Source organism: Trichogramma pretiosum, unplaced genomic scaffold (assembly GCF_000599845.2).
Source record: "Trichogramma pretiosum strain Unisexual culture from Peru unplaced genomic scaffold, Tpre_2.0 scaffold20, whole genome shotgun sequence".
Taxonomy (NCBI): domain Eukaryota; kingdom Metazoa; phylum Arthropoda; class Insecta; order Hymenoptera; family Trichogrammatidae; genus Trichogramma; species Trichogramma pretiosum.
In genome coordinates, this window is record NW_019641696.1 from 71051 (window position 1) to 358744 (window position 287694).

General features: G+C 40.0%; 21 protein-coding genes and 1 non-coding gene across 34 annotated transcripts in view; 10 read left to right on the forward strand and 12 right to left on the reverse strand.

The window, feature by feature from the left end:
• LOC106648103 overlaps window positions 1–4367 on the reverse strand; it is a 21852-nt gene extending 17485 nt beyond the window's left edge. Inside the window, exon 1 of the mRNA XM_023462062.1 lies at window positions 4296–4367. The gene's annotated coding sequence lies outside the window, so the exon portion shown is untranslated. The remainder of the gene's footprint in view (window positions 1–4295) is intronic.
• A 2260-nt stretch (window positions 4368–6627) lies between these two features.
• LOC106648104 (CTL-like protein 2) lies at window positions 6628–7772 on the reverse strand. Its single transcript, XM_014364784.2, has 4 exons — window positions 7618–7772; window positions 7263–7541; window positions 7003–7162; window positions 6628–6927 (listed from the first exon to the last, which is right to left on the reverse strand). The coding sequence occupies exons 1-4, from the start codon at window positions 7770–7772 to the stop codon at window positions 6628–6630; spliced, it is 894 nt and encodes a 297-aa protein (XP_014220270.2).
• Window positions 7773–16259: 8487 nt separating this feature from the next.
• LOC106648266 (lysophospholipase-like protein 1) lies at window positions 16260–20189 on the reverse strand. Of its 4 annotated transcripts, XM_014365018.2 has the most exons (6): window positions 20074–20189; window positions 17777–18376; window positions 17297–17421; window positions 16883–17143; window positions 16583–16806; window positions 16260–16507 (listed from the first exon to the last, which is right to left on the reverse strand). In XM_014365018.2, the coding sequence occupies exons 2-5, from the start codon at window positions 17889–17891 to the stop codon at window positions 16588–16590; spliced, it is 720 nt and encodes a 239-aa protein (XP_014220504.1). In that variant the 5' UTR covers window positions 17892–18376; window positions 20074–20189; the 3' UTR covers window positions 16260–16507; window positions 16583–16587. The 4 variants fall into 4 exon arrangements, with proteins under 4 accessions (XP_014220504.1, XP_014220502.1, XP_014220503.1 ...); XM_014365016.2 differs by having other exon boundaries at window positions 16260–16806; XM_014365017.2 differs by lacking the exon at window positions 20074–20189 and adding an exon at window positions 18713–18928 and having other exon boundaries at window positions 16260–16806.
• A 1767-nt stretch (window positions 20190–21956) lies between these two features.
• LOC106648427 (septin-7) lies at window positions 21957–65408 on the forward strand. 4 transcript variants are annotated; one of them, XR_002763599.1, is made up of 11 exons: window positions 41885–42977; window positions 47945–48527; window positions 55634–56075; window positions 57359–57566; window positions 58064–58316; window positions 58395–58590; window positions 58711–58876; window positions 59818–59953; window positions 60068–60231; window positions 62982–63179; window positions 63452–65408. XR_002763599.1 is itself a non-coding variant. In XM_014365331.2 (10 exons), the coding sequence occupies exons 1-10, from the start codon at window positions 22951–22953 to the stop codon at window positions 61159–61161; spliced, it is 1743 nt and encodes a 580-aa protein (XP_014220817.1). In that variant the 5' UTR covers window positions 21957–22950. The 4 variants fall into 4 exon arrangements, 3 of the variants coding, with proteins under 3 accessions (XP_014220817.1, XP_014220814.1, XP_014220816.1); XM_014365331.2 differs by lacking the exons at window positions 41885–42977; window positions 47945–48527; window positions 62982–63179; window positions 63452–65408 and adding exons at window positions 21957–22966; window positions 23294–23295; window positions 61002–61161; XM_014365328.2 differs by lacking the exons at window positions 62982–63179; window positions 63452–65408 and adding an exon at window positions 61002–61346 and having other exon boundaries at window positions 41881–42977.
• A 4945-nt stretch (window positions 65409–70353) lies between these two features.
• Window positions 70354–73958, forward strand: LOC106648402 (hydroxymethylglutaryl-CoA synthase 1). The gene has a single exon (XM_014365283.2). It carries the CDS (start codon window positions 71466–71468, stop codon window positions 72840–72842), a length of 1377 nt encoding a protein of 458 aa, XP_014220769.1. The 5' UTR covers window positions 70354–71465; the 3' UTR covers window positions 72843–73958.
• Window positions 73959–74136: 178 nt separating this feature from the next.
• LOC106648403 (ras-related protein Rab-43) lies at window positions 74137–76269 on the reverse strand. Its single transcript, XM_023462038.1, has 5 exons — window positions 75639–76269; window positions 75425–75509; window positions 75225–75323; window positions 74993–75150; window positions 74137–74921 (listed from the first exon to the last, which is right to left on the reverse strand). The coding sequence occupies exons 1-5, from the start codon at window positions 75843–75845 to the stop codon at window positions 74748–74750; spliced, it is 723 nt and encodes a 240-aa protein (XP_023317806.1). The 5' UTR covers window positions 75846–76269; the 3' UTR covers window positions 74137–74747.
• Window positions 76270–76603: 334 nt separating this feature from the next.
• On the forward strand, window positions 76604–79433 carry LOC106648401 (exocyst complex component 8). 2 transcript variants are annotated; one of them, XM_023462037.1, is made up of 2 exons: window positions 76604–76687; window positions 76782–79433. In XM_023462037.1, the coding sequence occupies exon 2, from the start codon at window positions 77082–77084 to the stop codon at window positions 79194–79196; it is 2115 nt and encodes a 704-aa protein (XP_023317805.1). In that variant the 5' UTR covers window positions 76604–76687; window positions 76782–77081; the 3' UTR covers window positions 79197–79433. The 2 variants fall into 2 exon arrangements, with proteins under 2 accessions (XP_023317805.1, XP_014220768.1); XM_014365282.2 differs by having other exon boundaries at window positions 76609–76697.
• Window positions 79434–80335: 902 nt separating this feature from the next.
• Window positions 80336–111759, reverse strand: LOC106648428 (organic cation transporter 1-like). 4 transcript variants are annotated; one of them, XM_023462061.1, is made up of 10 exons: window positions 111152–111759; window positions 99399–100301; window positions 94970–95425; window positions 84641–84899; window positions 84486–84577; window positions 84188–84391; window positions 83844–84081; window positions 83333–83464; window positions 82867–83236; window positions 80336–82521 (listed from the first exon to the last, which is right to left on the reverse strand). In XM_023462061.1, the coding sequence occupies exons 2-10, from the start codon at window positions 99522–99524 to the stop codon at window positions 82050–82052; spliced, it is 2349 nt and encodes a 782-aa protein (XP_023317829.1). In that variant the 5' UTR covers window positions 99525–100301; window positions 111152–111759; the 3' UTR covers window positions 80336–82049. The 4 variants fall into 4 exon arrangements, with proteins under 4 accessions (XP_023317829.1, XP_023317826.1, XP_023317828.1 ...); XM_023462058.1 differs by having other exon boundaries at window positions 83327–83464; XM_023462060.1 differs by lacking the exon at window positions 111152–111759 and adding an exon at window positions 103490–103585 and having other exon boundaries at window positions 83327–83464.
• Window positions 111760–114785: 3026 nt separating this feature from the next.
• Window positions 114786–115592, forward strand: LOC106648429 (50S ribosomal protein L27). The gene is made up of 3 exons (XM_014365333.2): window positions 114786–114970; window positions 115089–115249; window positions 115329–115592. The coding sequence occupies exons 1-3, from the start codon at window positions 114895–114897 to the stop codon at window positions 115530–115532; spliced, it is 441 nt and encodes a 146-aa protein (XP_014220819.1). The 5' UTR covers window positions 114786–114894; the 3' UTR covers window positions 115533–115592.
• A 37-nt stretch (window positions 115593–115629) lies between these two features.
• On the reverse strand, window positions 115630–116790 carry LOC106648106 (tRNA-splicing endonuclease subunit Sen34). The gene is made up of 5 exons (XM_014364786.1): window positions 116727–116790; window positions 116387–116658; window positions 116102–116312; window positions 115886–116044; window positions 115630–115817 (listed from the first exon to the last, which is right to left on the reverse strand). The coding sequence occupies exons 1-5, from the start codon at window positions 116788–116790 to the stop codon at window positions 115630–115632; spliced, it is 894 nt and encodes a 297-aa protein (XP_014220272.1).
• A 3969-nt stretch (window positions 116791–120759) lies between these two features.
• LOC106648225 (centrosomal protein of 290 kDa) lies at window positions 120760–130363 on the forward strand. 3 transcript variants are annotated; one of them, XM_014364942.2, is made up of 23 exons: window positions 120760–121317; window positions 121594–121783; window positions 121873–122000; window positions 122103–122238; window positions 122314–122450; window positions 122543–122781; window positions 122952–123087; window positions 123178–123368; window positions 123450–123594; window positions 123657–123888; window positions 124208–124373; window positions 124455–125465; window positions 125546–125843; window positions 125920–126292; window positions 126369–126783; window positions 126857–127054; window positions 127134–127314; window positions 127426–127622; window positions 128359–128506; window positions 128600–129013; window positions 129319–129485; window positions 129610–130120; window positions 130242–130363. In XM_014364942.2, exons 3-23 carry the CDS (start codon window positions 121938–121940, stop codon window positions 130311–130313), a joined length of 5430 nt encoding a protein of 1809 aa, XP_014220428.1. In that variant the 5' UTR covers window positions 120760–121317; window positions 121594–121783; window positions 121873–121937; the 3' UTR covers window positions 130314–130363. The 3 variants fall into 3 exon arrangements, with proteins under 3 accessions (XP_014220428.1, XP_014220429.1, XP_014220430.1); XM_014364943.2 differs by having other exon boundaries at window positions 121594–122000; XM_014364944.2 differs by lacking the exon at window positions 130242–130363 and having other exon boundaries at window positions 129588–129947.
• Window positions 130364–130503: 140 nt separating this feature from the next.
• On the reverse strand, window positions 130504–130840 carry LOC111694333 (eclosion hormone). Its single transcript, XM_023462112.1, has 2 exons — window positions 130759–130840; window positions 130504–130670 (listed from the first exon to the last, which is right to left on the reverse strand). The coding sequence occupies exons 1-2, from the start codon at window positions 130838–130840 to the stop codon at window positions 130504–130506; spliced, it is 249 nt and encodes an 82-aa protein (XP_023317880.1).
• Window positions 130841–131686: 846 nt separating this feature from the next.
• LOC106648107 (peroxidase) lies at window positions 131687–137617 on the reverse strand. Its single transcript, XM_014364787.1, has 16 exons — window positions 137613–137617; window positions 137277–137513; window positions 136374–136453; window positions 136159–136252; window positions 135892–136083; window positions 135073–135269; window positions 134729–134981; window positions 134515–134660; window positions 134208–134449; window positions 134003–134138; window positions 133791–133918; window positions 133162–133271; window positions 132842–132934; window positions 132103–132272; window positions 131906–132014; window positions 131687–131819 (listed from the first exon to the last, which is right to left on the reverse strand). Exons 1-16 carry the CDS (start codon window positions 137615–137617, stop codon window positions 131687–131689), a joined length of 2325 nt encoding a protein of 774 aa, XP_014220273.1.
• Window positions 137618–145766: 8149 nt separating this feature from the next.
• Window positions 145767–146911, reverse strand: LOC106648312. The gene is made up of 3 exons (XM_014365081.2): window positions 146797–146911; window positions 146034–146685; window positions 145767–145937 (listed from the first exon to the last, which is right to left on the reverse strand). The coding sequence occupies exons 2-3, from the start codon at window positions 146364–146366 to the stop codon at window positions 145848–145850; spliced, it is 423 nt and encodes a 140-aa protein (XP_014220567.1). The 5' UTR covers window positions 146367–146685; window positions 146797–146911; the 3' UTR covers window positions 145767–145847.
• An 18728-nt stretch (window positions 146912–165639) lies between these two features.
• On the reverse strand, window positions 165640–165710 carry Trnag-gcc. The gene has a single exon. It is a non-coding gene; the product is annotated as a tRNA-Gly (tRNA).
• Window positions 165711–214293: 48583 nt separating this feature from the next.
• LOC106648226 (zinc finger MIZ domain-containing protein 2) lies at window positions 214294–219534 on the forward strand. Its single transcript, XM_014364945.1, has 7 exons — window positions 214294–214626; window positions 215038–215390; window positions 215513–215701; window positions 216040–216182; window positions 216279–216681; window positions 217129–217248; window positions 217337–219534. Exons 1-7 carry the CDS (start codon window positions 214371–214373, stop codon window positions 217589–217591), a joined length of 1719 nt encoding a protein of 572 aa, XP_014220431.1. The 5' UTR covers window positions 214294–214370; the 3' UTR covers window positions 217592–219534.
• Window positions 219535–221349: 1815 nt separating this feature from the next.
• On the forward strand, window positions 221350–222537 carry LOC106648287 (DNA replication complex GINS protein PSF1-like). Its single transcript, XM_014365048.2, has 4 exons — window positions 221350–221544; window positions 221627–221691; window positions 221762–222062; window positions 222143–222537. Exons 1-4 carry the CDS (start codon window positions 221476–221478, stop codon window positions 222281–222283), a joined length of 576 nt encoding a protein of 191 aa, XP_014220534.1. The 5' UTR covers window positions 221350–221475; the 3' UTR covers window positions 222284–222537.
• Window positions 222538–223204: 667 nt separating this feature from the next.
• LOC106648265 (NF-kappa-B inhibitor alpha-like) lies at window positions 223205–229151 on the forward strand. The gene is made up of 3 exons (XM_014365015.2): window positions 223205–224103; window positions 224348–224670; window positions 228040–229151. Exons 1-3 carry the CDS (start codon window positions 223694–223696, stop codon window positions 228357–228359), a joined length of 1053 nt encoding a protein of 350 aa, XP_014220501.1. The 5' UTR covers window positions 223205–223693; the 3' UTR covers window positions 228360–229151.
• Window positions 229152–229310: 159 nt separating this feature from the next.
• LOC106648308 (NF-kappa-B inhibitor alpha-like) lies at window positions 229311–233245 on the forward strand. Its single transcript, XM_014365077.2, has 3 exons — window positions 229311–229999; window positions 230202–230554; window positions 232671–233245. The coding sequence occupies exons 1-3, from the start codon at window positions 229713–229715 to the stop codon at window positions 233090–233092; spliced, it is 1062 nt and encodes a 353-aa protein (XP_014220563.2). The 5' UTR covers window positions 229311–229712; the 3' UTR covers window positions 233093–233245.
• Window positions 233246–233791: 546 nt separating this feature from the next.
• LOC111694332 (NF-kappa-B inhibitor cactus-like) lies at window positions 233792–236281 on the forward strand. Its single transcript, XM_023462109.1, has 3 exons — window positions 233792–234280; window positions 234510–234862; window positions 234999–236281. The coding sequence occupies exons 1-3, from the start codon at window positions 233982–233984 to the stop codon at window positions 235463–235465; spliced, it is 1119 nt and encodes a 372-aa protein (XP_023317877.1). The 5' UTR covers window positions 233792–233981; the 3' UTR covers window positions 235466–236281.
• A 127-nt stretch (window positions 236282–236408) lies between these two features.
• Window positions 236409–238367, reverse strand: LOC106648331 (tubulin beta chain-like). The gene is made up of 4 exons (XM_023462108.1): window positions 238311–238367; window positions 237462–238134; window positions 237185–237380; window positions 236409–237100 (listed from the first exon to the last, which is right to left on the reverse strand). The coding sequence occupies exons 1-4, from the start codon at window positions 238365–238367 to the stop codon at window positions 236689–236691; spliced, it is 1338 nt and encodes a 445-aa protein (XP_023317876.1). The 3' UTR covers window positions 236409–236688.
• A 6063-nt stretch (window positions 238368–244430) lies between these two features.
• On the reverse strand, window positions 244431–286818 carry LOC106648425 (hemicentin-2-like). Its single transcript, XM_014365326.2, has 9 exons — window positions 285890–286818; window positions 254621–255601; window positions 254057–254537; window positions 251857–252727; window positions 251420–251780; window positions 250134–250302; window positions 247276–247454; window positions 245801–246079; window positions 244431–244611 (listed from the first exon to the last, which is right to left on the reverse strand). Exons 1-9 carry the CDS (start codon window positions 285957–285959, stop codon window positions 244445–244447), a joined length of 3558 nt encoding a protein of 1185 aa, XP_014220812.1. The 5' UTR covers window positions 285960–286818; the 3' UTR covers window positions 244431–244444.
• Window positions 286819–287694: the final 876 nt, after the last annotated feature.

Sequence of the window (287694 nt, forward strand, 5' to 3'; positions counted from 1 at the left end):
TTGCGCAAGTAGGGGGAAATTTTTAATAATTATTTGGAAAATGAATAAAAGGATAGAAATCTCCAACATAACCTCTGGGTATGTATGACTACAAATATTTTATAGTTTTACATTATACGATTGAGTACACATAACCAATGGCTTTTGCACATCGTCTAACTTTCATAATTTTGCTTTGTTGATTTCAGCAGTGGCCTCGCTCTCACATCAACGTCGTGTCCTCATATTCGAGATCTTTTCATGAAGGACATTTCACGAATTTTGACATTTCGACATACCACCAGGTCAACTAACCAACGAAGCAATTATCAAGTTCATCTATAGCTGTTGATCAGGCTTTACTTTAACGTTGATCGGAACGATCAGTTGGAGTACCAGTTTAAGCTAATCGCCTCTGCCATTGAGAAAACACTTCACCCCATTTATTTTTCGTTAGTACGCCTACATATCTCCAACGTATATACATGAGTTTTTAAAAATTCTGATTTATTTAGGACTTCGCTACTATGAGCACTACAACGTTAAAGATAGGAAAACCTGCCCAAATAATGGTATTTGTCTTATTTTTTTTTTTATTTATCTACTATGCGATGATATTACATATGTACCATCTATGGACATCGTGGCAAGAATCAATGCAGCCGCTGCAGGAATCGGTATGAACTCAAGAGAACATGCTATTTTAATAATTTATGCTTAAACAGTAGTAGTTTTCATGTATTACTCAATCAGTAAAAAAAACCTGTACTTTTAATAATCTAATATCGTGAAATTCGCTCACTCAGTGAAAAATATTGAAAAATTCTAATTGTTAAATTTCATATATTTATTCTAATAGATGCATCAAACAAAATGTTAGTCATTTTATAACGATTTATCACAATTCTGCGTAGACTGCACGACTAGAGATTAACTAAGCCAAATGATAATTTGAGGAGAGATTGACAAAGGCTGCAGAAAGGCTTAAAATACGTCGCGCTTACATAGGAAATACATATTTCATGTATTTTTTACTATTTTTTATTATATAACAAAATAAAATTTACTCTAACATGATAATTTTTATTAATACTTTGGAGAATATTTCTGTACGATAAATATTATTATTTTTCTCAAATATTTCAAAAATTCATACAGCTAAATGCGTTGGTTTAAAAAATAATTTTCGATTTTTGTTTGTTTATTTAATCAGTAAGAAACAAACCGCACGGTAGTCAGATCTCAATAAATTTTATACAGTTTTGGTCGTTGCATTTACCAGTTTAGCTCTCTGATAGGTTAACTTTTTTATTTAGTGAATGAATTTTTGGAAAATACCCTATCAATGCAGTCGTCTAACAATGAAAATATTAGTGAGTTTTGGGAAAAAAATTCTAAAAAAATTCGTCATTTATTCAACCGTTTATAGGCCCGAAGCTAACCTACGACCCATCATGGACAGGCCCTTTGAACGTAAAGCGGTCAAGTACTGACTTATACATTCTGGCTCCTTTTATCCTTGTTCTCGTCAATTGGGTCAGAGTAGCCATTCACGGTAAAAAATATCTACATCTCATACATGCCTGATACGAAATGAAATCAATTTACAATGTTGATGGTTAAATTTTTCATGCAGCTTTCGAGAATAGGGATTTAGTTCAAGATTATAATATCTTTTTTGATACCAGATTAGGATTACGTTTCGAAAAGTATAATGAATTATTATGCAAAAAGATATACTTAAGAATCCGAGAAAGCTAATCATGATTATAAAATTTCTAGATGGAACATCGTATGGGCATTGATACTTGCCGTTCTCTTATCGTTGATTTTTTTGTTTTTTTTAATAATCGCAACAAAGCTCATGAGTTATGTTTTCAATTCCGTACTTTTGATCATAGTTTTTGTCGCCACATGCTATTATATCTATTTGATTAGCGTTGATAAAAAACCACCGCTGGTGATAATAGTCATCGCGTTGATCATTTTTATGTTATTGGTCTTATTGGCGTTTTTTATAAATCGTCAATTCATCGCAAAGGCTTCTGAAATCATACGAGAAACGTTCAAGTAAGCATTATTATTTCATCGCATAATATCAATGTAATGTGACAGTTACGAATTTAACTCGTTTTCAGAGCTCCAATTTATTTCCCATTGCTCACTTTATGCTCGCTGCTGCTCTATGTGCTTACACTCGCCACGACAGTTTTTGGAGTAGTCATTAGCAAATACCTTTATTGGTTGCCTAAAACGTTTCAGTCACCTTTTGACTACTTCTGGAATCAATTAAGCAACTGGTTAGGTTGCATCTGGCTCACTATGTTTTATTTCGCCTTCTTTCGCGTGGTCATCTCCGGGACTTATGGCACCTGGTACTGGGCAAGGAATAAGCAAGAAGTACCAAAATTCACACCTATGCGGTTCATTTGGATTACTTTAAGGCATGTATGCGTACACGTAAATTAAATTTATAAATAAATCGATTAAAATTGACCCAAAGCAGATACCATGTGGGCTCTGTGATGGCTGGATCATTGCTCACGCCCATTGGCACAGTCATGCAATTTAGTGGACTGAATCATTCAAATTTTGCCGATCCAACAAACGGAGCCGATAATGATATTGATCAATGCATTATACGATTTTTTCAACGATGCTACAATCGCGTAGGGATGATTAATGATCAGGCTTATGTTTACACGGCTCTCCGTGGCCAGGGATATTGCGAGTCCGCCAAAACTGCCTTTAACATTTGGCGCAGAAACCACACTAAATTCGCCGCAATCGATCAAGTTGGTGACAACATTCTCTCCCACTCATGAAAGTAATGCCTAAACAATCATTATTAAACTAATTGACTTGACATTTTTTTCCTCTCGCAAGTTCATTCGCGAACTGATCTTTGTGGGCTTCGCCACGACCTCAATTCTTTCGGCGCTCTTGTACACGGGCTTGAAGCACACGATACGGTGTTCATGCCAGGACATGACGATAGTGCTGCTGGTTTTCCTCTCTATCAATTTGCTGATCAAATCAATATTTTTGCCAATTGAAGTGGCGATGGATACCGTCTTGACCTGTGGACTCGACGATTTTGAAGTTAACGGCAACAGCAACAGGCCTTCCTACATGTCGGATAAGTTAAAAGAGATGATTCTTGAGAACAGAAGCTCGCAGCTCGATTCTCTGTAACCTTCTAATGAAGCAATCGGGATCACAATTTCTCGCTTGAGTTCTGAAGACGAGCAAAATAATTAACCAAGCAATTCGATGGAAAACTAGATGTTTCACTCTTGATAAAAAAATAGACAAAACAATTGGTTTTCAAAGATAATTTCCAAATTTCACGACAAAAATAATTCAAATACTTTGAATTATTTCAATTAGGAATTTATCCTTTCCGAGTCTGAAATAAATTTTTAATTACGGTTTCGTCTGATAATTTCAAATATTTCTCATCATTTTTTACGTCGCGAACTCGCGTTACGTCTCGAAAATTTTAATATCGTGTACAGAGAACGCATGAATGTGGATCAGCGTTATCGTTTATCGGTTAAAGCTATATTGAGTCGCAGGAACTTTGCTTCATTTCCGTATGAAAGAAGTGATTGTCCGCTGAAATCAGCCGTCTGAATCGGTACAAGCGATCGATAAACATCGATCGAAATCGGTATTATTTATTTTTTTTGTGTCGCGTACCGAGTTCGCATCGCGAGCATTTTCCACGCGCTTTCATGCGCGCACAATGACAATAATACCTGCGTGCGTTGTTATTCTCACGCACTGCAGTGTCAAGTTTTTTAACGAGGCCATTCGCACGTAGCTCATCGACTCGAAATTCAAATTACAATTGCGCGAGATGAATGATGGAAATTTTAATGTAATAAAGAAAAACGTTCTGACGTATTATCTTGTCGCAATTCGAGATTCGATTTGACATTCATCTGAAAAGCTGCGTGGAGGTTTAGAAAATTAGAAAATGAAGACATTCAAATATTTTGTCAATCATTCATATTTACGCTATTAAAACGCAATTGCGGACAAAAATCAATTTCGATAACGCGGTACTGTTTGTTCGCGCTCAACATAGGTAAACATGTTTTCTGCGGAAGCTCTGTTTTTTTCACGAAGCCAAGCGCCACTCATTTGGCATATGATACATGAAAATTCGCTTAAAAAAAAAAAAAAACAAAAGGTATTGTTCTCGATCAGCTTTTGTCCAGGTGTATAATATAAAATTTCGCATCGACACACGTGCATATATTCAAACTCGTATCGCACCAGCATCGTCCCAAATTCACGATTCAACTCACCTTGGCTGATATCGTAATCCGGTCGATGATTCGCAGCCGACGACGACGACGACGATGAGGCAGTGGTGTCAGTGGTGGCGCTGGCTCGATTGCGCGCGGCGAGAAACAGCGAGACGCTTGGATAAAGGACAATGGCAGGAGACGCCACGGGTCGCAGCAGTAGCAATTGCTGCTGAGGCAGGCCCAATCTCTTGGACAGTACAAAGAGTCGTCGTCGTTGTAGTTTTTGTTGTTGTTGTTGCTGCTGCTGCTTGTGGTGTTGATGATGACGATGGTGGTGCCTTTGGCGCAGATCCGCCAGCACTCAAGAGTCCGGACTGATCGGCCTAGACGACCAGCTGCGCGGACGGGCCACTCGACCTCGTTGTTCCAGCTCTTGTTCCGCTTCCGACGATGGTCTGCTGCTGCCGCTGCTACGTTCCATCCTCCGTAGATATGCTCTCCACTGAGGGGCTACACTTTTATATGTATACGTATAATGCCCTCCCTGACTCGAGCTGCGCCGTCTGTGTGAACAGAAAAAAAATACATATGAATTGCTCGATGAGCTCGTAGACGCCGCAGACACTTTCGTACAATAGCTCGCGCGGCTCCGCGCAAAGATTCGCACTCGCGAAGCTCCCTTTTTTTCTTGCATAATACTCTTTCTACCTCTGCTCGGGAGGTTAATTGCAGCTTCTTCTTTTTTCTTTCCTTCCTTTTTTCTTTTGACATTCGCACGCGGTAATTTTCAATGCACGACCTGCGGGTCAATCTCCAACTCGTCGAACCGAGGTTCAACGCGGGCGCGGCAGCATAATAATACGTACACTCTTACCTATGTATATATGAATAAAGCGTGTAAGAAAGAAAAACAATGCGAGAAAATGATCACGGTGACGAGCTCAAGAGGTCGGAAATACCGAAAGCTCTCCGAGACGAGCGCTTGCACCGGATGAAAGGAGCAGCGCGTGAATGATTTTTCTTTCTTTCTTTTATACTGTATACCGAAAAATGCCATAGCGCAGTGATCATTATCTATCGTGCAAAGCAAATCATCGTGTTTATTAAAAAAGAAGGGGATGATTTTTACAACTAAATTTTAGTTACAATTTGAGACATTTCAGGGCACGCGCTACCAAGCGCAACATCTTCCCATATTACTTTTCATCTATTACATTCTCAACGTCGATGCAGCGTACTAGCATGCTTCGTATAATGCACGAAAGAATTCCAATAACTCGCACGCTCGCGCTGCATTTAGTGAGCGCGGCGCCTTTATTATATAGTAAAGAGGGGAAAAAACGTAGAAAATAATGAAATAAAAAATCTCGCAACCGAATGAAAATCTAATCAAGCGTAAAGAAAAAACGATTTCCATATCTAGTGGCGCTTGCTCGTCGAGCTTTACACTATTTATCTTCGGTTTATATATCGTCTCGCGTGAAAATGCATCGCACACCGTAAACGTCAGCGGATTGATTAATGAAAAAGATGAAGCGGAAAATGCAAAGAAAATACTCACGAGCCACTTTTTGCTATTATTACGAGAAGCGCCGAGCGTCAGCATAAAGCGAGCCAGAGTGATTCATTCACAATGACTGGTCACATAAATTCTTTACTATGCACTTTGGACCGATTAAAAAGTAACTTTTCTCGCGGTCTCGAGCTATGCTTTGCTCGCACACGTCTCCGAATTTACATCCATGACTAGCCACGCGCATATGAAACACTTGAGAGCTCGAATGTCGTTCGGCGCTCTATTCCCTTTGACCCGCGATGAAGCTTTGGCGCGTCTGTGATGCTTTCTTCGGCGCGACTGCACGGCACACTGCCCCCGGCGGCAGATCCCATCGTGCGAGACGCGGCGGCAAGCCAATATCTATACGCGGGACACAGTGCAGCAACTGACTGTGCAATACAACTTGCGACCGTCACCATGATCGCACGGCACGCCTTCGTCGCAACACTTCCACATATAGATATCCCTCCTGCTCTTTATTCTCTTTCGCTTGCACCTATTACTCGTAGGCATTTCGTACGTTGTAAGCATGTCTCGTTTCGTCGTGATAACTCTATTTACCCCCCAACCCTCTGAGGAGATTTCAAGCTCGATTCAAGCTTTTGATGCTGTATATATTATGATGTTGAGCATAGCAAAATTCTCATAATTAAAATTTGATGATGTTCGTCATATTTTTTGTTTACAAAATCTGATAATCGATGACTTTGTCGATCGTTGTAAAAGTTCAGTAGTACATTTTTTGCAGAATTTTACAAAGTTTAAGTGGTGGCGAATTGCGAATTATAAATCGAATCAATGCAGATAAAAATGAGTCATGACGATGAAATTTTATTGTTCCGTTTGGGGATTAGGAATAAGCACCTTCAGCTTATCCGACATGTAATGAGGCCTATCGCTATTGCCGTTGACTTCAAAATCTTCGAGTATGCAGATAAAGATGGTGTCGATAGCTACTTGCAACAAATCCAACATCCAATACACCGTCCGCAAAATGATAAAACAAGCGAGCAGTTGAGCCCATGAGCTCTGAAATTCTTCCATTAACGTAATCAACAATACGGCCTTGTACAAAATACAGGAGACGCTTACAATCGAGATCACTAACAATATCCACTCACAACAAATCTCCTGAAAGATAGACCAAACACGAGCAATTATTGATGTTGAATTATATTACACCAAAAATGAGAATATTTTACTAACTCCGTAAATTTGTTTGGCTCTCTTGTTTCTATGCAAAAGATTGTTGGAGATCCTGGCGGACTCGAAGAAGCTTGTGCCGTGGAGCATCATATAAGCTTTAGCCATGCCTTCGTTTACTGGCATGAAACACGAACCAAATGTTGAAGTGCCCACGTAGTATCTGCATTAAGTCGATTTTATTTTACTTATTAAATAATCACACGAAATATCATGGCAAAATAGCATGTGTGAATATGTGCCTCAAAGTAATCCCGATAAACCGCATAGTCGTGAATTTTGGAACTTCTTGCTTGTTCCTCGTCCAGTACCAAGTGGCGTAACTCCCAGAAGCGATAAGCTTCAAGAAGGCGGATAGGAAGCAGTTGAACCAGATCAAACACAAGATTTCGATGATATAATTGATTATGAGAAACGATTCTGGTAGTCCATCGATAGATTGAAGTGACCACTGGACGGCAATGCACACACCTGCCATTGCGAATAGGATTGTGTAGACCAGCAGCGAGCAAATAAAAAGTGACGGGAAAAACACCACAGCTCTAAAAAAGAGCATTATTACAGTCTATACTGGTTTTACAAGTGGGCGATGAAAAAAGTCATAAAGAGGCTGCTTACTTGGTCAATTCTTGTATGATTTCACAATTCAATCCCCTAGATAGAGCTAGTTCGCAAAGCATAAAGAGCAGAATCGCGATAAATATGACAACCATAAAAATGTTTCTACAGAGAAACCAGATTTCATCAAGATTCCACTGTTTCTCCCACGACATCTCCACTAACAAATATATGAACCAACTTAGGGCCAAAACCATCATTGTTATACGTAATAAGAAGGATATGTAAATTGTTGCCTCTGCTCCGATACTCAGCAAGACGAGACACAAAAACGATGATAAAACAGCGATTAGCAGAATCCCTATTATGATCCATCTAAAATTTTCATAAAAATAATTAACCCGTCTAGTTTCGTAAATTTTCATACAAATTCACTATCACCTAACATCGTATAAATCATTTACGGAGCTGGACAAATATCTGCTGGGATCAGAATCACTTGTAGAAGAAAAAAATTTTTTTAGGTCGCCAAACATGAAAGCTGTACGAAAAATTTTGCAATCAAGATAATTATAAAATAGGTAAAGGAATATAAAAAATGCAGCTTTATTTACCATAACAGACTACACCAACCCAGTAGATGAAAAGAATAATGAAAATAAACAGACCGGGTAAGCTGGTCATTGATCGTTTCACGTTTAAAGGTCCTGTCCATGATGGATCGTAGGTTAGTTTCGATCCTAGAAATCGTTGAATAGTTGAGAAATTACGATTTTTGCAATTTCGACATAAACTTTTTCTCAAAAATTACCGTAATCTCGATTCTCGGAAAATCTTCTAGTTACGCTTTCTGATAAACCATATAGAAATTCTGGTGAACCATACGGATAACCATAACCATATATATACGGAACGTATAGATTCGGGAAAAACATATTTTCTGCGATCGCTAGGATGAACACGGTTATATATTTGTAGAACCCCTTAACCTGTATCAATTGATGCTTTTCTCGGAATTCATCGCATGTTGTTATTTAAAAAACAAATGCCCAGTCAAGCGAAGTCTTTATCTTTTCAGTTTAATTTTCGTTCGATTTTGTGGTAATAAATGTATTGACAGATCTTTGTAAACGTGTAAGGAGCTGTTGTATGGGACAGATAGATGTTATGTCGGAAAAGGCCGTAATTGATTCAATTTATTTAGGATGTTGTGACCCCCTTATACTGGGTGTAAAATAATTAAATTGGGATATAACAATAGATGAAGGTTTCATTACGTTCTCGATCTTCATTTTTTAGGCCCTTATGTCATTCTATGAACTTTTTATGTAATTCTGAATTCTTTATGTAAATTTCAATAATATGTTTTTTTTCTTACACAAGAAAAATCTTGCCCGGGTTCTTTACTAGGCTCGTTTCTTTAGCTGTTGCCTGCTACAACGAAAATTTTGATCGACTTTCATCTCGTTCTATCCACTTTCGAGGTAGACAAACGAGGAATACAATCGTGCCTATCCGCACAGCTCAAATTTTCCAAGAAAAGTTACATTCAATTTCGAGCATCATGAAAGGAGGAGAATGAAAGAGATCGTTCTTACCCGCGCGCGCACGTGTAATTATATGCATATGTGTGCATTTGTTTTCGTGTACATACAAGCACGCGGAGCCGACATTTTCATTTTTTATTCACGGTTCAAGAGCTTGAGCTCGAAGTTGGGTCAACGAACCAACTTGACCTATATAATATTACATAATATGTATATAGCACGTATAGGCTCGGAGACGCGCGCTTATGCCGCGAATTCATTGTGCTCGTGAAATGTATACACGACGTTTTGAAACAATAGATTGTGTGTCGCGCGACCATCCACTCAATTTGATTGGAAGAGAGGAGTTTTGGCGACGAGCGCCCCCGCGAGGCCTGCCAAGCTCGATTGTTTCATTAACTCGATATACACGTGTACATATGCGATCATAAGCGCATACGAATATAAATATACGAGTAAATGCATGTACACACGTTCAATAATGCCGCGTCTCTTTATCAGAGCAGTAATGGAATTACGTATACGCTAGTGCGAGAGTCGAAGGCTATAGCGGCGATCGTTGGGCGCGCAAGTTCGTGCGACGACTGACTGCGTGTGCCGCGTACTACGTATCCCGTCGTCATTTTAATTTCATTTCTCTACGGGGCCTACAGTCGGCGCGAAACTACAATACACGTGCTGTACTGATGCATATTGCATGCACGCGTCGTGGGAATATTTTTTATGCACGTGTATGCTGTGGCATATGCGATATACGGTTAAAAAAGCTCCATGCGCCCCCGCCAGTTCCATGTATACTGCACACGCCGATGCATAATACGTTGTGTACTACGTCGCGCAGTTTTACTCGCGAAACATCAAATATTCAATTTGGGCGCTGCGAACTCACGCAGTCCCCTCATGCGGTGTGTATACATTTATTACTCGAGTCTTCGGAGATTGGTGTTGCGAGCTGCTGCTCCACCGCGTTATAAGTCGCGCGTAATAATTAATATCCGATATCGCACCGCAAGTCGCGGCGAAGGAGAATATTTCGCACGGGTTCGTAACGATCGAGCTAGTTCCTCGCCGTTTGTTTGTAGCTGAGATCTGCCCATTAATTTTTTATATGGTCTGAGCTGCTTTTGTACAATTAAGGAGAGCGTGACGTGCTCCGAATGGCAAGTGTGGCAGACGAGTATACTTAACTTCATATAGTAAACTTAACTTTACTTATGACTCTACTTGCCTAGCCGTCTCAATCAAATTCAAAACCAATTTATAATAAAAATTCACAATAAAGTTAATGATCATAAATGAAAACATTTAGTTATTCGACCAAAAAAAAATTTGTGAAAATCACGGACTACGTGATATGTAAGATTTGTATGATAGATGACTCTTACCAATGTTATTATTATTTATTGTATTACAAACTTTCATTGGATTAATAGTTTGAAAAATGAAAATTTCAGTCATGCTAAATAGTTGTCGCCTTATTTGATTTCATTATTATCATAGCTAAGTAATTAATCAAAAGTGGATTGAGATTAAAAATTCCAACAATTCAAAAAGAAAGCTTTTTGGTGTTAAGCTCAAATTATAACGATCAGACTGTCATATTAACCCCTATTTATACTTTTGAAAAAATATTACCACGATTTTGAATCATTTAATCGCAAACATTTCAATAGGCTTATAGTTTAAAAATTGAAAATGATACTTTGAGCTGAAACTATTTAAAAATTTAATTTTCAAGGTTTTAAAAGTCATATCGGCATAACTGGAAATTTACCACAGAATTATTTATCGTATCAAATGATTTTTTTTATTTCAGCGAAGCGCAAAGGGAGAAAAATTTTAAATATGAGACGCGCGTGACAACACGCATGGAGCCCGCGGCTGTAACCTTTTAAATTTTCATTTCGTTTGAAATGCCTTTCTACGATTTCGAAATAAAATTGAATATGATTTTCAATGCTCAATTATTTCTCAGCTGATTGGTAGTTGATAGAAATGAGCGCTTGGGGAGCAGGGTAAGGCTCGGCTATGTTGGGTTCAAGGCAAAATTTCAATAGTCAATACACAATCGCATATCGCAATATCTTTAATATTATTTTTTTCATTTTAAACAAGTTTATTTTCCGGGCGTATGACCATGGCGGGTTCAAATAATATGCTTCCTTTTGGCAGAGAAAGGATTAGCAATTTAGGTGAGTTTTGCGAAAATCATGAGCAAACCTAACCTTGACGATCTCTCATCGAAACTACCAGGAACGAAGATTTCGTACGATCCAACATGGAGCAGTCCGCTGAACGTAAAACGAAAAGCAGAAAACATATCCTTCACAGTTGTTTATTACTTATTTCTCTGCCTATGGGTGGGAGTAGCTGTTTACGGTATGAACTTTTTTTCTCTTTTTTGGCGCACGATCATTTAAAAATGTCTTATCCATACCTACACATAAGTTTGTGCGTATGCGTGTTTTACGACTGCCAACATTAATGACTTGATATTATGACTTGAAATGATGGTGTAATTTTTCGTTCAGCGTTGGTGACCGGCGACGCGGAAAAGTATAGCGACTTCTACCGTGACTCTAAAGATCTTATCTTCAAAGAAGGGTAACACAAATTCACACACGCGTACAAAAGATTTTTTTACAAATTGGCATGAATATTTCAGATGGATCATAGCGATTGTCCTCCCGTTGGCTGCATTTTTATCGATATTGTGTCTGTTGCTATTGAGAGTCGCCGCGAGGCCCGTGGTTTACACGATAATAGCCTTGTTTTTCATAGGCCTCTTTGCACTTGTGATCACCTTGGGTTTTTTTCTGGCTTACCATCAGTCAAAATTATACATTACTTTGTTCGTCTTGTCAGTTCTGGTGCTGATCCTCTTGTTGTGGCTGTTCATCGTCAAGAACAAATTCATCCCGATGATCTGCGAAATCATTCGAGAGGCGTCCAAGCGAGTGTCATCCCAATCAATTCAAAATACGAATCGATTCTGAATTTCGTTTTGTTCTTTTAGAGCTACGCTGGCCTTTCCGTTGATGTTTTTTTACGCAATAGCCTACATTGTCGTAAGCGGGGGGTCTCTCACATTTACCGTCTGCTTGATCTTCTGGATCAAATCGATCGGCAGGGACGACTACTATCCAGGTCACTTGGTCCTCTGTCACCTCGTCAATGGCGTGGCTCTCGTCTGGATCCTCTGCCACATTTACGGATTTTTCAAGATCAGCGTGTCCGGTGCTTACGGCACCTGGTATTGGACCATGAACAAGAAGGAAGTGCCGAAATTCACCACATTGCGCTTCATCTACATCACCTTCAGGTACACCATAATTATCATCATATCGTCACAACGACGCTCGCACGCTAGAAATGGAATTCGAAGTCTGGAAATGTATTTATTCGTATAGATACCACATCGGCTCGACAGCTTTAGGCTCGGTGATGATAGTGGTGTGCACCATACTGCAGATCCTGCTTGCGTTTGTTTTATCGCCGCCCAAAGACGACGGGACTCCCAGTACTTGTCTGTGCAACTGCGGTTTGCATTGCTGCGACACCTCTATGTCCATCTTCAAGTCCGTCGTCGAGGCGGTCACCGACAAGGCTTACGTTCACATAGGGAATCACGGCACCGGCTTCATCGATGCGGCCCGAGAATCGTTCACTCTATTCAAAAGAAATTACGCGAAAATCGCCGTTCTCACGCAGGTAGACATTTATCTTTCCATAGTAAGTTTTAAAAATCAAACGTACGCACAATTATTAATTGAGGAAATTCTTTTTAATTCAAAGATCGTGGGACTATGGGGCATTTTTACTAGCGCAACGATCACAGCCTTGTCTTTTCTATTATTTTGGGGATTACTGCATACGCAATCGGTCAAATTAGAAGAAAGATTAGGCCTATTGACCTGTTTTTTGGTTTGCATCTACTTCACGGTCGATGCAATAGGTCTTTTACTGATGATAGCTACCGACACAATCTTCATGTGCGTTCTCGAAGATTACGAAATGAACGACGGCAGCTCGAGACCCTTCCACATGTCCAATAAATTAAAAGATCTAGTTCTCGAGAATAGACTGGAGTAAAATTTTCATCAAGCATACAAAATCTGCGTCACCCACGAGGAATGAAGTGGACTTTTTTTTTTAATTTTTCACCAAAAATTACTTGATTAAGAAAACATCTACTAGTCTATTTATTTGCTTATCCTTACATAAATACATACACTTATATTTCAGACAACCTGTACTGTAAAATTGTACTCTGTTCTTTGGGAACTTATTTTTGTTTTTTATCACATCATTGTAAATTTTCGTTCCTTTTATCTACTTTTCTTTTACTGAACTCCGCTGATAATGTTCAAAATAAAAGTGCGAACATTTTTAATGGATACATTTTACTTGCAATAAATTTTGATATAATAGTACAAAAGATGTTCATGAATTATTAATCCCTACATTCTGCTACAAAATGTATTTTTTTAAGTTCATTTTCAAGTCAACAGTTCGTTGCTAAAAATCTACCTTACATTTTTATCATTTTTAGGTCGATAAGTAAAAAAAAATGCAAGTTGCACATGCGTGCCTTAATAAAAAAAATTTTTTTTTAGTCGGAAAGTTAAGTTTCTCTGATTTTCACATATATCACGTATAGCAGAGACTGTAAATGAAAGCCGAGCTAGTTTTACGGCTGCGCTAGAGCGCTATAAAAATCCCATTTCCCTCCTTCGTGTGGGTATATTGTGTATAGATACGGCTTCGCATCGAGACCGCGTCGTACAGTTTCAAGTGTACAAAATGAACAATTGCGATATAGATTTATCCCCTGCGTTCTTATTGAAATTAATTGGACTTGGCTGCTCAAAGGCAATACGTTTGAGTGTACAAATAAGAACAAGAAAAAAATAAATAAGTAAAAATAAAAAGGCAAAATTGATACGGAGAAAAATTCAAAGTATCGGCTCCAGCTGGGTGTGCGACAGTTTCCAAGTGAAAGTCGCGCTGATACGCGGACGATGCGACTTATTTACGAGAGCTGATAAGATATTGCAAGCTCCGTGCAAGCTATTGTACTATACCTATATAATGTGAGTGTGTACTACGGAGCAGCAGCTACCTATATATAAGTGCCATGTAGCACATGGAAAAGTGGAGCATCGACGTTTCGAAAGACCTCAAAAAAGGTTCCATCTACGCTTGAGCTTCAACGTCCAGATGGGTTTTATTTTTCAATGAAATTCTCTTTTAATGCTTTTTTAGATTATTCATAGGAAAGAATCGAAGATGAGTTAATTCGGGAAGAGATTGTATTAGTATCTGCTCTCGCGAACGAGTACTGTGGGTTCATATAAATTTCAAGTATAGCGTTTCGTCTTGGATTTCAACGGAGACGAGTTCATTGGTTGAAAAGACGGTTAATTCGTGTCAATACTATTTGAAAAAACATAAATTTTACACTTCTCTTCTCGGTCCTGCTTCTTGCTTGAAACAAAACTAAAGACTGTGTTTTTTGTATATATTAATGTTTTTTTCTGAATAGTTAGAGTTAAAATCTAATTAATGTCTGTGAGATATACATATAATAGCATTAAAATTATAAATTTACGCATTCTAGAGTAATAGGGCCCCTCACGATGTGACAGAAAAAAAAATGTCAGGCAATTTATAAGGCAAAAGCGCTGAAATTGAAATCAAAAGAAACTCACCATAAAGCCAAACAGTAGTCTCGCGGATGGAGCGGCAGTAATGAACACCTGCTGATTGGCAGCTCTTCTTATTATGAGAAAAACACGATCGTCGTTGATGGAGGGCTGTGTACGGAGATGCGAGAGAAAACTCTTCTTTTGCGTCACCGGCAGCGACGACGACGACGGCGGCTGCGACAACGCGTCGTTGTTGACATATCACACGCAGGAAGGACTACCGCCTCGAGCGCAGCGACGTCGATCACACGACGAGGCTCATCGCGCGAACATCGCGAAAATCTCTCGTCTGTATGCAACCGCTGTCGCGAGAAAGTCCGAACTTTCGAATATGCTCCTGCGCCGGAGATCGTCGGCAGCTCTCTGTGCAGCTCGCGAGTTAGACTGTTCTGACGCTGTAGGCTACTCTTTTGGCGCACAGCTGCGAGGCAGCAGCGTCGAAAAGCACATATATATTACATACACACAATCCGCGAGAGCAGCACAGCTGATGTTGCACAGCTGGGCAGTGTGCGCGACGAGTACATCTGTATGTATATGTATGCTGGTGTCGGTACACTGCAAGCGCGCGGGAGCTTGCGCGCAAGCTTGGCCCCGAGCGAGCGCGCACGACGACGACGACGACGACTCGTGTTTTTGGGCCGCGCGCACCTCCGTGACTATGTGTGTTTGCCACCGCAAGCTGCCACAGAAATGAACTCGCGCGCGCACCCATCGCCGCGACGACAGACACGGAGAGCGAGTTCGAGAAGAGGAAAGAGGAAAAAATAGTGGGGTCGAGGTCAGGCCGTTGCGATTTACGCTCGCGAGCTTGTGTATTATATGGCTTAAGCTCGGATATCCTGCTTTCTCTCTCTCTCCCTCGAATGAGTTAGTAATGACCGATGAGGGGTAGGACTGGGCTGTGCTTTTGCCTGTTGACGATTTGTACACTCGCGCACACACCCGAGGCAGGCTGGTATAGGCGAATCTAGGGATACGGATTTTTACGATTCATCCAAGTAGCTCGCTGAAGGATTATTGTCGCGACTTTCATTCTCATAACGTTTTCTTTTTTCACTTTAATTTCTTCATTATTTACTTATATAGCTAGTTTTCTGTAAACAGATGTGTAAAAGTATGCACTCGGTATTGAGATGACGTTAGTATAATATTTCCATTTCCAATTTGGTCAAAAATTTAACAATGTCGTTATCGTAACGATGTTTACAGAATAATTATTTACTTCTGAGCAATTCATGAATTCATTCTATCAATATGATTCGATCCAAGTATCAGATTAATTTTTAGTGCAATTCATTAATTACGCTCCATAGCTACGCATAGCTCATTGTGAACAATTCAATTTGACTTTCAAATAAATAAAAAAACGTCTGACCAAGTCATTAGTTTGCATTCGTCTTTTTACTGCAGGCTTCAGGTTATGAAAAAATTCACAACAGCAATATTTAAAAGAACACTGATAAAATATACTCTTTATTAAAAAGTATAATGATTCGTTTTCGTGCGTTTTGTATAATGATTAGTAATATGTACACAATATTGAAAAAAAGCTTTTTCGCTGTCTTACGGAACGCTTTGATTCATTTGAATTTTATTAAAGAAAAAAAAAAAACAATTTACTGACTGTTAATTCAAAATTGAAGTCACAATGATATTGTAAATGGTAGTCAAATTGTCTTATTTCAAAAATACCTATGAAATTTTACAGATTTACAAGTTAAAATGTAAAAAAATTTTACATTATTATAGAAGACTATAAATAGATACCTTATTTATCTTAATTTATCTTTAACCCAGCTTTTAAAATATTTTAAATTTGTTTCATCTATATCATGACTTGCTGAATTAATAGCTAACATTCTTCCTTTGACACCCAATGTTTGGAGTTTGTTAAAAGTACTTTCACCCCACTGTAAAGGTACGACATTATCTTCTATTCCGTGTAGCATTAGTAGTTCTGGATACTTTGTGGAACTGTCAAATTTGAGAGACTAAAAAATATATGATTTAGTTAATTACTTTTGTTGCTAATTCAAGGATAACATCAGTTATATATTTTGTCATTACCTCATAAACCAATGACTTTTCACTCAAAAATGAAGATATGGCAACGCAACCACCTAAACCTCTTTTGAACCTGTAGGCTAAGTGTAGAGCCAAACACCCACCCATTGAAAAGCCTCCAATGATAATCCTGGATGGAGGAATTCCACCAGCAATTTCTCTATGAATTAGTTCAGAAGCTTTATTGCACATTATGTCAATAGAGTGCTTTAACTCTGGTGCATCAATTGATACATTCCTACGATCGAACCAGATATTGCTTGGCTGCAACAAAATTTTAAAATAAATTGAGCATAAAAATAACTGCTACGACAGAGAGCTATTAATTCTTCTTCAAAAATATTTGAATAATGAAATGCTCGAGTCAATTAATAGAAGCTCCATAATTTTGTTATCAACAAAACAAAACAAAATTACCAATCCTCCATTTGCGGTGTAAGTCTGAATTGGAGCAGTTGGGTATATAATTTTAATGTGAGGAAATCTGAGTTCTTTTCTGTTAAGGATGTCCAGCCATTGCTTAAAATCTTCTCCATTTCCACCTGATGTCAGAATGCAATCAGACGACGACACAAAGCCAAGTTGAGGAAAAAAACGAAAAAGAAGCGTTAGTATTGCAACAGAATTGTGAAAGATAATAGAAAATATGTCATATTTTATCAAAGAAATTCAGTGATGACAACAAAAAAGTGAGGAGGTTAGGTCGAGCCGGTTTACAGGTACAAGTTACGAACCTTTAATGCAACGACCTATATGTGCATTGGAGCAGGGTTCACTGCTATTAATTGCTCATGTAAACGCTTGCATTCACATAGCGCAAGTATGCATAGTGAAATTTCGAAAAAAAAAAAAAAAAGAAAAGGGGAGCTAGAGAATATACAGTGCCGGAAGACTCACCGGAACCATGAAAGAGTATGAGCGTGGCTGTGTTGGGTCGCTCGGACTTGACGATGTTTGCCCGTGGTATGTGTATACGAAGTGGAAAAACCTTCTCGTCGTCCACTTCGGTCATGGTTCCGTGGGCTGAGCTGGTCCTTCTTTCAGTCGAAATTCTGCCGAACGGGGCTGGCGCTGCCACGTATCAAAAAAAAATAAATAAAAACGGGATGGCTCCTCTCACTGATCGCACTCGCAGCTGACCGCTGTTTATACCCTGTTGAACGTCCTGTAATGCGTTCTCTCGTAAGTGTGCGTGAGTGTGTGTGAGAGCAGCTACGCCGATCTGCGAAAAGATAATATCCCTTTTGCGCGCAGCGCAGCAGTTTTTGCTGCTGCTGTTGCTGCTGCTGCTTCCCCGTGCAGCTATATATCTCTCCGAGAAGACAAAGTTGTTCTTTCGACTAACCGCTCTCTCTCTCTTTCTCTTTCTCTCTTTCTGTAGCTCGCGACTGTGCCGCGCTCGCCACACGCAGTATTATGATTGTGTTTATAATAAACAACGCCGCTGTCACTCCGCCGCTGCCCCTTCCAAAATTCGATGGTTCACGCGCGGCTGGCCTGCGATAAAAAAAAGAGTATAAAATTTTCACGAGGAAAAATTCAGCAATTTACACACACACACACACAGGGTTCATCTCTCAATGTTATAATGCACAGTAGCTGCAGCCTATAATGCGGTGCATATGCACTGTGTTGTGGGTACGGCAAGGCTCCACGCTATACTCTCGGACGACTCGAGAGGAGTTTCGTAACAAAAGCTATTGCAAACGATTGAATTGATCGAAGCTCGGTCGAAAGTCCGGGTTTTACGTGTATATAATGCAGCGCGTTTCTATTACATATACCAACCTAATCTACCATAAGTAAAACTGCTTGATTTTTTCTGCTACGTACTGTATAATACACGGCTGTACGTGGCGCGCTTAGCCAGCGCTGTCCGAGCTTTTGCTGCACCACCTAAAAATGCTATCAGCACTAATGGTAAGTACGCACGAGGTGCGGAGTGCAAAATCGGAGTTTGGACAAAAGGCATCAAATAACGTAGACGCACAAGCAGCTATCCAGCGTATACCTATATAGATGTAACGATTGGCAAGACAGGCGCAGCACAGCACAGCATAGTCAGCGGCGGCAGCAGCAGCAGCAGCAGCAGCAGCGACAGCAGGCCGACAGTGCATGTGTAGTGAGTACTGTGTACGTGCAGGGTATGAGTACGTGTGTTGGTGCACACATGAGATGGACAGACGCGAACAGTCGACTGGCTGCGCGCAGCAGCGACAATGACCAATCGTACGATTCGATGACCCCCGAACACGCTCGACGCCTATGCCTGACATTTTTTCTGCATGAATATACGTACTGCACTGCACGGCTAAAGGCGGCCTATACTTCACTATATGTATATATCGAGGTATATGCACACACCAAACTGACACACGATCTTATACGTGATATATATGTTGCATGCAAAATACATCGGTCGTACATATAACGTGAGACTTGAGACGAAAACTTGGCTTCTCGCTGGCGATTAATTTTTTTTTTTTTGCTTCTTTCAACGATGTTTCGGGGCAAGCGAGTCTGATCCCCTATTCCAACGAGATTTTGGAGTTTTTAAAGCGACTGCCTAGCTGGTGAAGAGTTTACAACAAAATATGCAAGCTCACCATGAATCGAAAGTTTGAATAACTCGAAATTTAATTCGAAGCTTTGTTCGATTCTTGGTTATTTATATTTTGAATTACAAAAGGCTGCTCTACGACGACTAGCCGAAGCTGCACGCGGGTAAGTTTCGTGTGACGTTTGTTTACGCAAAGGTACACAGTAGGTAAATTAATTAACAAGCCAATTTACTCGAGATAGTTTACCATTATAATAGCATAGCTTTACATTTTCACGGATTCATTCTGGAAAGTGAAGAGAAGGAAAAAATTCACGTTCACGTATGCACTCACACGCATTCGACCGGATACTACGATATATGCAAGTTATGTAACGAGCCTCGCATTGTGCACTGCGTTTTTGATCGTTATCGCGTTGATTATTTTCAGGTATAAAACCGATATTCGAAGATCGATATATTGGAACTGCAGAAGCATCGGCGGAGCAAAGGATAATGGAAACGAAGCAACGTCGCGATACGTAACCGGCTGCACTTGACTCGAATCGCGGCACTTTTTACCTGCCCGCAGGCAGCACGTGTTCGAACGAGCAGATTCACACGCGCAATTTTTTTTCGCTCAATAATGCATTACCTCGAATATATCACTCGTAAACGATGATCATTTTGGCACGAGGCGGGAGCGACTAGTATCACTTGTAGGAGTCAAGTCCGCACTGGTGAAAAAGTAACAACAGACTGACGACGAAGACGACGACGACGGACCCGCGCTGAATTATGCGACCAAGTTGTCTATCTCGGCGCGTATATACATCGCGTTATAGGCTATGGAGAAGCAATTGACAATCGCGCGCAGCACGTATTAACTGCAAGCAACAATGTCTAATGCGGCTCTGCATATGTACATTATGAAAGATTCTCGCTATACATGTATATGCGAGGCAGTGCCCTTCAAAGCTCGCTGAATATGTGGAACGACACTGGATATAGTGGATACTGCACTCGTGCACTAGGCTGTATACTCAGAACAGAGCTCATGTATTATTGTATGTTTTATAATTTGGATGTCGCTGTGTTATTTATTGACATGTTCTCGTTAAACTATAGGATATTAGAAGAGGTTCGCAATACTATGCGTGTCACGTGCATCAACGACGATGGTCAAGTTCAAACTCGTTGAAATGATGTATACCCGAAACGAGACGCCGTTGAGACTTTCAACTTAAAGTTTTTTATATCAAATTGCAGTTTGATTTCAGGATCAGTTATGCGCGCGATTGGCAAGAAAATTAGGAGTCATAAAAGTTCATTTTTACCCGGGCTTTCAGGCAACTCGAAATATATTCTCAACGTAAAATTTGAGATTTTTATATTTTATTATCAAAAATGTTAAGAAATTTTGACCTGGAAAGTTAAATTAGTTGAAACGAGCTTTTAACGTCGGTTAATTAATATTTATTTTGGTCCATGATTAAAATACATTGTAAATAGCTATTTTCAAAAGCTAAGAAAAATGAATAATATTTCAAAATTAGGCACAATAAACAACGGTGTACTTTAACATAGAGTTATTTTGATGAAACCGTTGTACTTATAAGAATATCACTCTTTTTTCTACTATTACGATTTCTTGTTACTGATCCTCGACTTCCCAATTGTGAGTAGAAATGGCAGTGGGTTTCGAGCTATATCCAAAATTATAATTGTTACTATCACGGCCATCATTTTCTTGTTGAAGTATTGTGGTTTCTATTAATTGTCTAAGCTCCCCCATCTTTTTCGACATCTCTTCATGCTTCTGTATCTGACTTGGGGTGAGCGTTTGAGCATTAAAAAAAAAGGCAGCCATCATACAGTCTTCGAATCGATTAGTTGCATCTAAATATGCTGTAACTATTTGTTTCATACATTCGTCATAGGGCGTTTGCGCTATCACACCAAGTACAGTCAACGCGTCGACTTCACTGTTACAAGTTGAAGGGATTTCGTCTGAAAATAAGCTTGAATCATCTTCGCTTGAACTTTTATCTGCTTCTCTGATATCATTTTTTTTCATTGTTTTATAATCACTAATAAGATGAACTTCCTGTCTCAATAAGTTTGAATAATTTTCGTCAACTTTGAATGAAACAGTTTTGCGAATCTTGATCGTTTTTCCAACATCTTTTGTCTTGGACAATTGAGAAACAAAAGATCTATTTTTCATGGTAAAAAAAGAAGTCAACTCGGTACAAGATCAAACTTGGCGAACTCGAGACGCGCACTCTGTGACTGCAGGATCGCAACTGGGCTTGTCGTTGATCGTAGCTCGATATCCTGTACCTGCCACTGGCAAAGACAAACTCGTGTTCACCGGTCCGGTCCGGCAGTCACCAGCGCCCAGTGATACACACGCACTGAACACTTCTGCCCTCTGTGTGGATTTTGAACACTAAAAGTAGCCGTCTTACCTCAGTTCGCATCTGATGCTGTTATTTGAAGTTACATTGATCTGCCAAATCTCATACGTACGATTTGCAAATGCGAAGCAGAATAATAATTTGAAATTATTTATTGCGATTCGTCAATAAGAATATAAAAATTTCTTTTAGTGTAGACAACTAAGAAAAGAGTGAGAAAATGTCGAAAAAATTAATCTCAAATAATCACATTGAGGTATCCAAATTCGATAATGAATTCTAACTTGTAATATCTTCTTATCAATCGTCACATTAGAATTAAAACAAATTCAACGCATGTTAAAGTAATCTTTTCAGTTTTCATCAGAAACGAAGCCGAAGTCGAAGCCCATTTAATACAAACCGCGCTCGTGTTCTGACGAATCAGAAGCAAAACAAAAAAAACATGTGTTCCACGACGTTTGATGGATTTCGCGCGAGGTGTGCGTCCAAAACAAAGGAGTAGCGCGTGACATCATTGCATTACTTTTCAGAAGGAGAGAGAGAAAGAAAAAAAAAGGAGAGTCCGAAATATGTGTCGTGTCGTTCGCACGTAAAATTCGGATATTCATACGGAGCTAATTTTAATAGGAATTTTAGCTGGACGATTCGCGCGCGACGACGCGAGTCGCACAGTTACTCGGGCACATAAATACAGGTATACAAGTGTCATGTGTTTGTGAAAAGGCCGGCTGACACGCAGAGGCCCGCGGACATAATATAGCTCTCGCAGATACACAAGACGCCGCCCGCCGCCGCCGCCGCCACGCATGTACACACACACACACACACACACACATAGTTCGGCGCGTAATATACGCTTTTACAAGGACAAAGTGACATGAGTAAGCGCGAGCTCAAGCAACAGTCAACTCGTGTTCGAAAATTCGTGTGCGGCTAAACGCTCGTCTATATTAGCTTCGTATCCTTCACTCGTCGCGCGAGCTCGCGTTGTTCTTGTTCTGTGATACACAGTGTTGTGTGTTGGTTCTGGTGCATCGTGCTCAAGCAATTGTGAACTTCTCGTCGACGGTGTGCAACGATCACGCAGAAGAAAAGTATACGGAGCAGCCATGCCCTTCAGGACAGGTGAGTTTCGCCGACATTTCGCATTTGATCGAGGATTATTACACGCATGCTGCGCGCTCGAGTGTGGTAAAATCGATTCACTGATCTACCGAATACGGAGTCTCGCGCGAAGCAACGTCTAAATAAGCAGTGCGGCATTAAGGCCGTGCAAAATCGGCGATTCGACGACTGTTCTGTTGTAATACCGTATATATGCGATAGCGTAGTACGCATCAACCGGCGCGCGCCAATTCGTCTGTCGAGGCCTGCGCAACGCGCGCCAGTTCCTCCGATACTCCGTACCCGTATCTCTGTATTACATATAGGTATATATACACAATGCTACAGCGGTGAACTATAACCTGAAAATCCTTCCCGAGAGTCTCGGCGATCCCCTCCATCGTAAGGCCGCGCACTGCACAGTGCACACAATCGCACACAAACAGCGCAAACGTCAAATTCACCTATTGTACATAGCTACATATATAGAGGCGTCGAGCGCGAGAAAGAGCTGAAAGATACATACGATACTAGTAGCCCTCTTGTGTGTAGTCGTCCTTGTGTTATGCACAAGCTCGCCATAGAGATGACTGCCGCACAACTACCCAAGGTGTGTGCATCGGCTCCTCGGTGTACACCAAGCTCTCGTTCTTGATCGTCGCGTATTTCATAATGAGAACTCGCCGTGATCACTCGAAAGTTAAATTGATCTAATTTTTCCCACGTCCGGACGATCGTTGAACTTTGAAAATCGTGTGTCAGGTAGAAAATTTTCGACTCCGAGTTGAAGAACTTCAGCTGTTTCTGCTGCTGCTGCTGCTGCCACTGCTGCCCACTGCTGTTGTTGTTGTCCTCGTAATTCATCGCGGAGAGCAATAACCCCTTGGGTGCAGCCCAAGAGAACTGGAGGAGCTCCTCTCTGGTAAAATTAGACTCCAATTTTCAATCAATATTATCCTATCACTAACGTTTTTCTGGCCCTTTCATTTTCTTATCATTTGCGCGATGATAATGTAATCTTGTGTTTTGATAATTTGACGTTTGTCAGCTGACGACTACGCCTTAGTGTCACTTTATCTCGTTGTCGAAAACATTGTTGCTTGCGAGGTAACGAATCACGTTAATTGCTATGAAAGCCTGTGACATAGAATAATAGTAAAGGGTAACGACATTTTTATAATGTTTCTCAATGATAAATAAAGTCAGAAATTTTTAAACAATTGTTTATGCCAGAGAATTAAAGGTTTACTAATATTGATTATCTAATAAAAAGTAGTGATATCTAATCTTTCTAATCATTTTTTTAATTAAGACCGACTGCATCAAGTGCCTTTTTTTTCTAAAACATAAACAATTGACTCGGATTTTGTTGTATCGCATTGCAATCATGCACATGATGATCGTGCTACTAAAAATGAGACATCGATCTTTTAATCCAGTCACTCCATTTTTCTCTTGGAATATTGCGAAACATCGTTTCCGAGAAAAATCGAGTATTCATATTCAAGATATTTAACTTCGGAATCGTCTGCGCGTGCTTCTTTTTGCCCACATCACGAATTGCTGTCCCGAGCGAACGCGAACACGCCGTTACGTGCGCCTGTATAAAATGCCAACAACGGAAATAAATGAAAAATATAAATAATAAAGGTAAAGATCGTGCGTTCGATCGCTTTTTGCTCCAAGGTATTTATCTGTCTACGTGAGCCACTCTCGTGGAGAAAGTTTTTACGTACGAACAATGATTTTGGTAGTTTTTTCGCCGCTATGTGTCCGTGTGAATTAAATGTTAGAAGCACGCAATGTACTCTGCAAACAACGTATTTAAAGTTTCAGGCGTTTCATGTTTAGGATGTGGGTGGCATTTTGGGCTGTGTTTCAGTTCCATGCGATACCCGAAACTCTGCAGTCAGCCCATTTTCTTGTCTCAATAAATTGCTGACTTTATAATATTTTATACATGAAAATATGCTAATTCTTAAAACTGAAAATTAAAGCCTTTGCAAATGATGGTCGACAGATCTATTAGTTATATCACATTTTTGATTTTAATTATCGCCAAAAATAATAATAAATAAAATAAAATAAAATAGATACGATCTGAAAGATATAATCGGAACTAAAACGACTTACACGACGAATGATTCACTGCAACGCGAACGGATAAGAGAAACTCGCGCTTGCATCGCTGCCTACTCATGTACGCATTCGAAATTTAAAATGGTATTTAACGCGTCGATAGAACCGAACTAATTCCGGTTTGAATCGTTGGCTGCTCGAGTATCGAAGATTCGCTCGATTCGATCCAGTTTTCCAGTGCGTTATCGCTCGAGCTGCTCGCTGACAGACTTCCGCGAGATATTTTTTTTTATTCAAATGCTCCGAGGCTTGACCGCGAAGTGTTTGTTCCACAGCCTTTACGACGAAGCGAAGAATGGTGCATAATTGAATAATATATACAATAGAATATAACGCGTAGAACTTGACGCAAGCTTTGCTCGGTTTTAAAATCGAACAATTATTGCATCGGTATAATTATTTTTTAATCGTCGATTGTTGAGCAAATTTTCTGCGAAATATTATTAATTTGATCATTATGTCGAGCTAAGATCTGCTCTACGTACATACACAGCGCGTGAAAAAACGATGGTTTGCAAAAGTGACACAGTCGCCCGAATGCCCGCGTATGAATCACGAGTCTTGCTGTATGAAAATACGTGTGTGTCAAAAGCAAACTTAACGTAAATAAGTATCGCGAGCCGATATCGCTTTACGAGCGATGAGAAGTATCGAGCTGAGTAATAGCTTGTCGCTAAATACACAAGTACATAGATCGTGCTACGTGCATAGTCCCACCTCTCGTAAAGTCCTTGCATCGATAGAAGCATCGAGCTTATCATCGAGCTTTACGCAATATCGAATTATGTACCGAACTGTCTGGATTGTCTTACTTTTCGTGTTCAAGTATGAGATCAGTTTCGCGACTTGTACATGAAATATTGCGCGCGCAAAGCAAACTCCGTCGTCCACCTAATGTACTATTTTTTTCAACCGAGCGACGTGAAAAAAAGTTCGTCGTATGTAGCCGGAACTTGAAAATTTTTGCGGCGATCCTCGTCGCAAACATATGCGATATTATAAGCGGGCGCGCGTTTTCTCGTTTTATGTATTGCGTCGTGTCCCGCGAGGTCAACGCTCCTTCCTACTCTCTTGAAAAAAAGGCGCACGGCGCACTGAATATGAACGGACTGTGCTGCTGCTGCTGCTGCCGCGAATTTATTATAAAATAGAGCTGCCCCCGCGTACTATTATATTCGTGCTGCTGTTGCCGCTGATGCGTGCGTGCGAGCCGCATATACATAAAGGCAGCTCGAAAGACTTATATTATAATAAAGTGCCGCGAGAGAGAGCCGCAATGTACGGCGCGTTCAAATGTCACTCGGCAACTGACGTCTATAGCGTTGCGCGAGTGCAGTAGCCAATGCGGTCGTATGCTAAGCACGCGCGTTGCGGTCTTTTCTCCGCCTAGCCGTCGTCGTCCTATGCAAAGTATCGGTCAAAGTAGGCCCGACATGTTATTTTAGGACTAACGTTTTGAGCGATGAAAACTTTGATGACGCACCGGAAAAAGTTGGAAATTCTGTTCATTTTTCATCGTGATTATTAACATTGTATAAGAGAACGACTGTCAAATTATAGAAGCATAGGTACTAGTAATCTATCGCAGTAATTGGGTAAAAATGTGCTGCTTGAATCTCATTACTCTCTCTCCCAACCTTTTCGTATCTTCGATGCCAGTGCATGTGCGTACGAGAGAGAGATGTATAGTAAATGTATGATTTGAATTTAAATCGAGCGCACTCGCTACTACGCCGAGGCCACTGCGCATGTGCGCGAGCGGCTATATAAGCCGGCGCGGCCGAGCGCTCGGGCTCATTCGCTCACTGACCGAGCTCGAGAGCGGAGCTCACGTGTTCTGTATTTCACTACTATTCTAGTGTGTTTATGATACCATCAATAAATAAAGAACTCAACTACGTGAATCGTGATTGTGGTGTATCTCAATTCCCTCCTTCCCAGAAACCTCAATTCCAGGAATTCGTGAAATAAACAGTAAAACTTTGGGGCGGGAATCAGTGGCCTCGAGGGAGAAGCAACTTCGTTCCCCGTACGCCGAGCAAATACACATGCAAATGGAGTTGGTTTGATATTCGCGTTCGCGAGTTTGACAGGAAGCACGAGAAAATCGAAAATCGTCGATATTATACGTGTACTTTAACCGAGGTCAAAAGCACGTCAAAAGTATATATGACATAATGGCTGATCGTTATAAGCTCGTCCGGAAGTCGAGGTACCACGTACATATATACGCACGCTTGCAGTTGTGCGCGCGAAAGAGAGAAGAGATATATATATATACAGTTGTCCGTGTATTATAAGCCGGAAACACATGTATAGTAGGCAGCACACACGAGTCAATGTTTATACGGATGAGCCCGATCTCTCTCTGTTTGTACGTCGAGTTTTCAAATCGCGCGCATAATATACATATTATAAGCGCACACATATAAAAAGCTCCGCGCTACAGCGCTGTGCCAGTTATAACAATGGCTCGAGCATATTATAAGCCCAGAGGCATGCGTGTGTGTATAAAATCATTCTAACGTCCAATGGTACACACGAGGTCTCCCGGTTGACAGTGTTCGAATGTGTGTCGCATTGGACGCGTTGCTGTGCTCCACCCTCGCGCGCCGCCGCCGCCGCGGCTTCGTCGTCGAGCGCGCCCGTGTTTCAGCGGCGGCGTTTACATATGCAAAAAGCCAGAAAGAGAGAAGAGAGACAGTGAGATAGAAAGCTTACATCGGTGTGTGTGTGTACGTGTGCGTCGTGTGTGTGTGTACAGTGCGAGCTGCGTGTGCGAAAGTGAGAGAGAAAAGGAGCGCGAGCAAAACTTAATACACACGGTTCGCAGTTCGCATGATTCGCTCGGCCTGCCAATGAATCAAACGCGCCTTTTATACACTCGCGAGTGCATCGAGTTTACCGCACAGTTTGGCTCCTGATTTGGAATTTTAATTTTTCTTAACGTTTGTATGGGCGAACGCGAGTGTTGCATATATACTTGAAAACGAGCATCTAGATCGCCGTCAAAACAGCTTCGTCTCCAGTAAAGCTCGAGCTTTTATATTCCACGAGTTTGCAAAGTATACGACGACGACTCAACGTGTAGACTCGGATCGTGAAATTCGAGCGAAGACCCGTCTAATTTTCGGTTTGTCAAACATCGCGAGTTATTATACACAAAAGTTCGTTGAGACACGGGCGCGATTCGCCGCGACGTCTCCCCTGTCAAAACTAATACGAAGATTCGCACGCGCGAACAAGTGGTTTATTTATACATAAGATTTATAAATTAACGGGGAACCGGACACGTTGATTTGACTGCGCGGAGTTTTGAGTTTCATTTTTCGTTCGGAAGAAAGTGCGCTATTATTATTCCTTTGGTTTAAGTGACCGAGTGGTCACTTGTCCATGCGGTAAAAACGTTTTTACTTAGATTTCGAGACTGTGGGCAAGCCGATTTGCATTTGCACGAGCGGGTGATGTATTATTAGACGTTTATTTCCATCGTTATCGGGATTTTTTACTCTCGCCTTTTTGGTATGCACTGTTTAAATAAGCATAACGTGTTACTGATACATTTGAATAACCATAAAAAGTGAAGCTAACGTAGAGAAAGGGGTTTTGATTATTTTCATTAAAAAATTGTTGTAACATTTTGTCGTTTTTTCCAAAATTGTTCATCACATTTTTTAGCAATACAAACATTCCATTGTTTGCTCATAATACTGTTTGTGCAAGATTTTGGTATGGACATTTTTTTTATTTTTACATTGTTTTTTGTAAATTCGCATATCTATTCTAATTTGTTAACTTGTCATAAAGGTTCCAACACACGTTTTTTTGTTCGGAAATAACTACCTCCACACTTGTAATCGATATTCAACTAATTGGTCAATGAAAATACTAGAATACGATATTGATTCATTTCATGTAGCATCTGTGACTAAAAATACTTGTAAAGTGCGACCTGTCATCAATTGGTGGAAATTGCGAAGTTAATTATAGTATCTATGAAAATGAGCAAAAATGCTAGTTCTTAAAGCGTAAAATCTCATAATAAAATGACTTCAAAATTGTGTAGGTAAAATTGTAAAATAATCAAGTCACTTTTCTCAACTGCTCTCGTAAAGTTGTATTACGATCTGATAAATCGCGAGAGCACTTGAATCGTGATCGAGCTTTATTTTGGTGCGCTTTTAGTGATCGAGCTTTATTTTGGTTCACTGCCAAAGTCGTCGCGCGTACATCTCGCGTACATCGTATGAGCAACTTACTGGAAAATCGTTAATGATAATTGTCTCGCGCGTAGAAAAAAAATCACTCCGGCACGCGCGTACGCACCTCGAGGATCTTGTGAAAAAAAAAAGGTGTCGATGTTTTTTTGGCTTCGCTCTTGCAGCTCGCTCGCGCTCGTGTATAATAATACGCTCGGGGCGTTCAGCAGTGCAGCAGCATCAACAGCAACTTTAAATAAATGCTCATTGCTCGGAACGAGCTGTTAATCAAATACACACGCCTGGTTACGCACGTAAACACGTACACATATACCGGCCAAATGGACGCATCAGGCTTAATGTTCTCTCAGACTGCAGAATGTAAGCATATCATTATCGCTCGTTATCATCGATGCTTTATTATATATATACATGTGTACATGACATATACAGCTTGGGCATATACTTGAATGTATACCGTGTATCGATGTATCGACAATTGACACTGATTCTCGGTTATTTGCGCACGAAGCGAGCCAAGATGAGAGATGGTTATAAGTCGATATCGTAAATTACATCGAGCGTTCATTGCTGAATGGATAGATAATATTTAGCCTAACGATACAGGTATAAAATCGAGAAACGCCGGCACAATCGTGACATTTTTAAAAGTCTGTCCGATAAGCTTGACTCGGAGCGAAGTTTCGAGTCCACACATATATACATACACGAAGCAAAATGTCAAGCTGCAATTTTCGTCAATTTGCAAGTCGTTGTCGCGCGAGAAAAAAAGCCGTGTGCAATATGCATACGCGAGCGCGCACGACTCCTCTCGAGTTGCATCTCTACTGCCCGAGTGCACATTGCGCAGCATACATGACGTTATAGATAAATCAGAGCTGCTAATTTAACCTTGTTTTCTGGCCCGCGTCTGCAGCCTTTCTCCGCGCTGTATAATACACGCGTGCATACATGGCATATAATGTATACCTATGTGGAGTAGCTGCGGCCGCGGAGATCGCAGCAACCAATCCTCGGTCTCGTCCTTGAAAGAAAGAGATACGCGCCTCCCGAATCCGTTCGTTATATTCATTTCTGCCGCCGCCACCGCTGCTACATATTATGTTTTCGTTTGTCCTCCGATGCTCTCTACATATATTACAGTATACATGTATGCGATCCCTCCCTCTCTTATACGCACCATCGCATACACACACACACATATAATATACAAACGAGAGTGGAGTCGATTTATCTATCTTTGTTTCCGGTGGATGCTGCTGTTGCTGCGATATAATGTACCACTACACGACTACCATATATATGCTGGCTACGCAAATTTGCCGATTGTTGTTGTGCGCGTCGGGCTGCTGTTGCTGCTCCTGCCTCCTTGCTGTTTGCCCTGCTGCTGCCGCTTCTTCTGCCTCTTCTTCTTCTTGTTCTTCTCCTGCGGCGCTGTACTCTCTTGTACGTCACGAATCACGAATCGTCGCCACCGATCCTCCACCACCACCAACACAGCGGTAAGTCGTTTTGTATTCTTTTTCATTTTATATATACACGTACATGTATACCTATACGACGATATATATATTCTTGCACACAAGCGCATATTTGTATCTCTGCGTTAAAGCCGGCCCCGTCGCGCTACCTATATAGCGCACGCATACCCGCGCGCATAAAATATCTTCGTGTGTAAGCAAGTTTCTCTCTTCTCTCTCTCTCTCTCTCTCTCTTTCGTTCTGTCTCTTTCGCGCGCGCGCCCCGGCAGTCGCCTCGATAAGGCCTTTTTCGAGCACTTTAGTTTCGCGCCGAATGCCTTAACTGCCGGACGCGACTGCGCGCGTGTGTTTCTGCTCCGTGTTCGTGTGTGTGCGTTGTGGCCCCGCATACAAGTGCATCGCGTACACGTACGGAGCGCAATCCTTTTTTTTTCTCTCTCTTTTTTTTGGTAACAGTGGGCCCCCACGCGCAAGTTTTGCTCCGTAGCCGCTGTATGCGCGCTCTGGTCCCGGAGGTGCACTTACGTAAGTGTGCGAGTTGATATTTCTTCATGCCCGCGAGACCATCGCGTATTGCAGGTCTTATGCATTACGTAGAGTGGCATAGTTAGTGCGAAAGTGCAATTTTTGTATTACATACCGGTTCGAATTTTCCTAAAAAAATTGTTTTTCTTTCGTTTATTTTTGCGTAACAGTGACTGTCGAAAGAAGCAGTTTGTGGTGCAGTGGTCATCGCGATCTTCGCCGCATTCTTCGAGATCGAACGACGAGGACGACGACGAGATAGACAGTCGATGTCGTGGATCGATGAATCCAAGCAGGACCAAAGCTCAGGGCCAATTGAATTTTATCTCTTCCTCCGATCTGAAACGAGACTCTATAATATAATTCGTTGAAGACGAAAATTTTCAAATCGGCTCTACGCTTGGCGCGCACGCTCGCGCGTGTGCCGCATCGGCTAAACGGAATTTCGCTTGGCTTGCGCAATCTCGATCGTATCGCGCGACTAAACGCTTAAGCGTGTGAGCGCGTGCGCGCGAACAACAATAAGCCGCGACGAATTATCGGTATCACATATTGTTCGCGTGTATAACGTGTACACGCAAAACACGTCGGGCGTTTGCGAACTTTCTTATTCTTCGCTTTTCATCGGTATTTATATGAAGAAAATACTGACCCATCGGGAATTCGCGACTGACGCGTGTTCTCTCTCTCTCTCTTTCGCGTGCACCTAATATCTCGAGAAAAGAATCGAGCCAAGGCATCGATTAGCGTCGTCGAGTGCATACACGGTGCAAATTTCCTCCCCCGCGAGCACAAATCTCGAGTGCGTGCACACACACACACACACACACGCGCAAACGTATGTAGTATAAGCACAAGTAGACCTGCGGTGTGCATACTGCATCGGCCGGACCACTGCGTAACATCGATACGTGGTACCTATAGAGAGATACGTGTCTGTATCGATATACTTGCCACGATCTCTCGTTCCCCCTGCACTGCGCACGCGACGCGCATCGTGCATATCTCTCGCGTCTCGAGTCTATATACGTACGTGTCTTCTTGTGTTATGCATATACCGCGTGCATTGCGTCGTATTAATTTCGCCTGAGTTGCACCGATCACTCGACTTGTTATTATTATAGGGTAAATTCAAGAGGAGAATATTCAAGTAAATGCGAGAGACGCGGTGAGACATTTTTGTACTTTCCTCGATCGAATCTGTTGAAAAATCTCGGTTGAAGCGCTGTAATAAGTGCATTAATTATCCGGCTGCGTCGCTCTTAATCGTCGTCGTCGTCGTCGGTCCGTCTTTATATCTTTGAAAGAAACTCTACTTCGCCATGACCATTACTCACAATGCACAATTCTTTCGAATGTAACGCAACTACGACGATTGGCTCGTTTTTCAGTGGTACTTTATCACGTGCAGTTTCTTAGTTCCTCTTTCTCTCTTCTTTGGTGCATTCGCAAGAAGAAGACGAAGAAGAAGCAGCAGCGTTATTGTGCGTGTGTATAGCGTTCAGTGACTTCTCCATGTACTTGCACGAGTGTGCGTGAACCGTATACTAACAGATTGCGCGCGCACTCGAGTGTCACTTTCTTTCAGGCGTCAAAGCTGCGCAGCGCGTGTGTACATATAATAAATTGGTAAATAAAGTGATTGCATCGTTGCCGGCCTCGACTGCGCGTATACTATATATACAACGCGCGCGCGTGTATATAGAGTGCGAATTTATTGCAACGCATATTATATTAGTGCAGCGAGCGAAAAATGAGCGAACCTGTTAAGATGTCCACGGCGCTGCCGAGCAGAGGCAGGCTCAATCCGGCCGTGCTCGCCGTTTACAATGTGCAATTGAAACATTCCGGCCCGGATCATCATCATCCGCATCATCATCATCCGCACCAGGTATTGTGACACACGCGGACAGTATTCGTGACTTATTAGAGAGGAGGGAAAAAAATCCCACAGTTTTTCATTTTATTGCCCGATTCGAAATTCATCGCTCAATAGGCCCAACGTATTATTACGATAATGTGTACGAGAAAATCGTTTTCTATACCATAATGCCTGGCCTATTACAGGCTCGTGAAAATTTGCAAGCGCCAAGGATTAGCAGCGAGCGCACGCGGCGTCTCGCCAGCCTTAACTTAGGCTTTAAGAGGCAGCAATTCGTATTGAAGATGATACCTATAAAACGTCGAATGAGTATATATACGCGGGCAGGGAGAAAAAAATTTTACTCGGAAACCGGTTGTTACGCGCGCTCTCGCTCCGTACCTATATATCCTCCGCTCCATACACCCCTTGTATTTCTTCTCTCTCTCTCTCTCTTTCTTTTTTTATATATATATATCCTTTAAATTTACTAGGGATTTACTCCTATTATTAAAGGATGTATTATAGATATGTGTGTCGAAACATCAATCTCCAAGACATTCGTATACGGCATCTCCTCAATAGCCACATGATATATAAACGTTTCTTTCTTTTTTTTTGGCCAAATAAATTATAGGTTGCACTATAATGTGTATCACATACTGTATACGTTACCATACTTATATGCCGTATCTTACCTGTATATAATACCGATACGTGACCCATACCGATATGGTCGGTGCTTTATTTTATTTTGATCCTTGCAGCTCTTTACTGCGCGCACGCGCGCATCGCAATGCATTCCAATCCAGCTGTGCGGTGCATCTCTCGGCATCGCGATTTTTTACCTCGAGATTCGCGCACTGTGCCTAGGGTCCGCGCACTAGCTTGGCTTATATACCTCGGCGCGCGCGTTTATGTATGTGCATAGCATATTTCTCGAGCACGAGCTCGATCGTCAATTTTCTCCATAAAGAAAAAAGAAGAAAAAAACGAAGACAGATTCACTCGAGGTCTTGCGAAAAATCCTCGAGATCTCTGCGGAGGAGAACCTTGTAAGGCAGTAATTAAACCATTTTCAAGTGCAGGCCGTGCGCATTGACGATCTCGAGCCTCGGTGCGCAAGTGAATATCAAGCTGTGCGCGCGCGCGCTTACGCGTTTTCTTAATTGGAGGTCGTTTATACGATACATGCTTAAAGTGTCTCTTTGTGCCTCTGTTTGTGTGTGTATACGTGCCGCAGTTCAATTAAAGCCAACGAACTCGACACATACTTGGAGAGTGGAAAAAAGGCAGAATAAAAATAAAGCGAAAAATCGCTGTAATGTGCTAAAAGCATATGTGTATACGACGACGCTCGTGGAAATATCCTGTGTGTCAGCAGCAGCAGCACAAACCGACTCGGTATACCAGTACAAGATCGCCAACAAGTGAATATATGTATGTTATATAGTAGCCGAGAGAGTGCAGTATACGACACTTCTTTCTTTTTCCTTGCGGGTATATCGAGCTTGCAACGAACCATCGATTCTTTACATTTATTATTGATCGCTCGTAAGAGACCGCGATCCTAGCTAATAAGGGACTCAATCGGAACAGGTATGTTTGCTCCGTTTCTCCGAGCACTCGAGTGCTTCGAGCAATTTGAGAATGAGAACCGAAGAAGGAACGAAGAGGGTAAAGATGTAGAAGATTAATAATCAAGATATATAAGAATATATTAAGTTATTAACGGCCAGCGATCTACGACTCCACTTCAAATTAGTGAGCTGAGTGCAAAGTTATCGCAAGAAATAATGTATAAAATTTATAACTAAATTCGAAACAAATCAAGAACGAGACGTGCAGATCGATTCATTCCAACCGATCCGAAAAACATTTCCGCGTTCGCTTTATCGAAGCTCTTTTCGCGATCGAAGAAACGAAAATCACTTCTTCTCCGACACTTACTTCTTGGCACGTATACTTGTACGTGTATACAGGACTCGAGCTGGCGAGTATTCGACCGCGGCTATTATCGTGCATGCCGCACTTCGGTGCGCGCCGTCGCATTCGCTCGCGTGCTCAAAGTCCGCGAAACTGATTTGAATAAGCTGTCGTAGCTGTCGGCTATCGGTAACGGCTCGCTTGCTCCGATCGTCCGCAGTCATTTCTGCACGTACGGACACCACCACCACCACCTACACACCTATATAAACTCAGGCACGTGAATACGTGCTGCTTGTTGGTATACACTTTCGAGAACGGACCAACAACAAACGTGAATGACAAGTTTCAGAGAGAGAGAGAGAGAGAGAGAGAGACAGATAGATAGAAGGAACAGCCAGCAAGAGCTAGAGCACAGTGTCTATATATTGCTGCTGCAATGGGTCGCATCGCACGATGAACTTAGGTAATTGGTATGCTATTGCAGCATAAAATTGTTTAGCAAAGCCCGAGCACACTGCGCTGTGGTGATTTAAATATTCCTCCTCTTCGGTATCTGCTGCTGCTGCCTTCGCGCATGCTTGTTTGTATAGTTTGCACTAATGAAGCCTTAATTGGATTAGGCATCGGGTGATGGCAGCCAAACCAGACCGCAGAGTGTCGCATAATTTATGCGCCAACTTGGATGTATTAAGAGAGAGGAGAGAAAGAGATAGAGAGAAGTTGCTCAATTTGGTACATTGATGTGCAATGCAGTATACAGAGAATTACCGATATAGATAAGGCATCTTTGTAACGATGTGTTGGCTTACGCACGTAGGATTATCGGATTATTGATCCGACAGTTGTCTGTTTCATTATGCTGCTGTTTTTTTAAAACTCTTTTAAAGATTTCGTTGGATTTTTGATGCCGGTATTGCACCACTGTCCCCTTTTTACTCGGATGAATTTCATAATTACTTTTGAAATATACCCAAGTCTTGCACTTGATGCATTCGATTACTCATTTCACTTTCGAATAATACGGATGGCATTGGATAAAAAAACTGACGAATATTATCAATTTTTAAAGCCTCTAAAACTTTCCAACGTTACTAACTTCTTAGAATTTTGAGTATAATACTTGACGTAACGTCGCGTCAAAAGCAGTGCGATAACATTTTTTTGTCAACTGCTGTTTTATTGCTCCTGCGTAAGAAAATTATGAAAGTAACGATCAAGGTGTGCTTTTTTTCATACAATCGTACAATAGCAAATACGACGATGATTTACGTCTCTCGCATGCAAATCACATCAAGCGGAACTGTCGCGCGAATGTTATTACGACGTTTAACGCTCGTGACTTTTCAGCGTACGGTCAACAGCGACGATTGTTTATACTATAATAGCGGAGTAAGCACTAACTGAATTTTTTTATCGAGGGTAATAAAAAACATGTGTTACGAGCATCTTTCAGCTCGATAACCGCGATACAAAAGATGATAAGATGATCCACAGAAATTGAGTGGATTCGTTTTGATAAATAGTGCCATAAACCATGCAGAAATTTGAGCTATGTGGCACTACGCAAAGAACTCCCACTCGTTGAGACAAAAAAATATGTATTTTGTTGAGCATTGCTCACATGGTAAGCGATATTGTGCGAAAGAAAGCTCGGTGAGGCGATCCATTGACAAAGAGTTACCCTCGAAAAAACTACATCGAGCCATTCAGGTCGAAGAACAATGCCTTTAAGCTTGCAAGAGCCAAAGAAGCGGATCATCTTATAGCGTGTGCACACACATACACAAAGTATATTGGTATCATACATACTCATATGTATAGTGGCACATAATGCGATATGCATGTACTCGTGTGCACAGACAAGCGAAAAAGAAGGGATTCGATGCCTTGGCGCAAGAGACTCCAGTCAAAATGTGGGCTCGACTTACGTTCTCTACTCTGCGAGCGTGAATTTCATATGTATCCGCATATGTATCGGAAGAATACCCGCATGACACGTGGAAAAACGAGTTTCTATATACGCGTATATATCGATCGATGCATCTGCAATCTTAGAACTGTCGCGCTGCAACTGCACGAACTGCCACACGTATAGTACGTGTGTATCTATTACGAGTGCAAGGTACGATGACGCGCGCGCGCGAAACCATAAATTTTGTCCTCCCTGGAGGCCCTCGACTCTCTTCCGTTGTCGAAATCACGCGGCAATTGTCGAATTTAAAAATATCCGCAATAATGATAATAATAGTAATAATGTGCTGGAAAATGCATCTTGTACTACGTCGTGCCTGGCTTATTCGCGAGAGAGTACCGTCGATCGTTTAATGCGCGGCTAATCGACGACGCTCTCTCGGTCCGTACGATATACCCGCCTACGTGTAATATTATCGTGAGCTCGCGTGCACGATCGCGCATGCCACGCTTATTATTATACACCCCGTACGACTACTACTATTCGGCGCGAGGGCCGATCTAAAGTATAACGTTATATATTACATCGCGGTACGAGATGGTATCGCGCCCGCGCACTCACCGTCAGAGAGTTCCGACTTTGATGGAGAGATTTGATGAGACGCGTTGCATGTATATAATATGTACGCACACGGCCAAGCAGCATCAGCAGCAGCGCGTCTGAGATGCGCTTCTCTCCCGGTCGTTTCCTATTATAGAGAGATCTTATCCGACAGAGAGAGAGAGAGAGAGAGAGAGAGAGCTGCTGCGAGCTACGCTCAAATGGATGCGTGGGTGGTATGCGAATCAGTACACGCTTTTCCGATTATCCTCCATTGCAGTCTAGCAGGCATGTGTGTTGCAGATCTCTTGAGTATATGCGCGTGTGTGTGTATCTGTGAAGCCATGTTAAAATGGCTTATCTTGTTTATAACCGAGCGGCTGTATATAGCTGATGATTATATACGTCGCCGTAATACCAAGTGCTGCGCGGCTCGAGTCGTGAAAATCACAGCCAACTGCATCTCTCTGCGAGGGATAATACTCGAAGTGATACATTCGTTGGGATGATATTATTGTAATACGTGTTTTTTGAATCCATGACTCAAGGTAATTCAATGTACAGGATAAAAATGTTTCAGTAACTTGAATTATAGGGCTTTTCTAAAGTTTTCGAATTAAATATAAAATCAACTTTGAAAATACTGGTTTCTACAAGTTTCTACGCCTAACGCCAGAAATCGTCATACTTCGCTGTTAAATTTGAAAGCAGTGAAAATGTTATAAACTTATATTGTTAATAAAACATTGTTTACTCAATCACCTGACCGTCAAAGCATTAAACAACAAATATCGCCACCAATTTAAAAATGAAATAGTCTATTAATTACTTACCATTTATTTTACTCGCGTTTATAACTTAATAATCTAAGCCATTACTACTTCTATCAGTAACACGTGATACGATGATAAGTAATGATAATCATTACTTTACCGAGCGAAATGATGATTAAAATTGATGACTTTTAAATGTAATTTTCATCGCACAATATGTTTTTCTACGAATCTCAGCTTTATGTGCGGGAAATAAGCAAAGAAAATCTCACCGAAAACTCGCAGCACGACGCGTCTCTGGCGTATCTGCATGGAATACAAGGCGCGTTTGCACGGTCGCAGCAGAAAATACCACGTCGAGCGAGGAGAATGCACGCACACCCAGAGAAAAGTGGAAAAGCTCGCGCAATTCCGTGCGCGGGTAAATAAAAGCGTCTGGCTTCTTATTGTGCCGCTCTCGCAACCGCGCGAATGTCTGCCTCTGCCGTCTATAAATCAAGTCTCTATGTATCCTTAGGTGAGCGCGCACTAACTTATATGTAGTATGGTATCCTTCCGCCGTGCAATAGGAAATCCTATACACATACGCGCACGTTTGTATTTATCGCGCATACGAGGAGCTTGAAAAACCGCGCCGTGGATGGTCTGTACGGGAGACGAAGCCTCGGCGCAATCTCGAATCCTGCGAGCTGGCGCCCTTGGGCTCTTAACGTTCGCTCGCTTTTAGATGCTACGTACGCCTCTTGGTGAATCAGCTATCCCATATATAGCACGTACTATAATAGATCGAACTGCAAAAGCTCGTTAAAGGTCCCTGTACGCTGGATGCCGGATGGGAGGAATGAATTTTCAGAGCAATCAGTCAAGGCTGACATTATCGCTGCAGCTCGTGCTTAATGATATTATATTTTATGTACGTATATAATGCAATGGTATTATACAGCGAAATATATACATCGGGCTCATAATACGATATCGATATAAACAACGTGTGCGTACACCATTGTCTTTGTGCGGTAAGCTTGATTTGTAAAGTATGACGCTTTTGTCGAAATAATACGATTATAATGGAGAGAGATATTCGTACGATTATTGTATTCACTTTTTCAGAATTATTTTGTGTTATCATAATTGCTTATAATGAAAAATGATCATTAATTTGTACTCTGGTGATTGTTTGTCAACAACACAATCGAAAATATCTGCAATAAGTGAATATTTTACTCATTTAAAGATGTATTACTATACTATCGATCAAATTTTGAATCTTAACTGCACTTATTGACTCGTCTGTCATGAGCCGCACGGCTTCTTCTTCTTCTTCTTCTTCTATTGAGTTCCATTTGCGTACTATACACTGTACACCACCTACGCGCGAGAGCTTTCAAATTTATTAGACACACGATAGACGCGTACTCGTGTTTCGGTGCCGCATAAAGTAAGCTTCTCTCTCTCTCTCGGCTTTCAGTTGTGTCTGCTGCATCTGTATACCGATACACGCCAGGTAAACCGTAAACTGCAGGTCAGCTATCAATTACTCGGGCGCGCGAGTGTTTGTGCACGCGTCAGGCATGACAAAACAAACGTACAGCGTATATAATAATAAATCAGCAATGAAATGCAAACGACCTGTCCTCCCTGTATGTGCAAGTCCTTTGCATATAAAGAGTATACCTATGTGCTATATGGCGTTCCGAGCTTCTGTTCAGTGCGCATATCGTTGCGCCGAGTTGCGACTACTCTATCAACGTATTACTTACGCTGCTGACTTTTCATTGCTGTATAGCAATGACATTCGCACGCTCCTTTTCTATACCTCGCGCGTTGCTCTCGAATTTTATGCGTGTAACGCGTAATACGAGGGCTTGTTTTCTGCTCCTGTAATGCAGAGTATTGTACAGTATGCAATGTACACTAAAAATGTGTAAAAATAGATCGAAAGCCCGTCGATTCGCTACGCTCTTAACAAACTTTACGTTTTCTTCGTGGCTTTGCCGAAGCTCCTTCTACTGGTTTTAACTATTTTACTAATACATACGTGTGCGAGAAGAGCCACGAGAGCAAAGTGACGTGCTCTCTACGCCTAGACGCTCGAATGAAACAGCGATATATCACATTCGCGATGGGATATCCGGCATTATAAAGCGAATCATATCGTGCTTGGAGCTTTTTTGCTTTATATCGCTGCGTCACTCGGGAGCCTTATGTTTTTTTTTCAAGTACCCAGACCATCGAATGTTACTTTTTAGAAAAATAATATCATAGGCGACTTATTTATGTGGTTGTGGGCTAATCGCTGAACGCGACGCCAATATGCTGATCATTGCAAAAGTACGATTTTTTTTACATAAACTGCAACTTTACGATGCTTTTTTAATTTTTTCAATGCAAACCAGTTTATTTCACATAACTAAAAATTGCTTTGGCTTGTTTATTATGTGAATAAAAATGATGAAAAAATTGTTGTCAAAGTGTAAAGTTCATAGGTAAAAAAGTCACGTTTGCTTCGTATGAATCATTCGCGGTTTTCCCCCTTCATCACTCATACAAAAAAAGTTCATCGCGTATAAGAAACGTACAGAAAACGAGTAATCGAGTACAAGAGAGCTTACTCCGCCGTCGATTCGTAAGTGTAATCATTGCTTGCACGGTGAAACAAAGCCGTATACGTCATTGTGGGGAAAAAAGAAAGAAAACGCATAAAAAAACACAATATTCGAAGTATTAGAAGCACGAAGGCTCGTGCGTAGTACAGATATGGAAAAGGGTACTTTTTACTCCTTGTACTTTATAGCTACAAGTATACGTGCGTACACGCGTGCATGCTGCATAGGTCTCGAACATAGGCATGTGTAATATGCCGAAAGAGCAAAGCTGCGAAATGTGTGCGCGAAACGTGCGCACCGCTGCCGCTGCTTCTACTACTACTACTACTACTACGGCTGCTGCTGCGGCTGTCTTCTGCCCCCACTCGGCGCGGACGTCCGCAGCTGCGCCAGGCGTGGTCGTGCGGCTGTGTCGGCTCGAGTGCGCTGCGCTGCTGCTGCCTATCCTCTGCTCGTGCGTTGTATATACTGCAGCTCCGGCTCGTTCGCAATAGCGCGAGCTTCTCCAGTGAGCAGCCAGCCACCACTGCCGTCGAGCACGTCATTTTCGCGCACCGCGCACTACTCCGACGTTCGCGCTATATAGCAACCCCCCTTTGCCTATCTATCATACACGCCGCACGCTTTTTAACCCTTGTATACGTCGGCCGCAGTGTTGATAATTTTGCCGGAGCTCCGAACTCGACTCCTCGACACGGTAACTCCTGTCGTGTCTTGCGTAGGTGTGCCTCTCATAGTGATTCTATAAATACAATCGGCCGTGTGCAGCTTTTCAGCTGGCGCTGCGCGTGCTGTGCATCACACACACACGGCAAGATCAAGGTCGTCGTGCTCCGCTGCCGCATTGAGAGAGAGAGAGCGCAGAGAAGCTGGGGGCATGTGCGCCAAGAAGGAGCAGCAGCATAGCACAGTAGTAGTGCCCAAGTAGTATGAACTGCAGCCGGCTTTTACTCGACTCACGCTCGTACCGGCTCGATAGTGCCAGCATAATATTGTCGTCTACGAGGCGTCATTGCTATTACTACTACTGATATTAGGGGGGGCTAACGCCACCGCCGCCGCTGACTCCTCCACCTCCACGCGCCGTTCGTCGTGTTTTCGACGCTGTTCGTTGCACGCGCCTGCCTCTCTCTCTCTATAAGAGAATAGATATCGCTTTACAAAATAGCTATATATAGTTGTGACGAGCGAGTGAACTAAACAACACACATATTATATCTTATAAAATAAAGCGGACGTAACGTAATCAGTGAAGTATATACGGTGACTCCGAACGCGAACTCCATTGTGCCTCGCGAGCTCCGAAAAAGAGACGTCGTACAGTGTCGTGTGTAGTATCGTCGTACCCGCGCATACACACACACACATATACATTCGTATATATCATCATATATATAATCCGTTTTGTGGCCGCCGTCTGTGCGTCTGTGCGTGACAAAGGGCGCGCGCGAATACATACATACGCACGCACACAAGAGAGACTTGGTCAGTGCTCATATATTCACCGACACACGTACTGGAATTATACATATATACGGAGCGCGCCCATATACGCACACAAGGAGCAGAGCTCCATATAAGCATCAGCAGCAGTCTTGACTCACGCAAACTACTTACGTTACTACTACTATCCGCGCGCTCTTCGTCGTGCGTGCGCGTTGTTATTCCGCGGCAGTCTCTCTCTCTCGCTCTGTCGAGTGCGCGCGTGAGTAGTGTTCAGTCTTCGCCCGCCGCGGACAAGAAGAGGAAGTGTGTTGTGTGCCCCGCTGCTGCACGCGTATATGTGTGTCTGTGCTTCTCGTCGTCGTCGTGTGTTGTGCGCGCAGCGGACTCTCAACAAACTCAAGCCGGCTTTTTACATATAAATACTGCACGCGCCTACACTGAAGATCGGATAGGTCGCCCGATCAATAAATAAACGTGTGCACGCAGTGGAGACGCTTTTCAAAAGACGTTCACAGCCTGCCCTTTGATATACTATACAAGGTAGAGATCGAGACTCGAAGCCAGGTATAATGAGCGTCATTTACGCCGCTCATTGTTCCTCATTATTATTATTATTGTTGTTTTGGCCTCGCCTAACCTCTTATCTCTCTCTCTTTCTCTTTTTTTGCGCGCTTGTGCCGTATTCGTGTGCGTCGATCGTATACGAATCGTACGAAATGAAAAAAAATGATGAGATACGCACAAGCGCATCCGAAAAAAGAGCCAGAGAGAGAGATAAAGAAATATGTGAAAAGAGAAAAAGAGAGAATAGTAAATAATCACGATCAAAATTGAGCTTAATTGTCTCGTATGCACTTATACATATTTACCTTCGCTCGGATATATAAGCACTGCATCCTGACGCATGTATAATGAGCAAATGCTGCTGCTGATGCCGATGCTGTTGTTGTTATACCGTTGCCGCTTGTTTAGCAAGTGCCACAAGTATCGCGCACGAGCAGAGCAATGCTTTATAAGCCGATGCAGCAATTGACGCGTCGTACGCGTTGAATTGTTGTTGTTGTTATTTTGCTCGCTCATCGTGCCAAAGAGACAATAAGCTCGATAGATAAGTGCAGCAGCATCACCACTACTTCAGGCTCTGCTGCTGCTGCCCGCTCCGGCCGACTGTTTGATAAATATAACCTCCAAAATGTCTCTCTATGCATGCTATATATTGCAAGAGAGACCGTGAAACGCCTCGCGTCAGTTCAGCTTTTTTTTTTGCCTTCTTCCAGCTGCTGTTGCTGCTGCTGCTACACGTCTTCGTCACGTGTGTAATTATAGTGTGGTTATATTTATACATCTGTCGCGCTTTTTGATCGAAACTCTCTCATTCCCTCTTGAGAGCCTCTCTTTTTCTCTTTTATGTAGTTATATATCGTCGAGTTCTGTGCGATGTAATATGTTTAAAAACTTTTGATCGTTGACGCGATGACAACGACGACGATGACGACGATGCTGCGTTGAGAAATTGAAATTCGAGCTTCACGGAGTACTTGATTTTTTTATTTTATTTTTTATATACCATACAGAGCAATAATCGTGACACACCGATGCTTCGCTCATTCACACAAGATAAAATTCCATTGGCATCTTATGTGATTTGGACGTTTCATCCGATACACGATACACAAATTTGTATTTATCCATGTAAGTGTAGTAGACGTTTATCCGCCATGCAAACGAAATAATCGATTACCCGTTGTTCAATCTTCTCCCTTTTTTTTCAGTCGAGCTGCAACTGCTCTCTCTCTCTCTCTCTCTCTCTCTCTCTCTCTCTCTCTCTCTCGGCTGCGTTAACGAGAAGCGATGCTCTCGTTTCGCGTCTCTGTATACGTAGTTTCTACGGACTGAGAAATTGATTATTCGTATTTTTTTCTCTCCCTCGTCCTTATCAGTTGGACGTAGTATAGTAAAATCTCTTTCTCGCTTACGAATATACGTATTTTATCATTTGCTTTGTAGCCGTTATACGACGCGACCTGAAGACAATCTTTTCTTGTATTTCGTAAATTGAGATTGTCGAGCTTTGGCGCTGCTGCCCTCGCGCACAAATCTTCACTTATACTCTCTTCTCGAGCTCTTCTTTCTCGCTACGTTCCGAAATAAAAGAAGAAAAAATGCCTCAATTAAAACTTATTATGCTCGATTGTTTTTTCGTGCCTTATTCTTCTGCTGCTTTCTGCACTCGACCCGAGAAGCGAAATTAATTCGGTTACATTAACCGCGAGGGATTTCAACGACGAGTGCTTGATTTTTCGTTCATTCGCGAGCATTTGTTCGATGTAAAAAATGAAAAAGGAAAAAAACCAGAAACCCCTCGTGAATGAAAACTCACGTTTCAATTGAGCTAAAATAATGAAAGAACGCGATTATCCATCGCTCCGTTGTGTTTTCTACTTCTTCTTTTTTCGACTCGGCGCGTCAAGTTCAAATGTCGATTGCGAAATCTCTTTTCGCGTTGATTAGTGCATGTACCAAGTGGTAACTGGTTCGTCAATTTACAGATGGAAGTAGCTCGCCGAGCTGCTACGGGCTTGTTCCAAGAGAGGGAAGTAACGAACGATTCATGGCCTCGTAATGCGGTAGCTCTCACCGCGAGTTTTATCGGATTGCAATTTTCGGCTCATTTATCTTTCCTCGATTGCAAGTGCCTGATTTTAAAATCTCGCGCGAGACTCCTTGAATTGCGTTGGGGTGATCTTCATTTCAGTGTACTAAAACTGAATACCATTTTCGCACTTTATTTCGTTTGTAACTTTGATCAAGAAATTAGCGTGCTATCACAATTACCGAAAAAATCTGTGTCGAAGCAATAGCTTTTTATAGCGTATTGATTATTCCGCTTCTGATGTGTTTATTTATACAAGGAAAGGGTCGATGTATTTTCAATTTGACTTTTCCAGTACTCTTGAAAAGCATATTCTTGACGCTTCGAGAGTTTATATTTGGTTTTCGGATCAGTGTGTCACTATCTCTTTCGTTTAATTGCGCGCTTTCCACTGCAAAAATGACGAAATTGCTTAAACACAGGAATTAGCGATTTCTCAGAAGTATTGCCTCTCATTCAATTGGATTTCGTTCCATCAAGTATCAAGCGCAACGATTGACAGTTGCGCCTGGCGATGGGTTAAAGAACTCGCGAGGCTTATTTTTTGCCTGCGCGCACAATACAACGCTATGCAGTCTGTTCTTTTCTCACTGCTGAATTTTAACGAACGAAAACCTCATTTACGCACATAGCGCGCTGCTCGATTTCACGCTGGATAACAATAAAGCCAAGTATTTTTACTGGCATTTTTGCATTCATTGTCCCCGGCACGTTTGCGATGGTATAGCCAGTGTAGGCTGCTGCTGGTGCTTTTCTTCCTCGCGCTTTTGAAGAATAATTGCGTGGAATCGCTAGCGCGGCGACCTGAATTTCGGCAGAGTGAACATTATTCTTGCAAAGGTATTAAAAAAGTGAAGAACGGAGGCAACTGTTGGCCAACATTTTTTTACTCTCAAATGAAAATGATTTCGTAAAAACTGGCAAAGCTTCTTCATTCGTTTCGAAGGTGTAATATTATGAAAATAAAATTATCGTTGATTCTTCGCTATTAAAGTAGAGAAAAGTCAAAAATCGTCGTTTGACGAGCGCAGCTAACAATTCGTTAGACTGTTTGTGTGTGTGTATAAGAGGTCAATTGCGCAAATTGACATTCCAAGCCAGTAAAGCATCGTAAGCACTAATATTTGTCGTTGCGGTTGTACACATGGTTGTATACATACACACGCGCACGCATATGGCATGGCGCAGACGTGAGCACGAACGTTTACAATTGCTGCATCCACAAACGTGCTGCTGCACACACACATTTTGTTTGAACGCGCTCTCGAATAACAAAAAAAAAAAGAAAAAGAACCAGTTTTCCTTTCGAGGCAGAGCGGCATCATTTTCGCGATTTTCATTCCTTCTTTTACCGAACGACTTATAAAGATAACGATTGACTTCGTAGAAATATTTTATTCCCTTGTGTCGATACAAGTATCGTTGCTGTGCATGTTTCCTCGATGACTTCTTATTTAGAAATCATATAATTTAATGTATCTCTTGGTTCGTCGTTGGCATCAAATTAAATGCCTATCGCAGTAAATGGATTTCGATGGAAAAATAATTTCCTATAATCAATAATTGTGAATCGTCATTCATTAATGCAACCTTGTCTATGAAAAAGTCGTTGCCATTCGCATGGAAAATGTGTACATTTTTTCGTTAAATTTTAAATAACTCAACGATTATTTGTGAAATACTTGCTTATTTATGTTGTCAAATCATAAAGTCTCGAGCAACAACGAATTATGACATTGGCACACATATCAGTGGCATAATCAAAATCGAGCATATCGGCTCGATGATTGCAATTGCTTTGGCTTATAATTGTAATCTTTTGTTTTTCCGGTTCATGCACGCAGCGAGGAAAATTGAGGCCGACGCATGTTTCGCCACACTGCGCATGCATCACATGTAAAACTTATTTATTCAGAGGGTCTTTTGCAGTCGCATAAAGTATGATTGTGCGCCCGCGCGCGCTGGATTTCGCGTATTAACTGCAATATAAAAGAATAACTTCCTGCTTGTCTTTCTGACATCGACGATTGTGCGTGCCTCCGCCGTTATATGCTCGCGCATATACCGTAGGCATATCGAGTTGTAATATCTTCGAGGCTCTTTTTCTTCCTGTCCGTGTGTGTGAGCGTACATGCGAACGTTTGTGCATCTTTCGATTGCCATTCATCATCCGGCGACCGGCGCGCACGTATTATGCACTCGTGTGCACCGAGTTGTTGACTTTTTGCTCGCTCGCCAACTCATATTCTACTATTTACCCGACACGAGTTTATCTTGCTGTCTGCTCTCGTTGGCTTTCTTCTCGTACTAGTCTCGTGCTTTTTCTCTTGTCCGACGTCTCTCTCGTTGGACGCTCGGCGTTCTGTGGAATCAAAACAAGCTGAATTAGCCAGTTGGCTATTTATTTCTTTGGAGGCTCAATATAATATCTCGAACTACTTTGAAACAAATTTAGTCGATTACCATTTATAATCGAAGGATAAATTGAACGATTATTTTTTTTAATTGCTGGCGGTGCCTCGCTAAGATTGTCGAAGCCATCGATCAATTTAGTTGAAAGTTTAATTACTACTACCTACTGATTTATGTGACGGGACAGCGATTATTAAAACTAAGTGCGAAAGCGTTGAAGTGAATAATGAATTGTTCCTAAGGATGATTGAATATTTTGCCAAAAACTCGGATGATCACATTACGCCCTAGCTTTCCCGTTATTCAATTCTTAAGTCAGGTCTCGATTAAGCTCGAGTCAAGGTTTCGAAGAAGCTCGAATGCAATTTCTCAGCGCGGCGATGTGTACTCGTACAACTGAGTTCTATTTACGTGATGTTTTTACATGTCTGTTCTTTTATAGAATCTGCCGCGCGAGTAGCTGCATAAAGCTACGAGGAAAAACGAATTCAGCGAAGTGCCCTTGACAAAAGGAAGAAACTGCGCGTAGCGCACCTCGTACATTTTCAATTGTCAATTCGAACGCGAGGTACACGTCTCGCAACAGCATCAACATGTCGACGGAAAACAGCACCACGGCCCAACTGAACGGCACGTCGGCGTCAGCGGCCTCGTCGAACACGAACGGTCTGAAGGCGCCGACGCTGTCGAGTTTCAGCAGCAGCGCCTCGTCGACTCGCACCACCACGAACTCGTCGTTCCTCTACAGCGGCAACTCGCTGCTGGGCTCGGCCGCCACGGCCGGCATCGGCGCGTCCTCGCGAACGGAAAAGATCACCGCGAGACAGGCGCCGCCGCCCACGCTGCCCAAGTACACCTCGAGCTTCAATGCGGGCAGCAACGGCACGGGCTCGGCGATCGATCGCCTGGCCAAGGAACGCGAGGCCGGCGCCGGTAGTTACAGACTGAGCAGCCTCGACAGGCTCGCCATGAGGCAGAGGAACTTCGACGGGGACGCCTCAAAGACCAACGGGGATGCTAATTCGGTAAGGATGGAACGTTCTCGAGCCTTGAGAGTGGCCCAATTAATTTAAGCGATGCTTCGTAAACTGGATATCATGCCTTTGTGTCTATGTATGTGCACGTGCTTGCAATAATGAATCGATAATGACGTTTGTGCTACGCATAAAATGGAATAATTCAGACTTCAAAGGTCCATATTGGTTCTTTGGGAAAGAAGGAAAACAATTTTTTATTTATCTTGAGACCTTTGAAAATATCGAGTAACAAGCATGATAACATGATACTCATGCATTGACGATCCGCTCTGCTTATTTGTATCCAAGTTCATACGAGTGCGTATCGAATAAAAACTGCAAGTTGATATAGCGTAAGAAACGATGCGAAATATCAATAAGTATCACCGTCGTTTCGTTGCAACTTTCCAATTTGTCAGTCTACAATTACTGCAAACATGATGAATGAGATTCGTTTGCTTACACAAAATAATGTCCCATTCATTTCAATCTCACAGAATTAGAATGATAAAATTATTGGGGTAAATAACGAGTGGATTTTCTGATTTATAACTACATGTAAACATTTTGACTTCAATCTTATTTATTTTTTTTTATTGCTTCCATCTAATATTCTAAAAAAAATGTATTAAATACATTTTCATTGAAATTAAATCTTACTCCTAAGCCATAGAAAATACATGTGAATATGAGCTATCAAACCGTATTAACCATTTTATTAGTGAGAGTCAAATTTTTAATGCTTCTGGAGATATAGTAGTTTGCCAAAGTGATTAAAAAGCCTCAGCACGATAGGAACTGTTATAGTTATTGACATTTTTTGTACCCATAATCTTTAATAAAAACGAGAGCTGGTGCGCACTTGCAGGCAAGAGTGCCTTTATGCATCAGCGTCATCGACTAACGGAGCAATTTCAAAGATATGCGATATTAAAAAGTAGACCGCGATAAAGTGATAGTAGATGCATGAATGAGTCAAGAAGCAAAGGCAGCAATAATAAAAAAGAGTTCACAGCGTTTCATCAGGTGAATCAAGCAAATAACGTCAAAAATTTTCATTCAAATAAATGTAGGTAATTCGATTCAACCTTGAATAATTCGCAAAACAAATGTATTATTTTCACGGAGCACATTTTTTTGAATTATTATATATTCGTCGGGTATCATGGCGTAGCAAGCGAAAAGAGTCAAAGTTTATGGTTCATACGCATGCGAGAGGATGGCAACGTTCAAAAAGCGAGCTCGCTGTTGCCGAGAGATCCGTATATTTTGCTCGTCGCGTTAGTTACGGATCGCAGACATATTTGGGTTCTGTGTGTATACACGTTGTAGTCGAGAGAAGGGTCGTGCACTGCGTGTGTGCGGCGGCGGCGCTTCACTTTCGAAAATCGAGGGTGTCGAGGGTGGCACAAGTGAAAATCTTCTGTTGTGTGCCTACACACAGACACGCAGCACGAGCGTCGTATGAAAGCGTGTGTGCTGGGACGAAAGGTCTAAGGCTTTTGCTCGTATCGCGCACTTGTTTTGCTTTCGTTCTTTTGTCTCGAGCTTGGAGTTTCCGGAAGGCTTGTTTTTATTGTCGGTATTTTATAAAGATAGCTATTACTTAATACCTTTATAAATAATGAATAACTTTATCTACAAATATTTTTATCTATTAACTTGTTTATAACTATTCTTTTCGACGGCAAATATGTTTCTAGATTTATTTTTTGTTAGATTCCTCACTCATTAAATTGACCATTCATTTAGTTATGAATTTTATTCTTTCTCGTCGCAATTCATGCAATCATCTGAAAATGCACCACAGCATAGTACAAGATGTTTGTGATTGCGATTGTTAGAAAATCCATCAAGTCCCACATGGCACTCGATTGCAGCCACTTGTTATTAGGTCGCTAGCTCGAAGCAATGAAATTTTGCGACGCAAAACATCCCCCTTCAAGGATCAATAATCGAGGCCTCCACCGCTGCAAGCGCCTACCGTTTTCTTTTTGCTGCTCCGCGTCAAAATGAGAGCCACTGATCAGTTTACGCGTGAGGCCTTACTTTCTCCCGCTTCTATGTGTGCAAGAACACACGTATGTTACTGTACGCGCACATTGTATACGAGTATGAGTACGTTCATATTTTGCGAAATTGATGCATTGTACGAAGCCCTTTTTTGTCGAGGTGTAAGGACACTTACAAGGACATCCTTCTGACGGACGTTGTTGCATAAAAAGAGCAGCTAGATTCGTAAAAGTTTGCGCAATTTCAACATAACATTCATTTTGTTTCAATTTCGACCGAATGAAAAACCTAATAAATTAAATGCTTTACGGGCACTGTCGCAAACTTAGGACTTGACAACTTTATGAACGTACCGGCGCGTTTATAACGCACTTTTATTGCAATAACATTAGCGATGCTTAGTTCACTGGTTTGCAAACAGTTTTTAATTAAAATAACAGCAGAATTTCAAGCTTTTGCCTCTTTCAATTTTGCGGTAGGTGTTCATGTTTCGTGCAATGAGCTCATGCATTTTCAACTGTACATCCAATTGATAGTTATCTTAACTTTTAAAAAATAAGTTAGCAAGTTTTTTGAAAAAGCAGTTATTAAAACAAAAGTGGTCTAGATCGTCAAGTTTTGAGCTGACTATGAATTATTTTAAATTTAACGCGCTAAGAATAAAAAGCACACAGCGTTCCAAAACAAAGCATTTAACTGTCAAAATGATGGCTAAGAAAACCACCCGCGAAGCACAAATTAAATCAAGCATGCATTAAGTAACATCAATGCGCATTCAAAATTGCGTTTTAATTCGTGTATTAAAAGCCAAAGAGTTAGGTCATTTCTCTTAGATCCCAGATTTCGATTCTTTTTTGCTGGCAAAAATCGTCTGCTCTTCATTTCCACGTTATATTGTCCCACGATATTCAAAGCCGATGTAGCTTTTTTTGCTCAACACAGACTTTTGTACGTGTGTGTGCACAGTGCAGTCGGAAACGTTCGAGAGCAAAAAAGACCGGGTCAGCACTCGCCCGTGTACGCGATGCAAAATCAATCACCCGAGTGCATTTACCAAGTTATATATGGTCTGAAGTCTGGATCTTTTGACTGACAGCCCTGCGCGATGCAGCGTTCGTGAACTTTTCACGCCTCCTCATGCGAAGACGCTTCTCCCGCCTGCGATGCGATGTATGGAAATTAATTTTCGGTTAACTCAGGCGTACACTCCAGCATGTTGAAGTAAATCAAAGCGGCGAGTAATATTAACTAAATGTATGTTTATTAAAACTGTGCAGCAACAGAGGATGTTTTTCGAAGGCTTGAAATATATAAGCACGTTTTAAGTTGATTATAATGTGCAATTTATCGTCGAAACTTTCGAGCGTAAAAGTTCGCGCTAAAAAGCCATTCGTTTCCAGTTTTATTGCTACATTTTCATTATGACAAAGAAAAAATATGTTAATTTTATGTTTGGAATTCCGCGCGCGGAGCATTTTAAATTTTTAGATGAAAATTGTGAAATTGCATCGTGAAAATTAATTTCTTCATACTCCGAAGCACCTAGTGTGAGCATACAAAGTAATTAAATTAAGGCCGTAATTGAAGCGTAAATTCCATAAGAATCCATTTTCATCGGGAGGCAGAAACGTGAACTAGTTATAAATGTGCATGTTCTCACAACGCGAACGCCATTACCGGCTGCCGCTGTACAAATTATTGTAAAATGTTTTCGGAACACATTTCTAACTTTGCGTTAATACGAGCCCCGGAGCAATATTCCGATCGTCGGTCTCTCGCGTGTGTGCACCGCGTCTCTTCTCTACGTGCAGGATCTTGGCAACTCGGGACAATAAGTTGATAGTTCGGAAGAGTAACTATATACAGTGAACTGCAAATACGAGCTTGACTCTCTTCCGCGGCTTTGCCGGCTTTACGATACACATACCAGCTCTGTTTGCGTACGGAATAATACGAGTTACATATTCCATGACAATACTCCTGTTACGTAACAGACAATGCTGCGTAAAGCTCATAACGTGGTTTATATACTCGTGCGCTGCACTTCGGTCTAGGCAATTTCCCTAAGACTTTCAGCTTTTGCGCAAAATTGTCTTTTGATGTACAATGCCGGGTTAGCTCGAGTTGCTCGATAAAATTCACTTCATTCTTTCAGGATAAAGCTCATTCAATTTAATTGATAATGAAAGGTAATATCATCATACCCTTTTATTTTTCACTGTAGTCAATAATTTTCATCGAGAATATGGAATTCCAACTTTTCAACGAATTTGTAGTTCTTCCGATTTTTCTTTTTCACCTCAATAGGCCATTTCTTTATTTCTAGGGTTTCATATTTTTTCAGATTTGCAATAAACCTTTCAGCGCGTTTCTGACGCACTCCGAGAAAGCTCCGAGCGCAATTTAATATTTCACGTTGAAAGCTTCTTATGGAGTGGCTTAGAGCATGTTGAATAGGTTATTTCTTCTAGAAACATGCAAAGGGTCTGAAAAGCATGGGTTGATTTTTTTTCTCTTCCATCTTGAGCCAACAACTCGATGCTGAATACTTGTAAAATGCCGTAGCCACGAGAGAGAGAGAGAGAGAGAGAGAGAGAGAGAGGCGTGCCAGCGTTAACTTGCTACATAAACGTTATTTTACAACGCCGTTTAATTAGTTCCATTAGACTACACAATGATTCATTAAAGTGGCTTCCTCATAGATAATCCTCCGCTAATTAATCATTCACCGCATTTTTGTCTTATTAAATATCCTCGAGATTGAACCTTTTTGTAAAGTGGTCAATCAAAAAGCTGAACTAAATTTATCAAGTCAATCAAATGCGTCAATGAAGTTATGATTCTTTTCAAATCGCACGTGAGACGAAAGCTTATGTATTAATATAAAAGCAGAAAAGAGGAATCGAAGAAAACGTAACGTTTTGTAGGAGCAGGTTTAAGCACTTGGCGCATCGGGGACTCTTTTACCTTCGGGAAATCGAGAGCTGCTGCCGAGCTTTGACTTTTACAAAACTGGCTTGTTTCGTTACTCTCGGGTCACGCCGATGCAGCTATTGGATTAAAAAAAGAAAATAAAAAAGAAAGACACGAAGACGGGTATAAAGATGGAGCAAAAGACGAAAAAAAATCTCATCGGTACTTGCTCCGCAGCACCAACTTCTGTCGACGTATTTTTCGTCTCAAAAGCCCTCTCGGTTAGGCCTCGAGCCAGATAAGAAACTTCACACGGCGATCGATCGATCACTTGCTTCTTTTGCTTTCTCGTGCGGAGAAAGCTTCGATACACGATTTTATCTTTCTTTAATACCCGCGCACTCGTTTTCTATCCTAAAAAGTTGAACGTCGAACTGACGATTCGTAAATAAGTTATCGTGCATTAAATCAAATTCGATCAGTAGTCACAAAAAAAAACGTCACTTAACAACATATTAGTATTTGAGATTAATGGTAAGATCGTAAAATTGATTTTTTTATGATAAAAGTTGCGACACCTTTTTCTTTGAAAAAAAACTATTTTTAAGATAAAACTTTTCAAGAATGAACTCTTCTCTCAACGCTTCCATCACAGGGCCGAAGTTTTAAGTTATGTTTGAACTAAATTAACTGTAGTGGTTTTTGATCGATCAAATATTCTATGTGACGTTGAAAAATGTGCAATGAAAAATCTTTATCGAGTATTATTACACTTCAAAAGGGTGTCAAAGGCTGTGTAAAAAATTTAATTTCCCACTGGAAGCTAAAATACGCAAATTTAGTCTCCTCGTTAAAGTCTTTTGTGAGAAAAAAGTACTTGCAGTTGGTGCAAATATCAAAGTGATGAAAACTGAAGCTACGAAAAATCATATACGTACTCCAAATTTATTCATCAGGCACAGTTTAAGAAGAAAAGAGAAAGACGAGTAGATCGGAGCTTGCGCATTTTTCGAGTTGTCGTAACCGCCTCGTCGTGCCGTGACACTATAATCCGAGGACGGAAGTTTCGATTAATCGGACACGCCATTCGTATTCCGAGCGATGGATCGCTGCCCGTAACGGAACATTGGCCAGGAGAATTCCTCGAAATTTATTACATTGTCGTTGCGCTTGCGCTTCCTTTTCTTCTCGGACGCGTATCGCGCGCGAGATTATCCTCGACTCGCATGCACGCACACCGACGCGCGCCGATTATGGTCAGCAAACGGGGTTGTGGCTGTGTCGTTATAGCGAGCTTTCGCACACGCGACTTGAATCGCTTATATTATTGTCGGTGCAACGCGCTATACGCTCCTTATGAAGACGGCTTCTGCACCGACGCGTTTGCAGCGAGAAGCAAAACTGCACATGACTGCTCTATCGCTATGTATGATTTGCCGAGTTTTTATTCGCCGTTGCATAACAAACAGCCAAAGCTTTGTGCATACTAATCAAATGCTTTTAAATCGGATTTATATGAATTTAACGTATTTGCGAGTCTTTTCATACTAGTTTATTCGTATCCGATTTAAAAATTAAAAAGATTTATGGGGTTAAAAAGTCTTGAAATTAGCCGATATTTATTTTATTTCTATAAAGTGCAGTTGAATGCCAGATTGAGCTTCAACGTATTTGCTTTTGATTAATGCAACTTGGTTGCAATCGGACTTTTTTAGTGTATATTTTTTATGTGTATTTTACAGAATGCTCCGTTTGTTTTTCATTGAAAACTAAACTTTTATTGAAAATTTAAAAAAAAACCACCAAGGCAAACAAGACAGCGCTGCGAAAACATGCAGCAATTGTTAACCTCTCAATATAAAACGTCATAATACGTCCTGGGTATTGAAAAATTAAAATGAACCAGAATCTAGAAATTTCAGGCGAAAATAATGTAAATATTGTGTTTAAATTACTTGATTTTAACAACGTAAGAAATACCATCTTATCTGAAACAATTTCCCTATAGGAGGGTTAGATTGCCCAGTGATCCGAACGTTTTCCTATATTTATTTACATTGTCTTAAAATTTTTGCCAGTCCAAAAAGTTCAATCATAATTTAATTTTGGTATCATTCAATTGTAAAATTTGTTTGTAAATATAATCAAAGAAAAATGTCTCAAGTTCGCTGTTTCATTTCGACTTGCAGCTCCAGACGAAGCGCGACCTGTTCTTCAAAGGCGAGAGCACATCGCCGTCGTCGGGCGCGCCCACGGTGCCTTCGGTGCCGCCGCCCCAGCCGCCTACAGCCACGCCGGCCTCGACGACCAACAACTCGGCCGCGACGGCGCCCCCACCGCCATCGGGCCCGGCCAAAACTCGCCTGACCTCGGTGCAGGCCCTGAACAACAGCCAGGTCGATGGCTACGAGGACAGCAACAAGCGCGAGGCCGCCCGCGAGGCTGCCGCCCGAGAGGCCGCCGCGACGGCCGCGGCCAACAACACTGCCACGGTGGTGGCGGCCTCGCCCCGGCCCGCCATACCGGCCAAACCCAAAGAGCTCGACGGCTACGTGGGCTTCGCGAATCTGCCCAATCAGGTCTACAGAAAAGCCGTGAAAAGAGGATTCGACTTTACGCTCATGGTTGTTGGTGAGTTGAAATTCAAAAATAAAAATAGCGAAGCGTATCATCGCGACTTGTTGAAAATCGCTCTGAAGATAATGTATGCATTTGTAATGTCATCTCGGTCTAATGCGTATAAGCTCAACGTATCTCGAGGACATGTTAAGTTACGAGGATAGATAGATGGAGGATAGATAGAGAATTTTCACAGTAATTAAATGATCTACTTCGTCATTAATCTCCGGTCTTAGTGTCTCCGTTCTATATTGATTAATCTTCTGCGGTAGCTTAACTGTTTCAAATTAAGTTGAATCAAACTTAGCTACTAGAGTTTTAACAATTCGAGATTGCTTTCGGAGACAATGAATCTTGCGCAATTGTCATATTGATTTGTTCCAAGCCGATTTTAGAAAAGTAGATCCAAACACCAAATCATGCGTTATTTGCATTAGAAAAGAGCCAAATAAAATAGCAAAACGAACCGGTGATCTCAATAAGAGCAGCCATAAACCTTAAAGTCGCTTTGTGAATGAAAACAAACGATTAAGCCGGACGCGTGTGGTCTTGAATTAAATTAAATTTCGGCTTACGTGCTACATAGCGACGGGGGAAAAGTACTTGGCATCGCCGCAATACTCGTGTTCCATCTCAAGCTTTGCAGCTAGAGATGAAAAGCAATTTGAGTAAATGCGTCGATAGTCGTGTATTTTCCGCATTGAACGCGGCGTTTTGTAGTTGAAAAAATACGAACAACCGCCAGCTTTATTCTTGATCGTTGAACGTATTCTCGCGAACGATGTTTTCTTTTTCGAGTCGCACCGTTTACGTGATATTTGCTCCAAAGAAGTTCAGCTTGTGTCAGTTTTTTCTCATGACTCGCTAGTACCATTTTAAAGCACTAAATAATTCTTACAATTTTTTAAGTTTATCATCAGAGGCATTATTGCAAAGCTGGAATGTAGAAAATTTGACTCGCGGTTCGTCGCGCATGTTGTTACGTCGGTATTGTCGGTATGATGCATGGCCTTATGTGCGTACACAAAAAGATGCCGGGAACAGTTTCAAATTGTATATGCACAACGAGTACCGCTGAAACTTCCGTCGCAAACATTTATTGTGGCACGCATTTACTCGGTATTCACTCGGTAAATTGTTCGACTTCATGCAAAACAGTTGAAACAGTTGTTGTATCATTTTCGTTTATATTACGGTATACGTGGTTCGTGACGTATATTTCATAATACAAGTGTGCTCTTTTTTCTTGATGTTTTTTTCTATTGATTATACTTATTTTTATTATCATATGACAGGTGAATCGGGTCTAGGAAAATCAACGCTGATCAATTCACTCTTCCTCACGGACATCTACAGCGCCGAGCATCCAGGCCCAAGTCTGAGAATAAAGAAAACCGTGGCCGTCGAGACGAGCAAGGTACTGCTCAAAGAAAATGGTGTCAATCTCACTCTCACGATCGTCGACACGCCCGGCTTCGGCGACGCCGTGGACAATAGCAATTGGTATGGAAAAAAAGCAACAACAACAAAGTCTCTTTTCTTTTTCTGCGTGCGCGACGCTGCACTTCACGAGGGAACGGCATTAATCTTTGGATCTCCGCGCAGAGCTCTTGAGAGAGCCTTTCATTTCGCATTGTCGTTCGCTGTTATGAAACTTTTTCCACTTTCAAACAACTCGAGATATAACTCAATTGTTCTGTCGTACGCAGAACTATTCGTACCCACTTTTTTTCGAGTACTTTTTCAAGCTAAAATACTTTTTCACTGATTTGCCTTGCTCCTTGCTAACTTTAGTTTTACAGAAAATTAGTATTATCGATAATTGAATCTAAAGTGGATTAAAACACTTCCAAGTGCGAAGTTGAGTAGATTTTTTGTATATTATCTCTCGTGAAAATAGATTGATATCATAATAAGCTCTTAAGCGTGTAGGGAATCGATTTTGTAAAAACAAACAAGAACTGTAGATGTGAATGAGAGAACGAAACTGTCTGTTCCAGCTGGCATCCGGTAATTGATTACATTGAAAACAAATATGAAGAGTTTTTGAACGCCGAGTCTCGAGTGGTACGTCGTCAAATCCCGGACAGTCGAGTTCACTGCTGCTTATATTTCGTCGCACCCTCTGGCCATGGTCTGAAACCCCTCGATGTTGAATTCATGCAGCGACTTCACGACAAAGTCAACATCATACCAGTCATTGCCAAGGCTGACACCATGACACCTGACGAGTGTGCTTACTTTAAAAAACAGGTGAATTTTAATTGTTGTTCATAATCTATGAGTTGTTCCATGTTTTACAATAAAACGTTTAATCATTTTTTTTTTCAGATCTTAAACGAAATAGCACAGCACAAAATAAAGATCTACGAATTCCCAGAAACCGAAGTAGAGGAAGAAGATAGCAACAAAGTAAACAAACACCTTCGAGATAGAGTACCTTTTGCAATCGTCGGTGCTAACACAGTCATTGAACATGACGGAAAGAAAGTGCGTGGTAGAAAATATCCTTGGGGAGTGGTCGAAGGTTTGTATTTTAATAATAATTTTGCATTCTTTAAGTTACTTTTTTACTTGAAAATGTATGTAAAATTTATTTATTTTTCTTTTCAAAAAGCAAAATTTTAAATGATATGTTTTATTTCAGTTGAAAATTTGGAGCACAACGACTTCATTGCTTTACGGGATATGATTGTTCGTACACACTTGCAAGATTTGAAGGATGTTACAAACAATGTTCACTATGAAAATTACAGATGTCGCACATTAGCGGGTCTTAGTGTTGATGGCAAACCTTCAAGAGGATCTAACAAGTAAGTACTTTTTCAAAGGATCGCTAATAATTGTTTTAAATTAAGAGCTACTATAGAGTGTTAGTGCACATTGTTTTCTATACTTAGTCGGCACTTTTGAGCCCTTCGAAACTCTGTATCGGATGCGTCAGTGAGGTTTTTTAATATTAACTTTTCTCTCTTGATAAAAGGTTTAGAGTTCAATCTTAATATTTTATGGTTGAAATATCGATTGATGATAAATGTGGTGTAGGTTAAATTTTTCTTGTACAAAAAATTTGAAAATGTAACAGGAGGAAAAGCTTGTGCATGCAAACTGATCAAAGGAAAAATATTTTTTTTTATAAAATATTCTCAACACAACACATTACCTTTTTTTATATGAGAATTTAATGTGTTGAGTATTGAATGACTGTCCATGAAAATGATAAGTATCTAATAAAAAATTTCACATTGGTCAGTTTGTGCCCTCCTGGAGTGATGAACAGTTTCATGATGGTGTGGTAAGTTGTTTTAAAGCTAAAACCCTATAATACAGTTTTGTGTGCACAAGTCTTGTATATGTTGACGTTAGAATAGTTTTAGATGACCCTATAAAGTAGTTGATTGAAAATATCCATTAAAAAAGAAATGAATCTTGATATTTAGTTTATTGTTTCAGTGATAATTTGGTTTATCTTTACATTTAGTATTTGCACGATAACTAGATTAGTGTATCTTATTCACACCTGACCAAGAGAATTATTTTGTACCGTTAAAAGCACCGATATATTTATTTTGTACTATACTTACCAATATATGCAGTTTCTTATTTAGACAATAGACACGCGTTCGTTAAAGATACACTATTTATTGTGTAGCTTTTACAACTTTTTGATGCATTAATACATCACGATCGATATCCAATAATCGATTCAATTTGTGCATTTTTAAATTTCCTAATCATTGAAATGTTATTACAGGAACCCGCTTGCTCAGTTGGAAGAAGAAAAACGAGAACACGAAAACAAAATGAAAAAAATGGAAATAGACATGGAGCAAGTGTTTGAGATGAAAGTTCGCGAAAAGAAGCAGAAGCTTAAAGATTTAGAATCAGATGTGAGTTTTATCGTATATGTCGACTTTTTATACTTTATCATAAGTTTTTTTTACCAAATGGAAAAACACTAGACAACATCTTTTATAAAAACTTACAAACCTGAATTATTACAGCTGCAACGAAGGCACGAGCAAATGCGTCGTTCTTTGGATCAGCAAGCAAAAGAACTCGAAGAAAAAAGACGAGCATTTGAATCTGAAAGGCATGCATGGGAACAACAGACTGGTCATAGCATTGAAGAATTACGACGCAGAAGCCTTGAAGCTACTTCAAAAGAGTAAGTGTAATTTTTATAACGTTTCTTCACAATTATATCATTTTACATTCATATAATTTAGCTTATTTTCATTTCTTTAACGTACTAAAATTTAAATTTTATGATTTCGCACTTAATTTTACAATTAAATGTCCTCGCCATAATTATTTTGTTTTCATTTCAATTTATTTATGAATGGTATGTTTAAACTTATAACAAGTTACTTCGCCATAACTTCTATATTAACGAAGAAATGGTCTAAAAGCATTTCATTTCCATTCAAATTGCTACTTTTGATTATTCATGAATTTTTCATTGTTGTGAAGTTTTTTTTACATCTGTTGCAATGTTTTGTCCGTTCATTTAAATGTCATTGATTTTCTGTTTCTCAGAATGTAATTGTAGCTCTTGCTAGTTATAATTACAGATTTTCTAGTCACTTAACAATTTCTGTAAAGAATATAAATTCTATAGTAGTAGACTTGTAGTGATCAGTTATCAAAATTGAACACGGACAGTAATATATTACGATTTTAAACGGTCTTATTATGGGTTTTGATATTATTTAGTAGTATAACTTTTTACACTTGAAAACTATTCAGATTTTAAGTTGTTTATTAGTAGTTCCTGTAGTTTTTACTTTTACAAACGTTATTTGATGCCATGCTTTTGGCTAGCTGTTTGTAGTTGGTACTTTTTCTTTATTATTCTTTTTTCTTCACTTTATTTTTATTTGAGTATCAAACGAAAGCAAAAATCAAAAATATCGGGGTATCTCCATGATTATTTAGGACGGGCTCGGTGTCGTCCGATGGCTCCGGCGGCGTGGGTACATTGCGCGGAGCTCGCGGCATAGGTAACCTCCTGCGCCGTCATACCAGTTTCAAGTCGCCACAGGAGAATCCCATGCCAATACAGCAGCTTGTCATACAACATCCCGAGCATCCTTAATAGGATCTTACGATCCGAAAAGCTACACTTTGCTATAATACTTGAAAATAGATTACGAGAAAAAAATGAAATATTTTGATAAAAAAATGTCAAGATACGGGCTTTTTCGTTGGGACATTTTATTGAGAGCATAAAAATACAATTCGCCTCCGTGAAGTTCTTGAGTAATACGCGAAAAATATTAGCGACGAAGTTACGTACGTAATATTTTTAGTCCATATCGATATTCTCATCTTTGTTGCAAGCAATGGAATTTGCCAACTAATTAGCCTCAAGCTGTGTAGAAAAGTAATATTTTCACAAATTGAACTTCCAGTTTTTGTAAAATTATTTTTGAATTAGAATGTTAATGCAATATTCATTGTGACTCTCTGTAATTTTTTTTATTCATAAAATAAATGTCTATAATATCTCTAATATTTGTCAACTACTCATAAATAAATAACAATATGATTATAGTTATGATATTAATATTAACAACAATATTAATAACAGCTGCCATATTTTGCACAGAACTATAACAGTATATAGTATTTTTCAATAAAATCTAGTGATTCGATATTTTGTAAATGATAAAATCATTTTTTTGTAGAAAACATCTTTTTACATAGAAACCATTGAGGTCTGAATTATAATCAACATTTTTCCATGAAAATTATGTTAGAAATATTGATCGACACTAGTTTGTCATTGCAAAAAATCTTATTGTAGATTTGCTCGATGTACTTCATTTCATTGTCTAAAATGATATAAATTATAAGAATATTTATTTTGTCATGTATGAAACAAGCCATAACAGTTTTAGTCAAATGAGTTACTTAACTTAGTTTGAAAATTCGATAATTAATTCTAAAGTTATTCATAAAATAAATTATGAGCTAAGAACAATTACTTAATTTAAATAAGTTGAAAAGGCACGAAGTCAGTATTCTCACTTAAAGGTTGTTGTATTAATTTTACGGCGAAGTGAGATTTATACAAACGTTTCTAGATTATTGAATGTATTACAAAATATATGTAAAAATAGCATAAAAAGTAAACGCACATAAATATTCGATTGTAAATTTTAAACGAACTGTCCCTTCAAAATTTTTTATCAGTTTATCATTTAAAATGAATTGATAAATTTTTTATTCAAAATTGTAATCAGACATAGTGGATGGTTCGTCAGAAATTCTGAATGACCTATAGTGTTTAGTTACACAAGCTGTTAATCATTCTATGAAATACATTTTTGCGAATAAATATGATGCTTTTTATTAATAAGATACATAATACTAACATTTATTCCATAACTGCCTGAATCATATTTTTATCTATGCTTTATCATTTTTTCATATTTCATTTCGAAGAACCTTTCTTTAAACTTATTTGAAAAATTACCGATGATTATGCAGTACAAATTGAAAAATTTTGGAATGTACTTTATTGTTGCTATGATGCTCTTAATGTCTGAAAGCATGTTTAAAAATTCATTCAATTGTATTAGCATGATATTTTTTTGTTCCATGTATACGTCTTAATAATATTAATCATCTAAACGTCATTTTATCAGAACATCAAAAAATTATACAAACATTATCACTTACTTTTTGATTTATCTGAAGCATAGCAAAATGGTATCAATTTGTGAGGTGCAAGTGGAAAACTTTTGCTTTATAAATGTTCCCGTTTATTATATGGTTATGGTGGGCTTTACTGTAGTTAGACTGCTGTAGTTTTTGTTACTTTTCATTCGATAAATTGTAAAAATTAAAATTCAAGAATTGTTTAAAAAACTGTATGATATTTTTTAATATTTTTTTTTTACAATAACGAAGAAAACAAGATGGTCTTTCTTCAAGAAATGGTCATATTGCCAGGAAACTAAGTTTTGTTTAATTCATTGTACATTTAGAAATACATTTTAAAAAATGAAATTTAAAGTTTAAAAAATTGTTATCAATAACAAAATTTCTACACTATCGACTGTACACTATTTCTCTGATAATTAATGTTATGTGCTGCCCCCTCAGGTGGTAAGTGCTTGCTAATTTGAAAATCAGTTACAAAATTAGTATAAATAATGCAGTTAGCAACCCAGTTATTTTTTTATGCGAGAATGATCGATCTAATTTTTTTTGTCTTGACCATCTTTACTCGACACTTTTGCTAAATTTGAAAATAATAAAACGCAAAATAAAGCTACTCACTATCAATTATATTCTTGCAGAAGTGACATAGCTGGTTAATGCAATAATTAATTTGTCCATAATCTACTATTTAACATAATGATTAATTTTAATTTCAGAACGGTGGATGGCAAGAAGAGTAAGAAGAAGGGTCTCTTTTAAATCGTCGAAAGACAGCATAATACTTTTTCCAAAGATCCTTTGACTTCGGACATCAAGGTCATACACCTTGAAGTAAATGAACTAAGATCATAACTTTTTTGTATTTATGTATAGAAAAAAAGCCTTCAATTTTTTATTATAAATTTATGTTCATATACAGTAATCATAAAGCTTTTAGGCTCTTTTGAGTGCAGCTCTGTTCCAATTATAATTAAATGTAATGTTAAGTTTAATAAAAATTAGTTAACGTTGAATTGAACATCACAGTTAAAGGACTTTGATATAAATACATGTAATCGATCGAGATCTTACGCGAGTATAATTTTTATAATGTGTTTCCCGTCGTAAGAAAGGCTTCAACTTTTTCTATACAAAAATCAAAATTTTAAATTTTCTCCTACGATAGTTCGACGCTTTTGTCGATTATAAAAATTATATTTTTTAAATATATACGTAACGAATGACATTATAATAGAGATCAAATCAATTTATGAACTCTTTTGTATTTATCTACTGCATCATCTTTGTTCATAAAGCTTTTAGCTATGACATGTCAATTTGTGCATTGTTTAGGTATATCAAATAATTATTTTAACAATTTACTTTAGTTACCATTATACAATCAGTGCCATTATTTGATTCATTTAATATGATGTCATTTTTGTAAAATCATGCTTTGTGCCAAAATATGTAAAATATGAGTGTTTTGATATCGATACTGAATGTAATGATTAATTTAGTCAAACAGCTATAATTTTTGTCTGCAAAAAATTTCATCAAGATTTAACATATGGCGGCAAAAAAGCTTTCAGCTATTCGAAAAAGCGATGGCGCGTAACAAGGTAAAACGGCTCTTCTGTTGAAATAGGTAAATAAACCTATTAGCATGTACAAAGATGTCGGAATCTGACAGAGCAAAAGCAAGAGAGAATGAACCGAATCTGGAAACAATATTTTTATCTGAGCATTTTCCTCTAGCTTTTTATTACATGTATACGTAACATAATGAAATTGGTTAAAAATTTTGATATGTACCTATAATTTATGTTTAAAATAATTTGACAAGCGGTTTAGTCCAATAGAAACTGCACAGTAGTATAATACTTGCGTGGATTTTTAGGCTTGTATGACTTGTCTATATATGCTTATATATATATGTGACGTGGCGACGACTTTCTTTTTTCTCACTCATTCGTCGCAATCATGTTACTGGATTGAGGTAAATTTTTCCATATAGAAACATTTTTTGTCTTTGTTGTCACATTGTTGACATTCTACAAACTCATACGATGGGGTTTTAAAATAATTGCATGTGTACGAGTACATTACAAAAATAACGTCGATTAGTCGTAAAGTATCAAGTTTGTATATTATAATTGTAATTTATTTCTATCAGTATTTCTTTTATAACGCTCTTTTTATGTACCTAGAGCTGAAGTCTAATGATGCTCTGTTACAGAATTTGTAATAACTTTATTGTGTACATTAAAAATGAAGAGATTTTATTCTAATAAAAAGGAATCATGATTAATATGTATTTTATACCGAAGTAGATGAATTAATATCGATATTAATATTAGACTAGAAATGATGCTTTTTGAAGATAAAAAAATTAATAAAATTATATGTTAATTTAGGTACTTATTTTAATGTTCCCGTGAAAATAAGAGAAATTGTTGTTTTTATGTAATTATTTGAATCTACAAAAATATTTTAATATTCATAAAAGAGTGAGAAATTTAAAGAAGTAAACATTAATTGTATATTGTATATAAGAATGTCATGGAAGCATACCTGGAAATTAAAACTGTTTCTAATATCTAGTTCTAGGCGTGGTTTTTCATAATAAAAAATCAAATTTAAGTTGTAATTGTACTCTTAACATATGAAATATAATTTATTTATAAAACAACTATAATCAAAAAATGCATTGTACAAACTTTTTTTTCGCTCTCCAATTTTCATTGATTAAATTGACAAAGTTTATTTTATATACTTTTATGTGCATTCAATATATATTTTTTTTATTTATGATTCTAATTTTTCATTTTTACTGCGAATTTTCAGTCAAATTTTAGTGACAATAAATAATAAGATTTATAGTAAATAATAAAAAATTGATGAATGAATAACGAAGTGAATAGATTTTAACGATGTCATTTTCATAAACTCGATGACTTTTAGTGGTATTGTAATTCTTTTATCTCTTAAAAACGTACGTTCAAAACTGTGTACGATGTAACTAATTAAAAATTGTAAATTTTGCATGAGTTGGTATTATTTTTATCAACTTATTATTCCAAAAATTTGAGCAAAGCAAATGAATGAACGAAATTCGTTTCACAATTTCTGCTTTACGCAAGCCGAGATGTGTGCCAAAAAAATTCGAAAAAAAAGTATATTTACATTTTACGGAACCTGTTGATTCACGCTTCTTTGCATAATTTCATCGCGCGATATGATGGATCCTACTTTCTTACCGATCTTCCGAAAATTCTTGATCATTGCATATCTCTGTGACATTGGAAGGAAAAAGAAGCAGAAAAAGACTTCTGTTAACTGCTGGACGACTGGGATGACGTCGATCAATCAACATCGGCGTACGCGTAAATGTGCGAATAATTGCAGTAACAACGCGCCGAGTTCTGCGGCCAAGAGAGCGACAATCAAAGCTCGGACCGAGGATAAGCGTAAAGTATATAGCTTGACTTGCTACACGCGCTAGATATATACGCGAGAGCGTGAAGTAACGACGACATCGTAAAGAGAGTGAGCGCGTCAGAAAGAATCTCAAAATTACGCAAGTTTTTGGACGGATTAGCGGAGGCGCGCATAAGTATATTAGTTATTCAAAACCATTGGAATTTAATAAAAAAAAAAGTCAAAGCATAAGTCCAATAAAAGTATTAAAGTAAAGCTTGGACATTATCTAAAAAAAAGGAGGAATTTTCCTCTCGAGATTTGGAGATTTTCGGTGAACTGTGCAGGAAGATTATACGTCAAAGCTCTAAGCATACACATATAACAAAGTCATGTCGCGAACTGCCTCGGTAAGTCTTTGCGCTGCGTCGCGGCCTTTGCGGCATCAAAGGACATCGTGTGCATGTGTGTATGTGCATGCGTATGTGCGCGGGACTGCGTATATGTACGTACGTCGAGCGCGTCCACGAGCACACGAGAGAACTTTCATTTTTCAAAGCGGACGTTATAAGTTATAATTAATCGTCGACATTGGTATACAGATATCGCGTATATGTAAGTGCGCGCGTGCGTTCGAGTGCGCACATATATGCCAACAACACGGTAATCGTTTTCCATCTCTCGCGCGCGCCGCGATCGGTACATATGGAAGCAGGTAGGTGTATCCTCGGGATCCCTTCTCCATGAGTTGCCGCCGCCTGACACTCATTTATATAGGCGCACTTAAGACTGAATTTCGAAACTCGCGCGATCGGTGTGCATTTATGCAGGTGATCGGTAATCGCGAGTCGTATATATACAGCCTATGGAGATGTATGATTCGCGTCTATTTGGCCGCGCAGCGACAAAGACACGCGGACGCGAAACGGCTGCTCAATTTGGCCGCGCCGCGCGTCAAAATTTATAATATAATAATTTAATTCGTTCCATGCTTTTATGCGCGCGAGCGAGCGGCGGCATTGACATGGGAGTTGCGATCGACTCGCGAGCTGTGCTGCAGCTATAACGAACGATCATTTGCACTGTACCGGGGGAAAGAGAGAACTTTCTTTTTCCGCGCGCGCACTCGCGCGTGGATTCGCCTTCGCGTATACATGTATCATCGAGCATGTGCACCAGCCGATATCTGTGTTTATATATACATACGCGTGTATGCGCAGTTGAGTATCGGCTGCGCCTCACGCGCGCGGATGATGATGATGATGATGATGATAATGATGTTGCCCTCGAGCCAAGAATTGGCCAGCTCGTACATTTATTTGTATTTATAGAATTGCTTTTCACTTTCGTGTATAATATGCGTTAACGTTTTGCGGTGCAGATATAGCTCGAGCGTGTACTCGCAATTTGTGAAAAATCGGCACAAAGCCTACGCCGTCGAACCGAATTTTACGTTACCGATTTATTGGCCGATTTTTGATCGATTCGGTAGATCAGCGGCACTGTACATAGAATCGATCGAGACTTTTTTTCCTTTTTTTAGCAGCTTTATTCGAGCGATTGAATGAGCTGTTCACGCTAAAGTATTATGATAACTCGCACGAAAGGCGTGCGCGATTGCGATCGGATGGACAGTTACCGATCGCACGCCTATATCTAGATGTATAATATACAACGAACACGTTTTATTCGCGACTTCGCGTACGACTCGTGCATTCTGATGCGTGCTGCTGCATTCGTCGCGACGCTGCTGTTCGCTACTGTCTCTCTATCGGTGCACCACACCGTGCAGAAATTGTATCATACTTTAGCTAATGCGTATACAGAGGCGTCGATGGTGGACATGGTTCGAGCACTCGAGCGCGTTGCACACATATACGATCGCTGTGTGTGTGCGTGTGCGCGTATATACCGAGTGTGAATTTGGTATTTCGCGCTTCACCGACGTCCGGTGAAATTTTTTTGGAAAGCTGATTCTCTTGATTTATCATTGGCTGCTGCTGTATACTGGTGCTGTGTACTGCTTCTGCTCTGCCGCCGCTGTCTCGTGTGCTTTTACATTTTTCGAAATGATGATGATTTTAGCTTATGAATTTTATTCATTAAACGGGATGAATCCTAAAAGCACACATTATTACGCGTTATATGAGCACACGCATGACATTAACCGATTTTTTTCCTCGATTTTAGAAAATCATTATCTAGATTGAGCAAGATAAAATCGACTTTTTCGGTATTTCGATATAGCAACATACGATGACCACAACGCCCGATGGCACAGACGAAATCTATGGAGAAAAAAACAGTTACTCCCATCACCGTTGTACATTATTGCCTCTAATAATTAATTCATTTCGTTTTTTTTTTTTACATATTACGGCGAATACATGCACGTTGAGGTAAGTACGGCCTTGAAAGTACGGCATCTTTTGACGTAGGTTTTTTTTCCATATCGTATTCGCGGCAATAAAAAGGAGAAAAAAACTGTATCTACGAGGAAAGGCATTAGTCGCGGGGCGATAGTTACGGTATAACTCATAAATGCACACGAAAGGATTTGCGTATTTTGAAATGTCTTTCTCTCTCTCTCCCCCTAGTTGGTCGCTCGCAATAATTGCGTGACATCGACGATCTGCAGTCAGGCTTGCAGGCAGGCGTCGTCGTCGTTGATTTTCCGTGCAGTTTTACTTTGCAGTCACGTTGTTTTTCGCCCGAGCGCGCGTATGTGTATTACATTTATATACACAGACGATTTATGCCACGCGCGTCTTCGGTCGCGCGATTAAAACGGAGCCGTCGTCGAGCACATTATTGCTCGTGCCTTTTGATATTAGATATCTTTGTCGCAAAAGTCGTTTTTGCCTCTTCTTCTCCTTTCGAGTTATTTCAACGTTTCGAACGTAAAACGACAACAATGAGGTGTGTTTTTTCTTTCGGTTGCCGATAAGAGCTCTCTGCTTCTTCATCTGCGTCCGTGCCGATAGCAGAAGTTTTCTTTATGATTTAAATGTCAAGTCACGCGGTACTATGGAATTTCCGAGGAAGACGCAAAAGTACACTGCAGACACACAAAAATGTGCGCGAGCTCGCGTCTCATTTGAAAATCAAATATTGTACTTACCGATCGCAAGAACATGATTATTTTTATTCAATCGTTGTCGCGCGCGCGCGCGCTCGAAACCTTTTCGGATATGCAACTGTGTGTAAATGAGAATCGTCGGGCCTATTGTCGGCGAGAGAGTCAATGAGAAAATTTTCGCAGTACCACGTTGAAGCTCGAATTTTTTCTCATGCTGCTGCTGCTGCTGCTGCTATTTCCAGTGCGCGACTATGTATGGCCGCGATTTTCATAGTTTTACATTTGAACTTGGCACTGCACTGCAACACGCGAGAATAACAACGCACGCAGCTATTATTGTCATTGTGCGCGCATGAAAGCGCGTGGAAAATGTTCGCGACGCAAAATCGGTACGAGATACAAAAAAAAAATAAATAATACCGATTTCGATCGATGTTTATCGATCGCTTGTACCGATCCAGACGTCTGATTTCAGCGGACAATTACCTCTTTCATACGGAAATGAAGCAAAGTTCCTGCGACTCAATATAGCTTTAACCGATAAACGATAACGCTGATCCACATTCGAGCGTTCTCTGTACACGATATTAAAATTTTCGAGAGAGCGCGAGTTCGCGTCGTAAAAAAAGTCAATATTCGACGAAGCACTACAATAGATTTGGAGCAAAAAAGAGTCGAAGAGATCTTGACTCGTTTTTTCTTTTTTGCATCGACAGAACAAGTCAAGATCGTAGGTAATGTATAAGCGCGACGAAATATATACGCATCACAGATATGACGTGCTTTTCAAAGTTTCATCTCCTTACGTGTATCCGCGACATTCTTCGAATTTTATTGTTTATCTTCTCACGCCTGGTATTCTGGCGTGTGTATACCTATAACAGATACACTCACTGACACAGAGGCTCTCGGGGAACGTGTATAGGTGCGACTATACGTACCTGTGTGTGCATATAAAGGTATACTCATTTTACAGTATGCGCGACACACACACACACACACACACTACCAGAGCCAAGAGAAATTGCCTTCTGCTAAAAAGTGGGGATGAAATTGCGTATACATTGCGCGCGGGGCTACACACGGCATATGTCGCATCGGCCGCCACCGCCACCGCTGCTGCTGCTGCTGCAAATATAACATATAGCGAGCTGCCACAAGAAGGCACAGACTCGAGAGTGTATAGTATAGCCGCCGACAGATAAAGTCAGTCGCGGCCCCGCAACTGCCGCAGAGTGATCAAGCGCGTGTCGTCGTCGTCATAGTCGTAGTCGGGATAGTTTTTTATTCGCGCGTGGACCGTCGACCGAGTCAGACGTCGCGTGTATACCTTTTTTTTGCACGTACACATAGTATATATAGAAGTTGTTGTTTGTTGTTGTGAGCTCCCGAGGGACTTGTACACGTGAAAAGAGGATCGTACCTTTTTTTATACAACTTTGTATCAGCTCCTAGTCGTCGAGTGAGAACTTGGTAAAGTTGCATCGCATCGTCTTCCAGCCTTTTTGCCAAAAAAGAATAATACGAGATAGCAGCCGTCTGCAGCCTGTCGAGTTGAAGAACAACCAACAGGACCGACGAGCCGAAGAAAGTGAAATCTCGGAGGATTCCTTGGAGATTTTGGAGTCGCGCTATCCAGCTTTAATACACGCACGCATACGCGCACGTCTATACGTCCACGCTCACGCACGCAGAAGGAATTACAAAACGGGCCAGTCGCGGTGGGTCCCTTTCTTCATTGGCCGAAATATATTACGAGAAAAAAAAGGAGAGTGCCTCACCTAGTGACCGTGATTTTCACTCCGACGTTTTCACTTCCAACCTCAATACGTATGCATGCCGTTCCGGCTTCTCTCGCTCTCTTTCTCTCCTTCTTTCTTCCTCGTTGCTCTTTGATATACTTCGAGCGCGAGCCAAAAGCCATACCGCTTATTCGACTTGATTGATTCTCGATTGCTTGACCAAAGCTTCTCGTTGCTCTTTTCTCACACGCGCACTGTCTTTCTTTTTTTTTGACGAAAAAAGAAATTTATATACGTGCACTTACGTAAAGCCTGCTCTTTTTTGCTCTTTCGCTCCCTGTACCTATTTAAATGCCGTGTGCTGTCGTCTCTCGAGTGTGATTAAGTGATGTAATCGAACTCTTCGCTCCCAGCACGAGATATATCATTAGCGCATTTGTCAATTCCAAGTGACTCCTACAAATTATTACTATTTTAAAGGCACGACTCGTGTAATTTTTATTAATCAACATGTGGCCCGAGAATGTTGGTATCAAGGCCTTGGAGGTCTACTTTCCAGCTCAGTTCGTTGACCAGAGCGAGTTGGAGAAATTCGATGGAGTGTCTGCCGGCAAATATACCGTTGGCTTAGGTCAAAGTAGAATGGGATTTTGCAATGACCGAGAGGACATCAATTCGCTGTGTCTCACCGTGGTTCACCGGCTGTTCGACAGGTACGATGTCAAGCCCCAGGACATTGGCAGGCTCGAGGTCGGTACCGAGACCATACTCGACAAGAGCAAATCCGTCAAATCCTGCCTGATGCAGCTCTTCGAGCCCTCCGGTAATACCGACGTCGAGGGCATAGACACCACCAATGCCTGTTACGGTGGCACTGCTGCCCTTTTCAATGCCATCTCCTGGGTTGAGAGCAGTGCCTGGGATGGTCGTCTGGCCCTTGTTGTGTGCGCTGACAATGCTGTCTACGCTCCAGGCAGTGCCAGGCCTACCGGTGGTGCTGGAGCTATTGCTATGCTCGTTGGACCCCATGCCCCCTTGGTCCTTGATCAAGGATTACGTGCCTCTTGCATGCGACATGTGTATGATTTCTACAAACCAGATTTGCGATCAGAATATCCTACTGTAGATGGGAGATTATCTATTCAGTGTTACCTTAGTGCTTTAGATACCTGTTATCAAAGGTATTGTGACAAAGTTAAAGCCAAAAAAGCAAATCACCAAACAAGTGTCAATGACTTTGATGCTGTATTGTTCCATTCACCTTATTGTAAGCTTGTACAAAAATCATTTGCTCGATTAGCTCTAGTGGACTTTATTAACTCGTCTAAAAGTAAATCTATTGAAAACCATGTTGATTTGCAAAAGTTCAGTAACATAGCCTTGGAAGATACTTATTTTGATAGAGATGTGGAAAAAGCTTTCATGGCGCTAAGCAAAGAAGATTTTGAGAAAAAAACCAAGCCGAGCTTGTTCATTGCTAACCAGGTTGGCAATATGTACACACCATCCGTATATTCTGGTCTAATCTCTTTGTTAATTGACAAACCAATTGAGGAATTGGCTGGAAATAAAATAGGAGTATTCTCATATGGATCTGGTCTTGCATCAAGCATGTATTCAATAACAGTAACAAGTGACTTGAGTCAAGATTCACAGTTAAGGAAACTAGTGACAAATCTTTCTTATGTTAAAACTCAACTGGAAGCCAGACAACAAGTTCATCCCGAAGAATATACAAAAGTTTTAAGTTTAAGGGAAAAAAATTGTCACACTGTTCCATATGAGCCTCAAGGAAGCATTGATAACATGTTTCCAGGAACTTATTACCTTGTCAAAGTTGATGAGATGTACAGAAGAACTTATGAAAGAGTACCAAAATTGAAATAGTTTTATGCTTTACCTAAGCGGAAGTACATTATATTATACATAGGTGAAATTTTGGTGAAATTTTGTTTTAAATATTATGCAAAATTTCATTTTATGATTTTATCAAAATAGTTTGGAGTTTACGAAACTATTGATTGATAATTCATTGCAACAATGATAATAGGCAATAATGTATGTTAAAATTCAAAGATTCTTATTATTTAAAAAATAATTGGATGTAAACAGAATACTGAAACAATTTGCAATCATTTCTGTGAACTTTATAGTCAACTCAGTTGTTTAGTTTGTAATACTATTTTATTGTATCATTTTTAAACATATTTGTTTTGATTGTGCTAGAAAGAAGCAATCAATTTTTTTATTATTTATCAATTGATCACATTAATGGTCTGCAATATAGTAAGTAAAATAATGTACTTATAGATTGAAAAATCAAATAAAAATGAAACATGTGCCTTTGAGTGAAAAATTACAGACTCACTAAAAAATATTTAAGAAAGATGGTAAAGGTTGTGTGAGTATCACATGTAAATAATTTGTAAAGCAAGTATTCTTCAATGATGTGCTTATGAAAATTTTACATTTTAATAATTAAAATAGCTGTTGTTATACTATTTTTTCTTAATCTCAACCCTTTTATATTTATGTACATTTAGATACTCTACCATGTTATAATAGTTTAACACATTTATATTACTTGTTTATTCATTTATAGAGAGACAATTATAAATAATGTTATGAACTTTTGTTCTTTTTTTGATTTTTATAAATTGTATACCATTGGCTTGGAATGATTTGTTTTGCTTTTTGATCTATTTGACTTCAGAACTAGTTAATTTGAAAAACAATTAATAATATCTGGGATGTAATATCATTTTTACTTATATAACAGTTTGTTTTCTTTTTAACAGTATTCTTTTATTTGAGTCAACTCAAAAGTTATTTACACCTTTGTTTGAAATATGTTTATGAAATGTAGAATGATTTATGTATTAAAAGTTTTATTGGAAGAATAATATCTACAAACATTATGCTTAAAAAGAATGGTGGAGGTCATTTAAATTATTGTTTTAGTTAAGACAATCGAAATTATTCAATAAATATTATTTCATGTTATTTGATTTTTTGTCCATTTTAATTTTTTTTTCATTAAAACCACATTACCTATCAAGTCGTGATCCTCTTATAAATGTTTGAAGTTGAAATGATTTTGGAAAATGCAGCTATCAATTTTTGAGTAGAGTTTATTTATAAACATTCATTTTTGTAATAAATGTTAACTTACAATATGAAATTCAATTGAATATACTGAAAAATACACTTTTATTAGTAATAATTAACAATTTGGTATAAAATACTTTCATAGATATCAATACGTAAAATCATTCATGATCAGTCAACATTTTCAAGTCATTTTTAGTTATTCGACAACTTTTCCAAACAATGTAGCATTAAACTTCGAACGTACATTTTGAAATGTATAAGAAAAAGTTTCATTTTTTACACTCCATACAATAAATATTTTTTAAGTAAATATATTTTACTAAGTAAATATCTGTAAAAGTGCCAACAATTTACAGAAATATTTTGAAAACTGTAAAACTAAACGATAGATACATATATAACAGTTTTCATATGAAAGACAATAATTCATAATTAAGAAACATTAAATGGGTCACTAAAATGTTATCTTTTGTTACCTAAATTTTTAACATTTTTTAAAGTTCATAGTCCTGCAGTATCTGGTTTGTCAAAATCTACACTAACTTAGTAACAGTTAACTTAATTAATTGTAAAAAATGTTTGTACTATGTAAATTTTTGTTAAAGTCTTGAAATTAATTTTTTTAGAAAATGTTAATTTTACTTGTTAAGAAGAAATTATGATTCAAATTCTTCAAATTCTTTATAATACTTTAAAAGAGCAGGATGAACATGATGAAAGATTTCGTTCATGGTTGGAATCTTCCAAATTGATGACTTGATTTTCATTACGATAATTTGATGGAAGTGTTTGCCCACTGCCTAATTTTACTATAACTTCATCTTCTGCATTGATTTGATGATTTTCTTGACGGCGCTAAAAAATATAGTAGTGTGTAAAAAAGATTAAATATGTGCCATCAATCTGATATACAATTATACTTGTACCTTAAGTTCAGAAGCTAAAGAGAAAAAAATTGAATCAATATTTGTATTTTCCTTAGCTGAAGTCTCAACAATATGAAATACTTCAGGCAGATATTCACGAACCATATCTGCTTCAGATTTCTTGACTTCTCTAGCGTCTTCCAAATCACATTTATTACCTGTTCAAAATAAAAATACCCCAGAGTTTACCATGGCGTTTAATATTTTAAATATAAACAAACCTAATACTCACCAACTAAAATAAGAAGAACATGTGATGTAGTATACTTTCGAATTTCATCAACCCATTTTTGCAAACTTAAGAATGAGGGCCGCTTTGTGATATCGTAAACTGCAATAAATGAAACAAAACAATTTTAGAAAATTGAAGTACAATAAAGAGCTTTGTTATACAATGAATATCTGAATGTCAATGATTCATTCAATCCTTACCAAGAATAACTCCATTAGCTGATCTATAATAGCTCTGGGTAATAGTGCGAAACCTCTCCTGTCCAGCTGTATCCCATATTTGTAACTGTAAGAAATATAATCGAAAATTTCTTTCTTTCAGTAATACATTGTACCTGCACTCAATTCTTATCAGCATAAGTTATATTTAAAATAAATTAGTTAACATAGATATGCGGGCTTTCGGGCAACTCACCTTGACTCGTTTTCCATCGATGAGAACCGTTTTCATGGAGAAATCGACACCGATGGTATTGCCATGCCTCTGAACGAAATTACCCGAGTGAAACTTCTGGACGATGCAGGTCTTGCCAGCTCCGCAGTCGCCGACGAGGACAATTTTGAAGAGATAATCGAAGCCCTCCTCGCTGCTTATCAAATTGTCAGGATCCCTCGTTGACATTTTTCGCGCTGGACTCGTTCAAGGACAACAATTTCAGCAGTTTCGAGCAGACATCGTCACGGTGTTCCTCGTCGTGGTTGTTGAAATCCATCGAGCACTCAGAGATCGGATGCAGACATGATGAATATTACGACGATGTTGTTGTCTGCTATGTCAAGACAGTTTACGGCCTGCAGTTATGTACCGAATCCGAGAATAGCCACCGCTCGAGTTATAGAAATTTAGAAATTCGTTTTTGCATTTATCATAAATACGCGATACTCTTACGGTCTAGCTGTTTTGCGTCGCTCGCTACACATCGTGTGCACTTTACGACTCGGTACGCGGCACGTATATATCGCGCTCTCGAGCCTATGCGAAATGAGTTTTTTTCTTCCTGAAAGACAGCAACCTGCAACGGCAATACACACAATATTACCTACATACCTGATGAAGTTGAAAGCTGCGCGAGAATGTATCTATCCGCCTGCACTGACGATGCATGAATGCACCTCGTCCGAGTGCGATTCGCGAGCAACACTTTATCCACGAACGTCGAGCTGGTTGCCGGTTTTGCAGGTAAGCGCTTTTAAATGCCATACTTGGTATGCAAATGTACTACGAGCAAACGTAGTCTAGTCTAGTTTACGGTTGTGTGATTCTACTTTTTTTTGCGCCCACTTGTGACGAATGCGTGACTCATCGAGGTGGGGATATAAAGAACGATAATCATCGATGTATTTATTCTCTGTTCCTTCTATTATGATCAAAATCAGGTACAGGATTTTTCCATACTTTTCAAGAAAATCGTAAACCGTCGCCGATTTTCCAAGCAAGAACGTTGAAACTCTCACGAGCTAGAAGTATAAAACTGTAACAATTATTTTCTTTTAAAATCTTGATGAGCTGCTAAGCTCAAGATGAAATAAGAATTTAAAAAACTTCTAAATTTTGCAGGGAGTATATTTGGAAAACAAGAGATCAAACGGCAAACTATTGCTTTCAAAGAGACAGTCCATATGTCAAAGCGATTGTTTGTAATCATAGTTGCCAGATCAGCCGCTAAGGGGCGCCGCCCCTCAGTAAGTCAGAAAAATCAAAGAGGAATGCAAAGGAGGAGATAGGTATGCTTACGCTTACTCTCATCTTTCATTGAGATTGCATTTATTGTTGTATTGAAGGTTATACAAGATCATTGCTATTATAGTTGTGATCAGTGGTTCTTATGAAGTGAATTACTCTGACTGCGTTATCAATATGTCTTTCGCTGCGTTAGAAAATTTTGCCGTTGACAATTTTGCTGCAGACAAGTTTGTCAAAGACCTCAGCTCAAAGTGCATTGGTGCTGATGAACTCAGGCTGCAGCGAGCAAAAATCCAAGAATTGGCAGACAACACATCTGCATCATTAAAGCAAAATGTTTATCAAAATTATATTCAATTCATTGAAACTGCCAAAGAAATATCTCATTTGGAGAGTGAGATGTATCAATTGTCCCAGTTATTGAGTGAACAGCGATCGCTTTTGAGTACCTTAGATATTAGGAGAAGCTCCAATGTACTTTTGCAAAATGAAACACCAGCAGAATCAGAAAATGTTTCAGACCAACAAAAAGAAGATGAAGTTAAGAAAAAATTAACAAAGCTTTTAGAAAATGTAGAAGGTGCTTTAACTCTTGTAGAAACTCCAGGTCGATTGTGTTTGCATGAAGGCACTCTTCAAGAGTTAGATCCAATAGATGGTAAGCCAATGAAAAAAATTCGTGCTTACTTGTTTAATGACATTTTGATGACTGCTTCTGAATTGCCATATGAAACCAAAAAGGGTCAACCTCGATACAGAATGCAAGTAGTTTATGAAATTCAAAGTTTAGCTGTTGTGAATGTTAAAGATCGTGGAAGTGTAAATTTAGCTTTTAAATTGTTAGCTTTTCCTGATACAAGAGTATTTCAATGTTCTTCTGCCACTAGCAAGAAGGAATGGCTTGAAAGTTGTGAGCAAGCTAAGAGATTAAAGCTTTGTCAAGGAAATCTACCTAATGATAATAATAAAGAACCTTCTCCAAAATTAGAAAGAGCATTTTCAATGTCAATGTCAACTGCAGAGGAAGAGAATCATGTAGTTTCATACGCTCCTCTTCCAGATTGGATCTTAGAAATATCAGAAAGTTTGGATTCTTTTATAGCTCAACGCCACTTTGAGGAAGCCTATGACTTGCTGCAAAAAGCTACATCATTTTTGCAAACTGTTGAGGCAAGTCCACAAATATTAAAAGAAATGCAAGGGAAATGTAAAGAAAGATCAAATTATTTGATCTCAATTCTCACAAAGGAACTTGAATCAACAATGGAAATAAAGTCATTACAAGGTGGTGGTTTAAGAAGTGCCAAGAGGGCTGTTAAGCTATTAATAAAACTGGATCGTAGTGCAAAAGCATGTCAGTTATTTTTGAAATTGTGTAGTGCAACCTTAAAAACAAGACTAAGAAAAATTAAAAGAGAAGGAGCAATTGTTCATTACGTCAAACAACTCAGCGCTATTGCATTTAAAAATATAGCTGAAATGTCTCAAGAGTTTTTCAATGTCTTTTCAGGTCTACCACACTGTAATTCAGCTTTTGCAGTATGGTGCAGTCATGAATTGAAAACTCTTACTTGTCATATAATTAAACAAATTTTCATTCCACAAGTTTCATTAAGTACTATTGTGGATTGTATCATTACTCTCAGAGAAGATTCCGAACAATTGACTCAGATTGGTTTAGATTATAGATATCAGCTTGATGCTCAGATAAGAGGACCATTAAGTAAAATTTTAAGGGAGACAAAAGAAAAGTATGTAGAGGCTATTAAATTAAGAGCGTCAGAGGAAAATTGGAATCCTAGTAACTTTCAAACACCTCAAAATGCTGACAAAGTACTCATGGAATTGGATGATATAGGAATACCACTGCCAGAAAATCTTATAAAAAATAAATATATAATCCCTTTAACAAATAATACATTAACTTTTGCTAAAATGTACATAGGATTACTTGAAGATTGTCTCAATTTAGCTACTCCAGAAATGATTGTTTTAATGGAAAATTTGTTGATATCTATTTTACAAGTGCAGTTGGAACATTTTCAAGCATCAATGAGAAACCCCAAATTTAAACAAAAAAGAAGTTTAATACAAGACAATGCTAAGTATATAAAAGAAGTTATTATAGCTCGAAGTATTGAGTTGCACAAAAGTGTTACTGGACATCAATTCAGGAATTTGTTAATTTTACAAAAACAATTTAGTATGGATTCACCAGGTTCACCCAGAGAACCTCAACCTGCTCCAAGAATATCAGTACAGAAATACTCAACTACAGAGTATATTTAAACAAGACTGTTGTAAAAAAACTCAAATTAATCATAATACTGTAAATAAAAATTATTATATGCATGTAAATAAATTGTTGAAAAAATATATAATCGGTGAAGTATAACAGATTATTATTGTATATGAGATTGAGTTAATTTATAAGTGTACCCTGAAAAACCTTTACACTTGAAGAATATTCACAAATGTTAAGATATTTGCTTAAGAATTTTATAAAACATAACATATAAAAAGTTGAAATAAAAATTTAATTGCTTTTTATAAAATTAATCTGCAGAATAAAGTTTTTTATCAAACCAAAAATTTGTCATCAAAATATTCCATTTTTTTTCTCATACGCAAATTGCTATAAATCAAGGGCCTTATTATAAGTTATTTAAATATACACTGAAATAGCTGAATCCAATTTCAATTCCATTAAAATTAATATCTGGTCTGAATGTACTTAAATAATCGAAAAATATTGGAAATTATGTTAAATAAATGAATTGTGTTTTGAATTGAGTTCTTTACATTTAGTTCAGAATTTTTATTCTCAGTTACACTTTCATTTTTAAAATATGTCTGGTCAGTTTAGTGAACTTGATTATTTCATTAATACACAATTTTATACACATGAATCATATTTCATGATATTTCTATATAATTTATAATAATATTATGCTTTTTACAAAAAATATATGCATGCTGGTATTGATATTTACCTAATATTTAATAACAATATTTCAAAATATCATTCCAGTAACATTTTTTTTCTTTTTTTTTTTTGTTAAAAAAAGATACTGCTAGAATTTGTCTATAAAATATATTCGAAACAATATCATTTTTTAATCTCGTCTTGCAAGATTATTTATTTTTATAATTGAAAATTATTAAATGTAATTGTATTGCAAAACAAAATTATTCATCAATAACTATAGATGATCTATGTATGAATTTTACAATCGCACCAATTAGTGAAAATATATTAAATGTATCAATTAAATATATCAAATAAATTGAGATTCAATTTCTCATGCTATGTGTAATACACAATATTATATATAAATATAAAAATACAAGTTACTTTTTAAACTTTATGCAATATACAACCCAAATTGATTAATAATTAATCAAACTTAAGTAAAAATAGTTTGAAGCTTATTTGTTTTTACACTATTGACTCTGAGTTTTATTGACAGAGAAATTATGAAACTTTACGATATTTTTTGTTGTTGTATAACTTCATTTTACGAATATATGAACGGCAAGATTTACATTTTACTAAATTGATTACATATTAGTTATCTATACTATTGTAGATAAGTTTCATCAACATTGATCATTTGTACAATAACAATTAATGCAATTTTACATATCGAACACTTTGAATGTGTGCAGAAACATATTTAGTATCCACGTTGTTAAAGCGTATAACATTGATTCTCCGAATCAAAAGATTGAAATACTTTAATTGGATATTTTTGTTGTTATTAAAACAATTATTGATCAACAAACTTAATTATCGTTTCAAAATTATAAAAAAAACTTATATTGTATAATCTTGTTGGTTTTAATTAATTCGTACATATGTCATATCTAGTTATCTAAATTACTTACATTAATAATATCCGAAAAACTTTTGCTATAATTATTTGATCGCGTCACAATGTTTTCATCAATTAAATACGAACATAAAATAAACTTATAAGTAGTTGCTTATCTGTCAAAACTTAAAGACTGATCATAACGGATGATACATTGTAATGTTTTTCACTGTAAAAAAGATGATGCAATTTTCGAGAACTGTTGTATTTGATAACAAGTCAGAGAACACATATTTCATTTTGTTTTTCTAGAAAATATGCCTAGGCGATGTAAGATTAACAGAATAGTCATTTTCACAATATATTATATATTTACATACATCGCTAGCGTTAATTCAAGTAAATGTACTATAAATCTTGTATACAGGTCAATGTTCGACAGATGCGACTCCTAAAGTTGCTAAAATGAAAAAATGTCAATAGGCAAAAAAATACATGTAAATCAAAATTACAACAATATTTTTACTAACATACATTTAATTGTTACCGATTTTTTGCGCGTGTCAATCGATACAGTGGCGACATACCGGTAACTTTTGTTTATTATTAATCGTCATACTTACCCTGATGCAATGCAATTCGTAGCGAATGCACTAAAATAATACGTTCACGAAAATTTTTTCGCTTAAAGATAAAATGCATCGATTCCGTCTGGAACATTTTTTGCTTCTCCTTAAACAGCAGAGATCGATACTGCTCACATGATTTTTCATATTTATCGGTGTTATCAATTCCGAAAGCTCACGTAGAGTAGAAGGTCACAATTAAAATTCGAAACGATACATCAATAGAAAATTTCTACAGGTTGGAACTCTAAATTTTTTCGTGTACATTCATTTTTCTTTTTTCATTAAATACACGTACTACATGTAGAATAATACACAATAAACAGTAAATATGATAGTGCATACTATATACCAAACTGCAACTTGCATATTGCATGCCAATATATGTATCTTTGTTTCTCTATAGATTCGGTATTTGTTGCCGATAAAATTATCGCGAAACTCCGAATTTTACTAAGAGTATACATCATTTTTTTTCCAATTCTCTGCTCATCCGATGCTCATGAGGAAGTTTCACTTCTAAAATCGTTATAGCATACGACGAAGCTACCGCACCGTCGGTATCTGCTTCTCATAGAGATTACTTTCTAACTGCCAACCTTTTTCTCCGTGTACGGCACACGGCGACGAAGAACGAGTAAACCAAGTCTAGCGCTCGAGGCAATACATGTATCTGCAATCCACCGATCCTCGGAATCGACTCACAGATCGGCGCGCACAGCGAGTATCGTCGTGCAGACGGCTGGACCCTCGATCACCACGGCCCGGCGCAGCTCGATCGGGGGTACGCGAATCGAGCCGGGCGACGACGGATTCAGCTGCTCCTCGTCGCTCGAGCTGACCCCGCGCAGCAGGCGATGATGCAGCCTCCTGCTGCTGTTGCCGGCCATCTCCACGCTGTTGCCGATGCTGTTGCTGCTGCTGCTGTTGCTGCTACTGCTGTTGTTGTTGCTGCTGCTGTTGTTATTTTTCTTGCCGTTGCGCGACGCTGCCGCCGCTGCTTTAGCTGCCTTGGCCGACACCTTGGCCGATGCTCCGGGCTCGACCAAGCCGTCCGAGTCGGCCTCGACTACCTGAGTCGTTGGATTGCGACCGTCCGGACCCCCGTTCACCAAACACTTGAGCGGAACGAATTCCGTGCTTTTTCGCTCTGCGCTGCTTCTTCTTCTGCCTCTGCGATATGGAAAAAAAAGATAACGATTAAGTTTGAAAAAAAAAAAAAACTGACATTGAACTCAAAGTGAAAGGATTATAATTAATTTTGCGTATGGCAAGTCAATAAATCTTGTAGAGAGTACAAGTGTACTAGTTCGTTTTCTATGTGTAAAGCTATTAGCAATGCCCGTATTTATAATATATCAGTGCATAATTATCGAGTTATACACTTATATTTCAATGCCACGATGTTCTACATATGAAGAAAATTAATCTTGGAAAACTCGTTGTCTCAACTAGTTTCCTTATCAGATGCTTTAACGGAGGGGGACAATAAATAAAATGCTCATAATAATGTATTACAGCTGCTCTCGCCTGGAAGGCAACGTCGGACACGACCAGAGCTTGAAATCGGCGCCGAATCGCTCGCCCTCCTCGACCGTCTGCGGCAGGTGAATGTTGAGCGTCTCGGGCAGGAATATCGAGGTGATGGAGCCGGCGACGCTGAGCGTGCCCATGATGATGAGCGGCAGGACCTTGGAGTAGACCGCCAGACTGACGATGTAGGGAAAGGCGAGCAGTCCGATGCCGGCGACGAACGAGGCGATGCCCATGGCCTGCGAGCGCAGCACAGTGGGCAGCAGCTCGCCCACGAACACGTAGAACACGGCGAACGAGGCGGCTATCCCGAACTTGCCGACCATCGCCAGCGTTACCGTCACCCACACGTAATCTGTGAACACCGACGTAAATTCACAATGTGGTTTCGCCTTTTTTTTTTCATCGGAACAAAAAGCAAAATAATTAGTTAAATGATGCTTACTCTCACCTTCCGGTACCAGCATGCAGGACAAACAGGCGACGCCACCGAGGAGCATGGTCGAGCACAAAACCCATCTTCGGCCGATTCTGTCCATGGCATACCAAGTCACGACGTACGATGGTATCTCGACGAGGCCACCTTGGCAATAAATATATATTTTTTTAAAATCAATTTAATGCGTTTTTACGATCGGAGAAGTATAGCTAATAAATTATTTGTTATTCTAAGGATAGCAACAATTGTGATTTAATGAGGAGAAAGAATTTAGATTGTCACTACAAGTATTGCTGCTATTATAATATAGAAAGGTTAATTATCCATTCAATGTAGATTTCATTATTCATATTGAGTAATTAATTTTCTTCAAGCGATATCGCTTCATAAAGATCACTGTATAATTTTTCAGTAGCTTGGATTGTGACTTTTAACAAATAAAAAAAAAAATTAGCTACCACAACAAGGTGTCATTATAAGAAAGATCTCCTATCGATAGGGATATACAGCTCGATTTGCCTACCGATGAAAAATGCCAGATAATCTGAGACTCCAAGATTGCTCACATTGTAGGAAAGCCCATTGTAAACGACGGCATTGGCGATCCAGTCGAAGGCGAGGATGAAAAACTTTTTACGTATGTTGGGATTCTTGAGGATGTCCATCGGCGTGGCCGAGGTCGGTTGCACCCTGCTGTACGATTCGAGATCATCGGTATTGCCGCCGTTGCACGCCGTTCTCTGTCTCTGCTGTAGCTCCATCTCGATTCGTTGAAGGGAGGTAGTGTTACATTTATCAATCGTTTTTCGTGCTCCATTTTTTTTACCATACAATCAATATTTGGATAAAATGTAATGCAATAAATACCTCCAACGTCCGAAGAAAGTTGGGCGGCACCGTCTTGCCGTTCACCCGAGCCATTGTCTGAACGATCTCTTCTGCCTCATCTATTCTATTTTTGCTAAGTAGCCATCTTGGCGATTCTGGAATTATCCAATAATAACTAAAGAGTAAGACGAACGGAACGGATATCGCAAGTGAAAGCGAGTACCAGTGCCTTAAAAGGTAACTCTGGAAAAATTAAAACGTGCGATCGGTTAGTTGAACTCGAGAAATCACGAAGTAATTGTAAAAATCGATAATTCGATCGATTATGAAGACCTACTAAAAGCGCCAGCAGCGTCATGGCCGTGGCGAAAAAAATGCATATCACCATACCGGCGAACGTTCTGTACTTTGGACCCATCAGCTCGAGGGCTGCACGAAAAAAAAGAATAATAGTCGATTGATTTTTTCGAACATCATTATGCGAATACTCACCAAGAATAAATGGTATCTGATAAATGGCAGGAAAGAAGAGGCCGTTGATGGTCCTCAGCGCAGTGTAGACGACGTAATTCGGGCTGAAGCTCGTCGCGATGGAGAATATGACCTCGAAGAAGATGATGGCGAGGGAGGCCGTTCTACGGCCCCACTTGTCCGCGATCCAGCCGAAGACGACGTTGCCGAACAGGCTGCCGACGAAGAAGAACGTCGTCGACGTGGACGGCCACCAGCCCTTGTCGCATACGAGATCTAGCTATGTATAATACAAAATGCAATTACAATGTCAGTGATAAATCGAGGAGCTGTTACGGGTTTTCGGGCCGTTTTGTATGCAGTTATATTTATTTCGGGTGCATTTTAAACTTGTATTCGCGAGAGGATTGAATTGTAGGCTTCGCAAAATCGACGATAAAAAAAAAAGAAAACAAAAATGGAGAAAAAAGATAGGATAAATTGATCTCGTTGGACTATATGGTAGAGTGAAATTGGAACGGTGTGTAATGAATGATAGCTCAAAAGCGAATTAAGTGTAGGAGTGCGCGCTGCCAAGAAAATCAAATAATCGTCAGAAAAATCGAATAATGTCAATTTGCCTATTTCGCGCTTGCCGCACGGATGAATCGCGTCGCGGGAAAAGGACGTTAATCCGACACACCTGCTGACGCGCGCCGGAATAAAATATATCCGGCGCTGAGCCAATGACACGCCAGGATATGCTCGCAGCCGCACCGATAGTAATTATACGAACGAGCCTCGTCCTATTATGCAGACTCGATCGCTCCCGACGACGACGACATTATAATGCAAGCACGTATTATCACAATCGTCGATAATAATTTTCTCTTTGAATTTTTCATTTGCCCCCGTGACAGCCGCGCGGATCAACAAAAAAGTATAATCTATAAAGTTATTTCGACGGAACTGCTTCTTGGAAAATTTAGTGCGCGTAAAAGTTTTAAGCGATGATACATGTTTCAGATACACGATAGAGGCGATAGATTTGTGAATGAGTTGGCGACTGACGCCACTGGGTTACTTTGATTCGTCATTCGGCAGAGCTTATTTGATTCTTCTATGATTGAAAACGACACGGCAAAACGGATGATGTGGGTGCATAACATTTTACCGGTGAACGAGATATTGATGAGTTTTTCCCTTTATTATCTATAGTAACATTCTAGCTCAACTTTATAGGTTCATAATTCGAATGCCTCGTCGCAACGTGTTCCAGCGTTAACGAGCTTTTTGCAAGCTCGTTCTCCGTAACAAGTATGTGATTTGTTTTTGTAAAACAACTTATAGCATTATGTGCGCTGCTGCCATAGCAACGCCTTAATATACATATAATAATGTGGTATAGCTGGCGTATAGGAGCAGCTATCAGCAGGGCAACGAGAGGCGCGATGAGTAGGGAGAGCTTACACGTTTTTGCTGTCAAGTTAGGGTGATGAACACCTCTTTTAGTGTGAGAAGCCACGCGTGCACCTACTCTATATACGCGTATATTGCACTCGACCCGCATCGGGATTCCGCTCCGATCGTTTGTTGCTGCTGCTGCTGCTGCACCGGCCACGATATATAGGATGGATGGTGTATGCGACGCGTTGCTCCATGCAGCTGGAGCTTCGGCGAGCGATATGATCTCTCTCGCGTGATGACGCTCTCTTTCATCCTCGGCATCACGGGTGATAGCGACGAGAGTGCGGAGAAAACATTCGTTTTTCATTTACTCGGCTTTTGGGATATTCGCGAGCTCAAGGCCGCGAAGAACGAATTATCAGCAATTTTTAAAATTAGCCTAACACTTTTATGTTTTGCCAAATGCTATGATAAGGTGTTTGTCCTGATATTGTCGTAATTGAGTCCTATTTTTTCGCTCAACTTTGCATTAAATTTTAAAAAAGAATCGAAACTCGATGTCAGTACTTAAATAATGTATTGTTGTTGAATATGTTCATTCAGTTAAACAATTATTTTTAATTTTCTTTCAAGTACGATTGAATTGTCAATATTAATTATTGAGCAAAAATATGAACATGAGAGGAAATTGGGACAGACCCCTTACTTATCGCGAAGTTTTATGGAAGTTTCGAACCACTTCTTCAAATGAAGTAGCAGCGTAGGCGAAAAAACTCAGCTCGATCAAGTCGAGTTTCTTTTTCGAGTTCGAGTTGAGTACTCCAATTTTCAAGAGCCTGAATTTTTTTACCTGTTCGGTTTTCGATACACTTAAAATTAAAAGAAAAATTACATTTTATCTATCTCTACGTATTAATGGTGCATACGTATTCCTTTCATTCGCTCTTTGCCCGTTAGTTTCGGTTTTAAAACAATTCATCGCCTTTCAATTTATTTGCATTCATACAAATAAATTAAAAAGTTTTAATGACTTGAAAATTCGAAATATAATTTCAGCAAACGAAGTACATCTACGTCACGCGTGGTTGGAAATACCTTCGGCTATATAAATCACGACACATCAACATCTTTCGTTCTAATATGTCATATGTGCGTTACTGTATTGCGTCTATGCCCGTTAAACTCGTTAAGCTCAAATAAATGTCATCGTATCATTGGATGGGCATGCTCTGTGACGCAAGTACGTTTATATCACGGAGTCACAATGCCCAACGTATTTTGCTGCAGCTAGAAATGATTAGTGCAGAATGTACCGACTGCATAGACGTTCTGGATCAAATCGTTTGCTTGAGCTTGCGAATCGAAATAAAAATATCGTCAAGCGTGATTATTTTTAATTATTTCTAGTGTTATAAGCACATATTTTTGGAAAAATAAAATGTATTCGATGTTCATCAGTTAGGATCAATACCTATAAATCCCTTTGAAATTAATTTTTGAAATGTCTATAATCAATCTTCAGAACCTGTTGAGAAAGAAGAAAAAATGATATACTGCAAGTGACATCTTTAATTTCGCGAGAGAGAAATTAAAAAAAATGATATTTTATCAACATGTAAGACGATATGATGTGATTAGTTTTTGAAATCCTTTGATTTTAAAACTCTTTACATTGCTATATTTTTCGTGTAATTTATATTTTGAGGGAGTGTCTTGAAACAGTTCTCTGCTGATACGTTTCTGTAATATACGCTTTCGAAGTCTTTAGCGTGAGTTTTATTTAAATAAATCACCGACGTAAGCTTGCGAAAAAATTCTAAATGTTTTTTTCAGCGAAACTGTCCATTTTGCAAGGTTTTGATGAGATTGTAAAAGTGTTGTTTTTTCATTGAAACTTTTCTGTAAAAGTGATTGTTTGGGACTCGATAAAATCTCAAGCATTCAACAAAAACAGCAGCACACTTAAAACGTTGTATTATATAAAAAAAAGTTTTCTTTTTGACGGCTGTTTAGACACAGTGTACCGAAAGAGAACCAAAGTAAATTTGGCTCTAAATCGGAAATGATATTGTAATATGGGCATTTGAATGTATTATTTAACGTTTTATTTACGTATAGACGAGAAATCGCATACAACTTTTCTTCAATTGTTTCATAATTTCCATTGGTCTTCAATTATTTAATTGTTTAAAAATATTGTTTTCAAATTTATTAATTTTGAAGTGATTCATTTTTTTCAATAATTTACTACATTTTATTGTGCTGCTTAATTCTTTTTACCACTTCATAAATTGAAACCAAAGCAGCGCAAGACGATTGAATTTATTTGTACGAGAGTGCAATGTCACGATGATCTGATTTTATTTTATCTTGATAAATCAAAAACACTAATTTAAGTCCTAAAGTAAACTTAGTCTACATGACCTTCGAGTCTATCAGGAGCAAATTTGTCCTTGTGTGGACCTCGCAAATTTTTTACGCATATCCTATACTATCGCAAGAGCAGTTGGTAGTTTTGTCCAACAATGAAAGTTAAATTTTTCATGCGTTCAGATGAAAATCATCGTTGAATTAAAAATAAACTGATCTTAAGACTAAAAATGTTAGATAGAGAGGATATAGGTAGAGAGATAGAGAGAGAGAGAGACTAAGGCTAGCGTGCATCATGCAATAATTTTTGTTTCATCGATGCACAAGATTGAAGAAACGCACAAAATTTTGATTGAAAGATATAATAATTGAAAGTATGAATTATTGATCCGTTAATCAGTTTTGAGATCGAGAAAATATTTTACTGCTTCCAATGAAAGCACAAATCAAAGTATACGATGAGTATTTCTCTACATAAAAGCGTATTGTATAATTGGGTAAAAAAAAAGTTCTCGTTACTAAAAAATTTCGCGAGGAAACTCCGCGAAGTGGGAGCACATCACAAAGATCAAACAATCGATGCAGATGCGATCATTATTGTTGCATACGTGCCATACACGTATGCCATTAATGGATAGGAAAAAGTACGCATATAACGAGTCAATTTCGATTGAAAAGTTGCAAAGTAACAAGGTATACATACGACGACAAAGTAATAGCGTGTATCGAAGTACGCACATCGCTAATGCACACAATTTTATTATGAAGTTACCGATATATACGTATGCGCATACACGTATGTTGTATTTATATATCATAATACAAATAGTAAGTATGTACAGAAGCAAAGCGTATATCGAGTTTTACGTCATGCGGTGAATCCGGAACGCACGTAAATGTGCAGGTCATGTTTAGAGCTGCTGCTATTCCACCTCTGAACTGTGTGCGTGTGTGTGTATGCAGCTTAGTAATAATGCTCTCTCGCGTATACGTGTGTGCGTGTATCGATACACATGTGACACATTGTACCAACACACACGCATACATACTCGTATCGTATACATATAATATACGTATGCATGCAGACGAGGAGCACCGGATGCGGGGGTAGGTGAATTGGCGAGCAATTGCTTGACGCCACGAGAAAAAGAGAGAACGAAAGCGATCGGTCGCTCTTAAAGCCCAACGATGACGATGACGACGACGATGATGATAATGCTGTGTATGTGCACGAGTGTATAATGTAAGTGAGCCTAGGTGCATGCGTTGGGCGCGTTGATCGACGAGTTCAAAGGACCTCTGCACGTGAGTTGCACCGAATGGCTATGCAGCAGCGATAGCAGATTTTGCACCTGTCGATCAGCTTTCACGATGGCTTTGCTCGGGCGCGAGCGCAATTATTACATACACTGAATCCGACGCGAATTTGCGCCAGATTCTTTCGTTTCTTGCGAGCAAATAGCTCGAAATATGTATTGCAGCGCGCAATATACAAGTTGCCTTTTGATTCTTAATTGCGCGGCAGTATAAAGTTAATTCGTCGTTCTTCGGGAGTCTATTATACGACAGAGGCAGCTATGTATACAGCAGCAAGCACGAGGGGATTTACAATAGCGGCCGTTTCACGATACACACATACTAACACACGATATAAGCTTTGTACATCGAGCTGCACGCCGCGTACATGCGATCCCGCTCCATATTCGTGCTTGTATATGCTTCTGTTACTGCATCAACCTAAGCGTTGTACGCTCACACACACGCACACGCACAAGCGTATAGACGAGCCGTCACTTCCTCTGGCCTATCCACTGCAGTACAAGCGCGGCGGTAAGCATTATGTCAAAGCGCACACATACGTGCACGCGAGACTTCGAATCACACAGAAGCTTTTTTCGACTGCAACTGCAGCGATTGGTAAAATTATTTTTATCCGTGTTCTCGTCGAATTTGAGATTAGAATGGATTTTTCATCGCATCTTATGATAGTTGGAAATAGTTATTATCTTATAAAGAGATTTATAATACTCATTTTTATAAAGAGATCTTCAAACGCTTCAAGCTCATCTTTCAAGTGAAAAAGTAAAACGACTCGAGTCTACTTTTCGTGTTTTTGAGAAAAATTAATTCTAAGTTGCTTGTGTATTCCTGACTAAGCGCGGAGAACTCAAAAAATACAAATATTTTAGCTTTTTATTAGGATTGTGCGAGTATCCGATTTTTCGTTGTCGACTCGAGTCTAATCTAGCTCGTCGAGTTCAAATTGAGTTACAAAAAATTGGAATACCCAACTTTTTTTCGAGTTAATCGCACTTGTTTGTAGATGCGATTTTGTAGGTTTGTAGGTGTCGTCGTGATTAATGAAATACACAACTTTTACTAAAAGATTCTTTTACTATTAATAATGGCGTATAATTTATTGATCAAAGAAATCGAAACTTATTTTTTAAATTCATTTTTTTGAATGGCATGAAAAGTATACAAAATTGTATTGAAAATAGACATAAACAAATACTGCAAATTTGCTGATCACCATCTTGAGCTTTGTTGGATTGTAGCCGCCAAGCAAATATTACATAAATCTCTGTATGTTAACCTCTCCATGATTATATCACAGCAAAGCATTGACAATCGGTAACGCGTCAACTCCAATAAAGAATCCAGTGTCCAGCGCCGGAAAAATCTTCTCGATATTATTTCGCACAGGTGTAGATCGCAAGCTTGGCGGTGCCCTTCGGGAATCTTACTGAACTTTTTCGAGCCCGCGAACTTGAAGTGGTCTAAACATGTGAGTTGTTTCGCCGCTACTTCTTCCGGTCTTAATCGAATCAGGTCGTAGAGCGATGGACTCGTACCACTATCTACTATCCTTATCTTATTTACTTGATTCGTGAAAAATTTGTCTTTACCCAAAACATTTTTAAGATTCGAGGATTTTTCGTACAATTCATACTTGATGATTAATTTCATGATCGTTACGGCGTCGCTTCGGCCCATTAGAAATCCTCTTTTTTCGAGGCACTCGACAATGGCCAGAAGGCCAGACGCATACTTGACTTTTAACCTGTGCCTCTCGTTTTCGTCCACTGTAAAGCACTCGTCGAAGTCATTCACGGTGGGAAAAACAAAGCTAGACAGATCGGCACCGTGATCCAAGACTACATCCATAGTTTCCATCGCAAGACTCGCTACGGCTAATTGCAGCGGCGTTCGACCCAAATTGTCCTTTGCGTCGACTTTTACTGACCGATTGATTTCTTTGTTGATCTTGAAAAATACCTCCGCAAACTCATGATTGTTATCTTTGCAAAACATGTGCAGAGGAGTAAATCCCTCTCTGTCAATGTAGTTCACATCAAATCTATTGTATATTTTAAAAAGCCCATGGACGTAGTCATCACATACGCCCCTCCGGAGATATTGAGACGCTTCATGCACTGGTGTTTTGCGGCACAACAATGGCTTGCCCTTTTTATCGACTTCATAGTCCTCGTCCTCGTAGCCGGTGAGAGCCACAAACTCGATGATTACTTTTTTTAAGAAATAGTTGTTAGAATGCAAGGCTTCCGAGAGAAGATACTCAATCTTTTTGGGGCGATTGATGTCTAGGAGATCAGGGAATTGGCCCGTCCAATTCCTGACTAAATTACAAAATTGATTATAAAATTCGTATCGCTCATCTTCGATCTCCCAATCGACATTTTCTCGTAAGCTCTTTAGTCTTTCTAGTTTTGTTTGTTCACTGAACAATCGAACCTATAGATCGAACGGGGACATCATCCTGCACACTCGCATACAGTCGCTATTAATTAAACAATTTTTTTCACAAAAATCACTTTCTGCCGATCGACGTGACCTTCCTATATGAGCTGTTCACGCTGCGACGTCGTAATATATACTGACTTTACGCACTTCCTTCGATCTGTGAAAAGTGGAGAACACGTGGCCGATGCAATATAAAGTAAATAAAGTAACTTTAGTTATGTGTACGCAGATGCAAATCGTAGTGGGTCGTCATCAATCGTAAGCATAGGCCCCACCCCTACTTGGCTGGATTTTCACTTTCTAATTATTACCGAATTCAACGATTGTGACTCTTTACGTGTCATTCGATCGACCAGCTGAAAAAACTCGAGTGCTCAGAATATAACCCCAAAAATTCAAATAATCGACTTGACCATGAAAAAAATCGATGGAGTCAATTTTTTCGGCACACTCCTAGAATTTTTTTAAATTAAAAGAGTATCATTGTGCTGATAGGAAGCAAAAAATATGGACTTAAGTCGTTTTGCCTTTCCATGTGCTGTGTTCAAATTCATTTTTCGTGGCACCCTTTTTTCAATATCTATTCCTTCTTAATGGGTTAACATACCTTACCAACACAGAATTAATATTAGGTTGACTAAAACTTATAACACATGTGTAATTTGTGATCATTACAAGATGCATTTATTTATACGTAAAATGAGCCCATCTGATAAGCGCACTACCAATGCAGAGGGAAAATTATTAACAATCACAGATTTTTATCGATAATTGACACTCTAATCTTCCAGTATCAATCGATTTCTTTCACCCGTCCCTGTTGATTATCAATATAATTTATAAAATCGACTTTAAGATGGGAAAAATAATTTAATGAAATTCAAGAAAATAAAAAAAAACACGCATTAGTTTAATTCAATAAGTATAGAAACCTTTCACATCTCGTTATTATACAAATTATCTGAACTGCAGTCCATAAAGAAGAAAAGGTCAAATATTTATTTTTGCTCAAGTAACTCTACGAATAATCAAATGAAATATTTTGCCATTGCCCAGAGCATTTAATTAGTGGCAATCGATAAAATACCACCGAATACCGTTGGGAAAACCTGAGCGAGAATTATATTTATTTAACGAGAATCGTCATGTTTTTCGCGTTATTATAGCGTCAATGAAGCTTAAATTCGATAACATTGATAATTTTTTTTTCATCTCGCGATCAACCGTATTTTATAACGAAGAAAAAAATTTTAATATGATTTCTCGTCGTCGAACGAAATTTCCTTCTTTTCTATTTTTTCTTTGAGTTATTTCTCGTTAACGCGCATATAAAAATAACTGCATGAAATGCTTGAAACGCCTACATCGCATCCCGGAGGACAACCGGATCCAAAGGCCAAGGCAAAAAAATTTAACTATTCTCGCAACGTTGAAACTCGAGATTCTCACTTTGTGCAGTTCAAGCGCGGGACACGCGGGTCGTTTCGTCTTCGCGCAATCGGCAAAGAGCACTACATCGTATACATACACACTCGAGTCGTCTATTTTTTAAAGGCTACAGTACACAATTCTGCGTACACGAATTTTCTTCCGGCGGCTGTCGCTGAGCGACAGGAATTGTGAAATTATGCAAATTTCCGCCCGCCGCTCACGAGGATCGCGTTATACATTTCTAGCGGGCGCGACGTATTGACTGACGAACGTGTAACGGGGGGCATAATTAAACGGCGGAGGTTAATACGTCGCCGCGAAGTGGAACTTCTGCTCTCGGGCCGTGCATCGAGTGTCATGTATATACATGTGTGGAAGATTGAGTTTTAGTGGCACATTGACTAAACTCAATTATTTGCTTTATATTAGGTTTGCTCATTTATAATGAATGTTTGCCACGTAGACCCCTTAATTGCGTTGTAATCTGGCAGCGATGTATCCTAATTTGAAAGTTTCTGATATGAGGCTTTCTGGACTATTTTAAGTCGGAGTTACGAAAAAAAAATTTAATTGCAAAAGTATCGATGTACCGGAGTAAATTTTTTTTTTATGTTTTTACCGAGTACACAATTATACACCGGTGTTAAAGTAACTTGGAATATTATCGTCAAATGCACATCAGACAGCTATAAAATATGTGCGAGTTGTGCGCTTTTGCAGCCTTGCGAAGACGTGCTAAGTTTTGGTGTCAGCGAGCTCTCGCGAAGATCGTATAAGTCATGAACGATTTACAATTATAGATAACTCGGCGAGATCACGTGTAATTTTTCTTTTTGTGCTCCCGTAATGCAGGTGAATTCTTACATAAATGCATTCAAAGTTTCTTTAAAGTTTTTGCCATGGAAAAATCGATTATTTTTAATGTCGTATATCATCGCAAGCTTCATAGAATTTTCAAGAAACATTCAAAAAGACGGTATTAAATCGAATTTACTGGTTGGTAAGGATAATTTTTAAGCTCGAACTAATGATTCACGCTTTTTTTATCGTAATCAATGCATACTTTAATTTGAAGCTTGCAATTCGATTCAAACAATAGAATGTAATTATTAAACCTCTATAGAAATGAATAAATGAAACCACGCAAAATCATTCTTATAACGATGAAAACAAGAATCAATCGTGAAAGTAATGCCTTTGTATACCGTATTACAGCTGTACTTCAGTTGAATAAGAATCGAACGAAGGTATTTCTTTGAAATTTGATGCAGTCGTGTAATCGGTCATATTATAGGTATGCAATATTTGCCCCCATATCGGAAAATATCATAGGATTAAGAAATTAAATAAGCAGGTGTTGAAGCGTGGGGAGTCAGAAGCTGCTTTTGTCGAGTTTACCTCGGTGACGAGGGTGCTGTCGTAGTCCCCGGTGTCGTACTCCCAGCCCCATCGACACTTCACCACCGTCCAATTGGGATTGCCGACGGGCGGCGGTGGCAGCCTGCGCGGGAAGCGCAGCAGCGAGGTCAGATTGGAGCCGCCGTGGCCGTCCGGACTGAAGAGGCCCCCCGTCGAGCTGTCCGTCGTCGAGTGATTGCCGCCGCCGGTGTCGGCGAAGTCGGCCAGGCCGAGGCCCGCCGTGACGTTGTCGTAGTCCGGGCCCAGCCACGACTCCACGATCTCCGTGTAGTTCACGTCGTACATCGTGCACTTGTCGTACTCGAGCCGGCCGTCTAGCTTTTTTTCCGAGTAGGGCAGCGAGAGAGCCTTGCGATCCTCCAGGCTGAGAATGCCCCGGAGCTTGTGCAGCTCCGGGATGCGGCACCAATGATCCGGCGTGGCACTGACGAACACCTGCAGCACACATCGAGCGAGCAATATGAGAATTAACAATGTGCTTGTTTATTAAACTAATGCAAATTTTTAAGGTTTCTTTCAGTTAAATTTTGAGTAATGGTAGAGAAACAGGTAGTTTAACTTTTCAAATGAAGAAATTTTCTTAGAGGAAGTCGGAAAGAGGCTTTACTGACGGCAGGTATATATTAGAAGTTTAAATTCATGGTTCAAAAGATGCCTACTATTACATAGAGAAGCTAATTTTTACATCAGAACTAACTGTGAGGGTACAATTTAATCCCAAGTTACGTTTTTAGAAGTACTTTTATCCTTACGAACAGTTTTATTGATTTAATTTTTAACTGAAGAAAGGTGGCTTTTTTTGTTTCTTTTTACTCGCGAAGTATCACTGTAAAAATTATTCGTATTTTACATACTTTTAATGGGAGATTGTACCGAATTTTGATAGGCGTACTTTATTAACTTTTTACAATATATTTATTTTAAAAATTACGTTTAAAAATTCTACGTTTGTTACAAGAAAAATGAAGTACCAATACTAAAATTAATAAAGTGATACTATAAATATTAAAACTAAAATAAATACATTGCATATAACTTAACCAATTTGTGCATTTTTGAGTAAAGAATTGAATATTGCTAATATTTTATGAAATTTAATTACAATACTTGCATTCAAAATAACGCTAGGTGCTGGGAAAATAGTTATACAGTAGTTTATACTTTACCGTTAGATGGCGTGTGGCCAAATTCGAGTAAATCGAAAGAAAAAAAGCAACGATGAAACATTAAGTAATTCTGTGTGAATACTCAGAACTTCAATAATATTTTTGTAATAATTTTGTAAATAATTGTTCATAAAAAAAAATCAAAACAATTGATTGTTCTGGTAAGAATCTAGGGTAGAAGAAATATCTAAGGTAAAATTAATAATATTATTCGATTGTAAGAATTGAATACGTGAAGAACCATAATTTAGGTATATAAAAATTAGCATTTACTGAAACATGAATTTAAATTTCGGAAAAATCTACCCTCGAGTTCCTATGGAAATGCTTTATTCATTTGAAAAGTTAAACTGCCTATTTCAGACAGCGCCTATGTTATTAAAAAAAAACATTTGAAATTGGCACGAGTCTATTTTATAATTTATGAAGTATGCATTAACTATTCACGATGACCACATGATTTAGGCAAAAGTCTCGAATAAAAATATCATGAAAAATTCAATTTATCCAATCGACAAGGCATTTGAATTATTCACGCTGGCAGGATATCAAATTTGGCACTGGATGTCAATCGTCTGTCGAGCTTTTACCTATGAATGTATTCATGAATTCTTGTGAGCGTTAGAGCTGATAAATAAGAGAAATGATTTTCTAACTCGTTCCAAATGAATTACTCAAAGCATCTCGCAATCTCTCGAACAAAGGATCTGGACGAATAACAACGTCGATGACGACTCGACGCGCCTCCGAGACGTAATTTCATTAAAAATTTTACCCTCCATTTAATATAATCTCATGCTACAGTGGCAATATCGCGAAAAAAAGAGCTCGTCGCCGTCGTTGAAGTCTTAAAGCCCACTTTAAAAAAGGCATAATAGGTTTTTGATAAAAATCCTTTGATGCCACGCGCGCGCTTGACTTGCACCGTTGGCGAAGCTCACCTTGCTCCGGCGCGCCCACCTACGTTACATACATCATATACTACTTATATTCGCATATAATAAGAGCGGACAAACTTTGATATTTTTCTTCTGTTGTGTATGTTTTATGCATCACGCGTAGCGCACGTAAACACATATACATGCACGTCGTTAGAATTTCGCTCGAGTTATCCCGCCGAAGTAAAACAACTTTGAAGTGCTTGGATATAGAAAAAATTCTAATTCAAAAATTGAGTCGCATATTGCAGGGTAAGTTGAAGAGAGAAAGAGAGGGGAAAGTTTCTCAGGGAAATCGAGCAAAAAAAAAACACATCGGCTATGGCAAAAACGATGTTTGCTTTATTTTTGCTTGTGTTTGTACCTGTGTATGTATACACAAGCGTTCAATTACCGAGAGTAGCTTTTTTGATTTGTACACGCGAATACTATATATGGGTAAGGCTCAGAATTTTTTAAATAAACCTGCGCTCGTATGTCACCGATCTTGACGCGCTTTTGGTATGTTATAGTACATGGTAAAAAAGACCCAAAACCAAAATTTTAGACCCCCTCCCCCCTCCTACCCCCCACTTCCGGTATAAACGTCCATTTTCTATCTATATTTTTTCTGAAGGCCTGAAGCAATTAAAAAATCTGAAAAAATTCACAAAAATACTTTTCAACAATCCAAACAACCTTGAATTTTTTCAGATTTTTTGAGTGCTTCAGGCCTTCAGAAAAAATTATTGAAAATTTTGAAAATTCATATACGGCGCTACGATGCAATACAAAGCCCGATCTTTTTTTCCACTTATTTTTGACATCAAAATACATAACCTCAAATTTTTTCAGATTTTTTCAGACAGAGCGCTGGCGGTTTTGAGCCGAAAAACGCCCTTTTTTTACGAAAATAATTTTTTTAGGGCGATATGAAGCTTTAAAAAATCTGGAAAAATTTTTTTCTTGTTTTTCAGGTCAAAATACATAACCTTGAATTTTTTCAAATTTTTTAATTGAAGGCGATAGCATCTATGGCTAAAAAACGCTATTTTTATGAAAAACGGTTCCTGGAACCCAGAGGTTCCGGTAAAAAAATTTGAAAAAATTTTTTTCGAATTCCTTGTCAAATTTTAATAAATTTTGACCGTCGCAAAATTTCGATTGGAGCTTCCTAGCTCATTCTAGAGCATAACAAAGATTCGAGCGAAATTCTGAAGACATTCATCACAATTACATTATTTTTCAAATTTCTTCAGAATTTCGCTCGAATCTTTGTTATGCTCTAGAATGAGCTAGGAAGCTCCAATCGAAATTTTGCGACGGTCAAAATTTATTAAAATTTGACAAGGAATTCGAAAAAAATTTTTTCAAATTTTTTTACCGGAACCTCTGGGTTCCAGGAACCGTTTTTCATAAAAATAGCGTTTTTTAGCCATAGATGCTATCGCCTTCAATTAAAAAATTTGAAAAAATTCAAGGTTATGTATTTTGACCTGAAAAACAAGAAAAAAATTTTTCCAGATTTTTTAAAGCTTCATATCGCCCTAAAAAAATTATTTTCGTAAAAAAAGGGCGTTTTTCGGCTAAAAACCGCCAGCGCTCTGTCTGAAAAAATCTGAAAAAATTTGAGGTTATGTATTTTGATGTCAAAAATAAGTGGAAAAAAAGATCGGGCTTTGTATTGCATCGTAGCGCCGTATATGAATTTTCAAAATTTTCAATAATTTTTTCTGAAGGCCTGAAGCACTCAAAAAATCTGAAAAAATTCAAGGTTGTTTGGATTGTTGAAAAGTATTTTTGTGAATTTTTTCAGATTTTTTAATTGCTTCAGGCCTTCAGAAAAAATATAGATAGAAAATGGACGTTTATACCGGAAGTGGGGGGTAGGAGGGGGGAGGGGGTCTAAAATTTTGGTTTTGGGTCTTTTTTACCATGTACTATAACATACCAAAAGCGCGTCAAGATCGGTGACATACGAGCGCAGGTTTATTTAAAAAATTCTGAGCCTTACCCATATATATTTTATTCAACGATCGTATAACACTTGAAAGTAAGCCGTATTTCGAAGCTTTTCATTTGACGATGTTAATAATACCGCGATTGGGCTTTGATACGCTGGAAAAAGTAGCATAATTGTTCCCCAGCCGTATTAAAGCTGCATACATAAAAGCTCGACGCTTTGTACACGAGAGAATTTCTGGCGCAATTTAAAAATGCGCGAGTTACATGTATACAACGCAGCACACACACACACACACAGATTTAAATATCGATTAATCGATCGGCGTTGAGAGGGAAAGAGAGAGACAGAGAGAGACTCACCTGGGAGAAGACAAGGAAAGCTGCGGGTAACGTCGCAGGTATGCAGAGCAGATAGTACATGATATTTTGGTATCGGCCCTTCTCGCCGACGTGCAGAAGCACCTCGTCGAAATCGATGTTGCTCATCTTCGTTGTTGTTGTTGTTATTGTTGCTGGTCGTTGGCCTTTTTTTGGCCTCACACACTTATATATTTTATTATACACACAAACACTCAGCACTGCGGGGCACTCGCTCAAGTAACGAAGGAAAACAACGCGACGATTGCCGCCAGCTCCGACAGCAGCTCACCACCACTGCTTTTCCTACGGCGTGATCGTCTTCGTTCTCTGCGGCTAATATTGGACGACGAGTTTGCCGAATTACACGGCGGCATCTCCCTCTAAATGTTAATCACATGATAACTCGGCGACACTCGCTGCAGCTACTGCTTTTTCTGTTGACGCTGTTGCTTCGAGCCTTCTGTCCCGGACGATCATCGAGCGATCGACGAGAGTCGTCGTCGAGCCGTCGCAACGCTGCTCCGCGCGTGTCCCGATACAACGATGATTGTTTTGTTTTATCCTTGCGCTGTATTTTTTAAAGCGTCTCTCCGTCGTCGATGTCGCTTTTCGCGCCCTCGCACACGCGACACCCACGTGCACTTAACAAGCGACAAACCTTTTTATTTTTATTCTTCTTTTCTCTGCGAGGGCACTGCAGTATATCGTGTAGTGGTACTATGCACACACGCGCGCGCAAAGTAACGAGACACCCTCGTCGTCGTCCTCGTCGTCGTCGTTCACGGCGAGCGAGAAAAAAGTCAAGTCAACAAATTTGATTGCCGTACTGGCTTCATAGCGTGGTGGAAATTGTCTTTCGGGCTCACATGTTTGTCTCAATTGTTACGGCTGCGTCTGTGTTACCTGCAACCAAAGATACAGAAAGCTGCGTATAGTACAAACGATATACAAATAGCTCAGTGAAATTCGAGTTATTTCATGCGCTTATTTATCGGGATTGTGCTCGTAGAATATCATATATTGAAGAGAATACAGAGGGAAGTATTTCATTGAATTTTTTGCTCTGTATATAAAAATCTCGCGCTTCCATGGAAACTGTGCATGCACGCGTGTGTGTTTATAAGGATATCCTCGAGGAAAAGAATAACAAGGCAATTGTGTATGTTTTATAAATACATTGGTATTGCGCCACCTTCGTACTCTGACTTTCAATACATATATACATTTCGAGAGCGCTCGAGTCCCGCTCGCCCGAACTCGTTTTTGCACGATTCAAGTTTCAACACATTCGCGCTCGCAAGTTTACGCGCGCGAGAGTCCGTTTGATCGTACGCGTGTGTGTATTCACCTGTACGTATACCTGTCCGATTCACGCGTGGCTATCTCATTTATATGGTCGACTCGCAGGTGCCTTTTTTAAACGAGCGTCGCGAGTGCAAGTGGCGGGCGTCGTTCCTTCCTTAAAAACATCATGTGAAGTCGTTTTATTCGTCACCTCATTGGTCGAGGAGTAACTGCGCCTCGCTCATTGATTGGTCGGAATCTCGCGTCGGTCATTCATATAATTTTTTTAGTGGGAAAGCTTCGTCTAAGTCATCGGTTATTTCAATTTCATATTTGTCATTTTCAATTGATTAGTAGTTCAATTGAGTTGCTCATATTGTACCGAAAAAAATAAATTAGAAAAAAAATATTTACATTGAATTATTATCCTGCATCGAGTCGAAAATTTCATGCAAATTGAGCGCGAGCTTACGTAATATACGTCCACACACGAGCCGAAGAATTTCACTATACACGCGGCATGCACCGCGCGTTTATTACACCGACAGAAATCTCATATGTATCTTGTATCAGGCGTACGCGTGTGCGTGCGTTAATTGATACACATGATTTTCATAATTTAATCGTTATGAGATGATACACGCGAGTATTATACGGGAGCACGCAGCAGCGAGTGCGAAAAATCTTGTTTAGTAGCATATTTATGCCGTTCCTATATTGAAAAGATGACAGAAAAAATCCGCCTCATACGCGCGCATCGCGATCGATCGATTTACAACTTTGCTAATCTCGAAACATTCAAATCCGTATTACTACATCGATACTCGTATGTTAATTTTGTTTTTTTTCTGTTTTCGTTTTTTTTTCTTCTTCCAAGCTATCTCGCTCAATCTCGCTCGCAGAGTCAACCTTGTCTTTGCAGCAGATATATACGCGCGCTTTTGTCCGCGCACGATGCTACTAGTATAGTGCGCGATTACAAATTCAAAGAGACATGCAAAAATGTGAAAATTCTGTACTCTCGTATGTGTGAACAGGCGCGCGCGTTATGTGCATCGCGCGTTATCGCAAAAGGCGCCTTCTTCTCGTTTCGCGTGTGTGCGACTGTGCACGTTTTTACAAAGCAAAGACAAAGAAAGATGAAAAAAAAAATAGAAGAAGGAAAATCTGATAACAAAACGAAACGAGGAAAACCCTGTACAAATCTGCAAGTATAAAATAATAATCGAGGCCCGATTTTTTGTTGTTGTTCTAAATTTTATTTCTCTATCCGTCGTTCAAAATTTTCTCCGTTATAGCTCGCATAAGCCTTTATCGCGTGGCCGATGCTATTTTATTCAAATTTATTCATTATGCGACGGGTACAAGTCGGATTTTTCTCTCTCTCTCGATCATACCTTTTCCTCTGTTTTGCGTTTGGTTTTTTTTCAACTTTTTTTACTACGCTACGACTAATACGAGCTTTATACATGTCATACAAAGGATTACAGGTTATTTTACAAGACAATTTAGAGAGAGGCGGTTAGATAATATACATATATGCATTCGCACGCACACGTGAGAGCGAGAGAAGAGCAGCAGCAGCAGCAGCAGCAGCAGCAGCGTGTGCGCTTACACAAAGCTGCATGTTATGCGTATGGATGTACGTATGTGAAAGATGATATTCGGAATGGTGGTATTATTACGAAATAAAAATGTCAGAAAAAATAACGCGCGGACAAGAGTCTTCACCGTCGCAAAGAGAGACAGAGAGAAAACTATTATATATTTATGCGCACTCGCGATATTTATCCAAAGTTGAAATATAATACATCGGAAACAAGAGAGACAACGCGAGTTTATTCCTCTAAAGAGATCATCCTGTGAAACGAGTATAGGAAACGAAAAAAAAAAAAATTGAAAAATATTCAATCGACACACGACGGAAAATGAATCGTATGACACGAGCACGCATTTTATCGCTATGAGATTTTGCAGGCGCGTGCAAATAAATACACACACAGACACAGTACAGGTAGCACAGGTCGTGGCTTCTGCTGCTCCGCGAGGTGCGCAATATATATTTTACGAAAGACAGTCAATATCCATGAAAGTGCATAAAAAAACACGAGTACTTTACCGAGCGAGGGATAAATGCAACGTTGTTTCTCGATGAATTTGCGCTCAAGAGCTCTTTACGATTTCTTGAAAAGCTCTTGAAAGCTATCCTACGCCCGAATGCATCGAATGGAATTTCGGATTCGGAGAGAGTTTAAAGTTTATACACATAAAAAAAGGACAAAAATTAAATCTACGGTGGACACTGTTATTGTGCTTTTACTTAAAATTACGATATACTCAACGTGTTTATCAGGATTCAACGCGATATTAATTATCTCACGTCACTCATCACACGGACACTTTGTTTTCCTATCGAAAACATAAATAATTTTTCTTTTCTCTCGACTTTCTTGCAGCAGCAGCAGCAGGTGAACTTAGCAGGTAAAAAAGCAAACAGGTAAAAAAAAGGGAAGAAAAATAATAAATCCAAACAAAGTCGAGCTTGCGAGTCAAGAGCACAAACACAGCCACGTGCAGCACTGCAAAACACGAGCGCGTAACTAGCTGCTCGAGGGTATATAAGCTCCTGCGTTCCTGTATACGTACACAAGTAAATAAAAGTGAGCACAGACTCGGCCGCCACAGACACAGCTTATAAGCACACAGCAGCACAAGACAAAAAGGTGTATAAGCAGCAGAGAGAGAGAGAAGCGAGAGCTTTGCAAGTGCGAGCGAACTGAGCGAGAGGAAAAGAGCTGCTGGTGTACCGCTGCTACTATCGTTGGAGCTTCTGGCGTTGCTGCTGCTGCTGCTGCTGCTACCACCTGCTATATACTGTACTACCTACTACTTGCGACGTTCACGCGACGCGCCAGCCAACCGGACTACGCGTGAATCCATCGGTGCGCGCAGTTTTTCTCTTGGCTGGAGATGTGCGCGGCCGACGACGCTGTGACAGCGAGCGCGCAATAATGTGCAGCGAAGCATCGGATCCCGAGCCGCACACCACACACAACACAACACCACGTGTTTCTCTCTCGTCGCGCTCCCGTGTGTATATACGAGCGAGTCTGTGTTGTATAAACCGTGTATAGGTGTGTGGGTGCGAGCTCGGACGGACTGCGCGACGAGCTAACCGAGAGCGATGATGCTTCGCAGCGCGGAAGCACCGCTAATGCCGTGTACCAGCCAACTACCTGTATACCTATGTGGCATACACACAATATACATAGCTCAAGGGAGAGAAAAAATGAGAGAGAAAAAAACAGCGAGAAACAAAGATGTTGCTCGACGAGATGGACGGCGAAAGAGCTTTCATCTCGAGGAAGACCGCGTGAAAAAAGTCAAATTGCTCAGCCGAGCCATTGTTTCGTATAAGTGAGGATTGCGACGAGAAGAGCATAAGCTGTGCCTAGAGTAGCCGAAAAAACAGAAAAAAAAAGAAAGGAAGGCAAAATCTGACCCGATAACGACGACGCGTCGTTGTGCTTGCGTAAAATGCGCGCGCGCGAGCTTTTAGGACCGAATGACGCGTCGGGTCGCGGGAGAGAGGTGAGCTTTGCTCGCGCCGAGGTTCAAGCGTGCATACATATTTTATCTTCCGCCGCGCGTCGTAAACGAGGAAAATATATTAATACAAAAACGTGATGCAACTCGTGTATACGCGAATACAACGAGTCCGCGCGCGCGGTACGTAGCTCGAGTTCAAACACGACTACTGCATGCACATACTCTTGTCATCGGATTTTTGTTATCGTCGCTATTTTAACGAAGGCGCGCGCATCATTATAATTAACGCTTATGTAAAATTCTTCGAGAGTACGTACAAGCCATTACGGCTACGACGCGCACGTTCACGAACGTTCCGTGTACCTCTTATAAATCGTATCTAAAAATTTTAATGCAAGCTCGTCGTTGGTAGCAGCGCGTTGCTAAAAGTTTGCGAAACACGAGCACTTATCCTCTCCGCGCTCTTAAGCGCGCGCGCCCGCGTCCGTGCGTGCGGTAACGCGTGTTCCGATCGCATAATTGCGTGCCGTTCTTAATGCGTTTCTTTTTTTGTTTATATGTGCTGTACGCACACGGACGCGGAATTTTGCTGTCGGAAAAGCGCGCATCGACTCGCGATATATGCTACGCATCGCGCGCGCTTGGTCGGGGAAAAAAAAAATTTACTCAGCAGTCTCGAGTATCGCGCGTCGAAAAAACATACATTCGCACAACGTGTACGCAGCTCGTAATACGCATAAAATATCCGAGCGAACGAGCTGCATTCATATACGCGCAGCAGTACATTGATTTACATAAGTACACGAAAATTCTTAACGTAATTGTTATATTCGCTCTCTCTCTCTCTCTCTCTCGGTAGTGCGGCGAGGTATTATTGGCCGGGGCAGCATCGTGCAATGTGCTCGCGGCTAATGTAATGGCGTATTATAATACACATACGCGCGCGCGGACTTGAACAAAGAACAATTTTAGCATAAAGCGTGACATTAATGTAATGTTTGTCAAAGGCTAAATTATGCGCGCCAGTTTATTACGACGACGTATCGCAATAATAATCGACACAAACATAATATACATACGTAAATAAAGCATCATAATAATTCGCCTCTTAGAGCACGTAAAACGCACGGGTTGTGCAGCGCCAGGTCGAATAAAAGCTCGAAATCGCGCGCTGTATATATAATGCATGAAATTTCATACATAACGCGGTATAACGTCGAACTGGTGAGTTCTCTCTCTTTTTCGAATTGAACGAGCTCAGCAGCTATTTAGCGTGGCTCGCTGTTGCGGCTAAACAATTATAATCGGGCTAATTTCGCGCGTTTTCAAATTAGTTCATAGCTTCGATACTCCTCTCTTTTCAATTACAAGCTCGTATGTACGCATCTTCATCCTAGCAAAAAAAGTGAACGAACGAAATAAAAAAGAGTTGAAAATAAAAAATCACGAAGTTATAAATAAAACGATAAGAAGTTGTGTGTGCGCGTGGATCGGGGGTGCGGAGGGATGAATTAAAAATATATAAGCGAAAAGTTGAAGGCTCGCACACACACACACACACACATGATAGATTGCCGGAGTGAGCTCGAAGCCGAGCGAGCGACGAGGCAGCGGCCTGTCTAATCGAGTTTGCCGATCTGTCGATATTTATCATAACGGGGCGCGCGCGCGTTCTCTTTCTCTCTCTCTGGCCCCGACTGCTTCTGCTGCTACTCCCGATCCTCCGCACACATATACGAGTATACGATGCAAAGTCGACTGGAAAAAATGCATCGCTCAATATTCAATTCGATTAGAGCATAATGTGCAGAAAGAGAGAGTGAGAGAGAGAGAGAGAGAGAGAGAGAGAGAGAGAGAGAGAGAGAGAGAGCAGCATCGATCGACTTGCGCTGCAGTTCTATCGTGCCGTTGCCGCTAGTACAATTTTCGTCCCGTGAGATAATAAAATAAGTAATAACTTGTCGACAGCGATGACGATGTAAAGTTGATTGATCGGCATCGTGGCAGCAACAGCAACAGGAGCTTATACACAGCATCAGCAACATCTCGTTTGGTGAAAAATTTTCATATTTTTCTTTTCGTCGCGCGTGCACGAGTTAGCGCTTCTCTCTCTCTCTCTCTTTCTCTCTCTTTCGTGCACACAGTTCACTGGCCCTAATAGATCGTCGCGCGCGACACATACTCTAAGCAGTTTATATATCGCACCGCAGCTCATCTAGATATACGTCTATTCGTGCAAGCGTCTTTTTTATGTCTATAAATTACCTATGTAGGTATCGTAGCGAACGATGTGAGACACCGGAATAGGCAGTTTTCGCATGTACAAAAAAAGCAACCTTCGAAATCTGTTGCTTTCGCGAGTTAATATCACGCTTCGATACGTATACGCGGCTCCAAAATCATGACTCGGCGCGTGAGCTTGATAAAACGATTCGATGCCCAAAACACACGTGTGTAAAAAAATTTAAGAGCGAAAAAGCAACAAAAAAACGGGAATTATAAAACAATGATCTAACCAGCTCAACAATTCGAAATTATATCGTGCGAGATCGGTGGATTTGAAAGCGAGCAAAGAAAAAAACTTACAAGAGGTCGTTGTATTTTTTTTTTCTTTTTCGTCGCCGCTACCACTAGCGAACCCGAGGAGTACGTCATCGCCATAGTATTGTATCGAGCAAACATTCCACAACTGGCGAATCCTTTCGGCTATCCGCACAAACATCGTCGATACTATCCCTATGAACTAGATTTTTCAATTCGAGCCACGCAGTCGTGCAGTAGTAGTGGTAGATGTAGTGATGTCTTTCGATTGGCTTTTCGAACACGACCATGATCGCGGGGGGTCGTTTCGCGCTGCACACGTGCGATAATGTGCATCGCAGCCCTCGGACGTATGTACACCTGCGGCCGTTACTACCTCGCGAGATTTGCGAATCGCGTCGCCGTTGGTGTTGTGCACGACCTAGTCTAGGTGCGATATACGTGTATACACGATCACTTATACACGTGCAAAAGGTTCGAACGAATCGAAACTGCCGTGGCGATCGCGCGATACGCCTAGCCTACCATAGCCGCCGCCGCCGCAGCCGCGGATCCGTATACAACAAACGGACGAACTGCAACAAATATAGGTATAATAAGAGCTACTGCGGTCGCAAGTACGCCTAATAGCGGGTGCGCGCATGCGTCCTCTTTCATCGTATGTATGCGATGATCGCGTCGTACGGTCGTCGCTATTTCCATGATACACACGTACTTAACGATTGCATGCGTCGGAGCATTACCGTGCCTGTATAAACTCGGGCTGCATAGCCAACACCGCAGAAGAAGTAAGTCAAGTAGTCGAAGTTATATACGACGTTGCAGACGTGCGTATGTGTGTATACCGTGTGTAGCCACTTGCAGAACACACTCGACATATACAGTAAAAGATATACACGGCGTGATGGTATATCATTACGAAGTGCGATACAATGTTGCGTGCCTCGTGCAGTTTTTGCCGTATAAAGATGGAAAAAACGAGCCCAATGAACCACGTTCAGAGCGCAAAAAAGTATGAAAAGTAGAATCTCGCTAGTAAGAGTATCTATGCAAGAAAAAGTCGGATAAAAATTCTGATCGATTAAATCGATTTCGGCTATTGGAGCCGTATTTAATTTGAAATCCGCCTATGTGGACAACGTGTCGAGGGTTTTGCGCCCGGCCGCGCTGACGCTCGAGACCAAGTTTGAAATTTCGCGGTGAGTCTCTTTACGAGAGGCTTTCACTGGTAGCTGTTGCTGTTATAGCTACAGACGCGAAGCTCGAGCATGACGCATATTATAATACGCGAGATTTTTCAGATTAAGTCCTCGACACACGTCGTTTGTTATGCTATAAGCGCCGTGTTTTCTTTCGTCGTAGTTAATATATAAAACGAACGAAAAGAGAGAGAGAGAGAGAGAGATAGACGGAGCGAGAGAAAGAGTTTGAGAGACTGTGATATGCAAATTGCTCTCCGCTACGAATCTCTCGCAACGAGTAGAGATTAGCTTCATCGCATGCGCGCCGAACGAAGCTTGCGAACGTGAACTAAATGAATAAACTAGCTATGGCAAAGCCCGACAAAGTCCGACCGACTCTAATGTTTCGAATCGCTGATGATTCGAGCTGCAGTAGCAAAACACAACGACACATCGGGCTTGACTCGACCAATTACCAGATATTTGATTTTTCGACCGCCTAATTACGTTGGAGGTAAGCTTGCAGGACAACGGCAGCAGGTAGTCGCATCATTTCTGCGATATAGAGTTGCAGAGTTCTTATCGTTCGCGAGATTGTTATCTATAAGCTAATACAACAATGCGCGTCGCGCAAGTAAACCTGTAAAATATATTGTTTTTCCATCTCTCACTCTCATTTCGAGTTGCGCAACGTTATTTTCCAAGTCATTATGAAAAAACGATGTTTCACGCGCAAAGGTCGATGTTTCATCGAGATCATATACGTCCACACAAGCGTGTCACGCGCGAATTCGTAAATACAGAACAAGTGTAACCAGAAAAAAAATTGCAATTCACAGAACCGCATCATTGCGCACGATCGATTATGTGCTTTCGTAATTTTATAAAAAAAAAAAAATCAAGAAGCTGCGTAGTTTTCTCACGTTGCGCTGCGGCTCGTCGTCTCTTTCCGCTATATTAAAATCTAAGGCCGCGCGAGCTCCTGTGTACCGTATTGCAGCAGCAGCTGCTGCAGCATCATCATCGGTTCGTGTCAAAACATCATCAGCAATTACTACTGCTGCAGCGCAAGTAGTTTATTTACTCGGGCGAGCGCTTATACATACCTACATCCCATCAACCCTGAGTCGCTCACAAGCCTTATATATATTCTATATAATATATATATTTCAAGGTGAATGTATTAGCGTCGTAGCTCGAATTGGAAAATAAACCGATCAAATGCTCCGCGATGACGGATGTTAAAATCAATTTCGTTCCCTTATGAGCGAGTCGGCGTATATAGCCAATGCACACGGCAGCCTCAGCAACTCTGGCAGATGAGAATGTCAAATTACAGCGCGCGTATGCAATTAGACTACCATTACTACATGTAATCGGCTAGGCTTAATGGCAAAAGTTACGATTACATAGACGTAATAACGAATAGTCGTTGTCGTTGCGCGCGCGAACGGCTATACAAACGCGTATACGTATGTAATTTTGACCATCATCAAAATAGCCCGACGAGGCGCACATTCAATCCTGTCGTTAAAAAGTATTATTATAACGAGGAAGTTTATCGTTGAGCCTTGCGCGACGACGACCACGACGACCAACCAAATCAATTGATTCAGACCTGCGTGCAAGTAGTGTATGTAATATTGTGCATACGAGAAGCTGCGAGAGGGTGTTTTGAAATATAATACACTTGAGCCGCATTGTGTGTATGAGGCTATCGCGAGGATATTGCATTTTGTAAATAAAGAAAAAATATGAGACGGATCGTCAATCGTTTGATAATTGTACTTTAACAAAATACAAATTGAATTAGCCGTGAAATTGTAAAAACAATCAAACATCGTACATGTATTTAAAAAAAAAAAAAAAGGACAAAGTAACGTTGCATGCGGAAAGGGAAAAATCGGGCGCTCATCTGCCCACACACACGTATGCATATAGGCGTCCAACCTCGAACGATCTCTTTTTCTCTCTCTCTCTCTCGCACTCTCTCGTTCAACTCTTCCGCTGACTCTTCCACTTAACTCGGCCACGACCGACTAATTTTTCTCTCTCGCTCGGGCTCTATCTAGCCATTTGTCCCGCTCGCTCTCTTCTGTACGGCATGATGCAGCAGCAGCACACGTTATATGCAACGACTGCTTCTGCTGCTGCTGCTGCTTCTGCTGTCCACTACTACTATACTACCACCGCTGCTACATATATCCCCGATCGGCATAACGAGCACGCGGGCCACTCGGAAGTTCGCTGGAAGCCGCCGTAAGCTCTTCAGCGAATCAATCGAATCACTGCACCAATCGACATCCGGCCATCTTTCGACCTCTCGCTCTCTTTCTCTCTCTCTCGCCTAACGATTTTTCAGCTTTTTTATTTTTACATTTTTTTCCACCATACAGGAGTTTCTTTTATACTTTTCCCAGTTCTTTGAGAAGTAATCGAGTTACGATAGAATAACAAACATTCGCTGCACCGATTGTATCAGCTAGAAAAACTTATTTGATTTTTAGCTGCCCTCGAGTAGAGACTTTTTTAAATAACTTAGCTCTAAATTTACTCACATTTTTTTCTTTTCAAAAGACTAATATGTACGCAAGATTAGAGGCCCTGAGAATTGCAGCCACGCGCGCTTCTACGTAAGGTTGCTCTCTAATAGGCAACGCTCCCGTAAAATTCGAAAGGCAAATATCTCTCTCTCTTTCCCTCTGTTTATTACTGCGCTTACCGTGCGAAAAGACTAATAGCACCCGAGCGATTGAGTTGCAAACTTGATAATTAATGCCACCTTTATATAGCAGAGCACCTTATGCTATAATGTGTACTCGCCGCGATCGCGAGATATCTTAAAATATTTCTAATCTATTTGCCGATCATTAGCTCCAAGTCGTGGTGCAGTGAGTTGAGCAATAACAAGTCGTCGTTGGGTTTCATCGCGTACAAAAAAAATCCTAGACGAACACTTTTAAACGAGCCTGATACGTAGTTTCTGCAAAATTCACGAAATATTTCCATGCACCCGAATAAACATGATCGCGTGTTTTTTTTTTTTTTATAATTGCGATAGACGATAATTTTCTTACGTTCGACAATCAGAGATCGGCACGATTTACCGGTACTACGAGTGCGTGCGCTAATTGCATAAATATATTTTATGTTTTTTTATTGCCTCAATGTAATAGCTGCGTCAAAGTATTAACTTACATGCTGATTGCTGCGTTGCACACGCGTTGCCTGCTCTCGAACGAGAGATCGTGCAGTCGATGAAATGTTGTGTTGTATTGCTCGGTGTAGATGACTTTTACAGAGTCTCGAGTCAACCGGCGGAGATCTGCATGATGTCCACTTTTTTTTACTAAATTTTTACAAGAATCTCCGAGTCCGATTCAATGCGCGGTCTCGTAAAAAAAAATAAAACGCGCACCGCAGTCCTGCAGCAAGAGAGCTTGCGAATCGAAACGATTTTTACCGGACTCTCGCGATCGGCAACAAACGCGGTACTTCACTGGAAAATCGGCAAAAGGAATTTCACGATCGCGTGAATCAACTTTGAGATCCGACTATATCGATCCTCGCGAATCGATGCATCGCGCGCGGCTCATCGTCGCACTTAATCGCACACCATATACCGATCTCGATGAGCGAAAATCGGCAGCCCCGCGAAAGGACGCGTACCGGAGCCCACTTGCGTGTCCGAAGACGAGCGAGGATCGGTCTCACGCGTGCACACTATCTATCTCGCGCGCGGTCGTGTACATGGCAGCCGAGAAAGGCTGTAAGTAAGCGAGTTTACAAGCGATACTGATAGGTATATATAAGAGTGCGGTGCGAAGTTGGGCTGCTATGCTGCTGCTGCCGCTATTACTTATTGCAAAAAGGCTCGATCGCCGTCGCCGTCGCCGCCGTTCAGCCGCTGCCATACGAGGGGGGCACATATATATACACAGGCTTGTGTATCATACCCACAGAGATATATTCATGCACTCGTGTGTACGTGCGCGTATCCTATCCGCAGCCTCTCGCAGTGTATCTGTCGCATGCATATTGTAGTATCGTTTTGAATTCCACCTCCGTTGGCTTTATAGCCACCACCCGTGTGTGCCAGCTCGCATGCAGCGCAGCGCAGCTCTCCGATACGATATCCTCTAACTCTTTAGCGAGCTCCATGGCGTTCGGTTGTATTATATATTATGTACGCTAATCGGACCGAATATATATAACTACGATATGTATATAGCAAATACATTATAGGCACCGAATCGGAGACATATTATAACGTTTTAATATCGATTGAAAGGGACACATTATATCGAAGCTAAACTGCTTATACACATCTCACAGACACGCAATAGGCGATCATCATCGCGGCCGATGCCGCGTAATTGCGCCCATCTTTTCGTATACTCGTCGGCACAGATACTCGAACGTTATGCTAATGTGCCAATAGAACTTGATGCCATTTGTCATATCCAGAGCATGTATAGAGCAGTTTTTGAGCATTAAATACATGAATCAACGCGCGGAGTCTTTTGTTCCTTCCATCGGCTCTATTATACCGTGGTGTAAAATAACCGAGATTTCTCGCCAGTAAAAAGTCCATTGAATTCGATCGTTTAAAGCTTTCCCAGCCGATATGATCAAGCTTGGTTGATTTAAAGTTATCTCGGTAATTACTATTCGTAACAATATCTGAAAATCCCATCAATTTCGTAATTGTTTTGTTAAGGTGATGCCGAGGCCCCGATTTTGACGGGCCGTGCATTAAAAATGTAAAATAAAATAACTTTTTTATTAGACCGATTTTCGAAAAACGGCTCTGTGGAGCCCTCCGTATTGATGCTGTGAATGACTGCCAAATTTCATCCCATTTCATTCAACTGTTTTTCGGGAAAACGGAATTGAAATTTTTAAGCTTGAAAACCTAAATCAAAAATTTCGATCCCGTTCTCTGGAAAAACTGTTCAATGAAATGAGATGAAATTTGGCAGTTGTTCGCAGCATCAATACGGAGGGCTCCACAGAGCCGTTTTTCGAAAATCGGTCTAGTAAAAAAGTTATTTAAATTTACATTTTTAGGGTTCGGTCGGTAAAAAACAAGGCTTCGGCGTCATTTTAAAAAAATAATTGCTAAATCATAATGCGTGAGGTATTTTTAAAGATCGCCGTCAACATTATATATATCCTATAGGCAAGCATAATCGTATCATAAAGAAATAACACAGAGGCATTCGAGCCGTAATAGGTCACTCAATGGGGTTGTAGTGGTTCGTCCGTAAACGGAGGAAGTTTCACGTTGTGATATATACACACTCTTTTACGCACACATATAATACGCGTATAGCATGGATCGCGCGCATATACGTACGCATGCAACTTAAGTGCATTTGTACGCGTGCATATAACGTACGCATAAGAGAGAATACATGTACACTAAGCGAGCCGCAGATTCATACACATTTTTGCGTACGCGTTCAATTTCAAGATGATTTTATATACGGTTGATTCAACTGATGCTGCTTATACGCTGTGTGTGTGTAAATGCGCATTACAAGATGCCTTTCGTTAATACAGACCGATGTCGATCTTTCAAGTACGTATTGATAACGATCCGATACAGCGTGAAATCAAATACGAAAGAAGAAAAAAACTGAATTATATCCTACACGAGTGATTTGATTATATTGTGTACTTTCAAGAGAATATGTGAGAGCTTGGATTTATGAAGAATTATTTTATACATTCCAGCTTTGTTGGTGGTCAAAATCAAAATAATTTTGACGTTCGTAGTAGCGGAAAACGACAAAATATGAATGAGAGAATTGTCAATTAATCACGAAGGATTATGAAAATTGCGAGATAACGAAATAATACGTTTTGGCGGGCGTGCTTTTGCATTAATGTAGAGAATTTGATTATACAGAAATATTGTTCTGGACTGTGACAATAAATAATGAAATATCCGATGGTCGCATGAGACATTTGCATTTTTCACGCTTTATTAAAAGCGTTTTTTAATGTAAAATTATACCTTTAATTAAATAAAAGCTTTCAATAGAAATAACAATTACTCGTGACACAAAGTATGGCAGTTTTTTCATCTTAAACTTCTGCGGCTATTTTTATAGTTTTTCTTATCTTTGATATTTGTGTAATGCATATTTTAGGAACTATGATGCGTTCACACCACGAAATTACGAATTGATAAAACCTCACGGAATGCGGTTATTGATTAATTGAAGGTTCTTTTAATAAGGCTTGCATCATATCTATAAAATGTATGATTTCTATGAAAGGAAGCAGCGCGCAAAATTTTGAGTAAAGATAGAAATAAAGTTTACTTAACTCCGTTGTTTACAAACACGAATGACTCGTTTTCGCTTTGAACAAAACCTGTTTTTTTTCAACGAATGATTTCGAAATTAAGTTCGAAATAAAGCTTATGCTCGATCGCGAGTTCAAAGAGACCGTATTTTTTTATCAATGCAGCATAAATCTTAGATAATATTTTTATGAATTATTGACGATTATGTTGGTAAAGTCTAAATTATGGATTCAAAGTCACTTTTAATCTTAAAAATATTCGACTCCGCGTCAATGTAAATTATATAATAAGCCTAAACTCGATAAAGTTCATAAATTCAATTTAAAAACAATTTGAAATCATAAATTTATCAAAAGTTAATTTTTAATTATGATGCATACAATTTAGACGATTCTTATGTTAAGTAATAATTTATTATGCGATTGCGCATAAAAATAATTGTATACCGCCCTCTATCACTTGTCTGTCGACATATATTAGCGTGAACCTTCTTTACCAGTGGGCTTCGAATAAATCGTCTGCTAGCGTTCTGTTTTTGAAGCTCACAGAGCTTAGATGCGTTTTTCGAAGAAACTGTTTGATTACTTTGAAAACTGAAGGTTGATTTTTCAAAACCATATCGGCAATGGCAACATTAGCAAATTTGGCTTGGAAATGTTTCGAAACACCTCAATCGAAAACAATACCATCCTGCATTAAGGGTACTTATTTTCATTATATGCAATGATTTTTAACCTATAATTACATTTTTTTTCGCTCAAAAGATATGTTTTTGTTGTCTATGATTTGAATTGATTCACGAAATTTTGAATTTTCTAGTGTGTAGTCGTAATGCTGCCAAAAAGACATCTGGTACAACATCAAACGCTGGAAATTCCAAGCCAAAACATAGAGGATGGAAAAGACAAGATGGTTCTGTAGTTACAGTTGGAACATCACTAGCCACTCAAAATTGCACACGCTGGCATCCAGGGTTAAACGTAATCTCTACTATCATAATTGATTATACAAATAAAAAAATGAATGAATTTAGTGACTCAACATATGAATGTATTTTAGGTGGGTTTTGGACGCAATGGAACATTGTATGCAATGGTACCTGGTAAAGTGGTAGTAACTTGTGAAAAATTTGAACCTAAGTGGGATCATACCTGGGTTGAAAGGCATTATGAAGGCAGAGAAAATCAACCACTTTACAAAAAGTATTTTAATGTTATACCAAAACCTCAACATAATAGGTTTAAATTAGTGAATAAAATCTAAATATTGTTTTGTACATGTCATAGTTTTCTCTAAGAATAAATAGCGTTGAAATATTTTAAATTTCTACATGTATTTCTTTTATGAATTTATAATTCCTCTACGAACCTGCCCATCTCGAAGAAAAGTATTCTACTTCTTCGCCATTTTTAGATAATGTTGCATATACTGTAGTCTTACGTACGTTGTTACCCCCTCTCATGTCGAATACCAAATTAGTTACATACATTTTTTCATCCCTTCTACGACACATTATCATGAATTGAGAGTGAAACATGATTGGATCACCTACAAATATATATTGTTTATTACTAAAATTATATTCATTATCAAAAGTTATATGAAGAGCTATGTACCTGGATAAACTAAAAAATCACACCCAAATTTATCTCCAGAAGTTATGTAAAAACCTTTTTCCCACAGATCTTTGAATACTTTGTAACGTAAAATTTCTTCTTCACTGTTAGGATAACTCCAATCTTCAATTTTTATTCCTCCAGAATGCCATGGAAATACTAAGATAAAAACAATTTAAATGAACAGTTTTTAAACAAAATTAATTAATTTTTTACCCGTATGTGTTTGTACAAGAGCATCACTTTTATCTAATTTTGGTAATTTTGCCATTTCTTCTTCAATTAAAGCATTTCTATCAATATTGATACTTTCTAATGATTTTTCAGTTTCATCATCCAGACTTTGTTTTCGCTTTCTTTTACTAGTATTCAAACCTAACATTTTTCTTTTTTTTCCATCAATAATTCGATCCATCATGGAAACTATCTGCAATTCATTCAAGTATTACTTTTTTCCTGAACAATTCAATAAATATTTTTAAAACTTGAGTAATATCCAACCTGTGTCATTCTTTGATTTTTCAAACACTCTTGCTGTTCCTCATACAGTTTATTTCTGTAATTTTCAAATTTCTTCTTCAGAGAATCCGAAGGTGTTTCCTTTAATATTGGTAAACTAACCAAATGACCAATATTTTTTTCTAATAACAGTTTAGTTTCTTCTGGCTGTAAGAGTAACGGTAGGCCTGACATGTTTATTTGTCTCGAATTTTTTGCTATGCTGCCAATGCAGTTGGCTATGATTCTATGCTTTTGTCTTAATTCTAACCATTCTGAAAATAAATAATTAATTTAGAAAATTTCAGAACTAGAGCGATATTCATAAAATATAATTATTTACCATCTGCACTCCAGACAAAAACATCAGACCCAGATAGGACAAGATTAATCTTATTTTCAGTCATTTTTTATATACTTATTTACAATTGTTGACACAAGCTCATAACATAGCACTTTTGAAGAAGCAGCAGACGATTATGCCCAAGTCTATAATCAAGGTACATATATGTTACATTAGTAAAAATGAATTTTATACAACTTTCTTAAAATTCGGGGAGAGGGTAGTTTTAATTAGTAAAAAACTGCTATCCGAATTTCAAGAGAATCTATCGTATCGTTCACAAGATACGTTTATTCAAAAAGTTCATGGTCTATACTGTATACCTTTGTTTATACTTATATTATTTGATTTAATGACATTTACAGTGAGGTTATGTGGGCACTGACGCACTGACGGCGACAACTGACAGTAGGCAGCCGGCGTAATATGCCATCTACAGTGCCTGCACTCGACAGAGTTCATGTGCGTCTGCAATCTGCATTAATATTTTGGAGTAAGGATGTAATCTATCACGTATAAAGTTCCGATTTGTCTTCCCAGGTGGAGTCATCAGCCGGACACAAGTCTGCAGTCTGGACCAGCAGCGCTATATAAATATGATGCCAATAAAAACTTACCAAACTAAACTACAGTCTGTAATAATTTAATTCGTTTTTTATTGTGAATGTTTTCAATTCATGAATTTATATTTATGGTACATTTATAGTCAACTTTGGAGTTTGAAATAATTTACTTTAAATGATCGTGTGCTTAACAATAAGAGTTTGTGTACTAATATAATTTATGGAAAATCTACAAAAGTCCAAAGCATAATCGTAATCGCTGTATTTTTTTATAATTGTTGTTATTTAATGTTACATGTTTTCTACATAATTCACATAAATGAATTGAACAGTTAAAATGTAAACTTTATCAAAATTTCCCAAAGAAATTTAAATTCAAGCCCAATTTAATTAACAAACTCAAATCAAAATAAAAAAATTTTTAAAGTTCCTAAAAAGAACACGAATGAATTTTTTCAGATTTTCTTTAAATTATTTTCAAATTAGTTTCAGTATTTTGAGTTGCGGCGTGCAATAATGATTGGCTTTTGGATCCGCATGTGGTGACGGATTTTTCTTAATTTTCACTCTAAGAGCTAGAATCAAAGCAAAGATCGAAACACTACAGGAAATAAATGTCAAATTTAATATATAAACGCACTTTAAGTGGTACTTCTGGGTCCCTTTTCTATTTGGTTGAATTTTCTTTTTACATCGAAATTCTTATTTCGATTACATGTACATGTTGATAATAAAAATTCAAATAAAAATATAAGGGCTGCTATTCCGCAACCGGTGTACAGAACCACTATCAGGTAGCCCACTTCACCACCTCTGTTGCCCTTGTTCTCTTTCTGATAACGAGTGTGTAACGATCTCAAAGGCTCCACGTAATGCCGTACGAGTCCAGCTTCGTCCATCCGTCGTAAAATCCGATTAAATTTTGGTAATATCGGAAAATCGGGCGAAAAGTGATAACCATCGTATTGCGTCGAGAGTACAGGCTTGGATATATGAATGTATTCGTTTTCTTTAATGCCAAAACCATTGAGTTGTAGAGAATTCGCGATGCATACAATTCGTTCATTCTTTAAAAGTTTATCCACACACGAGGTTATTTTGCTGTACGAATGAATCTCCTTTCCAATATCCTTTTGGAAACGTCTCACATGGTTGGGAAGACCATGAACCATATAGTCCGAATTACGTAGATCCAGCATGGTTTCAAAGTTCGAACGAATTTTGGTGAACGTACTGAAGGCTTTCAACGAAGTAAGGAAAAAAGTGCCGATCAAGGATGTGAGTAAGATCAAAGTTATTAACGCGATTCTTTCCGATGTGTAGCGGGCTCTCCCGAATACACTTTGTTTCAACGAGTTGGTGAACAGACGAATGAACTCGAAAAATGACGCGGTCCACGATAATCGCAAAATGATTCGTAAAAAAGTGACAAACAACATGACTACTAGGAACGCCAAAATGAAAGCTTGGGTATCAAATTTCTTTAAAATAGTTTCCAAGCTACTGGTCGTGGTTTTGCGCGATACTAAGAAGGAAATGGAGTCTTTCATGAAATTACTTTGCATTTTCCAATGCTCATCGATTACATCTGGTCGAGTGGAGAAGTCTATTTTTCCCGAAACAATATCCGCAAATGAACTTTGAGGATTTCCTTTTTCATCGGTTGGAGCGAGATAAGAATATATTTTGATATCGTAAGTAGCATTGATGTGATTGAGCGCCATACTCATGAGGCTAAAGTAAATTTCTGTATCGTAACGAAGGCGCTCCTTGATCAATACGTTTTTTGAACTCTGTGATCTTATTGAGGATTCTGCACTCATAATAAATTTGTAACCAGACACATCTAGCGATCGGTCAAAATAACACATTTTATGATCTTTTTCTTCTGAAAATAGAAAATTGTAAATCATGTATTGAACTAAATGTAAGAGTAATTGTTACAAACTATCAACAAAATTAAAATAAATTCATTACTTGAGATTAAAAATACAAGACTTTTACTTCAAACTGTTGATTCGCAAGACATTGTGAAATATAGGATCTGCAGTTTCTTCAAATATTAATTATAGAATTAAAAGAAGTTTAAGAAATGTCGAATATTAACCTTGAGTGAGCAAATGATCCTTTATTCTGTGTGAAAATAAAGTCCACCTTTCGCCCGTGGTCGATGGAATTCTGTTCAATTGCCAAAACGTCGATGCGATTGGAGCGTAGGGATTATACGTGTATATCATGATATGACCCTTCGCAGTTCTGCATAAATAAAATGCATTGATCATTTTAAATTTCCAAGCAATCCGCAACATAGCATACGCGACAGAGCAAGCATCTTGGATGTTTTTGTTGACTATGAAAAGCGAAGCAAGACTGTTCCAAAAAATAGAATTCCGGAAGTTCAAGAGAAAAGCCGAAAAATGGCGTAGCGAATCAGTGCTAACGCAGACAATTTGTACAGGATATGATTTTCTATCGAGTATAATCTTATTTAATTTGATTATTGTCAGAAATCGACGATACTTTTCACATTTTAATATGTCATTTATTCCAGTCGAATTAAAATAAAATAAAGGTAAGTAATAAAAAGTACGAAAAGAATTATTGTGAATGTTTTATAATCGGTACAATGGTGAACTTAATATGTAAAGACATATAGTTAATGTAGGCTTGGATCATCTGGCATTAGATACAGTTTTTGTGTTTGAGCTAAAAATGATTTTCAAGTGTATTGTAATATAATGTACTATGTAATATGTAATATGTATTAGATAATGTGTAAATCGATAGTTACAAAAAGTGGTCTTTCGTTGGAACGGGTTATTTGAAAAAGTTTGTACGGCGATAAGCAAGGAGTACGAATTGCAAAGACACCTGCAAGGTCATAGGCAGCACTGGTGGCGGCAAATATGAGAACACCTGAAGTGTATTAGCGGGAAATACAACATATACGTAGGCTTTACTTATCTCCTCGAATGTCGTTGTACTCTTTTCAAACATGTGCGAAGGGGTGAGTTGGGTGCCGGGGAGGGGAGTCTTATGGGGCTATGTGCTGCGTATTGTTTTAACCGAGAGAGGGCTGATGCGTAAAGAGCTGTACTATTTTGCCAATATTTATTAAACAATTATTCAATTAAATTATACTGCCAATGATTTTCTACATTTTAAGACGGTCATCTTAGTTCTTAGACGTAACAGAGTTAGATTTCGGTAGCAAATTGGTTACGCGTATACTCACAAACACAGGCACATGCACCACCACACATGAGCAGCATTACTGCAGCACAGATATAGCCCCACGGATTAATCGTGCACAGCTCGCACTTTGTCAAGTTAAAAAGCCTCGATATGATAACTTTTGTAGTCGTCGCGAGCTTACGTCGCTATAGGGATGGAAATAAGAGCATAACATTGGCAACGAGTGGAGTGGCGATCAGTGGCGGCGGCAGCAGTAGTACTTCGTAGTCTTTTTAGTTCATTAGTCTCTTTCATTCCGTATTTAATTGGCTCGAGCTTTGTAGAATTTTAGACGCTAATTTCGGAGCTTAATCGGAAACACGTACACGAGTGCATCTCGTTTTCATCGGTCGCGTCACACGATCTTCTTTTAATCTTAACAAGAGTCGCGCTTAAGCCTCTCCAGACGATTGACTCGACCTACATATACACAGCAAGGCACAATATTTAATTTAGTAATCATGGTGATGATTTTTTTCGAGTTTGACTCAAATGGCGCTTACCGGACAAAGCCAAGCGCGTCTCTTCATCGTGTTATTGATCAATCATTCGGCATGGCTTGACGCGGCTTTATTCCGACATGTAGTACAAGTAGGTGTCGGGATCAAAAACACACACGTTCGTATTTCATTGTCGTTTCCCACATTATTGTCTCGGCATTCGATTATTTATTATTCTTTTTTTCGATTTATTAAAATTTTGTTATAGCCGCAAGAATAGTAAGTTTTAAATAAATAGTAACTAGGTGTGAATAAAATTGTAAACAGAAGAACGGATACATTTGATCATCGCAGGTAATTATTTTATATTTATGGTATGCTTAAGAAAGAAATGAAAATTATTAAACCTTTTTTTCTTAAATTTATACCATTTATTGTTTTAAAACGAATGTAAATTTCTTTATTTTAATTTGTGTTATTTGTTGCTCAAAAAGTATTTCATTAAAATATTAAAAAACAAGGTTGAACATTTTCATTACGTTTTTGGTCTCGCCAACTTTCAATGCAAAATTAAAGAATTAATTTGGCACCTATGAACTTATATTTAAAATTTGTTTTTATTTTTGTTAGGTACTTTACTGTATCAATTCGACAAACGAGCGATTCACTATAAAATCATTAAAGATGATTTATTTAAGAAATTCAACCTCGCCAACTATGAAGCCTTCTCAAATTTAATCTATGAAGCTTGCAAGTTAACAGAAAAGATCGATAAACATGATTGAGTTACCTGACATAAGTTCATTTATTTACTTCCAAGGTTTTATGATCATTTACTGATAGATCTGATAAGTACACATGGTGTTCTACTTATTGACAATAACTTACAATTTGTTCATAATTTAATAGACGACAAATAAGATCATAGATTTATAATTTTACGTCTGCCACGAAATATCGTTAAGCTACTAAAAATGGAAAGTCCAGTGAAGAAACGGAGAGAGTCGAAGAAAGAGCGACGATCCATCGATTTGAACGTAAGATTTTTTTTACTGTTGATAAAATTTATTGAAATCAATTAAAAATTAATTACTATTAACCTCTGTCTGGGGTAACCTAAAAAACCTTCGGCTTGACAGAATTCGGAGCACGTGATCGGCCAGTTGAAGGGAAAACTCGCGATTGTTACAACTGAAATGAAAGATGCTGTAGAAAAGATGAATAGTATGACAATGGAGATGAACAAGATCAAAGAAGAAAACATTTCATACAAAGGTGTGGACCGTTACAATTATTTTAATGCTTTTTCAATTTACGACAATGATTATGTAAATGAATTTTTTTTCGCAGATCGAATGGCTGACCTCGAGCAGGAAAATGCTCTTCTCGTTTCTCAAATCGAAGAAATGGCCAATGAGCAGGCGCAAAGGGACGCCATCATCGAGGAATTTGGTATAGCTGTCGAGGCCCGAATCGTCGAGTGGAAGGTATATCATACCGAAGCTTTCAGCTTCTTTCTTCTCGTTTCTTCAACGAAAATCGGCATCGAATAACGAAACATATTCACCGCGCATCTTAGGAAATATTGGACGAAAAGGACACGACCATCGCCAAGCTCAAAGAGAATCTCATGGCTACGGACAGACTGACGAACGTCTCGCCGGAGGAGAAAAGCCACGCGGAGATGGAGCGATTGATTCAGGACATCGACCGCCGCGACGAGATAATAGCCGAGCTACAGAGCAAGCTCGCCGAGGCAGTTGTCGAGATAAACGAGAGTAGTTTGCTCATTGAAAAGTTCAGATCGGACTGCAAGGCGTAAGTAAATGCGCGGCCCGCTTTCTACCTTTGCACGCCCAACAACTTTAGCGCACTGTATTTTTTTTTCCAATTTAAAATTATGCAACGTCGCCCCCTTTGTGATTCGGCGTATCGATAAAACACAATGAGAGGGAAATCAAACGGCTATTTCGACGTAACGCTTGCAGGAAAGACGGTCCCAAGCGGCTCAGCAAGGACCAGCGGGAGCTGAACAAGAAGATGGCAGATGCGAATAAAAGAATAAGCACTCTGGAGCATTTGTTGGAGCGCGTTGAAAAAGATGCCAAGGTCAAAAGTGAACAGGTATTTTATCCAGCGAGCCCTCTTGACAAATCAATATTAGATATTTTTACTTGATTGTTTTGACTAATAAATATTATTTCTTTGGCAAAGCTCTGCGAGGCTCTAGCGATTTTAAACAAGTACGAGGACGAAAATACGAGCTTGGCAGAGGCGTTCCAAGAGATTCGAGTTTTGAAGGATCAAGTGTTGAAGAAAAATCAACATATCGAAGAATTCGTGAACATCGTCAATAAGCTTGAGGAAGAAAACACCCAGTTGGAAGAAGCTATCGTGATATTGCGGTAAAAGAGACAAAATGTTATTCAAAAAAGCACATGAATTAACGAAATACTGCTACATGAATTGGTTTTATTTTTTCTTAGAAATAAATCCAGCACAGGGGAGGATGAAGATCTTTCCCTCGGAGAGTTGGTTCTCAACCGGCACAAAGCTCAGGAAGAGCAAATCATGAAGATGCAACGAGATTTGGACGAACTTTCCAGTGAAAATGTCGGCTTGAAATTCCAGGTAATAAAGATGTCTTTTGCGTAGGAGTGAGCAATTTTAATTTATCGCATTAATTCATTTAGATTCGCAAACTGAAAACTGCGCTAAAAGAAACGCTGAAAAATCAACTGAAAAGATCGAACGGTACATCGAGCGACGGTGAAAATCAGGATCAACTGAGTCAACGCTCGGAATCGAAAAAAGAACACGTTGAGCTTTTGCGAATAAAGGAAAACGTAAAGTCGATCATTGAAGAGAACGAGGCGCTGCGGCAAGGAATGCACGAAATTCTCGATTGCATTCATAATCAAGAAGGTAAGTTTGATATATCAAGCAACTTGCGTCCTAGTGAAAATATAAGACGTTAATAATGATCTGAGGATATCATTTGGCTTGTAAATATTCATTTTCCGTTATAATTATGTTAAAATTATCAGGCGTATTTTAATGACTCGTAAATGGTAACTTAATTTTTAAACTCGACTTAAAAGTGGTCAAATCTTCACCGCCAGATGGCGAGTACCTTTGATTGTTGTACCCGCAAGTGGCAAAGTAAAAATAACTGTATTAGAAGGATGGTTTAAACGACATGTCATTATAGTGGCTGAAAAAAATTTCTTTTCTAATATTGTAGGTCAAAGTATCGTTACGATTCAATCCGAAACGTTGGAAAATTTGCTTCAAGCCTTGGATGCAAGACATTTAGCTGGTTGGTATCATCCAGCGATGCGTCTTCAGGGTCGCGTTAATTACTTACAGGGAAGCAACGCCGAGCTCAGAGCACAACTTCAACAAATCAGGTAGATAGGCTGCTCGAAAAGATGTCTAAAATTTTAACTCTAGATCTTCGATTTCAAATGTTTCGTGCAATTATTTCCCAGAAAAAATCAGATAATGCTGCAAGCACAAATTCAAGATCGATCGGACAGCGTCGAGGAGGGCGAATGCTCCCAGCCTCGGTCGACCTCGCCCCCCGTCGAAATGTCGTCGCCGCATCGCAAAGACGCGATGCACGACTCGCCCAAATCCGCTCGAAGCTCGCACTCGCAGAACGCGGACTCGGGCCGGGCCTCGGGCAAAGCCACCGAGCTCGAGGAGATGCAGCAGGCCGACGACGACGTGGCGGCCTATTACGGCGGCAACGACACGCCCATGGCCGACGACGCCGAGTCGCTCGGCAAACGATCCGAGGAGATTTACGCCATGGCCAAGGAGATGGTCGCGCAGGAGAGCGACTTCAGACGCGCCCTGAACGACGCCGAGAAGAAGCAGAAGATCCTCGAGGCCAGGATAGCGGAGCTGCGCGGAAATCTGAGCAGCTGCGTGTCGCCGGAGGAGCACGAGCGCTTGAAACAACAGTGTCTGGACGCGAACTTGAGGCTGAGATCGGCCCTCGAGTCCAAGTACGCCGAGCAGAGCGACGAGCTTCGAGGCAAAGCCATGAGCGAGCTGCGCAACGAGTTGGTGGTCTTGCACAGTCGTTTGGCTCAATTGTCACCAAAAATTAGGAAAAATCCGTCCGAGGACGATGGATACTCGGACGACATCACGGAGTTGAAAGCGGAAAACGAGAGACTGAAGAAAGCCGCCGAGATAGCGCACGAGGAGGCCCTGGTCCATCGGGAAATCGACTCGACCGTCTTGGCGGAATTCAACGACTTGCGCAAACGAATTGCCAAATTCGAGGTCGGTGACGGCGAGGCACTGCGCGAAACGGCCAGATTGTCGCTCGAAGTAGCCAATCGCAAAGTCGTAGAGGTCGAGTTGCGCGAAAAGATCAGCCTGCTCGAGAGAAAAGTTATGGAAATGCAGGAGACGATGGATAGGAAAAGAGAGTCGGACAGCGACGGCGAGATAGCCGAGCAAAGACAAACGACTTTCAGCTCGAATGAGTATGAATTTGAGTTTTTTTTTTATCGATTCATGAAAAATCATTAGACAAATTTATTTGAACGATTAATATATTTTTCAGAAATCAAATCGAAGTAATAGAATTTTTGCAACAACAGTACGCAGGTTCGACATCTTTGAGCTCTTGGGAGAGATTCGAGGCGGCCATGAACAAGCTGAACAACGATCGAAAAGAAGTGAAAGAATTACTGGGCCAAATAAGCGATCGTAATAACAACTTGGAAGTACAGCGTGAAACTCTCTCGACTCGATTGAGAATCGTTGAGCAATTGAAGGATATCCTTGAGCAGCAAATCGGTAAAAAAGACGTCGAAGATACGATGCTCAAGTTTAACGAGGCATCCAGAAACATGATCGATGTAAGTGTAGTATAAAAGTATTGACTTGGAAATACTTATCAAAACTGCAGAGCTTTAAATTTATTCGATTTTTCAGGAGTCCATGTATAAACTTCAGATCAGCCAATTAACGAAAGAACTACAAAAAACTAATGTAGACCTGTCAAATCATGAGGCCAAATTAGAGTTAATGGAGAAAGAAATGATAAGTGTACAAAAAGCGTGGCAAGTGAGAAAAAGCGAAACCATTCGACGCGTCTCAGCCGTTGATGTAGCTACGGAGACCGTTGAAAAAGAGACGGAAAAAATAATGGAAAAACAATTTGCCGTCAAAGCCACCCAAGTTGAATTAAAATTACGGTCGATCGAATGTCAATGTGATATCAAAGAATCGCAGAGAGTCGTTGTCGAAAGCGACGACGAGACCGGTAACGGTGTTCAAAATAAAAAAGACGACACTTCTGCGACTGGTAAGCCGAGTGACCATTTTTTTCACTTTTTCGCTCCAAAGAATTTATCACGTAAACGACATTCGGCATTTTACAGTGCCAAACGTGGCGATTCTGCAAGAGCAGCTTGGCCAAGCTCTGGCTCTGGCCTCGAAGCGCGCCCTGGCCGTGGCGAAATGCGAACCCGGCCTCGCGGAGTACCAGACTCTCGTCGACCTCATCGAAGAAAAATTGACCGCCAAAAGCAGCAACGTCGTGCCCGCCGCCGAGCCCGCCAAATCAAGCGAGGACATTGCCCAAATTACGTCGGCCAATGAGGCCCTGCTGTCCACGGTGCGCAGTTTGGAGAAGCTGCTGATTTGCAAGGACGAAACCATCGAGAGGTATCAGGCGTTGATGAAAGAGGATCGTGAAAAACACAACGAGGCTGTTGAGAGATATCAGGAAGAAATTCGCAGCTTGAAAAAAATTTACTCCGATAGGAAAGTCCCTGAAATAAAGCTAGATGATTTGTATGTTATATTTTTGTTTTCTTTAACGCGAACAATTGGAAAATATTTTTATTGGAAAATTTTCATTTTATAGAGATGAAGAATCCGAGTACCCAGAGAGAGACATACCGATTGGAGAAACAGCTCGAAGCAACAGGTCGGAAGAGATCCTCAGTCTTAAAGAAAAATTACATCGACTCGAATCAGAGCTAAACGTTAGCAATGAAGTAGCTGAGAGATGGCATCGACTGGCCGAGGATCGATTGAAACACTTGGACAGTACCCGACAAAGGTAAATTTTATTTTATTTACTTACTCTTCTCTTCCTGTTCGTTTGTTCGGAAAAAAATATCAATTTATCACGACTATAGATTGGAGCAGCAGCACAAAGAGGAAATGGACAGTTATCGTAAAGAGCTGATCAAAAGACAGCACGAGGTGAACGAGCTGCGTTATCAGATGAGCGAAGTGCGCCGGTCAGCGAAATCCGAAATTCAGTCGTTCATGGAAGCTCTGAAAATAGAAGACAACAAATTGGCGGAAGAAATCGAGGTGTGTAATTGATTCGAATAAATTATTCATTGTAATCTGCATCTCTTTCTAAAAACTTTTCAAACTTATTAAGCTACTTTGTTTGTTTATCATTTACATTGCATTTTTTAGAACGATTTGGAAGATCACGTGACGGTGGCATCTCAAAAGTTTTCGACTACTTATACGGTCGACGACTCGAGGCGTTCGGATTACGAGCCCACTCAAACACACATAGAAAATCTACGCAAACAACTTCAAGCTCACATAGAAAAAGAAAAATCGTATAAAAATGAAATTACCGAGTTACAGCAGCAATTGAGCCGAAGGTAAATTCAATTACATTTTCTCATACGTATCTTCACACATGCTCATTATGAATAATAGTCTAAAATATGACAATTTAATAGTACTTTACAGCACTGTATGGCATAAGTTCACATTTATGGCACGCTTTTCCGTGACATAAGTCGCACATTCTGGCCCCGCTGCGTTCGTATCGCACTCGCTTACGCTCGTGCGCTAACCTCACTTGGAAAAGGGGGCGTAAATGTGAACTTAGCACAGTATAAAATGTTGTACGATACTCGGGCCATAGGGAACACTTTTTGGCCCTTGTATCGAAAACTACTATTTCTGTCACAGTTATGTTGATAATAATGAGCGCACTTTGAGTAATCCAATAATGACGAGTAAATTTTTTAAAATAATCTAAACAATTTTTCAATCACTTTGAATACGATAACACTTACACTCTAACGGTAGATGGCGAGTACCTTTACTTGTGAATCTGCAAGTGATAAAGTAAAAATATTTCTATATAAGTAACAGAAAAATTTTAGAGATAGAAGTTCTGTGTATGTTAATGGTATTTAAATGGTAATAAAATGTAATAAAAAATAGTGATTGAATAGAAAAAAAACGGAAAATTACATGGCCATAAAATGTTTAAAAAAAAAATGTTACACTTTCGGTTAGTGTGTGTCCTTTTATGTTTAATAAACTATTTCGTTGGATAAAAACCATAAAATATTGAGGATTTCACTGCTGAAATGTGTTTAATAGGTACATGGCCATTAAAACTCAAGAGAAAAAAGCATCTAAGCGTGAGTTACAACTGGAACGAAAAGTCAAGGAATTGGAAGAAGAATTGTACGAAGCTAAAGAACTACTCGACCGGCATTTCATTGCGATGCAAGCCAAAAGAGCCAAAGTAAGTATTAAAAAGGCATTTGAAATTCAGCTAATCATGTAATGTCAAAACAAATAGAATCGATCAAACTCTCGATTGCGCATTCGATTCCAGACCGCCGAGGACTTGGGTCTGTGGGAAAAGTTGAAAAATTGGCAGAAAGCGGCGGAGCGTCTTAAGGAAAAATTGCGCGAGAAGACCGAAGAGTGCCAGAAACTGCAGCAGAATCACGACAAGCTGCGCAATCTCATCGCCTGCATGGAGCGGGAAAAATGGTTTCTACGCGGCAAGTTCATTCGCGGCGAGAGCGCCGTCAATGTGCCGGTGTGGTCGTCCAGCGGTGCGCCGTCGCCGTTGGAGCAGCAGCATCATCATAGCAACAATAACAACAACGACGCGCTGGTTGAGGAGCTGCAGAGAGAATGCCAGGAGCTGCGGGAGCGCATTAAGGAGCTGGTCGGCCGCTTGAGCCGCCAGGACAGCGAGAAAAGCGACGAAATCAAGAGATTTGCATCGGTCGCTTACGAGGTTCGTTTGCTCGCAGAGGGGCCTTTTTTTCTCAATTACCTCGCTGCGACTTAACGTTACGTGCAGCCGAGATAAACGCATAATATATGTAAAGTTCTGCAAAATTATTACGGCACAGCGAAATGCTTTTCTTTCCTCAAAACGAGCCGGATGAAATTAACTTCATTCTGCTGCGGTTTCTTGAAAAGAAAAAAAAATTGTCATCTCGAGTGAAAATGATAAACGGTTTTAGCTGGAAAGTGAACGATGCACTCTCGAAAGATATTAGAAAGTTTACATGATATAATTGTCGCGTGATTTTTCAGGACAATGATTTCATAAAAACAGAACTGAAAACTCTCATAGAAACTCAAGAGATTTTGGAAAAAGAAAATTTGAAGCTCGAGACGGACAATTTCGAGCTGCGTTTGGAACTTGAGAGAGCCCACGTCAATATGCCTCGATACGAAGAGAAAATACAACACTTGGAAAAGTAAGTAATCGCGAAACATCCTCATGTAAGTGTGACCTTAAATTGTGCCGAGTCCCAAATTATATCCCCCACGAGAGAGACCAATTGCATCGCTGAAAAAAGTCGCGATATCGATGCTGCCCAGGTACATCGAGCTGATGAAGTCGGAGAAGGCGGCGTCGGCCGAGCTGTCGACCCCCAAGACGACCTGCTACATCCCGACGATGACGTCAACGACGACGACGACGCTGACCTCGACGCAGAATCGTCGCGAGGGCACTCAGCGCACCAAGAGCGAGCTCGAGCGCACCGTGCTGACTCTGAAGAGTCTGGTGGAGAAGCTCCAGCAGGAGAACAAGAGGCTGCGCTCGAATCTGCTGCACAGCGACATGGAGACTAGGCCCTGCGACTGCTACTATCTGCGGGCCGAGCTCGAGAAGGCCAGCCAGAAGATCGTCGACCTGGAGACGGACCTCGAGATGACCGAGAAGCGGCTGGCCCTCATGGAGAGTTTGGCCCTGGAGAAGTGCGACGAGGGCGCCTCGGGACAAGTGGCTCTTCTCAGGCAGCAGCTGGACAGTAAGTCGCAGCTACTGCTCAAAGTCAAGGATTTGTTGGCGAAGGCCGTGGCCAATGAAAAAGCACTAAGGCACCAAGTGAGTTTTCAATAAAAATGTTTAGAAAAATTCATATAAACATAGTTCTGTACGCACAAATCATATTTATTTTTAAGCATTTTTTTAGCTCTCTTATACTTTGTCAATTCTGCTTTTTCAGATACAGCAACTTGAGTTTAAGCAAACACTTTCTATAATACCAGAGTACGGATCAAGTTTATCTCATGCATAAAATAAAATAAACTCTTCAAATAAAAGCACAATATTTTTACACTATTTTACGGTCGATTTACATTGTAAGAAAATATTTTGTAAAGATTAATGCTTTTGTGTAATTAATCCAGATTCTATCAATAAAATGTATATTTCATAAGAAAAGCACTGCTATTATTATATTCAAAAGTTCACACGCGTAATTTTTATCACTGAACTTCGTTCAAATTAGTGATGAAAGGTGCCAACGAGTCCGGATCTTCGACGTCCGGGGTCATCTTTCCTTTGAACTTGACGCAGTACTCGTCGCAAAGTTGCACATCGAAGTATATCCCTAGAAATTTTTTGCACTGCGAACAGTTTCTGAAACACGTGCCTGTAAGAAAAGGCAATGGATAATTATTATTCCATTAAATGTCAATTATAATTTTATTAGGAAATGATTTTGGCACGCATAAGCTTACCGACTGATATATGGGCTGTTGCAATTGAGAATAAAAATATGCTTATGACCAACAAAGTTAAAATGAATCGTTTTGAATACATTTTTGATACGACAATGGTTTCACTTCGATGAGATTCTTTAATAGTACTCCAAATTCAACTTCTACGTACGGTAGTCTGTGAACCTATAATGCTTGACTAGGAAAAAACGGGAGATTTATATATTTTTTGTTCCCAACATGAATCCAATTTTTCGGTATCCTGTCGTGATATCTTTTACCTTAATTTCATTTCCCCCTTTTCTCATCAAAAGAAATAAAGATAATAAAGATAGTCCGAGAATTGAGTAAAAATGTAGATCAAGGGAGATAAATCATTAGGTGCCCTAAAATAAAAATAGATGATAAATAGAATAAACGAGCATTAAAAGAATTTCGTCCAATTGATAATTTATTTTCATAAATAATGAACATGGGTATGTAAAAAATGTTTGTATAAATTCCTTGCCAGCCTCAATGACTTAACTAAATTATGATTATAATAGTTTCATGTTATATTAATGTTATCGGCTAAAAATGTACAAGATTAACTCGTTCGAGTTAATAGTTAATGTATCATAATATTAAAAAAACTGATTTTCCATTTGTAGGAAAACATCAATTTTTTGTTACGTATAAAATACTTGAAAGGATATGCATTTTTCATTGGAAAAATAGTCTTCAAGTCAGTGAGCGAGATTGCGTTCGAACGGGCACACTTGCTCTATCTCTCGCATCTCATTACATTTAAAAAGTTCTTTACATCAAATATACATACATTGAATTACTCTACACACAGGAAAGAACAGAAGCTCGTTTTCGCCGATGCGTTGTGTTATTAACTTATTCTTTAACAGTCCATCTACGTAAGCTTAGAAGATAATGAAAAAAAAAGTTTGATTCCATTCACTTAGAGACGCTGTCCGAAATGAGTATTGTAAATGCGAACGAATGGATTTTGATAGGCTTGCTGCGGATACTCGGCCCATTTGGAAAGGTCGATACTCGGAAGGACGCCGCTCTTGCACGGCACACGTGGGTTGCTGAAACGAGAGTTTCACTTTTATTGTCCGAGCTCTTCGTATAATACTTTAATAATGCATGATCGACAACTGAAAGGAAAACTTACATCTCGTGATCGGGCAGCACCATCGGATAAACCTGAATGGTGTCGATGAGATCGGTATTATCGCAAATCACACGCGCCAGCTTTGTCTTCCTTATTTCGCGCAGTTGAGCTGAAAAGGGCGAAATAACGACGCGCAAATCGATCGTCAGTATAACGGAATGGATCGAGAGCCTAAAAAAAGTATACAAAGTACTCACCGGGAGTGAAAGATGACGGCTGATTGGGCAGCTCGTACCAGAAACGATCTCCGCGTCTCGTGTTGCTGAATTGCGTGGCGATGATGCAGGCGAAAGTGGGCCCGAGCATGCTCTCGGGCAAGGGCCTCTCGGATACTCCTCCGGACCAAAGATCCACGTCCGCAGGGTGTCTGTAATATTTTCATTTTTGCAAGTGAATCATCTGGTCATTGTATATTTTTGTTTTAACGAGCTGCCACCCACTCGGTTTTAAGGATTTTGTTTTAGAATTGTTCATATATCGAGCGTTAGATTGTCTGATAAAAATTAAATAAAGATTATCATCGGAGAGACAAGAAAATCTTAATTAGTTCGTACATGCTATTTGGCAGGGCGTATTTTTGCTAAAGTACCAATATTATTTAATTGTATTACGTCTTACGAACGTGGCGCGTATCCAGCGGGGATAGTAATTAGTCCATTTGGAGCGCGTGCCGGTACAACATTAACGTGATGTGAAAGATATTATCGCATTTGGACGTTTCAAGACTCACTTCTTTTTTTCATTTACGCTATATTTTTCCCTCTTAAGATAGTATTAAGAATAATAACTTTATTTTTTAACGAAACGATATTTCTACTTCCCAAAGTCTTGTGCAAAGTAAAAATTTTATCTTAAAAATATAATTTGATAATTTGAAAATTTTCTAAAACTCAAAATATTCCTTAATTAATTAGAAATAATTCGATATTTACTTACTCGAAAATAGACATGTATCGTCGCACAGTCTCGTTCGGCATCGACCCAAAGAGATCCTCGAAGGAGTCCGACCAAGGCAGTCCGCAGAGTTTCCTGATATGGTAAAGAGCAAAAAAGAAGAGAAAAAACGTATCCATGAGAAAATGCGTAGTACGGATCGACACTCGCACACACATACACGCCCCTGACGAAATGTAAAGCGTGCTGTATCGGTTTTGCGTGTCTTAGGACACACGCATACAAGCATCGCGAAACATTAGTAAGCTACACGCATTAAGTTGTGCTATATAGCAATGCAACTCGCCAGAGGCAATACGCACCTGAATTCCATGTATCCAGGAATGCCGAATTCACGACCTCGCTGCATATTTAAAGACACGAGATCCATGCCGTGCTTGGCTCCGACTTTCTTGAAAAGGTGATTGGTGACCTATCGAAAGAGAGACGGACAGAGAGAAGAGAGAGAGAGGCGAGATTTTCACCAGATTATACACATTATAAATGTCGATGTAAGTTAGCGCGTAAACACGGGGATCACGCGCGCGAAGCGTAATACGTTTCATTTTTTTATATATGGCTTTGTTTCGGCCGGGACAACTTTCGTTTATTCGAACACTCGAACTAGTATACGAGAGAGTAACAAATGCGCCGCGACAAGTTGCAGCGGCCCCGCGAGCGAGCAAATAAACTTTGTGCCTCGGAGCTAATATTACTTGTCGCCGCGCTCGACTTGTGTTGCGCCGTTATTTATAAATTTTAAAACTCGGCTGTGCGTAAAAGAGATCGAGCACGTGTAATAAAGTATATGTTGCCCGAGAGACATTTTTACGCTCTTTCGCGCACGCACACGCGTCGTCGTCGTTATTCATTACTCGGCGGGATCGCGACAAACGAGCTCGCGGGATTCGATTTTCATCGTGCAAAAAAAAAGACATTGATTATGCATTACCTCTTGCGTTATCGAGTCGTCCATGGCCTGTGCCACTTGATTCATTAAGCCCATGAAGTACTCGTCGAATACTCCGGCTCTGTACAGGTCGAACGGTCTTCTAATGAGATCCGACAGTCTCTTCGAAGCTGAAAATGTTTCATTACATCAACTCGTCACGTTTTTATATGCTTAAACTTGTCAATGTGAACTTTATAATTCAAGCGCAGTACCGATGAATTTATGAGCTTTGCTCCAGCGTTCGACTGCGGTGGGCAAGAGCGAGTGACCGAATCGAAAAGCTGCGGCTGCGAAGGCATCCAGTACACCTGGATTTACACTAGAATCGTAGCCGTCCCAGTATCGACCCTAAATTTGTCAAATAAAAAGGCGCTTTAAAAAGTATAAATGGTGCAATGAAAAGAAATTCAATCTCACGTCTTTCTCCAGAGTCAAGCCGAACTTTTGCATGACGTTTCTGCCGAGCAGTATGGGCAAAAATTCATTGTAAGTTATGTGCTGTATTTGCGCTATGACGATTCGTCTCGCCTCCTGGAACAGAGTCTCGTCGTCCCAGTGTGGATTGACCAGGGCCAGGCCTCTGGCCAGGTGATTGTGCTCGCGAGCCATGAGCGTGTGCATGCAAGTCAAGACCAATTGCTCGTTCACTCTGATCTCGCCTGTCGAGCGAAATTCGGTCGTGTTTAATCGAGAGCAAGATTTTTACATTTTCTCGTAATCTTACCGGCGTCGAAGCAGTACATGGACTTATTGGGGCGCGTGCAACCTTCGTCAGGGATGTCGAGTTTCAGCGGCAGCAGATCCTTTAGGCCGTACTTCTCGAACACGGGATTCATACGTAATAATCCGGCGTAACCCGTTCGAAGTTTGCTATTGTCAAGTGAAATATATTTTAATTTATAAAAATTGTTCGTAAAGAAATTTATTCGGTCACTTACTTGGCATACTCATCGCTGACACCGTAAATGGTATTACCATCGAGCACGCCGGTGAGCAGATTGAAGGGGACACGTTTGCCCAGACGACAGCCGGGCCTCACGCCCGAGAAAGCTCGCACGAAGTTCAAGCAGCGCACGCCGAACAATCGGTAAAAATAGTCGTCCTCGGGAATGATGATCTCGTTGCAGTAAGGATTCTTGTCTTGAGGTAAGCGACCGCAACATTCTTCGGGATCGTTTCGATCGTAAGGATCTATACGATTTGCATAAAAAAATATTTAATTTTTATTTTTGACGAAAAAGAAACATGTGCCAGCTTGAAAAACAAAAATATCTTCTCTTACCTAACGGGGTGGCAGTCAGAGTATAATCGTGATCGATGAACTGACCCCAAGCAATGACCATAACGGTTCCTGCATGATCGTGAAAGCCCTCGTCAGGGTGTATGGTTTGTGAAACGACTCGAGCTAAGGGCAAATCGCGTCCAGAAACGGCAACCCTTGGTGCATTGATACCGTCGGCAAATTTGGGAGTCATTAATCTACAAATTGTAGAAAATTAAATGAATAAAATGATTATCGGTCATGTTTTGTAGAATATAAAAATGCAAGTTATAAAGTTGTATGAATTAAGAGCGCAATATTAATGGACTTGAATCTTTTTGTTCCTGTTACTTTCACAATCGAAAGTCTCGAATTCAATCCAGAAGATCCTGAAAGATAATCAGAGGTCACTCGAAAGAATGAGAAGACCTTGATTATCAGTTTTGAATTTGCAAGGTCACGTGGCACGCGGTCACACGTTGCGGAAACTTTTGAAAGAATTTTCCGGTTTCGATGCATTATCCTTGATGATTTATCGGCGCGAGTTCAAAGCTGCCCCACACACACACACACACACACACACACACACACATGCACACTTACACGTTAGATATTTTTACCCAAAAGCTACTTTAGAATCCAGTTTGCCATGAACGATACGTATGCATTATGTGTGTGCGCGCACAAGGGAGACCCATTTCGTTTTCAAGGTTCACCTCGCCCGCGAGAGGTGTGGCGGCGGAGAAAGTACGTCCGTGATATCTTAACTCGTGACACGGTGGCATGCATTGCATTACATTACATAGCCGTCAAAGTGACAATTTCGTGTATGATCGTTACCTGACAAACGGCTGCAGACTGCCGCCCCAAGACGGGTGCTCTAAATTCGTGCAGAGCCCGTCGAAGCGCCGATACTTGCCGGCTTTGCACTGCACGTTGCTCAGGAAGGCCGGGCAAACGTCGCGAATGAGCGTTTTCGACGTGTCGAGAAGCGGCAGAAGGTTGTCCAACTGCTCCGTCGTTAGGCCGTAGCTGAAAAAATCGACGTTGCCGCGTTAAATAACCTCATGATTACGATATCTGAGAAAATATTCCCCTTATACTCACGTGTATGCTAAATTCGATGTTATATCTAGCAGTAGCTCGCCAACCGCTCCGATATCTTCGAACCTCCATTTTTCGTTAGGTGGTTTCGATACAACTGTAACGTCAATTAAGAAAAAAAAAGACATAGAGTTCGTACACGAAGATTGCCGTTGCGTTGCGCAATCGCGCCGCAAACAAATCCCCCATGTATAACAACAAATTAAACTGCAACTTACAAATACGCTTTGATGCTTCGATAAAGGCACGATTGACAGCCTCGTAAGTGATGCAAGTCCGCGATACATAAGCCGTTGGTCTGAACATGTTAAATTTTCATTTATTATTTTTTTCTCCTAGTCGTCTACAACTATTGTGATATTTATCCTCTAGGATCGAGTATTTTTTTTTCAGCTCTGGGTAATTTTGCTGGGTAATCTTATCAACTGGTTTTTAATTTACAACAGAGCTAATTTTATGCCTTGTTTCATTTACTTTGCCTCGAGTTTTTGACACGCTGCTTTTTACGCGAGGCTATACATACACATCGTACTTGTGAACATATATGAAAACGATATTTTCTTAATTTTTTAATAAAGTATCTAGTTTATTGGAAAAGTAACATTTCTAGATTATACGGTTGCGCAAGAGTAATGCGATTGCGAAATTCTCACTTCGAACGGTGCCGGCGAGATATGACAAAATAAAATGTAATTATGAAATAAAAAAGCAAAAAGAAAATAAAAGAACTAATTAGAGAAAGTGCATTCGATTTTGGAGAGAAAAGGATTTCATATAATGCAATCGTGACTCATCTTTAGCCACGTGCTCGCGTTTATTGCTTTACATTAAGACCGCCCCATGCCGTGAAAACTGTACTTCGATTTTTTACCGAGTTCCATGCTCGCAAAAAAAATCACGAAAATATCACGATATAAACGTTAATCCGTTGCATGAAAATGGAATAATTAAAGAAAAAAGTCGATCACTCAATTAAAACTCGGTCACATTTCACCTGGGATGTAATTATAAAATCACACGCCACCACGTCCGTGGCAAAAAGTAGGCCTCCTAATACAAGTTAAGATAGCGACACAGTTAGTGGTAGACTCGTGTAAAAATGTGTACATAAAAACACTCACTCGGCCGATCGACGCAAAAGGTGGTAAGCGTAATCGTAGAGGCTGCTGCGTCCCGGGCCGTCGATGATCAAAGCGCATTCCTCGCCGGCCCCGTTATTATGTACGATCGGCGGCGGCAGTACCTGCACGAGAGATTTCGACTCGCGCCAAGCGCAAGCGAGCAGCAGCGCTACCAGCAGAAAAGACACGTGCGCTGACAAAGTCGAGCGGTTGCTCGCTGCAGCCGGATTGGCAAATCTGCAAAAATTTCAAATGCAAATTGTATGACTCGTCGATGGTGTGTGCGCTGGTGCTATATAATGTATGTTAAAGGATCGCGATGAATCTATAAATTACAACATGTGGATCAATCAATATCACTTATTTCGATGCTGTTAGGTAGCGGTGTTATAGTAATGTGCGTAAAAGCGAAACTTCGGTACCGATTTTTCTCGACCTGTTTCTTGTAAAGTTCGATGTTAATGCATGTTTTCATAGGGAAAACTAGCGATTCATGTAAAACAGCTGCAATCCAAGCGATGTGCAATATGACTATATATTACCAATGTTCAATCTTCTTCCATACTTGCTTTAATCTTAATTAATAATAAACCAATATTCAAAATGTCCACTAACTTAAAATTCAGACTGTCCAAGACAAAAGATTTATTTCTCAAATTTACTCTGGCTACCAAAATTAAACAATCCTTTTTATTAGTGTATCGTTTTTTACAAAAAATTTTAAACGGTGAAACTCATCTTATAGAAGCTACTTTTTTACGGTTAAAACAAACGACTAATAAATTTACACATTATACTTTTTGTTTCGTAATCGCAGTTACGCAAAATTTTGGTCTTTTTGGTAGTAACTGGGTATTGCTCTAAAAAGTAAAAGTCTTCAAAAATACGTAAACTGGTTAATTGATGCAAAAAATATTGCCGACAAATCAAACGCTTGTTTTTTCAAGAAATTTAATTGTGGCTCGGAGGCATCTCTAATGGCAAATTTTCAAATTCAATTTAATTTAATTTGGGAACGAAAAGAGTTTTCAAGCAATAATTCCAAAGACATTTATTTCAGACTACATCGAAAAAACCGAGTCGCGCATAACATGAATAATCAGAAATATCGGGGTAGCAGGATTAACAATCGTTGGCCGTAGTTTTATTCGGCAGATTGGCACGCGGAGAATTCAATTATCTGATCGGCGTGAAAGTCTATTGGCCAACTGGACTTTGTAACAGCACAATATCCAAGCTCGTACCCGCACGATAAGTATAGTTTGAACTTCGGGCGCCCATAAATCGCACGCAAATATAATTGTCTCCTTGACGTAAACAATGCAACAAGTGAGAGCAGTCAATTGTTTATACGGATACGGTATGTATTAACTCTCCACGCTTCGAAGTCGTAATCGAATTTACGGAAAAAATAAAAAATACAAAACCCCCAAGAGTAAGATCGTGGGTACGCGTGGTAAGATCAAACACAATTACAGAATTCTCAGAGGGGTTGGTGTACGACGGCGCGGGACAATGTACATAACATAATAACACAATGGCGAATAAAAAGAAATGCAAAAAACCGCGGCTTTGGAAGGAAAATTTTGTGCCGAAGGTAGGTCGAGGGCAGCGACAATCACCCGGGCGCTAGCGAAAAGGAAAAAAGCAGCAGCAGCAGCAGCCCGCTTGTATAGTCAACTGCACGTAACGTATGTATCGGTACAAGAGCAAAGAGAATAGCTGACGTAACGATACGTGTATATATGAGTATTACACGCGGTCGCGAGAGGGAAACGCGTGCATGTACATGCGCTTTTCAAAAGGGAGGACGACGACGGTGTGTAGTTGCATTGGTGGTGTGGTGGTGGTGGTGGTGGTTTCGCGACAGATGCATAATGCTTCGGAGAATTTTCGGGTAACGCGGCTCTCCGCCGTGCTTTCTCTATATATGATACACGAAGGTATATCACGTGAGCTCGCATTATATACGCACACTATCACGCACATGCATACATATACAAATGGAGAACAAGAACTATCGGACTATATATTGCGCATGTACGTGTATGTATGTAGTATCATGTGCTCGCCGCCGCGAAAAAAGAGATATATACCACCGAGAGTTCCCTTTCACTTTCGCATGCGCGCGGCGCCGCGTGCGAACATTTTATTATATTATATACACACATTTTGAATGCGCTTATAAATGCAGCACGCGCTAAACTGCACGCACGCGATATTTTTGACTGAGTGAGAGATAGAGAGAGGGAGCTCTTTTTTGTCACACGCTTATGACACATATCGCTATCGGGGAAGAGGCTTATAATCGAGTCACGCGCGAGAGCGCGAAAATCTTGTTTTTTTCATGGCTCTCTGTGGAGAGGGAGAGAGAGAAAGAGAGACACCGAACTCGTAACGCGGGTGATTGGCTCATAATGAACGCACAGGGCTGCGTTCTGTTTCGTTGAATTAGATGGTGAAAATCGGCAGTGAGTTGGGGCAATAATATGATTTTATGAGACGATTCATGAGGCTCAATGTCCGAGCAAAAATAAAAGTGATGATTTTCCAATAAAGCTCAATGATGACAAGAAAATTTAATTAGGTCAAAATTCAATAAAAAGCTCGTTTCAAGATGTTTATCTTCGTTGATTATGGTAATTAGGTACAACACCGTTACAAGCGCTTGTTGCACTTTCCGATGCTTTGATTGCTGTATTTAAATAAATCTGCGCCTGGGGTAATTGTGCTTGAACTAGGCCTTGACGCTGCCGAGTGGTTTTTATAGTTTAATCACCCATTAGACAATGTATATCGACTCTAATGTGCTTCTGAGTGATTACAGGACTGAATGAGCCATTAGAATATTACAATATAATATTTTCATGAATAAAGTTCAAAGTTCTTTCAAAACGTCTGCAACACGTGAAAAATTATGCATTTCAAAACACAGCTCTTTCTCACCGCGCGCGCAACTGTGCCAGTGCAGTGCAGGCTCTTACGTTACGGTTTAAAATTCTTTTTTTTTTTTCACATCCTTATTCAAGTATTAAGTAATGCACTTGTTCAATAGAGTGAAAAGAAACGAAATGCGACATCAAACGGCTGAATTATTTATGATTCGTAATTATGATTCTGCGTACAATGAAAATTACTTCTTGTCGAGAGGCGTACGGAAGAATACACGGGTGCAATAATAGACGCAACAAATTATAATCATAAAAGATAATTTAATAGTTTAAGTCTGGCAACTCTAACTCGAAGATAGTATACCATTTGGGACTTTTATAATTGACGGTTCGATTAAGAAAATGAAATTAATACAAGTCGACCGTTGTACATAAATTATTTCCCATTGAGGTATTTCAACCTATCAATTTTTTTGAATTATTGCCATTACACATTTAGAAAGTTACTTGCATCATAATTTCACACGTTTTTGAGTTTGAATGATTAATTTACTAACTGACATGCGATACATGTCAGGAACTTAAAAATAAAAATTCGTTTAATTCATTAAGTTCAATTAATTGTTTATGGATTAGATCGTTATCAAAAAAGTTGAGAACTTAATTAGAATAATTGCATTTTGAGCAAGTACACCCTTTAAATGTTTAATTTGAGTTGTATTTAAAGTATCTAAACCAAATCTCAGTTGAATAGAACCAATGATCGAAAATGTTTGACACATTGAGTAAGAAACAATCATTCATAAAATCGGTCTTCGTACATTTGATTTTATTATTTAAACAAAAGTTCATTCGCATACCTAAACTTCATGATGCCTCTGAACATTTATCACCTTCAAACTCTAATCACTCAATCATCCATCTAACCTCCACTTGACTCGTAACCACACATGAAACGCTTCGTTTTGGTTTTCACGGGTAAACAATAAATCCAAAAATGAAAATTGTAATCTTATCGACGATATCTATCGAAGCGCGGTATACTGCAATGGGCACGCACGATCACGCCGGTTCACGCCGCACTCGCTGCAGCGTCAAAGCTCAGCGTCAAAGCTTCACTGCAACGTTTCCTGTTGGATATCTGTCCTTTTCTTGAATCGAGCGCCCGCGAGGCTTTCGGGGTTGTTCGCGTTGAAAAGTGAAGAAGTGGTGGTAGCAGCGGCAGCAGCAGCAGCAGCAGCACCCGCGAGGCTTTGCGTATCTCGTGTCCGCGTACGTATGTACTTTGCAAGTGAGAGGTGCACCCAGCAGGAGGGAGAGTGAAGACTTCCGAAAAGTCAAGAGTAAAAGTTGTAATGTATTTTTGGGTCAAGAGTGGGAAATTTATTCCTCGCAGGTGGGGAGCAAAGTCATATGACCAGGAGGCATTAAGGATATAAAAATGTTCGCGATGCATATGCACGGTGCAGACCACGTATAGGATACGCGAGATGAGGTACGTGACTGACAAGAACACTTTTTGTGTGTGTGAGTGTATTAACCGTCTTATGCGCGTTATGACAGAGAAAGGAAGGATATGAGCTATGGTTACAAGGGTGACGATCGTTTGCCTTGCCTTTTCACTCGTGCAAAGTGTGAGCTTTCGCTATACAATTACTTACAATGGCTCTCCTTACTCATTCGTTCTCGGATCTGAAAATAAAATATGCTGAAAATGTAAAAAATGAAGTCACGTGAAATTATGAGTTTGACCTTTGTATGCATTCTAAAAAATGAATAAAACATCTTAAAACTTTCGAAGCATTGTATACCCTTAATATTGTTACGTAATAACGTCTTATTCATCCATAAATCACCAATAAAAGTCAATTGGCAATGATTATTGCATCTATTAAAAAGTGAAACAATTGAACTTGAGCCTACTGCTTGAGCTTGAACTACATTTTGCAAATGAGCCGAAAGTGATATTTTTTACAATTAATTTGTGGATTTGTATTTTCTGTTATCAAATTATAATGAGAGAAGAAATTAGCATGCGTTTAACATTAGCAAAATAAGGAAACGGTTAATTGACTGTGATTACTTTGTCAATTCGATGTGCGTGATAACTCTTTCTCGCAATACTTTCTTGTTTTATCTTATGTCTCTAGTTTTTATTATTGTAATTTAAGTACAATGATTATAGCGATGCAGAAAATTTAAAATCTTAATACATCCATTAACATCAATTTTCCTTCTAGAAAATAAAGAAATTTAACATTTCAAGTATTTAAGTTACATCGACTGAAAAATAAAAATTCATACTTTCATTTACTTCTACCAATTAACTACTGTTTGAAGAAAGTCAAAGAGCAAGTGTGATATAACAGATGTAATAAGGATAATGATATGTTTCAACGATATCAAATAAAAACGAAACAAATTACGTTAAACGGCGCTAACGATTAGGACGTGGGGCAAATAATTAACAGATCTGAAAAATTATAACTGTTGTTTCAAATTATTTCACCTTCAAAAACTATTTCTGTGTGGTCTCAATATCAGGTTCCAGGTGAAGTTCTGAAATGATTGCACTTGTATGCAAGTTCTGAAGGAGTATTTTTTAGCGCTAAGTACTTATGTAACTTTCATCTATGAACGCATGCTAATACATGATATTGAGTCAGCACCTTTTTAGATATTTCCACGGATACATCGCCGTTCTTGTCGACCCTGATTGAGCGCTGTATTTTCCTCTGCAAAGATTCACTTTCACCTCGTCACAGAGTTTTTCGCTCAACCACTGAAACTAAAAACTGCAGAGTAAAATATTTTATTTCAAAGATGAAGATTAATATCTGTTCATCTTTTTCTTCAATGCCCAGCTTTGCTGATTGCTCTGTGAAGTTTAAATGTTTTGCACAATTATGACGATGAAAAATACTCAAGATATTAATGTAAACATTGAGAATTCATGGATTATCAATTGTTCTAAAGCAGACTAAATAATTGAGAGCAACTATTTATTTTAAACTTCACTGTTACGATAAAAATGTGTTTAACCTGTAATGGTTTGCAATAATCGAGAATCTTTTTAATATTGGCTATACGTTTTATCTCAGTAGGTCATCGTAACTTCGTACCCACCTTATATTTATTAAATGACTTTATCCATCGTACCCTTTTTTTACTATTTTTATGTGTTCGTTAGAGTTCAACGAGTGTATTACTTCTTTGCAAGAAACTTCATGGATTTCAAGTTAATCTAAAAAGCAAATTTGAAGCTTATATAAAACTTAAAATGACTAATTGAGAGTAATTCAAACTATTATATAATTATTGTGCTGCTTTTAAAAATAAATTTGATAATTTCATTGTTAATTTCTATTACAATTGCAGAATAAAAATTCAGCAAAATTCAATTCTATTTCGATAGAATACGAAACCCATGACACTTTTAGTTTATAAATATAATATATTACAATTATTAAATCTTACAGAACTCATTATTTCTCTTATCATTTTATTATTTTCTATTTCATTTGATCTTTAACACGAAACATTTTATTACAGTAACACTGCTTAAAGAGAATGTAAATAAATCAATTTAATTTGAAATCGGATAGTATCATGAATTATTTAAAGGTGTAAAAAAAGACTATAAATGTATTTTATTTGTATTCAATGCATGCATTGCTTAAAAGTTTTCAAATGGCTTATTTTCAGGGTTAATAACTAATTTAGACACTTTAATGATTTAAAAATATTGGCAAAAATGTATTTTTCTTCTATTTTTTTTTATTCGTAGAATATTATACACAAAAATAAGTAAAAAGCAAAAAGTATGCAAAATAATAGTTCGATTTTAAGTTTCAAAGTGTAAGTTAATTTGATCTGAATAAATCGATGTACAAGGAACCAATTGTGACCTTGGATTTTGAAAGTTTCCATTCACCCACTTAATGCATCGTCGCCGAAATAATGTTACACAATGTCTAAAAGTTTGCAAAGAACAATGTCTATCTAAATTTCAAGGCTTCAATCTCGATTATCTTTTACCATAAAATGAATCTCTTTTTTTAGTATGCGCGCAAGAGATGATAGAGGATATTATTTATATATGAAAAAGCGCCATGTATAGTAAACTTTGAACGTCAACTTCGTGATGAAAGCACTTTTGCGTGAAAATAGCTGAAACTCACGTGTCACGAGTATTATTGTTCTCCAATCAAGGAAAGAATGTTCAGGAAAAATAAGTATAACAAAGGTAAAAAATGATTTATACTTTTTACTATCAAATATAATGATGAAATCAGAAAAGTGCGTTCTCATACGGACTGTATTTAATTATATACAATTATACCAAATTGAACAGCTTATACATGTATTTGAACAGAAAAATACAAGAAGTGATACTCGATTTGAGAAATTATCCGCGCTATTGATTTAGAACTAAGTTAGAAATGAGACAACTAAAACCCTTTTTGATCAAGCAACGCCTTCTGAAGATTTTGAAATTTACTATAAATCGAGATCGGATCTCTTTCGTTCATTTATATGTAACAGTTTATTCAAGACTATTGATGCTCATTTGAACCTGATCAATGAAATTATTTTACGAAAGAAAAAATTTAAAATAGATTTTTTAAGGTTTATAAAAAACAAGAGAGCCCGGATACTATAATTTCGTAATATTTATCAAGAATGAATTTACGCGTAAAATTTGATTTGGAAAAAAAAAGAACATGACAGGTCTGCCAAATAAATGTGATACGTTTCATAGTTACCTCATACATTGACCATAATAAAAAATCAGCTTCAAGTCATATCTAATCTTTTCTTTCATCTATACTTCACTTTCACTAGTCTTATTTTGCACGATTTCGATGAATTTACTTGACAAGTTCCAGTATGGCAATATGCTTAGGTCTCACGATCACATTATTCATTTTGAAAAATTAATCGAATTATTACCTATTACTATATTATTTCTAATTAAATTTAATTATGAATGGGCATTGAGAAGTATTCAGTTTTATAAATAGGTATGTAAAATTATAATTTAAATCGAATTTGATTATAATCTTTATATACTATTCATTCAAGTTGTAAAAGTTGTTCAACTTTTATCCAAAAAAGCCATGATTGTCAACATGTCATAACATCCTAAACAGGCAAAATGATAGATTTTAAAAACAAATGAATTCAAATAGTACTATTAGTGTCAAAAGAATAATTTTTTTAATTATAATAATAGATAAATTTATTAATGATTATGTTATCAATAAGATGATTAGCCGAAAGTTAATTCAACTTAATCGTAATTATAAAAATCTTGGTGTCGTCAAATTATAACTATGGTGTTGAGTAGAAATTATTTAGTTTGAAATTAGAATGAGGAATTACCTTTAAATCAATTTAAATATTAATAAAAAAATAGTTGAAAGTTTCTTGTGGGCACTAAATAACCAATGTGTTCGTTTACGATGAGAGAAGAAGCGACTGTGCATTGTATACACTAAAGATTACAAAATTCTTCAGTAAAAATAAAATCGAAATGCTAAATACAAATAAAAGTAAGAAGATGGATAAAAGCAATATTTGATGAAAATAAAGCAGCTTAAATTTAAATAAAAAATTTATTTATCTCACGATCCAATTATATCCTTAGAAATTTACATTTTTTGTTCTTCTTTCGTATTTACCAGGGCAGACAATAAAAACTTTGAGAATAGTAAAGATCCTCTCTTGTTGATGTCTTGACACTCAATACTAATTTTGCAGTTAATAGCTAAAAAGATTTAATTAATTTATTAAATGAACAATTATTTGTTATATTTTTCCAGTTCAATGACTGAAATGTTGTTATTGTACAGTAGTCAGTTACCATAAAATTATAATTCTTATTATCTTCCTGCTGGAGGAGCTGCACCCGGAGCACCCGCTGGAGGAGCTGCACCCGGAGCACCCGCTGGAGCTGCTGCACCTGGAGCACCTGCAGGAGCTGCTGCACCTGGAGTACCTGCAGGAGTTGCTGCACCCGGAGTACCCGCCGGTGCAGTTGGAGCTCCTGCCGCGGGAGAAGTTCCCGTTTGAGTTGGAGCTCCCGGTGAAAGAGTGTTTGTTGGGCCGTTTGCCGGACCTTGCAGATTTGGCACGATTTGACCAATACCATTGCCAGGTTGGTTGCCAAATGTAATCTGCGGTTGACCGTTTCCATTGCCCGGGAAAGGAGCTATTGAAAAATTGGGAATACCTCCGGGGGAGGGATTATTTGCCATTTGTTGCATAACTTGATGCATAATATTATTGATATTGGATTGTGATCCATTTGGATTTGTTGGGGAACTTCCTGAATTTGAGTTTCCAAGATGCGCAACTACTGAATTTGGGCATCTCGATATGCAAAAATTTCTTAAAATGCTAAAAAAAGCAAATCGTGTTTGTTGTTTCCCACACGCAGTATCGCAATAGTTATTGTCATTAGCGTTCAAAAACGGTAATCTTCCGAAAAATCTTGCTTCATCAGTTCCTGATGCCTAAAATTAATAGGTAATTTTTTTCACTAGTTTATTGATTAATGTCTTGTATTAGTTCAAGCATTTTATTACATTTAAGCTAATATATTGAGTTATTTATACAAAACTCACCTTGTTTATAAGAATGAAGCACGCGAGAAGCACTATAACTGGAAAGTGACTAAAATTTTTGTTCATTATGAATACTAAGACGTACTAAGTACTTTGTTACTTTATTGTAAACGATGTCGAGAATTTCGCACTGAACTGAGCTATGAATCTTTATATGCACTTCTTGTACTTTGAGTTTTTAAGTGCAATCTTTTTATCAAGTAATAATAGTTATACCTGAGATACCCTACATTTTATGAAAGGAACTTATCTTGAGACAAAACAAAAATAAAAATAAGATTTATTTGTTTTTCGAATGTTGATACGATCAACTTTAAAGACGCATAAGGTTTATCAGTGACATTAAATAAAGTGTGTCAAAATGTTAAGAAATGACTAAAATGACAATTTTTAAGAATTATCTTGTGAGAAACACGTAGAAAGTAAATCATTCTGTTGAAGATTTTCATGTTATCTCAAAAAAACAAACCTTAAATAACTCTAGAAAATATAAATAATATTTCTGTTCATTTTTAAAAATTATACGTTGGAATGTCAATAATTATTTTTGTGCAATAAAACGTACTTGATACTCTAATAATAAACATTATGCAAAGAATTGCGGTATGTACCATATGAAATACTATGTCGGTCACACAGTTTTCTAACGCATCGGTTCAAGGTGTACATCCGTCGGTAAGTATCATGACATGGTAAGACTCGAAACTTCATTCGATTAACTTTTGATGATAATTATTTTTAATCTTATTATTGGCGTCAAAAGGTGTGCAAGTGGTCATCGCTGATTTCTTGTCTCAACCTTATTGTTACATACAAAGTAAGACTCATTGCGCAAACATTGTGAAAGTGAAATGTTACATAGTTGGATTAAATGTGTTATACAGTTTACTCTTTTACTTTTGTACCGCGATTATTTCAATTGACTATTTTTGAATGAAAGGTCATCAATAAATCTTCGTGAATAAGTTATTTTTTCAAATAATAAATACAGTTTGATGAAAAATGCTAGTCTAAATGGTTCTTTGTTACCGCCGATGTCAACTTACATATTTTGATTGTTTAAAAAACTTGATCAAACCTTGTTGGCTTCAAAATTGTTTAAATTCTCAAAATATAAACAGTAAAAGTACAGATTAATTAAAAATTCTGAGACAGCAAATTTCAATCAAGGGAAACGGAATAGACTCGAACAACGCAACAAATTTAATTAAAAAGTAAACGGTCCGATATTTTGTGCCCGCGATAAGACACGTGACATGTTTAAGTGCGATAAAAGCATCACATTAACTATATATGTGCGGTACGAGTCGAGCGATCATCGAGCAATACGAGGCGCGTAACGTGTAACATGTAACATCGAGTAGGACGGCTCTATACAGGCGCGCTATTCAGGAGGCATAATGAAAGCAAAGCAAGTAAGCTATGAAATCCGTGGCAAAGCCCACATTCAAGCGCAAAACAATCGATATGTATACATAGGAGTTTGGTGCGCGCCGAGCGCGAAGGGGTGCGTTTGCTCGGTATGCGGTGAGTTTCGCAGTTGAAATAAGCATCGCGCTAATACTCGTGCAAAATATAATCGAGCTTACGCCCAAACAAAGTCTGGGTGAGCAAGCGTTACACAGCGACAGAGAGACGGAGATAGAGAGAGAACGAAGGGGAGTGGAGGGGGGTTGAAGGGAGAAATGTAGCATGTATACGTATACATAGGAGTCGAAACGGTAGACGAAGCGGTAGCTGGTGGTAGTGATGGTGGTGGTGGTGGTGCTACTATGAGCGTGTGCGCGCGCGCAAGCGAGCTTGAAAAATCTGCTTAAAGATGCTCGTGCGCAAAAGCTTTTGCCGGTTTAAATGTGTCGCGAGAGACAGAATGAACGAGCGAGAGAGAGAGAGAGAGAGAGAGAAAGCACCCGCGTACAATTATAGACAACGGATGTTGAACTGCACATACTGTACGCAGCACGCGCTGGAATAATTTGGATCGCGCGAGGTTGCGAGCATTGACGGCCCGAGCGTTGGCGCTGCCGCGCATTGCACCGCAAGCTTCTGCTGCGTCTAACATTCATGCGGAATAGGCATATTATTACGTCTTGTGTGTGTATACGTGCAATCTCGCATGCGTAAGCGCGTGAAGGGGGTATTACATGGGTATACGGCTATATACATTACGATTTATATTCAGCGACGAGGCTAGATCTATATGGGTGCGAATGTAGCAAAGCCTCGAAAAATGAGAAAGCTCGACTCGCGCTCGCTCGCCCGCGTGCTTGATTATACGCGTATATATAGGTACTTGTTGTCGAGCTGATCGAACGAAGGAAAAATACCCGACGCGTGAGAATCTGCTCGTTGACAGGCGGCTCTGGCGGCTATACATATACGTTTATAAGAAGGCGACGTCTGTGACTCATTTCGAACTGTATGTATAGTCGTTCGTGTACGTCTATCTGCTGTGTGATTCGGCGCGTTTGAAAGAATATCCATAAATCACTCCAAAAGGAAGAAATAATCAGAATAAAAGTTGAGGAGGAGGAGAAGGACGTGGAGAGCGAGGAGCGGATGCAATATTCGGAAGTGGCGTGCGTATACCTATACACATAGACGTACACGTACTACATCTACACGTGTAGATGTACATGTACGTTTATACGGGTGTGCAGGATCCATTCGTATGCATGAGCGTAGCTTACACGGGCTCTCTGTGGCAAAGAGTTGCCGAGAGAGAGCAAAAGAGAGAGCGAAAGCGAGAACGGTGGCAGCAGCAACAGCAGCTACAGCAGGCAAAGTGCGATTGTGCAAATGAGAGAGGAGAAAACTGGTATTACGCTACGCGGATAGTCTCTGCGGGAGACGACCCCAGAGAGAGAGAGAGAGAGAGAGAGAGAGAGACACACACACATACATACAGATAGAGGCGGAAAGTCTAGAGCAGTATTGGCGATAGGGGTAAAATGTGTAGGCGCAAGGGAGGGGATCCTTACGCACACTACACAAGCGAGCCCGAGGAGAAGGGTAGCAGCAGCAGTAGCACGCAGGGGGATGAAACTCGCCCCCATTATATAGAGTCGCGCGGCAGAAATGACTGGCGAAATTTCACGCGGGGTGGGGATTCCCCCCGTGGTGGGTAAAAGTCGGCAGCTTGGCTGTGCTTGCGGAGCGAAGCACACGCGTACCTACATAACATACAGAGAGAGAGAGAGAGAGAGAGAGACGCAACGTAGCAGCAGCAGAGGCATATATAGAGAGCCCATGCTGCTGCTCGGCGCTCAGGATACGAAGGCGACTACCTACTGGTAGGCGAGTGAGGGTGTCGCAAAAGCCAGCCACGCCGCGGCGAGCGAGGTTACCAGGGCAACCCTATACCTCTACACGTGAACATGCGCGCCGCTGCCACCGCCGCCAGCTTACGCGTATATTATATGTGTATGTGTGTGTGTATATGTGGATGAATGTACGTGCGCCCGATTTATGTATACCTATATCTATATCCTATAAATGTACATATATACGTCACGGTAGCGCCAAGATCCGTGTGTGGGTGGGTGGGACAGAGAGTGCAATAAATGAAGCCACAGCATCCCTGAGAGTGGTAGTAGCAGTGATAGTGGAGGTAGCGCGCAGTGATAGCTCGCCCCTGTAGCCAGTAATAGTAGTACTACTATAGTAGTTGTAGTAGTAGTAGTAGTAGTAGTAGTAGTTGCAGTGCTTGTAGCAGTGGTAGTACTAGTATAGTTGCAGTAGCTGTACGCGTAATCCCAGAAGTAGTAGGAGTTAGAATAGGAGCGCAGTAGCAGCGGTGGCAGTCATAATATTGGTAGTGGGCGAATATTGAGTTAGATAATAAATCCACTTCGATGTATGCCATTCTTGCTGTGGGAAAACGGATTCGCTCCCATATTTAGCGTACGCCTGTATATTTGTATCCCTGCCAATTGTAATATGTCCTTTGCTTGAATTTTTCGTATTGTATATATCACGGCGAGCTCCATTCTGCAGCTTTTTAATAAGAATTTTACAAGAGGACGACAAAATAACATCGCCAGAGATGATAATGGATAGCTACAAAGTTGAAAGATTCTATTATTCTTTGCAATATGATTTCATTTTTTCATTATTGTTAAAATGAGACATTTTAAATTAAAACCGTCTTATATTGAAATTTTGATTTAATTTCAAAATTGATTTTATTCAGTTTCGATCAAACTTGTTACTATAATAAGTCGGGACATTCGAAACCCCCATACTCAAGATCGGACCGGAGGGCGCCACAGGCTATGCACTCGGGCCCCATATACTTATAGGAAGTTTCCTTATGCTGCATCAGGCGATATATTACAGTATACATTATATACACCAGATTTTATATAAGCCGTTCAACGCAATTACAAAGGCGTTGCTTGGACGTGAAACTGATTTTCTTTAAAACGGCTATTGAAACCTTAAATTCTTAATAATTAATACGAGCAGCTTCGAGTAAATTTTCATATACCTCGACAAATCGATGTTTTTCGAATATATTTCCAGGCTATTTTCAGAGTCGATGTCGTCGTAAACGTGAGCAATGGATATGATGTAATATCGATCGGACTTGAATACTCTAAGTGTATTAACTAGTGGAATAATAATATAAAACGTTGATCTGTGTAGGTACAAATGAATATGTAATTCTATACGCAAATATATCTATGTTTGCAGTACGTTAGCAAGAAGCTAAAGAAAACTGAATCTCTGTTTGACCTAGATTTTTCGTTTATGCACATTGGAAACTACAAACTTGATTATATATCTGTTGCTATTCGCTGTCTCGCGCTTGTACACACACACAATACAGCATAATATACGCATCGCGTTCGAGCCGGCGCGAAATATCGAATTCTGGATTTCTTCCGAGCCGAAAAGCATTACACCTTTTTTTTTCTTCTTGTTTTTTTATAACAAGTGTAACTAGGCATTTGCACAATAATCTCGTTCTTTCCTTTTTTGAGTACGCAATAATTAGGAAAGGAGAAAAAAACAACAACAACAAAACATATCTAGGACACGGCGGATTCGAAGCGCACAATAATAACTTTCGAAAAGGCTTGTAGAGTGTATATAGTGATGAGATAAATACCCGAGCGTATTTCGTCATTTGGAGCCGAGGTAAATCATCCTCCGTGGAACTGGCGAAAAAATAATTCGTTCCTCCGCGCCGACGACGACGACGACGACCGTTACCAGCGCGCGCGCGAGTCGCCACGGCGTACACATACAGCTATATATCGTGCAGTCTCGAAAGTCATTTTGTAAAAAAAAGAGAGACAGAGAGAGAGAGAGAGAGAGAGAGAGAGAAGAAAAGAAAAGAGAGTTCAAGTGAAGAAAAAGAGGAAGAAAAAAAAAGTTGAAACGTCATACGATTTTTCGGTGCTCGCAGCACAAAGAATGCCTCTTCAATATATATATATGCATCGCGCAGGCATCTACTGCGCTCTGCACATGCGGTGCGGCGAAAGCGCGCATACTTACACATATCCGTGCGCGACGACGAGGACGACGACGACGACGACGACGACGATACACGTATATGCAGCTCTCTGCACGTGTGCATGTATTTAACGCGAAACATCGATCAACGAACTTTGCCCTGCATCCGAAGCTCCGCGCGCGCGCTCCGTGACGCCTTTGTGTGCGCGCGCGAGCGTAAATATATCTCAGTTAATGGAAATTAATATATGAATTTTAAGGTGATTTATCGGACTAGTTGCTGGGGATATTTAGCTCTCGAGCGCTGGATGATTAGTTGTTTGTTGTAGTCCATGGCATATTGTTGACACTCGTGTGTATGCCTATAAGATGCAGATATAATATATACACGTACACGTAGCGTATATATGATCGGCTGAAGCTAGTGCACGCGCCGCATTGTCCATAACAAGCTTCGCGTTAATAGAGCGTCGGTGGCCTGGATTACGTCACATAGCGCTTTGGCACAAGTCTGCGTACGCTATCGTACGTATGTGTATATTATATCCTCGATACGCGTGTACCTACAATATATAAAGCAGTGTAGTATAGCGAGTAAGAGCGAGTAAGAGAGAGAGAGAGAGAGAGAGGGAAACACAGAGAGCGAATCATTGAATTATGCGCGATGCGGTATCGCGTTTCGATTTACGCGCGAGCCTGCCTGTGTGTGCAGTATGGGTTTGAGCGCGCTTGCGCATATAATTCGCCATCGCCAGGCATCTACTGTGCTGCTGCTGCACGCCGAGGCTGCCACCGCTGCTGTTATTGCTGCTGCTGCTGCTGTTGTGACTTGCCGAGTGCAAAGCCTTCAACACACAAAGTATAAACGTGTATAGGTATATATAGCTGGCGAGCACGTAAAAATGCATACAGCAGCAGCGGCGATGCATGTGTGTAGGTACGTGTATATACTGCACGTGAACTCCTCGAGAGAGGATGTGTCTGTATGGGCTAACGTGTGTACATATATATGCACGCAAGCTGTATGCACTCGATGTGTGTTTGTACACGCTCGTGTGTATGTGCACGAGCACCGAGCCACGTAGGAGCTATACTAGTAAGAGAGAGACGGAGAGAGAGACACAGAGTGCAAGGAACGGAAAGTACACACAAAGTCTGTGCCGATCGCGAGGCAGGGGCGTTATAAGAGAGAGAGAGAAAAAGAGAGAGGGAGATAGAGCGAGGACTCGGAATGCAGTCACGGCACGCGGCCGAGTTAAGACTGCACATGCATGCATGCATGCTTACACTCACACGTACTTACTATACTTGCTGCTATACTCGACCAAGTAAAAATTAAGCTCGCTTTAAGCCGACATCCTTGGCGCTTCGATCATTGTGCTGTAGTGGCAATGTTGCGAACTGCGGCAGGACCAAAACAGAGCTTAAACCCGGTCTTTTGCACAGGAAGCTTTTTTTTGACACAAATCATGGATCCTGTTCGATAAAGGATTTACCAATTATGATATGGATACTGATATAATGATACAATTTATTGAATGCTTCCTTCTTTTTACTATAGTTACAATTCATTTACAGTATCATATTCAAAATTTAATAATTAGTGCATTACATCTTATCAGGCAAACGCGAATAAAAATCTTAAGTAATATATTGATCTCTTATTCGTTGGAATATAGCATCTTTTTCGTGATATCGGAAACAAACTTGTATATTATATTATATTTTTCAATATTTATTGTACATAATATTATAAATGTTCACCTGATTGAAGATCGAGTCTTTTAAAAAGTAATTTTTAGCTGATGCTCTACCAGATTGCAAACAAAGTTCACACTTCAGCCAATGAGCTTGAAAAGCATCATTGACTCCAACATGATACACTACAGAGCATCTGCGTGACATTTATTATTTCCAGGAAAAAATACGGCTCCTGATCTAAATAAAGATCGAAAATAGGGAAGAAAAAAGGGAAAATGGAGAGAAAGAGAGAAAAAGAGTAAGTTTTAGCCAACGATACCGAGGTTTAATTAAAGTATAATTTATACGAAAACAAGAAGCTATTTTAAAGTCATCCTTTGGCCTGACGTCAGAAGTATAGATGCCGAGCGTCGGTGTAAAGTTTACGCTCACGGTTTTTCGCTGCGGCGCGATAACTGCGCAGAAAATACGATGGCCACGCGCGACTACGTTATATAGCACCGTACGTACACGGTATATACCGACTATTATGCAAAAAAAATCACGTCACCCACACGATTGTACACGCGCGCAAGCCGCACCGCACACTTGAACGCGTACGTAATACACCTTTTATATATATTAGAAAGTGCGTCGACGGTCGCCGCCACCGCTGCCGCGGAGCTAATACCGCAGACGACGTCTGTGTGCTCTGTTGCTGCCGTTGTTGTTGTTGTTGTTGTTGTTGTTGATCGTGTCTCTCGAGCGCGATGAATGACTAGCGAGGTGGTATTATATCTGTGCACGTGTGAGTACCCGCGCCCGGTAATTATTTATACCGATGCCCATTATTAATATCTCTTTTGCCGGGGCATATTGCGTAGCCATTAGACTCGTTTACGAAGCAACTAAATGTACACGAAGCAGATTTAGGATTCGCCATGCCCAGGAGATTTACGTCAACAGGAAAAGCAGAATGGCCACGCACATTTTCCAACACCGAGTGGGAGGACTTATAATGAAGCCTTATTGCACGGTAATCGACTCGTCTCATCTGTATGCAGCTGATATTTTATTTTTAGTACCAAAAGACGCAATAGACGTTGTTTATTCGCATATTAACAATAAACAGTGCAAATGTAATGAAGATTTATTAAAAAACTTACTTTGTACAAAAATAGTCAAACAATCTTTACGTTATTAATTTTTTTTAAATTTTACAAACTTGGCTAAGTTTTACAGTTCGAATCGTGCTATGTTTTTAATTTTGTGTCACAGTAAGTAAGTTATGCACCGAACCAGTATGGGTTTTCAGACTACTCTTATAGAATTATGTCTTTTCAGATAATGAACAGGGAAGTAGATGTTAAAATTATTTATGATATAAAGGAAGCTAAATATTTTGCTTCAATCAATTTCACTATTGATGCAGTTCATAACAAGCAATTCGTATAACTTTGAGTTACATATGTAAAAATTAACCAATCAAAAGATTTTTCGCATGACATAAAACAAGGCGAATGGAGTGAACCAATGAATAAAACTGTAATTGAACATTTGTATTTACAATATGAATATTGACAATTATCAAGGACCATTTCATAGTAATACTTCTGCAACCAATTGAATTTATGGTAGTCTTCAAAAGAATCAGAGACGAGAATTAATCAGCCCTCTATATTCCATGTTTCATTCACTTCAGTTTTTAATTTTTGGGATAAATGTAATGATTGTTGTTTGGAAGCTACCTATTTATTCGACTTTCTCAAATATATGTATGTCGAGTATTTGCACGTTTTTTATTTTTTTTTACTTCTTCATTTGATCATTTCTGTACTCTAACCTGCAAGAATATTTCTCAAGCTCTTTGAAGTTTATAAAGGACCCAATAATAAAACCAAGAATGGTTACGACTACTCTACTCTTATCGAGCTGATACTGTATAATTATCGGTTATTCAAAGCTGACAAACTGAAAACACATACATACAGACATCTGTTGAGAATTCAATCTAATTTACGAATATATAAACTAAATTATCCGACAACCTCTGGTTCAAAAACTCAGTTCAAGACCATCACAAAACGTTCTAATGGAAGAAACAAAAAGTGAAAAAAAATGTGTTGAATTATAAATCTAAAATTTTTCATTTGTTGAATTGACCCATTAAGTCCCAAGAGGACGTTTTTTCAATACTTCATTCGGACACTGTATTTTTGGTGAAATGAAAAAAAAATTTTTTTTAATTTTTTGAATTTCCAAATGGAAACCATTTGGAATTTCAGGAGTTTTGAACAAATATCGCATCCTCGATATCTAAACTAAAAGTTAGCGGGGTTCTGATTGAACAAATTAATGTTTAAACACAAAAAATGGCGGTCGAAACACGAAAAAATGAATGAAAACTTCTAGAATTTTTCTCAAAAACGAAGGCCTGAGAGAAAAGTGTATTTTTTAACTTTATTTTTTTCCATCTAAACCCCGCTAACTTTTAGTTTATTAGATTCTAAAAAGACATTAAATTTTACATTAGAATTAGTTACTCGCATTTTTTATCCCATTTTCAACAAAAATATAGTGGCCGAATAAAGTGTTGAAAAAACGTCCTCTTGTTATTTGTGTCTTTTTTCGCACATTTTTTAGTGCGCAAAAAGCGTTTTTGGACACTTGTGTGCGGTAAAATGCCTCATTTTGGACACGGGTGTGCGGTAAAACGCCTCATTTAAATGAAAGTATTTTTCGTCTCCTATTGCATAATAGTTATTTATGTAACAAGTGCCCAAAAGGCGTTTTTGGGCACGAGTGTGCGGAAAAAGACACGAGTGCCGGTTATGCCGGCACGAGTGGGTGGTTTTTCCGCACACTGTGCGCAAAAAGCTGGGCACGTGTTGCATACAAAATTTTATGCAATAGTAGGCGAAAAATACGTTCATTCAAATGAGGCGTTTTACCGCACACCCGTGTCCAAAATGAGGCATTTTACCGCACACCAGTGTCGAAATGAGGCATTTTACCGCACACAAGTGTCCAAAAACGCTTTTTGCGCACTAAAAAATGTGCGAAAATAGTATATTTTGTAACAAGTGCGCGAAGCAGTTGACTCATCCAGGAGTTGTTTTCACCCGAGCGTAGCGAGGGTGCAAAGACTCCTGGGTGAGTCAACTTCCTCGCGGACTAGTTGCAAACGATATTTTTTAACTCTGCTTGCGAGAAACTAGGGTTTTCTGACGATTTAAGGTTAGAAAGCCCGTGTTTCGCGCACGCAGTGTTAAAAAAGACATTTTTCGTCATACTATTGCATAAATATATTTTTCATTCAAGAAATTTTTGCTCTTAATTGCATATAATTTTGTATGCAAAACGGGTCCAGCTTTTTGCGCACAGTGTGCGCAAAATAAGCCACTTGTACCAGCGTAGCCAGTGCTTGTGCGTAATAAAGAACCCGCTCGTGACGGCATAGCTGGCACTTGTGCATGCGCTGTACACAAAAGTACCTTTTGTGCCCTTGTTGCATAAATTACTATTTCAATCACTGTACTTTTCCAGTAAAAGATGTTTAAAATAAGCAAAACTTCGAATTCCGAATTAAAAAAAAACACGATACTATGTAATTTCGTTGATTTTGAATAACTTTTACTGGGGAAGTACATAAAGTTTCCGATTTCATAACATGCAGTTTTGGCATACATGGGTTAACTCGTCAATCTAATTTTTGTAAAAAGTGATGATGAAAGTGAACCTTTTAATATTGCTGGTATAGGGGCGTGCATTGCTTTGAAAAATATTTTTGTAGCACATGTCATAAAATAAGTAACAAAATTGGTTCATTTTACAGTTAAAATCTAATGAGAATTAACATTTAGCTTACCATAGTCATGAAGATAATTACTTTCATTCATGACTGATTGCAGAAGTCGTTCTTGAAAGATAAAAGTATGTACGTTCGAGCTTGGGCTACAGAAAATTACTTTTTGGGCCTTTTAATTTGACAGAGAATTGGTCCTGTATATAAAAGCGGAAACAACGGTGAGTCTCGCTCAACGCTATTCATGAAGGGTCTGTGACGGAAGGGGCTTTTGCACCTAATAAATACGCTCGTAGTATCTGATCAACGCAAGACTGTAAGAGATTTGATTAAGTTACACATATGTAAAGATTCAATTTGACTTTTATTTTCTTCATGAGCAGATTTATTTAAGGGTAAGTGGTAATTTAATACAACAGATAACTGATAAGAGAACAATTAAAATATTTTAATATAAGTAACAATTTGCATTGTAGCAAATAGTCTCGTTTATAATAATGAAATACCTACACCAAATAACTACACCTGTTTTATTTTTAGATTTAAAAGTATAATGTAATCATCATTTATTTTTTAAATCCTATACTTCCTCATTAAAAATCAGTTCTCGATGTACGCGTTGATTTGGATATACGTATACATGAACTTCACTCTACAATCGAAATGTAGTGTATGCATATTTTCATTCAAATAAATTTTGATAACTCGCTTGACATATTTATGGTTTTAAAAATATTGATCGTCAATGAATATTGTTTCAAACCAAAAAATTTCAGTCAATGTATTATAGATACAAAAGCAATATGTATGCACGTGTATACACATATTGCTATAGTAGCGAGGAAAAAGAGAGAGAGAGAGAGCACGAGAGAACGACCTGATGCTATAATAGTTGCTCGCCAGCCATTAGTGTGTTGTGTATTCACAATCGGCTTCCCAAGTGGGGGGTCTCTCAACCAAAAGCTGACTGCTGCAGCGGCAGCTGCACTGGAGCAAGCGAGATGGGACTAGATGGTGGTAGAGTGCTGCTGCTGCTGCTGGAGACTAGAGAGGGAGCACAAATAGCAGGCAACTACTGCTCTATGGACTACGAGTGGCTGCTAGCGCTTATTGTATCAGTTGTACTATACCTATGTATATGGCTAAGATAAGCTAGAAACCGTCCCGTTAGTGTTGCTCCGCGCGTATTGATCCGCTGCGGCCGGGTGTTATGGCGCTGCCTATTCTCTGTGTCTCCTTCTATCAAGCTGGCTCCTTCTCTCTCTCTCTCTCTCTCTCTCTCTCTCTCTGTCTTGTACCTACACAGCACACGTAGAAATGGATCAGAGGGTTGTTGTCTCTTTCGCACTCGTTCTCTAAATTAAGGATTAGTTAGGCTTGCAGTCGTAAGAGAAAGACAGACATAGAGTAGCAGCAGCAGACAGAATGGAGAAACTGCGAAAGATGCCGTAGCTGGGTATGGTATGCTCAGTGCGAAACAGTATTGGGCAATGCTACCACTACAGAGCAAGAGGGCGGTAATGCTTTAAGGTGCAAGTTCAAAGGGTACGCATCCATGCGTATATATATGCGTACTTGCGCGCATATATATTGTGAAATTGATGACGAATTGAGACGAAAGCACGCTGTTGTACTCAGTACGCGGCGCGGTGGCCTGGCCAGCAAGTACATTATGTATACCTATATTGCTAACGCGTGCGGGTGTATGTGTCGAGCGAGACAGATGTGCTCTTTCTGTCCAATCCCACCACTACATCTCGCTATATTTTTGTATGTATATACCCACACATATACTGCCCTCGTGAGTGCTATTCTAAACTTGAACTTTTTTTCCTTTCAACCTCTGTCTCGAATAATATACTGCTGAGACTATGTACGATTGACCATATAATTTTCATGCAAATTTTATCGCAGTGTTTGATATTAATCGATTACCTAAACTTGAAATCAATGAAAATAAATGTAATGTGCTATAATGAAAACATTATTGGAGGAAATAACTATAAAAATTGCTGTACACTTATTCAATCTGTCGTGTGAGCATTCATGCAAGATGGTGTGTTTATTTTGTTCATTTCATTGCACGAGAAAGGGTGACGATTGTATTACTACCTCTTTTTGTGTGATTAATTCGCAATCGGAAGATCGATTTCCTTTGGAGTTGATAGATATTTACAGTTGAAGCTTGGGTAATTAAATCGCTGCTAGTGAACTACATATAATCAAATTATCTTTAAAAGATCTACTATTTTTCCAATAATCAAAACTTTATATTCAACTATTAATACAAATATGCTAATAACGTTATATTTTGAGTTAATTCTTATCAGTCATTATTTTTGAAAACTCATGCAAAAAGCTTGTGTATGATAAACAAAAAAGTTACTGATTTGTGCTGTATTTGATGAATTTAACGAGATGACGAGTTATGAATTTTAAGTAGAAATTTACAATATAAAAATGTAAAGGAGTGACTAGGACCTTTAATGTTCGCAATTTTAGGTTGAACATGCATACATGTACGTTCAAACAAAACTGCTCTGATTTTAATTATAACCAGGGGAGCTTCGACCCATGGATAACTCGACATAAAGGCGATGTTGAAGGGTTCCAAGTCAAACTTATCAACCGACATAATATTTTGATGCAAAATGTCGTACCATTGACTCTTCGGTCAATTGGGTCGATTGGATTACTTGGGTTACTTGGGATACTGGGCAAAAAATGACTTGTTGAACGGTTTCAAGGTAAACTCAACTAACAACATAATATTTTTATGGAAAATGTCGTACCTTTGACTCTTTGGTCAACTGGGTTATTTGGGTTATTTGGTTTACTCGGCCAAAAACGGCTTGTTGAATGGTTTCGAAGTAAACTCAACTAACAACATAATTTTTTGATGAAAAATGTTGTACATTTAGCTCTTGGGTCAATTGGGTTACTTGGATTATTTGGGTTACTCGGCCAAAAACAGCTTGTTGAATGGTTTCGAGGTACTTTCAATTAACAACATGATATTTTGTTTTGTGCAACTAACAAAATAATTTCTTGATGCAAAATGTTGTACGTTTGGCTCTTGGGTCGATTGGATTACTTGGGTTACTTGGGATACTCGGCCAAAAATGGCTTGTTGAACGGTTTCGTGGTAAACTCAACTAACAACATAATATTTTTATGGAAAATGTCGTACCTTTGTGTTGGCAGCTGACGGATGGATGCTGCGGCCCGGTGCGCTGCAGAGTCACTCTTGCACAGACAGCGGCATGGCCCGCACAATCACGCAATAAAGTCTAGCTCCTTAAGCTCAACTACGACTCTAATTTATTTTTCTCAAGCACCCTCCTTACGACCGGGACGACATGATGAAGCTTCTAATGAGCTACGAGGAAAGGCGCGAGGAGCGTTTGTGTGAAGAAGAAAAACATTACGAGAGGTTAGTAAGTCATTTCATGCAGTCACCCAACCCAACTTTTCGAGGGCGCCAACGTCGACATCAACGGCGTATCATATCGTGCCAGACTTAAGCAAAGATATTCGTACCTTTAATGGCGAGGAAAGCAACGCAATGGCTAAAGAATGGCTGCGTGGAATCACTAGCAGACAAAAACTACACCACTGGCCAGACTCGTATGCATTCGAGACAGCACGCCAACATCTACGAGGAGGCGCACGTAACTGTCTCGAACGCAAGCCACACGTGAACGATTGGCCAACTTTCCAAGCTGCTTTTAAGAAAACGTTTATCGGATTAGATAGTTTATCTGAAGCATGGGAGCGCATGTCTTCAGGCGTACAGTAGAAAAATGAGAAGCTCAGCACCTATTTTCATGAAAAGATGAAACTGTGCTCTCAAGTGAAAATAAACTTTGCAGATGCTCGAGAGCAGATCATTATTGGCTTATGGTCAAAGGAGCTACGCAACGTAGTAGCATCAAGGCAACACTCAAATGATGACGAGCTACTCCACGACTTACATGCACAGCAGAGAATAATATCTTAAAGTTATGCAAAGCGTAGTTCATACAGTGCCAAGAGTGAGCCAACAGTCACTCCAGACTCAAAGAAATTCAGCAAAGCAACAGATAATAATAATTCTTCAGATAGAAGTGACAACAATACCCGAACGAAGGTAGCAGCTCGCAAAGCCCCTCCACGCAATGAGAAACGCGAGCCCAAGTGCTATGCATGTAATTGTTATGGACACATTGCAAAGGATTGCCCAGATAAGGCGAGTGAAGGTAAATCTCAAGCAAAAAAATCAAAGAACAGTGAGAAGTCTAGCAAAAATCTAGTCGCCAAGATTGAAGGTACAACAACAGACTCGGCACCCAAGTACTTCAAAGATGCAGAAGTAAATGGCCAGCCTGTTCAATGCTTCATCGACCAGGGCAGCTCAGACTGTGTAATGAAATCTTCAACGGCACTACGGCTAGGACTCAAACTGACGAAGGAAAGCTTGCAGCTGTGTGGCTATGGCTCTAAGGAGCATCTGGTGTATGCCATAGGATACGCCAAATGCACATTGTCAGTGGATGGTGTAATAGCCAAGGATGAAGGGGCTTGTCGAAGACACCTGTCAACCAATGTCTCTCATCGTTGGACGCACATACACAGAGCTACCTCACATCCAATTTGCAAAATGCAAAGATACATTCACATTTGCATACGATGGAGAACAAATCACAGAAGAAGAGCACAGATTTAACATAATCAGGGCTGCAAAGAGCAGTGAAATTATGCCCAACTCAGTCAATTTTATATGCATTAATGATGATAGTACTGAATATAATGTACCTCTCATAAATTTTAGTGAGCAGAAAGCTACGATTAACCAGCTGGAAAGCCTGCCTGTCCGAGGAAAGTTTGCCGAAGCACCACCTTTGTTACATACCCTCAAAGCTAGTGTCACCGAAGCAGACATCACAATGGCAGACAACCAACCAGCAGAAGCGAAGGAAAAGCTGCTCAAAATTCTTAATGATTACCGAGACACACCATCGTCATGTCGGTTAAAGAAATAGGACAAACCGATCTTATCGAAATGGACAGTAAGGAGATTCCTGGTAGTAAACCGGTCAATAGGAAACCATACCCAGCTAGTGCCACCGAGCGTCAACGCAAAGCTGTTGTCAGCGAATGGAAGCATCTAGGCATTGCAACGGAAACCGACTCACAGTATGCCAGCCCAGTGATTATTTTCAAAAAGAAGAGTGGTGAAGATAGACTAGTCGTTGATTATCGACGACTGAATCAACATACAGAAAAAAGAAGCTTTCCGCTCCCCAACATTGATGATCATTTGGCACAGTTACGAAGCGAGAATAAATGGTTCATAGTACTAGATTTGGCGCATGGATGAAGCAAAAGAAAAGACAGCTTTTGTTACACTAGATAAAACAGGCGAGTTCACTAAAATGATTTTAGGTTTGACTAATGCACCATTTTATTTTTCAAAGCTAATGAAAAAGGTATTAGAACCACTCAGGAAAGATATCGTATTACACTACCTGGACGACATATTAATAGCAGCGAGCACGTGACAAACGCTGTTAACTAGACTCCAAACAGTATTGACATGTCTCCGTAAAGCAAGATTGACAATCAAACTATCTAAATGCACTTTCCTTCAAGAAAAAGTCACATATCTTGGGCTAGAGCTGTCAGGAAAATTTAAATCATCAGCAATAGAAGGGTATCCAATCCTTTAATCAGTACATTAGCTGCGTAGGTTTTTGGGCCTCGTAAGCTACTTCCGAAGATTTATGCCGAAATTCTCATGGAGAAGATGCAGCATGTAGATGCGCTAAGTAGAGCTTTTCCCGAAGAAAAAAATAGGAAAGGACTACATGATCAGAATCCCATCGAGGAAGTGTTCCTATATCAGTTTTCGGATGATGCTACCCAACAAAAAGTCAAAATCTTAAGGAAAGAACTATCGGATAGATCACCAGCAGAAGATTCAGAATTTCAGGATTACGAGTTGAATAAAGGAATGCTGTACAAGAAAATAGATAATGAGAGAAAATTAGTCATTCCGAAGTCGATGAGAAAAAGTCTAGTTGTACGTTTTCATGACTTGAACGGACATTTTGGTTTGGATCGCACCCTGAGAAAGATGAAGGAGTTCTACTTTTTCCCATGTATGCGTAGATACACAAGGCAGCATATAAAAGCATGCTTACATTGCATTGCAAACAAAGCCATGTCAGGCTAGAAGAAAGGACTGCTGCACCCAATTTCTCCAGGATCAAGGCCATTTCAAATTATCCACGTAGACCACATAGGTCCGTTGACCACAAGCACGAAGAAAAACAAATATATTTTGGTGTTGGTGGACAATTTAACCAAAAGGGTCACTCTAGAGCCATGTAAAGATACAAGCTGTGACCAGGTAGTCTGGACAGATTTTGCATAACTTATGGGGCTCCCGAGAGGCTCATCTCGGACAGAGGCACTTGCTTCACTGCCAAAGGATTCGAAGACTTCTGTAAAAGCCAAGGTATAGCGCACACTTTTAATCAGTGTTGCGAGTAGTTATTTGATTATTCAATTGAACTTTATAGTTAACTGATAACTGAATAATTCAGATATAAGTTAATAATTAAAGAACTGATAACTAATAATTCAGTTAAAAGTTACTCAATTATTAACTTATAACTGATTGAATTAGTTATTATTTACCAGATAAATAACAGGTAACTGGTTGATTCATTTATAAGTTATTATCGATAAATTAACAAATGAATGATTAAGTTATCAATTACTAAACTGGTGACTGGTACCTGAATCAATCAGTTATTAAGTAACCCCAAGTAACCCAAGTAACCCAACTGGTCAAGGGGAGCATTCTTGGCCGAGTAACCCAAGTAACCCAAGTAACCAAACTAACCAAGGGGAGTATTTTTGGCCGAGTAACCAAAGTAAACCAAGTAACCCAAATGACCCAAGTAACATAACTAAATGAGGGGAGTAATTTTGGCCGAGTAACCCAAGTAACCCAAGTAACCCAAGTGACCCAAGTAACTCAAGTAACCCAAGAGACCCAAATAACCCAAGTAACCCAAGTGACCCAAGTAACCCAACTAATCGAGGTGAGTATTTTTGGCCGAGTAACCCCAAGTAACCCCAAGTAACCCAAGTAACCCAAGAGACCCAAATAACCCAAGTAACCCAAGTGACCCAAGTAACCCAACTAATCGAGGTGAGTATTTTTGGCCGAGTAACCCAAGTAATCCAAGTAACCCAACGGATCAAGGGGAGCATTCTTGGCCGAGTAACCCCAAGTAACCCAAGTAACCTAAGTAACTCAAGTAACCCAACTGATCGAGGAGCCATGTTCATATTTCGGAATGATAAATATTAGGAATTATGAATATTCGGAATAAGTTAAACAGTTGATGTGTTAATCTTATATTAAACAAAGTTCTTACTCAGAAAGTTTTATAGATGGCGCAGCAAAAGAATAATATTACGACAAACCTGGAGGTCGCGGTGGCTGTGGGGCTTGAGCTCTTGCTTCTCAACGGTAGGAGAAGTCAGGGTTCAAATCCCGACGGTGGGTTGGTTTTTTCCCGAGGTTTTTTTCTGCGAGGTTTGCACCGATGGGTGTATACCGTGGAAATTTTCCTTGGAAAAAAAGCTAGTGCACTTCAACTGCGGTCTCTGGCGTTGGGGGTCACATCATAATCAAAGCGTAACCTCAGTGGTATGGGAGGACACACTAACACACACACTTGCATATACACGCAACACCCACCGTTAAGTAGAACGGTGAGGTTGGCCATTTAGCCTTGTAGCAGAAAGGGCTAAAAAAAAACGACAAACCTGGGTACAGTGAACATCCAAAGTGTGACTCAATGCCATTTAATAAGTTACTAAAGTGTAAAAAAGAGGTGTGCATCGGCCGGGAATCGAACCCGGATCGCCCGCGTGGCAGGCGAGCATTCTACCATTGAACCACCGATGCTTGTGTCTATGCTGTCGGAAAAAGCTTCTCACACCAAGATCCTGCCCGGATCTTCAAATAAACGCCCGGATCAGGACAAAGTCAGGGGAATTTTCCGGGTTTAATCAGTATCTTATCCGGCCCGGACCTTGCCCGGAGGATCGTGTAAACATAACCTTTCGCGACGTGATTGTAACGCCATTAATAGCTCAAAAGTCTGTATGTTTTGATCGAACGGATGCAAGTATGTACTCGCGATCCGATTGCTTTTCAATCCATATTTATAATATAGTATGAATATTATGAGTAACTTTCAACAATACATCGAATGTTGAATGATTAATATTGTTTTTGTACGGCCATTCTTTCAAAGCGTTAGCAATCACAGATGCGCATTTTTTATCTACACAGACTTCATAGTCACTATCATTTTCATCAAAACATGATCGAAACTTTCATCAAGACTTGAATCGCTTCCAATCATTTTTTCATGCTTGAATCGTTAGATTCCAAGTTGTCTTCTTCAGAGAAATTTACGTCAATATTAGATGTCCAAGAACTTAATTATAATTTTATTTTTCAAACGATATATAAGTCTATTTTTGATATATAATAACGATATATTTTCAACTGACACTGTCAACATATGACGGTGCTCATAAATAATATAATCATTTGTACGATTCAATCGCATAGTGGAGGTTATGTTCACACTTTCTTCCAGGTAAGATCCGGGCCGGATTAGAACATGATTACCCCTGCTCTACGGGCAGGATCGCTAGTTTGATCCGGGCCGGATGATCAGATTAGGCTTGAGTCAGGCTTTTTCCGATCGGGTAACGTTTTGATAATACCAATAAATTAAAAATATTTAGCGTACTTTCAAATAAATTTATTCAATATTTTTCAAATCCTCATGTTCATAAGTGACCCAATAAATTGAGACCTTGCCTACAATCGCAAATAGGTTTTATTCTATTTGCTATTTTTGCCGATGTTGCATGATTATCACTTTTTGTGACTCCAGAACATGATGTAAAGGTTCCATACTATGCTGTCCATACTATGGGTTCATAAACTTTCTGTAACCGCTGTGGCGATAAGGATGAAGTCAAGTTTTTTCATGAATTTTGGCCCCGTGAAACTAAAAAAAATACATGCATAAAATTTGTTTCCATCCATATTACCTCATCGGTTACGAATAGCAGCTGGGCTGGACTAATGGTCCAGCCCAGGAACCTGTTTGAATCACCGTTTTGCTCAATCTCAGAGCAAGGAGTCAGCAAGGTAGGAAAAGAGGATCAAGGACCAAAAAAACCTGAAAACTCTGAAGCTTATTGTGCCCGACTTTGGATATTCAGATACACTGTTAATTGAATTTGTGTAAAGTAATTCATTCGTAAAGGAACCATAATGATTCCTTCTTCGTGAATCAAATGTCTTCAAATATCTTGCCCTGCAATTGCCTTCTATTCTTTTTTATGACTTCTGCTCTCACGCTTCAATCACAGTATTTTTTGTAAAATCTATTCGAACTCATCAGTTTTTTTCTAGGCGTTTTTCGTTTATTGCATCAAAGTGAATAAAAATAGTTTAATATATTGTATTTTTACAAGCTTGAATATTCTACAAATAGAAGCTAAACGTCGTAAATGATGCTTAAAAATATTTTAAATGACTCGAACGACACGAGACAGGAGAGTGAGAGAGAGAGAGAGAGAGAGAGAGTTCAGTCACGAAATTTCATGATGCAACTGTACTCGGCTGTGCACAGGTCAATGACGCAGCCGGCCCAAGTATATTCCTCTCTTATATATTGCCCCGCACGAGCGCGTTTAGTTCGATACGACGAGTATATATACATGCACCGATACGAAGGAGCAGCGCGCATCATCGAAAATTGGAAGCTACTTTTCAGCGGGTCATCGATATCCCGAGTGCGCGCCAGGCATGAAACTGTGCGGCCTCTGTGCAGCACGGTTCTGGGTACGGTCATTGGGTATCGGGCCGTTCTGCTTTAATGCCGCTGCTGCTTGGCTGCTGTTATCGAGCGATAGATCGATAATTTAGAGCATGCGCCGAGCGGTGCACTTTCGCGCACGGCTGCGAAAAAGGATATCCACTATCCAGTGAGAGATAGACAGAGAGAGAGAGAGAGAGAGAGAGAGAGAGAGAGAGTCGAGCCAGTCGAGGTAGTAGGGGAGAAGTCGCACGCGCCATGCTCCTGTGTGTAAATGCACATTGTCCGTGCATCTGTGTGCGTGCGCGTGCATTGTGTGTTGTCTGTGCCTGTTGTACGTGTATATGCAGTGTCTGCGCGTCTGCGTGTGCACGGACTGCTTAAACGATCGCAGTGCTCTCCACTGTGTGTGTGTGTGTTATATGTGTACCCCCACCTAGCGGCGCAGAAACATTTTGCAAGCAGTGGCATCGGCCAGGCTGCATGAGCCTTTCTCTGTCTCGCGTTACACGTGCCATCTTTTGCGGGCGCGCGCGCGCCTGCTCACCGCCCACCCTACTCCTCGACATCTGCAGTGATGCCTGTTACGCTTTTTATTCTTCTTCTCTTCGTCTATCTCTTTCTCTCTCTCTCTCTCTCTCGCTCGCGCGATGGCCTCCCTCCTCCTTTTGCTTACATAGCCTCTCGTCTTCCTTTCTTCTTCGCATGCTTTGGGCTTTGTATTCGTATACGCACATTCCTCGAGAGCACCTCTTCTCGCTTTACGCTTACGGTCCCTTGTCCATATAGTATTCAGCTTCGTTTGCCCGCTTAACGCCTTCATATTTTTGTTAAAACGTTGCGATATTATTTTGACGAGAAATTGCAACTGCTCCCTCCTTACTTATGTCCTTAAAATATTTCTTTCAAAATCGATCAAGGCCTTTAATCAACTTTAAACATGTTATTGTCTTTTATGGTTGCATTAATACACGATTAGTACTGATTACTCGCTCGTATTATTTTCATTGGCTTGATTTCTGAAATCTGATCGCGATCGTGAAATCGGAAGATTATTCTAATTACTTGCGAAATCACGCGGTATATCGATTCATCTCGAGTACTGCAACCTCGCGTAATACAGTCCAAGCACTTTTGTACATGTACACAATGCACCGATCGACGAGTCGATCTTGCGTGCATCGAATCGGTCATTCACCTATTTTTTCCACTCATTTTGATATCTTTTCATTACCGATAGCCCTTTGCCTGGTCTTTCATCACCATGCATGCACGCTCTATATCAACGATGGATCTCTGCTTGTTAAGAGCAAACCATGGAAGATCTATGTATGTATATAGAGAGAGAGAGAGACCACAAGCGGCGTAACGATGTCGATGTGTGCGACACCATAAGGTCAAATTAACTCGAGCGTCTCCATGACAACAACGACTAGGCGGCAGACTTAGCGCGCGCACGGCTCCCGCCGCCTCCGCCACGCCGGTCGATATCAGCGAGCGAACTTGAATTACGCAGCCAGTGGACTTTCATTTTGGCACTACTATAGACGTATTGTACACAGCACGTGTAGAGCCTGTGTTGCGTTGTAGTGCGCTATCCTTGATTATTTTCATTTCAATTCTCTGTATATGGCAAGCGCGCGTTGGGACATAGAGACAGAGACTCCGAAAATCAAATTGCCGCATTTAAGTTACTGCGCAGAATGTATCATCCACTATATATATATACGCCCAGCGCTGCCAATTTTGATTTGCTCCGCGTGATCGTACCAGGGATATGTAATGTAGTTTTTGGGAGGATCGGCAGAGAAACAAAACAAAAATAAATGGAATAAGAAGCTGGCGAGCAAGAAAAAAACGTAAACAAGTCGCAGGTGAAATTGGCAGGGAGAGTTAGCACGATATCGAATGGGTAATTTGAGAGGCCGTGTGCAGCAGGACATACACGCACAGACACACACACGGACAGAGACGCAGACAACTTTACTTAGAGGTAGCATCGAGAGAGAGAGAGAGAGAGAGATAGGGGCAGTTTTAGAGGCCAGCCAGTCAGTGCCGGAGGCACACTTGCGTCTTATGTGTGTGTGCCGCGTCTTATACCGACAAAACGCATACTTGGCCAAAAACATGCGTTTATTATTATACATATATAATATTTGCAGGTGGATGGCGCGAGAGTGGCGGCGGCAGTACATGGACGTGTGTATGTATAATGCCCGCTCGTGCCAAGCGTCAGGCCCAGCCAGCCGCAGAAAAGATGACGCGCATCTGCATGTCTTCATGAACATATTGCCCATTTAATACTGGCGAAAGATCGGCTTTCCACTGCGGAGAAAACCGGACGCGCGCACGTATAAGCGTCTGTGTGTGTATGTGTGTGTGTGTGTGTGTGTATTCTCTCTTGCGCATTATCCGTCTCTTTTGCTCTCTCCTGCTGCTGCATGGCAGCTATAGGTTTCTCCACGGAGTATATACAGTATATATACAGCACGCGCGCACACACAGCGGTGCACTGCACGAGCGAAAGGCCGCGAGAAAACTATATAGGTATATACGTGCATAATGCAATGTTTCTGTACTGCTATATGCGCGCGTGCGAGCGCCTGCAGGAGGAGGAGGAAGAGAAGGGATTAAACGACCTGTAACTCGTGCGTCTCTTACGGTGCATGGTCGAAAAATTATTAAGCGCTCTCGTAGCAATGCAAAGCTTGTGTCTCTTTCTCTCTGCTGCTGCTGCTACTCCTGCGCGCCGCGCTCTCAGCTCTCCAGCTTTCTCAAGCGAGTTTGTTTTCTAACGTTATGAGCGCGCCAGGAGGAGAAATAGTTATAAAACTGTTCTATATGCTTGTGCCATTCGATGTATGTGTGTGCTGCTGCTGCTTGGACATCCACTCTCTTCTCGACACAATATCTGTATATATATGAGAGCTGATCATCGAGAAAGTTTTATTCCCCGCAAAAACTTATATATAATGTGCTACTATGGAATTTTTCTTATTTTATTTTGTATTTGTCGAGTAAAAGCTGCGTTACCTACCGTTGATATCGAATGCGCTTGAAAACATGAGATTTTAAAATCGATTTAGTCCTTCTTACCTGGAATTGTTTTTGTTTTTTCATTTTGCATTTGAATTTGATTTTCAGTATTTGGATCGATAGAGAAAAATTGATATAAACTTTAAAATTGAAGTCTTAATAACATTTTGTTTCGCAACAATAATCAATGTACAAATTCAAATGTGCACAAACTTCGGAAAAATGTTGAATTGCACATCATTGTAAATCAATTTTTAGCATAATACAACATGATCGGTTTGAAAAAAGTAACAATGTTTACAACATACTGCGCAGTCTCTGTAAACAGCTAAGTTTGTTTTGCTTGGCGAAGTGTTGTTTCCGGAAACTTCCATCTCTTGCGCGAATCACAATTATTCATAAATACTCCGATAAATATTAATATTTTAGGTATTTTTCCGTACAATTTAATCAAAACTTCAATTACTTGAACTATGATGCTTGTTTGACAGTCAAAAGCTTACCAAAATTAGTGAAAATTTATAAAGCTGGAAAAACTTCCTGCAAAATTTTTTATGATGACTAATCAAACATTTCCTTCATGTTTCACATGACTTTCAATGTTGACATGAATATGAATTCTATTGGAAAAAGTTTTGACTGTGTAATATATCAATTATAAGTAGACTTTTATAGAAGGGTTTTTTTAATTGATTTTTTGCGAGCCTTGTGTATAAATTCTTTTTATTTTACATAACATTGCATAAATAACTCGGTTTGACCTTAAATTTTCAGAACCACATTAATATCCAAAAATTCAAATGTTGGTCAAGATCTGCAGTCTAAAATACATCATAACTGAGTTTTTATCTATTTCGTGCTTTTTTCAATGCTATTGTAAAAAAGATTTCAACTTTGATTCAAGATTATCATATAAACTGAATATTTGACGCGTAATTTTGCAGCTCTCGTCAAGCATTCTCCCATGAGACTCGAAATGAATTCCGTGCGAAATCGACAACATCGCACGCGCGTTATGTAATGAACTATTACATTCACGTCGAGTTATACGATTGAACCCCTCCATCAAATGGCTCAGAAATAATCTATTGAAATAAAGCGACGATATTGCGTGTATAACAATTTAAACTCTGCACTTGTTACAGCATACATTTTAACATTCAAATGATTTGTATTTGTCAACATATAACTGCGTTTTATCTTATTATGTTGTTCAACAGATGTTCCAAGTCATATACTTTTTTGGCTATCTTAGCTCCCTCTATTTTCTCATATCGATGTTATACCTCGAGTCGCATGAAACTTGCACGGAGGAGAATTCTACTATAAAGCGAAAACACACTTACACACCCACAGACAGACACTAACGGATGCGCGCACACTTGTACGTTTTGTACATAGGAAGGGATTCGACTCGGAAGATTTCGCATGAACATTCGTGTATATATATATATACGTACAGACTCACACGCACACACCCCCCAGCCAGTAGCCGACTCGTTCGGGGGCTTCTCGCAAACCTCGAAGGATACAGCGTGTTAGTGAGAGACCCACTTCTGTTCGAGAACGAAGAGAGGATGCAAGTTGATCCTTTATTCAAGTATAATTTAGAAATGGCCAAATTTATCTCTCACTGTGCCGCTATTAAATATGCTGTTACGTAATAAAAGCATCGCTATCGTTGGCGCTACATAATTTACGATGTAATTGTGAAAGATTGCAAGACATAATTACTCGCTTTAACAATTAAAATATTCAAATAACCTGTCGGATCTCTCGTCTAAAAGTTATTCAGCTGAAATTTTTTTGTAGCAGTAGCATATAAAAGTCCAAAGCATTCCTAAAAATCAGAACGTATAACTCTGGTCGCATTTTGAAATTCAATTATCTTTGTAGCGAGATAAGCGATCGGCGCTAGCGATGACCTGTCACAGTTGACGTGATTTAGTCCATTTACGTACATATCGTATCATCTTTTTCCTTTTGAACTTCATCCTCTCTCTCTGTCTCTCTCTCTCCTCTGTTCATTGCCACCTTTATCATTTCTTCCCTCTTTTACGCAGAATATACACGAGGCCTAAAATTCAACTCTCGACTTTTCCTCCTCCCTCCCTCCCCCGCGTTCCACCCCTCTTGTAGCGCGTTGAGTTTTACCCTTTGCTCTCTCTCTCCCTCTTTCATGAAATTCAGCGACAGTTCTGTATACATGTGTATATTATACACCACGTATATGTATACGTATGTATTATAGATGCGTATATACTCGAGTTTCCCTCCCTTTAGCCGTTTTCAGATTCTCTCTCCCTCTTGCGTCGCGCGTGCTGCATACCTCCCAGTACACCCACTCTATGCTCTCTGCGCGTTCCTCTCCTCGCCATCCCTCACAATAATATACACACACACAGATATATATGTTGTACGTATGTATGCGATACAGCAGAGGCAGGCAGGCGGCACGTCCTCTCTCTCTCACTCCGCTTCCAGCTCTCATTCGTATGTTACGTCGATACGCGCGCATAGCAGGCAGGCAGGTATGCATATGTGTGTGCGCGCACGCTTTTACACGTATGTTTGCGCGCGCCCGTTTGTCTGCGTGACTGTATATATAGATGCAGTCGCGGTGGTGTGTGTGCGTGTGTGTGCGTGTGTGTGCGAAGGCACTCACACACTATATCCAGGACACAACACTCTATATATATATTCTTCTTCTCTCTTTTGCTTTGAGCAAACTTATATATACTCTTTTACATTCTGTTAACCTCGAGCTTCTGTTATATATATATATATATATCTATATATGCAGGCTACCGATATGCTGCCGGGAGCGCGTCTGCGCCTCGATGCCGGCGCGCTGCAGCAAATACATACAACCACGACGACGAGGCGAGACGACGACGACGACGACGACGACGACGAAAACAGCACGCAGCACATCAGGGCAACGCATCACGCGCATTATATACATACAGTCCTGCGAGCCTCGAAGCCTCTTGTGTGCTCTGCCCTATGTGTAGTATTTCCTAATACTTTTACGCGTATGGCTTTTTTTTGCGCGTCGCGTCTCCTTCGCCACGCTATATACACGTATATATAGACCTTCTCCCGCGCGTCTGTTTGTATTATATCCTGCTATATAGCACGCGCAGCCGCCAGCAGCAGCAATAGCAGCATCGGAAGGATATTTATATATATACAGCGCACAAATATACATATGTATAGAAATCGAGTCTGTGGGTTTTTTCGCCTGTTTAATATAGCATATCGTCGCAGTAATTCGGACATCGTGTTTATATGAAAGTACAAGAGATCGAGATCATCATCACCGAATCCAAGTTCTATTTCTCTCGTTTTATGTTTAAAAGAATATAATAACAATACGAGATGATGAGGAAACGCCGGCTGTACGGCGCATTTAAATCGCTTACATATTAAATCTGGCGCGCTACTACAGTCGAAAGTAGGTGTCGGTAGTCGCGACTCACAAAGGATCGAGCATATATATATGTTATTCGCAGCGAAGCGCGCCGAGCCATGATGCCGATCCGCGCCAAGGCGTAGGCGTATAATATTGCGCGACGACGATAATAATTCGCGCGAGCCTGCGCGAATAGATCGCACGCGCCGAAGGCGAGAATCCTAGTGGCGGTGCGCACACGACTCCAAACTAAATAAGTCGCGCAAAAGCTACGTTGGTCGCTTTTGCCGCCGCCGCCGCGCGACGATATATAGCGCAAAAAAGGAGTACGCGTGCGCTCACCTTGCCGTGCTCGTGTGTATACACTACTCGCGGTGTATGTGCGCTGCGCTGCCCTACATATATCACAAATTGAGGGCACTTTAACCGACAACACATACTGTATGTGTGTACGCGCGATCCACACACGCCGACGTCCATCTCATTCTTTTGGAGAGTGTTGACTATTCGCTCGTGTGTATGAGTGTGTATGGGTATATATTATAAGGTATAAGTATAGCCTATAATGCTCACTTATAAGCCGCAGAAGATTTTAATCCACTGAAGCGCATTAAAACATCTCTCTCTCTCTCTCTCTCTCTCTCTCTCTTTTCGTGTGGTTTTGTTATTTGGAGCGAGATTATATACTCGCGCACGATTAGATTGTAACGAGGAGCCACCGGATTTTCGATAAATGAATATGTCGCCTTATTGTGAGTACAATACGAAAACAAAAAAGCACCGACTACGAAATCGACCTGAATAGACCATTTAAAGAGTCAGCTTATTTAATAATTTAAAAAGCCGGTACATTCGTGCGAATATTTCTTAAAATTTTTGTCAATACGCGTGAGTTCCCGTACACTATATACGAAGTCGGTATCCGAGATCCCTCGGCTTTCTCTCGTTCTCTCTCTCTCTCTCTCTTTCTCTTACACACCCTTTCGCATCCCTTGTATATATGTAAACACGAGGCAGTGACTCGTTTCACTCAGCGGTGCTCACTTTGGCTTTCGAAATGTCTCACTGCCTCGACTCTACTATGTGCGTGTAGAGAGAGAGTGAGCAATAGACGGAGATATATAATATCGAGAGAAAGAGGGATAGCACAAGCAGTAGTATCAGGGCAGTAAAGGCAGTGTGCGAAGGGTGTCTTTTCTCTCTCTCACTTCCAGCCATTTCTTAAAGACTACTTCGTTATGCGCTGATCAATATTACTGGCATTGGCTACTCCCAAGGCTTACTCACTTATTTTCCCTCGTTCTCTCTCTCTCTCTCTCTCTCTCTCTCTCTTTCTCTCAGTGTCATTGTCTTTTGCGAGTTTCCCTCCGTCGGACTTTTATTTTTTCTCTTACACATCTTATAATACTTCCCAAAGACTAAAAATTCATTCCTCTTTTTCGACTTTTTTTCTTCGCGCGTAGCTTTAATCCTTCTCCTCGTCAATCCCCGGAGATTTAATTTCTTCGACTTGATACACCGCAAAGATTACTGCCTTCTTCGCGCGGGCATTTAAAGCGTCATTTATTCGATTCGAATCACGTCTCAAAATTTCAATTGAATGCAAAAGCAGCAGCAACAATGTTTATGATAATCGTTTGTATTATCGCTTATATGCATCGAGTCAACGAGTCGCATCGCGCGCAAAAAATCGTGCAATTCAGCATGAACGGCCAATACAAGCGTATATACGCCAGGATTATATATTTAGAAGAGGCCGCAACGAAACCAACAGCTCGCACAGTGGTATGGGTAATTTTAGGCAACAAGGCGAGGCGTGCACACAAAGTATATACCCACATGTGTGTGGGTACGTATATAAAACGTATATGAGTGCGGCAAAACTTATTTTCATCAATCGTTTGAGAATTCGAAAGCTATAGTTGGCACTCACACACACACACACACATACGGACGCTAGCGCGGTCGTAAGCGACGGTGGCAGCGACGCAAGCTGTGCGCGATCGTGACCGGATCGCAAAGACGGAGTCGCGAAGACGACGACGACGATGCAGCACATACACAAGAGCAATATACTTAGGCGCTCTGTTTGTAAGAATATATATGTATATTGCGAGGTGTGTAGGTATACGTGTGTATATACATATACGAACGAGGGGGGAAAAAATAATGCGAAAAAACGAAAAATTTAAAAGACGGGCGCATAAAAATGAAGTAGATGTAGAGTGAGGCAGAGCTGGCTGGCTGGCTGGCTGGCAGAGAGAGGGAGAAAGAAAGAAAGAAAGAGAGACAGAGAGAGAGCGAGTTGGGTGAGCGGGTGATCAAAACGAGAAAAAGTCGTGTGCGCGCGGGAGTATATAGGCAGAGAGAAGAGAAACAGCGTCGCGCGCACACACACAAACGGCGTAAAAACACAGAAAGGAGAAGTATATCCTCTCTTGCCTCTGCACAGCTGCGCATCGTTGAAAAAAAAAAAAAATTACACGCATACATATAATACGCACGGATACACAGACACACGAGCTTAAAGGAAGGAGCAGCATACACACAACGGTGTGTTGTTCGGGTTCTCTCTCTCTCTCGATCGAGAGCCGAGACTTTGCCTTCCTCTCTCGGTTTGTGTGCAGTGTCTTTCTCTCTCTCTCTCTCTCAACTCTCATTCACGCACGCGCGCGCGTGCTCGTCTCGTTCTTCTCTCTCTCTTTCACTCCTTACTCTCTGCCTCTCTCTCACTCACTCACATATATATACACTACACTCTGCAGAGCAGGCTGTAAGCTGGCCGTGCCTCGCCGACGAGAGAGTCTCTGCCTCATGTCGATGTCGAAAAATAATAATAATCAAAGAATAACCGTGAGACGAAGCGTCAAGGTGAAGAACATTGCTATATATCGTATATATAATGGATATATATGTACGAGTGTCGCCGTCGCGCGAATCGCGTACATACAATCTACATAGGTATAACTACTACTGCGAGTTTCGTATTGCGGAGTAAGCGCCGCAGCGACGAGAGATCTTCGAGATGCTTCTCTCGGCCATATACCTGCATACGTACACGCGGCTCGACTGCAATTGCAGCCAGTCGCGAAACGATAACGTTCTTTTCGTAATTTTCACGCATAATCGACGCCTACTGCGCAGCAGCGCCTCTAATAAACAACAAATAAAAAATCGTCGTCGTTTTTTTCCTCTCCCATTCAATTGCTCCGCGTTTGCGAGTGTGTATGCGTTTGTACTGATACGAGGTTATGCACAGGTGACTATCTGTATGTCGTACACGTGCGCGCACATACATATATAGTAGCTCGGCCCACGCAAACAACAACGCGACGCGCTTATACTCTCGTATCTTCCTGCAGGCCTCGTTTTTCATTAACAATTGTGTATGTTATAACTATACGGAGTCGACGATTGTTTCGCATTGATTACAATTTTTTTCTCTCATTTTTTGGCGATAACTATTTAACTTCGTAATTACCGTTTGATTCATTCGATTTTAAACGATTTTCGGCCGATTAATCATGAAAATTGAATTATAATAATGCGATAAGTATACGATATAAATCCACATGGCTACAAGCCACAGGCGTCATCGAGCGGCCACGATGATTCTAAATTTCCATTTTTAAACGCCATACATCCGATCGTACTTATGTATCTAGACAGATGCGTATAGTAGAGCGTATATAGTAAAGATTTTCAACTTTCGATTCGCTCCTTTTTCATCGAGAGAGAGAGAGAGAGAGAGACAGCAGGCACGCGCCGATTCTCCACCACCACCACCACCACCACCGCGTGTATCATCGCACGCGTACAACTACATGGTGTGAGCCTGTCTGTGTCTGCTGTGTGCGTGTGCGATGTGTTTGTACTCACTATACGGCAATATATTAGACCAGACGACGAAAGCGGAGACTTTCTCGTTGCGGCCGATTGGAAGGGAACTCCCATGTGTGTAAACTTACACACGTACAAGCGGCAAATATATATATACGACGAGAGCGTATCCAATACATAGATATACGTAATGTGTTATAAGCTTGATACACTCTGTCGACGCGGATTCGCCTCTTGTACGGTTGTGCATACACGTCTTCGTGTATAGCCACCGAAAAATTCGGGTTCTTATGCTCTCATACGCTGCTTCTTATAAATTTTTTTCCATTTCCTTCGCTCCGAATCGAATCAGTCAGTAGAGAGAGAGATGCGACATTTATGAGAAAGCAGCTCCTAAATAGCACACGTATGCACGCACGTGTTTATACTCGTCACGGCGCGATGTGAACTCGAAAAAAAAAAGAAAGGAAATGCCCACTAATTCGTGCACAATACAACAAGTCAAGAGTATACAGAGGAGCCAGCATAGGCCCCAGCGCGCCACTGCCGTCGTAATTTGAATTTCACGCTTTTGGTTAGCCGCGCGCGCCATGGCTTATTCGGTCACGCGGCGCAGCGCGTTGACGAGTTAGTATACACACTCACACATGATTCACAGTATTTGGAGGCGCTCGTTATTATGAGGCCTTCTATAGAGGTGTAAATGTTCCATAATACGCACAAACACGCTGATCGGTGGCTCCGCTCATTAATTTTCTTCTTTGCCCATTTTGGAGCCAATGGTCGGCGTCGAGCTTATAGCGCCTTGCTTTTGACGAGCGATCAAGTGTCGCTCGAGAATAATCGACTGCCACGCGATCTCTCGAAAACTTGTCCTAAATAAATACATACAAATGTATGTATCTGTGTATTTAAATACTTTCCTCGCACACTTGCTACTTACATGAACTATATACACATACGAGAGAGAGAGCATTGAGAATAGCGGCATCGAGCGGCAAGAAAATAAGAAAGATTCAAGCACGAGGGAGAAGTAAATTTTTAGCGCATCTCGGAATTACGGAATAATATACAAAGAGAGAAAGAGAGAGAGAGGGAAGGGAGGGTAAGGAGGGAGTCACACGGCAGAGCTCGCAGTTGCAAGCGACGCGCAGTGATGCTGTTTTGCAGTGTGTGCACTGTGCACGAGGCTGCACACACGTACATAAGCACACACTCACACACATCCGCGGATATATTTGCACGCTCTCGCGATGCAGCCGCATCATATATATATCTACATGTAAGGCTACATAGCCACGATATGTTTTAAGGGCTTTGACTCGCTCGTTGGTCGCGCTCGCAGTTCTCTCTCTCTCGGAGTATATAAGCTCACAAACATACAGAGAGAGAGAGCAGCTCTCTCGTATGAGGCTTGTACCATGGCAATAGCGGCCTCAGCAGCAGCAGCAGTTCGCAGCACTTTGTCGTGAGCCGTAAAAAGACAAGAATGAATGCAAACGCGCGCAGCAGATAAAAGGCAGCAGCACAGCCTGTGCTGCTGAGGCCGATGAGAGCTCGACCAAGCCGCGCATGCTTATGTATGTTACATGTATTGTATTGTGTGTGCACCTAGACTTTGATGCTGCCTACGTGTAGCGTGTGCATATATATATACGTGTAAAACTTCAATCCCTCGCAGAAAAGAATGAAATTTTGGGGAATAATAAAAAAATTACTTCGATCAATCAAGATTTTTGGGAGAATTCGCTTTCCGCGTGTTCGCTTTTGATCTCTGCCGACGCGGAGGCGTTCGTATAGAAATCGTTGTAAGAGAAAACCACTCAGCGGAAACTGCGGGAAATTTACCAAAACGTCGACAGTTCAGGAGCAGAAAATACTGGCTCGAGTCGCGTTATCTTTCAAATACCAAATAAAAATTCGGGGCAAGCCACTCTCTCTTCCCAATATGGTATCAAATTTCGGCTTTGGACTTAACCCGGAGAATAGAAATCAATTAAATTTCGTCGTAAGATTCCGGTAGCAATGACATTAGTTGAAGGCGTTCCTTAACTAATACGTCGCGTGGTGCCACGACGATGATTCGAGCTCGCAAGTCATCGTAGCACACACGATTCATACGATTTTTTTCTTCTTCCTCGTCTCTCGCAACTTAACGATGATATTACCGAACGTACTTGAACTTTGTCCACCGAAAGCATAATATAACACACGTGAGAAAAAAGCTCGCGGATAAGCTAGCAGCTCGGAGCATTTCTCGTGCATTATGTTATACCTATAATACAGGATCGTATCGCATTGTGTATGTGTGTGTTATATGGCAGCGTGCGAGGGCGCCATGCTGCTGCTGCTGCTTTATAAGAGTTGCTTATATATTGTATATATGTATGTATCTATGGGCAAGGGAGGCTGCTGATGCTGAGGAGAACCACGAGAGTTGCAGACATGTATATATGCTATGCAGGCTATTCGCATATTCTCGTGCAAACTCGTTCTATCGGCTTTGGCATTGCTCTCTCTCTCTCTCTCTCCCGGTGCACACAACTCGAGTGAGTGAGAGAGAGAGAGAGAGAGAGCCGCCACTGCTGCGCCGCGCTGTGTGTGCTCTGCCCTCGCTGCTTCTATATAAGCTTCTACCTACTACTACCTACATCTTCTTCCTCCTCTCGTCGTCGGCGTCGGCGGTACGACGGCGGCAGGAGAGTGGAGAGTTTTCCAACTTTGCGCTGCTCGTCCTCTCCTGCAGCATCCTTTTCCTGACTCCCACTTTTCTCTCTTTCTCTCTCTCCATCTCTCTCTCGCTCTCGAGTCTGGAGTCTCGACTTCCCCACAGACTGTGTGTATGTATGTATGCAGTGTACGTGTGTTTGAGCACGTACACACGCGCTCCAAAAGGCATCGGACGCCTATATAGATATATAAATTGCGCCTTGGCTGCAGGTACATATATGTATATAATGCTATACAAGCTCGTCGAGAGTAAGAGAGAGAGAAGTTTGTCCAACGCACAGCAGCAGCAGCACGAGCGGCGTCAGTAGTCTCTTACAGTCGAGGCGGTGGTGGCATTATTACACATAGCTATATTTATATGTATACGTATAGCTGTAGAGTATACCTATATGCAAGAGAATAAACCCGTGCTCTGGTTATATGTACATGGGCCAAACCACGTCGAGCGTGAAACAGGTCATTCGGAAAAGTACGCGTTGATTCGGAGGATGCGAGCGACTAGATTTTCGGAGCTTTCGTTTGTTTTTCGATGTCTAATGTTTTTTAAACTTTTTGACATTGCTTTTAAGTTGATAATTTCAAACAGCGACCAAATTTTCTACGGCACAGCTTGAAAGTTTAATTACTTCTTCGGTACAAAGCTCAACAACTGAAAGCACAACAATCGAAAGCTCTGTGCAAGCTCGAATAGCTGACCCAAGGAATTGCAAATTTTCAGAGCTTTCAAACTTTATCGCAATCTCTAAGACAAAAGGCATTTGAATGGGATTTCGATTTTTGACTTTTAGCTCGCCTTACTCGCAGCAATAAGCTGCTACCGACTCTATATATTATGGAAGTAGCTGTGTGTGCGCGATTGTGTGTACGTAAGAGCCTTTAGCCTCAGAGCGATAGCGTCGGGCAAGCAGGCAACGTTTCGCGATGATGGTGGTGATGGAGAACGTGCGCGCGCGCGCGTATCTATACCATAGCGGCGGCAAACTCGAATCATGGTGGCGAGTGGCGACCGTGCCGAGGCACAAGGCAGCGCAGGCAGGCAGGCAGGCAGGCGCGCGCTCTTTCACCTCCTTTACTCCCACTCAGGCGCGTGGTATTATGTATATATAGGTATATACATCTCCCGGAGCAGAGAGCGCGCGCGACTCCTGTTACACACATAATCACATCGCAGGTATATGTATATATATACGTTTGTGCTCACCTATACAGAGAGTCGTATGCTCCACGCACACTCACACACGTACATGGGAGAAGGACGCGCGTGTACACATACACGCAGAGCCATAATGTATAAGTTTTCAGATGACTGCGGAGCATATAATATGGTCGCTGGAAGCAAGCGAGCCTGAGCCGAGCTCGTGCCGATGCTCGAGCTACTACTCGGTTGCGCGCAGGTATATTATATAGAGACTTGCGGCTACACATACGCGAGCGCATACACACATGCTTATAACTATTGCAGCTAGGTATATATATATATACGACAGCAGCAGCGGCAACGGAGAAACTCTCTTGGCTATAATACGCGCGGAGTCTGTGTGCAGCAAAACAGATAGAGAGAACCTGCTCGCGCGAGCCATCTACTTACTTACTTACGGCCAGCGTTCGTTCGACTTTCTTTCTTATTTCATCGGCGCATTCCTTCCTGTATGTGTGATATATATTATATGCGTACGTACGTACTTGCACGCGAGCTCGTGTGTGTGTATAACACGTCTCTCTCTTCTTCATATACATATATACACACACACGAGCTCCAGGACATATTCCATGTTTCCATGCCCTCTCAATTCTTCTCTCAGCATCTCTAGCTCTGTTACTTACGCGTACGAGGCGTAAAAAATACCAAACAGATATATATGTGTGTATGTGTACGCAAGACGTTAATATTGGTAAAGTATCCCACCTATAAATGTACACACGAGAAGGAAGAGCGAGACTTTTTTTACGTGTAAGTTTGCGCGTGTGTAAAGCTAGATATAAAAGCAGCAGGAGCGCGCGATCAAACGTCGTCGTATTCTTCCTCTCTCAGAGTATTCGTATATGTATACATTTATGTGTGTGTGTGTGTGTGTGTGTGTGTGGATGGAGCTGAAAGAGAGAAAAAGAGTATCCTCCAAGGACTATACAAATGTTCCAGAGACTCTTTCGCACTCCTCCGTGCAACTTTTGTCTTTACCCCCACTATGGGATGCCAAGCCACTGTCTTTCTCTCTCTCTCATTCTCTCTCCCTCGCACAAAATCACTTCGAGCACCAGCAGCAACAGTACTTGCACACTTTACTCGTAAAATTTAAATGTGCTCGATTATTTGTTTTTCCAATGAACATTTCTCGAGTATGCAATCAACAATGGGATATTTGCAAAATTTTCATGCAGTTTTTCACGCACTTTGTTGAAATAAGCGACTTTTGAAACGCTACCTTGAGAGTTCATGTTTTTTTTCCCAATATTACTATGAATCCCATTATCATGAAAAGTAGAAAACCGTAATATTGTACACGCTGGAAAATTGATTTCGCGTATGGAATTTTACATTATTATCAAATATGTTTTTTCGTTCAATATATCTTTTTGTTGTTACCTTACATTTTACTCGAGGTCAAATTTTCACAACTTTTCTTATAAAAACTTCTCGCCTTATCGTGCTCACACGATGAATAAACCTCTCGCGTGAATCATACCCAGCGAATATTTAAGCAAATAATCGTAAAAGCGAACGTACGCGCGCGCGCGTGGACCTTTAAACACTCAGCCGAGGAATAATATCACAACACATTTTTTTCACGTTCAAAAAGAAATGAAGATACGTGAAAACGATAAAATAGTATTTGATTGGTTAGTTCTCACTTGAAAACGAGTAAAACTGATCGCTGGGTAATCGTTTCGAGGCTTCCAGTCGTATATATACGTATGGTCGCTTCGCACCCACTTGTAACTCGTTTAAATGACCATTAACATTTTTACGCGCCGACACTTTCTCATCAGATTTTAGGATCATGCGATATTACATGTATATTTTCATAATCTTGTAGCTTTTACTCTTAATTAATTTTTATACCCATATAGTGATGACAGAAAAGACATAATTATGAAGTTATGCTTCAACAAAACAGCATGTTTTGACGTAACACATTTATACGTTTCCATAGAACTTGGATATATTCATTATACGAAACTTGATACTTCACCTTGCTTGAAAATCAAATAAGCGCTACTAAGTCGTCTATTCGAAATCAATTCCCTGCCTGGAAACCTCACGACTGAAACAATCGTTGAAGAAGAAAACGTTTTGACATTGACACTAAAATTTATAAATCGATAAGATTAATGGTAGGATGAACCAACAATGATACTAACACACTCGTACTGACAAAGCGTGAAAAGGATATTGCCAAACTTTGCAATTGACCATGACACACTACGTATTTTTTCACGAGCCGATGTGTATGAAATCATTCGCATGGTATGTCAATAAATGAGTTGCTCTCACAGCTCGACTGCCTTACACAAATACAACTGACATTTTTATGTAATACATCGTCTGTCGTGCACGTAATAACTTGCAAAAAGAACAATATTTAAAAATATACACGTATAATGTCTAGGATTGAAACCGATTATTTTTTTTTTAGTAAAAATAAAAACAATATCGCCAGACAGAAGAAACATTTTATGAAAGGAAATGCAACAGTCCGCTCACGTTTGAAGCTGTCACATTTTTGAAAAATTATCGATTTGAAGCGCGAAATTCTTAAATTAAAAAAGAAAAAGGAGAAAAGAACGTAAGCAAGCTAAAATCCAGCATTTATACGTAGCAGAGGAGCGCGCCTGGCTTTCGTTTGCGCATCTACGGACGCGCACCTGACCCAGTAATAGCAGCCACATATACGTACGTAGCGCGGAAAAAAGAAAGAAAGAAAAGAATCAAATCCCTAAACTGATGTGCCGAAGAGGAGGAGTCCGGCAAAAAAGATGTGTACGTTTGAAACTCGAGCTAGCCAGCGAGCTGGCGAGCTTTACGACTTTGACGCGCGCATTACGATCGAAGCGTACCTACTACGCGTGCAACAAAACTTTTCCAGCAACAATAATAGCGATTCTCGGTTGTTGAGAAAGAAAAGAGTAGAAAAAAAAAAAGAAAAATTCAAGGCAGATTCATACGTATTTACGCATGTGATATGCATGGCGATTGTGAATGTGCAGGAGGAAGGATATTCGAGTTCGACACTCTCGCGGAACGAGATGCGGTGTGCAGCGTATGCGCAGAACGCGGTGGACGCTGCAGCAGCCCATGCCAGGCAGTGCAGAGAAGAGCTCGGAGAGACAAACAAGTGAGAAGGTGGAAAAAAGAGCATCGAGGAGCTCCGCAACAGAGCACATTGCCGAGCCTCGCAAGGAGTAAAAAGAAGGGCAGGAGCAAATTGAGAAGAGGTCGCCAGTTTGATTCATGCATATTATATGTGTGCGTGTGTGCGTATATACATACATACGCCAATACATGTAGATAATGCAACGTCCTGCACCGGTTTATCTCTTCTCTCTCTCTCTTCATTCTCTCTCTTTCGCATATTGAGCAAAGCTCAGGCCGACACTTGGACATATATACACACAGGCTGAAAATACTCTGCGAGTATGTATATGTATATGCGCGCGCGGGCTGCACAGTGCACAGCGAGGAAAGAGAGAGAGAGAGAGAGAGAGAGAGAGAAGACAACGACTCGAAAGGAATCTGCAGCAGCATAGAATGGCAGCGAAGGAGGCGAAGGAGGAAAATGAAGGGAGGGCAGAGGCAGCTGGAGGGTAAGGCGGGAGGGAGCACAAGCACACGCGTGCGAGCGAGAAAGAAAGAGAGAGAGAAGGAAAGAAGAAAAAAGAAACGAAAGAAGCAAGTGGCTTGCGCGAAAGCATACCGTTGAAAAGAGAGAAAATCTCCGTAAAGAAAGAGCTCCGGCACAAGTCGCGCGCGCACAAGAACTTATAACTCGTGCGAGCGCGATGAGCTCGCGCATCCTCGAGGCACTCCATCTATCTCTATCTTTTTCTCTCTCTCTCTCTCTCTCTTTTTACCAGGCTCGCTGGCTTGGGCTCTCGCGCGCGCGACTCAAGCACAGTTGGGAAACCTTTTCCGTCTCTCTTGCTCGCTCATTCGCGCGCAAGGCGCAATAGTGAGGTAGGTATATAGATATATACTACACATGTATATATGGGTATGGGTGCTGTACACTGAGCACGGGGTCAATGCCACTGAAATCGTTTGCTCAGCATCAGGATTCAGGAGCAGCGGCGGCGACGGTGGCAGCGGCAGCAGCAACGGCAGTAGCCATGCCAAGTAAACATGCATTCTCTGCTTAACGTAACTCGTTATGTTACATTTGTTGGTTCTGGAAAATTCATTGGTGACGACAATTTCCATCATCGAAATACTTTATCTCTCTCCTACTCTTGGCTTAAGCGGGAGTCCGCACTTTTTCTTTCGGCTCGCGAGCGATTGAACTTTCGCTCGATTTAGACTCACGCCAGTCTCCGAAACCAAATTTGTGGATGATATAAGAGTGTCCAACACGTGTTCTTTTTGACACAACATTCAAAATAGAGTTCACTGCGAATTAGAGAACCCGAGATAAAAAAGAGAAAAGAAAGGATTCAAGAGAAAAGAAAGAAGCGTGCAATGCTACAACAGTGTTTTCAATCGATACACCTTCATTTTTTAAGTGAAACTTCTATATTTTTCTAAGATTCATTTTTACTTCCACTTCAATTACTCAAATGAAATTTTATCAACTCTATGTACGTTTTTATTGTGTAACTTTGCAAGAAAACAGAACGACAAATGATTTAAATTAAAAATTTGACTGGGACAAATCTAGGGCAAGTGAAACGATTGAGTAATTAAATTTTCTACGCATAATTTTTTACATAATTCCGTAAAAAGTAAAATAAAATTATGGATATAGTTTCAATGAATTCTCAAAAGAGTTAAGTGGTTTCTTTGATCCAAAATAAAATGAATTATAAAACATTAACTAAACAAATTTTACTTTTTCTATAAAAGTAATAAATCAGAAGATGATCTCATGCAAACGATATTCATCATACTCTTCTATCATCAGAGAAGTTGATGTGTGCATCCTTTTTCACAACATTTTTTATAATTTATTTTTTAATATTTCGATGGACTAAAAATTTTACTTTAAAAAATTTTTAATGATTCTCTGATATTTTGCTTACTTTATACAGTTACTAAAACTCCACGTATTAACCCATATCTTCCCAATCGGATATTTCTTAGTCAAAATTGTATACGAACATATTTTCCTATTACAATTTAGAACGCCACATGTCAACTTCCCAATGGAAATTTCGAAAGTCTGAAACTCGAACCCAGAATGAGCGGCTTTTTGCTTTTTAGTAGCTCATTCAAAAAATTTTTCTAAAACTTTTTGACAAAAACCATTTGACTATAAAATTTGAGCTTGGAAAAAATGAATTGAAAAGTCTGCCTATATATGCAGTTATTTTATAGTTTTTAAATGATCAAAAATTATACCTTCAACGCATATTAACATGAGTGTTTGCAGCTCACAAAAATCATAACATTATAGCATCTCATACCTATGCATTAGCCTAAAGATAAATCGTAAATAAATCATAAGCTAATTCACGAGCTGTTTGTAAAATTAAAATGAAATAATACAAAAATGTTTTTGATCATCCCGAATTCTGAAGAAATTTATTGGTTTGTCATTAGTAGCTTACTTCAATGCCGGCACTCTTGAGTCTTGACATGTTACTACCGGTATTAAAATCCACTCCCAATTCAATTTAATTCATTACACATCGTGATAGAATTAGACCACATTGACTGACGAATTCTCACCATGCGTTATGATACTCGGATAATTTTTAAGCGAGTTCGTTTAGCCAAGACAAAAACCTCAAGCCCGTGAGAAAGAGACAAACTTTTTACAAATTTCCTTTCCTTTGAAAATCCCCCTGATCACGGAAAAATTTTGCTTAAGCACAAATTGGCTTAATTAGTTTAATCAATTTTTTTCTAATAAAAGACATTTCAATTTTTATTAAAAAACAAGTTCTAATATTAAGGGTCACGCTCTAAATTGAACTACTTTTTAAATTTTCAGAGCCGATGAATAGTTTCTGAAAAATTAGCAATTAAAAAATTAAATTGAAACTTAAGTTAACAATTTAGTAAGAAAAGATAAAACCCATTTAAAGTCTAGTGCCTTTTTATGCTATAGATATTAGATATTACTTATAAAATCACCCGAAGTGTTATTTCGGGGTAAATTTCTTAAGTACCTAATTCTATTTATTTACAATTGTCGAGAAAAAATTAAGCACTTTTTATTATTTCTTTGATGAAATGCACGCTGTTCTTTAAAGAACTTGCAAGGAACTTGCGATTATAGGAAGCAACGCTTTAAATTTTTTTACCATCATTCAATGCAAATCATGTTTTAAAAAAAATATTATCTTAATGAACGTGATTATTATTTAGTTAACTATAGTCTAAGTAAATAAAAATTGTCTGCAATAAAACTTTATTGAACCAATCCAAAATATTTCGATAGTCATAATATTTCGGAATTTACTCTGAGTAATAACCGTTTAAGTTACATCTTTCAGTAAGTTTGAGAATAATAAATGGGTACTTCAGATGGTCCTTTTTTTATTGACTGAAATTTTTGATGTCTACTCGAGTTTGATAGAGTCATGAATATTTATTATCACACTTATTGCGTTAGTTATCATTACAATTTTTGTGTACTGTTTTTTAGTGACACATCAAATTACCTTAACCCATTAACGCGCAAAAGTGCAATTTTCTGCATGAATTTTCCGTTGTAAAAAAATTATAGATAAAGTTAAAATATTTTCTTGAAAATCCATACCCAGGGGTTTTTGGGTATGCACTTTCAGTATCCGGTGTTATTTTTGCGATAAATAAACATTATCATCGTTTATTTTGCCATTAAAAACAAAAAACGTGATTTTTTGACTCAAAATTTTTTTTCAAAGTCGATTTTTTACCTTGCCTTGCCTTCGGAGGGTTCCCATAACACCAGAAATCGTGCACTTTTTCTCTGAACCTTCAAAATATGCGCTGCCGCGATTTTTATCTTGCCCCTATATTTCTAAAATGGCGAATTTATACCGGGCAGTGGTATAAAAATTCACTCATTTTTTACTCAGATCCTATTTTACATGCGCTAAATATGAACTTAAAAGTACAATTTGGAGTGTAAAAACTTATTTGAAATCGTTTCGAGAATACGTGTGAATTTTTTTAGAATTTTTCAGACCACTTTGAAAATTTTGCAAAATACGACCATTTCCCGGCCTGTCGAAAAAATACAAAATGTACCAAAAAAAATCTGAAAAATTCTGAAAAAATTATTAAAAAATTCTAAAAAAAATTCACATGTATTCTTTGAACAAATTTAAACACTTTTCATTGTATGACTTTCTTTTATAAAGTCAATAATTTACAAATAAAAAATAAGGCAATTTTCATATCGCTGCTCGGTATAAATTAGCCACTTTAGGAATATAGGGGCTAGATAAAAATCGCGGCAGCGCATTTTTTGAAGGTTCAGAGAAAAAGTGCACGATTTCTGGTGTTATGGGAACCCTCCGAAGGCAAGGCAAGGTAAAAAATCGACTTTGAAAAAAAATTTTGAGTCAAAAAATCACGTTTTTTGTTTTTAATGGCAAAATAAACGATGATAATGTTTATTTATCGCAAAAATAACACCGGGTACTGAAAGAGCATACTCAAAAACCCCTGGGTATGGATTTTCAAGAAAATATTTTAACTTTATCTATAATTTTATTACAACGGAAAATTCATGCACAAAATTGCACTTTTGCGCGTTAATGGGTTAAAGTCCAAATTTGTTCTAGCCTTTGTCATTTCCCAAATTGTTGCAATTTTTGTGTACCGTCCTTAGGTGTCTGATCAATTTTGATTTTTGTCCAAATTTTTTCTCTCACTTATTACACGCAAAATCTTTGCGACCTTCGTGTACGGTCCTTTGGTGCATACGCCAATGTGATTTTTGTCCAAATTTCTTCTGGCACTCATCGCATGCGAAATCTTTGCGTTGTTCGTGTACTGTCTTTTGGTGTTCGAGCAAATGCTCTTTTCGTCCAAATTTTTTCTTGCATTTTTCACATTCGTAATCTTTGCTACCTTCATGAACTATCTTTTGGTGTCTGATCAAAGTCGATTTTCGTCCAAATTTTTTCTCGCAATTTTCACAAGCGTAATCTTTACGAGCATCATGGACTGTCTCTAGGTGGGTTAGCAAATGCCCTTTTTGTGTAAATTTATTCTCACAAATGTCGCAAACATAATCTTTGCGATCTTCGCGTATCATCATTTGGTGTATGATTGATTTTGATTCTTGTCCATATTTAATCTGTGTTATTTCACGTGCGTAATCTTCGTGAGCTCTTTTTTTGTGTTTGAGCAAATGCGCTTTTTGTCCAAATTTCATCTCGCAATTGTCACATGCAAAATCTTTGCGACCTTCGTGGACTACCCGTTGATGCCTAAGCAAATTCTGTTTAATTCCAAATTTTTTCTCGCACTTATTACATGCGTAATCTTTTCGACCATCGTGTACTGTCTCCCGATGGCGAAGCAAATGCGATTTTTGTCCAAATTTCTGGTTGCATTTGTCACACAAGTAATCTTTTCGACCTTCATGGACTGTCTTTCGGCGGACACGTAAAATCCCTTCGTGTCCAAAATTTTGGCGACCCTCGTGTACTGTCTTTATGTGCCAGAGCAAACTCTGTTTATTTCCAAATCTTTTAGCGCACATTTCACATAAGTAATTTTTAAATACTTCGTGGTATATTTTTTTATGTTTGAGTAAAGTTGATTTATTTTTAAGTTTCTTCTCGCACTTGTTGCATACGTAATGTTTTTGTTCATTGTGAATTGTGGTTCGGTGTATCATCATATTTGATTCTAGTGTAAATCCTTCTTGACAAATATCACAAACATGTTTTTTGTCGCCTGAAACAGCAATGTCATATTCCGACATTGAATTATTTTCCGATACAATTTCTTCGGATTTCTTTTCACTTGTATCCATTTTTGTACACCTAAATTAAACGATGGATCCTTTTATTTAATGTCGCAAAAATTGAATAAATAAAATTTATCTTTTGGTATAATTATAGCTTGTTTCATTGAGGAATACTTCATTCAAACTAATTTGTTATTACTATAAACATGATTAATGTATTGAGGGTCGATGTCAAAATCGTTTAAGATCATATTGTTTACAATTCAGTTATCAATTTATCTGTTTGCACATTGTCTCTACAAAATTTGAATGAGTTTAAAATTTTAGCTGGGTTACGATTTCTTATACATTGCTAAAATTTGAATAATTTGATTTTAAAAACCGCAGCCTGTTTATTGACTAAGAGCTTCTTACTACTACTACTACTAATACTAATAATAATGCATTTTCTTATTTCAAAATATAAATGGTTAAACAAGATATGAGCAACATTCTAAAATGAAAAAAACGGTATTTCATTTTCTAGAGGGAATTATTTCAACATATTTTGTTGTGAACCCTTACGTTTTTAATCTTGAATTAAATTTAATTAATTTTCTTTTACAATCACTGCGCAACCATGTCCTTCCGATTTTAGAGATAATTTGTAGGAAATGCAATCTAGATAAAAAACATTATAACTGATCAAAAAAGAAGTCTTCTTGGAGCCTAGCACAGAGTTTCCTCTACGTGGCAGAACAAGAACCGTAAAAAAAGTGAAGTTCAACTTTACAAAAAAGAGAAAGTGAAAAGACAACGATTTCTAGCACGCCTTCTGTTGCGGCTTCTGAATTTAAGAATTTCTTTTTGAGTTGGTGTATCAATCGAGAAGTCACAGTCTTAATTTTCGAGCATAATCGCCTTGTCTTCGTCACTTCCGGAGCCTATATACTAGCGTACGTGTACGTATCTTGAATATATGTAAAAAAAGAGATCTTTACGCGTACACATACGCATCTGCTCGTATCGTTGCTCGCTCGCTGGCTACACACATACGTACGGAGCACACAATACACAGCTCCAAAACGTGTACGCACACGTTCGCTTCGGAGAGCCGTGTATATGCTAAGCACGATATTGCGCTTTAACGAGGCGAACGAGTGCCTGCGAGCGAACGAGACAGACTTCGGAGTGCGAGCTGGCGCTTTATAAGCAGATATGGGAATTCTTAAAATATAATAATGTTATATAGCAAAAAGAGCGTATGGCGCGTGGCTCTTTATAACATAACATCATCGTGTGCTGCTGCTGCAAGTAGCATAAGCTCCTCGGCATGCGCTTGGCTGCAGCGCGGCATCGGCTTCGTGGAAATGTAGGTGTCTTTTAAAGTTTAGATCATTGGCCTCCGGATTGCCTCCGCGCGCACACTGCTACACTGCATCGGGAGTGCAGCTTGCGCTAATATCGCGGCGCTCTCATGCCACGACACTGCGTGTGCCTCTTCTTCTTCTTCTTCTTCTTCGCAACGTTGCATTTATAGCGTATTATAGCTTCTTATAATACGTGCTGCACACATGAGCGCGCGTATATATACGCATGTGTGTTCGCTGCTGCTGCACCGGCCTCTCGACTATTGACTCGCTGCCTCTGTGCGTATTATACACACGCATACGTATGTATAGACCCTCTTCGAGTCGTGTATACAGCCGAGGCGTCTATAAGGAACACTTCTGCTGCGCGTGGTTCAAAATAATCATGATAATATATAAATTGACATCGGAGCCACACGCTATTTCTGATGCGAATTATTTGTTCGCGTGTGCTCGCGCGCGGCCTGCGCTCCGCTGCTCCAAAACCAAAATACATATCGGGATCGTCGGCACTGCAGCGCCTAACTAGTCACGCGTGCGCAGTCTAATGCCTGCTTAATATACCGCACGATATCGCGCTTTAACTCGTACACGCGCCACGAGCGTAATTCGTGAATGACCATTTCGAGGCCTCGATGGAAAAATCGGCCTCGCTTCTTCGGAGCGAGTCAACGATGCGGCCGCCACGTCTGCTCTCGTGATTTCTTTCGGACTTTATGTGCCTCGTATCTCTTCTTATCTTTTCCGTCGATGCTGTGTATGGGCGTTCGCGCTCGTGGAGTGTGCGTAAAAAATGTACCTTGACCCGGCGCGCGCGAGCACTATATATATATGTGCCATGGATAAAATAGATTTTCCCTGATGAGATTCGCTGGAATATACATAAAGGACGAGAGAAAGAGGAAAAATTATACTGACGGCGGGAGACGGTCTTTGAGGTTTTTCCAGGCGGCAGCTCGTCGTCGTCGTCGTCGTTGGTGTTTCGCTCCCATCGGTGTGACGCGTGGGTGAAAATACATGCTGCTGCTGCTGCAGGGAATATCGACGCGTACGTGTGACACTGCAAAGGGCACACACATGCAAAAAAAGTCCGAAGATACCAGCGCGTCGAGGAAGCTGGAAGTATCAAGCCAAGCTCGTTGAATAGGAGGGGTTGATTTGTATTTATAGCCTATCCCAAATAAAGATGTGGGAGATGCTTTCTCCTTTTTTTCTTCAAGCAACATCGACGCCTTTATCCCTCTTTGGATTATTTTCACTTCTTTTCTTTACTGTTAACCTTACTGTAGTCTAATAAAATAGTACCGAAAGACTAGTCAATATTTTTCAACATTTTTAATTTAGTTTTTCAAATTTCTCCGTTGTTCTGCAAGTTAGACCTAAAATTTATGAAGGTATGAACATTTTAAGCTCTTATAAAATTTTTTTTGGTTTGTAAATGATCGTATGAACCGTTATTATACAAAAAAATTTTATAGCACTTTCTAGAGCTTCCTGAATTCATAGAATTTACATACAGCGTAGATGATTGCAGTCGAACGCTAAATGCAATATTACATCTTTACATCATTATATACATGATATAATTTGTATTAGATGGGCAAAATTGTCAATACTTGCAGAGCTCAAGAAAATTTTAGTTTCTATCCAAGGATTTTACATTGGCTTACGAATAGAAAACATTTACTTGGGAAAAGGTTGATAATAATTAAAACGAACGAATTTAAAACGAAATATTATAAATATTTTAATTCATACACGAAAGTTAAGTGATAGTTTTTGTACAATCACAACAAAATGAATACAAGTTTAAAATGTTTTATTGTTTTTCTAAAATTAATGGGTTAGTAATCGATTTTTTAATATTACGTAACGTTGAGGTTACACTTTTGTCCAAATGTATTGCGACAAATGTCACATTCGAAGGGTTTGATACGATCATGAACTGTATTTATGTGTTTCTTAAGGTTACCCTTCAATGAAAATGTTTTGTGACAAATGTCAAACTCGAAGGGTTTGCTGCAATCATGAATTGTCATTTTGTGAGTTTTGAGTCTGGCCTGGTATCCAAATGATTTGCGACAAATCTCACATTTGAAGGGTTTGCTCCGATTATGTACTCCATTCATGTGATTATTCGAGGTAATGTTTAAATCCAAATGATCCGAGACAAATGTCACATTCATAGGTTCTGATAGTTTTATCCGTCGTATAAATTTGTATCTTTGAACTCGATTCTCTTTTATAAGTTTTTAAATCGATTTGAGAGGTTTTTCTGAATGTTTTCCTTCCATATTTTTTCAATGGAAAATCCACTTGAAACTCAGAATTATTATAATAATCGAAAACTTTTTTTTATCAAAACTGTTAGACCTTTTTCATGAAAGTAACTGGTCTTAAATTGGTTTTCTACTTTCAAAGTAGGTTCACAACTTTGATATTCATATTTGCAACTGGTTATTGATAGAGACTTCAATTCAGTCTTAACATATTTACACTTCAAATCGATGAATATTTTCTCACATGTGACGATGGTTGGATTTTCGTTTTCTTTTTACAATAGATTGACAACTTTTATATTCAGATTTGCATATATTTGTCCATAAAGAATCCTGTTGATTCATCAAAAATTAAAATTGTATCATAGTTTATGATAATGGGAAATTTGAACGTAAAACAAATTATTGATCTCACCCATGGTTTATAAAATGTAGATGTTGTAAAGTTTTCGAATTTGCAATAGTTCGCCAACTCGTTATTATAATTGTCATCTGTATCGGGCCATGTATCATTCGGCTCTTTTTTCATTCTGAAGATTAATAAAGTTTGATGAGGCAATCGCTTAAAAAATCTCATAGCCCAAAAAGCAATACCTAACGGTGTCCTCTTTGCTTTCCATCATTTGTTTGATTATATGTTTATTTTCACTATAAATTTTTACGACATACACTGAAAAAATATTAGAGGTTATATGTCTGATGCCACAAGTAGCAATTTTAGACAGAGATCTATACTCTTCTCATACGGATAGTATTTGTAAACTTTTGCTTGCTGCAGGAATATAGCACTCTGCCAGCGACTTGTAGCGCAATTGTGATAACTCCTTAGCAATGCTTTCCTCTTCCACCGTTCAATTGTGAAAGAGAAATGTAATTCACATCAATATGGTATATAATTGAATTGCATATTACGCTTTTTTTACTCATTAATACTTATGTTTTCAAAATTGTTGCAATTGGTCGTTGAATTTGGGTAAGTATCGGAGCTGAGGGAGTTTCGCACGTTAAACTGTAGTAAATGTTTACAGTGAATCTATTGAGTCATAGGTCGCGTATTTTTCTTTAGAACACGAACAGTTAGGGGCCCTACCTCAGGTGAAGTAATTGAACGCATAGGTCGATTTGTACAAACACTCAAGGGCAGGTTTTCAATCATGGCAATCCAAAAATTACACGTTTTTCTGATTTTTTTCTCATTCAATGATATAAATAAAGCACTCAAGATTTTTGTGATCGTTAAAAATATGTTCAAATATGTTTACCAATTATAATGGAATAAAATATCGAATAATTAACTGTCTATCAACAATTGAAGACCGACGCCTAGAAAAATGAACCACGACGACACTGTAGCGCTTCTAAAAATCATCTGAAATCAATTAATAATATTTTTTCATAAAATATCGGAATTTCTAAAACACTTTCGATATCGAAAAAAAACCATTCGATTCGTACGAATTTTCATTTTTGGTTATTACTGAATTAAAATGAGTTTGATGTACACAGAGTGTAAATTTAATTCGATAACGGGCAAAAAGCATAAATCCAGTTTAGTAAGGGCCACTGGGTAGGAAACATAAGCTGCAATAATAACAAGAGCGCTCGGTCAGGCATAGGCATCGACCCTACTTGACTGGATTCACTCTTCCCCCTCGTTACCGAATTAAATTACGCTTAGTGTTATACATACATTGTAAATGTATGCTTACATATTACGAGAGCTATGCTTAGAGCTCTTGACGTGCAATCCTTGATGTCGGAACACACCTATATATACTCAAAGTGTATACATATAAAGTTCCGCGTGCAATACGTACGCGTACGTGTAAACAGAAAGAAAGAGAGAAAAATGGATCCAAAGATAGATATGCCGAGTATAGTCGCGCAGGGAGGCAAGAGCGCGCGCGTACATTGAGAAAATTCAGAGACATGCCACATACAGCTATATATATGTATATGTATGCGTTGCAAACCGAGCGAGGCACATACTTATGTTCATGCATGTAACTTGCCTGTGCATATATAGTCACGTATACACTATACAGCGATATATTCCATACACATGCATACAAGGTGCAGTATGTGTGTGTGTGTGTGTGCGTGTGTGTGCGCAGGGTAGTCGCGTGCGCCAAATAGAAAGGGATGCAGGTGGGACTTGCGCGCGCGCGCGCGCCATGCCGCGCGAATCGAGAGAGAGAGAGAGAGAGAGAGACAGCCGCAAAGAGTAGCTGTAGAGGGGATGGAGGCGCAATATTGTGGACATTCCAGGCGGTGCGCGCAGACTGCACCAGCGGCAGCACAGCGGTAGCACGGAAATGAGAAGTTACCTTTGCACAATTTAGTGCGGGTGCAACTATACACTCTTATGCGCGCGCTTGTCTCTCTCGCTCACTCGTTCACTTTTGCGGGAGCGCGTGTAATGAGCACCTATGCGCACACACGCCTACAATAATTCAGTATGCCCAGGGTGCGTGAATGCGGATGATTCGCTAATTGTTATCAAAAAACATTGATAACGCCCACCCTTTTTGATCTATGCACGAGGTATCTTCGGGATAAAGTAGGGATCTTTTATATTTTTCGACCAAGTCTAGAGCTTCATATTTAGTATTCACCTTTCCAAAGCATGCACAGTCTGAAGAATGATGAAGATATGTATATTAACAAATACGTAAGTGTGTACATATATCATACGTAGTCACGCAAACTGGCAACATTGGGTTCAAGTTATAACCGATATATCGTGGCTGTAGATTGAACGGAGGGGAATTGGCTCAGGTCAAACTGCTCTCTCTCTCTCTCTCTCTCTCTCTCTTTTTCTCCCCCTCATAGCCTGTTGTTCGACGTGACCCCTCTCTCTTCTCTCTCTCTTTCCATCAAACGATTCACACTTGGCGCGTGCGGCATGTGTATATATACGTGTCTACACACTTACACGCGCTTGCAGCATTATACACACATGATATATGTACACTATAAAGCGTTTAATTCTACACAACAGCTCGAAATGTAAACACAGCGAGGTCGGGTCTCTGCCTACGCTGGTTCGAATACTCTTATTATTATATTGCTTACTTCGACGCAGGGCCGGCCCCTACCACGCTGCGTTCACGTTGTCAGCTCTTGCGGAATTGAAGGCCTTGCCGTGTGTGTATGTATACTGGTTCCCTTGTCCATCACCCGATGTGATAGCTTTTACCATTGCTTTTGTCGAGATAGTTTTTTTTTTCGCCCTTTTACCATCCGTTTTCGGAGTTTCGTAATTCTGATTTGCCGAAGCTTATCGCGAGCTTACGTTGAAAATGCATTGGATACGTTATGAAAAAAAGTGATAACAGATGTAAATGAATCGAGGCTAGTGATATAGGTATACGTGAACATCTCTATTGTTGTCAGCCGCCGAGAGAGATCAGAGTAGAGAGAGGACCGTCAACCGCAGAGTGCGATTGTCAAAGAATTCAACTACTAAACCAATATCATCTCTCAATACTATCAATTTCAAAATAGCAAATTAAGAGTTATCTCATTCATTGATCGCTTCCCTAAGATGAAAAATGAACTTGAGGGTAAAAATAATAGGAACCATGAAAGTTGGTTTTATTTTGTAAGATCCCTATATCTTAGTGTGAGTGTATTATGTATGTGTGCGATACTAATCAATATTTCTTTCACCCTTCGAGTAGCGATGGTTCGACATTTCAGATGGTGGATCGTCTCTCTGTCCACTCGCGGCACGTGCTACGATCACGCTAAAATGCGATGTTCATCACAGAATTTTTTTTTTATTTTGGACTTTCTATTCTTAAAATAATAATTCAATGTCTTTAATTGTTACTCAACCCGTTTTTGTAGCTCCTCAAATTAAGGGGTTGATAAAATCAAAGGGATAAATCGGGGTAAAACAAGACAACAAAATCAAAGTTTCTTTATATTTTTTCCTATATATAAGAGAAAATTTTTCGAAAAATGTTTTAATGTACTTACTTCATAGTTGTTTTTATAATTTTTTGAAGTTAACCCTGATAGAAGTGCTAAACATTAATATAAACCGAATAACTAAAAAATGACTAAAATATTTTTAAATGCATTATCGTTAAGTAAATCTATACTTTAAGTCATCACCACTAGATGGCAATTAGCTTTATCGGTAAATTCTGCAAGTGGCAAAATGTAAATAATTGTATAAGTATATTCAAACCGAAATAAGTGTAGGCTCTAATTTTTCTGTTGTCTGAAGATCCAGTCCAGATTCATTTCTAAGCACAAAATATTGAAAAGGTGTTTAAGTGGTAATTTGCACAAATTTTATATCATCAAAAAAGGATCATTCGTTGGCCAAAAACAAGCCGTGAAATATTGAGTATTTCTACCAAAGAAATTAACTTTCATTTTGAAAAGTACAAACTCTATGCAAAATGACAAGACAAAGTACAAATTAGAAGGCACTTTTTATTGACATTTTTTAGAAAATTTTTGCACGGTTTTATTGTCAAAGAACAAGGATGTGTGCATATAGGAGTTTATTTTTCAAACGAAATTGCAAAAAGTGTATTTTCTTTTATGACAATACCTATTAGATTTATAGACTCATTAAATAAGCTTAATTGGGATTAACGTGTCATTAATTTCAAAATAAGATAAGCTCAATATTTTTTTACTACTTAAAAACCATGTCATCTCGTTAAAACTGTCTATGAAACCAATTTCATCTCGAAGCTTCCAAAACAAATGATATGATTAATAATCCATGTTAGCTTCGCGACAATTTGGGTTTAGACAGTATTATAGATGCTCAAAAGCTTTTAAGGAAAGGCTGTAATACACAAATAATATTCACGTCTACACGTACTCATAGCCTTATACATATATTGATGTTTGATCATGGCGGTATTTAAAATTGTGAACCACTCCGATATTACGGCATTACGAGTTGTAGGCAACATATACAAGAGGCATATAGACTACACGTGCTTTAGAGAATAGCGCGTGAGGGGGGACACGCGCAGCAGCTCCTTTCTTTCTGTCTCCCCCTCTCTTTCTCTTGCTTGCGCTCTTGCTCAGTAGCCTCAACGCCACGAACATGTTGTTAGCTCTTCGGATTCAAAGTGTGGGTATATACTATATACGTGTGCGCGAGCATTGGTGACTGCCGCTGGTGGCCGGTAGGGGAGTCAAAGAAGTATATAGGCATAGAAGTATATAGGCATAGAAGTATATAGGCATAGAAGTATACACACAGATATATGGAACAAATTACGTTGAGCTCCTAATTTTCTCGGCCAGGCAGCGAATTCTCAAGCCTAAAATGCTCAAATACTAAACTTTTTAAAATAAGCTTTCCAATTAACTTAAACAAATAATCTAATCCATTACATATACGTATTTTTCAATTATAAGATCGGAGCAAAATGAAACTGACCAACTCCGTTTTGTCATATTTCTCCTGAAGTTTATGAAATTTGCTCTTTAAAAAATACTGATTATTAAGGATCAAGATCTTAGCTCTGTATCAAAGTAATAAAAAATGCAAAAAGACGTTTTTGAAGAGAATTAACTGATAATCAACGGTGAAACGAAAAAAATTAGTAAATTTCACTTCACCATCGAAAAACGATGAGAAATGAACTTCGAAATAACTAATGAGATTTTCATATCCTTCTTTTGGGAGCTAATAATAAAAAACACCGCTCAATTGCATTCGAGGCGCACAATGTTTTAAAAGGAGCATAAAGTACGAAAATGTATTGTTTCTAATTAGTCCATAGGAAAATGAAGAGGAAGAATCTGGTAGGCTAATTATGTCAATCAGTTAAAATGGATAATTAGATTTTTCAAAGTACTTTGAAAAGAGTAAATATTTATTTTATACACCATTTTTGTTTGTTTCAAATTCGACGCGATACAGCTCATATACACATATGTACATATATACAAGCGCTTTAAGGCAGCAGCTCACACACCAACAGCGTAACGCCGAAGAGAAAATAGCCCGAGAGAGACTTTCATCCGCTAGATGGCATTCTGTCGTCAATAAGTGAAGGCTGACGTTGTTGGGAAGAGTGCTAGGCCGCGGCGGCGAGGCAGAGAAGGGGGGAAAGAGGAGAGCGACGAGAGAGAGAGAGAGAGAGAGAGACGGAGCGAGAAGGCCCGACACTGCCGCTCGTCGCGCTGGTGAACAGACGACAATAAATGCACTGGGCTCCGATCGCAGCCACGCTAAGCACACGACACCACTTATTCATCAGTCGTAAGCGCATCTCCGAACCGAACGGACCGTGCGTTGCTCTCTTCCTAGCGCGTGGGCTATCCACACAGTATTTACAGTTACCCTCGCTTCGTATATTTCATGTGGCTTCGAGAAGCAAAAAAATAAGTTCGCGATCAAAGAGGAGGAATTTTTTTATTGTTATAAATAATTTTTGTTGGTTTGAAAAGTGTTGTGCCCTGTGAATTATTACTGCCTTTGACATGAATAATTGAGTGCAATTGACTACTATAAGTGCTGATGTTTCGTACCTCGACTACGACGACGACGACGTGCGAGTGTTGTATTTTTGTGTTGTACAACTTGATAATAAGTTAACACGTACATACCTATGCAGTGAGAGAGAAATCGTTTGAAAAGTGTGAGTTGTTCGAGTTTCCGATTACGGATTTTCAAAAGCAACTGCTCGATCGCTGGCATCCGAGTGCACTCATGTACGACTCCGTTTACAATACTTGCGTGTGTATCGGACTTGTTGACGTTTGATGCGCAACTACCAAGTGATTTTTTGCAACAATTATGATCAACTCGGTGAGTATTCATTTTTCGCATTTTTCAGCGCGATTGTTGCTACTTTTAAGTTAAGAAAAAGCAACGAGAGCGAGCCGCCGTGTTGTGATTTACGGCAGCATCGCTGTTCGCTCCCCGAACTTTTTGCTTTTTCTTCTGCTTTCGATTTAAAATTCCCGCGATGAATATAGAACGCACTCTCTGTAAGCACGCAGTATCAATGTATGCGTGTAAATATAATATATGTATGTGTATATCTGTTTATATACATAAAATATACATGTATTTATACACATACAGATAGATACATTGACCTCAAACTTTTTCGCCACTTGTTTTTACCTATATACACATCAGACTTATTGTTTTTCGAGTTATTTCGTATTGTCGTTTCGTTATAATTTGCGATTCCTGTGCATCGAGACAAATCTTATTTTCGATCATTTACAAGCTTAATGAAGAATCAAAACGGCTAAAAATACTTTTAGCCGAGCAAACTGGATTAAATGGGATTTTCACTTCAACTTTGCAACATTCATCTCGAATAATCACAGAAAATTGCATTAAAAGTACTTTAAATCTCGACAATTGGCTTTAACCATTTCTCTCTTTGTTCGTACAATATTTTTTTTTCATTTACGTATTGAAAATTCGTCTCTGAAATTTAGAAAATTTAGAAAATCTGCCAGAAACCATTCGATTTGCGTAGTGTTAAATTTTCACGAGTTCATTAACAAAGGTAACTTTGGAAAAAAAACATAACTTCCCGTAGATACAGGAGCACTCAATGCCAGTTGTAACTAATAATTGAGCGCGAAGTTAAATAAATTATTTGTGTTGTTCATCCCCCTCGGTGTTCTTACTCTCTCTCTCTCTCTCTCTCTCTCTTATTAAAAGCAGCTTTAAGATAAAACAAACGCCTGTATACTGCACTGCTGCACACTGTTCACTTTTCCGCAGACGCGTTGTATATCAGTACAAGAGAGAAAAAGACGGCTGAAAAGTATTAAGTAGGGGGAGAGAGAAACTACTTGTACAGATTACTATTTATCCCAAAAGGCCACATACTGAAAAACGAATTCCGAAAAACTCTCCCGGTGTATCGTGCATTGCTCTATACGTGTTTTTCGTCGTATATTTTCGACTCCGAAGACGTTTGTTAGAGAAGTTTGTGCTGCTGCGGCTGCTGCTACTTCTGCTGCTTTTCTGGCGAGTTTCTCGAATACATAAAATTATATTATTTCGAATCTGAGCGGAGCGTGGCGATGAAATTTAAATTAAGATTCACCTCGTCGTCGGTGTAACCAGTAGTGTAGTAGTATAAGTAGTTATAGTACGTAATGGACTTTGAATCGGAGCTTATGCAACGGGGCATAATGTAATGTTACTGCCTGCACTGTGTTGTATGCTATATACTAAATACTACATACACGGACATTCGTACACACGTACGCGGACAAATACACGCACATGGATATGCACACATAGCGTTGAATAGTATTGGACCGTAAACGTATATAACTAGACTCTAGGATTATCTTTTGCTTTGAAGCACACGGCTCAGTTTGACTAAAGCAACAACAAACATACACTCGCTGAGCGAATTATTCAATGCACTTTAGACCACATAATTGTTGTCGTATTATTGCTTAATTTAAAAGTTATGAACAAATAATTATTTGGAAGAGTTATAAGCATATTGCATCTTCTTTGATTGGAATATTTGTTGATAATTTTTACGTTGACCTTTTAACACTCGTAACTGATATCCTTAAAAGTCTCAACAAAGCATGTCCTTAAGTTTTACGCAGCAAGTTAGCAAGTAATTACAAATAATATTTTGAATGTATGGAAAAGCTGTTTCTTCGAGACTTGGAGCTAAGAGCCAATGAAATCTATTTTTAATCGTGTATATAATTATTTTGAATATCTATTTATGCTTTATATTGAGAAACAGTATTTTAAAACATGTTTTCAACTTATATAATTCGAAAAGTAATGAAATAAATTACAAATTAATTTTTCATGCCAATCAAAATGACATTAAAAAAATCATCTTCCAGTTTTGTCGGTCTTTCAAAAGGTGCAAAACTTATCGATGGTTTTGCTTAGATAATATTGCGAGCAAATTATAAAACACTTTAGCGAAAGAAATATTTCCTCGATTCGATAGTAGATCACTTGCCTCCCACCTCGAAGCCTTTTTCCGTGCGGCTTTCGGTTGTTATATTGCGTTATCGCAAAAAAGAGGGTCACATTCACGATGGTGTGCTGTCTGAGAGAAAGAAAGAGAGAAAAAAAAGTAGAGTCTGCCCAAGTATATAACCGTCTCGTTTGCGCGGTTGTGTCGAGGCCTCTGAGATTTTTTTAAAATATATTTTTCAATCGCGTCGCGTACTCACACACAGATATAGGTGAAAAGGAAAAAACTATTCTTGAATCGCGCGGTTGAAGTTCACGTCGAGTAATTTGTTCGAGCCAAGGGAAAAAATGAAGGAAAAAAAGGAGAGAGAGAGAATACGCGACTGATGTGAGCTAAGGTGCACACGCGTTGAGAGGCAAAAGTCGAGGGGGAAGAGAGTGAGAGAGAGAGAGAGAGAGATTTTAAAAAGGGCAGACCCGGAAAAAAAGTGAAAAAGAAAGAGCAGAGAGAGAGAGACTGTAATGTAATGGTGCGCGAATGAGCGAAAAAGAAAGAAAGTACACCGAGCGCATATAATGTAAGTATACACACACACATACAGGCATACCTTCACCTCTATAGCATTCATGTATACATGTACACACGCGAAAAGGTATACATAGAGAAGAAGAAACGGTATGCGCCGAGTAGAGAGGTATACGTGCGGTAGACGCTCTCAGAGAGGCTATAGGTGTGTGTGCGAGCGAGCGTGTGTGGGTATATGGTATACAGGGGAACATGCAAGCCACCGAGACTCCGATACACGCCATATATACATGCGTACGTATATATCTATAGACGTGTGTGTATATAGAGAAACACGTGTATCAAAAGCGTGAGAAATACGAATATGCTGCTTCGCGTCGTAGTCGTAGTCGTCGTCGTCGTCGTCGTCGTCGTCGTCCCTTGGCTCTCTGTGGCCGATCTTAAAGCACATCACGAGGCGCGCATCGTTCGCGAGCGCAGCAGCTACAGCAGCGATACGACGCAGCATCAGCATTTAAACGACGCGAGCGACAACGGAAGCAACGCGTCATCGTGTGCACCTACACGATATAGATACATGTGGAAGCGCCGAGATCGCCCGCACGATTTTAAACTTATTATTATATTACGTACGTATATGTGTGCGCAACGTTGCCGCCGTGCCGCAGCGTAGCAGCACCTACACAGTGTACGATGCGATGTGTGCTGCGCTCGCACTATCGCTCGGGCGCACGCGGCGGCGTGTGAGCCGATCGCGCGAAGAAACGAGCTTGGAGCAGCTCTCCGGATTCCTCATTGACTCTGGTTTTTCACTTAAAGGGCCATATTGTTGCTCTTTCTCTCTTTCTTTCGTTCTCTTCTCTTCTTTTCTCTTCTTTTCTCTTCTCTCTCTCTCTCTCTCTGTTTAACCGTCGTCCAAGATACCGTTATCGCGCTTAACGGACGATAAGATTACCGTTTTGCGTAATATACCTATACGCTGACATCGTTATTAATGCGCTTTGCGCCGAGCTCGAACGAGCGAACGAGCGAGTGCAGTGCAGTGCGCGGCACAAGTGCGATTAAGACTCTCTCTCTCTCTCTCTTTCTGCGCAAAGAGAAGCTACTTTTATACATATACATGCAGACACTCCACATTTGTACTGTATGCGTGTGTTCGCACCAATGCGTGCCGCGCGCAGAATCGTTCCGGTTTCTCGAAGAATGCGCTGGTGTATGAATGTACGCGTCGACTGCTGCACATGCAAATATAACTCCTCTTTCTTTCGATCTTCGGAACGATTCCGCGTTGCGCTGCATTTTCGGTACTTGCCACGCGCCCACCACCACCACCAGCACATTCTATACTTCGGAGAGAGAGCGTGTATCGTGTCACGCTCGTATTGTCGGGGCCTTTGCTCTCCATTGAAACTCTTAGCCTGACTCACTGCTCCACCTCCAAGTTCATCCTGTTTACGTAGAATTAAATAATTCCTCGCGCGGCAGCACATAGTGTATCATGTACATGTGCTACACACAACTCGTTATATTATACGTACAGTAGTACGAGAAGCATCGATGACAGCAGCAGCAGCGCAGCTTATAGCGTCTTTACCACCTCTCGGCGTACATACGACGACGACGACGACGATGATGATGTTGCCACCGCCGCCGCCACCACAGACGCGACCGACAGAAATAGAGACGGACGGACGCGCGCGCGCACCAAAAGAAGCAACAGCAGCGGTAGCAAAAGTCAGCCAGAGCTCTCTTCGCGCAGCCTTTCGGATCCGTCTGTGGGGCCCCTGCTTGCGTTGCTTTAAATGTGTGCCCGCCTCGTGCGTGACGTATCGTTAATAGTAATCTGCTTTCTCGATTGTCCAAACTTAATTATAAGCACACAAATAACTGTATTATAACACGACTACAGAGAGAGAGAGGCCCCGACGAGTGCTCAGACGATATATCGCTCTCGCTTGGATTTTTCGATGATGATTTACACACACGCTATGATTCATTATGTTCCCGTATCGTGCCACAGTGTCTGACACCTTTTTGTGCGGCACCGCAATCGTCGCTTTTTCAAAAAGATTATACCACGAAAGGAAGCGGTGAAATTTTTGCGCGCAAGCTTCTCTCTGCTCGCGAACATACCCATAAAAGCTTTCCCGAACTTTCGGTTCGTAAGATTCCTCTGAAATCGGAGTAGTATATCAGGAGGTACATGAGGTCAATCGGGCTAGGTGTACGCAACACCTATACCCATCTTTTCGATTTGGTTTCTCGATGTCTATATATTACGCTCGCGCGTATAGCTGTTGACGCGCTGCGCGTGCTGACATATCGTAAGCGCTCGCGACTATTATAGGTATCAACTCTATCGACTATAACTCGTATTAACGAGTCGTCGGCAGTCGAGTCAAGAGAGAGAGAGAGAGAGAGAAAAGAAGTTAAAGAAGAAGTCAATGATGAACTTTTTTCAAGGTTGAAAGCACGCATGTATCGTGTACGCGATGGCACAGCGTCCGGTGTATATCATGGTGTATATACAACACACACACATAGGCTTTTACCCGTATAGAGGATAAAAAAAACTTCATACTTGACGCACAAATGCTCTGCGTGTGTTACTTTGTAGCCAAGTGTATACGTATATGTATAATAATTCTGTGTGCGTGTGTGTGTGTGTGCGTTGTCTGTGTGTGTGTGCACGCGCGCGCGCCCTCCTCTATTATCTGTGTGTAGTGGTAGCCGCCTGTACATATTTAATGCGAGTGTGTGTGTGTATGTATATACATGTGAGTATGTTCTGTGAGAATGCAAATATGTCTGAGGCGAAGCGTATAACAAACAATAGCTTTCGCAATCGTGCGAATTTTGCTACTTATGATTCTCCGCGCTTAGGAAGCACACCAAGACGTGAAGTATAAATATATAGGTGCACAAAAACACTTTTTTTAGTATATATGTAGCTGCTGCTCATAATATATACTACACACTGTCTCCTTCGTTTTACATACTGGCACTTATGAACGTATACCGCCACCCGATCTGTATACTATCAATTCTCGCGTGCTTTATTTTTCGTATTGGCTTGTGTAGATGTGTGAGTGTATATAATTCACTACGGCGTTGACTCGTTGAAAAATACATGTTGCGCGCCGCGTTTATTACCCACGCGCATACACACACACACACACATAAGTAAGGCGCCTGTAGACACCTATGTACACATTGTCACAAGAAGAAAACGTTCGATAGTACGTAGTAAGTAATATGTAGCCGCGTGCACGAGTCCTCGTTTGAAAACTGCTTGAATTAACATATTTCAACGATACATGTACAATATGTGATGTAAGCTCTGATTACTTGCGTGCGCGAGCTATGCCTGGAAAATTCCAAACTCTATTTCCGGGATTCGAGGTGGTCTGGTCCACATATTTTTTTCTCTTCTCTCTCTCTCTCTCGCTATCTTTCATTTTTTTTTCCAACCATATTTCGAGGCTTTAACCTCGTACTCTTTTTCGTATAAACGTCGGGTATTGTATCGTACAGATACTTCGAAAAGCTAATTAAAGATTTTGGACATCGAGTAAGAATGGATAAAAATCGTACGAGAAAATTCCCAAAACCTCGCGTGAATTCCCGAGTACCGATTTTTTACCACAAAGCTAATCTCCTCGATATCGTGCGGCGAGAAAAAAAATATTTTTCAAGCAGATGTTTACATCTGGAAAACACATGTATACATATGCATTCGGGGATGTCGTAATAGTATCAGCGATCGACAATTGAACGTAATCGATCGAAATAAAGAGCGGCGCGGTACATATAATTTCTCTGACTCGAGCTTATGACTCGGTTCGCGCGCGCCCTGCGCGACTGCCTTCGGCCGGGCTTTACATTATCGGTGACAAGAGGCCAAAGCTCGAGATATCGGACGTCGATTTCGGGATGCTCCAAAACCGAACTGGACGCGCGAGAGTACGTGCGAGCCGAGGCTTTTTAAAAGCCATGTGTGTTATTAAAACGCTTGCGTGTACATGTTATCGAGCACGATTCATAATAACAAGCGTCCATACAGCGCGCGAGGAGCGAAAGAAAAACATTGATTCTTGATTGCGCATTATGTATATACACCTACTTCGACGAGCGATGTGCGCACAACAATATATACGTGTATAGCACACACTCTCGTCGGGCGATCTTCGATCTTTCGCGTCAGTCGAGTCGACTCTTTCGCATATATGCGGCCGCGCGCACGAGAGAAGAGAGAGAGAGAGAGAGAGTGACGACCTCGAAGCACTGACGTCGACGTTCGAGCGAACTTTGAAGTTGAAACGAATCCGCTATACACGCGCGTATACACTTATTCGTGTGTGTCTATGTGTCTGTGTGTATAATACAAAGCAGGAAAAAAAAAGTCGCCTGGCCTACAATGTCGAAGTCAAACGGGAGAAACACAGAGAGGGGAATTAGTCTTCGTGAATAATGAGAAATCATTCTTTTCTCTCCGTATACACACGCGACTCGAAAGTTTTCGTCAAAATAATTTGTGGGCATCTCCGCTTGGGTGTTAATATCGCCACCTATGGCTTGGACTCGAGAGCTCGTTCAAATTTTCTGAGTGCCCATAATATATAGAAGATGCGGAAAAAGAAAGTAGTAAACAATATATTCGTCAGAGTTAATAAATTACCATGGTTTATACAATAACGATGTACAATCTTTATCTCGAAAATTTCCGAATTGAATTTTACGCATACGCGCTGTTTTTAACTCGCTCCGCGCGATAAGCTCGTCGTTGCCGATACACAGTCCGGCCCGTCCCACTAAAAAAAAACCTCTCTTTATCAATATAACTGTCAACTCAACTAGACGTGTCGGTCGACGATCGATTAAAACAAGGAGAGAGAAAAAATTCTCGTGTTTTTAATTTATCCCAACATTAGTTCAACCACTTTCTTGATATTAATATCCTGTTAATTAAGTTATTTAATTCTACATTCATTTATATGTATCGTCTCGCGTTAACGATCGATTAGCAGCGAGAACATTTTTCAGAATAATAAATAACACGGAGCAAGTCTTCATAACATTGTACGTATAAAGTGTATAATGTGTAAATTAAACGATCATTAGGTCAATTAACTCATAAAAGATGAATAAATCACGTACGTTAGTTCCTCGTTCTTCTCGATCGAATACAAAATAAATATTACATAAAATTGTTCTATTTTTTTCCTTTATCAGACTTGTATATAGAACTTATAAGAGACGAAAAGGGGATGTATTGTAAAGGAGAGAGAAAGAGAGCAAGAGAAGGACCGAAAATACAGTCTACATGTTGTGTGTTGGTGGCTCGTTTAAGGGGTAGCGCACAGTGGAGAGGGAGAGAAGGAAAGAGAGAAAACGCTGAAGGTTTAGTCGATTGTCGATGGGAATGAGCAAAACAGCGGCAGAGCATATTCAACTTTATATATATACGTCAAGGGGCAAGTAGAAATATGTATATGTGTACACAGACACACAGACACACACACAAAATTATATATATGAGTCATTTCACGTCAAGTCTCCTAGCGCGGCGCCCGCGCGGCATTATTAATCGAAATTGTTTAATTTGTAACTCGCCAGAAAAGCACCTAAATGCACCCAGAAAAAATATGTGCCATATGATTTTAATAGGAAATTTCCTCAGCTTTCCGATGATGAGGTCAGATTTTCCAAAATTTTCCATTTTCCTCGGAAAAACTTGACATAAACTTTCAAACTCAAATATCTCAAAAACGGCATTTTTAAGATTTTTTTAAATAGTGCCAATCGAAAGCTGAGGAAATTTCCTATCGATATGCAAGTTTTCAGAGAGTACTTTTGATAATTACTCAATGAAATACAGCGACGAACGTGTAAAAACGTGAGATTTTGCGTCGCGCGGGGTACTGCGCGCGGGAACAGCTGCCGCACGAGCCGAAATGTCACGTTTTTACACGTTCGTCGCTGTATTTCATTGAGTAATTATCAAAAGTACTCTCTGAAAACTTGCATATCGATAGGAAATTTCCTCAGCTTTCGATTGGCACTATTTAAAAAAATCTTAAAAATGCCGTTTTTGAGATATTTGAGTTTGAAAGTTTATGTCAAGTTTTTCCGAGGAAAATGGAAAATTTTGAAAAATCTGACCTCATCATCGGAAAGCTGAGGAAATTTCCTATTAAAATCATATGGCACATATTTTTTCTGGGTGCATTTAGGTGCTTTTCTGGCGAGTTACAAATTAAACAATTTCGATTAATAATGCCGCGCGGGCGCCGCGCTAGGAGACTTGACGTGAAATGACTCATATATGTATAGCATATATATATGGTGTATAAGCGATGCGTTGATGACGTCACTCTTTCTCTCTCTCGATACTTTGAATGAATATCGCCAAGGGGGGTTGTGCGCCGCCACAGTTGTCGTCGTCGAAACCCCTCGCTTTCTCCACGAATTTTTCGAGCGCCGTGTACGATACACGTATACGTACATACTAATACGAGCTTGTGCCGCGCACGTACGAGTGTGGGCTCTGTTTGTATATTATATTCGCCTTCGTGTGATAAAGCTACATAACGGATAAAATTTTTCAAAGCCTATTTCAATTAAAAAAACACTCTGCTTGAGATTATACGCCCAATGATGATGATAGCAGCTTCGCGCGCAGAAGTGCCAAAATTTGCTAAAGCTCGATTACTTTCTTACTTTTTCGTACATTAGTGGCTCCTGCGATGATTATACACAGAGAGTAATTTATTTACGCGTCAAGTTCGGGCTATAGTCACACGATAACTTTCATCTCTCCTGAGTCATAAATTGATAATATTGTGCTCTTATCGAGCAATAATAAAAAAAGAGAAAAAAATAATAATTTTTTACCATTGAAAAATACGAAAAAAATAACGAAGCGTATGTATAGCGAGGCGCATTATGAAAAAAAGCTGTTCATTTTTCGGGCGGATGATAACGGCGACGGCGGCGGCGACGGAGTCGGTTGTGGTAAAAAGTCGACGACATTGTATTTACCCAACCGAGTAGAGGATTCCAAAGCGACCTTCTCCGGGGCTTTTTATACGTAATTATACGCGTACATATAAGGCATATAAATACGCGGCGATTGTTACTTACACCTCTAAATGCGAGGCGCGCAGCCACCGCACACGGCACAGCGGCAGCGTGAGCTCGGAGCACAGTACAGAGCACAGCGCAGTCAGTGTACTCTACCTATACACGCCGTATACATATTCGTGATTGAACTATTCGTCTATATAAAAGCGCGCAGCTCAGCGCAGCACAGAAAGCGGGCATTTGTTATTGTGTGCGCGGGCGCATGTTTGTGTGAATAGCAACCACGTGCATTTCCCACAGCAGCAGCAGCAGCAGCAGCATAGCGCGGTGCAGCGCACGAAACTGCTGCTAGCTGCCGCTACCACCGCCACTCGTTGTACAGGAAGGTATATAGTACATACGCTATATATAATGGTGTATAAACGAGGGCTTCGATGAACGCGCTAGCTGGTGGCAGTGACGAACACTTCACTCTCTCTTTCTCTCTAACCCATTCTCTTCTTCGTATGGACTAATATTGCAGTGTGTATGCACACACAAACGCATATACACACGGACGTACACCGACGAGAGTTTTACATTCTCACATGGCAACGGAGACTTTCAGCCAGAGCTCGAAAATCGTTCGCCGCGGCCTCGCACAATGGATTACTCTTTTTTTTTTTTTTTACAATCTGGCCAAAAATAACGATTCAGTCGGGGAAAAGTTCAACCCGAATTCTTCCCAATTTGCGATTTTCTCGTTTTAGGGTTCACGGAACTTGAAAAAAGCATCTTCGAATCCAAGTATCCCAATTCGGATTTGAACGAGTATCGGCGTTTTAATTGAGTAGCAAAAATAAACGTGCTTTTAATTGAGAAACAAATCTTGAATAATTGATTGTAAATCGAAGCAGTCATTTTTCAACTCAAATCAAAACTGTGCGACCAGTCTCTCACGCGGAGAAACGAAATGCTATATACGCGCGCGCGGCGATAATGCCTAGATGCGCGCTGAAAAAAATGAGAGTGAAATTCAGGAGAGATTGTATGTGCTCGCGCTAGAGAACTACCTACTATCTCTGCCATAAGGAAGAGAGAGTGAGAAAGTGCAGCTGCAGACGCGCTCAATATATACATGCTTTATATCTTTCTGTGTGTAAGTGTGTGTGTGTGTGTGTGTGTGTGTGTGTGTGTGTGTGTGTGTAGTATATATCCATATACCCATTCGCGAGATCCATACTTTGCAAGCTGTGCTCGCGATTTTGAAAGTGATTTTCTCGTGGGTGCATTTTTATGAAAAGAAAATACTTGCCTTTATCTGCGTGGCAGCAGCTCCGCAACTTGCTCGGTCAACTTTGTGCTACTTATAGATTTTTGTTCGCGAATGTTCGCCTTAATAGTTGTTGGTAACTGATACAATTAAAATAAAGCTAATACAATGAGTAAATTGAAAAGTAATGGTTTGACCATCGCCCCTATATGCTATCCTACTTTTGCATGTTCACGCGTTCATAAATCTTTAGTCTTATACAAGATTTTCATAATACATCGTCAATTACAATATTTTTTTTCGTTTGTATTTGCAGATGTAGCAAGACAAAGACCTAGCCTTCGGATTCTAAGCTGCGCTTTAATTCCAAGCTACTGAGGCTAGAATCATCACAAGTCCTGCTGAAACAGGTATGGTAGCCGCTTCCATAAACTGCATCACTGCTAATAATAAGAGCGGGGTGCAAATGGCTCATCACGAGATGACTCAAATGCAGTACCTGCAGCAACAGCAGCAGCAGCACCAGCAGCACCAGCAGCACCAGCATCATCAGCAACAACAGCAACAGCAGCAATCGCGCATGGTAAGACAATTTTGTCCATTCTTATATATGAAACTTTTGTACTGGGGAGAAAACGTATTAAATTCTTATATTTCAGTATCCCACTCACAGAGTAATGGCGGGCTCCTACATAGGTCCGGGTGGCAACGTAGATATAAGAGGACCGATGCACCGAGGAACCATGTCAAATATGGGAGGTATGGCTCAGCCCGGTGAACTACAGTCGTACGGCAATCCGGGCCAAACTCCGAACATGATCATGGGGACTGTTTCTCCTCCGGGCCAGCAAGTGCAACCTCTTCACGCGATGAACGCGATGAGCCACATGGCTTTGAATCAGATGAACGGAACTTACGGGGGTGCAACCAATACCAACATATCGACGGTGGGAGACGTGGTTCCGATCAACGGCCTTGGCTCGTTCAATGCCGGAAATCCTGGCATGCCTCCGATTACCAATCAAAAAGCAAAGGCGAAGGCTGCGCCGCCAGCAAAAGTAAGTTGTTTTTTTTTTTTTTATTTTATGGTAAGAAAATTTACAGACAATCATCATGTAGAAATATTTATTCACCCGAACGGGAAATATTGCAAGGAATATAATATTTTTGAAATTTAATTTTATTAACGATGAAAAATTTTTTTAAAAAACGACGATTGCTATCATCGAATAAAAGGTGATTAGTAATTCGTGATCTCAAAGTTTGAACGCGTTCTTTAATTTACCGTGTCGTACGACCATAATTTTCCCAGGTACCAAAAGTCCGGAAAACCAAAAATATGAAGAAAAATTCGGTCGATGCTGATCCGCTAATGTCACAATTGCAGCCCGTCGGACAACAGCATCTGACCACACACAACAGAGCTGCGCCGTATCCTGCCCCTGGCGTTCTTCACAACCGTAACAGGTACCCACAGTCCGACGTACCCATTTCGCCCAACTACTCGGCTGTACCGAATACGATGGGCACACCGATGAATAACCCGGCCATCAATTCGGGTTTCGTCGACAATTCCATGTTCCATCAGCAGGACATGATTCCGCAGATGGACCCATCGAAAGTAGCAATGATGGGCTCGCAATATGGTCAGCATTTGAACGCGCAGCAAATGCCCGCGCAACCGATGGGAAACCAGATGAATATGGGCAATCAGAACAATCAGAGTATCGTGAGGGGCGTTAATTACGGTGTGACACCTTGCCAAGTGAGCCACTTTAGCGGACCCAATGGTACGATGAGCGTCAATCCAGTCAACAGACTGGACTGTGGCGTTCAACCGCAAACACAGAATGCCTACCCTAATGGTCAGAATGGGCCTTATATCAATGAACAATACCAGCCGGCGAAGAGGATGGCGTACAATAATCCAGCTATCAATCAAAAGTTGTTGCAACAACAACACCAACAACAAATGTTGCAACAACAGCAACAGCAGCAGCAGCAGCAGCAATTTCATCAGGGTTCTCAAAATCCTCAGCAAATGCTGTTACAGCAGCAACAACAGCAGCAACAACTACCACCGCAATCACAACAATCGCAGCAGCAATATCAACAGCAACTTTTGCTGCAACAACAGCAACAGCATCAACAACAACAACAACAGCAACAACAACAACAGCAACAACAACATCAACATCAACAGCAGCAATACCAACAAGTACCACCGCAAATGCCATTTCAACAGCAGTTACAAAAGCAGCCACAACGAGCACAACCAAGACCACAAATGCAGACACAACAGCAGTGCTTCACGCCGCAAATGCTCCCTAATGGTCCGCAATTGACGCAGAAGCAGCCAATCGGTCAATCGTGCCACACCAGTCCAACTTCATCCTTTTCATTAACGCCGCCATCTACACCCCAGACTGGAGGAAATGCAGCAGCCCATATTAGTCCACAAGCCGAGGGAAAATCATATGGTGGAGGTAAATATTACTATTGATTTCTTTACACCTTGCTTACCCTACTGCGATAGTCAAGTCTGGGACAATTGATACGGTGTCCCTTATTTTATTGCGCATCTTTGGAAACATGACACTTGTAAATACAAAACACATAAATGTATTTCATAGGTGCGCTCGATTTTAATTCTTGACTTGATCATCAAAATTTAGTTTTACCTTTTGGTCATGAGAAGATATGAAACAAACTCCACAAGTCTAAATTTTTATTAAAAATATTCCGGAATTTTTGTGATTAGCTAGCCAAAACGAAAAATACCATTAGATTCATTCGAATTTAAAGAATACGTCATCGAAAGTTTGAATAGTTTGTGTTTATAGCTAAAGTGATAACTTGCCAAAAAAATTAATTCCTAAATTTCTACGTTATTTCAGTTGTGGCAGAAGAGCCAAGAATCTGCATTCCACTCCGAGAGGGCTTGCTAATGCCTGCCTTCAAGATCGAGCACAACCTTACTGTGAGCAATCACGTATTCGACTTGAAACAGGAGCAGATGAGTTACTTGGCTAATTTGGCCAAAGAAGTAGATGTGGCAATCAGATGCTATAAGAGCGACGACCTGTCGCTGCTGTGCGACTGGCCGCGCGGCGTTTCGGTGACAGTCAACGCTCACATCATCAACTACGACATGCCTGCCGAGTGGTCAAATAAGCCGATTTTCGTACCCAGCAAGCTGCTGCTACCGGGAAGAAATACGCTCCAGATAACGCTGACGGCTTGTAGTTGCGTAAGTACACTTTTCGATTTGATCATTTTATTTTGAGTTTTATAATGAGTTTTCGGGCACTTTTTAAAACTCAAAAATTAACAAATTTTGCACCAAGTATTAAAAGAAAAGAAAAAATTAAGGACTTTTTCCAGAATCACACATTCATGGTTCATATGGTTCATCGACCGAGCATCAAGAACGTGGTTCAGAATTTGAAGGATCATAAACGTCCTGAAACATTCAATGATATTATAGCCAATATCAAAAATTTGATTACAATCACCAGGAAAGAACTTGGCGGTTACAGCAAAAACACCGGAAGAATCAAGGTAAGAGCTTTAACTATATGATTTACATGAACGAAAGTCATTTAGAATTACTTTTTTTTACATAGTAATCTGAATAATTTTTAACTAGTTACGTACGGGTACTTAAAACGCCGATTTTGTTTCAAGAAATAAGTTATGCTAATTTTTTTTAAAGTTGCGTTTCAAATTCCTTGAATAATGATTGTGATTAAAAATCATTTACATGACGGAGGCATATTGCTTTTTTTCTTACCCTGTCAAAAACTTAATTGTCAATAATAATTGATTAAATCTGATTTCGACTTAGGAAATTCATTGGTCTGAATGTAATTTATATTAATTTGTTTACTTAATTTCAGTGTTCACTCAACGATCGGTTGACCCGCAAAAGGATAATCATCCCTGTACGGACATTGGATTGCGACCACATAGAATGTTTCGATTTAGAGCCATTCCTTCACTTCAATTTGGATCGAATGAACTGGAGTTGTCCCATTTGCTTGTAAGTTGATATTTCTTTAGACTTGAAATATAGTCAATGATAATCGAATTCACAATCACAAAATTGATTAATAAAATTTTTTCTCCACCTACGCAGCAAATCGGTGTCATTGGACAGAGTGAAAATTTGCGGCTATATCGGCAGCGTACTGCAAAGTCAAAAAACTATTCACGCGTCGGAGATCGAGATCGATTACGACACCAACTGGTATCCCGTGATCGCGAACAACAACGTCAACAGCAACGCACCGAGCATCGACGTAGCAAAACGCGATCTCGGCATGAAAACTGGATCACCGCCGGTCGGCCACAATCAATGGCAGGACTCGACGCCCATGAGTCCGTACGTGAACAACGAAATGCCTATCGTGAACCAATACAATTCCGTGCCCATGAACCAGCCGATGTACGGCAGTCCGGCTCATCGCGGATCCTCGACGCCTGCGCAACCTTGTCTGACCGAAAGACCCATACCGTCGAACGATCCCTCATCGACGGAGGTAAGCGGTCAATATCAATATGTATGTACAGCAAAGAACTTATACCTAAAAAATCCGTGTTTGTACGTTTGCACAAAAAAAGCTTTACTAGCTGGATCAAATTTAGTAACGAAAAAATGATAGCTTTTATCAAAACTAAGACAATTCTAATCTTTCGACGCGTACATCTTCGTTGACGAGTTACGCAAACAATTAGAATTCACATATAAAGGTAAATTTGAAGGTGGTGCACGTAGTTTATTTATGAAATACTATATATTATGTTATGAAAATTCTGAACTTCCTAAAACAACATTATGTTACGTGCTCATAATAAGCAAGTAACACTAATTTAATTAAATATGTTTGAAAAAGAGTCGTAACGCAGATAATCTGACTTACTTATTGACTTATAAATATAGAGAAGTTGATGGAAATCTAGAATCTAATCTTATTCTAAATTTTTAGCTGCTTGCGAATCTGCCGACGCCGAACACTCCCGGAAACACAAGCGGTGGATCGCCACACGACATGGGTACGGCACTAGATCAAACGACACAGATCGATAACGACAAGGAGACGTTACAAGTAATGCAATATTTTAACGCCCATGAGCCGATGTCAGAAGATTTGAAACGAGATTTAATTATAGCTGGTATCTATTGCTCATTTCCAGAATATGGAAGACCCGCTGGTTCTTCTGCCTTACCTTAACATGAAACTGTCACCAATTCTTCCCGATATAATGGAATTGGACAGACGCGAAAAACAGGATAATGGGGGTTATCAATTGGCGGGACATCAGTCGAACGCTATTCCATCCAATACGATACAACCAGATATTCCGGATCTCGATACCCCACCGAATAGCGGCAGAAGCAACACTGCTGATTTAAATTCAACAGATGACATTCTTGCTCTGTTCGAATAAACAAAAGTCATAAGAGTTCTATCTTAACTTAGGTATTTTTAAAACTACCCCATTTGTTGAGTATTAATTAATGTACTTATTAATTATACTAAGTTAGTTTAGTAAACATTGATAGTTCCTAATCAAAAAAATAAGTAGTTGATAAAACCGTTGCGTTAAAACTACTACGAATCGTGGTTGAGTTCAAATGGCATGAGTAATTGTTTTGGAGGAGAATCTGAATCGCTGCAGAAAAGTAACTAAAATCTTTCTTCTTCTAAGTTTTTTTTATTATTATTATTATTATTCATGACATTTTAAGTAAATGCGAGGTATTTGTTACTAAAGCTCTGATAAAGAATACCTACCAATTATTATCAATTACTAATGATAAACTGCTTCACCTTTGTTTATTTTTATAAGTTTGAACTAAGTTCAAGTAATATTTGAGTATTCACAAAACTCTTTATAAGCTTTCAAGTTGCGCATGAAGTAACAAAAAATACCTCCCTTACTAAACAATAATTATTTACGATTCAATAAATATATATTCCTGTATTTATATTCGTGATAAGTCAGTGAATGTTTTTTTTGTCATTATAAAACGGTAATAACTGCAACGCAATTACGAAAAAATAACAATCAGTGTCAATACTCCAATCAATTCGACATTTATATGACTGGTTGAGTTAAAATTATGTGAATATGTGAATGACTTCGGGTTACAGCTTAAAATCAAACGAGCAGCTTTGTTATTGTGGCATTTCATTCATAAAACCGAACTTTCATTGTTCATATACCAATGTTGTAATGGAAATTTTCACTGCAACCATGCAAAAAATGTTAGGCCTTGATTTGAGCATAACAAGACATTCGAATATTTTTTCGACTTCCATTCATTCGAGTCAATTAATTCTCAACCATTGATACAGTACTGAAACAATATAACATTCAAAGTCATCGAGCACGGTTGTACAGATAACCGAATAGGAAAAATCTGTACAAATATTATGGTAACTTTTTTTGTTTACTAATCTTTGTACATATTATTAGATAGTTAAGTAAATCTAAATTTTAAAGTAGGAGCTTTCAGGGATCATGACAGAATTCTATTAATAAGTTTCAATCTTTTTATATACATTATATACATTGTAATGTACACACTTATGGTAGTTTGAGAATCAGAAACTTTTGGACTGGAGAAAATATAATATGCCAAATTACTTTTTTACTTAAGGAGGTAAAAAAAATTATGCATAATTCATTTTATATGATATCGGTGAGACAGGCTCATTATTGTAAATATTAGTTTTTTAAGTGAAAGGTTTAAGATTTTTTAAATGATATAATTGAACCGTTTTATAGTCAGTTAAGATATTTCATATTTTTATGATGAGATTATGTAGATTATACATAATAAAAAGTCTTATCTAATAAGTTCGTAAGTTCGGACAAACGAAGGACATATTTTACGCAACGAATTAAAATCGGATAAATAAATGCAACTATAAACAAAATCTTGCAATTGTTAAGATTTAGAAATAACAGCTTATGGGAAAGAAACAAAACGCTGGACGTTTTAGCACAAATAGTCTTCGGAGTTTAGGTATAAACGTCCAAGCCCGTGAAAAACGTCGTAGTGTTTCCCGGCGTAACGTACACTTTTATGTCTTTTTTTTAGTAATATTATAAGCATACGTATTTTCAAAAGTTTCTATTCTCACTAGCGGAATTTAGAAGTTTTTTCTCTTGCATCGGTCGAGCCGATACGTAGCTCTCTGCGACGATTACTTGCCGCATGCAAATACATAGTCGAGAAAAAACTCGAGATCCTTGAAAGCTCAGTTTTACATTGACGATGCATGAAAATAATAATTAGATTTGCGAAGACTGTGATGATTGAAATATCGATAAAAACTTACGAAAAATAACGGAAAAAAATTGTAAAAAAACGAACAAAAAAACCAAATAAAATTAAAAAAATAAGCCAAACTTAGAGTAATCAAAATTTCATGCGGAGTCGTATGTATCACGTCGCAGCCGAAAAACTAAAAAGCTTCAAATGGGGCACAAGTTGAAGAGATGCGTAACGATGAGTAAAATTTAGGACGTGCTGAGTGAGAAAACTTTTTTCAAGTTTCATAAAATTTCATACTACTTGTAGTATTGATAATTTTTTTTATAAATGAAAAGCAATAAGAAATGATACGATCATGCATACTCGTCTTGGCGCGTTTCTTTACACTTTTTGAATCGGCTTATTATATATGATTTATATAAAAATTTTGATATAAGTATATAGTGTATATAATTACCTGTAAATATATAAAAAAATTTTCGTGATACTTAAACATAATACATAAATATTAATATAAAGCGAATAAATTATAATTACTATAACTATTGCGACTATTAATATTATATATGGATCTAAGTAGACAAAGTGTTTCAGCATGAATCATTCAAATTAAAAGATTTGGCAACCTGGTCCAAAAATACCAATGAATGAAAAGTAAACTCAAAATATGTATTCAAATTAAAATTCTACGATATTTTCGAGTAGTGCTTTCTCTAAAGTTGATCGAGGAAATGCATTTTTCAACCAAAGCGTCGAATTGTACATATAAAATTATACATACGCTCTTGGATACAGAACAGCTGGTATCTTGATACATTGTACATATTGAACTCTTGTAAATACGAATAGATTACTTTAGTAATATTTTAAGAATTGACATCTGTATGTTCATAGATCAGAATGATTGATGTTACTATCATGAAAAATTTTATTTATGTTTTAGTTATTCTTTTATATAAAAAAATCACATTCTCATTTCAAACTGATAACAAACTGAAACTTATATTATCATATAATTATGAATATGGCTGTGTCAGAATTGTCAAAAAAGCATTTTTGTATCCTATTTAAAATTACATTAAAAAACTGCGCTCAAGTCCATAGGATAATTAAAACATGTATTCCTTTGAAAAGTATTAATTCATGTCAATTTTCATTCGAAGTCATCACCATGAATTCCTATCATAGACTAGAGTATAAATACTTCACTTGCAGTGCTTTATTGTAAAAACTAAGTTTGTCTTAAAATAAAATGATAATGTGTAAAATAAAATATCTTTCGTCGTATTCAATCTCATCATATACCCCGATCCATCCTGAATTTCTTTACGTTAAAAATGCATTAAATAAAACTTAAATTCATAAAATAATTACTACAACTCGGCTTCTAAAATAGCATTAAAGCTGCTTTTTTTGGTTGCACGAGAGAAAGTTTAAATTAAGTATACTTAGTAAGATAATCAAGATTATAGTTCTCCTTTGGTTTTGAGATTGTGTTAAGGGAGCGAAAAAAGATGTATAAAACATCGTAATTTTATATATCATTGAAGTTTGATTTAAAATTTTTAATTTAAATTTACAATTTATATTTACAATTTACAATGTATATACATTTTTTCTTCAAAATATCTTCAAATTTTTATCCTCAAAATGAAAGTTGTAACTATTTGTCATAATTTTACAAGAAAATGGCTGGATACTATAAGGGCCTTTTTCAAGTGACCGGGTATCAGCATCAGTCACTTATTTCTTAGACTTCAATTAACTATTTTATTAATTTTAAGTGATTTTTTATTAGCTTGAAAACTGAAATCTCATTTATAAAATTTCAAAGAAGAAAATATTAGCGGGGTGGCGCCACGGTGTGCCGCTGTTCTGAATGTAAATTGTAGACTTATAGTGTTAAGGTTAGTGACCAGTAGACAGCAATGCACGTTTCCCTCGCATTTGAGCAGTTACCTTTATAAACAAACGGACGTTTAAACAGTAGTTCATTAAAAATAGTTCGAATTTACTTATTTCAACGTTAATCCGTCCGAAATTGAAGATGTTTTGTAGAGATGCTGTTAAGCTTGTTGCAGAGCTAAATCAAACAGAGGATATAAAACCATTTAATGTAAGTTCTTCATCTATCAAAACAGTTTTTTGGGGTTCTTTAGTTAAAAATTTCAATAAAAATTTTGTTTTGCTACTCACAGGAAGCTGTGTTTCGTCAAGTATTAGAAGAAGTACAATCATTGTTTGAAGAAAATTCAAAAGATGTGTAAGTAAAACATATAAAAAAATATGTATAATTGTTTTCTACCATGTTTATGAGTATTTGTTTTAAATAGGAATACCATCACAGAAGACAATACAGCACCAAAAAATACATTACTTGTGAGACATTATGCAATGAATAGAAATAAACGATGCCTCTTGACATATTTGTTCCATAGAATGAGAAGACTAAGACAAGCTCGATGGGAGCTTGGTAGTATCATACCACCAGAAATATCTAAAAATTTAATTAATCCAGAAGCACAATGGTTTCATAATTACAATAAATCACTTGCTACTTATATGAGAACTATTGGTGAAGATGGATTAAACATATTAAATGATATTCAACCACCCAAATCATTATATATAGAAGCAAGTACCATTTATGATAATTGTTACTTGTAATTAATTTTTGCGAATTTTGTTTTTAAAAAATATTTTCTATTGTACAGGTGCGCTGTATTCAAGATTATGGTAGACTTGAATTTGATGGACAATCTGTAATGTTGAAAAAAAATACTTATCACCTATTACCAAGATCTGAGTGTGAATCTTTGATAAGACAGGGATATCTCGAACATGTGTCTTCATAATATATAGTTACTATAGTCTGTTGTTGGTGTATAAAGTTTTGTACAGAATATTTTGTTTAACTTTCCTAGATAAGTACAAACCACATAAAGTATTTTAGAATTAAAATTTTAAAATTAAATTGATGAATGGTTTGATTTATATTTAATAGGAAAGAAGTTGTTTGATAAGTAGAGGAGAATTCAAAATGTGCTTACTTTTTATGTGATTTGTCTCACTATAGTAGTTTAAAAATTTCTTTCAAGATTAAAACCAATTGTTTCAATGCTCATATTTTCATATTATTGTACAGGCATTTCATGATCAAATTTATTAAACTACATAATTTTTAATATTAATATTTAAAAATTTTAATAAAAAATACAAAATAAAATTATGCAACTGTTATTGTTGAAATAGCCTTACTATTACTATTATTTATTAATCAATATCAACATAAATTATGATTAAAATGCGTTTTCTAATTGACTATTTTGATAGTTAAAACCGCATACGACTGACATTTCATTTTACTTTCAAGACAAGTATCAAGCGAAGGCTTACATCAACCTGCACAAGACCGTTTTTTAAAAGTCACACGTTGTACTTTAAGTTCATTAAATCCTCTCTTTTTGTTGTTTTTATGTTAGACATGGCCTAGATCAGGTATTTTTACGACATTATAGGTAGGCAAAAAGCATTGAACCCGCAGTGAGAGTGAGACGAAAAAGTAAAAAAACCCAGGGTCATTAACGCATCATCGAGCGTACAAAAAGTGGGAATGGAAATGTGGCAACGCAGAAGTATGTGCTACACACGAAGTCGCGTACATAATGTACGTGTGTGTCCATGCGTGTCTGTGTAAGTATGCGTCGCATCTTTCTCTCTCTCACTTGCTCGGGCTCGATTCTTTTCATACCTGATTATATACATGTAGGTAAAACCACTCGCATACACGGCTCGCAGCTTTGAGCGCGCGGGAGCCCCGCGACAGCGTCTAAAGTGTAAGCATCCGCTCAGGGGAAGTTGGGTAAAACACGATTTTGTTCGTGCCGCTGGTCTGGTTCGTTGCCTCGGGAATACGCATGCCAGCCGTAGCCGCCGTCGCCGCTGCCGCAAAAGACGCGGCTACAAAAAAGCCAGCCGAGCGCTCAGTCAAGCCAGTTGTAAACTTCTTTCTCCATGAGCAGCATCGAGCGTATCGCACGCATCGCAAAACTGACGCGTGAATGTGGAACTGCAAACGATTCTGTGATTGGCACATATAGTAATTACGATCGGACTATTTGCAACTGTGATCCAACAATTTGGTACATCGACGTACGGTGTGCTTGTGAAACTTAGCTCAATCGCTATTGTGTGAAATATTTTTTTTTTTCTTGTTTTACCGTGACCATCGGCTTTTATAAGCTAAGTGAATTGAAAATACTCTCATGTGGAAGATGCTCAAGGTAGCGCTGAAATTTGGAACGATGAATAACTCCGACAGCAGGTGTCTGTTGATCGAGGATGTCCAGACGAGCAGCGAGTACAGCCAGGAAATTTCCACGCAGCTGAGCTCGCCGATAAAACCGAGGACGACGATCGTCCACCAGACAGAGACCACCACGGACAGTGGCATCGACTCCAAACTCAGCAGTAGCTTGGATCATATGAGTTTGGAGCGCAGCGAGTCGTGGGATCTGACGAAAACCGAAGATGAGCCAATGGTGCATGAGGAAGAAGAGGAGGAGGAGGAGGAGAAAGTGGAGGAAGTCGCGAAAATTGACACCAGCGTATCAGAAAAGCCCGTTGTAGCGAAAGATTTTCGATGCTATTACGAGCAAAACTGCGCCGGGGACACGTAAGTTATTACCATTACATCAATTTTTTATCAGACCAATTAGATGATTTTCCGGTGTAGATTCTAAAATTCGAGTACACCGCTGTTTCATTCTTACGCAAAAAAATGCTGTACGATCTACTTTACATAAATACATTCGCTACATCGAAATATTTCGTAACATCTGACATTGGAGATAAAAATACGTAATTTGATCAGTGGAACGAAGTTAAAAATTATCTAATTTTTTCTTCTCCGTGTGTAGGTGTTTGCACAGAGCCATTCTCTACGGCTACAAAGACGTGGCTATGAAGATCATCGACGCGACGATACACCCGATCTACCTGGACATGAAAAATTGCGACGCCCAGACGGCTCTGCACGTGGCCGTGATGACGCGCCAAGTCGAGATCATAAAGAGGCTCGTCCAAGCGGGGGCCAACACGTCTCTCAAGGACGACAATCACAATACGGCTCTGCACCTGGCCTGCATGGCCGACGACACCGAGTGCGCCGTTGCACTCCTCGAGTCGTTGCTGCCGATCAATATCTTCAATCCGACGGGAATCGATCAATTAAATTCAGCTGGTAAGCCTTGGCAAAGATTCTTTATGCGCGATAAATAGACTTTATAAGTCGAGCGCGCCGTGTGCGCCTGAAGCCTCTCTCTCTATAAAACATCGATCGAGTCATTGATTGTCAATTTGTAAATCTGTATAAATTTGCACGACCACGTGACTGTGCGGGTAGACTCATGCGATCGCGCTCTCTCAGCTGTTGGTTTTATTTTTTTTTCTCGATGCGCATTATATTTATCTTTTACGTATGTTTAAAAACCCGCATTCTTCTTCTTTTTTTTAATTTATTTGACAGCCACGCGTCGTTGCACAACAAAAAGTTATCGCACTCAATTGCGGGCCTCTTTACGGCCATTTGGACTTTTGTTTTTATTTACGTAAATCGTAACAGCGCAAAAATTTTTATCACATACATATTAGGAATAACCCCACCAACGGCACAAAGCGCACCAATGAGAGAGAATGTCAAGCCCGCGTCAAAATCTCGTCTCGAAATTCCCCGTGCTTCGCGCGCCGCCCGGAAATAGCGCCGAGGTAAAATCGAAAAATAGTGGGTAATTCCTAACATCTGTCTGACGTTGATATACTATTGATAATTTCTCGACCTTAAATTTCGCCGCCGCTCGCGGAGAGAAAAGAATTTCTTTTTTCCCCTTGACGTTTACACGTGTTTCGTGAAAAACCAAGCCCGGTTTCTCGGCTTTTCGACGATATTGCGCGCGCGCGAACGTGTTTGACCATGAGCGTTTATTTTAATACGAGTAATCAGGTTGATCAATAATATTTAATCTTATCCTGAAGTGAAAAGCTACCAGAGAGAAGTCTTAAACAAATTCCGTCTTGAATTGTTAATAACTCCAGACACACGGGCTGACGTATATCGATTGGCGCCTCTTGTCTTTACTCTCTTGATTCAATCTTGTTTATCTTGATAAAGATAATAACTGCGTAGTATGAAAAAAAAATTAGAACAAATTTTATTCAAGTGATCCAGTGACTTTGTACTCTGAATTACCGAATCGTTAAAACCCAATATTGTGGAATTAATCTTTGATTGTCATTGATGAATTAAAATTTTTTTTTTTGTTAAATTAATAGTCGAGTCAAGGTAATACCACACGTCGTGATTTCTTTGCATACAATCGCGTGATCTTGCTCTCGAAATTATCGTTATCGCTGCAGGCATAAAATTATAATTTTTTGGTTAATTTAACCATAAATAACAATCACCTTACGTTGGACCATTAAGCCAAATAGCTCATAAAAAACTAGAAAGCAATAAGTTCTCATTAGTTTATTTGAAAAAGAGTGTAAAAAACAGAATCGGGAAAACCTGCACGTGAAAACGCATTCATACACACACACACACACAGACGAACACGCGGGGGGAGACATCGACGAATGATCGTCCACACGCGCATGTACACACACATCGTTGATAGGAACATCAGTGCACGCACACAGATAGGCAGGCACGCGCGTTGCTGCGGAAACCAGCGCGCGCGCGCGGCAGAGAGAAATTTTACAGAAAATTTTCTCCCTTTCACTATCTGCGGCATTTCGCGGTCCTCTTGCTGCTGCTCCTACGGCTCTTTCTGCCGTGTGACTTCTTTTTGCTCGAGTGTCTTTGCTTGAGACGCTGATTGCGCTCCGCGACGGCGCGGAAGGGCTTCTTCTCGCAGCTGGACATCTTGCACCACAACTTGCCGGCTTTTTTGGCCACGTCGGCCACGCGCTGATTGCCGCACGACTTTTTGTACATGGCCAGGAAGAAGACGATGAACGGATTGATCGAGCGCGGCTTCGGAGAGCAGCCGCTTTTGTTTTTCGCGGGTTTACTGCACGCCGACGATTTGCTGCAATTATTACTCGCGGGCTTGGCCGGACCGCATTTGTCCGGCTGCTGCTGCTGAGGCTTGCTGCAGGGTGCAGATTTGGCAGGCTGCGCACATTTGCTCGGCGCCTTGGACTCGGGCTTGCAGGCGGGCTTCGGTTTGCTGCTGCATGGATTTTTTTCCGACTTTTTTGATTCGCCACATTTGTTTTCTTTTTTCGCGGGCTCTTGGCCGCACGGCTTGTTCTCCTCCTTTTTGCCTCCGCCGAACAAACCGTCCAGTAGTTGTTGGGTGTAAGAAAACGTCGGCTCGACGTCGTATCTGCGTTTGCAATGAAAAATTGTCAACAAAATCGGCATCGAAGCACCGTTCATAATGACTCTTTGAAAAGTTGCGTCACAAATGAGCCTCTTATTCAATAGTTGGTTCGGAAAAAAAACAAGGTTATATGTTGTTGATCGATATTTGAAGAAAAAAACTATTTACCTGTACAAGTCGTCGGACTCACACTCGTTATTATACATTTTTAATTTTAATAATTTTGTATACACTTGAAAATTTTATATGAAAGAAATTGATGAAAATTAATTAAAACATTTTACGGATTGGTGACTAGAATTTGGTGTTGCGAAAAAAAACAAAATTTATGTTATTGTACTGTTTGAAGTTAGCGGCTCATCTTTCGTGACTCATAGATTCTCATTCCGAAAATACAGTTGCAACTTCATTTCGTAGTAAATATTCATATGACGATTCGATATATATTCGATTTCCCGATTCGAACAATCTTGAAGCTTCCTTCAATTATTGTCCAAATGATATACGTGACTTTTTTCATCTATCGCGTTCATTGAGAGAATATGTGAGAATATATAATATATATTTCATCGTAAATGCATGAAAGTTTGAAAGAGTATCTTACGGAATTCCCCAAGCAGTACAAGTCACGTTTCTTAAAGGCGAATGAAACGATGACATCATTTCGCATTCTTTAACTTTTTTCTATTAATTAATTATTAATCGTAAAACTGCATCGCAAAATTATGACTTTAAAAAAATTCATTTGTTGCTATTGTAAACTCCAAAGTAAAAATACATAAATAATGTTTTGATTTGAAATTTTATGATTTGGTGGGGTAAAAGAATATTAGAAAAGTCATAACATTACGCAAAATTATGGCTAAGAGTAAAAATTGTTTGTATACGTTTAAATTTAGCAGTTTATCACAAACAATAAGTGAGCAGTAATAATAAGCGTACAAAAGATAGCTGAACCGTATAAGCGAAACAATGATATGAAAACTTGGGGAATCCCCAATTGAGTTTAAAAACCTGTTTCTCACAAAGCTTCATACACCGTTAAAAAGTCGTTTTGTTTGCAACTGAAAAGAAACAATTACTTACCGTACTTTTCCATTGCACTACATATCGATGTTACAAGATTTTTCGCCGAAGACATTGATAAATCAATTACTATAAGAGTATGAAAAAAAAACAAACAAAAAAATGCAGCAAAGTAATGAGGAATCTTGTTCAATTTTCAGGTTTGTCGTGCTTGCACATCGCCGCTGCCCGTGGAAATTACAAATTGGTCGAGCAACTTGTCAAAAGGGGAGCAAATCTGAACGTCCGCGATCTGTGCGGCGGACGCACAGCGCTGCATCTCGCGCTCGAGACTCTCCATCTGAACATCGCCTACTTTCTTGTGGTATCCTGCAAGGCCGACACGACCATAAAGAATTACGCTGGCTGCACGGCCAAAGACGTCGCGCTCAGCATTCAGAGTCATTCTAAAGTTAACAGCAACTCGGACTCAACCTTCTCGACGGGTTCGTCTCAGTTCGACACGGATTGCCCCTGTTAATAGAACAGGAGAATCATTCATTCACATAGAACAATTTAACATAGTCGACGATAGACTTTTATTTTTTATGATTATTCGTGTAATGATTTATGTTCGATTATCTCCTTATGCAAATATAGTTTTTCACACGGAACTTTTGTTCTTAGCACTTCATTTGAAAGTATTACTGTTAAAGTTTAAGTACGTGCTAAGCAAAGTTCGACTATTTCGTACTAATATACGTTAAAGTAAGTGCTCGAACTAGTACGCAATTTCGTTCTTCTATCGATAATTCATTGATTAATGAACACATCATAGTGTTCCATCAGTATTGGTTTCAACTATATGCTTTACTTAAATCGAGTAATGTTTATTTTTCCATAATGTGTTAGTTGAATCTAGTCTATGCCTTATTGATCTTATTAATCAATGAAGAAGCCTCGGAATAGGTACCTTCTTAGTTTTAAAAAGAATTTCAAAGAATCATCTGTAACTAGTAATAATGGTTTAACTGAATTTTATAATTCATGCACCTAAAAGTTTGGAACAATTAGGCCCAAACAAGATTCAGAATTGAAGAATTCCTAGATTTTTATGTACTGTGTAAATATAAGCCACTTTTTTTATATTGTTAACTTGTATACGCCGAATTTCATCGTTTTCATTTTGTGTTGTCAACGAAAACTGTCCATAATTTGAAATGCAGCCATAATCCTGTTGCATTTAGACTATCAAAAGTATCAATAAATAAGTTTTTTTATAAAATAGTACATAGCACTTAAGTGTGAAGTATTTTTATTTTTATCGAACTAAGACCCAAAGAAGATTTTATGAAGAGTCATTCGTCGAGATGGAAGTCAGAGATCAAGACGGAAGAAGAAGAATTTGCCAAAGAGATTGGTTGCAATCTTAAAAATCTATCAGTATTACTCACGGTGCAGACGGTCTCGCGTGCACGTCGAGGCGTGCCCACTTTCACGTTCCAAAATTATCTACTTTTTCGTTGCCTACATTTTGATGTAGCAGAAGCGGCTAATTTATGGCGGTGTCTGCTAAATTTACCGCCGCTATCACCATTGACTAGCACTTACTCTACATTTAGCGTAGTAAACATAGACGAACGAGTAGTAAGACCTGGGTGTAGTTGCACTTCTCCCGACGCGCCTCTTCGTGCGGTGTATTTGTATCCGAGGTTGTCGTGCTCCTTCCAAAGTGTTCATTTACTTAAGAGTCGCCGACACGTGACGTCGACAGATCTTAGTTATGCTTTGAATTGTTGATATATCATTTTAAGAGATAGATTTTTTGTAAATATTGTCTGTAAATAATAACGATAGCACGCGGAAGTTTCAGTAAAAATTTGGTCGAGTTAATATGAGTGACACCCAGCAAGTCGTTTCGTTCGCACATTTTAATCAGCATTTTTCTGGCCCTTTCGTTCAATCAGAAATGAAAAAGGAATCGATCAATTACAATGAGCAGTGTACGTGCAATTTTTCTACTCTATTCAGTGGAATGACATTGAAAGACGGTAATCAATTCAACACGGATAGTATAATGTTCAATTACCCTCAAAATGAAGAAAATAATAATACGAATAAAGTCGGAAACAATCAGTATTCTCTGGATGCATATTACAAGCAAGATAATAACGGTGACACGTAAGTGTTTTATGTAATTATTGATCGTATTACTTTTGAGGAAAAAAATCTTTTCAACATAAATTTGATTTATTTACAAATTTAATTTACCTCTCGGTTGAACTTTAATCAATTTTTAATCTGTTTAATAACGTTGTCGGTTCGAATTTAGATTTTTTTTATAAATAAATCTAGAGAATTATACTTTATCGTACCTCTTTAGGCAACTACATGTCGCTATAATTAGAAAGTACTTTCAATCGGCTTTCAATCTGATACGGATGGCTCCGAATCCTTCGGTGCTCGACATTCTGAACGACGATTGCGAAGCGCCGCTGCACGTGGCCGTGTCAATGCACCAGCCACGCACTGCGAGACGTTTGGTCATCGCCGGCGCGAATCTCAACGTAGAAAATTCAAACGGCGACACACCACTGCATTTGGCCTGCTCGAACGGAGACATCTATTGCGCCAAGGCCCTGACTTATCCCGTTGCTTCGAACGAAGTCATTTGGCTGGGCCGAGAAAATTCGTTGCCGATCGTGAAGCAAAATTTGGAGCAGATCAACAATGACGGTAATGAAATGACGTGCTGCTTTTTTGTTTACGTTTGACTAATCGAACGAAGTATTTTTGTCATTTTTCCCAAAACTATATGAGCCGTCGATAATTTTTTTTTATCAGATTCTATGACTTTTTAACAGACAATACAGCAAATAATACGTAAATCACTGTGCAGAACGTCAATCATATAAAGCTATTTATAAACTCAAAAATACCTATAAATAGCAATTTACACACTGATTGGCACGAGTCGTTCCTTCATAAATATATCTTATTTTTCATATTTGACCTCATAAATAAGGAAAAACCGTATCAGTTGATCTAAATACCCTCGCATTGATATAGATACATTTTGCTCCATACTATTTGGACGACATTCACGACGTATTTTCGAACTATCTTAAAGTCATTTTAAAATTAAGAATGACGGTGTAGTTTTTATTCGCTGATCAGTAGTAGGCTCGACCAAAAGAATGTGATGTAATAATTATTTTGAAAGGCTATATTGGAGCTTTCACGAAGAAAAAAACTAAAAAATCTCTCAGACTTTTCCCCCGTCAAGTACATATTTGTTAAAAACCATTATCGATCTCCTAATTAGATTAGATTTGTCTTACTAAGACTTTGTGTATTGGTCGCAATCGTCACTTGAAAAACCCCGTGACGAAAGACAATAAAAGTGATTTTTGACTTTCAATTTTCATTACTCACTAAAACTCATTGCCAAATAAACGAAACAAGAACAAAGAGCGTCGCGGTGGCGGCGGCGGCGGCTCGCGAGACGGGAAATCTTAACTGTATCGCCGAAAATTGAGCAATGCAACAGTACAGTACAGTAGACGCGAAGCCACCGCGGCAAGGGGAATTCCCACTCTCACGTATAAGCATACACAGGATGGCCGGAAGTCTACTTTTACTCGTGGTGAGAAGCGTACACATACAGCGCGGCGACAACGACGACGAAGACGACGAACATAGCGCGACGTCGCGCGCGCGCCACGATGATGTTTCTTTCTATTTTCTCCGCGAACCGTCTAGACCATAACGGATCGTCGGTGTACAATGTGAGACTATGCACATATCGCGCGCATCTGGCTGTTGTACCGCTTTGCACTTGCGTTACATCACGAGCAGTGCTGCAGGCGCTCAACTCCTTCCTTACATATAGCATGTGTACTCTGGAGAACCGGAGATTCGCGCTCGAGGAATTATATTCTATTTTCTGACCAACTTATTCCCGCTGCTGCTGCTGGAGCGCGCGAGAGAGAGAGAGAGATACAGCGGTGCGTAATGTGCATGCGTGCACTTGTGCACGTATTACGGGGAAAACGAAATTTTTTCACAGGAATTTACCTGCGCGATGATTTAGTAAAAGCACGCTTATTTTACAACGATCACGTAGCAGGCAGAGCGAAGAAGAGCGCGACCGTATATATGTAGCAATTGCGCAGCAATCGAACCCGACGAGCGCACAAACGGAAAAACCCGAAAGCGCCTCCGTGCCAGCTGTCTGCCGTCGCCGCGGCGTTCTCCACACATCTTTCTCCCCCATCGCTCGCTTTATCTGCCTCTATTGATTGTTTATGCTCGGCGCTGCACGTGTTCGCGAGATATTTAATCCCTTTTGACTCGGGAGTCCCTTTTTTTAACGAGTGACATTATAATATCGATTTTAAATCCAGAAATAATCTAAAAAACCCATAGCAATGGATTTTTTCTATAGCTCGAGTCCTTCAAATTTCAATAATTTATTAATGCTTCGGGCGCTTAACCATTGAAAATATTTTAACGAGTACTGTATGGAAAAAAAATTTATTTTAGCTAAGAATTTATCAATTAGATACACAAATGAATAAAGAGCGAGATAATTTTTTTTTGAAGATATTCTGCTCGAGACAAAATCTAGAAAAACCCCATCAAGTTTCCCAAACAAAATTTCAAGAAAAAAACCAAGTGAAATTTCCAAATATTGCGAATCCACTTGATTCAAATTTCTAATTCAAATTTCAGATGGTTGCGTAGTACACGTGTTGAAATTCAAGTTTTAAGTTTACATTATTTTCAATTGTTGACAGTTTTTTAGATGTTTATAAATGCTCACTTGATAAGCTCTTATTTATTTTTTCAGGATTAACTTGTTTACACTTGTCTATAATAAACGGCAATTTAGATTTGATACGATATCTATTGTACATTGGAGCAAACTTGGACACGCAAGATTTAAAAGGAGGAAGGACTGCGCTTCACTTAGCCATTGAGATGCGAAAATACGATATCGCTCGACTGCTGGTGAGCGATTATTCACCAAATTTTGATATCATGTGTTATTCAGGATTGACGCCATATGACTTTGCTTATCGATCGAATATTCAATTTGCCCACGAATTATTGAAGCTTGGGGTTCATAAATCTTTTTCAACTAGTGAAAAAAGTGATGATACTTCGAGTGAAGAAGATTTCACAGAAAGTGATTATGATGCGGATAATGATAATATAGATCAAAAATTCACTTGTCAAGTTTCAATTGAAGTTGGTTTGACGAATTATTAAAAGATTGTGTAATTGAAAACTACTATTGATTGATTCGTATTTTATACCACAGCTGTAATCTGAAAACGCAGATAAAAGTATTGGATGCAAAAAAAGAAACACTTTGCAACTAAAGTTTTATTTTTCGATTCTATTCTAATATTTTCTAAAATAGCGCCGTCTAAAAAATATCTATAAAAAAATGTGTTTACAACGGAAATTGTTAAAATATTTCATGAAATACTGAGTGCAAACACGTATAATAATATGTTGACCGTTTAAAAAAGTTATGTAATTACTCGTAAGTACAATGTAAATATGTTGAAAACAATGTTATTCGTCTCAAAAGTAAATTATAAACAATGCTTTCCTGCTCTGCTTCATGAGAAATTCACCACACGTCATTTTTTTAGAGGGAAATACTGATTCAGAATACGCGAAGCAGTTAGTTCACTGTTCTTTTTTTAAATGATGAAATAAACCCACGCCGACCGTGAAAGTCCTGAAATCCTTTATTCGGACTTGGCTAAGCTGTAATATTTTTTATATGATTACAATCACATGAATTATTGAACTGATCTACTGATCTATATTTCAATGCAAATAAATCTGTATTAATAGTAATTAATTTGTTGATTCATCCCCTCTATTTAATAATATTGAAAAGTTTTGTTTATTTTGAAGTTCTACACATCGAGTTGGGAGAGGTCTCTGCGAGTAGCGAGCCAGTCGTTGTCAAGTTACAACAACGACGTCGTATTTGATTAAGTTAGCCGGACCATTAAAATGCCAACGTGTGATAGTGAGAAGTTATATTTGTTGACTGTCAGATTATTTACTATTTGCAGCTAATATTTCTCACGAGCTAAATTTTGTTAGCTTTTTTTCACTAAAGTAATTCATAACAGTAATGGATCGGGCTCCCCGCGTTTTCAGTTCTATTTCAACCACTGTTCATTCAGAATTAACTAATACACCAGGCAATATTGAGCGAAATCCTAATAGGCTAATGGAACAATCCGATCAAGTGCAAGATAATAATCAAAGGCGTAATCCGACCTATCACAGCAAAGCGGAGAAAAAAAGCTATCGTGGAAAATCGGACACCGTTGTCTATAATCGTCCGGTCGAAAGTAGTTCTACGATAAATAATGAAAATAAAAAACGTAACTGGGAATTTTACTACACTCAAGATGAAGATGGCGATACGTAAGTGCTTTTTTTTGATTTAAAAATTTGTTATCGATGTAGTAGATGTGCACATTCAAAGATTGAAAAAAATTTACTGCGATACTGAAACTCACCATCGAATTTCAATTCCGAGTGCAAAGCGTATTCTTAAATTTAGTTTTAACGAATTCACTATTCATTAAGAAATCACATGATTCATTGATTATTTTATACTTTTATTTAACGAATGTTTTCCGCATTACTACAGGCAACTGCATCGGGTCATAGTCAATCGAAACCCTGCGTCGGCCTTCTTTTTAATACGAATCGCTCCGCACCCTTGTTTACTCGATATACAAAACGATGACAGTGATACGGCCTTACATATGGCCGTAATAGTAGGTGATCCCAGGATCGTACGCCGCTTAGTGATTGCCGGCGCTAATCTTAACATTCAAAATAAATATGGGAATACGCCTTTACACGTTGCTTGTGAAAACGATGACGAATATTGCGTAAAAGCTCTGACCTATCCATTTGCAGCGTCTGAAATAGCCTGGATAAACGAGGAGAAAAGGACGCCAACGATACAACAAAATTTGGAACAGCTTAACTTTGATGGTTAGTCACTCATGACGTCATGACGTAACGACGGCTGCATTCTTATCATTCAGTTCCGTTCAGTGAACTCCTTCGAGAAATTCTATATTAATTTATTTTTATTTTTTTTTTTCTCTTCAAAATTTTGTTTTCGTAGGTTTAACTTGTTTGCATCTTACGATTAAGCGAGGCAACTTGAAACTTACGCATTATTTATTAGAACGCGGCGCGAATATTGATACCCAAGAGCTACGCAATGGACGCACTGCACTTCATTTAGCTATCGAAATGAAAAAGTTTGATATAGCCCGGCTACTGGTGCGCGAGTTCAAGCCTGATCTTACTAAAAGAACCTATTGTCAATTTAGCCCTTATCAAATGGCTTATATCGTTGATAAGAAATTCGCGGAGGAACTTCACATAGAGCATGGCGTCCCACGTGAACTGCCACCTGAATCAAACGATGTATCTTCGTCTGAAGATGAATCTGCGAATGAAGATTCCGGGGAAGAAGATGAAGCCGAGAACGAGGAAGATGGAATATTCCTGAGATCTCTAATGAGCGTTAAATTCTTAAACGAACAAACTTTGGTTAACAACGAGAAAAGCACAATGAAAGAATAATTTGAGGAGGTAATTTTACAGCAGTAATGGTTTTAAATTTTTAAAATCAAAAATTTTATTGGAAAGACTGCTTTCATGAATGCTTTCCCGAGAGCAACAGGAAATAAAAAAATGCTAACTGCATTCATGATAAAAATAATTGTGCGGGAATCTTTCATACCTAAAGTATTTATGGTAAATTTTCCAAGCTATTAATTTCAATGTAAATATGTTCCAATTTTAGTGTGATGTTCACGTACGTCACTATAATGAAAGTAAATTTTTATGAACAGATCGGCATAAATAAAGATCTAGTCATTTAGTGGTCATGCGCTTCTGAGAATCGTACGTCAGAATAAATTGTACAATAATTATACTACATCAAAAAATTTGTATATATTAAATTAAAAATAATTTTTCAGTCAAATTATAACGAAGTGTCGTCACTTGCTACTCAAAGATGATACGGTTTTTTTCGATTCTTAAACAATCTCCTTGGGAACAAATTCATAATTGATCGTAATTTTGTTTCATGCATTAATTTTGTATTTTTATAATACTATGGTATAGACAGGTACAAGATTGAATTATTGTTCCATGAAACACGGTTTTTCGATAAAAAAAAAACTTGTAAAAAATGTAAAGAGTAAGGAGTATTGTCGCAAATGTGTTAACGAATCTAAAAATACAATCAAATAAATTATAAATGATATGTACAACTACAGTATTATCTTCAAATTTTCGTACATTGTTAAACTTTCCTTGACTTAAACTTATGAATACTCTGATAAAATTTTTTGGGGAATTATGAATTTTCATGATAATTATTTTACACTTAAAAAAGTAACGTTAGGCAAAATCAATTTTTTTGAATAAATTATTGAAATTTATTCCAAATCGTTATAGAAAACTTTTTTTAAACCTTTTTTTTGCTGAAAAAACATTATTATTCACAGTAGACAAAATTTTTGAGTAACATTGCATATGACAGACTTTACAGTGACAGTAACGTTGGAATTTTGCTATGACGAAACAAATTTTTAAATAAACGGGACACAGATTGAACGTAAAAATAACACTAAAAAACAGCGGTCACAAATGACGATACTACTATTTCAAAACTTTGATAGTTCTAAGAGGGTTGTAAAATTTTGTCGATTTTCACCTCGTTCTAATGGTTTTGAGGAAAATGTGGATAATGCTGGCTTCTTATCGAGTAGCGCGCTCATAGAGGCTTGTGCTTATCAGTCCGCTATTTCTTCCTCGATAATTTCGATGTTATCGGCTTGTTCGACGTTGATAATTTCGTATTGCTGATATTCGGCGATGAGATCAAGCAGATCCGCGTGAGCATCGGTAAACTCGTTTTCTTCCATTCCCTCGCCTGTAAACCAATGCAAGAAAGCCTTGCGCTTGAACATTAGGCTGAACTGCTCGGAAACGCGTTTGAATACTTCGTGGATTACAGTGCTGTTGCCGAGGAATGTACCGGAAATACTCAGGCCCTTCGGGGGTATGTCGCATACTGCTGTTTTGACATTGTTTGGGATCCAGTCGACGAAGTAAGGACTATTTTTGTTTTGTATATTGAGCATCTCATCCTCTACTTCCTTCATAGACATTTGACCACGGAAAATCGCCGCAACTGTCAAGTACCTGAAAGAAAGTGAGTATTATTACTGCTATTTTTAAAAATTATTTATCTAAACTGAAAAATCTAAGAAATTTTTTTATTAGTACCTTCCGTTTCTTGGATCGCAGGCTGCCATGACATTCCGTGCATTGAACATTTGCTGCGTTAATTCACTGACATTTAAACCATTATAAAATTGACTTGACCGAGGTATCAGTGGGGCGAATCCCGTGAGGAAAAAGTGCAGTCTCGGAAAAGGAACCATATTTACTGCAAGTTTTCTTAAATCTGCATTGAGTTGGCCTGAAATTAAATAATTTTAACCAAAATTATGCTACGACTATATTCATACTTGATAAAATTTTTCAAAAAAAAAAATCTAACCTGGGAATCTAAGGCAGGTTGTGACTCCTGACATGGTTAATGAAACTAAATGATTGAGATCAGTATAGGTTGGACTTGCAAGTTCCAGTGTTCTCAAGCATATTTCATACAGTGCTTGATTGTCAATGCAAAAAGTCGAATCAGTCAAATTCACAAGCTGTTGAAACGACAGCAAAACATTATAGGGTCCGACAACAGTATCTTGAACCTTGGGTGATGGGACAATAGAATATGCATTGATGATTCTGTCCGGATACTCGTCGCGTATTTTTGACAACAGCAAAGTCCCCATGCCAGAGCCGGTTCCACCCCCGAGAGAGTGAGTTAACTGAAATCCTTGCAAGCAGTCGCAGTTCTCGGCTTCTCGACGCACTACGTCTAACACTTGATCGACGATTTCGGCCCCTTCGGTGTAGTGTCCTTTGGCCCAGTTGTTACTTGCTCCATTTTGCCCGAACACATAATTATCCGGACGAAATATGTCGCCGATCGCCGAAGATCGAATGGCATCGATAGTGCCAGGCTCCAGATCGACGATTACTGTCCGCGGGATGTAGCGTTTGAAAGTCGTCTCGTTGAAGTAAACGCTGATCTTGTCCAGTTGCACGTCATTGTTGCCGTGGTAAGTGCCGTCTGAATGGATCCCATGCTCGCCCAATATCACCTCCCAAAACTAACAGAGAATATTTATGTTACGAGCGAAGCATAATAATGGAATTACACGTAGATAAATTTCCCAGATACTTCTTGAAATCTTATATCTTAAATGATAGAGAGCTCGATTTCTCGTACTATGCAGGCGTCATTAACCTGAAACGCGAACTTAGTCGAAAAAGGAAATTTACTCACTCTCGAGCCGATCTGATTGCCACATTGTCCTGCTTGTACCATTAAAATTTCACGCATTTTAGATTTTGTAATTTATTTGTACAGAAAATTTAGAAAACTGAAAATTTTGACGTAATGCCAAAGGCTTAACTAATTTTGCTTACATAACCATTTGGACAAAACTAATAACTGATCGTGATTAACAATTGACGATTCATTTTCATCGTATATATTTTTAGAAAATCGATATCCCGATTTATCTGTTTTGACAGAAATTTACTCATCCAATTGATTTTTTTAAGCTAACTCATCTGAAAAGTAATAATGTTTCATTTTTTCGGTAAAAGAAAAATTGTTAAAAGTATTGGTTAATTTATCATTTCCCTCATTCATTCATAATATTTTGAGTGAAGTAATGTTTATGCAAGTTAAAATTTTGAAAAGTAAATAAATTTAGAATGGAAACGATTTTTTTACGTTAAAAAATACTCGTATTAGTAATAAGTCTAATCTAAAAGTATTATGAATAATAAATAATATAATATGAAATGGATTGAATCATGAACTCCGCAACTTATTTACATATTCAAAAAAATAGCAAATCATTTATCATTCAAGAGTAAATAAATGAAATAAAATGAAATCTCTATTACCCATAGTTGGTAAAATGCATCAAGAAATGATAATAGTACGATAAGATAGTCCGAGAATTCCATAATTTTCGATTCATCGACTAATTTAAAATTAAAGTTATCAAGTAATATATTTTTACTTATTTCTTATTAGAAACCGATTGTTATTCTTGACAATAAGAGTCTTTTATATGCTTTCAGTATTCATCGCTTCAGAGTGTCGTGTATAATATATACTGGAATACGTGATACTAATACAATCTAAAATATGAACTAGAGAAAAAATTTATTTTTTGTGCCTTGCACTATATGACGGTAGTGAAAAAATGTTCTAACGTCTGCGATAAATTATTTAAATATAAATAAATCCCTTAATTTGAAACGAAGATTGAGGAAATCAGTCAGTAGAACTAAATGATTTAATCGGGAATTTATAGTTTATTTCATATTGCAATGTAAAGTAATAATTACAACTTATATTAAAACTAGTGATATTAAAAATAAAGAAAATTTGTATGAATATTCATATCTATTCACATGTTTATGCATTAATGAATTATTTACAAAAACAAATATTAAGAACTTAAATACTTTGCTAATTAAATTTAATGTCAAATTCGTATACTAAAAAGTTTGGTTACTTCCATCTATAAAATTTCATTAAACATGTAAATTTCCCAATTTGAGATGCTGTTTTCCTTTTGGAAAGTCGCTAATACTATACAATGTACATTTATACCTGCGTTTACATTTTTTTAACTGAAAATCTCGTTTTTTTCGGTCGACAAGATATTTCTGTAATTTCGGTGCTATGCACTTCTCATTTTCGCACACACTTAGTTTTTTGCATATTTTCATCTTGAATTTCATTTAAAACACAGTTTTCTTTTGTTCCTATGACAATATTCTTTGACATTATAGTCAACTTATACTTAAATATTTGCACAAACTTCTCTTGGTGCTTAATTATAGTTCTTAAATCTAGTTTCGTTTTTTTTGTTCATGACTATGTACATTTTCATCAGCAATTAATTTCTACAATCAAAATATTCGGGTTTAAACGATACATCGTTACAGCTTCATTACAGTTGTGACTTCACACTGTTCGTATTTTAGTATTCTCATGAAATTCCGTTGATACTCATTCAGGGTATTTTTTTAAATCAGTTCTTAATCATTGTTATTAATGTGCAATTTTCATATGAAAAAATATTTCGTTATTTTAAGCACGATATAACTTTCTCCACTCTCCAACAAGATTATGTAACAAATTTACTCCTTTTTTTACAATCAATTTTTCTGTCAACCTACATTTTTAACTCTCACATCAACGCTTACAGTACTTAATTGGTCGTGCGATTTTTAGTATTCCCAGTTTTATGTTTGATATTAGAAGCAAGAACTGGAAATTATGATAAATCGCCAGTTAGTATTAGTGTTTATATAAATATATATGTGTGTATATAATAGCTGTACGAGTACCAGCGAATTGTCACGAGATTATTCATCATTTAAAAAGTTACCAGAAGTGAATGATATACATCGTTTTTTCGAATCTCTACCAACTACAATATGGCATTGTATTTTGAAATTTTTCCCCTGAAAAATTCATGTGCGTTGATTCTGACCAAAGCAGAAATACATTGAATAATACCTGTGCAATAGCAATATTTTATATATCTTTGAGGAATCTTAGTCACTTTTGCGCCATTAGCCGTTCTAAAATCACATTGAGTCATTAAAATCATTAACTTCCACTTTGTTAATATTAATGTAAATTTTTAACGTTTCACCTTTATCTTTCGTGGATTGATATTTTAGTTCAAGAAAACACGGAGCATCTAAATTTTTCATATCAAATATTTTTAAAAGGTAAAAGGGAAATTTTTACCATTAATTGAAATTTCTACTTTAATCATTGCACTAAAATCATGGATTTAAAAGGAAAATTTGAAAAGCATCAAAAATTATAATAAACCTAAATTTTATTAATATGAATGTTTGTTTAACAGTTCGTAATTGACGAAGCTTTACATGAAATTAATATCTTAGATTTATATAAATAACAACTCTAGATTTTCTTTCAACTCGCAGAAATCGATCAAAAAGTGCAGTTATTCAAATAATCGGTCCTAGACAATTTACTATTCAATTTGTAAAAATAAATGCTTTAATAGTTCATCAAGTTTAAAATAACAAACATTAGAAAACATACAGATCAAAAAGTCATGGAATCAACGAGAAAGCTACTTTCCCGAGCTATATTAGCTACTTGAGAACGACTTTCACGCATCGAAATCAATATGACTATAATAATATACAATTTAATTCGCTCTTATTTCTATATAAACGCATATCTGTCTGTAAAAAATAAATACAGAAAATTTACTGGCTAATATTTACAAAAAGAAAATTATGCAGGTGTCAGAGTCAAGCGAGAGACATTCAATATAAGTTTTTTATGTGACAGTTCAAGTAGCTCTCCAATAATTTTAATTAGAGGCTTCGTGTCTGCCCCAAAACTTTATACTACGACATTGTCTTAGTTAATATACACAAATATAACATAATTATTCTATATAGAATATCTTTTGACATACATTTTTCAAAGGCTATCCTTAATAACAGTATTGAATCACGTTACATCGATAAATACAAATCTTGAATCACAATCACTGCTAGTCGATACTTTTACTAAAACGATTTCGTATTTGCTTTTGCTTTGTAGTTTAAGCCATTATTGATCCTTCTTATATGCATTATAAAAGTATAAAATAGATTCAAGTTTCAATTGTAAGATGCATTGATCAGCACAATACCACGAATTTTAAAATTTATTATTAAATGGGACACTGTCTTTTAGGATTTTATGGTCGTGTTTACGGTAAACCACTGACTTTACATAGATATTCTGTTGAAAGTGGCTTTTATGTGTTAGGAACATTTTATTAATCCCGTGACATAGAGCTTCCCGATAAACCGATAAGTATGAACCATAAACCAATGAAGCAGAACTAACTTTCACGCGAACTTTTACTCCTACATATTACATGTAAATACGAATTTCAAATGAATTGTATTATATAAAAAGTTACAAGTTCAACACACGGATAAATGACTCATTTTTTACGCTTTTCACATATTATTTTTAAATGTTTCACGACATAAAGTTTTCAATAAGCCTCACAAGTAAGTATATCTAATTAAAAAGGTATTTGCTAAGAATCAGAACGAAAACTTCGAAGTTATTGTAATGATTCTCAGCAAGACCAACGTGATACCAGTACTGATTAATTTAAATGCATCTATAAAATTGAAACTTTTAAAAATCGTTTAATATTGCATTCTTTTCTAAGGAACAATTATCACTACTTGAAGAAAATAAAAGAAACGTTCCTTATGTTAAACATATGCTTTAAGTAGTTTAAGTATCGCATCTGCCATGCAGGACAGTTAGTCGTGATAAATTTTTGTCGTCTAATCTCGTTAAAATTCATTGCTAAATTCTAAGTACATCGTACGCTTTGACATAAATCTAAGAAAATTCAGTTATTTGCCTTTCATACAATTGTAAAATAATATATAATACATTCATACACTCTTGCATTTTATATTTTACACAACTTAAATATATTTATACGATATTTTGTTTATGCATAATATAACAAGATTGTTAATACAAGCTTATTATTTTTGCTCCTTCGAAATGGACGACACATATACTTCAAAGTCTTCATGGCCTCGAAAGTAGAATAAAAAACAAATTTATTCTGCACTTTTTTCTTAACTATCATTATTACTTTAACTTAAATATTACTTTTATAATTACAATATTTTACACGTCGGTTTTTTTAAACAAAAACACCGAATACAAATTGCCGCTCCACGTACACAGGAGAATAGTGTATTAGGCGAACGCAGCAGAGTATCGAAATACTGTACAAAGGTTTCGTTAAGTTCACAGGGCTTTACAATGTTTAATGAAACATGATCGCACGAGAAACTAATTTTGCAATGAGTTTCTCATTGCAAACATATCCTTCATGATTAGGAGCTCTGAACGACTAAGTTGATATACTTTTATAAACTCTTGTTAATTTTAGCAGCTAAAATACGAATTTATGTATTGATTTGTGTATCCGTACACATTTGTGCCCTTTCTCCTTACGCTTGCACCTTTACAAATCCTCGAAAATAGAGCTTTATATAGCTCTCAATCGAAAATCTAAACGAAACGAAACATCGATATCTGCGAAAAATTTTTCGATCCAGATAATAAAAGTAAGTAACAAAACAATCGTTTTACATTAAAACGAAAATAACAAGAAAACTCAACAGTAATGAAAGTTAAAAGAGGAAGCCGTGCAAAGGTGCTCGCGCGCGCCTGAGACTCGAGGACTCATTTTAGAGTCTCGCTAGCTAAACCCAATATTGCTGAAATGTGGCTCGTGCTCATCGGAGCAAACTTTGATTTCACAACTGCTCGGATAAAATTATCACGTGCACAGCCTGAATATTGCCATCGGTGTCCTGGGCAGATTTATTGTACGCCACCCGTGTCTCTTCAGCGCTCTCGATAGTCGTATGCTCACATCCTTCAGCCTCGGCCCGCTCGCCCTCTGGCTGAGAGCTGGTGGTGGTAGTGGTAGTAGCAGTGCTGCTACTACTACTGCTTGCTCCAACGCTCTTGACTGAGCTGCTTGTAGCTGTTGGGGCAGCTGATACCGCTGCCGAGGTACTGCCGTGACCTTCGATAACATCCGGAATGCTGGATAGTGGCCGTCGCCCGAGTCCGGACTTGTGGCCAGTGTCGCCGTCGAGACTAATACCAAGGCACTCATCGGTAAATTTTACTCGACGTGCGCTCGGTTCTTTTATGCCTAGGTTTTCTTTAGACTCTTTGACAAGTGAAGCAGCTCGGCGTAATAGCGCAGCCGAGTCAGCAATGTCGTTTTCGGCGCCGAGAAGATGCTGTTGCCTTTCAACCATCGAGCGTGCTGTAGCCGCAGCGGCCAAAAGCTCGTCCGATACGCCACTTAAGCGTGGACAGGAGTCGGGTATCTCGGGAACGACTTCCAATAGGCCAGGTCGTGGACGAGCGAGGGTTGCGTGGCTATCTAGCAAACTTCGACGTCTTTGAAGCGATGCGAGCTCCATATCTGCGCTGACCTCAAGCAGGCCGGACTTGTCGATGCGTCGGGTTGTCGGTGCCGGCGCTACCGGTTGTTGCTGCGATTGTTGCTGTTGGGGCGTACGTCTAGGCAACGTGGCAAAGTAAAAGGCATTGTTTGTGCTAACGTGAGGCTGTTGGTGCGCAAAACCCGTGGGCGAACGAAGGGGATAGCTCGTATTTAGAGCTGGACTAGCGCTGGACGGTCGGTAATTGGGTTCATTTTCGATGACAATTTCCATTTGATGGGGAGCCGCAGCGATTGACTGTTGAGCCTGCTGCTGGCTATTAGGGGCCTGCTGCTAGAGCCAGGTCGTGCGCGATTTGCCGGCTCGCGAGCCGGTCTGTTGATCTCAGACAATGATTTCGCGGATTATGCGCCTTGCCCGGCTGTTGGGCGTCGAGTAGCCCGACTCCATCGATGGATCGTCATAAGATAAACTAACACCTTGTGGTGGTTTTGGCTCCTCTTCACCGTAATTCTCTTGATATGGCAATCCCGACACATCATAGGGTGAGTCTGAAAAAGAAAACAATAATTCAAAAATTGAAACATTTTTCGAATAACTACCTTCAAAAATATCAAGCGGCACGCTTTAAAGAATAGCTATGAGTTTTATGCGAGGAAAAATATGTATCAATATTAGTATGTGATAATAGTGATACTGGTAAAGAAAGAGGTTTGCTGTGTGATTTCATTTAAACTGAAATTTTCGCTTGACTTATAATGGCGATAGGGCGATTAGTCACACCTTACGTAACAGCATTAAACTACAATTGAACGTGTACTTGTGAATGCACCGGAGAACAAATTGCGGTTTCCAAGACGCGAAGCACGTGCCGCGTATCGAATGAAGCAACTGCTGTAAGTGGTCAAGCGCGCAATACAATAGACCCGATTGTTTTTTCTCTCCCACGCATTTCTCTCGTTCACGAACTGGCCTGTATCGAAATTATCTGCCTAAGAGATTGTTTTTTTCGTCGATGCATCATGTTGCTATGGAGCGTATGATTTGTTCGCGTCGCGAAAGCAACTGTTTAACGGAAACGATAACCAAATTGACAACCGTCAAACTTACTGCTATGCAATAGTAATTATGTATATGTATATGAGTGGATACATAGATATAAAGAGCGAGAGTTTACTGTACTGGTAGGTAGCAGTAATTGCACTAATACGATTATATGCTTGGGTATATTTGCATTGCCGCGTGTGTATGTGAACGTACATTAATTCGATGATGTTGATGATGATGATGAGGATGATGAAATAGAATGAGAGAGAAATATTCAGTTGACAGAATGCCTGCCACTATCTACGCCCAAGTAAATACTTGACGTAAACGTGTACGGCATGAGTGCGCTACGTGTGCGGGATATATGAATAATACACACACGAAGAAACGGACGAGTGCAATCGTGTCTGTGTTTATTATAGTATACCAACTCGCTGTCGTTGCGTGTATGGGCACTCGCATCGCTACCTGCATATTTCTCTCAGCTATTTATTAATTTATATCATCATTCAATATAAACGAGAATTCCTTTGTGGCCTTCCGATTTTTCAAAAATGTATGTGATTAATCACGTATGAGGACGAGACTGACCAACTTTCGAATTGGATCGATACTCATTTTTACATGCGAGAACATCCGACAGGTATACGGAAGAACGTGCACACAAATGTAAAATTTAGCTCGGTAACTTACCTATTAATTTTTGATTTTTGAAAGGTTCGCAAAACTGTTGTCTACTCAGATTGTGACTTTCTCTGTATTCGGCCTGTGGCATATAGTGCTGATGGGCTGGATAGTCGGACTCGGTTGGCGCGTAACCACCCATGTCGTACGGATTACCGACGACACCGGTGTTGACTCCGACGCCGTTGGCAGCTGCATTTTTCATCTGCCATATCGAGTCTTGCGAATTGACCGAGCCGCCGTTGTTCGAATTCGAATAACTGTTCTCCATATAACCCATGTTGACACCTGTGAACAATTACGTAGTAAATGAAACCTTTGCATTTAAGATCTTTGATTTTGAATTAAGCTCTCGTAAATCGCATAAAAATTGTGTGCATCCATGAAGCGTACGTGAGCTATGCGAAATTAGTTAATCCAACAAGAAAGCATCAGGATTTGATGTATTAAAGAAAAGTAGGTCGAGAAAAAGTAGTGAATATGTATGAAGAGAGCGCGATTTAAAGTGCTATATATTTTCACGAGAAAAGTTTAACTAGCCTAAGAGTACAATCTTTATTAACGAAGATTACAGTGACCTATGAGCGCAGCGGGGCGCATATAATAAAAGACCGTTTTAAAAGTATTTTTCAAAAAAAAAAAGAACTTAAGTGGGAATTAAGGCTTTAAAGGCCAGTTATATACTTCTGAACTGTCAACTCGATATGGGCACGTGCCTTGAACTTTTTCGAGTTATAATAATTACTTTCAACAAATTTTATTTTAAATAGGATTCGCGTGCATTGCCTGGCTTATTTATATGCATGAGTGTATATCTTTTCTTTCAGAAATACAATGCATGGAATGGCAAGGCGTGCTCGGCTTTCAAGTTTTCCATATCCGACAGGCAAACTCTTTTTCGTTCAAACTTGCGGGAATAAAGGCGCGGCCAATGGGATTCAACTTTATTATTTATTATCATGCAGCGCAGATATATATGTGCGTTGAGTTTAAGTATGTATCGATACTTTTATAAAATGCACACTCTTTGAGGCAGTATTATAAAATTTTGATCGATGTTTTTCCAACAACGCGGATTCGAGTAAAGAATATGCGTATAAAAAAGTTTAGCAGGTTATTTGAGTAACTTGTCAGATAAGAAATCCAGTTCGAATTGTTGAATTTTTTCTATTCGAAATTTATCAAAAAAATGTGCGTTTATTTGATTCGCGGTTAGCTGACTTTCTTTTATAGCTTCTTATCGAGCAAACATTTTGATTGACTTCGGCCGAGGAAAAATTATCTTGATCAATGCGTCTGGAAAGTATTACAATAATTCACCAAACTTGCAAGATCAATCGGTCCAAGCTCGAAAAATACATCAACTAGCAATGAAAGCGTATTTGAAGAAGCAAAGGAACAAAAGTTTTAATCTTCACATTTAGAATTATGAGGAGGAAAATAAATCAAAGTCGTGAGAATATTAAAGAGGATCGATGCCTTACCATTGATATTGTGATTGGACTGGTGGTATCCGTATCCTGTCTGGCCGTATGCCGGGCTCTTGGAGTCCTCGAGGGCCAAGGCATGATCCAGACTGTGCTCGAGTGCCTTGTTCTCGGCGTAATATGGTGGAGGCGCCTGCGTTTGACCGCCGTTGCTCGTAACCAAGCTCGGCCTCACGCTGCAAATAAATCAATCAATTAACGAACATAGCCCCATTCGTGATTCATTCGCGTCTATTCATGTAATTTCGATGCTCCGAGCAAACTCATTTTACGATAACAAAACGATGAAACATTTTATACGTATATGTACAGCGCGTTAAAAGTTGCGCCGGGGTTATCAAAAGAGCATATCGGAAGCCACTTGGCTTTAACAATAAATGTATGTGACGAGACATGCGATTGAGCGGCGCGGCTGTTGCATCATGTAATGATCGTTCAAGCGTTAAAAATACGCGCCTGTGTATACTTAAAAGCGCTGCTAACGCGCGTTGGCTCGCGAGTTCGCGTCGTGGCTATAGATTAAAACTCAAGATTGTCTTTTTCTCATTAACGACGACGGATGTCGATGATTTTATCCTTCTTTTTTGCCATACCACGGAAAATATCAGCGCGCGATATCGAGATAGCAATCAAGAAACGCGAAGAATTTCCCATTATGCTGTATGGCTAGTCGATTATTTTTTCATGCTCTATTTCTCGTATGCGCAGGTAGAAAATGAAGTAACCATTGATTAAATAATATTGTACGAGTTGAATTATTTTTCCTCGCAATTGCCTGACTTTCATATGCAAAACAAACAAGTCATTTGTTTTAAAAAGAAGATGGGAAGAAAATTAATTAACTTTTTTAGTTAAAAGGACGAATAATCGAAGTATTCTCCATCGACAACTTGAAATTTGACAAATAGGTTTGTATAAATAGGATTATGGTCAAACGTAATATCCTTTGTAACTATCGATAGAATGAGGAAAAGATATAAACGATAAATCAAATGGTTAGAGAGAAGGCAAAATAAAAAACGATGAAGCATCTGGCCGAGGGATACAGATATAGTAGCAACAAAGCAATCAATTCCTTCAGTTTATCAGTGTATGAAAAAGAACATCGTATACGAGAGGACAAGAGGCCTGAGGGTTTCAGCGGAAATCAATTTGGCTGCTCAGCGAAAAATCTGTACACACGAAGCAGCAGCAGCAGCAGCTCAAGAGACAAGAAGAAGCGGCCAGTTACTCGTCCTATGTATCGGAAATTTACCAGGGACGTTGACGTTGGGCAGCGATTATCTCTCTCTCTCTCTCTCTCTCTCTCTCTCTCTCTCTCTCTCTCTTGCTCTCGCTCTCCTGCTCTCTCTTGGGCACAAGCGCGTGCCTCGTAGCAGTCCAGCTTCTAGAAAATCGAGTTCTCTGTTTCTCTCTCGCATGTGGCGTGCATCTCTTGGAGCAGTTTTCAAGGGCTCTGGCAAGCATATGCTACACGTATGCATGTATATGCATAAATCTTATGCTGCCACATATACGTATATGCGCTGAGACGCACATAGCGGGAAGAGTGGATTGCCTTCACGAGATGGAAAAAGAGAAGTGCATTGCACACGTAGCAACAGCAGCAGCGCAGCCGCTTCTGCTTGAAAATGCTTCGGGTATCGGCTGAGACACGCTCCAAGGACCTCTTATATACCAGCCAGCTTCTCTCATTCTCTCTCCCTCTCTTTCTTTCGAACGTTTGCTACTCGCGCTGCATCTACCTTTTTATGCTTTACGCTTCATATGCTCTTTTTGCATCCAACAACGGCTTTACAGAGGCCTCTTCTTCGTCTTCTTTCTCCCCTCTTTTCTCGCGTATCGCGTTTTACTTATTACTCCGCTAGTTATTTTACAATCTTTAAATAATTTTATTTCAATTTAAAATTTGCTTTTCTTGTAGATGCATTTATGCGAATAATTTATTTGACTCTGTGAGTGGAAGATGATTACAAATGAAAAATGATGCTTATAAAATACATCATCTTTCAGCAATAAACACTGCGTGTTAAAATACGATTATACGTTTGAAATAAAGTATGCTTTAAATCATGCTTCGGGTACGAAATATATGTTTTGAAAGTCACCAACCCCTGAGTGCTTTTTAAAAAATCAATCTTCTTTATCACTTTACGTAATTTCTTATTGTGCATTTTTTCACGCGAGTAAGTAGACACATAATACCATCTACGAGATTTTTTTCCACACTTGGATTTCATGTTTGAACTGCTTAAGAAAAAACTGTCTAGCATAAAGAGCACTTGGAGGCGAAGGTAGCAGAGACCATAAAATTCTAGTGATCTGACTTTCAGATTTTTTCATATTGCGTAGGATTTGACCTGCTCGAGAGGGCGGGCGGTGAGCACTGAGCTAATTTTTCGTGCGAGGAGAAGAAATATAATGCAAATCACGGAGAGCAACAGACTTCATTCATTTCGAAAAACCTTTAAATGTTTCAAGGGAGAAGTGCGCGCGCTGCGCGGCCGAGGTGAGAATTAATATTATAGCCGCGTTCGCTCGCATTACTCTTGAAATCGAGGCATTTGAATAAACCTTCATCGAGGCTTAAGGTTAAGAAGTTTATAAGTATTTTCGACGAAAGCCAAGCTGCGGCACGAACATTTCAACAGCGACGACGTGAATTTAATTTGACTGCTCGAAAATTAGAATGAGACGTGGAAAATTGTTTTAGTTCAGTGAGAAATACTTCAGAGAGCTCGGCGGCGGGCGGGAAAGCTCGCATACGTTCTTAGCCCGAGAATTCCCGATGCGCTGAGATCATTATCATCATTATTAAGTTGGAAAATGAAATGAGCGAACAATGCAATACTTACGCATTCGAGTCCATTTCGTAGTCTTTGGCTTTGGCAGCGTGTTTCCTGCGACAGCGACAGAACAGCAGCAGCAGCGCAACGAACAGCAGAAACACTGCGCCGCTCACCACCAGGGCTATGAGCGTCGGGGTCGCGAGCGCACCAGCTTGCGCGATGTAAGACGGCCCAACTGCAACATGAATAATTAGTGGGTTATACATATGGCTACGTATATATAAACTATATAAATGCAGTTGATAATTTTGCCTGACACACACAGTTTGCCGACTGTTTTACTATTATATACATCTGTCGTGCCGAGCGCGTCGCGTTCCTGCACGCAATAACTCTTGCTTGTAGCAAAAATTTGTTATATTTATTATATGCTGCACAAATGCAGCGCACAGGAAGCTGCGTGCGTACACGCGTGTCATAGACTGTGAATATAGTCGAGTCTCGTGTGTGCCGTGCATGGGACCAAGCGCGACAGTACGCGGCTGCCGAGTTAATGAAATGGCGATGCCGTTGCTCTGCCCGTGGTTGTTTTTCAAACGACGATGCGACACTTGATAATGCGCGCGAGCTCGCTCCGCAACGTTGTAACTGACACATTTTCTGCTACCTCGAGGTATTATTTAATTAAGTTTTAAAGTTCGTTTGTTTTGTTGTTGGTTTTGATCATAACATGTATAAATATATATATATGCTCGTACTTATATTATGTATTATATATATATGCAGACATAGATTCGGTACGTACATGCAGTGCATGAATTTACTCTTTAGCAGAGAGAAGCTACGTAATTAATTATGTACGTATGCACAAATAATTGCGAAACACGGCTGCATAATGTGCTCGACCTATTTTGAAAATTACATCTGTTAAAAGAAGCGAGTATTTAATATTCATACACGAGAATCTAAAAGGAGGCAAATCAGCGGAGTCGATACGTGTATACCTGAGTGCCACACGACTAGAATATAATAACTATGCTTCGAGTTACAGAAATAACAAACGGCACTCTTATTCTAAAGGCTATGAACGATATTCATTGGAGTTTCTTTGAAATCCGGAAACATCTCGAGCGTTTAATACGTCGCTCTCTTATTCGTTCCAGCAATCTTTGCTCCCGAGCGACGTTATCTCCTTCTTTGCCCAACTCTCAATGGCTCGATAATCTTTTCCATTTTCCGCGCGCGTAAGCTTCTTTTAAATCTTGAGCCGTTGGAAAACCAAAATCTTTCAAAGCACCGGAAATCGTAATGACGAGCCAAGTGAAACGAAGCGAAAAGCTCCTAATACTAACCTTCGGCTTCGACGTATTCGCCGCAGCGCTGTCTGTCTGCTTTCAGGCAGAACCTGACGCGAATCCTCGGCTCGGAGCTCGACGCGGTGGGATCATCGAGGATACCCTCGCGCTGTGTGCTTACTTCGCCGCGCACGTCGAGCGGCCATTCGTCAACGGGATTCCATTTGTTGTTCAAACCGGAGTCTGATTTTTCGATCGAAGCTACCAGAGCCAAACAAGTTGGACCCGTGGTGATAGCCAGAGCACCTCCCTCTGGATCGTAGGTGATTCGCAACGGCTGAGGAATTTTTGCTACGGCAGTTGTAGCGACAACTTCGTCGGAATAGTCCGAATGATCGAGGGTATTGTACACTTTTACCTATAAAAAAAAGAACAGTAAAAATATTTAATGTTGTTCCATTTAAAAACTATGATTGCACAGGAAATTAATTTACCTTGAAGGCATAAGACTGATGCTGATCCAAGTCGGTAACGTTGCAAGGGTTCGACTTGCGACAGTCGAGTTCCTGCCACTGCCCGGAGGTGGTGCTATGTGGAGGCGCGCAGTCCGGAGCGATTACATCGTCACTGCCGGCTACTCGCCTATACGAGATGAAGTACTTAGTCATGGGCAAGCCTCCGTCGAAGACGAGATCCCAGACCAAGGCAACGAACGTTGGGCCGACATCCATGGCTCTCACGTTGATCGGTTGCTCGGGAGCACCTTTAGGCTGTAACTTGATGGTCGAGGTGATGCTACCCTGGGCGTTTGCGGCACGGCAGCTGTAGTCACCGTAATCGGAGTCGCGGATCTTGGCGATTCTCAAGACGGATGTGTACACGTCGTACTGGTCGCTCGTCGTCGAAATCTCGTAATGAGCATCACTGGACGAGCCTTGGAGAGGGGCACTGTTCGTACCGAAGCTCCACTGGAACTCAGGTTTGGGCCATGCTTGGACCTTGCACGTGACGTTGGCGAACTCGCGTAAATCAGCTGCTACCTTGTCGTAGATATTCAACACGATCGGCGAGTGCTCGACTTTGAGCATCATTTGCGACTCGACTTTCTTGACGTCGTTCTCGAAGACACAGGTGTACTTGCCACGATCGTTAGCGATTATCTTGTCGGTTTCCGGACGAGCGTTACCCAAAAAGCTGAGAGTTGAGTTTACAGTTATGACGCGTCCATGGCCCTCGTTATTGATCGTTGTCACTCGATACAAGCTCTGATCAGCGGTTAGTTCGCGATCGTCTTTGAGCCAACGCACCGATGGACGAGGTTTGCCCTGAGCTACGCAAGACACTTGGAAGGAAGATTCACCAACCCTAATAATAATAAAAAAACATTTCGTTAATACCCATTAAGTAATGAAAAGGATTTAAAATTAGCACGCACGGATTATCGCGATAAACGATCAACCAAAGTATGGCATTTCACCTAACGGCACTCGAGATTATTGATTTGCACTTTGCCGGTCGCGATGTCGCGCACTTGAACCAATATGCATTGCGTATACAACTAATTGCTTGATTTCCGTAATTGGCGCTCTTTGAAGCTGTATCATAAGTACTTCGAGTAGTTGGATGTCCCGATTTATTCTAAAGCAGCAGCAGCAGCCAACAAGCTTTTCAAGAAGGTCACGAAGGTCACGACTGCGCCGAGGACGATCGCTAAGAATTGGTTTAAAGGTCGTGCGCAAAATCCTATTTAAGCGAAGCTAGTTGGTGTTGTGCGTGTGCGAGTACTGCGTGCGTGCAGCGAGTGCATATCGTTCGCGCGCGAGGGATTATAATATCAGAAGGCCATCATTATGTGCTCCGCTCCTGCTCTGCGAGCGCCGTGCGTTGGGAAAAAGATCATCGTGAGTCAGGCAGTGCAATTGCTGCTGCGCGTCGTCATTAAAATGCATGCATATATGTACGCGCGATCATTAAAGAAAGCTAAAAGCTCAACGTTGAGCGATGCTTATCAAAGAAAACGAACCTTCTCACGCTCGTTAATTATCATTATTATATACATACATAAGTTATACGCGTGAATATGTTTATTATATGCGTGTTCACGGCGCATCCAATGAAAATATATATTCCCTAGCCCTATACGTGCAGTATGAAAGATCTGCGCGACTCCCTCGGCTTTTTCTCGCTAACCGCGTAAGACTACTGTAATCATTCATTTGTTTAATTTTCCAAAGTATATATGCGCGTATGAACAATGAAGCGAATTAAAACGCGCGGTCAGCTTTCTTCAGAGTATCTCATCGTAGTCTTGATTGTATTCCTCACGAATTAATTGAAAACAATATTTCAGAGGCAATGAAAATTAAAAATAGTTGAAGCCTATTTCTATCGGCCGAGAATTGAAATAGTCTATAAAAACTTCTCCTACTGAATTACGAATATGTATAAGAATGCCCAACCTATTTCCGGACGAGTCGATTAGAGAAAGTCGCGCGCGGTCGTGAGCGCGCAGTATTGAACGGAAATCGAACTTGCACCATAATTTGTGGCGTCTTCGACCGTTCGAAATATATTTACCTATAAAATTTAGATATTCGTGCTATATTTGCTAAGATTGATCTTTGGTTTATTTCGATTCATTCGGGTGGGATATATAGACTATAAATGGATTAGCATAAAAAAGGCATGACTCACTTCCTCGTGACGTGTGGCTGGAGCTTGGTAAGAATCTTGGGTGGCTGCTGTACGGTCAAATTAACAGAGGCCGCCTCGCCGTTGCCGATCTCGTTGAAGGCATGGCAGCGGTAAATTCCCTCGCTGCCGAGGTGCACCGCTGCGATCTCGTACTTGGATCCGGAGTGCTCGTTGGGCATGATTCCGCTGTCGTCTTCGCGCGACCACTTGAAGCTGGCCTCGGGATAGCCGGGTGGATTGGCCGTGCACGTGAGGATGACTTTGGTGGACTCGTTGGCCACGGGCGAGTCAGGCGTGATGCGAGCTGGACCGGGCTTGTGTCGAACACGGATCTCCACATTGGCGCTGGCCGTGTGTTCTCTGCGTTCGCCGTTCGACGGATGCACCCAGTTGGACGCGCGACAGCTGTAATTGCCAGCGTGATCGGCCGTGACGCGGGACAATCGCAAAATCGATCCAGTGACTCGGAATTCCGGACGTCCTGAGAAAAGTAAATTAGCAATGATTGCGTTAGAGACGCACTCGCGCGATATGCTGCATCAAAATGAAAAAACCAAAACTTACCATCACGGAACCACTCGATTTTGCTTGCTGGGGGATTGGACGAGACGTTGCAGTGTACAGCTACGGTATCTTCGACCTCGACCTCTCGGAGTCTATCGCCCTCGATGGAGACGGTCGGAGGGTACTGAACGTCGAGAATAAGATAGCTCTCGCCCTTCTTGCTCAGACCGTTGTCAGCCTGGCAAGTGTATCGTCCGGCGTCTTGCATGGTCACCTTGTGTATCACGTGATTGAAGCTCGTACCGACGAAGCTGCCGTCCTTCATCCAGCGCACATTGCCTACGGCGGGCTTGGCGTCGACGTTACACTTGAGGGTGGCCAGGTTGTTGAGCTCGACCTTCAAGGGATTGTCGGTGCCGACTTTGACCCTCGGGAAGTAATTGACGTTGAGCACGACGCGAGCCGTGAGATTCTCGCCGGCCTTCATGGCGCGATTGCGCACGACGCAGCGCATCACCGACCTATCGTCGTCCTTCGACGGGATCATGACGTAGTTGCGGCCGGTGGCGACCACTTGATGGGAGTCGTCGCCGCGATACCACCTGACCTCGGGCTCGGGACTGCCACCGTACGTGTTGCAGGTGAGCTCGAGGCGCTCGCCCTCCTTGGCGACGCTGTTCGAGGGAGTGATGCTCGGGGGACCCGGTGGCCGCAGAACCGTCAGCGTGATGTTCTTGTGGTAGAGATTCTCGCCGGTGCCGCTCATCTTGACGCGACACTCGTACTTGCCGTTGTCGCGCTCGTACGAGACGTTGCGGATCTCCAGGTCGTACTGACCTTGCTCGGCGCGCAGCGAGACACGGTAATAGGGGGCCAGAGAATCCCGACCGATGGCTGCATTGTCATGGGCATTGTTCGTGTGAGTGAGCCAGAAGTAGGTGGCATTGACAGTTGGCTTGTTGAAGCGACACTTGAGTAGCACCGTCGAGCCCTCGTGCGTGTCAACTTGCGTCTCCTCGGAGCCACGCGCTCGACCAACTCCTGCAATCACAAATAAAAGGTATACATTAGTATTGAATCATCGTAGCAATAGATTTTTAAATCTAGAGAAATTATGTCATGAATAGTGTTTTATCGAAGAAAATGTCAAAATGCAGTCGAATTAAAATTTCTCCTGCTTCAATGTAGCGTAGTAGAATATAGAAGAAGATCGTAAAATTGATTTTTTTTTAATCGAATCAATCTGTTGAAAGTAAAAATTGAAATGGCAAATTCGAAAGCTGCTCGTTGCAGCACGGCTTAGAAAGTGTAAATACACATTTTATTGTATTAAAAAAGAGAATAGCAGAGAGGCAGGAGCAACATCAGTAGTACCAGCTGCAGTGCAAGACATCGTTAAAAATTGCGATTGCAGCAGCAGTGCTTTGCTCGTTATAGAGTATAAGGAGAGTATGTATATAGCTCGCGTATTTCGAAAATATATATGCAATGCAACGATAGCTTTTCGTCGTCGTCGTCATCGTTCTGCAATATACAGCGACAACGGACGAGAGCTTTCTCCCCCCACCTGGCCACGCGAACAATGCGCATAATTAATTCGAAACGATGCCCATTCGAAGGAATAACAGTCGCTGGGTGCTTACGAATTTAAGTGCGCGCGAACGTACTTTTTCTCTTATTTTTTTTTCGTCGAGCGCGCGGCAAGAACCTTATAAAAGAAAGACGACGACGAGGGAGGTAGTGAAAAACGTCAGCAGCTTGAAAGAACTGTATATAAAATGGCAAGCGATGGCGCGAGTTTTTATATATACGTATAAGACGCGCGCGACAATCGTATCATCATCGTCATCAGCGTATATTCGCAGTAAAGGATTGTCCTGTCTTAAGTGGGTACTTGGGCGTAAAAGCTCGGAGTCGTCGTCGTCGTAGTCGGACGAGCCGAAGCTGCTCGAACGAGGGGCCGAGCTGGATCGTGTGCCGTCATCTGCCACTCGCGTGCAGCAGTGTAAAAGCTTCATTGGAATCGGGATTTCTTTACGAGAGCAGACGCATTTCGAGAGTCCGGAGACGTACGCGGGGAGGAAAGGGCGGGGGTCGAGGGGGACGAGGACGGGGGGAAACAGAGAGAGAGAGAGAGAGAGAGAAAGACGAGAGAAGAAGAGGAGTATCGAGTTTGCTTCGTGCCAACGGCAGTGCCGGCAAAAAGCTCGAGGAAACACGAAACGGGCGGTGCTCCTTTCTCTATATACGGCTATATACTGCGAGAGGGGTCTCTCTAGCGCTTCTAGATGCTTCAAGGCCTGGTGAAAATGATCGCATTTGTATTTATGGTCTATGAAATACGAAGGGGGCAACGCGCCCGGGAGAAGCCGATGAGGGACTTCGCTTACAGGTACAGACTACGACGACGTGCCCGTGTACAAATGTATGCGTACATATACATATAGTGCTCAAGAGTGCGAGAGGCGGCCGCCACCGCCTATCGACGTATAAACGGCGTGTTGGGATTCGTTTGACTATGATGAACTGTGTAACGTGTAATATAGTTGAAGGTCGCGCTTGATTTTGGCCTTTGTCTTCAGGCTCTGCTCTTGTGTTTTATATGGGGATCAGTTTCGAGAGCTATAGCGGCTCGATGAATTGGAAAGACGCCAATTTATACGTGAAGAGTATCTTTCCAAATCTGCAACGCGACTCCATTTGAAAACTCATCGATGCGTGTATTATTTTATAACTCGGTTGTACAGATTTTAAAATTATATCAGCTTTCAAATTTATGGAAATGTAGCACACGATCGAGATTCGACTGAATTAAATCACTTAGAAACGATCTACGGAATTAAAGCACGTTATACGTCTATCCATGGGTCTAGCGATCGAATCGGCATTAAAAATCCGGCGAGATGAAGGATTTATTTTATCGTATATATGAGCAATTCTCTAAATGAAACGCATTTTTTGAGGTAGAATCGCGGCAAATTTTTTTTTCAACCTACGCGGATACGGACCCCCGGGAAATGTTTTTGGGGGTCCTAGGAACATGTAACCACGTAGGAACCATTGAAATTTCAATAGTGCTTACTTTTATAGCTACTTTTGTGATTTAGAGGACGAAAAATCATGTTTTTTCGTAAATGCGGCTAGTTACTCGATTTCCAAGTCGTTGAAAAAGTATCAAAACTCATCTGAAAAATTTAACTAACTACTGTAATCGATAGGAAATTTTCTCAGCTTTCCAATGGTGCTATCAGATTTTCCCACAATTTGCTCATTCACCGAGAAAATCGCCATCAAACATGCCAAGCTAAATATCTCGAAAAACTCGGTACGGAAAAAGTGATCTTTGAGGTTTATTTTCGATTTTTCCTCGTGAAAATGAAATTTATCGAAAAATCTGACTACACCATGAGAAAGCTGAGGAAATTTTCTATCGAAAGCATATCTTCATTTATTTTTTGAGTCGAATTACAATGTTATACATGGGAATTTCTTTTACGTTGTTCGCTGTTTTCTGTTTCCGAGCTGATTCAGCGCGGTCGCGAGGTTTTCGGCTCGCTACAATCAAAACTAGCTCGTAATTCCACTGAAAAAATAAATGAAGATATGCTTTCGATAGGAAATTTCCTCAGCTTTCTCATGGTGTAGTCAGATTTTTCGATAAATTTCATTTTCACGAGGAAAAATCGAAATTAAACCTCAAAGATCACTTTTTCCGTACCGAGTTTTTCGAGATATTTAGCTTGGCATGTTTGATGGCGATTTTCTCGGTGAATGTGCGACTTATCGGAAAATCTGATACCACCATTGGAAAGCTGAGAAAATTTCCTATCGAACACAGTAGCCAGTTATTTTTTTTAGATGAGTTTTGATACTTTTTCAGCGACTTAGAAATTGAGTAATTAGCCGTATTTACGAGAAAACATGATTTTTCGTCCTCTAAATCACAAAAGTAGCTATAAAAGTAAGCACTATTGAAATTTCAATGGTTCCTACGTGGTTACATGTTCCTAGGACCCCCGAAAACATTTCCCGGGGGTCCGTATCCGCGTAGGTTGAAAAAAAAATTTGCCGCGATTCTACCTCAAAAAATGCGTTTCATTTAGAGAATTGCTCATATATGGGCTCACGCACAGAGTTAACAGTAAAGTCTTTTAAGCACGTTTCCCCCTTTGGCTCGTCTCTTTCACTCTATCGTTTCTCGTCGAGCACGCGGCAAAAAGTCGCGCGCGACGCGAACAGTAGCTGCTGGCGTTGCTTTATTAGTCGCATCTTCGAAAACCGTTTCTTCCATCAGCGAAATATACTGTTACGTGCTTTATGCTTCGACTGAGATGTCGTCGACGTGCGAGTGGAGCGCGTGTGTGTAAGTATATACGTTTGTGTAATACCGAAAGCCACTGTTGGAGGAAAAAAAATCGTATACACTGTACACACACTCTTTCTCTTTCAGGCTGCCAAAGTACCGTTTGTCAGTATATACATTCGAAGCATCCTCCGCTGCTGCTGCAGGCCATCTTCTTCTCTTATGTGTACTCGAGGGCTGTGCGAACCGACGCTTCTTTCCTTTCACGTGTCTTCGTTTTGTTAGTTATTAGTGGTCAAAAAGAGAAAGGTGACGTTCGTCGATCATATTTGGAAATCGACAATTTCGAACAAAAATAATTTGCACTGCCAACGTTACTAATAGCAATAACAACAAAAAAGAAAGAATGACTCGTCCACATAACCGATATTATATCTTTTTCATTGTGAAAGGAACAACGACAAAAAACAATGACGAATCAAAAAAAAAATTTCGGTACATAATGTAATTTGTACAATTGCCACTTGGAAATAATAGTTGTAGGGGAAAAATTTTCATCATGTGAAATCGCGAAAATTCAATAAGAGCACCTGCTGTTGTTAATGACGCAGGAGATATATATTTCGAAATCTATTAAATTGGATGAAGGAGAGAAGCGAGTTCAATGGAGCATAAATCGTATATACGAATTGCCAATACACCAATCCGCAAATTCCTTGCGGTTATAAAGCTTTGAAATACGAAAAATCCATCACCCATAAATGCTCTCCATCAAAAGAGAAAAGGAGAGGAGGGGAAAAAATCTTTCAAAATAAGAAATCAATGGCAATGAGTTTATAAATAAACAAGACGAAGTAATCACGAAATTTACAATAGCCGTGTGCTATAGATCTACGAGTGAATTCGATTGAAAAACATTTCGAGCTTGTGCAGCAGTGCAGAATGAGAGCTTGGACGCGCAGCTAATGTGTCGAATGCCACTATAGTGCTCGAAGAGCACAACTCACTTCGAGACTCGAGATCATGTTCGTTCGAATATTGTGTGTGTGTTGTGTATGTGTTATGCGTCTTGAGCGAGTCGAGGCTCACTCGGCAAGAAATGAATGTGGGTCGCGACCGATGGGTCGTGTAACGGTATACCCGCGAGTGGCTACGTACTCCAGAGTGCCTTTCTCTTTTTCATTTGGCTAAAGGCTGATTCTTACGAGTCAGCAACGGCAGCAGCCAACAAACCTTCTTGCATATATTTTGCGGGATTGTGCGGCTTACAGCGTGTATAACCTACGCTCTCTCGAAAGATGAGTCAGTGCGCTCGTATCGATGATCGTAATACCTCTTCATGCAACCCAAGTTGAATTTAACTTATGATGATTTGCTTATCAAGAAATAAACATATTTGCATACGTAGTTACTTTTAAATTAAAACAAGTGTGCATATTCTTAAGTATTCGAAAAAAAAATTATGACGAAATTTTCAATGTTCAATCATTTTAGAGAAAAAGAGAAAGGAAATCGAAATGATAAATTTGACGCGAACGCGAGGCCAGACGCAATCACAGCCCAATCTATATATAAAAACAATTACGAGGCTCGGCAGTGTCGGTATCCAGGGTGAAAATAGAAAATCATGGTCAAAAAAATCACGGGTAACTGTCAAGTGTAATCGGCATCGTCAGCGCCGTCAAGTCGTATAGAGAATGTGCCGTGCGAGAAAAGAAATAGAAAAGATTAGGGAAAGTTTAATGCGTCCGCGCCTGAAGCTTTCTTCCAGCTAGTTAACGTGAACACGCGTTACCGTGGCGGCCAGTTTTATGCTGATAAATATTAGGTAGTAAGCGAGAGCAGAGCAAAATGTGTCGTGTATTACAATAATGAGGCGGAATAATATTTTGTTCCTCATTAGAGTTTATATATACATACACGAAACCTTTCACTGTAATTGTTCGTCCGGAGTTTGCCAGAGTCATAGTGCGTTGGCTTTATATTATACCGGTACGCAGCAAAGAAATATCCGATACTCACCGAAGTTAAAATTAACGAAGCAAGACGCGCCCACAGCATTATAAAGTCTGCGATTTTCCATTCATAAACGATTCGGAAGTAAATAAAAGCCAGGCTAAGAGAATGTGTATTCGTATTATCGCGCATGAGGAATGCTCGCCTGCATCGTATGTATATTGCGCGCACACCTACACACACATACACACATCTGCAACTCTTCGCAAATAACGAGGCTAAAGAGCAAACGGGAAAGAGAGTATTAAAAGTATTACGATTCGGTTGGCTTGGCACGTGCGCGAGTGACACAATTATTCCCGATAGCTTGTTCAGCGTCGCAGCAGTCAAGTGCACGAAACCATGCGAGAACTATGTGTGTATAGTACAACAGAAATACGTACATGGCAAGAGAGAAACGCAACGAGAAAAAGGTGTGTGCGTTCGTTATGGCTTTTAGCTCGCGAGCAACGTAAATTATAGATATGTACGCGTTCATATAACGCATACATCTGTGCAATTTTGCCGTGTATCGGCTGCGGCAAGTATTAAGCGAGAATTTCATTTCCACTGGGTGACGCGCGTGTCAGCTATATACGCAACAAATGCTTATTGACGTCGAATTTTCAGACGGAAAGAAAGCTCTTTTCTCTCATTTTCTCTCAAACGAGCGCATATGGATTCCTCTTATAAGATCGCGTAGTCGTCGTCTCGTTGTCGTAGTCGCAGTCTCAGAATTCTCATCGCAGATCCTAAAAGAAAACGGCATAAATGTATGCCATATCTTTATAATGTGATACTCGATCGACGTTTCGATTGCCCTTGAATAAATGTTGGACTTTTGTGAATTGCAATTATTATAACGTAATTGCTGTCGATGGGCTCAGAAAATAAAGCGTGGCGCACAATGAAAACTGGTGCAATAATGACGAAGAGAATGAGGCTCGTGTACAAAAGAAAATCTATTGCCGATTTTAATAAGCGCAGCGCCAATGGCGCAGCAGCAGCTTCGAAGCTCGATCATGAATAGTCCGAATATAATACAATAATACGTATTTCCAAGAGGATGTATTATGTTTATATACAACTTTGAGCGCACTCGCACACACGTCTCTGTATACATCTATCTATTGAGCAAAATAATAGAGAGGCTGCAAACGCGAGCGCGCGTGGGACGGGCTAAAATGCAATTGAATCGACAGAGAATGAAGTGTGCGCGCGCCCGCCAATGCTGAAAAGGCATATTATCGTCAAAAACAACTTGCAACTGCCAGACTCCGAACTCATGCTAGAGCGGGCAGAAACACTGCGCGGTATACACAAAGACGCGCGAGCGATAGAGCTTGTACACGCTAAAGAAAAAAAGATGCCGAGTCGCCTCTCACTACTGCGCGCCGTGCGAGTATTATCGGAAAAAGAAGCAAGTCCTCGAGGCAAATATATACGCATGTTTGCGTTTCACGACAGTCTTGCACACGCGAGCAAAACAACGGGAGGAAATTCAAATAATTTCCTCGCGTCTCTATATACATATATTTGCGCAATGGCAAAAAGTTGCCGCACGTCTTTTTGTCTTGGCGCCTTTACCAATATTTTTCGACAAGCGCATATACATAACTCGACTCTTTTTATCGCTTCGCTCGCCCGCTCGTGCGCGCATGAGAGGAAGTAAGGGGCCGGAGGAGTGCTCTGTCTCTGTGCTGTATGCGCCAGTACATATACGAAGTCTATATGTGTGTGTGTGTAGGAGTGTAGCGCCAGTGACTCGCCAATGCGTTCTCTCTCTCCCGCTCGTGAATATCGTTCTGCAATGAATTTTCATACGCATTTATATAGATCGCGCGGAGCCCCGGAAGTCTGCTTTATGATTGCTTCAGGTTTCGAGCTCTCGCGCGCTCGCGCTTCGAGGATTTCGGATTTCAAAACTTTATATATGTATATATACCGCGCCGCGAATCTGCTACGGGCGTGAATTATTATACCAGTGAACGAACTATTGCTCGAGCTCTTTCGCGCGGAAACGGCAATTTTGCCGCGCGCGCTGCATATCGCCAAGATTTAAATATTTAGCTACACCCTGCAGACGCTGTACCGCCGCGCCGTGGCTACCAGCTTTCAGCGCAGCTATTATTATCCTCATTATTTTCTGCTGCGCTCTGCGGAAACAGAGTTAGAGAGAAAACTCTATTTACAATTTCAACTTAGCATAAATAATGCAAAATAATTTTGCTTTCACGACCGAGATGCGTGACTAAGTGTTTGGGATCATCTTTATCCAGCTGCGAGCCGATTAATTAATCGCACGCAGCCCGAGCGATAAACTCTCGAGTCCAAGTTAACTCCGTATCAGTGTTGCGAATTCTTTGATTCGCGCATACGCGCTCTTTCCTTTACGCGCGAGTAGAAAAGCACCGAGAAAGAGAAGAAGTTGAGATGTATGAAAGTTCCAAGGACGAGGTAGTTTCTGACTGGCGACTGCGGATACTGCTGCGTATCGATTTTCACAGCTGTTACCATTAACTTGAAGAGCTACAGAATATCCTCGCACGGTCCAACATCGATGTTCTCAAAAGAAAATAGTAAAAACCTTTTGAAGCCTTTCTAGAGCAATACTCGAAGAATCGTCTCGCGCGTCACAAAATTATTCGCAGCGTCCGAACCTCGTAGATGTATATAATATATAAAAGCTCCGCAACGCCGAGAATGCCAAGAGTATGTGTAGAGTGAGAGGGAGAGCCGCCGCTGCTGCGGTCAGGGAAGGAAGAAAAGAAATCTGTGGCGTCTCGTTAAACTTATTGAGTATAAATTGAAAGCTGAACGACGTGGAAAAGCTCGGGGGCGCACGAGAGTTGTATTCGAAAAATGAGGAAAATTCAGGCGAGAGAGAGCAAAGGTCGGAAAGTTTATCATTGTTATAATGGAATCGTAACATCCGAATTCAAGTCTCGCAAGAAGAAAAGAAAACTTTGGCAAGGAAGAAAATTCGCACGCGTTCGTGCGCGCTAGCGCGACTCCCGGCATACTTTACTCTCTGCGAGACCTCTTGCGAGTTGCTCGCGGAAACCAGTGTATGTGTGTGTGTGTGTGTGTGTGTGTGTGTGTGTGTGCACAGCACGCGTGCCTCTCGATAAAACATTTTCCCAGAAAAACATAAGTAAGTATAATTTTAACAAGAAACTCTAACCACGTCGCCGTCAACGCGCCGATCTACTCTACTCCCTTTTTCTTTTTTTTCTTTTTTTTTTGCGGTTTTAGTAGCACCTTTATTAGATCTTGTTAAAAGAACAAATAAGACTGGATGGCGGTGCGTGAACATCGACACCAATTATTTTGACAAAATGAGCGCTAGCAGTAGCACTCCTTTTCTTACTCCCACTCTTCTCTCTCTCTCCCTATTTTTGCTATTATATTTATTCTTCGGATCGGAACGAGTAAAACCGATTGAACACTCCAAGTATATGATGCGAATGAAAAAAAAGATGCTGAGATGCTCACTCGCAAGAAATGGATACACGTAAAAAATATAAACTACTGAGGGGAGAAAAAAGAAAAACGGGAGTAAGGAAAAAATAATCCTTCATTTTCGGATACGCTTCATCGAGCCAAGAGCTCTCGTAGCGAATGAATATCCGCCGTAGGACTCTTCTCTCTTTTATTCGCGTACTGTGCTTCTGCCGCTGCTGCTGCTGTCGTATATCTATGTGTTTCTTGCCGGTATGCGTGCGCTCTCCAGCTCTTCTCTCTGTCTCTCGGTTTAGCGACGATTATTCGCTCCGATGATTGCATTACGGTGCAGCGCTTCGCGAGATACACACACACACACACAGCTTCTTTTCTCTTTAGCTATACACTTGAATATAAACGTGTACATAAATACCGAGGCCATATTACAAGTTTACGTTTTCGTGCCGCCTCAAGCTTTCAGGTGGGCAGGGGTCGTTAAACTAGCTCTGTGCAAGCGCGACAGCCAAAAAGACTGACGTTTTCCGAACGCAGTTCTACCATTACTGTAGCAACCCGTGGGGCACGTTTGACTTTGGTTGACGTACTTAATAAGTAGATAATCATTTGTTAAACTATCGTGCGCTCAAACTCCAATATAATCTAAAAGCGAGGGTGAAGTCATAATTATTTAAGCTGACGTCTACGTGAACTTAGAGAACTTGTCATCGTTTGTAGGGTGGAATTTTCATAATATAATTGTTTTTATTCTATATTTCAATCGGTTTGCCTGCTCAAATTTTCGCTTATAACGCGGCCGAAGGCATAAAAAATTATTATCGCTAAAAATATAAAAGAAATAACTCTAACGACACAAAAACTATTTATCCACGTAAAAAAGCAAATTTTTACCCTTTCTTATATAGTGGGTGTAAAATTTTTTTTTATTACTCTCGGGGCTTAGTTTTCGCGTCGAAGACTTTTACTGCGCAAAAGAGAAATTCTTCGTATTACCGACAAGTCTCGAGACGATTCTTTGAGCGCATGTATATGTACTATATGCTGTGCTATATTCCACGTGTTATATATACACGTACACATACACACACACAAGCGAATCTTGCTCCCCTGGCGTCTGTGGAGTGTAGAATTTATGAAACCTATATAATTGTTTAGAGCCCCATTAAAAGCGTGAATTTAAAAATGGCCTGGGCTCTCCAGTACGGAGCCAACGCATATTCTCGCCTAGAATATGAAAACGCAGGCGCATAATAACTGCAAACCAATAGAAAACTGCATTACATAGTTAGATCGTTTTTTCGTCCTATAAAAGAGCATTTTTAAACCACGAAAGTCATGACTATTTCAAACCGAAAAATGATTGAATGGCGCGTTTTAAAAAAATAGCAGCTAACAGTCACTGATGAAATTCAAATGTGAATGTACGCGATGGATGTCTAATTTTGTTAAACTACTTAAACATTTATAAATTGCAGCAGAAGATCAATTATAAATCAGACGTAGTCATGTGCACATCTCCTGCAGTTGTGACTCAAAATCGTTGCTGGAGCTAAAGCTCTACAATAGTTTTGACACGACGGCAGTGCTACCATTAGAGTTATCACTACGTAGAATTAGTAAAGAATGAGGTACACGTGCGAAGATGTTGTAACTTTTCATCGTTTATATAGAAGAATATACTTTGTCGCGTAGGTGATATAAGAGAGAAACGAGGAGCTGGAGGCTTGAAAGGATCGGTAAAGAAAAGTTATTGCTTGCATTAAAATAATTGTGGAAAAATCCTCTTTCCATGCTATTGCTGCTGCAGCCTATGCCTTATGGTTAAACGAACGAATAAAAGATATACGAAAAGCACAAGGAAATAAAAATGAAATACGATTGTGTTTGTAAAATTACTCATGATCAAAAGAGAAATGGAAAATATTAGAGAAAGAGAGAACAAAAAATGTTGGTATTCATAAGAGTCATACGGCGCGAAGATTTAGAAATCGATAGAGCTAAAGGCAGTTCTTTTCGAAAGCAGCTTGAAAAAATATTGATTTTTCTTCGCCGCCCGATCCAAATCAATTAAGCACCTATGGTATACTTTCTCGTGCGTATATAAGCGAATAATTCATTCGCTCCTGTGTAGACGATTGTTGTCGAGCCAAAACTATATGAGCATGTACAGAAATATATCGCCGCATTAAAATACTTACGCAGCGGTGAGTGCGCTTGATCGCAATATGAAGTAGCCAATCTAATCATCGCATTTCAGCTGTCGCGCTCAATAAAGAATTTCGATGAAAGGAGTATATCTGTACCTCACAATCATCGCTATAATTGTTTCGACTTATTTGATTATATTTTTTATTTCAAAAAAACTTTACGGTAACTAATTATCTTATTCCGGTTGCGCAATTAGTCGTCGGTAGCTTCGTTGCATTCTATAATTATGATGACGATACGCGATGGGAGCATAAAGCCAGGAAAAAATCCTTACTGCCATTTTCTACGTGAAGCTCTTTTCGCAACTGTAGATGTATATTAAACAAAAATAAGATGAGAATATTTGAGTAAACGAAAAAAATACTAATCAATGGGGAATTTGAAAAAAGACTGCTCCGATATTATTACACACATGATTAAAGGCGGTGAAGAATCACGTGCATCTATTTTCCAGACAGTTGACTTTGTTTTCTAATGTGCCAGCCGCAACAGCACACAATTGATTTATCCACTTTGTACTGTGCCTATCTAGCTCACGAAGCGGGCCATCGAGAAAAGAGAGAGGGCGAAAAAAACGAAATTATAACGCCTAGCTCTGTGTTATTCATCAAGGTAGACCACAGAGCGGTTAGAAAGAGACAGAGAGGCAGGCTGAGTATAAGCGAGCACGAGCGAGAGAAAAGAAGTGCATAACAAGAGCAATAAACTCTTTAAGCAAATTAAAGCTCTCTGCGTGCGTATAGCTTCGTGAATTTTTTTTTTTGCACCTCCCCATTCAAGCTAGCTAACGCTGCAGCGGTAGAAGAGGAGGTGTGTGTGTGTGGTGCACACATATGTATATATAGCGGTCGCTGCTTTGCCTCCTCACTGGGGTAAATATCGACTTTGCAAAAGAGAGAAAGAGAGAATTAGAGAAAGAAAACAGTGGGAGGGATGGAAAGAGAGAAAGAGAGGCGAGACTAAGTCGCGGACGTGCACGTAAATAAGGTCGAATCGATTGGAGGTGTACATAACGGCCACGGATTCTTATATTTATAACCCGCAGTACTAACGCTACTTTGCTTGGCATTATCGACTCACGCAAAATGAAAAAGTAGGTGCCCATAAGTATTATATAGAGGGTTGCGCTCGGCCGAGCTGTATATATATACTCCCCTTCGTCTTACTCTCTCGACATCTCTTTGCCTCTTCATGGACGCTTTAGAAATCTGGTTTATATGCAACACATAGAAGATACATATAGCTGGCAGTAATAAAGGCTAGGTGGATGCGTCGTGCATGGTATGCGTGCGGCGGCGGTGGCTTTGGTGAGATCGCGACTATGTGTGTGTGTGTATGTGGGTGGGTGCATGGGTGGTAGGTGGGTGTTTGTAGAGCCACACTCGCGCAAAAGTTAATCCTTGCCTCGAATAGTTGACTGCATAGTTTCTCGAGTGTGCGCGAGGTATGTCTATAATATCGCAAGTTCGCGGGTGCTTTTCATCTTTACCGGGTGTAATAACAATTGCTCGTTGCGGCTTTCGCCCGTACGAGCTCTCCCCCCCCCCCCCCCCCCNCCCCCCCCCCCCCCCATTGTAAATAACAACTCAAGTGAATAACCTTGTTAATTGTCGGTAAATAGTTGTTTCGATTCGCGTTGTTACTATATACGGCTCGCTGTTAACGGTTCTTCTCCGCGCGTACGTGATAGAGATGGCATAACAATATTTCTCTCCCAGGAGCAGCAGTAGCAGCAGCTTGCTAGAGGCCCGCTTTTATCCATGAAATATTTGAAGTGTGAATTTCAAAAGCTTTTTTATGCATAAAAAAAAGGAGAGCAAAAAATCTACCGAGTGCGTACGTGTATCATAAATCGCACGCACCGGTTTAAAAATGCACAAAGCCCTGTCGCACACGAGAGTGGTTTGATCCCTCGACTGCAGCCAGCAGCAGCAACCCGATTCTCCAGCGCACACCCCAGGACACAATGTAAAAGCTTCAATCCCGTAAATCACACAAGGAAAAGGATGAATAATTACATTACACGACTGGACACCCACTCATTAATTTATAGATTCCATCGACGCTTTTCTCTCTATCTCTCTCTCTCTCTCTCTCGCGTCCGTTCCATGCACTCGCACTCCGTACATATGAGCACAGATATACATAATATATCTATACATTATGCAGCGAACCCACCACGCGCGCCCGTAAGGATCGATCATCGAGCGTGGCTTAATTCGCGGCAAATTAAGCAGCATAGTAGCAGCAGGCTGCAGTCAACCCGAGCCTGACACGTTTTAGTCGATGCAACCGTGAAAGAGAAAGACCGACTAACCCACACACATCCACCAAACGTCCATCAACGGCTCAGCCCCCCTGAACTTTGGCGCGAAAGAAAGGAGGGATTGCGATCTGCTGCATCGGCTTGCATTATATGTGTCGGTGGTTCACTAGCTATATGTACTTCTCGATGCTACTGCTGCTACTATGCCAGAATTCCTGCAGGCCGAGCTAGCAGCAACACACTGCGTTGATGCATTTTAAATGGCCGGCGAAATTTCATCATCGTCGGCAAAAAGAGTTTTTCTCTCTTTTATATATGAGCAAAATGCAGAGCGATACCATCGTCGATAATCGAAAATACCAGCGATAATTTTGCAACACACAGCTCACGCTAGCTGCACAGTCCGTGCGGAGTATAGTGCGCGCCACGTTTATCCACATTTACGAGGCTCGAGAACACAGACATATATAACACGCTACACCACCGCCGAGCTATTGAACCTCGACGAGATCGTGGTCCTTGATAAAGCCAACACTTTTTAGCCTCTTTTATAACTTCACTCGTTCGCTCGCTCGCTCGATGCTTTTCGCGTAAATGGATCATGATTGTATTACTATGATTACCCTGGATACAATGCGATATCGAGCGTTGACCACTGCTAGCGGCAGCTAATACCGATCCAAAGGCGGCTTTTAGCCGAATTTATAAAGCAGCAGCAGGAAGAAATCGATAAGCACGAAATTTAATAACATTGTTGGTTTTGTTTTTTTAGCTTTGCTAATCATTGCTAATTTCAACGAAAATAGTCCATATTGTCGATATCGTTATAAATTTGGACAGAAATTAAAAATCACTCGCAACTTGTCATGCAAATTTCCATGGGTTGTCTTGCAATAGACGTACGGAGATTCACGAAAATATCGTCGATATTTATTTAAGGTGTCCAATAAAGGCATCTGCCAGTGGCTTTTTCGCATGAAGGTACACGCTACGACGGCGTGGCACAATAAAGAGGACTCGACCTGGCGACGTCTATACGTACGCTGCCACATCCTGAAATAAATCGACACTCGATATTCGCGTAAATATATACGTATAGTAGCCTTGGACGCAGTTGCGCGACGACGATGCCGCTGGTGCAGGCTGCACGACTGCACGAATCGATTTTACACTGTACGAGGCAGCAGCAGCGCACACACAGCTTTACAGGGGCCATGGTCTCGATTTTACGCTGATATAATACGTTACACAGGCTGCGCGCGCGCGCGCTTTGTATAGCGGCGAAATAGATGTTTAAATTTGGCTCTGTGTGTGTTTTGAAGAAAATTGCCCCAGAGCGTGGTGCGCACAAGCAGCCATTTTCATTCGTTTGTCACGACGCCGAGCGGGATACGCGGGACTCTAGTAGTAGTGGTGGTGGTATAGTGCAGCCACTGCAGTCTGCACGAAGTACGTATTACGCCGGATGTAATGCGAGCTCGCCCACAGGGACTTCTTCTCGCTTACTGCGCTGCCGCGCAGCTCTTTTTTTTGTCGTCATTGCCGTGCATACGAGAGCTGGCTGCACATACACGTACGTAAGTTCGCATATACCCACATACACATGGAGACTCACACTCGAACACGCACACACGTACTGGTATAAACCGCTGCTGCTGGTGCTTTTCAGCTCAACGGTGTGGATTTCGATGCACACACAGCAGTCTCGTAGAAGGTAGGTAATGGATATATTTTTTCGTTCCTTCGTTCCCTCTCGTTCGTTTACTTGTGTAGATGTGTGCGCGTGTGAGCGCGTCCGCGGAGTTACTTTACTCGCTAGCTCGCTCGCGGTTTCTCACATCGATGAAATAATATCGTAGCCGACAAATCTATATTTATGCAAGCGTTTGTCATGTCTCCCTCTGTGGCGCGGCCATGTCTTTAAATTTTTTAAAGGATAGCGGATGTCACGCTGATTTCCATCTAAAGTATCATTATACATGAATAAAGCTGTAGCGCGCGCAACAATCTTCGTTCGAAAGTCGAGTGGCGCAGGGGAAAAAATTGCGCGATACTCGTGCATCATCGTCATCAGCGTCAGCGGTGGCACGGTTCACTGCCTATTTGTATGTGTGTGTGTACGCTGCTGCAGCAGTCCCATACTATACAGTGAACACGAGCGTCTGCTTTTCTTCTGGCGCGACGTCTTTTTGCACCCTCGCGTCTCTGGCACGCATCGAGTCCGATGCTAGTATAGCAGCAGAGAAAAAATAAATATATATATATCGTTTTGCTGCCGTCAGTCAGTCAGAGTAGTTTCATTGCCGTTGCTGCAATTTTGGGGACGACTTTAGCCATTTTTCATCAGTTCCAGGCACGGAGTCACCGTTTCCTGTGTACGCGAGTATGTTTTTGTCCTGGCTTCTACCTCGTTGCCTCTTTCGTTTTCTCTTTCCCTTTCTTCCTTTCTCTCTCTCTCTCTTTCTGCACATACGAGAACATTGAACCCTCGTATGTGCTATAATTGATGATCGATCGGTATATATATAAGAGCCGCGGGTGATATGCGTCAGTCAGATTATGATGGACATTGGCCGCGGCCCCAACGCGGCTGTACTACCTACCCTGCTCTGAAAAATTAAGAAAGATTTATGGAGTCAACCAACAGGCTCTGCGCCGTCGCGCTCGTGCCAGCCGAACGAGGACAGCGAGGACAAAGTAAACAGGCTCTCGCCTCCACCTCACCGGACGTTGGGCGGGAGAAAAAAAAACCAGTGCTATACGCGACGCTTTACCAAATTGGCTTTGGCGTATCACGAATGACTTGGCACACTTTTCCGTACGCCCGATAGAATCGCAGGCGACACTTTCCACTCTCTGACGCTTCATTCCTCCCACTCTTGCAATGTTCTCATTCATTAGAATTGACGTTTTTGCTCGGCTTGATTTTTCAATCGTTAAGTCCGATAACAATCAATATTTTCGACAAAAATGAATGTCGGCCGCGCAGTTTGTCAATTTTAAAGTGCTGACTTACTCAAGTTAATTAAATCGTTCAATTATTTACAATAATACTTTACGAATAATTGATGTAATTCAGGTCTCGCATTGCGTGAACGGCGTTTCCAATAATAATAATAATAATAATAATAACAATAATTCCAACGATAATTTTGTTAACGATAAATCCATTCAGCAGATTTTCATTCGCCACTCATCAAGGTACAAGAGCGCCCACACAATGCGCTTTTATATGCCTCTCAAAGCTACCACAATGCGATACTTTATAAAGAGTATGAAATTGATATGTTTAATTAGCTTTTACTAGTTATTCTCTTCGTGTCCCAAACGAAATTTGACTCATGTGCCGCAGGACAGGTCGAAAAATGCGTCTGATTATGAAACCATAGTTGGGTCGAAAGGGAATAGTAATAGTATAGCAGCTTATTCTCTTTGGCTCCGCGCAAAAAATACCCGCAGTTTCCAAGCCGTTATCCTTTTTCGCCGTTCGTGTCGCACATGTGCGCGCATCGAAAACACTCAAGTGTTTTCCGGGCCAGTCGCGCGTATCCTTTTTCGCTTACTGCAAACTTTCTTTCTATCTGTCTCTTTTTCTCTCTTTGCTTTCTTGAGTGTGTGCGTACCGCTCAAATTTATGTTGTTGCAAGCGCGCGCGCACGACCCGGCGAGAAAAAATGGATGCTATGTATAGTTAGAGCTGCCTTCCTTTCGCCAGCTGGATACCGTTGCTATCGCGGTCACTCATGCCTACGCCATGCACTGCTAACGCTGCCGCTGTTGTTTTTGACGTAATTCGTTGCTTTATTTCAACGCAGGATGCGATTTAATGTTATGTACTACTACACCACGCAGTTACAAACACATACACACACACACACACACACACACACTGTGAAATACAAATGACTCGCTTGGTATAGTCGTTGGGCTAGTCGTGCTAACGTCATTACTCATCGCACCGAGACGATTAAAGCCAAAGAACCGAGCTTAGATCGATTGAAAATCGCGTGCACTTGACTGCCTGGTGAATCGAGAAATTGTCGTTACTGCGACGTCGACGTTACTTTTCAAAGCTAGGTAAATAAAGTCTCGAAAACTTAGGACTTCGCAAAAATTGGATTGGGAATGAGGTTAAAAGACAAGAGGGTTAAGTAACCAGGTATACAAGCGCGCGCGGAATCGTTGAATAAGCTGTCTCGAGTCTTTGAGGGGGCGATACCTACTACACAAGATGCGATCGATATCGTCTCTCTCTCGCTGCTGTCTAGCGATTCGTCAGGCATACGCTTTTGTTTTTGTCGTGTAAAAATATATACTTTGTCGGGTGTTATCTTTTCGAGATGAAATGGTGCAAGTGACATGGGAGCGTAGTGAAGAAAACGCGAGGCGAGGCAACTCGAGCCTGGCCTTGGCTTTAGAAGTGAGCGCGCGCCTTAGCGTGTTTTCAATGTCAATCGCTCCGATTTCCAAGTTGAGTGTGCCTACTTCTCTCCCTCTCTCTCTCTCTCTCTCTCTCTCTCTCACGTACTACGATGCGATTTACGTGAGATAAGACTCGATGCTTAAGGTGTTTCAGGCTGTATGGTGTTTTATAATAATGAGTTCACATCTTCCTTCTTCTACCCTTGCGCTATATGTGTACAGGTACGCTCGTTCGTTCGTTGACTTTTTAACGCCTGTGGGAATTAGATAGGGCACCCACTCGCTTATACACACGCTCGTAATACATGTATGAAAAAGGCGGCCGTAATTACGTTGTGTGTGAGGGAGGAAGGAAGGTACACGGTACACATGCGTGTATTGTGCGCGCACGCAAAAGTTAAGTATCCGCCGCCACCGCCGTGAGGAAACGGCTTCGCACTCGGGCCTTTCTATTGCACTCGAAGCTATTTTCCTGCGCCGAGTATCCATCATCATCATCATCATCATCAGCGGCAACAGCAGTACGGCGGCAGCGGTGAGGCAGCCGAGGTTTTTTTACCGTCATCCTCTTCTCCAGCTCGGTGGGAACTTTCTTGGGCGCGCTCCGTGTCTTCTATAGTACGTTGTATACATTCGGAGAGCGCCGCGTCGAGCAGTATCTTCGCTTGGCTTTTGAATAAGGTTTCTTTTTATTTTTGTGTTTCACGCGGCAGTAGAGATATGTGCGTGAGTTTCTTCGAGTCTCTCTGCGTAATTACAAGTCTTTTGCCCTTACTTTGAATACGCGAATTTATTTCGTGTCACATTATTTTCGATATAATTTCATTTTTGCAGTACTCAAAATTTTAATGGTATAGATGCGAATTCACAGAAGCCAGCAGTGGCCGTGTATCAGCGCACCGTCTAGCGTGCATATTTATAATGATTTATTATTCACAAGGCGAATCCGTGTATACATTTATATACCTCCGTCCACATAATTGAAATTTTGCATTAATTAAAGAGTCTCTTTATTCCCCGTGTACGTACAAACGCAGTCTGCTCTTATATGTATCTATGTCCGAGTACGTACACATATATAATATGGCGTATATACGTTAAAATATATACGTATCGCGCGCTACGTACTCGTAGATGTGCGGCAGGTAGGTATATATATTACCATTGTACTAATAAAGCGTATATTAAATTGGATTTTATACTGTAAATTCTGGAACAATAGGGGGAATGTATTAATGTACTAGCAAATGTAGTTTGTAACGCGTAACTCCAAAGGAAATAATTTTTGAGAAATGCGGTCTAAATCTCAAGTATACCATGGTACCTGGAATATACATGAATAGCAGCAACTTCGCTAAGCTCACGAGAAGTTGATAAGCTCATTTACAGAATTTGATTTGTTCGATGTGTTATTTAAACTAGTGTCAAGGTATACGCAATATTTGCCCCGGAAGAGCGTGTGTATACATACGGAAGAGTTACTTATGTATTATGCATTAAAGCAATGCTGCGCTCGGAGAGTTCGGTACCTACTACTACTACTGCTCCCGCTACTGCTGCTGCTAGTATACGGGGTCTCAGCCGAAACGAGCGATGCCGCTTATGAACCGCAGGTTATACCATACGGAGCGGGCGAATTACGCTCGTTTGGCCTCTCTCTCTCTCTCTCTCTCTCTCTCTCTCTCTCTCTCTCTCTCCGACCNGTTTGGCCTCTCTCTCTCTCTCTCTCTCTCTCTCTCTCTCTCTCTCTCTCTCCGACCATACAAGATGCAAACACCGATGAAATAGCCCTTATTAGTACACCGCGTAACTCTAATTACGAGCACGTAATAATCTGCGCGCCCGCACACAAACACACACGTATAACACGAGTGTGTATGGATACGTCTATGCGCAAATTATATACGGCCCGCGAACGCAGATGTTATACCTGCCGAAACTGTCATCGGTTTATGGGCTCTCCTATAAGTGATCGAAACACCTATAGTGCCTATCTCTTTCGCGCTTCTCCGTGGCTGAGATTATTTTCCTTCTAGCAGAAATACACAAAATATATTATGCACTCGGGCGACGGGGTAAAGAGAAGTAGGCGATTTATCGCTCGTTAAACTCGCGTGTAATAACAATACACGCATGTGTATGTGCGTACGTATGTATGTGTGAGTGTATGCAGTTAGCTTATTATGGATTTTCCTCCGATAGGCGGTTATATATTAACGTGTTACTAGATTATGCAGTACACGCGGCTGGGCATTAGAATACATATTGCGCCGGAACAACCGGAGAGTATAGTACGCAGTCAACTACAGTGCTGCGCGCTGCTCCGGACGGATGGGCCGAAAAATAATGGAAATAATGGTGGCCGCGTTCGGCAATGGTCCACCCTCTTTTCTACGCCGCATTATACAAAAATTTATATACGCTATATAAGCTTTAGCAGCGTATTACGCTCATTCCGTAGCGGAAAATAATACGGTAGCTCACGCAGATGCGCGTATTATTGCTCGGCACATATAGCGGCACTGCGCCACAATCGAGTTTCGCTCTATCGTCAGCGTTGTGATTTTACTCTCGACGCATTGGAGAAAGTATAAGGGATAAGAGAGGAGGAGCTGTGCAACTTCGTTAACGAAAGTTCGCAGCTCCATTGTTCTTTTGTTTTGGCTTATTGTGTGTGCCACGGGTGCTGTTTCACGAATGATTCGTTTTATGAATTTTTCATCATACGCCGATGAAAGTTCGAATATAATCGTCTTGCCCGTTCTGCGTCAAACTGATGTTTCAAAGTTTGATCCGGTAACTGACCCACTATAAGCAATACGCCATTATTCATAAAATAACGATGGCTCGTTCTGCGCGTGTAGTCGCAATTTGTTAAAAATTCTCCGTTGAAAGATGGCTCTTTGTTACCATTTGTACAATTGTAGTTATTGGCTCGAAAATTCTCAACTTTTTGTTCGGTTAAAATTTGCTGCGAGCTTTTTTAGTTTGATTTTGCATAATACAGGTGAAGCTGCGCGCGTGCGAGAACAAAGAACAACGAGCGAGGAGAGCGAGAGAGTATTGCAATTGGGTGCGAACTAATTTTTCATTTGAACGAAAATAGTGAGTATCGATCGGGCGATAAAACCGTTTTTTTGCCGCGCGCGGCCCTGAATGAAAAATAGTGCAGCTGAGCTTTGGCGTGCGCGAGCGTAAAGTGGCAAAATCGTTCTCGAATCCCCCATGTGTATTAACAACGCAAATTTTCCCACTGTGGTTCGCACTTTTTTCTGATACTCGTTCGACAGACTGATAGCGATATGCGTTTTTATCAGTAATTATGCAATCGAGTTCGTTAAAAAATAATCACAAAAAATCAGCTGTAAATCACTATAGGTTCGTTCATCAATTTGAATTACATCCATAACAGGCCACAGTTATTATTGCTTTATTAAAAATGTTAGTGTCCTGCGAATGCATTCGCTCTTATCTTAAGCAAGCGTGTTTACATTTAGATGCACCAAGCACCATCGTCCCAGCGGTCTATTATTAAACCATCTATTTTCTGAAATAATTCAATTTGCTCCAAGTCGCAAATCATCTTGTAGCTATTGCACATTGTGTTACGTGCACAGAGAGTAAACGTCGAACAAAAGGATAGAATGAAAAAACAGGATCTTATCGCAAATTCATTCATTAATCTATGGCTTCTATGCATGGGTAAGCTCACCCGTGCGGGTGCTAGACCTGAAAGGCTAATTATTTGAAACGGTCGCGGGGCAGCAGCAATTTCTCATATACTCTATACGCTCGCACACATCTTTTGCCGATACATTATATCGTAGAAGCTGGCCGCTGCCGCCGCGTGGTAAACATTTCAGGGCCATGTCGTTCGCGCCGTTTTATTACTGGGCGCGCGATAGAAGGGAAAATCGAAATTTCCCGGCGGCAGCTACTACTACGCTGTTTAATTTGTAATTTAGTATATTTTCATAGGTGCAGCGCGCGTTTATATATAGAGAGAGAAATGGCTGTGCTGTGGCGCAGCGCTGCTCGAACGATTTCAGCAAACGACTGTGAAATATCTAGCCAACCGAGCGTCCGCTGGGATTTCGGCTTGTAAATTTACGCAAAGTGATTTGCTCGCTGCGTTCTCCTGTATGTATATATATTCACTGGCGTTATATATACATGTATATATACGTGTGTAGGTGGCGGCTCTGCGTATATTGTATGCGGTGCATGTCTATTTATATATATATATATGAGCTGCTACGAGCATACATACATATACACCCAAAATGTGTCGCTTGCGAATGGATGACGAGTATTATTTAACAAAACGTATGCATGCTGCGGTGTGCTCGTTCCATGTTCGCCGCTACTGTGTTACTGCGACCGAGCGCGTGAGGTGACGCATAATTTTTAGCGCGTCGAGAATGTGACTCTATATACGACGATACGACGACGACGACGATGATGATGCTGCTACTGCTGCATATAAGCTCTCTGTTTGTTTGGACAGGCTACTTGTGCTCGTGTTGGTTTTATATGCGTGATTATACGGGACCGATGTTGCCTCTTTTTTATCGATTTATCATTCGAGCACCAGGCATAAATTATGCTAATTCTTCGGTTACAACGCTGACAAGGCGAGCGCGCGTCAATTTCTTGTTGAATCAACTTGATGCTCATGAGCTGACGAGAAAGACGAATGCATCGATGCACACACAAGCATGATGCCTCGCATACGCACACACTGACTTCGATACGAATCGGTGCGATGGAAAAATGAAATGGTTGCGTAAATAAAACAAGGTTTGTTGTAATACCCTCTCGTTGCGGTTTGCCTTCGTTATCATACGTATATAATACTGAGTACGAGGCGAAAAGGCGAGTGAGAGAGATGCCGGCGGGGGAGTTAATAAATAGAAAGTTGGAAAAATTTGATGCTTGTTAAATTCATTATACGATCATTTAACAATGTATAGACTGACGGCGAGCGGAAAAAGTTATATCATGCCTTTATTTTTTTCCGCTCGGAGTTTCCACGCACCAGGCAGCGGCGCAGTGCAATGCAGCGGCATTATCAAAAGTTTATTATTTCCTTTTCTCTCCCAACGCGCTGGATATATAATACAAAGTTGGCGATGCTATGGAGTAGCTAGCAGCGACTTCGATTTCTAGCATGACTTTTGTTACCTCGCCAACGCGCGCGTTCATGCACACACATACACACACACGCGCGCCGATTAAACTTTTTTCCTCGTGCCGCACTCGCGCGTACAGTTTATTACAAGGCCGGCATTTAAGGCGCTACTCCTCTCGACTTTTCGTATTCGCTTTAAAATATTTCAAAATTTGTAAATTTAAATAATACTCGTCATTCATCCAGATTAAACATGTTAATTTTCCATTAAAACTTTGACAGCAGCACGAGCAGGAGCATGAGCAGCAGCAGGGGCAGCGGCAGGCGTACGAGGCAGGCAGGCAGCGCGGCAACTATGGTGGCCTCGGTGTATAGTGGTGTATGGCATCGAGCTTATTTTGCAGAAGCTATAGCGTCGCGCTCGGTATATATAGATATATATTATAATACCGATCGTTATGTAGAGTAAAAGCTTGTTCGGCAAACTTTGTATGTCGCCAAACAGTATTATGAAACTTTTAATACCATAACGGTCGCGCAAATGAATATACGCGGTATGCATCGCTTGCCTTTGTTTGTGTTTATTTTCATTTTTAATCTCTCGCTCTTTCTCATTCGCGCGTATGTGTGCGGGCGCGCGCGCAATCGTACACTGCTGTTGCAAGATTTACAAATATTTTTCAATCTCTCGACTCCATTTGCACACATCGCGCTCTCTCTCTCTCTTTCTCTCTCTCTCTCTCTTGCCAGCTTTTTTATCGCGACTGTCGAGAGTCAGATGAAGTCAGGAGAGAGAGAGAGAGAAAAAAAAATAAACCTGGTCCCCTATCAGAAGTGCAGGGCGCGCCATATATATACGTATATTTAATAAATTTGTAGCGTACACTCGTTGCATTGCGCAACGAGTTTTGCCAGTCGCAAGTATACGTGTAAACATCCGTATACTCGCGTATACATATAAGAAAAGGGAAATACTGAAAGGTAGTGCAAAGCATATACGGGAGAGAGAGAGAGAGAGAGAGAGAGAGAGGGTGAGAGCGAGCGAGCTAGCGAGCACCTCGCACTACGATGGGTTCGCAGCGGAGGGAGGGAGAGAGGGAGAAAGAGTCAGTGCACTCGTCGTCGTCTCGCTATCATCCGAAAGATCGGCGGAAATCCGCGCGCTGCGCTTGGAGAATCTATCCTCTCTCTCTTTCTCGCTATACAGGCCAACGGAGCAGCAAGACGGGAGTCGTATTATGTCTATATATATATACCTATAGAAAACGTGCAGTGGGTTTAGCAGTAGAAGCATCAGCAGCGCGAGCTGACTGTGCGCGCACGAGGGCGGCAGCGCAGCAGCGAAGAAAAGTCCGGTGTAACGAGAAAAGTCAGCCAAGCCAGACGATAAAGCGCTCCTCGGCGCTATAGCCAGGGCACGTATACACTCGGCGAGTTTTCGCTTTTTGATTACACTTTGTATACGTAGGTACTGTAGTGGCGATAGCAATGCGTTATATATGTAGCGACGCACCCACACACGCACTCGATTCTCAGGGATTACACATTATGTACTCATACTCACACACATGCGTTTCCCTCACTATTTATGCGCAGCTCCTCGCACTCGCTCGCTCTCGTCTCTCTCCTTCACTCAGTCTCGTGTGGGGCATGTATGCGTTTGTGCGCTATCAAAAGCCTATGGGCATGCGTATTATTATTACATTTATGTAACGGCGTTGGCAAACTTCGAGAGTCGACGTGCATAATACGACGACGGTGGCTGCTGCTGTTACAGACTTATACGCTCTCTGCTGGAGTTACGCTCGCTTTGACTTTCAATAGGGAAAATACACGCAGTTTCTCTGTGTGCTTGTGCTGCTGCTACTGCTGCTGTTACAAGTAAGCGTGTAGACGCGTATGTGGCTGCTGCGTTATATGAATGCGATTTAAGCTCAAATAGAGCCGTATATATACGTACGAATGCGCGACAAGCTGCGTTGTGTTGCGCGAATATGTTAGGATCCTTTCCGCGTGCGCGAGCTGCATTATGTGCTTTGCGCACAAGCGGCGCAAGTATCGAGAAAAACCTGTATCGTATTTACGCGCTGACTTCTCCGCCTCCCCCGCCAAGCATATACAATATAGCTGCACACATACACACACACACACACACAAACTCGCTAGTCGCTATACCAACACACAATGAGCAGCAGCTAGGATTGTCGTTTAAGCTCGGTATCGCATTGCTTCCAGTCGCTTGCCTCTTTGCTTGCTTGCGCTATACATAATAGCCTCGGCCTCTAATAGTCTGCGTCGTAGCATTGATCGAAATTGAAACTTTCATAACTCTTTCTTCGATTCGACTGCTGCAAAGTACGCTATATATACGCGTGTATGTGCGGTATATAGCAATCAAAGCTACAGTATGCATACGCTGCGAGTGTGCAGCTATAGTCCGCGCGATCGAAGCACTGCACTGCGCGAGCGAGCGAGCTCAGAGGCAAAGGCTCGCGGGCGCTCGATGCATCGCGACTGCAACGCGTACGTTATACGTATAGTACTACGTTGGCTGCACATAGTCGAGCTCCAAAACTCGGAATTCGCGCGCGTAGAAGCATTTCTGTTATGAAATTCGCTACATTTCCATAATGGAGTTTGGTGGTGTCTGCCTCGTCGCATTGAGCGCCCCGACGACTACACTACCGAAGGCGAACATTGCGCTGCGCTTTTCGTCATTTTCCATGGTCTGCCGGTTTAATCTTCTAACGTAGATATATATAACGCGGAATGCTGCCGCTGCTGCGTGTACATTATGCCTATAGCAGTGCAGCTGCACGAGCACGACTCGAGCTCGAGCTCGCTCGCTGTGTGCAGTTGCATGCAGGTGAAAGCCTCGCTCGAGCTATATCGTGTATTATATCGTGGCGCTCTGTAGTGCAGCTCCGTGCAGCTGCTGAGCTGCCTCTCACTCACTGCGTCGTGATTTTCCAAGGCTATAGACGAGAGAGAGAGAGACTCTCCTTTAAGCCACTGACACAATGGCGAGCCCTGGCGCAGACGCACTGTGTACGCTTAATTGCACCGAGCCAAGCTCGCATTAATGTATACGATATTGGCGGTACACATTTTTCGCGCGTTCAACACATGTATGTGAGTAAAGTTTTTGCTCGATGCGCACTTTATGCGCTGCCATTGTATTACAGTCGCGGGTACACGTGTAATGGTGGTGTACTGTATGTGCGCGAGCGAGCACTGGAATCCGATATATCGGAGGCAAAAAGACGCGAGGCAAGCGAGTTCGAAATGAGTGCAGCGCACGCATAGATCGGTATACGTTCGCGGGATGAGGGAATTAGTTTACAGCGTTGATGAGTATGTGTGTATAAACTGTGTATGTGTGCGAGAGGCACATCGTTGCTGCTGCTGCTGCTGCAGTCGGCGGAAAGTTTTGCTCGCGGTTTTCACATAATTAGTTGCGATGCGAGCGCTGTTGATGCTGCTGCTGCTTTTGAAACTTAACACTTTGTGTTTTCCAGCTCTGCGGGTGACGCGGTTTTCGACCTAAACTTTCCCGGAGTTTAATTAAATTAGTTCCTAATACGCATCTTTATGCTTTTGTTTTGTTTGGTTTTCGAAGCTAAAAAGTCCATCATCGATGTGGCATGTAACGAAGCACATCGACGGCTAAAGTAGCAGCAGTAGCGACAATACAAATACGCTTTGGGTTTTGCCCTGTAAGGTATATAATACGCGAACGCTATGTGCATTGAATCTGCTGCAGCGCTCGGCTGCTCGTTCGAGTACTGTACGGCATCACAGTCCATGTGTGTTGCCCGCGCGCTGGCGCCTCTAGTGGCGAGCGCTGCAAATATCGATTCGCAGCGAGTATATAAGGCAAGTGCAACAAGAGGTCATCAACTGCAGCGTACACCGAAGAACTCTAATGATATACGCTTAAAACATAACAAGTTTTTTTTAACAAGAATTTCACAACATTTCAGAATTATGAAATTGACACCAACGACATATATATCTCGTTATAATTGACATGGATATGAGCGCTTAATGCACTCCACACGCGAATAAACTCGCGCACTTTTCGATTGAATTTTAATCAAATTTTTTCAATGTTATGTAATCCGATACGAGACATCCCAGTTTTTCCGGTTGTATTAATTAACGAGCATCCGCAGGATTGGGCGTTCAAGTGGCCCACTGCTAACAAACCTCAATCCAAGCTAGGCGTTTGAATACTTAATAATGTGATGTTGTTGCTATACCGGACTATGTTGCTCTCGTGGCCATATGCACGAGGCGAGACCCTGAACCTGACCGCGCAGCTTCTACTTCTGTGATATCTCGTGTTAATTTCTATGTTTCTCCGTTCTTATGACTCGTGCGTATAAGCATGTTAATGCGGCATATGGTTATGTCGAATCTATTTTGACAGCTAACTGACGTATATTAAGGCTAGTTATCAAACCACTACGTACAGCGAGGAAGAGGAGCAGAAAGCAGATGCAATGTCAAAAGGAGCCAATTAGGATGATTTTTCTCGTAGCTAGTTTTTCAGCTAAATAAGTGAAGAATAAAGTAGGGTATATAAACGTGCTGCTGCTCGCGTACTCTGAACACTGTCTGTATCCATCTACCTACACATCTAGCGCGTAGATATAGCTCGGTGGCTTTTTTTTCATATTTATTTTTCTGCAGCTAAGCAAGAGAGCTTTTATATCCTTTTGCTCGTCGTCTGTACGGTATCCTGGTCTTTACCCGAGAAGGAGCGAGTAGAGCACATAGCACGTAGCTGAAAGATTGAGAAAATGGAAAATCGACGAGCCGATAGTCGCTCGCTCGACTTGCTGAGCGCGCGCCTGATCTGGCTTGTCCGCATCTTCTTTTTCTGCTGCTCCTGCCAGAAAAGATTAAACTTGAGTTTCACGCGATGATCTTTGTGGCTTTCTTCGAGAAATGAGCGCGGAGAAAGAGACTCTCAAGCTAAGGTTTAAAATTGAGTCGCCCAGGATTATACCCATAATCGAAATTTTATTCTTGTACATTAGCTCGAAAATGTCAGAGTATTAAACGATGCACTTGTATACGTGTATACATCTGTGTGTGTGTGTTCGTGGATAAAGGCTGCCTTTATAGCCACGATACATAATAAATGTGCAGCCCACATAAAATGCAAAGAGGAGGCTTTGAGATTTCTGACAACCTCGGTCGGACTATATCGATGATTCATTCTCGACCTATGGTTTTCGAGAAATTTTCAGTCGCAACTCGCCTTTGTGAATCCATTTGAAAGCATAACTGTCTCTCTAAAGTACAAGCGTATGTATCCAAGAAAGGTGCATAAAGTTAAAAATCGAAAGAGTCATGTACGGTCACTACATCGAGGAGGAGCATCTCTCTTTTTCTGCGTGACTCAGTCTGCTGCGCGATCTTTCATTTGCAAGCGAAACGATTATATTGATTAATTTCGTTCGCTCGGCGTTCAGGAGAAAAAAAATCAAATCGCGTAAACTCGTCTGGGATGCACAGAGCAGCAGCTACAGCAACAGCAGCAGAAGGAAAAAAAGAAAAAGAAAAACTCATCAGGCTAGGAAGACATAGGGTAATAGAAAAAGAACGTATAAATTGCAAACTCTCTCAACTTTTAATCAAACAGCTTTATACAAATGCACGTGCTTATGTAGATATGTGTGTATACGTGTGTTTGTGTTAGCGCGAGCGTACGTATGTGTGTGTGTGTGTGTGTAGGTATAGAGCGAGGGAAAAAAACTTGTTCATCACACTTTGTGCGCGGGCTCCGTATGCATTCTCTGGTGCTTTTTCAAAAGTTGCTGGTGCGCGGTGTTGTTGCTTCTATGTGTTAACGACTACTACGCCAGCCAGCCCAGCTTGCGTAGATTACGTCTCTTGTAAACTTCAGCGGCGGTGACTGCATAAGTAGACAAGTTTGAAAAGGTTGACTTTACTTTTTTTTCCTGCTGCCGGAGAGCCACGCGTATACATCTCTCTGGGATGGTAAACCTCGAGAATAAGTGCAACTATACGGTCGCAAGTTGGAACGATCGGTCAATGCGTTTCGACTTCCTTGCTACGACAGTCTGATCGCAGTTTATATAGCTAACTGATGATTCCCCGATAAACAGCGATTTTCGTTTATCGCAACTTTCCATCTCTATCGATGCTACTACCCTTTAACCGAATGCGGAGTGCAGTGCAGCAGCAGCAGCAGCTCGGTGCAGGTGCAATTATAAATTACTGCCCCGCGAATATCATTGCTCTGCCTCGCGTGCGTATTATTGCGCTAATGCACTCGTACTTTATGCACTCGTTTGCCCGACTTTTAAGTGTAGGCTAATGCAACTTGGCTACTTTGCGCGATTTTTTTTACCCTCCTTCGAACTCATTATAGCTACTTTATGGCTGTTTATTGTTGCACACTCGAAGTTGTTTACTTTTTTTTTATTTTTCTTTATTACCTAGCTAGCTGCTGTCGACGTGAATTGCTCGTGGCGCGTGCATTTACGTATTACGTCTGGCATTGTTCAACGATGCATCAACACGACTTTAGCGCTGGGGCTTATCGAATGTTTTCACGTGCAATTGCTGCTCAAAACGGAGGAAAATTCTTTTGCCCATATTGAAACGTAAGTATTTAATATCAATAATATCGTAGGTTCAACCGTGCGCGATGAGAGAAGAGGAGCGCTCGCTCGCTCGCGCTTTCGTTCAAAGTCAATATCACTCTGTTGACTCAACGATTCCTCGAGTCGATAGAGTTTACAGTAAGCTGCTGCTGCTGCTGCTCTAAAAAAAGCCGCCTCCTCCGAGGAAAAAGCGAATTTTCAACGTTAAGCGCGGATCGTTTCGAAGAAATAGGAATTCTTTCTCTCTCGACTCCGTAATATACGTACGCACGCGTAGCGTATGGCACATATATATAATACATGGTACGCGCGGATAAACACAAACGCACCTGTGCTTAATTGCTCGTGCTAGCGAGCTGGCGAGCTGTCTTACTACGTTTGAAGTAATGACACAGAAGAAAAATAAAAAAATCCCAAAATCATCGTCGATAGAGCACGAAACGAGGAGAGAGTCTGGAGCAGCACTCGGTGCGTACAAGGCTGTACGCTGGAGATTTACTACGAAACTAAAGGCTCGAAAATCACGTCGAGGCCTTGTAACAGCAGCAGCGATGGAAGAGAATATATAGAAAAGGTGAGCTAACAGTTTGCCCGCGCGGAATAGAAGGTATGCTGAGAAAACAGACGAGGAAGGGAGATGTATAGGTATACACACAGACAAACAAGGTGCACACGAAGCGAACGAGGCGCATTCCGACGAGCACGTCTATTACTGCAGACGTCGGACTGTTGTAGATGTGTATAAAAGAGATGGTGTAAATGTATAGATCCAATAGGAAAAAGGAGCAGAAGCGGCAGCAGCAGCAGGAGCAGACTGCAAAGAGTCCTGTCTACCGTGCAGCTGCCGAAGTGTATCATTGCAAGGACTGTAGGTATAACGATGATCCTGTGTGCTACTCACCGAGGCCAGCTATGAGGAGTGCCGCGACGATCCACATCGTGGATGCTATCCTGGTTAGCGAAGTATTCATGATCGTCGATTGCAATTCACTTCGCGATCGCAACACACTCTTTTTCTTCGCTTTTCCGTCGATCACGTCATGAAAATCATTCGCGATTATTCACGTCACTATTTTTATATAATATTGGCGATTATTGCACTGCGAAAACTACTATTGCTTTGCTCCTTCTCCTCGCACACTTGATTTTTCACTTTTTTCTTCTTCAACCTTTCGATCACTGTTCACGAATATATATAATGAAAAATCAAAAATGTACACTTCGTTGCGGTCGAATGATCATCTCGTCTTTGCGACTGAAATGGAGTTTTTCGACCCTGCTCTAAAACACCTGGTCGAGTGTCGTTGCTGGTTCGACTTCAACATCGATCACCACTGTAATTGACGTAAAATCACTGTATCGCACACCGATATATCACCCAAACAACAATAACAAACAACAAACAACGATGACAACGACTGAACAACAACACTGAAAAACTGTGATGCACTTGATTGCGGGCACACACCGATGATCGCGCGCGCGTTCTCCAAGTCGGAGCAGCTGGTTACGTCGTACGTTTGTCACCCCGTTTCGGAGCGATATCGAATAACGATTCGCAGCAGCGGCACAAAAAAAGCTGCAACCACCACCACAAACACAATTGCACAATGTTCCAGTTTTGAGAAAATTCCGGAAAAGATTTCTCTGAAAATTTCAAAAGCTGGCGAGGATGATACAGAGCGAGGTTCAGCGAACCGACACCAAGCTTGCTCTCTGTAAATCGTGGTATATAGTGTAGTAGTGTATAGTATAGTTGAGAGAGCGTATTTTTTCGCGCAACGCAGCGTGTATAGGAGGAAAGCACGAACGTCACGGCGCGCACGATGCTTGCTGTTCAAGAGCCGCGCGGCAACTGAAGCTAAGGGCCGCGCGGTAGGGGTAAAACGCGCGCTCTCTCTCGCGCTCTCGCTTCGTGCAGCGCGCGTATAGCTGTTCTGTGTCTCTCTGTGGTCTTCCCCCACCAGCAGCAGCAGCACCGCTCTATGACCGTCCACGACTACGTATACGACGACGGAGAGCGCCTCCAACTCCACTCCGGAGCAGCAGCAGCAGCAACGTATACTTCTGAGCTGCAGAAAGTCCCCCTCTATACACACAACAGCCAGCCGTATATATACGCTGTGTGTACGTTCTGGGGCAGCGCGCGTATTTGTGCCGCCGTCGCCGCACGCGGCACACAGCACATACAGCTTCGCCTTTTTCTCTTTTCTGTCTGTATACGTATATACACGATTTGTATGTGTATGCTTGAGTGTGTACCTTATGCGTGCTCTATAGTATACGTTCGTTTTTGAAACGGCTGAAGCAAGCTGCTGTCGACTGTATATAGCGTATAGGTACGCGGCAACGACCGTTTCGCCGAGCGTCAAGGGGCCTTCACAATCGCCCTGGCCTTTTTCGCAGTGTACTACAGCAAGCGAGCGCGGGGGAGTGAGCAGTACCCGCGAGGGCACACTGTACATAAAGTAAGTGTCGCACAAAAGGTACTGTGGCAGCATGGGGCTATATATGCGAACGAACGAACGAATCGCGCGCTTTGACATCGACACTGCTCCAACTGCCGTATAATATGCCTACATGCTACTAGGATGCTGCTGCTGCTGCTGCTGATGCTGCACTGCGCGCATATGCACTTGCATATATCGTAACGTACTGTTTCGGATTGATGCGCGGGGCAATTCACCATCACCCTTCTACGTTTGC

What these genes read in the sequence shown, in the direction of transcription:
- LOC106648104 (XM_014364784.2), bottom strand. Translation starts at nt 7,772, where the DNA reads ATGTCGTGGGAGAAACAGTGGAATCTTGATGAAATCTGGTTTCTCTGT. An exon ending in ATCATACAAGAATTGACCAA is followed by an intron (nt 7,542 to 7,617) that starts GTAAGCAGCCTC and finishes GCTCTTTTTTAG; the next exon opens with AGCTGTGGTGTTTTTCCCGT. An exon ending in GAGCCAAACAAATTTACGGA is followed by an intron (nt 6,928 to 7,002) that starts GTTAGTAAAATA and finishes TCTATCTTTCAG; the next exon opens with GAGATTTGTTGTGAGTGGAT.
- LOC106648266 (XM_014365018.2), bottom strand. Translation starts at nt 17,891, where the DNA reads ATGACCGAAGTGGACGACGAGAAGGTTTTTCCACTTCGTATACACATA. An exon ending in CATACTCTTTCATGGTTCCG is followed by an intron (nt 17,422 to 17,776) that starts GTGAGTCTTCCG and finishes TTCTGACATCAG; the next exon opens with GTGGAAATGGAGAAGATTTT. An exon ending in AAAAGTCATTGGTTTATGAG is followed by an intron (nt 16,807 to 16,882) that starts GTAATGACAAAA and finishes TATATTTTTTAG; the next exon opens with TCTCTCAAATTTGACAGTTC.
- LOC106648427 (XM_014365328.2), top strand. Translation starts at nt 48,096, where the DNA reads ATGTCGACGGAAAACAGCACCACGGCCCAACTGAACGGCACGTCGGCG. An exon ending in GCCGTGGACAATAGCAATTG is followed by an intron (nt 57,567 to 58,063) that starts GTATGGAAAAAA and finishes TGTCTGTTCCAG; the next exon opens with CTGGCATCCGGTAATTGATT. An exon ending in TTAAAGATTTAGAATCAGAT is followed by an intron (nt 59,954 to 60,067) that starts GTGAGTTTTATC and finishes GAATTATTACAG; the next exon opens with CTGCAACGAAGGCACGAGCA.
- LOC106648402 (XM_014365283.2), top strand. Translation starts at nt 71,466, where the DNA reads ATGTGGCCCGAGAATGTTGGTATCAAGGCCTTGGAGGTCTACTTTCCA.
- LOC106648403 (XM_023462038.1), bottom strand. Translation starts at nt 75,845, where the DNA reads ATGTCAACGAGGGATCCTGACAATTTGATAAGCAGCGAGGAGGGCTTC. An exon ending in TGTTCTTCTTATTTTAGTTG is followed by an intron (nt 75,151 to 75,224) that starts GTGAGTATTAGG and finishes TATTTTGAACAG; the next exon opens with GTAATAAATGTGATTTGGAA. An exon ending in CTTTAGCTTCTGAACTTAAG is followed by an intron (nt 74,922 to 74,992) that starts GTACAAGTATAA and finishes TATATTTTTTAG; the next exon opens with CGCCGTCAAGAAAATCATCA.
- LOC106648401 (XM_023462037.1), top strand. Translation starts at nt 77,082, where the DNA reads ATGTCTTTCGCTGCGTTAGAAAATTTTGCCGTTGACAATTTTGCTGCA.
- LOC106648428 (XM_023462058.1), bottom strand. Translation starts at nt 99,524, where the DNA reads ATGAGCAACATCGATTTCGACGAGGTGCTTCTGCACGTCGGCGAGAAG. An exon ending in ACAGCACCCTCGTCACCGAG is followed by an intron (nt 84,900 to 94,969) that starts GTAAACTCGACA and finishes TATTATACATAG; the next exon opens with CTAGATCTCGTATGCGACAA. An exon ending in CCTTCCAGGCGAGAGCAGCT is followed by an intron (nt 82,522 to 82,866) that starts GTAATACATTAT and finishes TCCATATCGCAG; the next exon opens with AGGCAGAAGAAGAAGCAGCG.
- LOC106648429 (XM_014365333.2), top strand. Translation starts at nt 114,895, where the DNA reads ATGGCAACATTAGCAAATTTGGCTTGGAAATGTTTCGAAACACCTCAA. An exon ending in AATACCATCCTGCATTAAGG is followed by an intron (nt 114,971 to 115,088) that starts GTACTTATTTTC and finishes TGAATTTTCTAG; the next exon opens with TGTGTAGTCGTAATGCTGCC. An exon ending in GCTGGCATCCAGGGTTAAAC is followed by an intron (nt 115,250 to 115,328) that starts GTAATCTCTACT and finishes AATGTATTTTAG; the next exon opens with GTGGGTTTTGGACGCAATGG.
- LOC106648106 (XM_014364786.1), bottom strand. Translation starts at nt 116,790, where the DNA reads ATGACTGAAAATAAGATTAATCTTGTCCTATCTGGGTCTGATGTTTTT. An exon ending in AAAATCAAAGAATGACACAG is followed by an intron (nt 116,313 to 116,386) that starts GTTGGATATTAC and finishes AATGAATTGCAG; the next exon opens with ATAGTTTCCATGATGGATCG. An exon ending in TCTTGTACAAACACATACGG is followed by an intron (nt 116,045 to 116,101) that starts GTAAAAAATTAA and finishes TTTTTATCTTAG; the next exon opens with TATTTCCATGGCATTCTGGA.
- LOC106648225 (XM_014364943.2), top strand. Translation starts at nt 121,938, where the DNA reads ATGGAAAGTCCAGTGAAGAAACGGAGAGAGTCGAAGAAAGAGCGACGA. An exon ending in TTGGACAGTACCCGACAAAG is followed by an intron (nt 127,055 to 127,133) that starts GTAAATTTTATT and finishes TCACGACTATAG; the next exon opens with ATTGGAGCAGCAGCACAAAG. An exon ending in AATTGGCGGAAGAAATCGAG is followed by an intron (nt 127,315 to 127,425) that starts GTGTGTAATTGA and finishes TGCATTTTTTAG; the next exon opens with AACGATTTGGAAGATCACGT.
- LOC111694333 (XM_023462112.1), bottom strand. Translation starts at nt 130,840, where the DNA reads ATGTATTCAAAACGATTCATTTTAACTTTGTTGGTCATAAGCATATTT. An exon ending in AACAGCCCATATATCAGTCG is followed by an intron (nt 130,671 to 130,758) that starts GTAAGCTTATGC and finishes CTTTTCTTACAG; the next exon opens with GCACGTGTTTCAGAAACTGT.
- LOC106648107 (XM_014364787.1), bottom strand. An exon ending in GCTTGACTCTGGAGAAAGAC is followed by an intron (nt 134,139 to 134,207) that starts GTGAGATTGAAT and finishes TGACAAATTTAG; the next exon opens with GGTCGATACTGGGACGGCTA. An exon ending in GTGCTGCCCGATCACGAGAT is followed by an intron (nt 131,820 to 131,905) that starts GTAAGTTTTCCT and finishes CTCTCGTTTCAG; the next exon opens with CAACCCACGTGTGCCGTGCA.
- LOC106648312 (XM_014365081.2), bottom strand. Translation starts at nt 146,366, where the DNA reads ATGGAAACGGTCAACCGCAGATTACATTTGGCAACCAACCTGGCAATG. An exon ending in ATAAGAATTATAATTTTATG is followed by an intron (nt 145,938 to 146,033) that starts GTAACTGACTAC and finishes AAATCTTTTTAG; the next exon opens with CTATTAACTGCAAAATTAGT.
- LOC106648226 (XM_014364945.1), top strand. Translation starts at nt 214,371, where the DNA reads ATGCCATTTCAACAGCAGTTACAAAAGCAGCCACAACGAGCACAACCA. An exon ending in AAAACACCGGAAGAATCAAG is followed by an intron (nt 215,702 to 216,039) that starts GTAAGAGCTTTA and finishes ACTTAATTTCAG; the next exon opens with TGTTCACTCAACGATCGGTT. An exon ending in ACGACAAGGAGACGTTACAA is followed by an intron (nt 217,249 to 217,336) that starts GTAATGCAATAT and finishes GCTCATTTCCAG; the next exon opens with AATATGGAAGACCCGCTGGT.
- LOC106648287 (XM_014365048.2), top strand. Translation starts at nt 221,476, where the DNA reads ATGTTTTGTAGAGATGCTGTTAAGCTTGTTGCAGAGCTAAATCAAACA. An exon ending in AGGATATAAAACCATTTAAT is followed by an intron (nt 221,545 to 221,626) that starts GTAAGTTCTTCA and finishes TGCTACTCACAG; the next exon opens with GAAGCTGTGTTTCGTCAAGT. An exon ending in GAAGAAAATTCAAAAGATGT is followed by an intron (nt 221,692 to 221,761) that starts GTAAGTAAAACA and finishes TGTTTTAAATAG; the next exon opens with GAATACCATCACAGAAGACA.
- LOC106648265 (XM_014365015.2), top strand. Translation starts at nt 223,694, where the DNA reads ATGTGGAAGATGCTCAAGGTAGCGCTGAAATTTGGAACGATGAATAAC. An exon ending in CAAAACTGCGCCGGGGACAC is followed by an intron (nt 224,104 to 224,347) that starts GTAAGTTATTAC and finishes CTCCGTGTGTAG; the next exon opens with GTGTTTGCACAGAGCCATTC. An exon ending in CGATCAATTAAATTCAGCTG is followed by an intron (nt 224,671 to 228,039) that starts GTAAGCCTTGGC and finishes TTCAATTTTCAG; the next exon opens with GTTTGTCGTGCTTGCACATC.
- LOC106648308 (XM_014365077.2), top strand. Translation starts at nt 229,713, where the DNA reads ATGAGTGACACCCAGCAAGTCGTTTCGTTCGCACATTTTAATCAGCAT. An exon ending in CAAGATAATAACGGTGACAC is followed by an intron (nt 230,000 to 230,201) that starts GTAAGTGTTTTA and finishes GTACCTCTTTAG; the next exon opens with GCAACTACATGTCGCTATAA. An exon ending in GGAGCAGATCAACAATGACG is followed by an intron (nt 230,555 to 232,670) that starts GTAATGAAATGA and finishes TTATTTTTTCAG; the next exon opens with GATTAACTTGTTTACACTTG.
- LOC111694332 (XM_023462109.1), top strand. Translation starts at nt 233,982, where the DNA reads ATGGATCGGGCTCCCCGCGTTTTCAGTTCTATTTCAACCACTGTTCAT. An exon ending in CAAGATGAAGATGGCGATAC is followed by an intron (nt 234,281 to 234,509) that starts GTAAGTGCTTTT and finishes GCATTACTACAG; the next exon opens with GCAACTGCATCGGGTCATAG. An exon ending in GGAACAGCTTAACTTTGATG is followed by an intron (nt 234,863 to 234,998) that starts GTTAGTCACTCA and finishes TTGTTTTCGTAG; the next exon opens with GTTTAACTTGTTTGCATCTT.
- LOC106648331 (XM_023462108.1), bottom strand. Translation starts at nt 238,367, where the DNA reads ATGCGTGAAATTTTAATGGTACAAGCAGGACAATGTGGCAATCAGATC. An exon ending in GCAATCAGATCGGCTCGAGA is followed by an intron (nt 238,135 to 238,310) that starts GTGAGTAAATTT and finishes ATTCTCTGTTAG; the next exon opens with TTTTGGGAGGTGATATTGGG. An exon ending in TGCGATCCAAGAAACGGAAG is followed by an intron (nt 237,101 to 237,184) that starts GTACTAATAAAA and finishes ACTTTCTTTCAG; the next exon opens with GTACTTGACAGTTGCGGCGA.
- LOC106648425 (XM_014365326.2), bottom strand. Translation starts at nt 285,959, where the DNA reads ATGAATACTTCGCTAACCAGGATAGCATCCACGATGTGGATCGTCGCG. An exon ending in AATCGAGTGGTTCCGTGATG is followed by an intron (nt 254,538 to 254,620) that starts GTAAGTTTTGGT and finishes TACTTTTCTCAG; the next exon opens with GACGTCCGGAATTCCGAGTC. An exon ending in CGAATACGTCGAAGCCGAAG is followed by an intron (nt 250,303 to 251,419) that starts GTTAGTATTAGG and finishes TTCATGTTGCAG; the next exon opens with TTGGGCCGTCTTACATCGCG.